At 42.2% G+C, this 202,022-nt stretch overlaps 4 protein-coding genes across 4 annotated transcripts; 1 reads left to right on the top strand and 3 right to left on the bottom strand.

Annotated features, from left to right (window-relative positions):
• Positions 1-1,310: 1,310 nt before the first annotated feature.
• Positions 1,311-5,423, bottom strand: fosl2 (FOS like 2, AP-1 transcription factor subunit). The gene is made up of 3 exons (XM_085767507.1): positions 4,729-5,423; positions 1,859-2,113; positions 1,311-1,552 (listed from the first exon to the last, which is right to left on the bottom strand). The coding sequence occupies exons 1-3, from the start codon at positions 4,855-4,857 to the stop codon at positions 1,427-1,429; spliced, it is 510 nt and encodes a 169-aa protein (XP_085623633.1). The 5' UTR covers positions 4,858-5,423; the 3' UTR covers positions 1,311-1,426.
• Positions 5,424-24,906: 19,483 nt separating this feature from the next.
• babam2 (BRISC and BRCA1 A complex member 2) lies at positions 24,907-139,449 on the bottom strand. Its single transcript, XM_085768447.1, has 12 exons — positions 139,391-139,449; positions 137,679-137,834; positions 136,361-136,437; positions 131,677-131,771; positions 104,208-104,402; positions 103,381-103,455; positions 64,662-64,771; positions 38,296-38,395; positions 28,329-28,399; positions 28,098-28,180; positions 27,834-27,987; positions 24,907-25,657 (listed from the first exon to the last, which is right to left on the bottom strand). Exons 2-12 carry the CDS (start codon positions 137,813-137,815, stop codon positions 25,594-25,596), a joined length of 1,161 nt encoding a protein of 386 aa, XP_085624573.1. The 5' UTR covers positions 137,816-137,834; positions 139,391-139,449; the 3' UTR covers positions 24,907-25,593.
• Positions 139,450-139,564: 115 nt separating this feature from the next.
• Positions 139,565-190,701, top strand: rbks (ribokinase). Its single transcript, XM_085768448.1, has 9 exons — positions 139,565-139,760; positions 142,237-142,298; positions 150,635-150,767; positions 151,792-151,855; positions 152,305-152,367; positions 153,174-153,338; positions 172,085-172,176; positions 179,267-179,455; positions 190,037-190,701. The coding sequence occupies exons 2-9, from the start codon at positions 142,240-142,242 to the stop codon at positions 190,208-190,210; spliced, it is 939 nt and encodes a 312-aa protein (XP_085624574.1). The 5' UTR covers positions 139,565-139,760; positions 142,237-142,239; the 3' UTR covers positions 190,211-190,701.
• Positions 190,702-190,855: 154 nt separating this feature from the next.
• Positions 190,856-193,004, bottom strand: mrpl33 (mitochondrial ribosomal protein L33). The gene is made up of 4 exons (XM_085768449.1): positions 192,890-193,004; positions 192,534-192,552; positions 192,165-192,271; positions 190,856-190,951 (listed from the first exon to the last, which is right to left on the bottom strand). Exons 1-4 carry the CDS (start codon positions 192,909-192,911, stop codon positions 190,902-190,904), a joined length of 198 nt encoding a protein of 65 aa, XP_085624575.1. The 5' UTR covers positions 192,912-193,004; the 3' UTR covers positions 190,856-190,901.
• Positions 193,005-202,022: the final 9,018 nt, after the last annotated feature.

Below are 202,022 nucleotides of genomic sequence, written 5' to 3'. Positions count from 1 at the left end.
ACATTTTTTTTGCCCTCATTTGGCAGAAGAGAGACGGCCGTGTGATGAGGCGTAACATGCACCAGTGGGTTTTTACAGTTTGCACCTTTACCACAAGGAGAACCATAGTTTAAAATCAATAAAAATCATTTCCATGCCCATTCAGTGACAAAATCTTGAGCCAAACCAAGGCTTTATAAGGCATGTGATACCAACAATAAGCTGGTCAGGTTGTGTGAGGGTTCCTCCAACACACCAAAAGAGGGCACTGTTTGTTTGCTCTGGCTCCATAAACACAGAAAGTAGCACAAGCAACACATTAAATCAAGAATTCGTCACGGACCATTTAGACATGCGACATGTAATCTCGACGCCTTCTGCTGGAAATTTGAATGTCACATAATGTCTGTGCATTGTTTGGATCTGGGAGATACGGGATCCGCTGCTCCGCTGTGTCATTAACGTGTCACGTCAAAGACAAAGTCTCATAGAAGCGTGTTGCCAGTCGCAGACATCAGGCAGATAATGATAAGCTGACTTGCTGTCTGAGAACTTTGACTCACGGGTAAAGGTATGAGGAAGTTCTACACAAGAAGCCAAGAGAGGAGGTGCTCAGTTGAGACACTTAGGTGTATGAATGGTATCAGTAAATCAAAGAGGAGCCATTGTAGGAATATTGCTCCTTCTTTTCACTGGAAAGCGACACTTCCTTATTTGGAAATTTAAAAAACAGGCATGTGAAGACGGAAGGGCTTTTTTTTTTTCCCCTGGAAGCATTGGCTATGGTGTGTGTTTGTGTGTATGTGTGTGTGTGACTCTCTGTGTGTGTGTGTGTGCAAGCAGCATGTCTCTATGTGGGATTGTGAGACAAGCAATTTGCCCCTTTTACAAAATGTCCTGCATTCATGGAGACAGCTGCCTACAGCGAATTCCATTCCTGGGGGTTTTTAAGGCCTGACAAGCTCAACCTCACTGTAATTCGGCTAATTAGTCCATTTAGATGCCGTTACTGTCTGCCAGGCAGGGCCGCGAGACAGCCCTACCTCTGTCTACAGCTGCCCGAGACAAAAAGCTTTTCATCGCCTGTCATCTTCTCACTCAGACCTTGCACTCAGAGTCAAACCAGTAATGTGAGGTTGTAAATTTAGGTGTGGAGTTCAATCACCCGCCAGAAATCTGGAAACGGGGGACTCCTGCCAGACTTGGGAGCAACTATGAGCCTCCCCCCACCACCACCACCACCACCACTCGGTGTATTGTGTTTTCTAATCATTTCTATTGTTGCTCTTTTTCTGCATTTGTTACCAAAAAAAAGAAAACAGGATGTGTGTTTATTAGCTACAGCTTTTTGCCACATTAGAGGAACAAGATGCTCCGGCTCTGCCACTGATTTGTGGTTGTTTTACATGATCACACAGCCGATCTGCTCCGTTGTCTTTTCAGATTTTCAGATTTTTCTACTCACCCCTTGCAGCATCTCGGTGAGCTCGCGTCTGCGGTTGCGGCATTTGGCGGCAGCTAACTTATTCCTCTCACGCCTCACCCTCCTTTTTTCCTCTTCCTCTGGGGTGAGCTGAGGGCAAGCAAGGAAGAAGAGCACAGCAGGTAAAATAAGCTGTTTAACAGGCGCACACAATCAATATAAGAGCAGAGAGCAAGAAGGTAAACCGGAGCTGGATGATATTCCTGGCTGACTATGAACAGAATAACAATGATACAAAGATGTGAGCGAGGCATGAAAAAATAAAAATCAGTGTTAAACATGTTTATTCAGTGGTTTCAAGTGAGGAAGAATATGAAAAACCTTCTGAAGCAACAAATTCACATATTCTAGTGAGAAAAAAAGGATTTTTTTATTTTATCGTCCGAGCTCTCTCACCTGTTCGTCCCTCTTGCGTCGGCCTCTGGCGTCCCCGATGGAGCGGATGACCCCGGGCCGAGTCAGCGTGTTGTGCCCCAGCAGCCCCGGCCCATTGGTCAGGTGATGGCTGTACGGGTGGGAGCGGGAGTAAGGGTTGGACATGGATGTGATGACTGTGGGCTGCACCATCCACTGTAGGTCTTGGCTGGTTGTGATTGCATTGATGGTAGGTATGAAGGCACTGTTGGAGCCGGGCATGTCGACCCTGTATTTCTGGTAAGAGAAGAGAAAAAAAAGGATGAAATAAAAAATATTCTAAAGATCTTTGATGAGCCCCGCTTCATTTCGCACATCACCCCCCACCCATCATTATTAAATTCACACTTTTTTTTCCACATTTCAAGTATACAGCAATGATTCAGTCCACATAGGCAAAATGCTGCGCATGTAACCCGTAGAGTGGAGCGGTGACACATGCTGTGTGTGAATCATGGTGGGAAAGCCCAACGTGTCCAGCGCATCTCACTTTACTACGATAACCATGAGACCAAAAACTGCACTGGGGAAAGTAACACACATCTGGACTGGACGGGGTTCATCTGCAATCATGACCGGAGAGCTCCAAGATTTACAGGATTATTATTTGATGGAATAAACATTTTGTTTTTCTGCAGGATTAATAACCACACAAGGAATTATTTTAAATTACAAAATCTGAGAGACTGATTTATTCTCATGTTCTAAATATTCTAAAATTATACATATATTTGTGGAGTATTTGCCTGTAGTTGTGAAGACATATTGTGATGGTGTTTGTCCATGGTGCTGGTCCAGAGACAAGAACATGACTTTAAACATCTCAACCTTTGGCATCAACCCCACAAATAGAAATAAACTCCTTTTCAAATGCTCACACAACCCCAGCAGGTGACTGTGTAATTATCTGCAGTCTATAGGCATGAGGGAATTTGACTTGCACAATAATCACCAGTATGAGAACCGGTGTCACATCAGTATTACTTTACGTCTCTGGAGCCTGTACAGACAGACGGGGCTGCCTGCCTGTGTGCGTAATTTACGCACGTCCCCATATCCCCGTTATTCCCGACTTTCCGTCGGATATCCTGGCAGTCTATTGGAACTTTGTTTATCTGGTGAGTCATTGTGTATGGGATTTGTTAAGCACATGTGAAATGCAGTCAGTTCCAGTAAGGGGGGAAGCAGCCAGCTGTAACAAGCCGGATAGTTAGCCAGAATTTATGTGAGCGGAATGTTTTGAAGAGCCTTGCGTCAGTATGAGAGAAATACACTCCTCCTCGGTATAAAATAAGGAATGAATAAATCGTGCGCAATGGACTGCGAAGGATATAAACTTTCGGAAGAGCCATTACAATAAATATAGAGAACCTGCTGAACTTCTGATCTGATAAAAAGGAAGAAAAAAATACAGTGGTCTAATAAAAAGAGAAAAAATGCCCTGTTTTGATATGTCTCAATAAACTCGACAAAGAGGTCATGTTCCAGCCTGCTGTAATGAGAAACAGGCAGTCAGTGTGTGATTACAGGGAACCAGAGCAATGGTAGATACGAGCCAAAAGTCGTTTACCGTAATGTTGCGTGAGCCTGACGGGGCTTTTCCACAGAACTGCTTTATGCAAGACTTGGGTGCGGGTAAACAACATGCCTCTTCCCGGATTTATGTCCTATTATTTGCGAGCATGAGGACACGGCATCCTCATAATAACCGTGCACTGGCACAGCGACAGGACACATCTCACTGAGAATGCATGAAAGCAAGAGCCGGTGATAAAAATCGAGCAGATGAACTGCACCGATTGGAATTTCATAGCGCAGCAGCAGCAGCAGCGCGATGGTTGGCATTTTCTCTGGTAAGGAGATCCGGACTTTGGTAGTCCAACACACACAGCTACCGCTCTGTGCTCTGTGCGCCGCTTCCCAGGAGGAAATGTGCCATGTGCAGCCCCGAGAGCCGTCTGATCAAATTAACTCATAATCCAATGACCGTGTAATTTCCAATAAGAGAGACATCCACCACAAAATACCAACTTTAACTGAGCTCAAATCCCATTCTGCAGAAACACTTGGAACTCATTGTACCTGGGTCGAGCAGCAGAAGCCTGTTGCACCCTCTCCACGATTTTATCTACCTCGACCTAGTTTAATGCCACACACACGCAATGTAGTAAACATGGTTTATATGTGCTCTTACATGACACTGCATGCGCGCAGAGAGAAGCTGCAGTGGGAGCTATACAGGCGCGCGGACAGGAAAGATGGCAACACTTGACAGAGCTCATGGATCTGAATCTGACATCTGGAGCTCACAGGCTCGAATCCATGTGAACGTGTCTCCCCCTTTCCCCCCTGCACCGAACACATCATCTCGCATCTGTCAGATGAGTCTGTGCGTTATGCACTTCTTTTTTTGTTTGTTTGGTTACATAGACTGATCCGAGAATATAGGCTATCTTTATATATACTTTGCGCACGGCTTCGCCATTTACACCGCGCGCCAGACAGCACGCACACACGTACACATTTGGTACCTGATCAAAGTAAATCATCAGACCGTGTCCAGATAGTTTACGACAGAATTAAAATGGTATGAGTCCAAAACACTTGTGCCTATATCTAGCCTTGCATCTGCTCTGAGTCATCGGTGCAGTCTGTGTCATTGGGTTCATCCGTTTTTCCCCCAAACGACCCGCAGAATTCCCTCTAAAAGTCAACTGACTATACAACAGCATACAACACATACACACAGTCGCTGCTGCTCTCGGAGGCAAAGCCACCGCTGGTGAATGTGAGGTTTTTCTGTTTTTTTTTTTTCCTATTGCAAGATGCATCCGCAGCGCTTCCTTCCTTACCTGGTAGTTCGGGGTAGAGATCGGACTTCCGATCGTGCTGCTGCCGCTTGTGAAGGACTCTGGCTGGGCCGGAGAAGTGCTGCTGCCGCGGGACGAGGTGTCGTAGTTCCCGGAGTAGTCCTGGTACATGATCCAGGAAAAGAGGGAGAGTTCAGTAGACTGGTTGAGCTCTGAGACCTCTTTTTTTTTAAATCCTCGCTGATAAAAATTTAAAAAAGAAAAAAAAGAAGCACCAATAGAAAAATCCTCTGACTGGAGAAACGGTGTTAATTTAGGAAATCCAGAAGAGTTGACAAAAGTGCAATTAATGCTCCTCTAAGCTGACCTAAAACATCGTATGGATATTGCAAAGTTATGGTAAATATGAGTGTTATTAGAAAGGCTGCCTGAGCCGCAGGTAGAGCTCTAGACTCTAGTCAGAGATCCTCTCAGGTGTGCAAACTTCAACCTTAAGTCGGTCGCACACGTTTCAGCAGCCCGGTCCCACACAGACAAGTCAACCTGTAGTTACAGAGTGACTCACGCAGGTTAACATTGGCTTTAAAGCCTATAGCCTGTCTACTCTGCTGAAGATTTTCCGTCGCCTTGCCTACTTCACACTCTGCTGTTCGCGGAACACTTCGAAGTTTTTTTTTTCTATATCTCTCTCTCTCTTTTCCTTTTTACCACACTACCTAGAGATGACTCACTTCAATGGCACTATGAAGAACTGCAACGGCTTTTTCAACACCAACGACACAGCTACGTCACGCCTGGGCGTTGCGACTCCGTCCAGGGAGGGGTCGTTTCTGGATAAGGTAGCGAGAAACCAAGATCCGCCGTGACCATCCCTCGCCCGGCGGACACCGGGAAGTTAGTGCTGAAAAGCGCGGATACAGTTTAAAGTAGCAGATATATGTGTGGAGAGTGTATTTTTGTATTTTTTCTGGTTCCGGACGTCAGCGCCTGCTGTGGAGTTCACTGTTTGTCTGACTTGCTTCGGTCCATTGACGCATGTTTCCTGAAATGGGCAGTTGCGTCAGAGAGCGCGTGTGGGTTTCCTTGGTAAAGTGAGCGTCACACACTGGAGGGATTCCCTCCCCTCGCGCTCTGCACTCCGGACTCGGAGCTCACAGCGCGCGGGTCCGGTTATACAGCAGTGATAAAGGAGAAGACATTAACGATTTAATGAGAGAGAGAGCGAGAGTGTGTTTGTTTGTGTGTGAGAGAGAAGGAGAGAAAGAAAGAGAGAGGGGGCGTATTAAAACATTAGAACATTAATTCGACATCCATAATGTGTGCGCAAAAACTCAGACCTACGGACCGCAGCGAGGGGGCCGCGCGCATCCATCCATCCATCCATCCATCCATCCATCCACTGCCCCGAGGACGCGCTGCGTTCATCCGCCACTGTTCCCGTTAATAAGAGGCGCTCTAAATGATTGGCCACGCTGCGTGGAGGCTTTTGTGTATGATTTGGACAGGTGGCGTGGAGGATGACAGCGAAACACAGCGTGATCCCGCGCTAATGGTCAAATAAACGCGGCCCACCGGCAAAGGGGGAGGGAGTGGGGGGGGGGGGGCGGCTGTAATAGCAGGAGCAGCCAGCCCCGCTTCAAAGCGATCTGACTGAAATGTGGGCTAATTGTAATTCGGACGCACCTCATAAACAAGGGCACGGCGCCCAGAATATGACACGTTACACGATATGAAATGGCGTATTAAGTATAATCCAATCTGCTATGGTTCCTATTTTAATCTGTATCACCATAACCGGTAATGCTGAGCTCTCCTAAAGCTGTTTGCCGCGCGTATCTTTGCCAGAAAGAGTCGTTGCCGTCAAAAAAAAGTTTGGGCTGCAGCAGCTCCTCAGTCAGCCGGGGGAAGCTGCGCGGAGGGGAAACTAATCTGCCGGGGGTTTTCTGAGGTGACCACTCACTCATAACCCGAACACGTCAATTAGACTGGAGGCAGCAGCCCTCCAGTATGTCACCCTTTCCACCGTTACCGGGTGTCATTTTCGCTGCAGTGGGGGGCCACCTCCTGACCCGAGCGCTGATCTGGAAGCGGCTGTGTGCAGGGGCCGCTTCACTAAAGTCACTCAGAAGAAGAGGAGGAAGAAGAGCGCAGCTGCTGCCATCTCGAAAAAGAAAAAGAAAAGCCGCGCAGATGTTCAATAAATCTTTATGTGAATGATATTAATTAATGATTAATGTTTATCATCTGCCAACGGCGCCGCTTTTGAACGGTAACGGTGTTGCTAAGCGACACAGTTTTTCTCTTAATTTGCCCGAGGAAATCTAATCTGCCATAGTCCTATAATTAATGCAGTAATATAATTTGAGATGCACCCATCGGCGTCAATTTGTGTACAAGCAAAGGTATGGCACTGTGACAGGTTGTGTTCCTATATGAGTCCAAATTTTGATCTTTAAGTAGGATGAGATATCCAGCAAAAATTGGAATGCACAACAAACAGCGTTATGTGATGCCTGTCACTCACACGTTATTGCTCCACTTAATAGTTTCATGGATTTCGCTGAAGCTAAATTACAGATTCGGGGACTTTATGAAAAAAATACCAAGTGATTAAGCACCGCAGTGCAGAGGCAGCGTGTCACCTCCAGACAGCCTCGAACCGGGTCAGGCCAGGTGACGAACACGTGGGTCAGTGTGCGCACTGAGGCCGGCTGATCCGCAGGTCTTGCGCCACAGAGGCGTCGGTTTCTGCCATCACACATCATAAAGAATCAGATGCATATAGGAGATGTGATGCAGTCTGCCACGCACACACGCATGTTCATGGACAGAGTATAGGCAAGAGGCTTACCTGACGGTGATACAGGTACGCGTGACGCAAGAGGGCTGATGGCCCTAATGCTGCAGCACGGGGAGATTATAATGGAAGAGCAGTCACCTGTTTAGACCAAGAGCCGATGAGAATATAATGAAGATTATTTTGGCGTTGAATAAATCTATATTTTTCAGATCTAACACCAATTAATGGAATATACATACATACATACATAGCTATACACCAGTGATGCGCCGAGGTAATGCTGGATATGAGAATTAGACTGTTTTGCCACATAATACATACCATTACATTTCTATGGCAAAAATCATACTAGTTCATAGATTTTACAATCAAATGCACTGTTACAAAATAAAACTGCAAATAAAGTCGGTCGAACCACTAGACCACAATCGCATATGGACAGGTTACACAGGGTCAGCATGCATAATTAATTATGGAGAGTTCTTAACCAAAGTACTGTTTAAAATCCACATCTGAATTTACATTTATTTTGTTATCTAGTTGCATAAATCAAAGCTGCATAGAATTTGTCAAAAAATATTAATGTAAATAGCTTTGAATGGTTTTAAGATAAGGTGTCACGGTTGTGTGAATTATTTGAGTTGTTTCATACACGTGACCAGGTCAGAAAAATCTTAAGTGAAAGTTGTAATTGAGATTTACCAGCTACAGCATTAAAATACTGTTTCCACATGTTTAGACATCTGTATTAATAACCCAGCACTGTAATATGCAATCATGTTACACTGAAAGAGCCATTATTATAATATCTGAAACTTATGTACATTTTACAGAAACCTCTATTGATGGAGGACTTGTCCTTCAGCATTCACACATGAAGAGGCTGCTTGTTTTTACCTGAATACAGGGTCTGAATACTTGTTCTGCCTCAGGATGTTGCTATTGGATGTCTGTTTTTTGCCCCGTGTGGATTTGTTTTAGGAGTGGGTGCATTGTAGCAAAAAAAAAAAAAAGGCATTTATTTATGTGAAGGGAGACATAGATTCAAATGAAGTGTAAACCTACTCAAAGGTGCATTCATAGCATTTACAGTATTACTGAGTCACTTTATAGTGTCTAGTGAATTATTGGCAGGAAAACAGCTCAGTGGAACACAGAGGAGGAGACGTGTTTTCTCTGAACTAAAATGTTTCCTCCAGTCAGCAAGTTCACAATTCACAATGAAATATTGTTTAATTGCTCTGTTTTACCCTTGTCCTCCCTTTGTTTTCTTCCTCAGTGTCAATCACTTGTCATATTGTAATGCATTAACCTAGATAGCAGCTAAACATGATCAGCATGGCTTATCTCATGGCTCAGGTGCTGGCAGCAGGACGCACGCAGGCACCAAAGTGCTGACTCGGGGGTAGGGAGTGGGTTAAACGGTCTGGCTGACACTGGGATTTATTGTTGTGCGCGTGGCCTGTTACTGTAACACAGTTACAGTGTGTTACCCCATGCAACACTGAAAAGATGCACCAATGCACAGCTGCTAAATTCATTGCACGATACAGGAAGCAACATTTCTCCCAGTCTCTTCCTACATTGTGGATAATAACACGAAATCCACAGAATCCTATAGAGTGCGACTCGGTCTGCTCTGACGATGCAGTGGCAAACACGTGCTCTCTTGTCACAGTATGTTATGCAAATTGGACCTAAATAGAAATGTAATCAGCAGTTTCATCAGGATGCCCACTGTGCAGGAACAGGGCTTTAGAAAGAGGCTGGATGCCAGACTGGCAGACAGCTCCTGTGAATTAAAGTAACCATCCCTCAGTGATTTCATTTACTGGTTGCCTTGGTGACTCTTGTAAAGCAGTGAGGCACAACAGCGCTGAGGATTAATTTGATCGTTCTTGACCTCTAGAGTGTGGGATTGTGGAGAGAAGAATATGAATTCATTGGCTGCATGTCCTCCAATAAGGCCAATCACATTCAGGTATGCAAAGAAAATAAATAAGTAGAGCCGCTCGGCAACATCTTCTACTTGTTCACATTGAAGGCAGAGACACTGCTCGAAGACATCAACCTTCTCTGGTTTGGTTTTAGCCACATCGCCCTTTGCAGAAACCAGTTCATTAACACATCTACAATACAATACAATAGAACTTGTGCAGTGTTCAGTGACAGCTGCAACTGGATGCGGGTGAATCCTGGAAATCATAGTGGGCCAGTGTTGTCTGGAACACTGTGGACTGTCTGTATAGAGCACCTAATTAAAGGCGCACTCCAACAATTTTACACAAGCGGATAATTTCACTCACCATGAGGAGAGTGCACTCTGGGAAAACAGTTGTATAATGTCCTCAGTGGAGTCTGGAGGCAGCGTCGTATGGTCTGAGAAAATAACCCTGATGACTGTCTCTGTCTCATCATTTACTTTTTTTTCTCTTTTTGAATATGTCTCACACAGTTAACTTAATAGTAATAATCCTAAAACACTTAAATAGCAATGCAATGACACATACTTTGGCCTTTCAGTGAACTTATATATTAATTATAGGTGCAGCAGGCTTATCAAATCATTATTACAAAAATGAGTCTAATAAAATCATTAATCATTCATTTGGCTGTTAGATATTTTATATCAAAAACGAATCTGGGTGTAACAGTGTTATACTACAAAGTCTATGACACATGAAACAACCATTTTGACAGAGCTTCATGAGAGCTTCACTGAGCTTCAGTGAATCACAGCAAAGACTGACTGATGATCTAATATGATTTATTACAAAAACCAACTACACGTTTCAGCTAATACTGATCAGATATATAATATGAGCAATCATGTAATAATCAAAACAAGAATGATATGAGGAAGTGAGTCTGTGCAAGTATTTTGTTTGGGGGACGGAATGAGTGACACTGTAGTGGATCATAGCCTGAGAAGGGTGTGTGTGTGTGTGTGTGTGTGTGTGTGTGAAGCTGTAGAGTGAGCAGCCAGGGAGAGAGACTCTGCTCAGGTGCACCAGGTGCGTGTGTGAACATGCAGTGTGCTGTAGCGTGTGTGCGTGGTGCAGGAGGGGCTGGGCAACAGGAAGTGCGTTTGCAAGCGAGAGAGACAAAGGATGTCCAACTTGAGGGCACGTCCCGACTCGACCTTCACCCAGCTCCAACCACTGTGCCAGGGCTGAGGTGTGTGATGAGATTAAGAGAGATGCAACAGAGCTAACTCTGCCTGGACGCTGGTGTGACAACTAAAGGTTGTTGAGGACAGGCTCAGGACAGTCAACAGCTGTTTTTCCTCCTCAGCTCAACACTGATGATCCTCTGGTCCATCAGCCGACCAATGGTCTGAAAGTTTGTAGATGTTTCTGAATTGAGAGGCTGTGTGTGTGGGCGACAGCTGAATTAAGTGGTCTGAAGTGAGACTTGAAACCTTGAAAGAGAAAATACATTGAACCTTGGTGAGAGCGTCTTGTTCTTTTTCCTGCAGTGCATCTGAATACATGCCATGAGATTCAGCATCAGGGAAGAAGAATTTCAATCTGATCACAGTCAGGTTAAGCTGTGAGGACAGCTGTGGCTGCAGTCAGACAATGTATTAGGGTCACAGACATCTATGGGCAGCAAAACAACCTGTTGAAATTGAAAAATAAATGAAGTCAGGCAATAGAATCTGATTGGTCAGCGAGAGGCTGTGACCTGATTTCATTCTGCACGTGGCACAGGTCTAGGAACAGCAGGACACAGCCAACGGAGCTGGTTACATGGCTGAGATGTTGGAGGTGTCCAGCCTGTGGCCTGCAGCTCCTGCTTCCATTAATCCCTGCAACTCTGAAAACTGAATATACCGGGGATGTTGTAACACTTTTTGTCTCAGCTCCTATTACATGTACTGTAACATTGTAAGTGTAAGAGGGTTCATGGTAGGGCTCTCAAATTATGACACAGAATACCCTCATTTGTCCACTACAAATGGCAGTGCCTTAACTTTTCAAACTATATCACAGAAGCAAATGATGTCAAATACAAGGAGTGGCCCTGTTACAACCTACCCCACTACCATGGTAGGTTGGAACACAACCTGGGCTCAATTGTAACAGTGAGATGGAAAACTAAAAACTGAGAACACACTACAAGATATGCATCTATGTAAGTTTATTTAGCATGTTCCAACACTAAAGCATCTTTCTATGGTTCAGTATGAACAAAAAGAACTCATCACTGACGGCTATATGGTGTATATCCTAACATTAGGAGAACCGTCTTAAAGAACATGTTCTGATAATACCAATGAATGTTGTACATGTACAGTATGAATGGAAACCTTCAGCAGGAGGTCAGAAGCAGCTCATAGTTCATGTTAAATTCCAGTCGAGATGGTTGACACTTAATAACACAACAAAGATAAAAGGCGTTGCAACCATCCCCACTCCTGTCAGCCATTGTTTGACCAGCTGTACCAGCATGGTGGTTTGAAATAAACATCAATGAAATGACTCACTTTTAACCTAAGAACCTACTCTTTCATCTTCCTTAAATCAAACTTCAACGGTATCGATACAAATCAAAATTTAGACTTGGTCCTAGTATAGGACCTAAAAAAAATGTGTTTGGGCTGTAAAACCTACACACTTCTTCACACAGCTATACAAATTCACATGCACAATCAGGGAGGGAGTGGGTACACATGATATTGATCACATGACTCTGATGTTATCCCTTATTGGTGATGCTGTTACAACCATCCCTGGTCTCCCCCACTAGAAAAAAAAAAATTTCTTAGTTTTGTCTCACAGATGCAATGTAGGTGAGCGGCAGTGCTAAGTGTCTCTGACCTGAGCACCAACATCCCTGTAAGCAGTGGAGAAGAGCTGCAGAGATCGATTGATTCTCCACATATTACAAACTGGAGGAAGGTCAGGGTTTACTTATGGTAATTATTGAGCTTGATGCTAAATATATAATGCTGATATTGATTATGATGAGAGGTTCTTCTTATTCAGATATCAGTCGGTGTGGTTAAAGGAGGAGGTGGCAGTAGGGGAAACCACTCACTTTCCTGCAGGGCTAAGGTGTTGCAACCTGAAACCCCGCCCACACACACATCTCCACCGCTGGATGAGGAACTGAATCAGTCAACAAATGCACTTTGATGCTGTAGATGAGACAAAGCAAATCCTCCTTCTAGAATTACATGCTGGACTTTAAACTAAAAGAAGAGCAGCAGTGGACTGGACTGGACTCGCTGCGAGATGAGAATTAGGGGGTGGAAGCATCTTATTAAATGCCATCACATAGCAACCAAATGTTTTCTCGCTTGTTTGCTGCTGCGGCCGTGGATAAATAAACCCAGTGACCTCATCCACTAGCCACAAGTTGTTCTTGTGTCATTGTGCTTGTGGTCCACGAGCTGGCTCATCTGAAATCCACGTTGTCAAAGAGAGGTGCTTCATCCTGTCATTCAGCAGACTCGCTCCGCTTAATCAAGTGGCCACAGGCAAATAGCCAAGTGAAGACACGCATGAGAGCCAGCACCGAGCACACAGCACCTTCCAATCAGCACACACACACACACACACACACACACACACACACACACTCACACACTCACGCCTGCTCGCACTCTTGACAGTAACTTCACAGGCATTAAGGTATCAGTTCCTGATACAATGGAAGGAAGTGCGTCACAGACATGCTGTACCTCGAGACAAAGAAGAATGGAACGCTGCTCGGGCAAAAACAGCGGAGAGAGAAGGGGAAATGTTGGAGCATGTGGTGGAAGAAGTGAACAAATAACAGGGTCTGAGAGAAGAAAAGAACACGAGTGGTCGGGGGACTTCTGAGCAGGCAGCCGGGCGGTCAGCGCAGCCACCTGCAGCTCGCAAATAAACAGGACCCCGCCGTTCCTTCCACTTTTACTGGACTGCTTGTTTTCAGTGGAAGAAAACAGAAGTCCACCCCCTCCTCCAATTCCCCCTTACCCGGTAATAGAAACCGAGGAAAGGAAAATGTTGGCCGCCTGACAAAATCTGAGCTTTTCTACATGCGTATTATTGTTGTTTTGGTTCTTGTTGTGTGTTGTTTTCCTCGTCGTTGGCCCCAGAAACAGTCAAATCAAATAGTGACTCTGAGAGACGCGTCTATGTGCGGCCACGGCTCGCAACACAATGGGCGAGTTTATCTCACTCCGTCAACAAGGTTGTCAGCAGTAATTTATGAGTATGCTGGTCTGAGAGCTGCGCAGCTTGGAATGTTAATGGGTTTTGGTCGAGGAACTCAGTCGTCCTGCTGGTGTTTGACCTCAGCGGAGAAACTCTCACCCTCCTCCGTCCTGATGATCGGTTCAACCAGGAGGAAACCACCTGTAAATCCTAGAGATGTGTTTTCTTTCCTCCTCTTTAGCACTACGCTTTTCTAATGCCCTGTTGTTTTCTGCACTACACTTCCCAGAAGCTGTTCGAAGTCAAAGTGTGGGTGGCACGGTGACATCATTCTCCTTTTGGCGTTTTCAGTTGTTGATGTTTGAGTTTCAGGGCTTTTGATCTGTGGCGTTGACTTCACTAACCCGCTTACCCATTTCTTCTGGAAGTCTGGAAACACAAACACATCACTTCCTGTCCACCCAAAAGATGTTTTTCCCAGGAAGTGGTAAAAGTGATATGAACAAAATCCACAAGTGTGTGTGTGTTTTTTTTTTTTTGTTTTACACAAGAGGCTGAATCATAGTCTTACTGTAAAAGCAGCACACTCACCTTTCTGTGACAAAAAGGATTGAAAAGACACAGTCGTCTGGGAAACTTCACTCTATCTGCTGTTAGAGCTTAAAGGGATAGTTCAACATTTTGGCAAATTGGCCCATTGCCATAATCGCTATAGTCATAGCAGTAGGTTCATTACCTTTAATTGTAGGTGTAAGCTATTTTCAGTACGGCGGAGCGCAGCAGCTGGCTGCTCAGAGCTACGCTATGGAGGCTAACGGAATTTCTTGGTTTCCCTCATTAAACTCATCAAATTCAACATCCCAAAACTCCACAGCGCTTTTGTAGACAAGTTGTGAGCTGCACAACCACCACGCTATGAGATAATGACGGAACGATACGAAACAGAGCCGTTTTCGAGGTAAATTCATACAAAACCGCTGATGCGCGTTGCGTTCAGGGACAGTTTTTCTTTTTACAGTCTATGTTTTTCAGCAAGCAGTCTCCGTATTTACCCTGTATTTACCTCGAAAACGGCTCCGTTTCGTATCGTTCCGTCATTATCTCATAGCGTGGTGGTTGTGCAGGTCACAACTTGTCTACAAAAGCGCTGTGGAGTTTTGGGATGTTGAATTTGAGAGTTTAATGAGGGAAACCAAGAAATTCCGTTAGCCTCCATAGTGTAGCTCTGAGCAGCCAGCTGCTGCGCTCCGCCGCACTGAAAATAGCTTACACCTACAATTAAAGGTAATGAACCTACTGCTATGACTATAGCGATTATGGCAATGGGCCAATTTGCCAAAATGTTGAACTATCCCTTTAAGAGAAGATTAGTGCTGCTGCCATGTCTTTAGATACAATCTTGCATTTCTCAGTGTTAACATACAGATTTCTTCACGTGTGCCAACATCGCTCACATACTTCTCGGAGGCTTATTCTGCCTGTTAAATAATCCACATTGTTTTAGTTTGATTTATCTGGATCCTCAGTGGAAAATCAGAGGGGAAGATAACTGTGCTGGAAGTGATTAGCTTTCACTGCTGCCTGTGTGATAGCTACTCCACATATCCTGATACCTTAATTACAAAGTGAGATTAGTAGACAGAGAGTATCTACAGTATAAAGAAAAACACTAAAAAAAAAAAAAAAAAAAAAAAAAAAAAGGTCATAATGACAAACAAAGAGAGGATTGTCTCTGTAACACTAGCTACCGGGCGCTGAGCGCAGGGGGAGGTGGGAATAAAATATTCCCTGTGCTCCTCAGCAAGTTCACTCATCATTCCAGCATTTCAACCATTGTGAAATTACAAGCTGTTGTCTGTAATAGACAAGAACACCGTTTCCCACAGTTCCTGCACCCAACACAACAGCAACACACTCCTCAGGTGCCCACTGGTCTCTGCATGGCTTCAGTTTCACTCACCATTGTGTTATCAGCAGAACACATCTTAGGCTTCCTCCATCTTCAGACAAAGGTCACCTTTGCCACAGAGCTGATAGAATGTAGAACAAACAAAAGCAGCAGAATTAAAACTCCTATGTAGCATCTCTGTTTGTCCCTCACTCCCCCCCCCCCCTTCACCCACCATGGTGCAGCACTCCCCTCTCTGGCTCACATAGGAAACTACTCAATGAAGTTTCACAGCCTAGTTCCCAGAGAGGGCCGGTGACAGTCACTAATTTACACAGTAACGGTATAAAATGTTCAGCTGCATCTATCTTTGAAAAGGTTTACACCCTTTGTGGTGCTAAACTAGGAGGACAAATGCAGAGATGAGGGGAAATTAAAATAAATACAAAAAGCTGGACCCCCACAGACACAGATTAAAATGCATTCTAACACTATGATCGTAGAAATCCCTCAGATTCATTCTATATGTTGGTAAAAATCAGTGTCATCACTGTAGGATTCACCAAAGCCCCGTGGCTTCTTCCTCTGAGGACCAGGAAACAACTATGTGGCATTTCCCGTCCATCAGTAGCTGAAATGTTTTATTCCCGCTGCCCAAAAAGCGCCAAACCACAAGATATGCAAGCTATTCCAAATATTCGAGACTCTGTAGAGGAAGTGTCCAAGGGATTTTTCCCATGCAGACTGACATTTAAAGTTGTTAAAAAGCAGTTTTTCCAAATGACAGCAATTGATAACTGAAACCATCAAAGGAAATGAGGTGAAATAGTTGTTTTCCACTCTTTGAGAATCAGGAGCTTTTTTTCCCCCAATCATCAAAGCTGAGATGGAAATGAGCGTCCTCACTCAGAACATCTAAAAATAACTAAGCCTCTGTGGTGAAGTTCTTTTACATACAATGGAAAACAGGTTCGAAAATATTAGAACAAAAAAGACTTTAAGAGTAAATGTAATATTATTATTTTTCTTTGATGTAACACAGCTGAAGACTGGACCTGCACTCACACTGCTGCCTCAGTGTGGACTCAGGCTCATGCAGACATCCACATGTTCTTTTCCCAGGCTTCTCTTACATGCTAAGTGTCCATGACAGTTCTCTGCTGGGCTGCAGCACAGCGCCGCCATAGACCATAGACTCACTGACAGTAGCTGTGGGTTTGTGAAGGGCTGTTTTTGAAACTGGCTGGCATCCCATCAGTCGTCTGGAGTGGAAAAGAGACAAATTTCAGCGTGAGAGTGGAGCCGGAGTGGGGGGGGGGCAGGGGGAGTAAACAGCAGTCGACTGCGCAGAGACACCTGTCAATCAAGAAAGACACACTGGAACATACTGGGCCTCTCTTGAAGCCTGAACGTCTCAATGAAACAAAGCGAGGCCTTCCACCGAGACGCTAACGTCTTAGTGTAAAAACAAACAAACGAAAACAAGACGTTCATCAAACAGAAATATGAAATTGCACGGAAGAATGAGGAGAGGGAGGCGTGGGTGGGGTGGGGTGGGGGTGGGGGCGGGTGGGCGATCTTCTTCCTGGGGTCGACTCCTCCGGTGCGTCCATTCCTTCCGGCTCGATGGAGGCTTAATGTGAGTGTGGAAAAGTGGAAAATTTAATTAGGCTGCCAAGGGGGGTTTGTGTCACTTGGCACGAGCCGCCCCCCCCACCCTACCCACTGCCACCATCAGCCTACTCTTCCCTCCTCCTTCTCCTCCTCCTCCTCCTCCTCCCACCCTCACTCACCCTTTGCTCTTATCTCATTTGTTGCAACACCCCCGGTGTTTGTACCTGTTTTTTGTATTTTTACCCAGAGTCCTTTAGGACATGACCCACTGGGCCACAGGAGCAGACAGAGGTCAGCAGTTTACAGCTGCACAGATGTTGTGGAGAAGGGTGAGATCTGATGTTGCCGAGCTTCCACCGAGCACTGATGTGTGGACACACACACGGAGAGAAATGCAAACATGCAAACAACGATGGCCATTTTTATTTTGCGCTGCCACCACACTGATGTCACCGTGCTCAGGACAGAGTGCAGAGGAGACAGGAGGACAAGATGTGGTTTAGTGTCTCCCCTCAGGGTGTCTCAGTTATGGTGGAGACCCAGAGGGAAACATGACCTGTGCATTGTTTAGGTAACACTTTATAATAAGTACACACTACTAAGCATTAGTTAAAGGGATAGTTCAACATTTTGGCAAATTGCCCACTGTCATAATACCTATAGTCATAGCAGTAGTGTGTATTTGATGAGTTTGATGAGGGAAAACAAGAAATCCCATTAGCCTCCGTAGCGTAGCTCTGAGCAGCTCACGGCTCTGCTCCGCCGTTCTAAAAATAGCTTGCACCGACAATTAAAGGTAATGAAACCTACTCCGGGGCGGCGTTTAGCTCACTGGGTAGAGCTGCCGCCCCATGTTGAGGCTCAGTCCTCGGTGCAGGCGGCCCCGGTTCGAGTCCCGCGTCGGACGGCCCTTTCCTGCGTGTCGTCCCCCCACTCTCTACCTCCCCGTTTCCTGTCTCTCTCTCAACTGCGCTGTCAATTAAAGGCACTAAAAGCCCCCCCCCCAAAAAAAAACAAAAAAAAACCTACTCCTAAAACTAGAGGGATTATGGCAATGGGCCGATCTTCCAAAATGTTGAACTATCCCTTTAAGCATTAATAAATACTGAATATTTCATTTATAACGCACAAATACTCATTAGTATGTAGTTTATAAATACAGTATACAGTGCTTATCAATAATGAGTAAAATATTTTTAACTGCGTTTTTAAACTACATACTAATGAGTATTCATGTGTTATAAATGATTAATTCAGTATTCAATGCTTAATAGTGTGTACTTATTATAAAGTGTTACCCATTGTTTGTGTGTGTGTGTGTGTGTACACACCAATTTCCACTGTATTCAGCCATATCATACAATACTGTTTGTTTTTAGTCATTTGATTTGATACAGTATGCATCATGACTGTCACTAAGTATGAAAAAAAAGAATCTAAACTTTGATACAAATGGTGACAAGGCAGTGAATAATGCAGAACCTTGTTTTATTGTGTTTTTCCACAGTAATGTGCAGCTGCAGTCAGCCAAGTTCATTTTTCATAAATCTACTTTGAAAGTGTAATCAGTATTTGTGGGGGCTTTTTTTTTTTTTTTTTTTACCTTTAATTAATAGGAGAGAGACAGGAAATGGGGAGACAGAGAGAAGGGCCACCTGTGGAATCGAACCAGGGCCGCTGCAGAGAGGACTGTAGACTCTGTATATGGGGCGCCTGCTCAGCCCAGTGAGGTATAGCTATAACACCCCCACTTTTCATAAATCTAATGCTACATTTGTGTAACAATAATAATACAAACCTTTTGCACAGCGATATCTGCACAGTTCTCTTCTATTGGTACAGTTTACGTTACATTACATTAGCCACATTTATATTTGACACAGACTTCTTTTTATTTCAGTTGTCTCTTTATTTATTCTATTTTTAGTATTTTATATAACATTGGGCGTATATAGTGTATATTTTTCCTAACTAATGCACTTTATATTCTAATTGTACTTCTCTGCTGCTAGATTATAATTTCCCATGGGACCAATAAAGTATAAAACACTTAAATTTTATTAACTTGAAGTGCAACTGTAATACTTGAAAATGTCTCAGCTGGTAATGACCTCATGTGTGAGAGACGTGTCTCCACTGCAGCTACTGGCATCAGGAGCTGTGGTAACATCTGTTTTAAAATATGCTGTATTTATTAGCTTTTTTTTTTTCTAAATGTTGTTTAATTTGCATGCATGTGTGGATACAGATTTTGGAGACCCAGTGATACTGTATTTCTGCAAAGGAACATGTGATGATGCTGACGACCAACGTCAGAATCCTTCTCATCTGTGTTTGTTTGGATAAGTGGATTTAAAATCTCAGTTGACATGATTATTAAGACAAAAACAGTTCATATTCCCTCTATGGCTCTTGGTGTAAAAGGTCATAGGCGAACAGGCGTGCTCAGTCACAGCTGAGTTAGTTAACCATGTTAGTCACATCTGGCAGTAAGTGCTTGTAAATATTTAGAAACAAGTCATCTCTCGATAAGAAACCAGAGTGCTTCATCCTGTTCCTGTGGTGTTTCATACATCACATACAACACAATACATCACTTCTATTATTCTGTGAATTATAAAGGTCGACTTTAAACTGCAGGAAACGATACATCCAAATGAACTGTGGTTCATAAGTTTCTTCTCATTACTGGTCTGACAGGGAACGTTTAAACCAGTCACTCCTAGAGAATCTGTGATTGCTGCTGTACCTGAGGTGACAATAACATTCAGATGCATACATAGTTTCTATTGTCAAGATGACAGTAGAGGATTGTTAATCTGAGGCTAATCCCATGCAGACCATGTGCAGAGACAACATTCACACTGCGAGCTGACACGAGACCAAAGTGAAGCCCTGGTCATACCTCATCACGTGGCTGCATCACATCCACTCAGCCTCAAAAGAAAAGTTCCCCTCGCCTCGTCAGGAAACACGCTCGTCCCCCGCGTGCACTCTCCCAGCTTCCAAACACAGGGATACGTTGTTTTTTTTTTTTTTTTTTGGATGGGGAGAAAGTGAAGTGAAGGGAAGTTGGAAGGGGTGGAGGTGGTGGTGGTGGTGGTGGAGGAGGGATGAAAGAGTCTTGTCACATTACATGTACCTGTCTGCGCATGTCTTCACTCGTGGCTGTCATCTCACCTGACAGGTCTATCAGTGTCCACGGCTGATCAGAACGCGTCCCTCAGCCTGACAGGCTGAACCGACAGCGCGGCAATCCAGACTGACAGCTCCTCAGGTAGCTGGTGGAGGGATGGAGGGATGGAGGGGAGGGAGGAGGAAAGGAAAGGAAGGAAAAAAAACAGAGAGGGGAGAATCTGGGGGATGAGAGGCAGGAGGAGGAAAACAACACATCCGTAACGAGAGGAGTACTGTAAATGAAGTAAAGGAAGTCGGTGGTAATGAGAACTCTCTCTGTGTGTGAAGTGATTGTTGCCAAACGTTCCCTATAAAAGCCTCTGTGGAGGAAACACGGGGTGCCAGTTTGAGCATTTTTAAGTAAATTGAGCCTCATCTTTCATGACAATCAACTGAACTGAGACCAGCTTCCCAACATAAGGGTGCTGTGAAAGAGCAAACACCTGCAGGATGTTTCACTTAACCCATGAAAGGTTTAAATCAAGTGTCTGTGATGATCACACCCGAGGGGGGGGAATTAAAATGGGGGTCACCCTCCCACCCCCACAAAAAAAAAAAAATCTGTCTTTATCTTGTCAAAAGCCATCGAAAAACAAGCCTGATCCCGAACGCCTCGACAACACGGGGACGAGACAAAACTGGGAAACCTACCAGCTCCAGAGCGAAGACTCATTTGATGAGCTTAGCTACGCTCTCCTGGCTTCAGAGTGTACCAGGAGTAATTAGCAATTAACAATCAGGGTTTAACTAGATCCAGTTATTATCTGTAAGCAAGGAGTGGGGTGGGGCGGGGGGGTCGGAGGGGGGGATGGAGGGTATCTGCTGCTTTGACTTGGGAGTGCATTAGAAATCCTGTGTTACTAGAGTTTGATATAAGAAAAAAAAAAGAAAAAAAGGAACAGTGAGGGACCCGAGCAGTAATTCTCTCATTTTCACGACATCTCTGGGCCATTTTTTTTTTTTTTTTGAAATTCCCAGATCAAACAGGCTGTAACAAAAGGCCCCAAATCCCCCCTCCGCTCTCCTCCTCCTGCTCTCTCTTTCCAAAATTAGTTAAGCCTCTCAGCTCCATCATCCTCAACATGGCTCGCATCAACAACCCTACGCTGCATCGCAAATGCTGCATAGCCTCTGAAATCCACCCCTAACACACACACACACACACACACACACTCCTCTGCAGCACCATCCCTCCAAACATGCTGAAGATATGTAGGGTGGGGGGTGGGGGGGGGGGAGGAAAACTCCCCATATGTCACTCTGAATTTGTACTTACAGAAATAAATACAAAGTACCCCACAGTCAGAGTTTGTGATTTCACCCCCCTCCCCTCCTCCTTCCTCTTTCACTTAGCCAACTGTTTTGTCTTTTGTCTTTTCTGGAGGAAGATGTAAAGTCAAAGGGGGCTGCCGCACGAGACGTGAAGACGAGATCAGACTCAGCAGGCGAGGCTGACGGTCGGGGCCGCTCGGCGCTCGGTGACAGGAGGATAAAGTAAACAATGTAGAATGAGGCAGCTGTCCTCCTTCAGCGCTCTCTGACATATCCAGGCCTTTTGGAGACTCCTTGTTTCCCTCTGATTACCTCATCCCTCTGCTGCTGCTGCTGCTGCTGCCCTGGCTGTTTACCATCTCAGCTCATGAGGTGATGATTCAGGATTTTCAATCATCCCTCACACACTTCGCCTCCTTTTCTCTTATCGCTTCTCTGGTTTCACTCCTGGCTGCGCGCCTGCAACTTTTTGTCCACTTTCGACATACTTTTCCCTTCTCTTCAAAAAAAAAAAAAAAAAAGTTTGGCAACCGGCCTCCGACTTCTGAGGGGAAGCCGGGTGAGTGATGCCGAGAGCGAACTCCGGGTTATTGCCCGGGAAGGTGCTCCAGCTTTAAGTGATCCTGTTTCACACAGTTGTCAGTTCTCGGGGCTGGCAGGTCCTTACTGCCTCTGAGCTGGCTGCTTATAGGGTTGTCACCAGAGCAGTTAATGTTAATCTAATGCTAATATTCATGTTTGCCGGCTCCCTGGAGCTGAGGACACCTGCCTCTGAGGCACGGTCCTCAGGCCCATGCCATGCCCTCCACTCTACACTCTTTGTTAGTTTGTGTTAGCTGTCCTGAGACCAGCATTCCCCCCCGGGCTGAGAGGGGCTTCTCCTCACCTCCAGTCATGCAAGAAAAAAGAAACAGTAGACAAACAAAGACTAAAATAAAAATAAAGACACCACTACTCAATTGCCCGTTCATCCTCCGAGGGAAAACGAGCATTGCATGTTCAATTGTCCCTAAATTCCAGTCCCGGTCCAGCAAAGCGTGAATTCAGCTGGACCACGAAAAAAAAAAAAGACAAAAAAAAAAAAAAAACACTCATCAATTTAATCATCCCCCGTCCACAGATTCCAAGCTAATTATTCCAGCCTTTAATTATTCCATCCGACTGCCGTTGAGATCTCTTAAAGACGGCTGGATTAGTGGATTTGGAGTATTAGCTGGGAGGGTTGGCAGACCTCTGCTCTGTGATTCAGGGGGCTGAGAAACGCATCTTCAAAAGGTACCTTGAGCAGCACCTTCACGGGATCATTACACTGGATAAATCCATGTTAAGTTGCTTAAGAGCGTGTAAAGGTGAGCCACGTTCAGGAGGCAGACACTTTTGAGGGAGGAGGCTAACGATATGTGACCTGAGCGGTGCTGCCGTGGCAACGTTTAAGCCACTTCGGAGGGAATTGTTTACAAGTTACTTTAAAGGGCTTATGTCAACTTGAGTCAACGTCAAGGACGGAGGGAAAAGTTCAGGACTGAATACTTTTTTTTTTTTTTTCTAAATCAAAAATACAAGCTGGCACAAGTGGCACACTCCAATCTGATCTGCAGTCAGATAGATCATTCATTTACATGGACTCAGGTACAACAGGTTTAGATTCCCAGCCAGGTAACGTGCAGATGGATCCAGGTCTGAGATCCTAACAGTCGAGAGCACAGTCATGACGTCTGGAGTCGACTGCCAAGTTTAAACCATTCTGTGCTCAAGCTTGTTAAAGATGCTACCCATCATCCTGCTACCCCTCCTTTGAACTCCTTCCCTCTCAAACACCCCCCCTCCCTCCTCCCCCCAGCTCTCCAAAATGAGAGCAGCTCGTCCCGCGGCTGACAACATAGATGTTTTGAAAGCAGGTCGGGAAAGGTTAGAGCAAGAAACATGGAGCGGGGCAGTGAAAAAGACAAAAAGAATCTTGCTTTTTAATTATTTTATTAAGAGCCTTGATGCTATTAAATGCCCCAGATACATTCACCCTATAGTTCTCAATTAGACTTGACAGTTGCTGCATTACCAACAATAAATATAGCAAAGGGCTGCGCCTCGGGCCAGGAAGGACCCCTAACTATGACCCTCATATTTAATGATGAAAACAAGCAAGCACACACTCTGCCACGCTCAAGCACATGCATGTGCACATCCATGCATGGGCATGTGCACACACAGGGTCGTTCTCGCTCTCTCTCCATATTACACAAGAACATCAGGGCCCTTCAAAAACACTCCTTCACCAATTCACATCATCTCTGTGGTTTATAAATGCGCCGCAGTGCACGACAGAGAGGGGTTTGAAGCTTCAATGGAAGAGTAAGAGGACACAAGGATAATGATGGACAGGTGTGATTTAAGAATACTTTTATATGTAAAAAAAAATGTGCTGCACTGTTTTTGTCTCTTTTTTCCAGGAATATCAGCTTCTGCTTTCAGCCACATTAGCTGTGTGGCCTGTGAATGGGAAACCTCAGTTAGCTGGTCCAACACACTGAAATATCTCAATAGCTATTGGATGGATTGTCATTAAATTTTGCACACACATTTACACACCAGAAGCTCAAGGTTTTCATTCATCAACTGTAATATCTCGTATCTGTGAAAAACCCACAGACATTCTCTAAATGATGAATCCCGATGATGATGACTGCCTGATATTTCCTTGCTATTTGTTTGGGTATCATTCTTATTGTTGTCAGTTTACATGGAAAATCAGAGCGCTTCTCCCCATGTCACGAGTTGCGCAAAGTTTTAAGGTTGGACAACCCTGGGATGAAACAATATAAAACAAGCTAGGTAGACAGCAATTTCTTGGGCAAAAACTACTTTTTAATTTTTCAATATGGTTAAAAGGTGTAACGTAACGTTACCATTCTTAATGTCTTTTGAACTTTGTGAAGTTTTATGAGGAGAAATGGGAGATTGGTGGAGATTAAGCGTTAGCTAGTGGCTAACGTTAACGTTAGCTAGCGTCGTTACCAAGCTATCTATTGTGAGTGACCAAAACAATGATTTTTCACTACTTTTCGGAAATGTCATGTAATGCCTGTTCAATCGTTGTTTAGCCACGTCTGTCTTCTATCACGGACACCATTTTTCTGATAGATAAGTTAATTTAAATCTGCCTAATTTCCAATGGTTTCCAATGGGAGTTAACCCTTTTGTGACTATTGTTTTGCGAACTTGGCAACAGTAACCGTGGAGGGTGGGACTTGACAAAGGGTGAATTGATCAATTTCCTAATAAATACAACGGCCCAATAGCTACACAAAAAAACAACAAAGACTCACTGTCAGAGGAGACACACTTCTTTACTGGGTAGAAACTGACAAAACACATTACAGTAACTTGGACCTGTCAGGAACAGCTGACAAGGCTTCAGACCGTCAAATAAAACACAGCATTATAACAAATAAAAGGCCAATCAGAGATGATTTCAACAGCGACGACAGAGCCATACTCAACAACCTCTTGACTGACAGACCAACAGAAACAAAGGTGTTTTGCATTCTCATTACAGCTCTATGAGTGGTTAGTGTAGTTTACATATAGTTTACATATCAACAAACAACCTGCTCACACGCCACAGTGAAACAGATTGTACAGTACAGCTTTGTCAGAAGACGCCGCTGTCAGAGTCTGGAGTTTATTTTTTCAAAATAAAGTTCCCTTCTAATCATTATCTATGTTGATTGGGGCTGTTTGTAGCTGTAGCAGGATACAGAGCCTCTGAAAGTGAAATAACATGTGAAGTTTCTGAGAGAGCGGCAACACCTTCAAGGCCAAACTATTCAGAGTCTGCGTGCAACAACGCACGCCGTCATCCTCATTGTACTGTTCGTTTGTGAAAAGCACTGTACCGTCCGTGTGTACTTGTACACAGGTAGACGGCGGCATGCACAAACACACACTTGCATACACACACACACACTCCCACAGGCCACTCTCCAGGCATGTCATTAAGCTAGAGAGCACTAGAGTTTCCCGTTGGCAAAGGCTCCCTCTTGGAATTGAGGGATGAAGCTCTTGAAGTACGCCCTGGGTGGGAGACAGAGAGAGAAGGGAGGGGGGGGGGGGGCACAGGGGGAGTAGAGCAAACGAAACATCAAAATGTGACAATAATTGTGTTTCAACTGCTTCAAAGCGTCGAACAAATTCACTGGGTCAGTCTGAGCCCCAGTACAATGTGTATCAAAGAGCAGATGAAAGCCGTCTTTACTCTACAGCTGCACACGTACACACACGTCTCTGTGTTGTGTTTACACTCTTATGCTTTTCTTGTGAAAATCAGGAGGTAACTCAGGTGGTTAAAAAAAAAAATCATCCATGAGATGTTTGTATTTTTTTAGGTGGCGCGTTCAGTCTGTGTTGCAGTGTGTTCATGTCAAAGCACCGTTTGTGAAGGACACCACACACAAAAACATTTTGCACTTAAACTGGCAGATTTCAGTAGTTGTTGTTTTTTTTTATTTGGCCAAACAAATATGTTCCTCTACGTGTGCAGGACATTGCACAGCAACGTTGTGACACATTAACTTTATCGGAAGAAAAAAAACAAAACAAACAAAAAAACAGCTCCTTTGATTTGATCAAACTGGGATATTAAATATTGTGGAATAGTGTTTCGAAAGTCTCCTCAGTGGATGTGCTGAATGCAACGTGGTAGTGAGAACATCCACAATAAACAACCTTCACTCAGCTGAAACGCAGGAGCAGAAGTTCAAAGGGAGACAAAGAGGTCGGCAGGTTTTTAAGAGGAGAAACTAAAACAGAGCGAATAAGGAATAAAGCACACAATGAGATAATCTGCAGATTATGTGCTGCCTTCTATAGTCGCTGAGATATTTCAAATATTTACAGCAGTTATTCATCTGTGGCCACACACTGTTCAAACCGCGGCTGACGCCTATAGATTTACTCGTATGGGGTTGTGCCAGTTTGTGTTGACTGAGGGTGGAGTTAAAATCTGGTAGTATCAACAAATGGTTTATGTGCAGCACAGTCCACACACTGAGGACCTGCTCTGCTACACTGCGTCTAATGCACATGTTGTTCATTCTGATGGATGACCTGGTGTGGCTTTGTTATAGTAAATGGTTTCAATGGGCTCAGCAGTATAGAAGAGTCTTTCTGCTGCTTTGACCTCTACAGGAGGGGGCCGCTCTGTTGTGGCTTTTTCTTGAAAGATCCATATTCTCTAAAAAGGCAGATGTCAATGTCTTTCGTATTGTAAAGCTCTTCTTATTAGTACAGTGAAGGTCAGGACATGTAACTTTGTGATGTCACAACAAAGCAGTCTCTGCTCTCAGATACACCTCAGGCTGTATTTTGGAGGGACATGGAAACATGTACGTATCTACAATAAAACTAAACAGTCCATCACAATTAGACCCAAAGATATTATTTCAAAATTTGAATGACAAATCAATACGCTTCATAATAGACCTCATGCTTCTGATAGGTAAATTCCAACACTTTTTATAAACCACAGGAAAATGCAACATATGGGAGCAATAATTACCTATTTCTTTAAAGGGATATTTCAACATTTTGGCAAATTGGCCCATTGCCATAATCCCTATAGTTTTAGGAATAGGTTTGTTACCTTTAATCAAAAAAAGTCGGTGCAAGCTGTTTTTAGAACGGCGGGGCAGAGCCTTGAGCTGCTCAGAGCTACGCTATGGAGGCTCATGTGATTTCTTGGTTTCCCTCATCAAACTCATCAAATACACAATCCAACAACTCCAAAACGCTCTGGTGGACAAGTTGTGACCTGCACATTCACCACGCTATGAGATAATAACAGAACGTTACCAGACATGCAAGGCCGGTGTTGCGGTGTTCCCCAATGGCAACGCTCGTTGCCAGCTTTGTATTTACCTCTAAAACAACTCCGTCTCGTAATGTTTTGTTATTATCTCATAGCGTGGTGAATGTGCAGGTCACAACTTGTCCACCAGAGCGTTTTGGAGTTGTTGGATTGTGTATTTGATGAGTTTGATGAGGGAAACCAAGAAATCCCATCAGCTTCCGTAGCGTTAGCTGAGCAGCTTGTTTCTCTGCCCCGCCAATCTCAAAACAGCTTGCACCGACAATTAAAGGTAACAAATCTACTGCTATGACTATAGGGATGATGGCAATGGGCCAATTTGCCAAAATGTTGAAATATCCCATTAAAGATATGGAGTCATCATGCTGCAGACTCTATACTTACTTTGCCCTCTTGGCCATCTCGTTGCCATCCCAGCGTGGGCTGTAGGGATATGACTTCTGCACCTGAGAATAAAGCTGACCGCTGTTGGTGAAGTGGTACACAGACTGGAAGGTGAGGGTGGGCTGGTCTCTGGGGAAGTACAGCGGCAGATCCACTGCAAAGAGAAGACCAACAGAGGGAGAGAAAAGCAGAGAGGGAGAAGCAGAAGGATGAGGACGCTGAAGGTAACGGCATGGGAACAGAGCGTCTCTCCAGTTTTCCTACCGTGCACTAAGAAGCAGAAGTCTTTCCACATGAGGAGGAGGGTGAGTTTTGTGAATCCCTCTGCATCGTACTCCACCACCCCCCTGCAACACACACATACACATTAATATGAGCACAGTTTGATCAGGTTTTTTTTCCCACCTGCAGCAGCGTCTTGTGAAAACACCGGTACTGTGAGAACACGTGTTGTGATCACAGTGCAGCGGAGGGCGTGGACCGCAGTAAACTCACATTCCAAAGTGACTGAGGAAGGCAGCGATGTACTCTCTCCTCTTGTGATAGCCTTGGATGACATACTGCACCTATAGAGAACACAGTGGCGGGGAGAGGACGGGATTATAGGCTTGGAAAAAAACAAACTAAACAGCTTTGGACATGAGCAGCGACTTACGATGACAACTCATGGATCATATAAGTTATATACAGTATGATAAATAGGTTGGGTTGTTCAGACAGGTTGTTATTTGTCAGAACCCAAATAATTACAGGGATTATAATATTTTTTTATTTCAGACGATCAAACCAGATATTCAAATCTAGGCTGTGGCACACCCAGACCTGAGGTGGCAGTGCGTATGGATATGTGCTGCAGCTCACAATACACCCATGGATGCACAAAAAGCAATGCAGAGGGCCAGTGTTTTTGTCATAGGACAAAAAACCCACATCATATGCGCATATTTATTTTTCTTTCTTCCTCTCTGCACTGAGCACTTATGTATTTTATTTCCTCTGTATTTGGTTATATGTAAAGCGTCTTTGAGAGCTGTAAAAGCGCTATATAAATAAAAAGTATTATTATTATTATATGACCCATACCATGCCATAATACGCCATACCACAGCACAACAAAACAAAGACAGGAGAAGAAGTGAGAACTGACAGTGGGTGTCTGATATCATGACTGGATCAAATCCATCTTTGCTGTAATAACTTACTGTCACATTTAGGAGTGTTAACTGATCCTTGATCCCATAAGGCTGTATTATACTGTAGCCTTAAGTTAATTATTGAACTTAACTGCTGAGGGTCAAAAGATGTTGGTGGTGATTATGATGAAAACATGCTTTTATGTTTCTTTAATGATTCTAAAAGCTACAAGGGTTTTTATTTTTAAAGATTTTCGCTAGAATCTGACAGAAGCCATGGAAACAGCGTCAGAAGAAGAATATTGCTTCTACTATTTACTGTACAGTCCCAACACATTGATTTCCTTTACTCACTTCTCAGATGGATTAGACTTAATAGAGATCTGATCCCCAGTCAGTGCACAGTGAGAGGAGATTGCTGCTGTACTGTACTGTACTGTGCTATCAGAGGGAACCTACCCAGAATGTAAACAACGCTGCGGCCAGGAGAGAGATTAAGAGAGGTGAACTTTTTAATGGCTGCTTTCGCTTTAAAAGCAGATGGCTGCGAGTACAAAAGTATTATTGCATTCACTCTTTGTACAGGCGACTTTGAATGTCACACAAGCACAAAGTCTTCAGCTTACCGCCTGACTGTCAAATAAGTTGGTGTTACAAGCTCTGCCATTGACAAATGACTGTCTGTTCAGGCCACTGGGTTCATTTTTATACCCCGAGTCCACATTTTTACCTCAACAACAGGTTTTTGAGCTATATCTTTTAGTAACATTTTTGTAAATAAAAGGAGAGAAGCTGCTTGGTATGACCAGAATGTCTTCAGTACTCCCTGGCCTGACCTGGCTGTCTGAGTCTGGTGCAGATTTGGCAAAAGATCTTAAGTTGTCAGTGTAAACTGAACACTGAACACAAAGCCTCTGATTCTCCTCACACTTCTTATTAGAAAGGAGCAATGGACAACATGAAGGCAGCAAGCTTATGTGACTATGTGAATGTCATACTTTACAGCAGCAGATTGTACGCCTAATCCACCGTAGCTAGTTCATTTTGATCCAGCAAGTAGCTGGTGTTTGTTCAGCAAATGATTGTTTGTAGTGGAAAAGTCTGACACTTACAGGTGGGCTAGAAATATAAATGCCAATATACAGTATACTGTATGTGACAGTCAATATTATCAAACTGAACTGCTGTTTACTTCCAAGCAAAAAGAACAGCGGTGCTATTTTTCAAATTAAAGGCTGTATATGTAATAAGAAAAGCAAAGACTAAGATCGTTTTTAGTAAATTTCAGGATGTGTCAGGTCACTGTTAATTTGTTTAATATCATATGAGCTGAGACAATAAAGCAGGGCTTCATCAGTCATGCTGTTAATTAAAGATTCCCAGACTGTTACAGTTGTTTTCAGTCAGGTACAAAGCTTTGTGGAGTCATATATATTCAATTAAAACCATCACTGCTACCCAGCCCACAGACAGCTGTTAAACATTATAAATACCAGCACCATTCAAATGATGACTCCACATGAACCTTTGATTGGTTTTGACACAGATTGTAAACAGCAGTATTGTGGGTGAAGAGTAGCAGGTGTAAAAACATCCAGGCAGGGAGATAAGAATCTAAATGTCTAGTTGTGACTTTCAGTATATAATCAGACAGGAAGCAGGACACAGATTGTGACTTGGATTACAGATTATGATGCTAACCAGAAAGATCATCACCTCTGCAATGTAAATGGATAATAACAACATTTTTACAAAATAAAAGCTGCTATAATTCAGATGAACCTTTGGAAGGTAGAACTTAAAGCCCCAGTATGTAACTTATTTGGCTTTTTATTAGCAAAAATCAAATATTGCTTTCATAAATACGTATTTCATTGAAGTCGAATCACACCCGCATACAAATGAAAGCTTTCTCGTACCTTAGAATGAGTTGTTACAAGTTGTTACAAATACATAAGTGGGCGACGCACCGAACTGAGGCGGCCATGTTGCATCACCATTTTTTACGTTGAGTGGCAGCGTGACCGTAGGTAACCACGGAAACTCAGAGGAGCTGTCGGCTCGGGGAGAAAGTTTTCCAGGTAGTGCCTGTTAAAACTGTCACCGCTGTGTAGTGTGAGGAAAGACGGAGGCACTGATGTTGCATTCAGGTGCAGTCAGGCAGACGGCCGTCGGCAAACCAACCGGATGCCATTTTACTCCACGAGAGAAAGACGGTAAAACGTGGGTCAGGTAAACAATACAACATCACCATGACAACATATTGTCACACCTGTATTGTTTTGCCTCGTGCTGGTGGACCACTTGTTTACATAGACGCTTGTTTATCCTGTTACATGCAGCGTCTGTTGTCTGTCTGACGTCTGCCCGATTTCACGTGAATGCAACATCAAGAATACGTTCAGATATGCAACTGCACCGCTAGATGGGGGGAATTCCTACATATTATACCTTTAAAAGTCTTTATGAATGAATAAACTTTATCTCTGCTATATAACACTACAGTATATTGGTGCCACTGTGTCTATGATGCATAATAAAAGACTGCATTTCAATATACTGGTGTTGGAGCAGCTAAAAGCAACTGGGGAAACTGCAGCTCCTCTGAGGACTGGATCCATCATGGCTGAAGCAGAAGACAGAGGGTGACCTACTGCTCCTGCATGCTAGTGATTACTCACTGAGTATGAAATCAGCATTTTGTGAAAGAGGAAAGTGGTAATATCTCTGATACACAGTGTGTGTGTGTGTGTGTGTGTGTGTGTGTGTGTGTGTGTGTGTGTGACGGGTCTCATCTCTGCAAGAGCTCTTAAACACAAACGCGCATTGTGACTCAGCCTCCTGCTCAGTTGCGTTTACATGGGACAGCAGACACAGTAACTCAAAGCCACACGCTCAATAAGTTGTTTATATAGTTACACTGCGGGCGTGTGTGTTTCAGGGGAACTGCAGATCACTGAACTTTCACACCCATACTGGGAAAAGAGTTCCCGCCCCCGCTGTCACCGCCACTCTGTGACTGTGATTGGCTGCCTGGAGGTTTGAGTGATGCAAGACAGGTGATCTTGCTCTGCAGGTATTCAAACCTGCCCGTACCCATGGCTCCCTCGCCCACACATCCATTTATTGTGTTAGTGCGTGTGTGTCTGTGGGGACTGTGATGCAATAACTCCATAAGTGCTTCCTGCTGAATGATTAAGAAATCTCTACTGCCTGTGTCACACACACATTTACATCACCCATCTTCATGATGTAAAGAATGACTCATAGCTGACTTTGAATTAATTAGAAAATGACTTACTCTCAACACAATCTGAATTAAACCAAAAACTACAGCAGGATCAATACTGATATAAAAAAAACTACATATTTTATTCATGAATGATTGAAATTCAGTCTTAGTGTGACATGTAGTGTTTTGTAAAACATCTTTAAACTGTAAGAAAGTACCATTCACATATGAGAGACATGATTCATTGTGAAGTTTCCTGTCCACTCAGCGTCTGGGAAATCTACTCCAGCAACTCACTGCTCTTTCCTCTGCACAGTAAAGCAGTCAATGTAAACACTGTGCATGAATCTGTCTGATGATTCATGGTTCTGTAGTGACGCTGCCGTTGCTTTGGTGGCACGATTGAACCGAACGCAGTTTTACAGAATACCGAGGCCAAGTAAGCACTGTCTGAAGAACAGTGACAATGGTCTGTGTCCACAGAGTCACACCTGAAAACGCACACACAGTCACAAACACTGGTCATGCATAGTTAGTGCTGGGCGGTATACCGGTTCATACCGAATACCGGTGATTTTTTTTTTTGTGATATTAATTTTTCATATACCCCAATACTGGTGAGTGTGTAGCGTACAAAACGTTGGGAACACAGAGCGGCGGAACGTCGCGCCGCGGGACATTGTTTGAGAGGGGGATTGTTTTGCAGTTGTACCAAACAAGCTGCATGCCTGGGTTGAGCTGGTGAATAACATGTACTACAGAGAAAATGTCACAGCCACAGAGAAACTACTTCGGCTTTAAAAAGAAAAATCTCACGCTGATCAAACAACCATAATCTGTAGCCTAAATTTTTATTTTTTTACCTCACCGAGCCCCCCCCACCAGATGGTTTAACCCAACCTGGCATTTGCCGGCATCGCCTGTCAATCAAACAACGGAGTCGCGGTTGATGTGTAGCAGCAGCGCTGCTAAACCACGGAGGGCTAGGTGATAAAAAAAATTGAAAAAAGGCTAAACCAGCGCCGGTAAAATCCCGACATTTACGTCCACGAGTTGCAACCCACTCGGGCCATCGTGTTTTGTTTTGTTTTTTTCTTCTGGGGAGAAGTTAGCAAACAGTGGCATGAAGCTGGCTCATCTCCAGACGCATCTCAACACAAAACATGCACGTCATGTCGGTGAGCCTCCTGACTGCTTCATGAGGAAACTTTATGAATTCAGGTTGGTGTTACATGAGATTTTAAACGACAGCATCACATTTGGGGGCACTTGATAAATCTATAGAGGAAAATAGGAGCACTTGATTGTGACGCAGCTCATGAAATAAAATGCAGAAGAATCGTTGCAATTTAGAAATGAAATCACATGTAGGTGTGAATCGATTTCATGATTTTTTTTTATTATTATTATTTTTTTTTTTACAATTTATCATGCAGCCCTAGAACAGATATTCATTTGCAGTAAAGATTTTGGTGTCAAAATTTTGAATAACGCACCTGGGATTAGACTGAATGCAGCATACTGTTAGATTTTTGTACACTGTGAAAATATGTGATAAAAGACCTGAAATTATTGTAGAATAACACAAACTCCAACACACATCTTGGTTGAGTGGGGGCTGTGGGCGGGAAAGTGTGACACAGCCAAGAGTGGTGACTTCAGGGAGAAATATGCTGCGTCAGAGCCAAAGGAGCGCCTTGATTTGATTGGTTATCAGTGAAAAATGGCCGTTGTTATTATAGCCTTTATACTCACATTTCCTATTTCAACATGTAAGAGATTTATAATACCCAGTGAACAAAACTGATCAGCAGTCAAGAAGTCATTGGAATTGAATAGAAGCTACAAATTAGAGTCAGACTAATAATGATTCAGAAAAGACAGTCCCTGTAGAGACACCAATGTGCTGTATGTCTTCATATAAACTACTGTTGGTTTACAGAGATGGTGAGATGCCTCCACAGCAGCAGCAACTTGTTGCCTACAACTTGCTGCCCATAAAAGACATTTTCCTCACCAAGTGGAAACCGAGTTGTGGGCTGAATAATGATGCATCCAACAACTGAGCAATCACTACTATTGTTTTTGTTTACAGAGCTTCTCCTCCTACCGTCTCCTTAGCATGGTACGTGTGAAAAATGCAATGAGGATGCCAGCAGTGGGAACACATGCTGTATAGAGTATTGCATAGATCATTATCTTGATAATATATCTGGATATTAAACACCAGGTTTGAGCCTCTTTATAAAAACAATAGAGAACAAAAGTGATCTATGAGGCAACGGATGAAGACAGTGGAAGCAAACACATTTAATAATCAGGCTTCCATTAATAATTGCTCTTAGCTTCTCTCTTATAGGCCAGTTTCACACTGACTAGAGTTGAGCCGGATACTCGGCTGAAACGAGTATCCGGTACGGATAAAGCACTTTTGCCGAGTACGAGTATTATACGAGTAATACGAGTCAATATCTGTGCTCGGAAAAAAAAAAAAAAAAGATTGAATGAAAATCCTCATTGGGTAGCTGACTGTGTCTGCGTTCTGTGATAGGCTACAGCCCCTCCCCTACACACATGCAGGTGTGTTGCTGTGTCCCGCTCTGATCACTCACACAGAACAGCTGACAGCTCTGTCTCTCTCTGTCTCTCTCTCAGTCACTCAGGTCTTCTCCCTTAACGTTTAGGGTTTCTTCAGCTTCAGCTTTGTTATTACTTCAGTCACTTACTTATGAACCAGTAGAGTTCTGGTAAACGTGGGTTCGTTCAGACGTGGTGCCGACTCGCGTTGCGTCTCTGCCTGTCGGAGATTTTTTTTTTTTTTTCCACACACGCTCTCTCTCCCTCCGCCGTTCGTCGGAGTTTTTTTTTTTTTTAAACCGTCAGCTGGCGCTAATCAGTTCACGCACTGAGTGTCTGACACTTCCTTGCTGTATTTCTTTTAAAAAAAATAGTAGTGGTATAAATAATAGGCCTATTACAAAACACACACACACTCTCTCTCTCTCCCCCCTCCTCTCTCTCTCATGATCAGTGATACAGAATAATGAGTGATACACAGAGTAGCTGACATTCAGCTGTCTCTGTCTCTCTCTTACTCACACACACACACACACACACCTGGTGTGGAAATAAAATAAAGTTAAAAATTAAAAATCACACTGATCATTTAAAAAAAAATTAAAGTAAAAAAAAGAAAGTTATGTTGAGTATGAAAACTCTTGTTCATTACATTTTACTTAATAATTGCAACCACATATGTTGTATTCATTGTTGCAAAACTTGTTGTGTAAATGAATAGTTTGTTTGCTATCATGATCAAAACCGTTGATCTGAAGCTCAATGCTGATGCTGTCCTGTAAATAGTTTTCTAATCAGCAATAAATATAACAATTTCTGATCAATCCATATCCATTTCAAGACAACCCGACCCACTTCTGGGTTAAACCCCGCCCACTTCCGGTTTAGGCCCCGCCCACTCCGAGTACAGATACAGATACAGATAATTCATATGGTTAACAGATACAGATACAGATACAGATAATGCTGTACTCGCTCATCCCTAACACTGACTATCATTTATTGTGTCAAAAAAAATAAAGGCTGGGCAACGACTGAAGATGATTTTATTGAGAATGACTGATTCCCTGTCTTGTGTGAGTTGATTACATATGTACCTATCACACGCACAGCAGAGGACTGAAACCCCCTCGGGGCACATCATCTTCTGGAGCTGTGTTTCCATGAGTAATTTTTTTTTTTTTTTTTTGAGTAATCCAGATGCCAGGTGCTGCCATCAGCCAGCACAATCAAAGTCACAGTCAGAGCTGAGGTATGTGCTGATAGCTGTGTCAAAAACAATCAGAGCATCTGGAATAAGTGGGTGGAAATAATTGATGGTGTTAGAAGAACAAAAGCACCGAACAGCCGGGATTGTCAGGGGTGTTGATTCATTGTTTTCAGTCAATAAATCTAGTAAATGATATTAGATAGAATGTGATCCGGCTCTGATGACACACATTTTTACCTTTTGCTTTCCAGGTGTAGTAGTGCTTTTGCTGCCACATGTCTGTTATCAAATAGTTCCAATTTACACTGACAGTTCTTCTTAATCACCAGAGGGTGGAAGGCAATTAACATTTGGAGCTCGACAGAAGAGACACAAACAAAAACTGACAAGACATTTAAAGGTATAGTTCAACATTTTGGCAAATTGGCCCATTGCCATAATCCCTATAGTCAGAGCAGTAGGTTTGTTACCTTTAATTGTCAGTGCAAGCTGTTTTTCGATTGGCGGGGCAGAGATACAAGCTGCTCAGCTAACACTACAGAGGCATATGGTATTTCTGGTTGTCCTTCATCATACTCATCATACTCATCAAATACACAATCCAACAACTCCAAAACACTCTGATGGACAAATTGTGACCTGCACATTCACCACGCTATGAGATAATAACAGAATGTTACGAGACAAATTTGTTTTCGAGGTAAATGCGTAGCCGGAACTACATTCCAGACATGATTGCTGGGTGGAGTTAATTCAAAAGTAGTTCTGAGTATTTTCTTCATGTGTCGTAAATTTACAGAAATTATACATTATTATTTCATAGCGTGGTGAATGTGCAGGTCACAACTTGTCCACCAGAGTGTTTTGGAGTTGTTGGATTGTGGATTTAGTTTGATGAGGGAAACATGGAAATGCCGTGCAGCTCACATCTCTGCCCCGCTGATCTAAACACAGCTTGCACTGACAATTAAAGATAATGAAACTACTCCCAAGGCTATAGGGATTATGGCAATAGGCAAATTTGCCAAAATGTAGAAATATCCCTTAAAAACTTGTTACGGATTCAGACTGGATTTTACTCTAAAGTTAAATCGTGGTAATGTTTGTGATAAACTGTTAATTTTCCTTGATTATAATAATGCTGTCATGGCCCAACTGCTTACAGTAAGCTGATGATCTTGCATAACATTAGCGCACATTAGTGAACATGTTACTAAAACAGATCAAATATTATAGTTGTAATAACAAAAATATACATTTATATAAATACACACTGTTAAGACAGTTACATTTTTAAAAGGCAGTAAACAGCCTGACTTTATTCACATTACTTCCACATGGCGCTTCTCACTTTTATTTGGTCTGCTGTGATGGTCATGCTTTGAGGGAACATTCATTTACCCTATTTGGTTTTGAGACACTGAAATTGTTGAATTCTTTCGAATGCATTATTTCGCTGCATTATCAACTGCTTAGAAAAAAAGCTGAACGATCCATCAAACTATATCTCTATCTCATTTATTTTACAATTTGAAATAATGAACACCTTCAGAGCAGCAGTTGGCCGGCGTTCAGTGCTCGGTGCTGATTACACTTTGCATGCTGGAAGGAGCCGGTGGCCCTGCTTGAAATCAATGTGGGAGTGATGAGTGATGTGGGTTGTAGATGTCTTAACGCTGTACACTTGGAAATTTGTACTTGCTCTCTAAAAACAGTCATGGTGACATTATGAGAGACACTCTTCCTCCTCTGTGTCACGGTGCCTTATTCTGCTCTCCAACTCTGCTTTTCTCCAAAACACAGGCAGCGGGCCTCCGTGACTCTTTCAGAGGAGGCTGGACTCAGACAATCACACACACACACACACGGAGGTCAGCCGGGGACACGTGTGTGCCAGGTGAGATGCGGGGCCGTCTGTGTGTCTTCTGCGTGTGCGTACGAGGACTGCGGGGGATGGGCACGTCTCCCGAGGGGAAGTGGCATTAATATGTGTCTACGCTACATATCTACCTGTCAACCTGCGGAGGCCGGGGAGCGCGCAGACGGCCCGTGGAGGTCGGCCAGCACGCCCACGACCGCAGATGCCAGACGACACACGCTTGGGTGCGCATAACACACATTAACCGCGTGCAGACGGACGCTCGGCTTCAAAATATTGCAATAAATTATTCATGCACCTGTCACACGCTCACGTAAGGAGGAGCGTCTTAATTAAAATATCAGGACATGAATGATGTCAAACAACGCAGAGCCTGACGCTGACATACACAACAGTGTGTGGAGGTATTGTGAGTTACAGCAAACACTTACTTTGTTGGTGAGTAGCTGGCACACTTGAGGGACGTAGTCAATTAGGCACCCGCCACTTGGGAATGCTGGGATATGGAGTGCAGAGGAGCCTCCCAGAGCACTGATTGAATAAAAAAAAAAAGACAAGATACTCATTACAAACATAATATAAGCAGCAGACCCCCACCACCACGCTTCCCCATAACGAAGGTGTTATCCAGGTGTAAAGCAGTAAATGGTATTTGCCAGACACGGTGTTCATTTTTTATTTCAGCACAGAGTCTTTTCCATCATGCTCTCTCTGTTGAGTCTGATAAAAAGCCAGTCGGTAAACTTTAAATGGGAGCTGTCAAATGCCTTTTACTCAAAGTGGACTCCATTAAGGGCTGACTGACGGAGAAGTGAGATGGTCGTCCTTCCAGCAGCTTCTCCCTCTCTGCTGAAGACTGCTGAAGGTCTGTTAGGGCTCCAGGCTTCTCAAAAGGCAGTAAAAGGTCTGAATACTTCAGTAAATCTAATTTTCATTTTCATTTTTGTAGGTCTTTGATGGATTAAAGAGTTTTTACAGGGATATAATAATTTTCAATGAATACAACGTTTTTTTTATCCATTGAAAAAAAAAAATGCTGAATACTTTCTGAACATGCTGTTTTCAAATATTTCTAATGTCCTTCAAATTGAATCCTCTTCCAATTTTCATTGTCTCTCAGCTCTGTCCATGTTTCTGGGCCCAGGTCCTGACTTGATGTGACCACCTTCCTCCAGAGCCTCTGCTACTACATACCCAAGTTGTGTAATTAAAAAATAAAAGGAATGAATCATGCCCGTGGCGTCGTCCTCATACTCCTTCACTCGTTCATTTATTCTTTTGACGTCCTCCTGATTCAGTCCTGCAGAACGGCTCCATTAGTGATTAGTGCACGCTTGTTTAATCATGAAATCTGCTGCTGCAGTTCCCCACTGACTAACCAACCGAAGTAGTCACTCCCTCATTTTTTTTTTCCTGATCTGGGGCAAAAACAGAGGGAATACCCCGAGGACAGGTTAAAGGTCTTAAGGAACCGCTTATTGGCTTTTAATGCTCATTTTAAGACACATAGAGGAGGATTTCTCTCGCTGCTTTCTATTTTTATTTCAGTCTTCATTAGAGCAGAACAGTCTCAGGACATTTAACAGACGCCATTTTCAAAGAATTGAATTGATGCCTGCTGTTTACCAGGTTAAGCATGCATGATGCACGTACAGTACAGAGCCTACATCCCGTAGAATTATATCAAATGTCAAAGATCACATATGTTGAGATGTGCACCCTGGGGCTTGATCTTCAGTTCATTAGAAAGTCTATGATGTGAAAATGGTAATGATGTGTCAAAAGGTGAAACAGCAGTGAGCACAGACCGCGGTCACGATCCCACCAATTCCATCACATCAAGAAATCCCTTTGTATCCCCCCCCCTCCTCGGTGTAATGGAAATACGTTCCATATTTTGTCATGGAGACAGGCAGACAATCCAGACAATTTCACAATATTGAAAATCCCAAAGAAAGGCTGTGGGAGTAGTGACAAGGAGGGGGAGGAAGCGCCTCATGATGCGCTCCACCTTACATGACCAAAACCCACAAATGTTTACAGAAAAAAAAAAAAGTCTTAACAGGCGTCAGGGAGAGGTCAGCAGTGGTTGGACGCCGCAGTGCACGGAACAGATGGTGGTAGAGGTGTGTTCAGAGGAAAAACAGCTCATTAAAAAATGAGCTCAAGATAAGAAGTCCTCCATCCAGAGAGATCCAGATGTGCTTTAACAGCCTGATTCCACACCACTCGTCTAAGTTTAGCCTTTTTTTTGGGGAATTGATGCTTAACTGAATATTAATAAGGTCATGTAAACGCTGTCACTCACAAAGACGTCTTCATTGTCACAATCTCAAAAAAAACTCCAAAGCCGCCATTTACAGCAGGTTTTGTGCACGTAATTAGCATTATCCTGTGCATTTTCCTGTGCACCCAACAAATGGTCGATTGAAAATAGCTTACAGCGATGAGGAGAGAAGCTTTTGAAAATGAAAATCTAAATGATGCCCATCTATCCTCCCACGGACCTATAAATAGCTGCATATCATTCAGATGGAAATGTGGACAGAGGCACAAAATAGATGGCGGTGTGTTCGTCACTCATTTGTGTCAATGGAAGGCGTGTGAACAAATGTGAGGCACTTTTTTTATTGCAGTGGTGTTTTTTTTGCCTTTTGATGGAAGACAGATTAGGATCTTGTCTTGGTTAGCGTAAAAGAAAAGATCTTTAAATATCCAAACTTGCTGGAGAAGTTTTTACAATAGTGACTAACTGGTCTATTCTTAGGATGCCAATTTTCTCAGCAGGTCTCAATCTGCAGACCAATGTAACCCCCCATCGAGCCTGTTGACGGATTCAAACCCAGGACCACGCAGTGAGCCGTATACTCTCATTTTATTTCACTGAAGGAAAATGTGAAGAAGAAAAGAAAAGCAGGTTACAACTCAAGAGCAGCAATTAGCATTACAATATCAAGAAATACTAAGAAGCACTGCAATTGCTGTCACAACTGTGATGGGCTTACAGTATGTAGTACTACTAAGACCATTTTACAGCACAGCATGTTAACAGGCCAGAGAAAAAGAAGCAAAAAGCTGAGAGTCCACCACACACTGAATATAAAGATGAACAGAGCCTCTGTCAGGTCAGGGAGTGCTCCGCTGTGGCCATCTTGGCTGTCTGACTCCGCCCCTAACTCATGGCTCTGGTCACCAAACTGGTCACAGAGCTGCTGCGTATGGAGTGAGCACTTGCACCTGTCAGCTTTAGAAACAACCTACATGAATGACACATTGATTTAAACAACCCATAACCAATGCAGTTTCACATGTGTCAGTATCAAAGGGGCATTCCAGTGCTAGTATTAAAATGTCATACAAATGTAAAACTACGGTTATAGATTTAAAAGAAAGAAAGAAAGAAAGAAAGAAGACAAAATCAAAGCAGCAGAGGCTCCAAAATCTTCTTACTGGGAGTCAGGCTTCAAAAACACTGGCTCCTACAGTTCCCATCAATCAACCAGCTGTCTGGTTAGCATCCTCATCCTTCCAACTTCACACTCCCAGTTTGAAAAAGGCAGCCACCTTGTTATAAATGTACAGTCATCAAGTCCAGATTTTGATAATGCTGATGACATCATCTGGGTTATTTTCTCAGGCTTTGCATTGGCATGCTCCTCCCGAGCCAAGTCATTACACATCTGTTTGCACATGCATGTGCTGAGTCGTACTCCCCTACGAGTGGAAGACTGACCTTTACTGTATGAGTACAAATCTGCGGAGTTCCCCTTTAAACAAACAGTGGGCTGGGAGGGCTCTGGCCAACGTGAATGCTGATCTTCAAAAAAAAGAAGCATAAAAAAAGAAGAAAAGGCTGATGGAAATCTGAGAGCACTTTAAGAGTCTGGGTCAAGGCTACAACATCTACAGAAAGCAGCCCTTTACTTTAAATAGTGTGGTTTTAATAGATGGCATTACCTTTGTTACCCATCAATATTAACACAATAAAACCCACTATGACAGGATGAGAATTTTGAGTTTTTGCTAATTTATCAATAATCAAAACTGATTACTACTAAGTAACTACTGCTAAGAGAGTCATAATGAAACACTGGGCAGGAGGAAATAGCCTGACCTATTCTTAATGGTTCAATGCCCTGGCAGGAAAAGCCTCATATGAACAGCTAATCCGTAAAATAAATGGTAGGATGGACTTCTATACAGAAATCTGGGGATGAGATGTTTAGTAAAATCATTTCTGAGTGCATTTAGTTGGACTGACGCCAGGGACGGGGTTTGGGGTGGAAGAAAAATAAGGTTCCTGCTTAATCCTTTACCAGTACAGTCTTTTTTCCTTTTCTTTTTTTACAGTTCAGAGATGTATAAAGTCTACACTGATTACACATGGAAGTATGTCTGTGTTTGTGCTATTGTGTATAAATATCTAATATGTATCTGTCAACTCAAGGAATCAATAATAAAAGAAAAAAAAGAAAAAAAAAAGAAAATCAAAACTGAAATCTCTCATTTAGAGAAGTACTCAGATCCTTATTTCAACCCACAGCTACAATACAGTCTGGAGCTACTGTACAGATACAAATATGCAGGTAGAATGTTTCTCAAATGTTCTGGTGCTTTTTATCAATATCTCAGATTTCCAGCGTGAGCAGTAAATTGCTTTAAACTGGGTTTCCTGTGGGTGGGCTCAGACTCTAGACATAATGGTGTTTTACTTTCCAAGTGGCACCCTGAAGAGTCCCTGCTTTTGTCTCCACTGGTGACACCGCTCTCAACACTACCCACACACACTACACTCATCATGCAGACATGCTGCCTAACATAACCCCTCTGAGCAATGTAACCTACTGTATGACATATTTACACTAGACAGTGCACATACATACATGTAAACAAACACACACACACACACACACACACACACACACACACACACACACACACACACACACACACACACACACACACACACACACACACAGTACAGTGACAGGGCTGCTTGTGACTTCATCAACCACAGAGATTATCCTGTGTGACTCAGGTGGATGGTGACGAAGCTCAGTTTATTTGTTTATGTGTGGTTTGGTGTGAGTGTGTGTGTGTGTGTGTGTGTGTGTGTGTGTGTGTGTGTGTGTGAGAGAGAGAGAGAGTTGGTGTGCATGACAGTGCAGTGACAGCGTGAGAGCAGATAAAGGCTCAATTGTAAAGAGGGCAGACATGATTCATTACCCAAGTGAAAGATAAGTCCATGAAGAACTGCTCGGAGATTCTAATGTAGTTTCCAAGCGGCAACATTTCCATTTTGATTGCCTTCCTCATTTCCTTTAAGCCTGGAGGCTCCTCAGAGGCCCACATATGACTCTCTTTGTTGACCGTTTAAACCAAATAACATCCTATTCTTCCTCTGGGACTACGCTAGGCACCGCTGGCCTTTGGCAACAAGAGTCAGTAACCTCTCCGTTATGAGGTGACCGTCCTGGCATCGCAGTGCTGGATTCCACTCTGACTGTCTGTTCATCATCTGTTTGGGTAAAACCAGATTAATCAGAGCCCCGGGCCAGGAACAATTACACACTCTTTCTAGTATATTTGGGCAACAGGCCAAAATTTTTTATCGTTACCCACTGTCGCCCGTCATCAGCTACTAGCTGCAGCTGATGTACTTGGTGGTGGGGTGGGTGCTCGTGGCCTATGTGAGCTCTGCATAACCCCCCCTGCAGGTTCTGACTGTTGTACTACTGTATGAGCATTTTGGATTACTAACCCTTGATGCAGGAAATACCCATGTGATGTCTTTTGAAAAGTTACAGTTAAGTACTGCAGGTGAGGTCAAGTGAAAACTCCTCCATCCCCAAAAAACAGCTCCAGCTTTGAAGACAAGGAGGATGAAGGAGCACGGGGGGAGCGATGATTTCTGGAAGATGATGTAGCAGTTGCCACACAACAGCCATAGAATTTATATCTATTGTGTATAATACTGATCTGAAACAGTGTATGCCTTTTGTGTGAAATGCATGGTTTTAATCAATATGTTAAGTTACAAAATTCTGATACGTAGCGTATCACAAATGAATCACTTCACTTGACCTATTAAATCTGTTTTCCTTTCCATGTCCTGCAATGTAATGTTTCATGTTTCATGTTCATGTTGATTGAATTTGTGTTGCTGTGGAAAGAGGATATGAACTGGGAGTCCAGGACAAATCTTCCCATGGGGACAATTAAGATCGCATGGCATCACAACGCATCGTATTGTAATGTATCGCATCGCATCACAATGTATCGTATTGCAACGTATCACATCGTATCGCATGGCATCACAACGTATCGTATTGTAATGTATCGCATGGCATCACAATGTATCGTATTGCAACATATCACATCGTATCGCATGGCATCACAACGTATCGTATTGCAACGCATCACATCGTATCGTAACGAATCGTATTGCAACGTATCACATTGTATTGCATCACATCACAACGTATCGCATTGTATGGTATGGTATCATATCATATGGTATGGTATCGTATTGTATCACATTGCATCGCAACGTATCATATCGCATCGCAATGTATTGTATCGTATTGCATCGTATCACATCGTATTGCATCATATACATTTACATATGCACTTTAATTTATTTTAACTTATTTTATGGTGTGTCCCTGTGCTGTCTCTATTCTGTGTTAGGTTGTGCTCATTTGGATGAATCTGGAAGTGTGGCAGTTATTATCTGTTTTTTTGTGATGACCTCTCTGACATCTGAATTTCCCTGCAGGGATAAATGAAGTTTTACTCTACTCTACTCTCTACTCTATATCTTAACATCAGCTTGTGATGTCAACGGTTTAATTGTATGTTTGTTATGTTAAACCTTTCAGGGGCCTAGTGCAGTGTCAACACAGATTTCATGGCCAAAGTAACAGCTGTTTAGAGTGCAGCATGAGAAACGTCAGCCCTCCACCTGTGTCTGCTCAGGGTGCGTTCAGGTTCAAATGTGAATGCGAGTCAGAGCCTGTGGCGCTGCACTGCCTGTGGTCATACACGTGAAGCGGGACAAAATAGACCTGAGGTATAAATATACGCCCTGGGTTGCGTTTACCCACAGAAAGCATGAGTCAAAGTTTGTAGGTGAACTTATTCCAGGCAGCAATTATGTTTTCGACAAATATTTATGTTTTTTTTTGTTATACATAAGAACATAAGACATGAGCAAGAAACCAAAAACCCAAATTTATCGCATTACAAATTATATTTCGCTACTATTACAATTTTGCATTAGTTTTGTGTTGTCTTTTAAGACTACATTCTCCCTCTTTCTCTCTCTTTTACACACACACACACACACACACACACACACACACTTATGGCGGTACAATCGTGTCAAAACAACTGTAAGGATGCGCAGCTATGTGTGTGTGCACGCATGGTTAAATTGTTAGGCGTGCGTGCGTGCGTGCGTTGTTACGCGCAGGTTGTATTTCACACGTGACAACTATGGCGAGTCGATAGTGCCACGGTTACCCAGCCAAAGGAGACTGTCGTGTGGAACTGACGTCTGAACTACGTCGCCTCACCTATGTGTTGATAAGTACGTCGCCTCACCTACGTGTTGATAAGTACGTCGCCTCACCTACGCCGCCGCCCCCACCCCCACCCCTCCTCCCCACCACACACACACACCTGCAGTTTGTAAAAAGTAGCTACTACTGCCTAAGCTGCACAAAGCACCGTCAGTGCATAGCCTATAAAACACAGCTTAGGCCTAAGAAAAACAAAAAGTGAATCCAATATTGAAAGACTGGAATTCACTCAATTAGGCCTATACTGTAAATTGGGGAAAGTGACGATGAGGGGATCGACGTAGCCTACTTTTTTTTCTTCCAACTTTATTGAACAACAGACAATACAGACATTCCAGCTCACGTGTCAGTACAATAGCTAGATTTACACATGACAGCATAAGAGTTAACTAAAGAGAGAACAATAGAATTAACAATAAAAAAAAAATACATATCTTGGTGACAGAGCTTGTAATCAATAATGTTCTTGTTATGATGTTTAAGTTCTATGATTTCAGCCCAGAGGAGTGCAATTGTTTTAATGGAGAGAGTATGAGCGATATAAAAAAAAAAGCACGATCGCAGCCTGAAGCAACAGTGTTGCTGCAAATACGACGAGAGGAGGCTGCTTTTAATTTTTCTGACAGCTCTTGCGCTACTTTTAAATATGAAGCTTTATCCATTTAAACTAGGAGCAACATCAACTGTCATTTTAAATTGTGTTTTATATTGTTAAATATTTCACTGATCGCAATTATAACACGAGTGTGTGTTTTATTGGAAGCGAGGCTGGATAGGTTATAGTGAGTGTTTTTAGGTGCTGCTGCAGCTAGGTACAAGCAAATCTCATAAACAAAGACCTTTTTAAATGTGAAAACAGTGGAAACTTATTCAAGATTTGAGTTTGGGCAACACTGAAATATAACAGGCGACACATCGGAATTAATTTATTCACGGCCACATTAAGTGAAATTATTAACTTTACCGATTATCCATCTGATTATCCGTCCTGCTGCGAGCGAACAACTTCTATCAGTGGTGACTGTATATAAAAGTAAAATATAGGCTATAGCTAATGACCTCCTGACGCTCAGCTCAACGGGTGAGGAGAACATCTGTAGGCGGAGACAACTCTCGGCGGAGACGCTCAGAGAGAAAGTCAACAGCAGCGGATCAGCTGATCTCTCCCTCCGTACAAACGCTCCGTTCTGATCCAGCTCCACTGGACTTTCAAAGTAAAGGTGACGCAGCTGTAAATGAGTTAAATGGTGAAACAGCGGCGCCCTTATATCCGATTTTATGATTAAACTCTGAACATAACCTGGTCGGGACCAGGTTATGAGCTAAGCATAAGTTACCTGTGGACCTGTAGTTTATAGTCACACAGTAGGTTATGTTAATAGACAAGCATCTATGGGACGCTTTTAGCTATTTCATTTAAAACAAATCAGCTCAGCAAAGATGGGAAATAATATCTAATCATAATTAATTCGAGAATGGACGAGAATTAATGCACGTGAGTCTGGCCGCAATAGCGGATCAGATCGGACCATCAGGTCTTTAAGAACTGTAGCAGGAATTAAGCACTTTCAGAGGTTTTGTTCATTCACTAGAACTTGTACAAAACAGACCCGGCTTCTAATTGAGACCGGCTTTTATTTGCTGAAACCTGGAGACAGACCTGACCCAGTGCAACCGGCATCTCCCTTTTCGCCTTTTTTTTCCCTCCTTTTTGAGAATTTACAGTAGGCTACATATGATGGTCTGGGAGACGCTGTGCGCTAGGCTACTGTAGGGGGATGAGAAGGCTCGTGGTTCAAATGATACTTGATCTAAAAAAGCTCTGTCTGACCAGATGGGGGGGGTTACAATAGCCTATCCTCCAGTCTTTAGGAGCATCATTAAAAAAAAAAGAAAAAAAAAAGCGATGGTCACGGTGGAGCTGAGAAGAGCGGAGTTGCACTGCTGCAGCTGATCAGCTGACATGTGGTCAAGACACAGACTTGTCCAGGACTTCAAACTCAGAGATTTCTGTCTTCAGACTGTCCTGACCTGTCCCTCGACATCACACAGGGACAAATCACTTTATGCTGTGATTTAAGTAGGCTATTAAATACAGTAGCCTAGGCTAATCTTAATTTCGATTAATTAGCCTAATTACAAAGCCTCTAATTAATTAGATTAAATCGAGTCCAGGCCCTATAATATTGTCCTACTGACGACGACTGCAGTGAAGTTAGTTTGAAGTTGGATATTTGACAGACATTCGCTCACTCACTCGCTTCTCAATACATTAAAAATCCATATAAAATATAAGATGTGTTCAAATGCAATAAAACAGGTGTGTGTCATAGAGGAGGCTTAGCTCTACCCTCCTGTGTTGATTTTGAGTCAACAGGTCACATGACCTGGAGTTATTGAGCTCTAATGCTCATATTTACAGTATAAAATAAATCAAAAATCCATATAAAATATTACATTTGTTTAAATGCAATAAAAACAAGTGGGTGTCATAGAGGAGGCTTAGCTCTACCATCCTGTGTTGATTTTGAGCCAACAGGTCACATGACCTGGGAGTTATTAAGCTATAATGCTCATATTTACTGTATAAAATATATTAAAAATTCATTTAAAATAGTAAATGTGTTTAAATGCAATAAAAACAGGTGTGTGTCATAGAGGAGGCTCACCTCTGCCATTCTGTGTTGATTTTGAGCCAACAGGTCACATGAATTTTTTATATATTTTATACAGTAAATATGGGCGTTAGAGCTCAATAACTCCTAGGTCATGTGACCTGTTGACTCAAAATCAACACAGGACAGAAGATCCAAGTCTCCTCTATGACACTCACCTGTTTTAATAGCATTTAAACACAAATAATATTTTATATGAATTTTGTATGTATTTTATACAGTAAATATGAGCATTATAGCACAATAACTCCCAGGTCATGTGACCTGTTGACTCAAAATCAACACAGGAGGGTAGAGCTAAGCCTCCTCTATGACACACACCTGTTTTTATTGTATTTGAACACATCTTATATTTTATATGGATTTTTAATGTGTTGAGAAGGAGTGAATGTCTGTCAAATATCCAACTTAAAACTAACTTCACTGCAGTCTGACGACGGCGTAGTAGCAACGACGTGTGTTTCACACGTCAATGGTGGCGACGTTAGTTTCACACGTCGTTTCACACGTTTGTGGTGACGACGTACTTAGTTCAGACGTCCAGAGCAGGCGTAAATTTGTTGGTAATTCTAACATACGCCGCCGTCACGTCGCCGCCGTCACACGTTCCTTCAGTGCACTCGCCGTGACGTCGCCGCCGGTCTCTCATCTGCTGTCCCATCCACTCCCATTCAAAAATCCACACGTTCAGACGGCGACGGGAGGGGAGGTTGCTCCTTCTCCTTCTCCTGGTAATCCATGATTTGGCACAATAAACTCGCCATAGAATTACCAACAAATTTACGCCTGCTCTGGACGTCTGAACTAAGTACGTCGTCACCACAAACGTGTGAAACAACGTGTGAAACTAACGTCGCCACCATTGACGTGTGAAACACACGTCGTCGCTACTACGCCGTCGTCAGACTGCAGTGAAGTTAGTTTTAAGTTGGATATTTGACAGACATTCGCTCCTTCTCAATACATTAAAAATCCATAGAAAATATAAGATGTGTTCAAATACAATAAAAACAGGTGTGTGTCATAGAGGAGGCTTAGCTCTACCATCCTGTGTTGATTTTGAGTCAACAGGTCACATGACCTGGGAGTTATTGTGCTATAATGCTCATATTTACTGTATAAAATACATACAAAATTCATATAAAATATTATTTGTGTTTAAATGCTATTAAAACAGGTGAGTGTCATAGAGGAGACTTGGATCTTCTGTCCTGTGTTGATTTTGAGTCAACAGGTCACATGACCTAGGAGTTATTGAGCTCTAACGCCCATATTTACTGTATAAAATAGGCCTATATAAAAAATTCATGTGACCTGTTGGCTCAAAATCAACACAGAATGGCAGAGGTGAGCCTCCTCTATGACACACACCTGTTTTTATTGCATTTAAACACATTTACTATTTTAAATGAATTTTTAATATATTTTATACAGTAAATATGAGCATTATAGCTCAATAACTCCAGGTCATGTGACCTGTTGACTCAAAATCAACACAGGATGGTAGAGCTAAGCCTCCTCTATGACACCCACCTGTTTTTATTGCATTTAAACAAATGTAATATTTTATATGGATTTTTGATTTATTTTATACTGTAAATATGAGCATTAGAGCTCAATAACTCCCAGGTCATGTGACCTGTTGACTCAAAATCAACACAGGATGGTAGAGCTAAGCCTCATCTATGACTACCTGTTTTTATTGCATTTGAACACATCTTATATTTTATATGGATTTTTAATGTATTGAGAAGCGAGTGAGTGAGCGAATGTCTGTCAAATATCCAACTTCAAACTAACTTCACTGCAGTCGTCGTCAGTAGGAATTATAGGACAATATTATAGGGCCTGGACTCGATTTAATCTAATTAATTAGAGGCTTTGTAATTAGGCTAATTAATCGAAATTAAGATTAGCCTAGGCTACTGTATTTAATAGCCTACTTAAATCACAGCATAAAGTGATTTGTCCCTGTGTGATGTCGAGGGACAGGTCAGGACAGTCTGAAGACAGAAAGCTCTGAGTTTGAAGTCCTGGACAAGTCTGTGTCTTGACCACATGTCAGCTGATCAGCTGCAGCAGTGCAACTCCGCTCTTCTCAGCTCCACCGTGACCAGCGCTTTTTTTTTTCTTTTTTTTTTAATGATGCTCCTAAAGACTGGAGGATAGGCTATTGTAACCCCCCCATCTGGTCAGACAGAGCTTCTTTAGATCAAGTATCATTTGAACCACGAGCCTTCTCATCCCCCTACAGTAGGCTAGCGCACAGCGTCTCCCAGACCATCATATGTAGCCTACTGTAAATTCTCAAAAAGGAGGGAAAAAAAAGGCGAAAAGGGAGATGCCGGTTGCACTGGGTCAGGTCTGTCTCCAGGTTTCAGCAAATAAAAGCCGGTCTCAATTAGAAGCCGGGTCTGTTTTGTATAAGTTCTAGTGAATGAACAAAACCTCTGAAAGTGCTTAATTCCTGCTACAGTTCTTAAAGACCTGATGGTCCGATCTGATCCGCTATTGCGGCCAGACTCACGTGCATTAATTCTCGTCCATTCTCGAATTAATTATGATTAGATATTATTTCCCATCTTTGCTGAGCTGATGTTTTAAATGAAATAGCTAAAAGCGTCCCATAGATGCTTGTCTATTAACATAACCTACTGTGTGACTATAAACTACAGGTAACTTATGCTTAGCTCATAACCTGTTATGTTCAGAGTTTAATCATAAAATCGGATATAAGGGCGCCGCTCTTTCACCATTTAACTCATTTACAGCTGCGTCACCTTTACTTTGAAAGTCCAGTGGATCTGGATCAGAACGGAGCGTTTGTACGGAGGGAGAGATCAGCTGATCCGCTGCTGTTGACTTTCTCTCTGAGCGTCTCCGCCGAGAGTTGTCTCCGCCTACAGATGTTCTCCTCACCCGTTGAGCTGAGCGTCAGGAGGTCATTAGCTATAGCCTATATTTTACTTTTATATACAGTCACCACTGATAGAAGTTGTTCGCTCGCAGCAGGACGGATAATCAGATGGATAATCGGTAAAGTTAATAATTTCACTTAATGTGGCCGTGAATAAATTAATTCCGATGTGTCGCCTGTTATATTTCAGTGTTGCCCAAACTCAAATCTTGAATAAGTTTCCACTGTTTTCACATTTAAAAAGGTCTTTGTTTATGAGATTTGCTTGTACCTAGCTGCAGCACCTAAAAAAAACCTCACTGTAACCTATCCAGCCTCGCTTCCAATAAAACACACACTCGTGTTATAATTGCGATCAGTGAAATATTTAACAATATAAAACACAATTTAAAATGACAGTTGATGTTGCTCCTAGTTTAAATGGATAAAGCTTCATATTTAAAAGTAGCGCAAGAGCTGTCAGAAAAATTAAAAGCAGCCTCCTCTCGCAGCAACACTGTTGCTTCAGGCTGCGATCGTGCTTTTTTTTTATATCGCTCATACTCTCTCCATTAAAACAATTGCACTCCTCTGGGCTGAAATCATAGAACTTAAACATCATAACAAGAACATTATTGATTACAAGCTCTGTCACCAAGAAATGTATTTTTTTTTATTGTTAATTCTATTGTTCTCTCTTTAGTTAACTCTTATGCTGTCATGTGTAAATCTAGCTATTGTACTGACACCTGGAATGTCTGAATTGTCTGTTGTTCAATAAAGTTGGAAGAAAAAAAAGTAGGCTACGTCGATCCCCTCATTGTCACTTTCCCCAATTTACAGTAATTGAGTGAATTCCAGTCTTTCAATATTGGATTCACTTTTTGTTTTTCTTAGGCCTAAGCTGTGTTTTATATGTACTGACGGTGCTTTGTGCAGCTTAGGCAGTAGTAGCTACTTTTTACAAACTGCAGGTGTGTGTGTGTGGTGGGGAGGAGGGATGGGAGGAGGGATGGGGGGTGGGGGTGGGGGCGGCGGCGTAGGTGAGGCGACGTACTTATCAACACGTAGGTGAGGCGACGTAGTTCAGACGTCAATTCCACACGACAGTCTCCTTTGGCTGGGTAACCGTGGCACTATCCACCCCTCATACATACGAACGCAGCTTCTTGTCACGCGTGACACAGTTTGCGCACGTCGTTTCCGCGTACGCGTGAGCGCCTGACAAAATTGTTCAATCAGATTCATGCGAGCGTTAATGCGTGCGTTTGCTACAAAACGCATGAATGTTTACACGTGACCACTACGCGTAGTGTGATTACCGGCGCGCAGCAGTCATCACACGTGAACGTGCGCGTGAACGGCGGGCCATTATAAGTCAATGAGGAAACTACATTACATGTCAGGCGCTGTCTGCTAGACAGGCGTCAAAGCACGCGGGTGTGACACGTTCAGTTGACATGTGCGCACGCATTATGAAACGATTGTACCGGCATACACACACACACACACACACACACACACACACACACACACACACACACACACACACACACACACACACACACACACACACACACACACACACACACACACACAGCTCAATAAAATCAATAAAACAGAGCAATTAACGCTTCCAATTTTCTGTTTCCATGTGTGCATTGACTTTATTTATATATAAAATCATATAGCCACACACTTGCCACATTATTTGTAAATGCTCAATGCTCCTGGTTTCAGCTTTTACAGAAGATTTTGACCTCAGTAAAGACCTAGTTGTATTCTGGACATGTGGCATTAAACATACTGTATGGAGGGAAGCATTTTACTGGTGAAAATGCTGCATCAGAAAAGTCACTTCACACAAACACATAATGCAGAAGTGTTCAAGGTGACGGGGAGGAGGAAGAAGAAGTGGCGGAGTGCTTTGAGCCGCCGAGAGTGAGAGATGTGTCTGCGCTGACATCTCGGGCTGTCGAGTGGTGTTTGCTGGGTTAGTGGTGAATTTATTATATCAGGCTGACAATTTCTGACTGTGACAAGATGTTCACAAAACCTTGAGAAATATCTGATCGAAATGCAAACATTTTCAAAGGCTATACAACACCTCTACAGACCCTGGAGAGGGGACACACACAAACTGTACACCCACACAGGCACATGCACACACACACATCAGCAGGCAGGCAGGCAGGCAGGCAGGCAGGCAGGCAGGCAGGCATGTGCGCACACACACACACACACACACAAACACACACACACGCAGGCACCTAAAGGCAAATGCAGATACACAAACATTAGTGCACTGCAGCCTAAAACTGTCTCTCTGTGTTGATTTTTCTGGGCTCCTAAATCTGGTTTGGGGGCAGAGACGGTGCCCACTCGATTCTTTTATGCAATGCAGCAGGTTTTCTGGGGGAAGGAGAGATGTATCCAACTCATCTCATGGGCACAGTACAATCAGGTAAACGAGAAGCACAAGTGAAAATGAAAAGAGCGATGAGTCTGGTTACAAAACAGTTGGAGGAGACACAAAAGCAATGAGGATAAAAATTTGAGAGAGAGAATAGAAAAAAAGGCACATGTGGTTCTTAATGATGATTGTAAATTAAACACTGAAATTCTCCGTAACTGATCCAAGCTGCAAGGACACAATCGCATTACTTCCTCAAATCCCTTCACTATCACAGATATATAAGCAATGCTAATGAGTATTTTACTGCTGCAGGTGCCGGCTTCAGGAGACACTTCTGGCACTCATCTGTTTCTTTACTCTTCAAGTCATGCAAATGATCATTTGAAAATATTCACGCAAGGTATTGAATCTGAATTATCCCCACCAGACCTCCCCCATTAATAAATACATGAATAAATAAACACTTGTTTTGAAGGATCACAGTCACAGCACATGTGGGAAAGAAATTCCTTCAGTCTGCCACAGCACAGGTGGGAGCATTTGCCATTTGCCAACATGTTTTGTTTCATCATTTTTCTTTTCAATCCATCATGGTGAACTATTATTGTTGTGCACGTTGCAAAAAAAAAAAAGTAAACGTACTGTAAGTAATCATTTTGAGGTTATTTGACGTGGATATTTTCCTCCCAGTTTGGAGAAAGAAGCAGGGAAACTGACACAGATGCTGAGTGAGGTACTGCTGCACAGAGTGGTCACTAAAATGTTTTCTACTGTGGTTCAGCAGCTGAGGAAATAAAAGCTAGACTTCAACTGCTGGTGCTCCTGCTGCTTCTCTAAACTGAATTTAGCTGCTTCCTCATAGAACTCCTCGACAAAAACCCCGACTGGTCTACTCTAATCCACAGGTCTGAATGTGTATTAAGACATGTGGCACATCTGTGGCTGCTTTTTTTCCCCAATTCAGTGGCTAAAAAATTGTTGCATTTTTCTTTTGGGTTGTTTTGTGTTCCCAAGGTAACAGTCCCAAGCGGTCCAAAGTTTTGAACAAATGCCATGCTGTTCTCTCATTGGTCATTGGTTTTTTTTGAGTCAGTTGTGTCAATTGCTGAGTTGATTACATTGTCACTGCAAAGAAACCACTCCAGGACTAGAATGGAAGCGAGTTGAGACCGGACCACTCCTTCTTCGCTTGTTTTATGCTGCATCCAAGAGCGATTGCTGTGTTCACATCTGCCCAAATTAACCAATTATTGGAGTTAAACGCTCCCTTTTTCGGAATGACTGCTCCAACAGAGCCAGGCCTGAATACACCCTAAGAGTCATTTAACCCCCTAACACCCACTTGCCTGCAGGTTGTATTGCTTCTAATGCATGCTGGGCCTGCCAACTGGTTTTAAAGGGGAACTATGCAAGTCCGGTGGCTTTTCCGCTGTTTCGGTTACGCTCCTCTCGTCCATGTGCATTTGTTTACAATGAAGCCGGCGAAAAATCAATACATGGAGCGGCGGATAACGTTACATAATATATACGATGTTACGACGTGTGTATTTGTGTAGTTTTAACTGTCATAAACAAAAGATTGACGATTACGGAGCACGTTTGTGTCACAGTGCCGCAGAGACGAGAGCTGGGACACCGGGGGTTATCCTTGATGAGAACATGCAGGTGAGCAAAGCTGCCAGACTAATGGATCTTCTAAACTTAACACAAACAATATAGAAAATATCATGTGTCAAATCAAAAATCATAATCGGGACGAAACGATTAATCACACGATTATGTATGTACGTATGTTGTATATATGTTTGTTAGCTTTGTTGTGCTAACAAACTACATGTTTTATGAACCAGAGGAGCTAACTGACTCAGATAACTCATCAGCCAACAATGACTCATTAGGATGTTGATGTTGTTGTGCCACTTCAGGGATACGAGCAGAGTTCTATTTTTATTGCCCGTTTATCAGGCTTGGGCAGTGGCAAAAACACTTGTTGCGTTGCTCCTAAGTCTTATAATGTTAAAGAAAATCCTGTATAATATAGGTTTTGCTGCTCAGTTTCCCACACTAGAGAACTTGTCCTTCTGCCATCTTCACTCATGCTGCTTTTTAATCGTTTTTCCTCGATTATATGAGGTGTGAGATCATTTGGAGTCAAAATCAAAATAACCATTACAATTCGATAAATCACACAGCACTAATAGGATCTTTGTTCCAAAGGGGCGGTACATTAGCTCGGTTTGACTCTTTGAGATAAAAGATAACCACAGGGACAGATCTGATCTTCAGAAAACCTCTGTCCACTCCCGATAGCTGCTCATATCTTTAATTGGGCTGTGCAGAGAGACCCAGGTCAACACACTCCCCGCTGACTCCCACTTGATCCAAGATACCCAACTGCTGCCCTTTCTCATATACCTACTCTGTTACACTGGGATATAAGACTCTTCTAAAGAACCTCACATCTCCTTTCTTGGTCTGATCATACCATGACCTCCACACAACGCTCGCTGTCACAGACGTAATTTGGCTTGACAACAAATTCTATCTGAAGATGCCTCCAAAGCTAACATTTTGGAAATTCTCTAAATGCCTACATCTATTTAACACTCAACAGCTAGTTTATGAGTGGGTAAGGCAAAATCACAGGAGCAGCACAGCGTAACACCATGCCTTTCACAGTATATTTTCTTCTAGGCAGCCTGTAAAACATTATATAACGAATGAACACTGAATCTTAAGCAGGTGAGTCTCCGAGCCTACAGAACAACAGGCATTTGACTTATCATAATCAATAATTTCTCCAGAAAAAGAAAGCAAATACACTGGTACAGTACCATCAAAGAGAGGCGCCGACGTAAACTGTACATTATTGGTAAAAACGTGGGTGTCTGTCGGGGTATTTCAACATCTTTTTTTTTTCTTTCTTTTTTCCCCTTTGCTGCTCTGTAAGGCAGAAAACATTACAGTGATGATCCATTTGAAGACAGAGGAAGAAAAAGTAACAGAAGGAGCAAGAAAGAGAGAGGAAGAGGGAATAGAAATAGAGGTATAACACTGTAGCTCAGGGGGCTTACGAGTTTGCGTTCAGAGCTTTTAGATCCGAGCCCCTGCTGAAGGAGAGTAAAAGTGAGATATCAAACAACTCAGGAGTGATGGGAGAGAAGAGTAGAGAGGTGGAGGAGAGAGAGAAGGAGAGAGAGAGGGAAAAGCTCTCCTCTCCCTTGTGCTGTGTATGTGTTGTTTTTTTCCCTCGCTGCGTTTCAGTCGAGCGAGGGACGACCTTGCTGGGTAGAGCACAACGCTTCTCTCTCTTTTAAGTCCCACTCACTCTCTCGGTTCCCTTTGAGGATCAGCCAGAGGGATCAGCAGAGGAGAGTGATAGAAAAACGGAGAAAGATGGAGAGAAAAGAGACAGGCGGCAGACATGTGAAAAACAGGAGGGAAAGGGAGGAGGAGGAGGAGGAGGGGGAGGAGGGGAGGGGAGGGGGGGCTGGAGAGATACGACCGAGAAGACGAGAGTTAAAAACTGGAGAAAGTGATTTCTTTTTTTAAAATGAGACAGACATGATAGCAGCGAAAGGTATCAGGAAGCAACGGATAGAGGGATGAATGGACGGGGCGAAGAGCAACGGACGACATGATGATGGGACGATTGATAAAAGGATAGAATGACAGTAAAACACAAGTGAAACTGCACAGAACATGACAGCCTGCACCAACACTGACATCCAACGCTGCCAAAACCAAGAGTGATGTCTGTACACCGCCACTCCATCTAATGACGGCTGATTTCAACTGTTTCACAACTGTTGTCATGTGATTTTAGGTGTGAGATGCTGGGAAATTTGTGCTACTTCAGATTTTCTTTTTTTTTTTTAAACAATTCCAATCATTGTACTTATTTAATTTCATATTTTATTGTGTGTAGGCTACAGTATGCAGCAGTGTTGAGGTTGTGGATTCAGATCATCTGCCTCTGTATGAGGGATTCACTGGCTAATTTCATCTCGCTGCAAACAGCATTGCTGTTGCACTGTGTCAGAGCTGCATTCATCTACTGCTAATACATGTCTTACTGCAGTTGCATCACATTACTGGTGAAACACACAGTGGTTTTTATTGTGAAGTTGCCCCAGAATTCACAGTGTGTTTGTCATTGTGGTTAGTGATGATGAAGATCTTCTTAGCTGCAGTGTTTTGTCATCAGCTGACTGATATATCGTGATATAGAGAAGGCTAAATATGTCTACAGAATGCATTTAGGTCTGATACTGAGTGTACTGTAGGTCACCTGTATTTTAGCTGTGCTTGACCTGAAAGCTCCATATAGGCCATGTGCAACACTGATTACACTTTGACAATATTAACTGACCAACTGGATGGATGGAAAACGTGAGTTTGCATGGCTGCACTGCAAACAGATGAAAGCTCATCTGTATTTCTGTCCGAGGAGCTGCCCCAAGAGTGTTTGCTGTGGTATTAAACACTTCCTGTTACCATGGTTACCACTGGTGTCACAGTTTCAATGGGACTGAAAATGTGTGTATTAAAAAACTGCAATTAAAAGAAAAACCACAAGACGGACAGGACAGCAGGATAAGGAGATAAGGGAGCGAGGGAAGGATGCGTGGAAGGATGGATGGAGATGGAAAGTGGACGATTGATTAAAAAATAAAATGTCAGAAAGACTGTGGACCCCTAGAAGAGCGGCGTATTTTGACACTGAATAGATGGAGCTGATATGACAGCCGGTAATAACACTGCAATCCAGCGGTGCCAAAACCAAAAGCTGAGCCAGCCAGTCCCTGCAGTCGCTCCACAGCTGCTACATTCACCATTTCATTCAATCCAAACTGATTTAAAGAATTTCCACAACTGTTTTTGATGTGAATATTTTATCTTGGCATTAGACGATATTGTGAACATCGGCGGCTGGCTCGGGTTAATGCAGAACCCTCCTGAACGTCGCAGTCTATCAAACGCTGGCTGGAGAAACAGAAATGCGCGGGCACACTGCAAACAAATGAGTTTTCCTCTTCACTGGAGCCAATGCAGAGATAATGGGCAGCTACACAAGACCAAAGACTAACAAGGGTCAGCGAGGACACGGAGGAAAACACTAACAGGGTAACAGATCTGCATAAACATGTACAGCGGAAGGGGCCAGCTCGCACACATGCGGACGCTAAATTAAGCGGCATCCGCGATGAAGACGACACAGAACGCGCCCATGCACAAACTCGCACACACATGCAACTGTTTGTCTTCAAACAATAGTAGAAGACATACGTTCTTGCCCTGGGTCATGAATTAACACACTCCCACACAGCTGACAAGAAAAGGTGCACAAAAGCATGTAGCCGAGTACATTCACACACACCGACTTGATCTGCATATGTGCAAATATCTGGAGACAAAAGCAGCAGCATTAAGCAGGAGGAGAGGGTGGGGGGTTAAATGATGAGGCTCCAGCTTCTACGTTTTCACATGTTTCTTAGAGCATTGGTTCCCAACCTGGGGTCCGGGCCCCTCTGAGGAGGGCGTCAGAGATTTCAGGGGGTCCACAGAGCTTAGTCTGTTCTGTGGTTGTGAGGTTATCACAATTATTTATTTAATTTGTGCATGTTCAAATTTTTTTTCAATAACACACCCAATTGGATAATCAACATCATGTATTAAAGACAACAGGAACAAAAACCTACAACCTACCTGCTTAGAGGGACATGATAACAATTATGACACAACAAAGGAAAATAGACAGAAAGATAAAATACAAATAAAATGAAATAAAATAAAACAAAATAAGATAGAACAAAACAGAATAAAAAGAATCAGATTAAAGGGATAGTTCAACATTTTTGGCATTTGGCAATTCGCCTACTGCCATAATCCCTATAGTCATAGCAGTAGGTTCATTACCTTTTATTATCGGTGCATGTTGTTTTTAGATCCACGGGGCAGAGACGTGAGCTGCTCAGCGAACACAATGGAGATGAATGGTACAGGTCCCCTGTCCCTCATCAAACTCATCAAATACACAATCCAACAACTCTAAAATGCAATTATGACCTGCACATTCACCATGCATGCTATGAAATAATCATGTACAGTATAATTATGTAACATTACAACACATGAAAACAACAAAAACAACTCTGTCTTCTGATGTTACATTATTATTGTTACATAATTGCGAGAGCGTTTTGGAGTTGTTTGATTGTGTATTTGATGAGTTTGATGAGGGACCAGTACCATTCACCTCCATTGTGTTCACTGAGCAGCTCACGTCTCTGCCCCGTGGATCTAAAAAAACATGCACCGATAATAAAAGGTAATGAACCTACTGCTATGACTATAGGGATTATGGCAATTGGCGAATTTGCTGAAATGTTGAACTATCCCTTTAATAATTCAGAATGGATTCAAAATGTATATGGGACTCCTCATTGTAACAACATACCCATGATAGGGTTCCACCTTCTATCACCTGTTTCTTTTTGTAAATAAAAGTTTGTATGTTTGCTGGCTTGTTGTCGACAAAGGCAGGGGGGGATGCAAGGATGGGAACCACCGTCTTAGAGGGTGTAGTTGGTTTTACAGCATCTCATGCTTTATCCAACCCCCCTCCCCTCCCCTTCCAACCGCCCATCCCCTCTCCATCCCCCCTGCGCCAAAGCTTTCCTACTTCCTGCTCTCCACTTTGCTGCCGTTAGCCTCCTTCTGTCGGTTCTCCTCACACGACTGGCAGCCGAGCGGAGCCTCTAACAACACTGCAACGGCTCCAGTCTGGTCTGCAGCCTCGGTAAGGTCAGCGTTTCTCACACATACACACACACACCGCTCCCTCATACAGTATGCACACCAAACACACACATCTACTCCCTGAATCATTCTGCAATTCTCAGTGCGTGTGTTTTTTTTTTTCCTGTGCAGATTGGTGCGCATTAAAACACAAGCAATTATTATGACAGACATGTGAGCCGTGCAGAGAGAAAAATTAAAAAACGTGGATATAAAACTAAAAACCTGTGCTCAATGCTGCGGTGCAAATAAATGAAACATCCTGGAGGTTGTTTCACATCAAGGTTAAACAGAGCTGTGCTTTCTAAAGGACGTACAGCAGCATCGCTCATATTCACTGCTTTGATGTGCTCTTACACATGCACAGCACGGACAAAACCAGGATTATGTAGGACGAGCAGCAGGTAGGTGACCTTTGCTTTGTGTGTGGTGTAATTAGGGTATTTTGTTTCCGTTCCTGCATTAGGATAAGGTCCTGTCATAGCTAATTTCAACATACTGGAGTGGACGAGTGCCTGTGTGTGTGTGCATGTATCTGCTCAGTGATTGAATTGGATAGTGAGGGACAAGTGGACAGACGTGATAAAGGAGAGATAATGTGCAAACATGGAACGGAAATGGGAGATGATGGACCGAAGGAAGGACAGATCTAATTATTGGAAAAGTAAAAACGATTTAAGGACAAATGCCGTTTTTTACAACTTGGAACTTATTTCTGGCATAAAATGTGGTCGTTTGTTCACCCATATAACTGTGGTGTCATTAAACAACTCCAAAACAGGGACAGTTTTTCAGCAAGCAGTCTCTGTATTTACCTCGAAAACAACTTTGTCTCGTAACGTTCTGTTATTATCTCATAGCGTGGTGAATGTGCAGGTCACAACTTGTCCACCAGAGCGTTTTGGAGTTGTTGGATTGTGTATTCGATGAGTTTGATGAGGGAAACCAAGAAATCCCATTAGCCTCTGTAGCGTAGCTCTGAGCAGCTCACGGCTCTGCTCCACCGTTCTAAAAATAGCTTGCACCAACAATTAAAGGTAATGAACCTACTGCTAAAACTATAGGGATTATGGCAATGGGCCAATTTGCCAAAATGTTGAACTATCCCTTTAACAATTATATACAGAACAATACTGTTAAGCCAGGGGTATTATAGTTATAAAAATGATATACACAAAGAGGCAGAGTGAATGAGCCATGCTGTGACAACATCATCCAGTTCAGAGGTCAGTAGGTCAACCTACAGACCCTGGATGACGATCACAGACAACTCCAGACTCAGAGGGGAACAGCACTACGTAGTGAATCATAACAAAATATTGGTGAAATGAACCAATTTCACGGCAGATAATGTGTTATAATGCGCATTCTTGGTGCCACGACCACTCCAACTGGATATACGTGGCTCTCAAACTGATGACACCAATGTTATATGGGTGAGTATGCGACCGTATGTTATGCATTTATTTATTTAGTGTGGTTATCATTACTACTACTATTATTTTTACTAACACCATCTTCCCTTATCTTTATTTACTTTCTCTTTTTTAGCTAATTTTTTCATTTTTATTTTGTTATTTCTCTATCTTGCACAAGGTATGTCAATTTTATTTCTTTACTGTGTTTCCATTATTTGTTAGGTCAAGGTGAGGTCATGTTATAAGCCTTTTGGGTTTCAGACCTCACCTGCACATTTTTTTTCGTATCTTTCTCACTAGTAAGAGAAATAAGTAGATGTTTTTTGTTCTATTTTATATGTGCAAATAAATAAAGTCTAAAAAAAAAAAAGTTATGCCAGAAATAAGGTCCAGGTTGTAAAAAACAGCACTTCTGCTTTAAAGGGCAGGGGGGAAGGAAACAGCAACCAAAGAGGAGCAAGGAGGATGAGAATGAAAGAATAAAACACACTGAGACAGGAGGAGCAGGAGGAAAAGAGAGAGAGAGAGAGAGAGAGTGAGAAAGAATGGTGGTGGTTGGGGGGAGCAGAGGTCTGTTAACCTGGTGCGACGGGGCGTGTGCTTGTAAATAAACATCAGCCTGAGATTATTCCAAGCCCAGACTGTGGGGCCCTGAGGTCAGAGTGGGCCCATACCTGGCTCTCTCTCTCCCTCTCTCTCTGTCACACACACACACACACACACACACACACACACACACACACACACACACACAAACACACGCACTTATCCATCTACTTATCTGGACTGTGTTGAGAGCAACGCCTATTCAAATACTGGTTGCACACACACACGAACCCAGGAAAACAGACATACATTTGGGATAGAAAAACCCCACAAGCATGCATGTGTCCAAACACACACACACACACACACTCATGTGCATGCACACGCACATGCAACTAAATGTAAACTGACAAATGCACACCAACACATACATACACAGTGAATCTAGCAGGAGGGAAATAAAAAAAAGGTTTTGAACAAAGAGAATACGCACACTGCTGAAGTACCCACTCACACAGTGCCCACAGACTCACAGAAAACATTCCACCCAAGCCTGCACACACACACACACACACACACATAGACAGACATGTACACACAGTCTCTGTACTAACACCCCAGATGTCAGCAGACATCCAGTCATCCCTAGCTCAGACGCTGTGTGTCATCCATCTCATTTTTTTTGTTCTTCCCTTATTGTTTTTGAGGAATCGATTGATGAGTCCAGACACTGGGATGTGGGATTATTCACAGTGACATAATACGTAGCTGGATTCACAGCACACTCACGCCAACTCTGTCAACTATGTCTCGTATCCAAGAAATCAGCAGGAGACCCGGGGTCTCACATCACCTTTGGCTGACCTTTCCTCCTCTCTGTCAGTCTCCAGGTATCTGTCTTTAGGAGTTGCAGCACAGACTTCATCCTTATATAGATTTTGCATGTGATGGATGATAATAGACGGTTTGTAAACTCACTAAGGAGTGCATCATGACTTTTTGCGACATCTGATGAATTTAAGTTTCTTTGGATACGAATGGTTATCATAACAGCAGCGTGCTATTCTACAGGGAGCTAATATATCTCCTCTAAAAAAGCTGTTCTAACCTTTACTATTGCTACATAGCCAACATTAGCATTAACATCTGTTTCCTTCCCAGTCCCTGAGTTCAGCATCAAACTTTATTCCTTTACTCGCCAAGAGTAAAGAGGAACTTTTTTTTTTAGTATATTTTGTGGGGCTTTTTTTGCCTTTAATGTACAGGACAGTTCAGAGAGAGACAGGAAATGGGAGGCAGAGAGAGGGGAATGACGCACAGGAGAGGGGCGCTCGGCGCGGGATTCAAACCGGGGTCGCCTGCAGTGAGGACTATAGCCTCAACACATGGGGCGGGTGCTCTACCAACTGAGCTAAACACCACCCCAACTATGCAGGATTTTTAGCTTAACTATGTTATATTTTTACCTCAATTAAAGAGGAACTATGCAAGTCCAGTCGTTTTTCTGCTGTGTTGCTAACCCTCCTCCCGGCCATGTGCATTTGTTTACAACAAAGCTGGTGAGAAATCAATCAATAGAGGGTGGATAATGTTAAAACGACGATGTTACGACGTGTATATTTGTGTAGTTTAATCTGTTATAAACAAGAGATTAGGGGTTACGGGTGCCGCGGTGCCGCAGAGACACAGGGGGCGGCAAAGTTGGTTTTCAGCCAAGAGATGCTCGGTGGAAGGCAGAGCCTCCATTCTCCCTGGAACAAGTTAAGCCATTTATTAAACCATCACAATTACACTCAAGTGGTTTAATTAAGGTAAAAATGTAGCATAGTTCCTCTTTAAACAGCTTCAGAGTACTATTGATGGTTAAATAAATGACTTGTAACTTGTTCCAGGGAGAACGAAGGCTATCTTCCTTCCACCTAGTGTCTTTTGGTTGAAAACCAACCTTGTAAGATCAGAGCCTCCGACCCGGTGTCCCAGCTCTCGTCTCTGTGGCTCTATGACACAAATGCACCCTGTAACCTGTAATCTCTTGTTTATGACAGATAAGACTACACACATATACACATCCTAACGTGTTATGATATATAACGTTATCCATCGCTCCATGGATTGATTTCTCACTGGCTTTGTTGAAAACAAATGCACATGGAGGAGAGGAGGGTTAGCAACACAGAGAAAAAGCGACCAGACTTTATACTGTAGTTCCCCTTTTACTCTTGTCTCTATCACATCTCCTCTTCTACTGAGGCTAGCATGCTAACCAATAGCCCACATCTGCCTCGTCACTTTCTGATAGTGACTCACATTCTACTCTGCCATGACCCCACTCTGTGCAAGAATCGACTTTCAGTGGCAGAGAAAATACAGATAGTTGCTACATAATCCTTGAGGCTAAATGGGGCCCACACAAACAGATGAGTGGTAAATAAATGAAGTGAATAACTGTAGGATGTACTTACTGTTCAATGCTGGGGGAGAGGTAGAGTTTGGGGAAGACTTGGGTGGCCTCAGCATCTTCAAAGCTCACCGAGAGGAGGGCCACGTCCTCCCCAGGGTCCAGAGCTGTGTCCTGAAGGAGACAACGACAAAACCCAATACATAAGCTACAGTGTATCAGGGTCAGACCTCCTCTGTGGTCAACCAAGACAATCTCATCTCAAACTCTTTGTTTGACTGGTGATCAAAGAGATGAACATCATTATGTACTTGTTTCTCCCCTCTTTAATGAAGACAGAAAATACTTTATTAGAAGGTTCTACAGAGTAAATCCATATATACATATTAATGCAAAGATTTTGTTTAATTTGTCTAAACTCTTAAAGAAAATGTGTTTTATATAGTATTTCTCTTGAGTGTTAAGTGAGTTGTATGGATGTACATTAACTCTGGTTCATATTGTTGCACGCTGGTTGCTGTCTGCTCTGATTTGTTGTTCTTTTTTTGTCCCTTATACCCCAGGGAGGGGTCAAATGGAAAATAAAATGAAATGAATCAACTGTTAGTTGGATTGCCAGGAAATTTTCAACATTTATTTATGTTTCCAGAGAAAGAGGCACATGTCTTTTGTTCTCTTTTTCTTTTCTATTTCCCACTTATAATAATATCATAATACCTGATGATTTGTACAGAAGGACACAATCCAAATGATGCTGGTGATCCTGACCACCAAAAGGCTGACATTTGTGGATTTGAGTGCTTTTGTATTTTTTTTTATACAGACATTCATGTCACATCCAAACCATTTCTTGTCTTTTATCCGTCACATCCCTGGTGTGTAAAGGCCTTTAGGTGAAATCAGTGTTGTTCGTCGTCTTGTTTATCAACAGAGAGGAACACATCTAATAGCAAATGTTATGAGGTTGAGGTGCCACTTTATGGATGTAACCCCGTAGCTCTTCATTTGTTTTTTAATTTCTAAGAAGCGTAGTGTCAAGAGACGTGTAAAGGTCCCCGCCGCTGGTCGCAGGATTCAGGTTTGACGGAGATCCAGCTCTGCCTGGCACAACAAGTGTGCGAGTCCTAAAATATTGAAGGAGATGGAGGGGAGAGGAGGAACGACACCAGAAGAAACATCTGTTTTATTTCATGCCACATTAGCTTCAACAGCTGCACCATGAGGCTGAGCTGATGACTGGGAGCACCAATCAAATCATGTGTGAGATGGATGCAGAGGCCACCCGGAGCTGCTCGCTACGAAGCTCGTCTGTCTCTCCGAGGTTCTAATTTCTCATTCTGTGATGTTTTTTCCTAGAGCGTGGCTACTTCCGAAGCACTGTCATTAGCGTGATTCCACATCAAGCACAATTCTGGCCTCCCTCTCCCCGACGAAAGGCTCGGCGGCGTTAATCAAATGTCTTACAGATGGTTTGAACTCATCCATTTGTTATAATCGCTGCCTGTCGTGGTGAGAGGAAACCTAACCACCATACATGATGGACAGAGGCAAAAGTGAAACCAGTTTGCAGCGGAGCAGCCGAAAAGGCGATCAGGCCTATTAACTAATTACACATGTTGGTCCGTTCATCAAAAACTGAAGTGACTATTGGTTTGAGAGAATACGTCTGAGTGGGCGGAAAATTAAATTCCTTCACTGAACATGTCCTCTCTAAGTGGAGCAGAATTAATTTTCCCTTCATGTAACCTAATGATTTTGACCACTGTGTCGAATAAAAAGGAAAAAACATGTAAATAAATCAAAACAATGACATGAATGGCTTTTTTTTTTTTTTGAACTTTTTATTTAAAAATTTTAATCATTTTACAGAACATTTCCTGACATGACTTCATATAATAGATGAATGACAGGTTGCATTACAGTATAAGTTACAATTAAAATAACAAATTAAATAAATAACAAAATAAAATAGTAGTAGTAATGATAATAATAAAATAAAATAATAATAATAAAATTTAGTTAACCGGCCAAGTATTAGTTATTTTAAGTTCAGGGACACAGCTGGCAGGAGTTGTGTTGCTGCGTGTAACAAGGAACATGATTACAAGGGTCATTTAAGAGCACCCTTCACTCTACAGTACATTTACATACATGCAGATCGCAGCAGTCACAACAATGGCTGCTGCTCTGCTGACTGTCACGCAGCTTTGCCCCGTCGCTGCGGTTACATTAGGGGGCAAAGACGTAAGGAGTCGGAGGGAGACAGACAGAGAGAGAGAGAGAGACGGCAGTGTGTGTGGCATCCAAACGTGTCGGCTGATGGAATCAGCTCACATCAATATAGTGTGCATTAGTAAACAAGAAGTGCCCTCTGTCTCACAGCAGCGCTCGCGGGCCTCTGCCGCTGACGATGTGGGACAGACATGAACAGGCGCGGCGATGTGGGTCCGGGGTGGGCGTGAGGTTGTTTTTTTTTTCCCGTGAAAAGATTGTTTTGCTCCAGTTTGTAGCTGTCAAGTCCTGTTCTTGTCTCTAAAGGTGATTTAATGGAGGCCTCCTTTGGACTGGAACGGAGTAAACAGATGAAGGAAAATCAACAGGAAGGTGAGACGGGCCAGAAGAACACAGTGGCCCGTCCTACGACCCAGTCAGACCGAGGCTGCTGTTGAAGGGACAGCCTTTTTGTGGGAGTGATTCAGACTTATCCTGTCCCAGAAGACAGCGAGGAGCTGTCACAAGTCATACCGCATCAACCAAACAAACAAACAAAAAAACTAAAGGCAGACCCTTTAACTTTTAGCTATTGCCATTCCAAATTAATGTGCAGTGCAAGGGAGCTGAAGCTGCGCACATAAAAATAGTTTTTGTCAAGTTGAGTTATGTGCGACTACGCGTCAAACGTCATGTGATGATTTCACAAAGCCAAACTTTTTATAAAACTGGAAAGTAATGTCAGATGTGGTGGACAGCAATTCACAAAATATATCAAACTAATCATTGGTCAAGACATTCCAGTCCTACCTAGCCTGTATGTTCTGGGGGACCCCGGCCCTTTAAAGGGATAGTTCACCCTAGAATGATATTTCGCTCATTATCTACTCACCCTCATGTTGACTAAGGGCTGGAAGAAGTTTCAGATTCCTCCGTGGCTTCTCTGAGTTACAGGGGGTCTCGGCATAGCAGTGCATGTCCATATAACGGTTGCAAAGGGACACCGGAGCTCTTCGTAAAAAAACACACACAAAAAAACATCCAAATACCTCCATGATGCTCGTATGTAATGTCCGTCTTGTGCTGAAGCCCCAAATTGCGCAATTGTCCCGAAAAAAATTAAATAAGTCTATATTTTAAGCTTGTTTGTAGCGGAAGCTTCTCGAAGCTCCTCTTCCTGGTCCGTCCAAATCTCGCGTGATTCGCAGTAACCGCACTGACGCATGCTGACGCCGGCGCAAATCACGCGAGATTTGGACGGACCAGGAAGAGGAGCTTCGAGAAGCTTCCGCTACAAACAAGCTTAAAATATAGACTTATTTAATTTTTTTCGGGACAATTACGCAATTTGGGGCTTCAGCACAAGACGGACATTACATACGAGCAGCATGGAGGTATTTGGATGTTTTTTTGTGTGTGTTTTTTTACGAAGAGCTCCGGTGTCCCTTTGCAACCGTTATATGGACATGCACTGCTACGCCAAGACCCCCTGTAACTCAGAGAAGGGACGGAGGAATCTGAAACTTCTTCCAGCCCTTAGTCAACATGAGGGTGAGTAGATAATGAGCGAAATATCATTCTAGGGTGAACTATCCCTTTAAGGGGAATCCCATACAGCCATCATGCTGGGTCATAAACTTCTAATTAGGGAATGGAAATCAGAAGATCCCCCTCCGTCCAGCCTCTGGTTCATTTACTTAGGCACAGTGAGTTACGTATCATACAGGATGATACACTGTCTTGACATATACCATACCAAATGGGGAAAATATATTGATTTTATTACAGAAATTTATGTCTGCTTTTTGTAGGATTCATGTACCCCCCCTTTGATTACTGTGCACCTACCAAGTTTGAGTTAGTGTGATGTGGTGAAGTAGGCTTTTTACTTCAAAACCAACACTTAACTCATTGAGTGCCATTGACGTCTATGGACGTCAATCAAAATCCAACGCTTGAGTGCCATTGACGTCCATAGACGTCAAATGCACTTTTCTGCGGCTGGTAAATGGGGACGCTCTCGCGCACACTGTGAGTAATTTTGGGGCTTCTGGGATGTGTAGAACGAATGAGACTGTAGATCAGAGCAAGAAGTGAAGAGGAAGGAGAAGACGAGCGCGATCGGTACAGAGATAAAAAAGTCGGAAAAAGTTTCTATTTCTAGAGGAAAACGACGGGCAGAGGCTGGAACAAGTGTAACGTGGAGCTGGAGGAAAGCTTAGCCACGGATGCTATTAGCATAGCTCCAGCATGAAGTGATCGGAGGAGGCAGGAAAGGTAAACTCATCTAGATGATCAGCACCAAAATGCCGAAGCGGAGGCGGATCGCGGAGTCAGTGACCGACGTGACGACGAACCGAGAGATCAGCGCGGTGCGTCGCTGCCGCGGCCGCGTCCAGCAGAGAGGCTGAAGACGCCATGACGTCTCCCTCACTACTGCAAAGATGAGGGGAAGCAGCAGGAGGAGAAGTAGGGGGGGAGAGGGGAGGGAGTGGAGGGGGAGGGGGAGGGGGGCGTAGGAGAGGCAGCAACTGCTCGTAGGCCTACTTGTTGTATTTTAGTTGTTGTTGTTGTTTTGTTTTTTGTTTAGTCTTTTTTTTTTTGGGGGGGGGGGGTGAAAAAAACATGTGAAATGAAATTTTCAGATGTCTTACATATTTTTGAAGCCAAAATTAAAACGGATAAATCACTATTTTTCTTGAGAGACTCTCTTTCACAAAAATGCATTTTTCTCAGCTTTCTAGAAAAAAAGTGGTATTTTTGGTGCAACCAGGCGCTATTCAACTTAAGATAAATCAAGAATGGAACAAGGTACAAACAAATGGTTTTTTCCCTAGTTAAATAGAGAGTCTCCACTTTCCTTTGAGCTGTTTGGTGTTTTCAGAGTCATAGTACAAAATACTCTCTGGGTCTTGACATATTACTCAGAATGCCCCAAAACGCTGGCACCTGGCACTGACCATTTTATAAAAGGTCTGGCACTCAATGAGTTAAAGACCCCCTCTGATCCTCCTTTTTAGTTATTTTAAAGCGTTCTCATTGGTCTTTCAATTGTGTTAATCAAGTTTTTTGTGAAAATCACAAAACCTGTGCCATTTTCCCAGAGCTCTGCTTCTGCAGAGCACCAGCGGCTCATTAGCAATGCGCCTCTGAGTCGCGGGCGGAGACGGCGCTGGTCTGCACCCTCCCCCGTTTGGGCTCAAGACACCCCCCACCTTCCTCACTGAGAGCTGGACACTGTACAATTAGCGATTCAACATGTTTAGCGTTTATTAGCGTTCCAGTGCGACCTGCCCATGCATACCTGTGTGTGTGTGTGTGTGTGAGACTGAGTCAAGCAGGACAAAGAAAATGAAAGATGGTGAAACGTTGTTAAAAAAATGTTTGTTTGTTTTTTCGGTGAGAGACTATGGTGGACCCAAACAAGACTGTGACGGGCTGCCATAGTCCCATCAGTTAATAGGAAACACCAAGCTATCCAGTCTTACAGTTTTGAGCCAGATGCAGAGCGGGGCCGGAGCTTGTGACTGCCTGAAACTGCCAGTTTGCATCTGCCGTTGGTTCACAGCAATTTGAAGGCATACATACTCAGAAATGCAATTTGGCGCTTACCTTTCTGCTACTGTATGTCCTGTAGCATCAGAAAAATGCCACATGAACATGTGAAAACATGAAAAACACGATTTCATCGCAGGGGGTCTTTAAGGCTATAACTAATAGACAACTGAACACCTCAGCATGATGTATTGATATATGTGTATCTTTGTAGATGGAGAATCCATTTGCAGAAGCAGATAAAAGCCAATGAGATGTCTGTTCTTGCAAAAGAGGCAAGGCAATTTTATTTGTATAGCCCATTTTTACAAACAGTTTGTCTCAAAGGGCTTTACATAGCATCATAACAACATATTCTGCCCTTAGACCCTCACATCGACTGAGGAAAAACTCCCAAGAAAACCCTTTTAACAGGGAAGAAACAGGAGAAACCTCAGGGTGAGCAACAGAGGAGGGATCCCTCACCCAGGACGGACAGACGTGCAAGAGATGTTGTATACAGGAGCTCTTCTAATATATATTTATATATATTGGTTTGTCTGCCTGTGTTTTGTTTGGTTACGTGGTACCTAAGTTGTACAATGCAGGTGAATATCCTGTTCTATATTTATGGATTGTTCTGTCTGTTGTATTGTAAGGTCTTAGAAACATGAAAAATTAAAATGTTGGTCATGAAAACAAAAAAACAAAACAAAACAAAAAAAACATTATAGCTGCTGCTCAGGAATTAGGCAATTTGAAAGTGGATTTCTGTAATTGTAACCTCAGCACTGTGCAGGTGCTGCAAAGGAAATGCAGCTATGTGATATCCAGCATTACTAAAGAAAAAATCAACAACGTTAGTAGCTGTTAAATGTTTAATCTAAAAAAAAAAAAACTAGATCAACAAATGTGTATCTTTAAGGTTATCTGGTTCTTCATGACCAAATTAGGTTTATTTCATTTTTTTAAGCTTATTCACAGTGTGCAATGACATTAGACAGAATCTACGCCCTGAATGGTCAGCAAAGGAAAATATACAAATAATACAGAATAAGGGGTGGTGTTTAGCTCAGTTGGTTGAGCACCCGCCCCATGTGTTGAGGCTATAGCAGGCTCACTGCAGGCGGCCCCGGTTTGAATCCCGCATCGAGCGGCCCTGTCCTGCGTGTCATTCCCCCCTCTCTGCCTCCCATTTCCTGTCAATTAAAGGCAAAAAAGCACCCCCCCCCCCCAAAAAAAAATAAAAAAATAAATACAGAATAAGAGCTAACATGTCCATGGACTGCTGCTTTCAAATGTTCAAGTATAACTCAGATCTGAGACCAACTTCCTATTCAGCAGAAAGGGAAAGTGGTCTTGAACTTTTCAACCACTTTGCACATTTTTTAAAATATTGAAGCTTTTTTGTGATTATTAAAAACGTAGCAAAGTGGTCTGTGTCTGTATCTGAAGCTGTTGCACTGCACAAAGTTTTTCATGTGGGACTTCTAAAACAAAAGCAACACAAATTACTTACTTGACAGCTGGTTTTGATCATGGAATACATAATATGCCTGTGGGGGTGTGGTGAGAATTTGCAAGCATTTTTTAAAAATCTCTCATAATTTTTTTTACTCCCAAAACTTTATAAATCTACACAGGAAGCTTGTGAAAATAGAGTCTAATGTGAACAAAAGTTGACCTTTTAACCCTCCTGCCTTGAAACCATTACTTAAATTGAAACAGAGGAGCTTTTCTCTCTATAATAAATAAAAGCCCCCAAATGGCCATTAATGTTTCTGTACACACATACACACATCTTCAGCCCTTTTAACCAAATGCACTTGAGGGCATCCGCTGCTTGCTTATGTAAAGAGTTAGTGGAGAACGCACATTAAAAAAAGCCTCTGCTCCACAGGCCATAGGCAGGAGCTTAATGAAGAGACTTCTTCATTGGTAAGTAATGAGCACGGGAATGGCCTGGGTCAGACCACTGTAAGACTGCAAGGAGGGCGTCCTGCAGGGGTGGCAGTTGGACGTTGAGGCAGTATTTACTACATGCCCCCCGGAGAAAGTGACTCAACTGCTCAGGGACTGGATTTAAGAAAGCGGGTGAAGAGTGTGCGCGCGTCTGCTGTGTTCGGACATCAAGGTTAGCGAGTGCCTCCGAGTCAAACCCTTTCACGTGGCCACCACTCCACGTCTTCTCTCCTCCTTACTCTTTCAGACATGCGTGCATGAACATGCGCGGACACACAAACAAACGCGCAGACACTTTCCCCCTTGTGTCCGTTCTTGTGTCTCCTGATGCCCCGGCCTCTGGCATCTGCTCTGTATCGCATGTGACAGGTTGGAGATGTGACAGCTGTCCTTATGCCAGACCAAGTCTGGCCAAAGTCACAACACACACACAAACACACTCATCTGCAAACGCTACACAGGGGCTTCACTGCAGGGCTTAGTACGGAGGAGGTAAGGGCACTTTGTCTGCCTTCTTCGCCCAACTTTAAATGTCATGCCCAACGTAGTGGGGCGGCTTGACTGACAGCAGGGTTGTTGTGCAAGGACATGTCCAGCTCCTAGGCGAGCAGCTCTGAGTGCCCCGGTACATATGCTGGACACAGTGCTGCTTCGCCATGGAAAAAAAACAAACAAAACTGATTGGGCAACACTCTGGATGCCACAAGAAAACCTTAAAAACTACAATAAGTGGGCTGCTGGTCAGTGGTTGAAATCCAGGTAGAAGATCTGGAGGACCACTGGGGGTCAAGCTCACTGCACTTTGTGTTTTACAATAGCTGCAAGTGTCGTCAGGTGGTCTTTTATGTACATTTATTTAAATGACTTGATTTACTGGAAAGATGATTTGGTTAACATGTCAGTTAAGACGTCACAACCACAAAGAGTCCATTGATGTTCTATGAAGAATTACCTAGTTATCTCTTATATCTTACATCAGTTAAGACAGTGCAAGAGTGGAATTCAGTACTGAACTATGTTTAAAGGGATAGTTCAACATTTTGGCATATTCGGCCATTGCCATAATCCCTATAGTTTTATGAGTAGGTTCGTTACCTTTAACTGTCGGTGCAAGCTATTCTTAGAACGGCGGAGCAGAGCCGTGAGCTGCTCAGAGCTACGCTACGGAGGCTAATGGGATTTCTTGGTTTCCCTCATCAAACTCATCAAATACACAATCCAACAACTCCAAAACGCTCTGGTGGACAAGTTGTGACCTGCACATTCACCACACGATGAGATAATAACGGAACGTTGTAGAGACTGCTTGCCGAAAAACTGCCCCAGACGGGAATGCTCATCAGTGGTTTTTCCTGATTTTTACCTCGAAAACAACTCCATCTCGTAACGTTCCAGCTCGCGGCTCTGCTCCGTCGTTCAGCTTGCACCGATAATTAAAGGTAACAAACCTACTCCTAAAACTATAGGGATTATGGCAATGGGCCAATTTGCCAAAAATGTCGAACTATCCCTTTAACAACAAAATAATATGCTTTCTAAAAAGCACAAAATGAACATTATTTAAAAAGATACTTCATCAATTAATCTATTTTCCTTGATACATAAGAATTATATGGGTTGTATTTTATGTTTTATATTCGATATTTCAATAATCATATTTATTTGTAAGATCACTATAGGCTCAATCAGAGCTGTCTTGTCATGTCACTTTGAACTGCAGTTATTGTTTTGTCAGAGTTATCTGACATATGTGCACTCTTTTATTGTCACCATGTACTGTAATATGTTTGGACCCCAGGAAGAATAGTGGATGCTATGCAGAAGCTAATGGGGATAAACAAAAGAATATGGACAAATACAATCGAATAAAAATATGCAGAAGAGAAACAGGTTTTAGTTGAAACTAACACTTAGCCACTTAAACATGGAGCCAGCCATTGAGGTGGGATGAGAGAGAACTGATAGAGAGCATGAATCTTTGTGAGAGCAAAGTCTGATGGTGGTGAAAGACCTGGAAAGAGGCCCATCCAACGGCAGAGCCACAGGACCCACAGTTTCACTTCTGCAGTTGGAGCTACACATGTGGCACCTATTATCAAAAACCAAAAACACAGCAGCAGCAGTTTGGAACGACAGAGGTGATGCTGATGTTACTCAATGCTGAGGCCAACCATAGTTCTCCACTTTTATTATAGTTAGCTGTGTTTGTGTGTTTTTGATTTGAAAGAGGTTTTACAAAGCTGAGCGTCACTGCATGTCCTCTCACATGTGGCGCTGCCTTACGCTTTTCTATCAGTGTTACTATGATGCTCATTTTCAACTCAGGTATTATTGAACTCATTTGGTTCCGTAGTTGTTTCCTGTATTAAAGGGACAACGAGGAGTTTTGGAAAAGCAAAGCGTTTTCACACTACATTTATGAGCCTCCGCGCGCAAGACGGACTCATGTTTTCATTCATCAAGAATTAAAGTCAGAGGTTCAAAGACGATCACATACCGTCGTAGTTCTGACCATAAACGGCGATTCGGCTGCGTTATTCTCATGACTCGCCACAAAACTGAAAGTAAGGAAACGTTGGTCGGCTCGACCAGCATTTCCACCACCACTAATAATAACAAAATAACGATAGAGACAAAACGATATATTTATCGAAAATGGGCCCATTAACAAGTGTGGGTAGCGTAGATTCATCCACATTGACGTGGGACCAAATAGAAACTCCTCGTTGTCCCTTTAAAGCAGAAGTAAGCGGAATGTTTGTGTTAATATAAGTCTTAAATAGTTAATTAGCTAAATAGTATCTTCCGACAGCAATCACTTATATAGAGTGTTTGGTCTGAAACACGGGTCTGTCAGTCACTCTGCTCTGCTGTAAGCCGAGGAGAAAACTTTCCTTGTATCCTACAACCTTTATCCAATGAGGAGAGAGAACGGCATGAAGAGCTGTGTGTGCAGCCAAGGGATGCGCGTGAATGTGGTGACGTAGGGACGAGGACCGATAGATCCATGACGAGGGCGGGGGCTGCCAACTCCATCGGCTGACAAGAAGTCAGAAAAACGGCCGGATCGCTTACTTCTGCTTTAACTGGGTGTCTTATGGGCAACTGTCCCTGCATGTTTGTTACTGTATGTTGAGTAAATGTTAATGCAGGAGGAATGTCACACAATCTTGCTCTTTTTCAGTCATACGTCTCTTTTAAATTCTATCATGTATCCACTGCCAATGAGTTATGATGACTTTTTTTTACATCATCCCTAGTATTATTCTATAGAGGAATTGAGTAAAGTCAAAATGTAGTAATCAGAGTGGAAATTTCCTATAGCAAGGTGCAACATGTTTTTGTTTGTTTGTTTTTTTGTTATATATCTTTTACAAGGTTGGTTTCAGGTTGATTGCAGAACTTCCTGTTGTTCAGCTCTGTATGTACCTGCTGTTTGTAACTATACAGGTCATTATTCAAACAATGGTTCCAAATTAAATCCCAAAATATGCAGAAATAACCCTACAGGAGCTCTGTTCTTGAATGAATACATTTAAATGTCGTCTTGTAATTCATGTTGACGATTCTGAAATAGCAGCAAATAAACTGACCTGGGGTCAACGTCAAACAGCTAAGGCGGAGGGGAAGCTGAAAAGCACTGACCAGTACAATACGTTAAATAATACTTTGAGTCCTTAACCTAGTGAATGACAAACAGGATGTGTTTGTGTCAGCCTTTTCATAGGTTTGACAGCGACTTACGCCATCGCACCCTAAGGATGAGAAGCGCAGGGTCAAGGTGGCGGCTGCCAAAATGTCTCATTGCATGACATGAAATGTTCTGATTGAGAAAGAGTTGAGGATATTGTTCCTAATGATGTGGCAGTGCTGCTGCTGCTGCTGCTGCTTGTGGGGAGGGGGGCGGGGGGAGTAGAGCTGCGGTGCACTCCAGGGGCCGTGATGATCCTGCTCCATCCACCACAAAAAAAAACAACAGAACATGCAAACTCAAGCACAAGTAAGCACGACCCGCTTGGCACGCTTGTGTGAAAGAACCCAACGTCCTTTTCTAAAATATCTGCCCCGACTCTTCTCCTGCCCCTCAAACTCCCAAACGACAAACTCTCAGCTCACGTTGCAGCTCAGGCTGATGTAACATCCACAGTAAAGATTAACTTTGTATCACCACATACTTGCAGCCTGTGACAGGTGTTCATTTTGTCATTAGAACAATAACAGAGCAGCATTGCTCCACCTGGAACCGTGTTGATAGAACAGCACCGTACACACCTAAACACGGCTCTGCTGGCACCGGCAAAAAAAAAAAGAAGCTTTGTGCACACTGGGTGTGTTTGAGTCAGAAAATGCCAGTGTGGGTGCTTCTCTGTTCCGCATGCAGGGCTGGAAGAACCGTGGGTGTGGAAATCATGTCAAGAACTAATTGCCAGGATGTTGATCAGTTCCTAAACAACAGCTGCGAGTGGTGAGTCAAAGGAATAGCCTTCATTAAATTACATTGCATATTCACATGTTGAGATGGGTAGACCTGCCCTTACCTGTTGTTGATACAAACACTACGCAGATAAATTACAGTGATGGAATGAATATTTCAATTGATTAACTTTTCTAAAAAGAATTCATGTATTTATATGAAAAAATGTTGCCATTTAGTAGGGATTTTATGCAGGTAACATCATTTTATCCAACAAAGAAACACATCCCCTGTGATCTGGATATTGCACTTACACACATATATTCATAAATGTGCAAATAGTGAAATATTTGATCAGAAAATTAAAGTAAATAGACAAAAAAGCAAGCATTCGCTCACTGCTTACTTGAATTTATTTACCAGTTTATCACAGTAGTGATTAGTTTTAACATCAGATCTACAAAACTGCTTCCAAAGAGTAATAATACACCGTGGGGCTGCACAAGTACTCTTAATATAATAGCAATGACAACATGGCCAAGTGCTATATCTAAAATGCAGGAGCTGCAATTGTTTTGATAAAGGAAAAATGTGTCACAACATTGTTGTGTATTATAGGAGGAAGTTCTCCAGAACAAAACATGTAAACATGTTTGTTTGGTACAAGAGCCACCGAAATAAAATCACAGCATCATATTTGAAGTTTTTCTGTGAAAATGAAATGTACAGTCACAGACTGCAAAACCTGCCAAAATAATTGCAATATGTTTTTTTTTTTTAACATATCATGCAGCCCCAGTGGGAAGGCTAAAACAATAACTTCAAAGAAAAAAGAAACAAAGAAAAACACATATCCGACAAACAAAGGAAAATTTGCCATGACTAAATGCAGTTTCAGTTACAGTAGACACCCAACGTGTATAGCTATGGTGGAGAATCTCTCTAATCCACTATAATAGAAATAATAGACGATGGAACAACGCAAGTCATAAGTGCAGGGTATTGCAAAAGAATTAACCAATGGTGTCTCCACCCAAAAAGCCACATATTTAGCATTCACTGCTTGGAAATGAGATTGAAAGAGACACCTAATACTGAGTCACAGCGTCGGGTTAAACATAGGTTAATGACCAGTCAGGCCACAGTGCAGTCGATACAAGTCATCAGAGGCCAGAGATAAATACATAGAAACAAGTGAGATGAAGAAAAAATGTTTAAAAAGACATCATAGTGTAATGCTGCCACACATTTAGAGAAACTAGATGGGGATGGAAGCTGTTTTTCCACCAGCCAAAATCTTTACATTGTTTGCAACAGTAAGTGGCAGATGACCAACAGATGTGCCACCGAGACACTTAAGCATCGCGATCATGTTTCACAGAAACACGAGTCATATGTGTGACTATGGCCAGGCGTCACTGATAGTGTGTCACTGATAGCATGTCACTGCAATGATCTGGCCCCCGCTGTGTGAATCTCAAGTACGTGATGCTACGGCTTAAAGCCACGAGGGTGACTCAAGCATGTTTGCATATGGATAACTGTGACTCTGTGTGTTCCAAAAATACAGAATGAATGCATCTAGTATGTTCGGCCCAGTGACACAACGCGGGGTGAACTGCAGGTCGCGGGACCTCTTGACCAGTGATGGTATTATGTGCACCATCTCAAATTTAAAAGATGTGTTGCTGCACTGTAAATACCAGCCTTTAAAAAAAAAAAAAAAAAAAATTGCATCTAGCTTTGTAGGCTGGAAACCGCGAGCTCCCACTGCAAACTGAGAGCAAAAGCTGAAAAGGCAAGAGCAGACAGGGGCTTAACGCACTGGTTATTGTGGCCTTTTCTGGGGGTGATAATTGTAATTGCATTAATATTGCTTCGCTGACAGTGTTGCAGCGGCGTGTTTTTTGTTCCAGTGCACAATGAGACTATTTCAGTCATTTGAACTACTGCAGCCTCTTTACCCCCTATTTGGGAGCAATGGCATGTTGGGGCCCAAATAGGCGTGAAATAAAGGCATTAACTAAAATCACAAGTCATTTAGCTCGTATCAAAAGTGAAGATAGATATCAAATGGAGTATTTATTGCAGTGCACAATTCAGAATTTCACACATCCTGACTATTGGTCCATTTATCCAGTAGATTACTTGTGTTAATGTACTGTACAGCGCAGCACATGTATCTGAATGCAACTGTTTATTTAAATGTTACATACAGTAAAGGTGGATTTTTAGCAGTATTGCCAGTCAGCTAGCAAAATACATTTCCTTGACATTAGAATGAATGGACAAAATGTGTGTTTTATTTATTATATAGTGTATTTATCCATTTTTGTATTATTTTATTTTCACCTTCTGCCATCAGAAGCAGTGACGGCCTCATTAGTGCTTTTATTATGTTGCTTTGGAGAAATAGGGGCAGGAAGAGAAGGTAGACGTAGGCTTGGAGTCATTGGGAAGCCAAGGGTAAGCAAAGGCCAAGACTCACAAATGAGCACAGACAGGCAACATATAGGGACACGATTTCCCCCCTGAAGCCACTAATGTGTTAATAAAAGGCCTACAGACAGGAGGCAGAATAAGGAGCATAGAGGAGGTAAATGAAAGCTGAATAACATCAGGGTGGAAGTGAGAAAAAAAAAACAAAGGATTAGGAAGAAGAAGGACATTTGGAGGTGTTACAGAAAAACAACATATAGATAGTGTACAACGTGATATGGAGGAAGGGCGGAAAGTAGGCCAGATGGAAGTAATTCCATGGAGGCGTGGAGCAGTGTGTATGTATGTGTGTGGGGGGGGGGGGGTGGAGGATGGAGGGTGGTTGGGGGTGGGGGTGGGGGTGGTGGAAGGGGGTGTTCTCCTGAGACTGTAATGCTGGAAACGTCTTGATGCTCAGCTGGGGGTATGAGCAGGTGGGTGGGAATCCTCGTTTCCGAGCCGCAGTGTGGGTGGGGGCGATCGTGGATGGGAAGATTCGCCAAGGGAGACGGGAGGCGGGCGCGACCTTTGGTATCAGGGAGTCATTTGGGGGTCAGCGGAGCATTAAGCGCAGGGTTTGAGCTCTGCCGCTCTCTAACGGCTCCTCCTAAGGCTCCTCCTAAGGCTCTTCTGTTTAACTCGCCGTTTACCTCCACACTTCAAACAGGAGGTGACGGAAGCTTCCTATGTTACATGTGTTTTGAAAGGCATCCTACATTTCATCAGTTCCTAATATAGAAGATGAGCGCTTTATCTATTTATATGTGCTCATGGGAGTGGAGAGAACATGAAGAACAGGGTGTGGGCTTTCTCAACAGGCCAAAATTGAACCGTTCCTTGAGGAAAAAGCTATAGATAAAAGATGATGGCAGGGTAAAGTAAAGGCCAAGAATGCTGCTGATTTCAGCACAGCATTTGAAAAAAAAAGAAAAAAAGGAAGAAGAATTATGAAAAAAAAAAGATTAAAAAGATAATCAAACAGAAGCAAATGGCCTCAAGTGGCATCATCAGTGCAATGAGACACACTGAGTAAATATGTTCCGTGATTCCATGTCATGATGAGGCAAGAGATGACTAAGGTACAGCGAGGAATATGTTGTTGATCATGTGCAAACAATTATCGATTCACCCGCGTCAGAGGCAGTCTGTGACATTAGTCACCACATATGCTCCCACACCTAGTTCTGATATGATACCGCAAGACTTCGCAGGCCGAATGTGTGTCATCTTCAAAAGAGACGTAAGGGCACAGAGGTGTGTCGGTAAAATAATTCTCACCTTTGACGGAGAACACCGGCCTTGTGCGGCGGCTGCTGTGTAAAGGTAAGCGAGTGGATAGGAAAGAAATTTTAAAAAATAAAAAAGGTCAAGGAGCTCACGTTTTTCTGTTGCTGTTAACCACCTCATCATGAGGCGAGGCCCCGGTGCCACTAGTCATGTGTCACAACACGGAGTGATGGAGGGTGCCTGACTCCTCCACCTCCTCCGCCCCGGGGGGGCTCGACCTTTCCGACAACCCGTCCGTCAGCGCGGCACCGAAGGTTGTCGCCGCGAGTGATGGGTCAGTGGATGGAAGTGCGCTGACAGGGAGGTGAGGACGTGTGATACATAAAGAAACAGACACCTGTGTCCAAACAAAGACCTGAACCCTCTGACCGCCCCCAACCGGAGTCAATGTAGAGAAAACCGCGAGGTCACCGGACATTATGTACTAATGATACATGTGGATGGCTCAGTCACACTTGGACCATTCTCTGCAAATATATGCCACACCAGTCATTCATTTCCATTCAACCATACAGGGCTGACAAATCTTGCCACCTCTGGCCGACTGCAGCAGCATTCACAGGTTAAAGGTCCCATGTGTTGGAAACTAGTGTTGCTTTCGTCAATGAAAATTATGACGAAATATCGTCGTCAATGAACCTTTATCACGAGTCATGACGCAACGTAAATGGTGGTCATGTGACGATAACTACAGTAGAATGAAATATATAATGCAATATTGTTGACGAATAAAAACAAGACTAAATGTGGTTTACAAAATAAAAACTTTGCTAAAATAAAACGTCTCTTCATTTTCGTTGACCAAAACGAGACAAGACGAAATAACGTTATAATGTTTATGCACGTAATTATTATTATTTTGCAGTATTTCTGTTTCCTAAGCAGGCGATGTAACTTTAACCCACTCACATGTGAACTGAAAATAAATATGTTGAGCAGCATCTTCCATGTCTGGAATGGATGTACTGTATTCTTGAATTGACAATAATATAATAATAAGATAACCATTTTTGAATTGTGAAATGGGTTTGACTAAAGGAAAAACTTGGTTTTGTCTATACTATACTACTGTAGGTAATTATTAATTAGGTTAAATATAATTATATTACTAGAAAGTGATAAAATCATTGACTAAAACTAGACTAAAATGTTATCAGAGGAAAATTGTCATGGGTTATTTGGACTAAAATGCTCAGACTTTTAGTCGACTGAAACTTGACTAGACAAAAAAGAGTATGAACGTGACTAAAACTAAAATGACAGTTTGACACAAAGACTACACTAAAACAAAAATTAAAACAGGCCGCAAAGAACAACACTATTGGAAACATGAAGCCCCCTCAATGTCCAACCAAAAGCTCTTTGACATGATGATTATTCTGCCTTCTGATGGCAGGAAAAGCAGAGGTGTGACAACTAACGGTATTTAAGTCCAGCTCTTCCCCATCTGCATGTTCCATCGGGGTGTGCCGGCGAAAGCCAAAAACATGCTTCTGTTGTGGTTACATCCATATTCATTAGCAGCTTCTTCTCAACCCTGCTTGTGCTTTGCTGCATTTTTGCTGTGTTACCATCTCATGTAGATGAGAAATGTTTGGCAAGAATAAATATTTGCATATTTTTGCTTCTTTTATACACAATCCTTCACATAAAAACTCAGCTAAACAGATTGCCTTAATTTATTTGAAATTTGGGTAAGAGGCGTATTGTCTATTTTTCAAAGGACTCTTAAACCTTTAAGCAAGCATAGGCTCTGGCAACACCTTGGCACACCTAGATGTAATCCAGCCATATTAATTGTTGTTAGTCAAAATGACCTGTCTATTGCACATTTCAATTCTTTGTTTCACCCACACGCATGCTGAATGAATTGAACGATCAGGATAAGAGAAATAATTAAGAACAAAAACAAAGTTGCATGCAAAGTACGGTTTTTAGGAGGTGTTTCATTTTGTGCTTTCATGTTGTCATTGTCAGCCTGTTAGCCAAGACAGCTCCAGAAGCTCCAGCTCGTGACTGTGCCATATTATTTCAAGTCATTCCTGATTTTCCTGCTTGGGCCGCCCTGCCCCGACAGGTGCAACCAAACAGCAGACTCAGGGAGATGTGTATCTAGCACAGCTGCACATGCCCACACAGTCTTCACACTACTTGATGTTTAAGAACACGCTCTACATTATCAGCTTTCATCTATTGTTATGAGTCATTGCATTCATGTTGGGATTGTGAATACATCGTCGGACACATTTATGTTTAATGCTATCAAATGTGGTTTTGAACAAAGAAGATAAATAAATGCATCGGTTGGTTTGCCATTAGGTGTTACCATGACCACCTTCCCATGAATTAAAAACAAGCCGAGCCAGCAGACGGATGCTGTGGGTGAGTTAACAGAAATGGTTATGTCATTAAGTTCAAATATTTACACTGGGCTCTCAGGGTGTATCAGGGTGTGGGCAATGCTAACCACAAATTGATATTTACAAGAACATGGATAAAGTGCTTTCTGGTTTCCATGGGCTTTCTATATTTAGGCGCTAGATGAGGGATGGATTACAGTATAGCCACCTCTCTACATGCCCAGTCATACCTATACCTAGTAATGTGCTGGATTCATACTGTGCCGTAACATGTAGCGACCTCATATTCCTCATGACTTTTCTACATGCTTTAAAATCAGTATGACTCAGTACAGTATGCTGTTACAGAATGGTGACACAAGATTGGGGCTAAAACAGTTCCATATTAAGACTTCTAGATAAAAAAAAATCTCACTATCAATATAACCAGGAAATTTCCAGAGAACTGGTACTTCCCAAGAAAAACGCTTCTCTGATTTAATGTTTCCTTGGGCCCAGTCCCAAAGTCAACTCAGCAAACCCACAAAATAAAGTGTGAAAAATACTGTATGGGAAGTGGGAAAGCACTGTTGAATCCAATTACCTGAGCCAAATGGCATGTATCCCATAAATCACCCGTGGTTAAACAAACACCAGGGTTTTTTTTTTTTCTAATTTTCTGTTGAGACTATTGGTTAATGGTATGTTCTAGAGAATTCCTCTCACATCAACACAAGCTCTCTGGAGCTCAGCATTATCATGACCACCTCTCATTCCAAGGTTTTTTTTCCTGGAAACTCCAGAATGGTGGAGGCCACAGTGCCTTTGGTAACCTTTAAAGGTACATTGTGTAGGAATTACTCCCATCTAGCGTTGCGGTTGTATATGTTACAAGCGACTCAAACATATTTTTCATGCTGCATTCACGTGAAATTGGGCAGACGGACGACAGCCGCTGCACGTAACGGCATAAACAAGCCTCTATGTAAACAAGTGGTCCGTCAGCACGAGGCAAAACAATACACGTGACAATATGTTGTCATGGCGATGTCGTATCGTTTACCTGACCCACGTTTTACCGGCTTTCTCTCGACTTCTGTGACTAAAATGACATCTGGTTTGTTACCGACGGCCGTCTGCCTGACTGTAGGTGAATGCAGCATCAGTGTAACGCTCCATTCCTCCTCACTGCGTTACCGCGGTGACTTTTCACAGACGCCACCTCGACCTGAGCCGACAGCTCCGGTGTCTCCGCTGAGTTTCCGTGGTTTCCTAGTGTCACGTTGCCACTGAACGTAAAAACATGGCGACACCACATGGCAGCCAGCACCGAGCTTACCCGCTCCATGTAGATATGAATGATATGAACGGCTAATTCAGAGCTGAAAGGAACACTTCAGTTTGTTGATGGGGGGATTACTGATTAAAGCAGAAGTAAGCGATCCGGTCGTTTTGGCTAATGCTGCGTTCCAGGCAGGCTTTTGAAACCGTAAATTACAGCTTCATGTCACAACTTACGATTTTGTAGCGTTCCAGGCAACCCACTCGTGTTTTTCCGACCTGTTTTACCTGTGAAAGTGCACTATAACGGCCACTCGTAACTTCCGACCCGTGAACTCGTACCAGATCGAACTGGTATGACTTCACAGGTCGGAAAAACACGAGTTACGGGCTGCCTTGAACGCACCATAATAGTCCTCGTCCCTACGTCACCACATTCTAGGGCTGCCACGATTAGTCGACTAGTCACGACTACGTCGACTATTAAAATCGTCGTCAACTAATTTAATAGTCGATGCGTCGTTTCTTTTCTTTTTTTTAAACTTTGTTTTTCTCTCAAAACTGCTGGGGCACCTTCCACACACACACCCATCGCTGCAGCCGCCCACCACACACACACACACACACACACACACACACACACACACACACACACACACACACGTGCACTCACTCACTCAAGGTGAGTTTACAGGTGGTCTCTCTCTTTTCTCTCTCTACCTGTCTTGTCCCTCATCAAGCAGCACCGGTGTAAACCCCCGCCCGCCCCCCCGCCGCCGCCGCCGCTCCTCTCTCTCTCTCTCTCTCTCTCTCTCTCTCTCTGTGTCATTTTAAATGAGAAGCGATAGCCTACTAGGAGCGGTACCGCCGCTCCATCGTTTTAAATCACTGACTGAAAAACAGCCGTTCGTCATTTAAAAATAAAATCGCGGACTTTGAGAGTCGGTGTTGGAGAATACTAGAACGTTACCGCGTCTGGTCACAGCTTCCTAGTCACGTAATGAGCGCTCTAATCTTAACGAGCAAGTCTTCTCTCCCGGCGTAAATCTACGTCAATATTTTCTGGTAGCTTCTCATCACAGTCCGCACCTTGCAGAGTTTGAGCTGCACCTCAGTTTCACTTGTTTTCATTTGACAGTTTAACACAGAACTTTCTGGTGGAGTCTTTCTATAGTTTCTCCTTCTGTGACAGTAAAAAGGGAACATTTACATTTTTTCAGACAAGACGATTGTCTTATAAACTATTTGATTTTTTTTTAACAGAACGACTCCTATTATTTACAATGAGCACAAGTTATATTTGATTGATAGGCCTACCAAAACTTTATTATTGTGAACAATTTCTTAGTTTCAGGTGTCCACCTCATTTTATTTAAATGTAGCTGTTTAATGCCAGAGACAAATGAAGGAAAGACAAAAAACGTAAAAAGTATTTATTTTGGTGTTGTTTAGGCCAGTGCCTTATCCTTATTTTACTCAGCTGTTTGCACTTTATGCTACAGTTAAAGCTGCATATTTCATTAAAAGTTTAACGAACTATCATCTTAATTGTCTTTATTTTTAGTTAGCATATACCTTAAACACTTCAAGCTGAAAGCTAATGATGGTATATAAGAGCAGCTGCATGCTGGTGCCATAAGCTGTATGTTTTACATTCAATTTACGTATGATCCGATTAGTCAACTAATCGAAAAAAATAGTCGGTGACTAGTCGACTATCAAAATAATCGTTTGTGGCAGCCCTACCACATTCACGCACATCCCTTGGCTGCACACACAGCCCTGCATGCCGTTCTCTCTCCTCATTGGATAAAAACTGTAGGATACGAGAAAAGTTCTCTCCTCGGCTCAGAGCAGAGCGGAGGGACTGAGAGACTCGTGTTTCGGTCCAAACACTCTATGTAAGTGATTGCTGTCGGAAGATATAACTATTTAAGACTTATATTAACACAAATATATCGCTTACTTCTGCTTTAATGAAAAACAGACTTTTGAACCAAATAATCGATTTTCGTGAATAGATAACAGGAGAAGTTACAGTACACAATCTCCCTTTAATGCAGCAGAAATCTTTTGTAGCCTTCCCTCGCTTGGTGTTTCCTCTGATCTGCACTGTCAGCTGTGAACCTTCCACAGACCGGTGTATCTGCCTCTCCTGTCCAATCATTTTAAAATTTACCACCGGGGGAAACCTGAGCTAAATGTCTGGGAACGTGTCAGTGCAACATTTCATTGACACTGAGGGGATTGAATATAGATTTATGAGGGGGGGAATTATTGAAGCACCAAGGCTGCAACATAAAGATGTGAAAAGCTTGAAGGGATATGAACATTTTTGGAATGCACTGTACCTGTCGACTTCCTCTTATACCCTCGGAGGGCACTGAATTTCACGTACAGTTGGCAGTTTTGTACAGCTTGAAGGTCAGAGATTCATCTCTCACATCATAAATGTCAGTTAGGGCATGGGTCTGTTTTTGGGTGATGCAATTCAGTGGCGTCTCTGGTAACTGAAAGTTCACAGGGATATGAAAACCACAAAATGTACAATTCTTTGGAAACACTGCAATGGCAACAACATAAACTAATGACACAATCACTTTAAACTCGCTGTCTGCTGTTGCACAGGCAGCGGTACAGTTGCAGCTGCAACCTGAATCACATGCTCTCGGTGCAACAGGTGCTTTTTTTCAGGGAGGCCTCAGACATCAGTCGCATGCACTAATGATTAAAAACATTAAACGGTCCGCCTCGGCCCTAAACGTTATTTGTTTACACGGCAGCACGCAGGTGTCCCTTTTGATTTCGGTGCCACAGCTACAGCTTGTCCGTCCTCCCTTCGTGACAGTTCTGAAACACGAGCGAGATGAAAGCAACGTTTCTATTAATAAGAGCAGTTTCACTCCGACTCCATTTTACCTTTCTCATCGTGAGACTTCCCCTCAGCAGGTTGAGAGCTGTGCAGGACCAGATGTTAAACCACCTGGCAGTAATCACAGCTGGATTCTCAGCTCCATGGAGCTCGTGAAAGAGACGAATCAGATACAACAGTCCTGGATTCCAGCTAGAAGCCTTAATTACTAATGATTACTCTTCCATTGATAAACCACAGGTACATTCAGTCCCACTGTCCTCCTCCTTTCTAATCATGGCTATCACACTCTAGACTGCATACTTCAGGGTGAACTTGCCACTAATCAGCAAAGACCTTGTTTACAATAAACCTTGGGAAGAAAAAAACCTCATCTTGATGTCAGTTAAGAATTTTTTGTTAACTGTGTGTGGGACTACAGAAAGAGGAACTGGTAAAAAAAAAAAAAAAAACTCATTTGAAATGTCAACATCGCTAACCTCACAGAACAGCCGTTGTCATCAACCTGTGTTTTTATTCATGAGGCTGTTATGAGAAAATAATGATGTTATCTGCAGGAGCAGCTTGGTTGAAAGCTGGTTTAAGTATTCATGCACTGTGGTAACACTGTGAACACAGTAACCACAACTATGTCGTGAATTTTGCTGCATTAAACTTTGTCATGTGGTGCTTGAGAGTAGGAGTGGATGGGTAATATCTAGGGCCCGACCGATATAGATTTTTTGGGGCCGATGCCGATTACGATTATTAGGGGGGAAAAAACCCGATAACCGATTAATCGGCCGATTATTTTTTTTTTTTTATTAAGTTTTAAAATTGTATTACTATAATAATATATCTATACATATTATATAATATATAAATTAGGGCTGCCTGGTCGACCAAAAAATCATTAGCCGACTAAAATTTCATTGGTTGATTGGTTGCATGAAAAAAAAAAAAACATTTGAAGCCCTGTCTTGTCAAAATGAAGTCAAAATCAATATGGGCTTTTATTTTGAAGGGCCAAATACAGGAAGTCATGACACGTGATACTTTTTTGTTGTTGTTTTTTTTACACGGCACGGCGTCTCTCTCTCTCTCTCTCTCTCTCTCTCTTTTCAATCAAAAGCGATCAGCGGTTGCTGCCGTGCCCGGCACCGTGTCAAAGCGCTCACCGGCGGTCAGTCTCACAGCAGTGTCACGGAGCAGAGACATGATAGTCCCCGCTGCAGTCAGAGTCCCGCACCGCTCCACACCGCGGACCCCCCACTTGTTGAATCTCGGACCCAACACGGCCGGAGACGAGCATTAATTAATTAATTCACAACCCGACCGCGGTAAAAAAAAAAAAAAAAAAAAAAAAAAAAGGGAAACAGAAAGCCAGTGGCAACACTGGTTTTGAGACAGATCAGTCACTCTGCTGTGTGCTGTGACTGAGGTGGTAGTGGATGGAGTTTGTCATGAGGTCGGCGCCGGTGCGGGGGAATATTTTCAAAGTAAAACCAAGTTTTATTCCCTGCATTTTATTCCTGAAAATATCGGCGACAAGTTTTGGCCGATTATCGATTAGTTTCAAAAGGGCTATAATCGGCCGATTTAATCGGCTCGCCGATAAATCGGTCGGGCCCTAGTAATATCACTGTTCAATATCGCAATAATAAGACATGCAAAATATGAACAATATACAATGATATTGAAGTGTATGTATGAAGTTTAGACAGTGTCTCTTTTCTACATGTTTAAATCTTGTTGCATGTCTTTATTGCAAAGGTTGAGTACAATTGTGTGAAATGTCACCATTTTTGTGTGTAAATAAAACTCTTCTTTCGTCGCATTTAGGCCATTTTTTTGTGATGTGTATCATACATTTTCATTTAATGATGATGACAATATGATTTATCCATCAGCATTAGTCTGAGCAGCGCTACAGTACAGTATGTCTTCTGAGTAGCCTTAATGCTACAGTGACTCGGTATTGGAAAATTGAAAAAAGGGCTAGCTGGTTAGCATGCTACTGTACTATAGAGTGTTTTCCACCACGGGGGTAAACCTTTGAGTAGTAAAGGAAGGAAGGCAGTTTGATGCTGAACTCAATGTTCCTTTTGGACATGTAGGAAGAGTATATATTAGCAGTCACTGATCATTAGTTGTTTATAGTCGACCACAGAAAGCACTGGTGGTAACATCAAGCGCAGCCTAATGTGTTTTTATCAGAAACACAAACAGAGAGCACTTTTCAACTGAAAGGTTTAAATATCATCTTGAAACAAATAATGTGTTTGGATTGGCAGCTCTGTTGAAGCTGTGGATGTGAGTGATTAAAAATAAAATGACTAACTCTAGATTCCCTGCTCCACCACTCCACATTGAAAACTTGTGCTTGAAGACTCTGCTTCTAACACTGAAACTACCACATAGAAAAGGTCATTTTGTGATAAAAAAATATGCTGAATGGTTGCTGATGACAAAATGGTAAAAATATTCATCACAAAGTTGATATGATACAGTCAATTGCAGTGAGCAGTGGTTATCTTGGTTGCAGATGTGTTTTTATTGGAGGCCTGTGGTCTGCTTAACTCCTTAACCTGATATTATTAACTCAAGACTGGTGTAACACTTGCTTTAGATAATAACCAATCCAATCCACTGTGTCCTTCTCTCTTTTGCAACTGCATCTAAGATCTTGCAACAGAGGAGTTTCAGTTTGCTGTGTCAGCAAACTCAGGAGAGGGGTGTGCATTTCCTGCCGTCAGTTTGGACTCAGAAAGTCATCAAGGAGCAAATAACACCCGTATTCAGCCTAATTTAACAGCACTAATTAAAAACACAGAAATGTAAAAATCAGAATTCAAAGTTTTGTTAAAATAACAGACATAACCAAAGACTAGATAATATCCTAAGGATGAAAATAAATATTTTTAACACTTTCTGCTCTCTCACTTCTTATTTCTGTTTGAGAGCTGTTAGGTCTGACATTTAAATTCATCTTCAAGTGCATACCAAGCTATAATACATCCACCATTTAAAAGCCACATAATTGTTTATCTGCGTGGAAGCACTGGCTGGCCTTTTCAGATTTCAGTCGTACACTGCATTAGTGAAGCCCAAACTGGCAATTACTTGACAATGTCTTTTGGGCAACTTGCTTTCCTACTAAATGCCATGTCTCGATGCTATAAAGATACGCCGTCACTCAGCAACGGAACTTTTCAGAAAAGCACCATGACAACAAACTGAATGCATCCTGATATGCCGTGGTTTGCCATGAATTTATTGAAAACATAGCTGGAAATGGGCCTTTTCCATTTCCAGCACTCGTAGTAATAAATGTAAATCTGATTTAAAAACATGCCGCATTGTTATGTTCAAATCCTGTAACAGATAGGATGCAGATGTATGCTGTCACTGGCAAAAGGGATCTTGGCTTTACATCTAACCACGATTTTGCAAAGAAGAGGACAAGCATTACTGATGACTTTGATGTATCATATTTATCCAAAAAAGATTTACGGGAACACTTACAGAGGGAATGAAAATCTGCCACCTATTTCTATAAAATCTCCATAACTGCAACAGAATTTTAAAAACGGGGATAATTTTTAGCATCCCAAACACTCATGGTAGGTAACACTTGACATTTACTAAACCTTTCAGAGAGCTCAGAAACAAAACTCATTTCTTTACGTCATTAGACAACTACTGTAATGAGCAACAGGGGGGTATGCACAGGGCAGGAAAAACATTATCTATTTTGTGTGGTTCCAGTACAAGTTGAAAAACTACAAACAAAACACACACAAAAAAACAGAGATGAGACAGAAAAGGCAGAGCCGAGGCAAGGAGCAGCACACCACTCTGGGCATTATGGGAGTAACCTGCAATTATTTTATAGCTCTTAAGATTCCTGAGCTCTTAGTCAGTGTTTACCATGCAAGGGCACGGCAAGGCCACAAATTACAACCACTTGCTTTGGCACCAAATGCTCAATAGTCACGCACAGGCTCCAGCTTTCCCTCAAAATAGTAGGCGAGCTGAGAATAGAAAGACAAAAAGGTAATGGAAGGGCGGCGGCCTGAGAGGTGAATCTTTTTGTTCTATTTCCTTTTGTCATAAGATGATCAGTATTAACTCTATAGAACGCACAGCCCAGAAACGGCTGATCCTATTCAGCCCTGTCAAGTGACAGCAGATCTGTGGAGATGATGCGAGGTCATGTGCTGAATAACCACATCCAGCGGGTCAAACCCACAGATCAGTGAGCGCGGCACGGCGGACACAAGTGCCATTGAATTCCTGGCTCTGGTCATGACACAGCGAATGACACAACAGACAGTATTGACAGGCCGGCCGGCTGTAATGCACAGCTGAGGGTGGTTTTAATTATAGCCTTAATGGGCCTTAAACGATGGGTGCTGCAGTCACACTCGATGATGTGAAAGCCGCAGTCTCCCTCACATGCTGTTGTTGCCCTGGCATGACTCTTTATGTTATAATGTATGTAGTGTGTGTGTGTGTATATCCAGTGGCTACAGAGCTGTTTTCCAGGTCCGCTGCAGGGGGATTGCGAAAGACTCCTCATGTGACGCAGTGGGCTATCTTCAGCCACGACTTCTCCAAAAGCTCAACTGCCACGCAGAGAGGGGGTATATACGTAAGCTGGAAGGAAAAACCGCAACAACGAAAGAAGCCTCGGGAGCGGTTGAGAAAGGAGCGCCAATTATGTGGCAACCGGAAAAAGGTAAAGTTAACCGCAGCTGCTGAGGGCTGAGGAGGGTTTTTGAGATATCTCCTGGAATTCTCCGGCAGTCTAAAGTGGGGAGAAAAAAAATAAAGGTGGACAAAGCCTGATTTCGCCTGGTAAAAGCAAAAAAAAAAGTGCTCTGTGGCCACTGGTGATGCAGCGCTGTAGGTCGTCACATAAGTGGCTTTGTGTCACTCTCCAGCTCTCTTAATCTGGGTTTTGCGTGGGGGGGGTTGAGTTTCAGTGTTTTTTTGTTTTTTTTTAGGATCAAGTCTGGTGCACACATTGATAAGTCTGAGAATCTTGGCAATTTTTAAGAGCTCAGACAGTGAAGCTTTTTTTGTTTTTTTAGTGGAAATCCTCGATTGTCATTTGGGAAGACAACACAAGGGGAATTTTCTGTCTGTGCCAAAAGATTTGATTGACAGCTATGATATGTGTCGTGAAAGAATAAACTTCCTCTGTGTCGTCGCTGAGGCGAGTATGAAACCACTGGAATAAATGGAGACATTTATTGGAATAAATGGAAATAAATGGAAAACATTTATTCCAGTATCAAATCACATGAATGGATTTCGGAAATGTGCAAATATCCAAAATATTTTGTACAATTCACGGATGAATGAAACAAAACAGGCACCGCTTTATATTCATCATTGGTTGCAGCCATAGCTCACGCCACATGTGGATTATGTGGTCTGTCATGGATGGCACCAAAATCAAACACATAATAAATGCAACTGATGCGATTTAATTTAATGGCTTGATGGCTCAATCTGCAATGAAAGAACAAACGTTTTTATTTTAACCTGTGCATTGCTCAGTATGGTCATATTTGTTTAATAGCTATTCATTTCATAATGGCTCTTTCAAGAGGAGCATCGTGTGACCGTAGCCTAATACGCTGCTCCATTGTTTGCCTGGTACCTTGATGCGTGTCATCTTGATTTATGACAGCTAAATTACTTTGATTCCATCCTGCGCTGACATGATGAGGAAGGCTGAAAAATGAAGCCAACATGGAAGCACCAGCTAATTTCATCTTTCCTGACATGTAGGGAGGTGATTTTTATTATACTGTATGTTACATAACTCACTCAAAGATACTGGCAAGATGATAACATTGCAACTTTGAGCTTTTATATCATTCTTCAGAGATCTGAGGGTGAGGTCATGGAGGCTATACGCCTAGAAGTGTGTAACGACATGAATCTGGTGATGCAATACCAATCACGATACCGGGGCAACCGTAGTAGGGGTGTAACGGTACACACAAGTACAATGGCAAAAAAGCAACTGTCTGTTTTGATTTATTTTGAACAGACACTAATGGAATGCAAAACTAAAAACCATCTTCCGGTTTAAAAGGAAAAAAACAAATAGAATAAAACATAAAACAAGTGCATAATTCATTCCAGAGGAAGAAAACACACTGATCTTGTCAACTAGCAACTAGCCTATTAGGCTATTAAAAAATAAGAAACTTATAACAGCTAATGTATATGTAGGCTATACGCCAATTGCTTCGGTGATGTTTTTGGTCCTGTCTGCTTAAAAGCAGCGGGGATGCTGCCGTCTTATATGCATTAATGTGTTTGATGCTTTTCCAGCGACCCACTGGGCATCTGTGAAACATTGCCGAAGGTGAAGGTCTGAATGACTGCTGCCAACCAGCAGCCAGAGTTTTAAATGCAAAACAAAAATAAACCACCACCATGAGTCTTTGTATGTAAATTGTTAATAAAAAAATCTATACAATGCTTTTGAATATCGATTTAGCATTGCAAATTTAAATTCCAGTGTATTGATATTTTCTACCGCCCCTAGCTACATCCATTTTTTATTTCCTGTCCATGGACAGTACGTGTAAAAGCTGAGTTTATTTCACAAGAGGAAAGCAAAATTACTTGAGTTTTCATGGTTTTCTAGCGAGGCATTACAGCATGTGACTGAACCCAGTGTGCACACTGCTTCACTAACTTCATTAACTGAATGAATGAATGAAAGAATACAATGAATTAACTATTCCCAAGCATGAATTCAAATTTGAGCACAATGCTATGAGCTTCATAAATCATGAAGGGAGACTTTTCCCATATGATGAAAATGTATCATTGGTGAGGTTTGCTTTAACCTCAATTAGAACTGCATGAATTGCATTCATCATCGCCATTGTCCATCTGCAAACCCTCCATCGCTTCATCATTTGCTGTGTTGATGATGAGTTCATTACTTGGCCTTGACTGGCTGCTGATGATGTTCATGAACCACACTTCAAGATGTAGAATATCAATAAAACCCAATAAAGAAATGCATAGAGAGGTGAAGAGTGGGTTGGTAAAAAAACAAAACAGATTTAAATAAACAACACCTACTTAATCAGCCTTCTGAATTAATAAAAGATGACCTCAGGCATCAGTAACGTTTCTGGTTTGATCCTTTCATAACCCATTAACACGAAAATGGTAAGAACACTGTTAAATGGGCTGTGGGTTAGAGGAGCGTTTTAAAAAGAAGAAAAAAACAGAGAAAATCCCTGTGGTAAAGAGACAGAAGCTTTCAGCAGAGGTTAATCATTCAAATGACATTTTAAACTCAGTTGAGTTGGATGCCCTTGAGCAGTTTAACAGTGTAAACAAAATGGGTCTAGGAAAGGTATGTTAAATGTATAACTAATGCTTGTACAGACTCAGAACCTGTCAAGTTGATATTGTTCTATACATGAAAAAATAACACAGTGACACTGACACTGACATTACTGTGCTGAGTGTTCAAAATGTTAAGACATTTTTCCCCTCAAATTATTATAGCCATTTGGACTCAAGAATGAACTGATAAGATTTTGCATTTCAAAGGTCAAACGTCAGTGAAAGTGATATCCAAAGATGGTTTTGTGCAAGCATTCACATTCATTCAACTAACCAGTTCAAGATGAGCTGGTTAGGTTTTGGTGGACGGAGGCGTGGGACTGCTAGTTACTCCAAAAACAATCTAGGTGACCAGAGAGCTTTTTTTTTTATCCCAGTTGAACTTTTAACTACATCTTATTAACTGCATAAGTTCTGAGTTTTCCACCGGGATCTCAGCCGCTGCTCAGACAGAAGACGATGTTGTTGTGAATCACAGACCGCAGAAGCCTCAGGAGCACATCTGAAGAAGATCACCGGGAGGAAATAAGAACATTTCTCCTCCTGATAACCAATCATAATCCAACCAAAAGGGAATCGGCCATATGTGGACGTTTTTATTTGATATTTTTCCAGTTGTATCCAAAGATGACTGTTGTTTGGGAAGGAAACATTTGCCCACAGCTGTTGAAAGAGTTGATATTTGGATGAAGGAATAAAAAAAAGACAGGAAATGAAAAGGAGGTACAGAAATAATCAAGTCACTGAGAATGAAAAGACGGGACCGAAGCCCCAAGGCTCTGCTTCACCCTGACCCGCCACTGTCAGCTGCTGCCTGTGGAGCTTCCAAGGTTATAGTCTGTGTGTGTGTGTGTGTGTGTGTGTGTGTGTGTGTGTGTGTGTGTGTGTGTGTGTGTGTGTGTGTGTGTGTGTGTGTGTGTGTGTGTGTGTGTGTGTGTGTGTGCGTGTGCGTGTGTGTGTGTGAAATAATAAATAATTAGAGTAAAACTAATTAGATGTAAGTACTCTTGTTGAGGCGTGCACAGCTGGAACAGACAAAATGAAGGTACAGGGATGCCAGAGGCTCAGTGCAGCTCTCCCCCAGGTCAGGTTTGGAGGAAGCAAAGTAGAGAGGTGAGATAGGAATTTCTCGGCAGAGAGGAGGTGTTGGATAAAAATGGTTCAAAACATGTTTAAATACAAATGTGGCTTTATAGCTGTATTTTGATAATTTTGGAAATATGCTTATTTACTTTTAGGCAGAGATCAAAAGATCCTGCTCATATCTATCTGTCAAATAGAAGGCTGAGTGAGCAGCTGGTTAGCTTAAAGAGTGGAAACGGAAGGAAATAGTGAGGCTGGCTCCGTTTCGAAGGAAAAACCAAATCAAGTCTGCCGAACAGCAGCCACAGAGCTTTATGTGTCGTCTGTCTAATCTCTGTGTGTGAAAAGTATCATTATCCAGCGAAACACGCAGAAAACAAGAAGCTTACGGTCTCAAAAACCAGCAATTAGACCGATCCGCTGGGACGAGCGGTGGGGCAATCAGGGAAACCTTCAGCAGCAAACAGAGTGGTAAGTGCTTTTTACAGCTGTAAACATTTCACCTGGGGTTTAGAAGGATTTGTAGGATTCAAGACTGAAAGTTTGTGTTTATTGTTGTGTGATTTATTACGTTAAACAGACTGTCTGCAAATAATATAATTCTTCCTGCTCCAGAATCCTCTGAATCTAGCATTCGGTCATTTTTTTTAAGATCATCAAAAAAAGTCCTATTATGTGTTAAAATATAATTAACATCATCTGTTGATAATGAATGTAATCATTGAGATAATTGTTTTACACATACAGTATAAACCAGGCCTCGATCATATCATGGCAAGGCAAGGCAAGGCAATTTTATTTGTATAGCCCGTTTTTACAAACAGTTTGTCTCAAAGGGCTTTACATGGCATCGTAACAACATCCTCTGTCCTTAGACCCTCACATCGACTGAGGAAAAACTCCATGGAAAACCCTTTTAACAGGGAAAAATCGGAGAAACCTCAGGGTGAGCAACAGAGGAGGCGTCCCTCACCCAGGACGGACAGACGTGCAATAGATGTTGTTACAGACTTGTTTATCCTGTTACATGCAGCGTCTGTTGTCTGTCAGACGTCTGCCCGATGTGAATGAAATGACACTTAAAGCCCCAGTATGTAACTTATTTGGCTTTTTATTAGCAAAAATCAAATATTGCTTTCATAAATACGTATTTCACTATAATCGAATCACACCCGCATACAAATTAAAACTTCCTCGTACCTTAGAATGAGTTGTTACAAGTCGTTACAAATACATAAGTGGGCGACGCACCGAACCGAGGCGGCCATGTTGCATCGCCATTTTTTACGTTGAGTGGCAGCGTGACCGTAGGTAACCATAGAAACTCAGCTGAGCTGTCGGTTCGGGGAGAAAGTTTTCCAGGTAGCGTCTGTTAAAACCGTCACCACTGTGTAGTGTGAGGAAGGACGGAGGCACTGATGTTGCATTCAGGTGCAGTCAGGCAGACGGCCGTCGGCAAACCAACCGGATGTCGTTTTACTCAACGTGAGAAAGACGGTAAAACGTGGGTCAGGTAAGCAATATGACATCACCATGACAACATATTGTCAGGCCTGTATTGTTTTGCCTTGTGCTGGCGGACCACTTGTTTACATAGACGCTTGTTTATCCTGTTACATGCAGCATCTGTTGTCTGTCTGACGTCTGCCCGATTTCACCTGAATGCAACATCAAGAATACGTTCAGATACAGTATGCAACCGCACCGCTAGATGGGGGGAATTCCTACACGTTATACCTTTAAAGAGGCTGTGCAGTATGTGTGTCTCCATCACTTATCACACTACAATACTCCAGAACACAACAGAACACAGGAGTGAGGTCACCTGAAACATCCTATTGGATCAATGGCAGCTGCTTGAGGACCCCAAACACACACACACACACACACAGAGAAAGAGAGAGAGAGAGAGAGAGAGAGAGAAATGGCTTTGGAGCTGGTGACATGGGTCAGTGCTTGTGGGGGAAACAAAGCTCAAGTGAAGCGAGAGCAGAGGGCTCAGTCACGAATGTAGCGTCACTCGGTGCTGATCAGTGTAGACATTTAGAGGCAAGCCGCCGCTGCACATATATATACACTCTGCACAGATAGACAAATCGCAATAAAAGGGACGGTATTCAAGAGAAGGTGATGTTTGTAATTAATGCAAAAGAACCGGATAGATTCTAAATTCAGGTCTGGTTCTGATTGTCGACTATTACACAACAAAGGAGTGAGATTTGACTGCAGCCATTCGATCTCAGTGATATAGGATGTAGCGGAGGGTCAAGAGTCAGCCATGAATGAGATGTCATACGTGAAAGTGACTTCAAACTGGTGACAACCCAGAGGTCAGGGCACGATCAAAAGGATGAGACACTAAAACGGTGCCTGAGAGAACTCCGTGCCCTTTAAAGGGGAAGGAAACTGCCAACATCCATCTGTGTGCATTTCACTATCTTCCCTTCATTTCTGCTCTCAGTGTCCTTTCCGCTCTTTCATTTTGACTATGACTGCCCCCCTTTTAAAATAAAGAAATAAATATATAAACAAACCAGCAACCCCTCCTCCCCTCCTCCCTCCCTCCCTCCCTCCCTGAGGCCGGCCAGTCCATGCAGGAAGGTAAACATGTCCACTGTGGTGAGCTCAGACCACACGGATGCTTCGCTCCAGGTAACGGTCGTCCTCCACAGCTCTGCGCCCACCAGCAACATCTCGGCGTTCGCGGGAGCTGAAGAGTAGCCTATGTCTGAACGAATTTCCGCTCCGGTGCCAAGCCCTCTCCTCCTCAAGCAAGGACGTCCACGGATTTGATGGGAGCTTGATTCAAATGAAGGTCAACAGTTTGACCTCTACCTACAGTACCTGGCTGATGGCTTACACTCTGTCTGTGGAGTATCATCGTTTTGATTTTTCAAGTGTTTTCTATTTTGTAAAAGATGGCCAGGAATGCTTTTCTGAAGGCTTAGTGGGTGTTCAGACCAAAAAAAAAAAAACAGTCCTGTGTTGAAATAATACAAGGGGGCTGCGTTGGTGGGGGCACGTTGCCTCAGGTGCTGGTGCGCTGATGAAATGTGATTGAAGAGGTTCAATTTAACTAAGAGATACAAGACTGTCAACCTTTCGACAGCGCAGCAATGGACAGTGGTTAATTAATGATACAGTAACAGTATCTATGCATTTATGCAAGAGACATTGAAAATGAAAAGAATTATAAAAATCAAAGACTCTGTTCAATCTGGTGATAGTATCATGATATGAGGCAAAGAGATATATATATATATATATATATTGTGATAGTATAAGCAGAATGATATATTGCATTTTTTTTTCTCTTTTTTGACCGTGCTAAGTTAGCTAACGCTTGAGCATGCGATCAGCCACAGATCTGCAGTCTCGCGAGATTTCATTGATTTTTTGAACGGAGAAGTCGATGGATGAATGACTGCTGCCAACTAGCAGAGGAGAGGAACTATGCAGGATTTTTAGCTTAACTCTGCTACAGCTTTACCTTAAAGGTGTACAGAAATGGCCGTTTGTCCTGTTTGTCGCGCCGGTCGCGCCAAGTTGTCACGAGCTGCAACACGAGTTTACCCGAGTAAGGAAAACGAATTTGATTGGTCGTTATCGAGTGGGCGGGATATTCAAAGCTTGGGGTGAGACCGAGCTCCATGTGTGTGTCTCAGACGTTTGAATGACGGATTACGGATCCAATATCAGTGGCTAGTGAATTGTGTACAGGCTGACGTATAATCCATGCGCCTGCATTATCAAATGCGGAAAAAAAAATACACACTTTCATCCCGGATTTACTCAAAAATAGAATTTTGCACAAAGTTTGGCCTACATCGTCTGATAGATGAGTTATTACACTAATTTTATGACCCAGAGTGGGCTTAAATTCTATTTTCTTTTCTGTACACCTTTAATTAAAGCAGATATCATCGGCACGGCCGTTTCGGCTAATGCTGTGTTCAAGGCAGGCTTTTGAAACCGTAAGTTACAGCTTCAAGTCACAACTACGACTTGGCAGCGTTCCAGGTAACCCGTAGCTCGTGTTTTTACCGTCCTGTTGTCTGTGAAAGTTCCCTATAACGGCCACTCGTAACTTCCGACCCGTGAACTCGTACCAGATCGAACTGGTATGACTTCACAGGAAGGAAAAACACAAAGTACGAGTTTCCTTGAACGCACCATGAGTTAGCAGCCCCCGCCCTTGTCAGGCATCAATTGGTCCTCGTGCTACGTCACCACATTCACGCGCATCCCTTGGCTGCACACACAGCCCTTCATGCCGTTCTCTCCCCTCATTGGATAACACTTGTATCCCACAAGGAAAATTTTCTCCTCGGGTTACAGCAGAGCAGAGTGACGGAGAGACTCGTGTTTAGGCTGAAATACTTCATGTAAGTGATTGCTGACGGAAAATAGGACTATTTAGGACTTATATTAACAAAAACATTCCACTGATATCTGCTTTAAACAGCTTCAGAGTCCTAGTGATGGTTGAATAAATGACTTGTAGGCTCTCTGCCTTCCACCTAGCGTCTCTTGGCTGAAAACCAACCTTGTAAGATCAGAGCCTCCGACCCGGTGTCCCAGCTCTCGTCTCTGCGGCACCGCCAAACAAACGCCCCAGTAACCCATAATCTCTTGTTTATGACAGATAAGACTACACAAATGTATACTCTATATGATAAATAACGTTATATACCGCTCCATGGATTGATTTCTCGCCAGCTCTGTTGAAAACAAATGCACATAGCCGAGAGGAGGCAACACAGACCGGACTTGCATAGTTCCCCTTTTAAATGCAACAAAAAAAATGAACCACTGCCGTGAATGTTTGCATGCAAATTTTTTATAAAAAATCTACACTTATTTTGAATATCTATATAGCAATGCAAAGAATTGTGTTACTGTATTTCAGTGCATCGATATTCTATTACACCCCCAGTGTTTAGCGTTTAGTGTTTAGTTTATTCAAGTTTAGGTTTAGTCATCGCTGCTGTTGTGTTACTTAATTATTTAGTCTATTTGAAAGTTCATCTCCAATGTTTTTATAATGGTTAATAATTCCAGGCCTTATGTCCCGTCCACCACTGCTGCTAATGGTGGTTTACAGCAGGTCAGCATTAAAGGAAACACTGGGGATTCAGATGTTGGAGCCTCAGTCAGACTCAGACTCTGATGATGACGGGGTTTAGGGTTTATTCTGTAAACACACTGTCGGGACCGCTTCCTTAAATAATATGATGCATGAAACGTAGGAATCAGTTTTTGTCATTGGTTGACTGCAGTTCAGGATGGAAATACACAACTTCTGGAATAGACTCATTGTTTCATGGTATTCTATATTGATTCACCTCGAACAACCTCTGTTGTGGCTCTTGTGAATCCCGTACGTTGCTATGTTTAGTCTTGGTTTTCAGAAGCGGAGATTTTTTTCCCTATGGAACAAACTGTTGCAAATTGGTCGACTTAAGTAAATCCACCCACCCTTAACACGTCTCCTCCTATTATTTGCATGGTCCTCCCTTAAATACATCTGGAACAAGGAGAAAGACACACCTTGCATGCACGAATGACAGCCTGTGTCCTTGTTTGATGATCACCTGGGAAACACTGCAGTAACTCTGATATTCTCACGTTAACAAATCACATTCAATTTAATAGTCTTGTGTTTTTCCAATGTTGCTTCACAGTGAATGTAGATATATATATAATATATAGGGTATATCTGCCTGTTCAGTCAGTAGGAGTGAATTAACTGCACTTCAGTTGCTCTACAACAGCACATCCATGTAACTGCTTGCGATGTAGGAAAGCAGAGAAACAGCCTACTTGCAGCAGCGTTCACACTGACAGAACTAATTGCACGACGACTGTCAAACGGAGAATCCAGGTCATTGGTTTGGCGTACAGTACGTTTGTGCTCTTAGAGTCCGGCCTATATGCTGCATAATCCCCTTTCCCTCTGTAATGTGTAGGTGGACAAGGTGTGGGCTGATGTTCATTACTTTTCTCTGTGCGAGTCAATACTCTTCCTTAGTCTTCAAGTGCTCCCATGGTGATACTATGTATACCCCGGCTGCCAAATAAAGCATAATACTGTGAGCACATGTGTGTGTGTGTACATGTGAAGCAAAGAACATGATATGATTGGGGTGACAGGAACGTACATTCACATCCAAGATTTCGTCTCTAATAAAATCACTAAATATTACAGAGTTCTTCTTAGACCACCACCCACTGGTTAAAGGTGTCACTGTGTCTGCCGTTGCTTTTCAAAGCATTTGCATAGAAACCTCCAGCAAGTGACAGCATGTTTGTTTGAGAAAAAAAAAGAGAAAAAATGTCACCAGCAGTGTTCCCCTCAGGGCTGAGTCGAGAAACTTTCCCATCTCAAGAAAGACACGCAGGTGGAAAAAAAACCAACAAAAAAACAAAAATAAAAATTCTACCGTGACCGATGACACGGCTCGTGGACTTTGGATGAGTCCACTGGAAGGCAGCGGCAGAGAGGGACGAGTGTCAGCGCTGCAGGTCTGAGAGACGTGGGGACAAAGGGCCTGGACGTGAGGCTGATGACGGCTGCTGTTTCCCTTATGTTTACCATCATTTCTCTTCACAAACAGCGGCCGGGCTGGAAAATGCCAGAGAGCCAGGGCCTCCAGCGCACGGGCACTCAAAGATGGGAGGGGAGGGGAGAGGAGAGGTGTGGGGGGGGGGGTGAAAAGGGAACTAGCGATAAAGAGAGAGGCAAAGGCATTCACTGATGGAGAGAGAGAGGGAGAGGGAGAGAGTGTTGGGGCTAAGCTGCCTCCAGACACCACGCGGCTCAGAGCAGATCGAGAGTGACGGCTTGCTGATTAGTCAACTCACAGCCCCCAAGACCGGAGTAGGCATACACACGCATGCACACACACACACACACACACACAGACACACACACACTCTCTCTTCGTTTGTTCATTTAATAAGCCCTACCGTTATCAGTGCACACATACAATACACATGGACGTAAACAAAGGGACTCTCAAGATCTCATTTTATCTACAGTGGGCACTGATGTGTGGAGAGAATAGCTGTGTTTACATGCAGTGTTTTCCTCAATCTGATTGAAAACAATGGGATTAAATGAATCTTATTTGATCTGTATACATGAACGCTAAATAAAGCGATCCACATTCAGTCTGTGTATGTGTGGCCCCAGCTGAAGCCCATTATATACCGCTGTGAGACTGACCGCCGGTGAGTGCTTTGGGACGGGGGCGGGGCTTACGGCAGTTGAAGACAGCAGTGACACTCAGAGTCTCCAAACCACAAACGTCTTTAACAACACCAGGAAAAGTCGCCAGACTTCGCGAGAAAGTCGCCAAGTTGGCAACACTGCTTTGACTTTCCTATTTCCTGTTTCCTTTTTCCTGAAAACGTCAATACGTGACTCCTACGTACTAGGGCGCGCGCCGCAGAATGTATAATTGATTGAATTGAATACCTTTATTGTTATTCATACCAAGGTATAAACGAAATTCAAATTGCAAACCTCCATGTGGTAAAAACATCAGTGAAGAAAGACACACAAGCAACAACAATAAAACAATATAATAATAATCCACTCTATCAATCGGATCCACTCTATTCAGCCGTTTATATGTGGCATTAAGCTGATTATCAATCGGCGTAGACTACCTCTTTCAATCCGATCCGAAATTTCATCAGATACGGGTGAATCGGATACGGTACGGTGTTTAAATGAGACATTTTGAATCTGATTGGCCTCTTAATCTGATTGTAAATAGGATTTTTGGAGCCATGTAAACGCAGCTAATGCGAGGAAGAGGGAAGGTTTTTGGATGCTGCGATCAGGGTTTTTTTTTTTTTAAACCAATCATCAGTTGAGTGTAAATAGTTCAAGTTTCACACAGTCGACATGCTGTTTTGTTTGTGTGATGAGTTTTCACATTACCTTCAGGAGATAGACGGGGATGTTGCTGAAGTCCACGGGGAGTTTGAGAAGGAAACGGGCTGAGAACTCTCCTGTCTGCAGAACAAAAGCCAGAGATACATCGTTACTATACCAAACTATCCTTATTAAAAGAAATGCAGGCCACACGTTTTAACATTTGACACCTTCCCATAGTTTCTGCTGAGGACACACTTCAGACAGCACCACTCAACAAATGCAACACCATGTCTAGTGAAAGCTTTTGAAGACATGTCATACGTTTTGCTTTCTTCAACTGCAAAAAAAGAGTTTGTCTCCACAGAGACCAAACAACTTTAATACATCAGCGACTTAAAAAATCCTGTCCCTTATTATCTGTGATATTTGTAGACGGTTTGAAGTGTTTTTTGCCCATAAATAAAATCCAGTCTCTGAACCTTTGTTTCAGATTTTTTTTTAAAATTATCTTCATGATTCACGAGTAAACAAAATGGTTTGAAATGATACAACTCTATATTGTTGAGTGCTCTGCAAAAATAACACTTTAAATATAACAAATAATATAGAAATGATGATACATGACTATAGATATAAGGCTATAAGAGTAAAACTGGGTTAGGTGCTATTCCTGTGTATCTTCACAACAGAAGAACACCTGCTAATATGACGACACAATGATTAACAACTCATGAGTGATGGGGCAGAACGGTGACGGTGCTCTGAACCAACCAGGTGAAGTCAGACCCTGCTCATTCTATTCCATTTCCCTGACAAGTATTTTTAAAACCATCGCAGGACTCGTTGACTTTTTTGTAAAATGTAGGACATGTAGGACATCACATCCTCACCCAGCTGTTCTTGCGTCCGGCATAAATCTCCATGTTGCGGCCGTAGTTGGGATCCTCCAGCAAGCTGTCATACTCAAAGAGGAGCCTGGAGCTCTCGCGCAGGCGCTGGCACTGGTAGTGGTGGTACTGCTGGATAAGCTCCTTCACCAGCTGGAGCAAACACTCAGGGTTCTCTGCATCCCACTGGACCAGGTGCTGAGGGAGTCGCCGGAGAAGAAGCACAAGGACAGACATGAGACATGTAATGCTATCCATCTTTTTTTCTTTTGAGAGATTCAGCAGGTTAGTGTACAAATCAATAAACCAGACTATCATTAGGCCTATATCAGATCAGAACAAATTAACCTTATTGTCACCAAGGGGAAATTTGACACATTCACAATGGCAAATAAGTAACAATATGAAAATTTGAATTTCATATCACGGTTATTGTGACCAAAATTAAAGGGATAGTTCACCCTAGAATGATATTTCGCTCATTATCTACTCACCCTCATGTTGACTAAGGGCTGGAAGAAGTTTCAGATTCCTCCGTGGCTTCTCTGAGTTACAGGGGGTCTCGGCATAGCAGTGCATGTCCATATAACGGTTGCAAAGGGACACCGGAGCTCTTCGTAAAAAAACACACACAAAAAAACATCCAAATACCTCCATGATGCTCGTATGTAATGTCCGTCTTGTGCTGAAGCCCCAAATTGCGTAATTGTCCCGAAAAAAATTAAATAAGTCTATATTTTAAGCTTGTTTGTAGCGGAAGCTTCTCGAAGCTCCTCTTCCTGGTCCGTCCAAATCTCGCGTGATTTGCGCCGGCGTCAGCATGCGTCAGTGCGGTTACTGCGAATCACGCGAGATTTGGACGGACCAGGAAGAGGAGCTTCGAGAAGCTTCCGCTACAAACAAGCTTAAAATATAGACTTATTTAAATTTTTTCGGGACAATTACGCAATTTGGGGCTTCAGCACAAGACGGACATTACATACGAGCATCATGGAGGTATTTGGATGTTTTTTTGTGTGTGTTTTTTTACGAAGAGCTCCGGTGTCCCTTTGCAACCGTTATATGGACATGCACTGCTATGCCGAGACCCCCTGTAACTCAGAGAAGCCACGGAGGAATCTGAAACTTCTTCCAGCCCTTAGTCAACATGAGGGTGAGTAGATAATGAGCGAAATATCATTCTAGGGTGAACTATCCCTTTAAAGAAAAAGAAAAAAAAAATTAACATTAAAATATTAGAATGATATAAACATCAAATGTGCATTAAAAATGGCACCTTATGGCCATAAGAGGTAACTGTATTGTGCCAATTGTAGATAAGAACCAAGAATACTTTTCTTTACATTCACTGCTTAAGACTGCTTCTCCAGGAAATGAGCAGTATTTCAAATTGCGGTAATCAATCACTGTTTTAACAATAACCGTGGTTATCATTATACCGGTAATCGTTACATCCCTAATATGTACAATACGTACACACCCATACACAAACAAAACAATAAGTTAGGACAGAGTAGGGCCCAAAACATACTCAATGTGAAGCTGACAGTTTTAAAGTGCTAAACAAGATACAATTAGTTACAATAGATAAAGCTGAATAAAAAAAAAGGTAATTAAAATACGAATAAATTACATAAAATAAAATAAAATGATGCAAATAAAACTAAACGGAAGGATTAACAGTCTTACTGAACATCTAGTCTGCTTAGCAGGTGTGAAAAGAATCTAGTACTACAAAAACAGTGCTGTGCTCTGAGGCCAAACTATGTTAAGGATTTATCACCATCCTGACAAGACACTCTGTGAAGCTTCTTTTCATTTAGTAGCTGAGCAAAAAGAAAGGTAGGTAAGAGTCAGATATGCAGTCTGCCCCTAATGGCTTTTATCTGAACAACTTATTAGGAAATGTTGTAAAATCCTGAAGAGCTATTACCATTTCCGCGACACATGGTGGAGAAAAAAGGAAAAAAAAAAATTCAGAGCAATAGCCTAATCCTGACAAATAGGACTTCCCATTACCAGATCAGGAGGAAAGGGCTGTGCTAAAGGATGTCCTGTTGCCACACAGTAATTCAGGATGAAATGGAAAAGTACTGAACCTGACCTCCTCTATCAGAAACTCCTCTGGCCTCTGCTGCCACACTGATTGTTAGCTAAAGATTTTTGATAAGTATGATCAACACGCACGCTTATCTTATATCATTTAATCACAGTGCTGATATTTGCTTTTCTGTATTTGCTGACTGGCGTGTACTTTCCCTATCTGAACTCTCCAGAGTGGGACAGAGACTCCCAATCACAGGCAGCAGCCCGTCACATACGAGAGCAGAACCAACCAGACGAGACCCTGCGCTGGGTTTGTTCGAACCAAACCGAAGTTTTTCCCCCCCAGTCCACTGATGCGTGACGAGCAGAATGTTTTATAATTAAAGCAGACAACGCTGTCTGAATATGCACAGGATATTACAGGGACATGTCTTGGTCTCATAAAGATAATAAATGGCTGGCTGAGCTCTGGTATGAGAGTAGGACCGCAGCGAAGAAAACAAACAAATAGCTGGTTTAATGAGTTTACTGACTGTTACACTGGAATCTGAAATGACGCTGTTTGTAAATGCATTTAGGCTAAAAGGAGATTTATGCTCCCTTGAGGGAAAAAAAAGCACTTTGAAGAGTTGGCACTTGTCATTTCCAGTTTTTACATAACGCTTGCTCACAAAGGTAAGATTAAGTGTGCAATTAGGTAAACTTTTTCTTCCCCGATGAGAGTTTCAGTATGAGGCAAATAAAGATGATGATAATATTTGAGATAGAATGTCTCATAAAAGGCTTAAGCTTTGGTTGGGATATGACGCAGGCGTCCGTGGAGCCCTGAATAGTGAAAGTGATTCTTCTTTTCCTCATCTCATTCTGAAAGTGAAATCCTCCTGGTGGACTCAGACAACAAGAAGCTGTGCAACCCGATGACATAACTGCAATGCCAAAGTAAATGTTTAACTGCGGCGCGTCGTTGTTTCTCTCTGCCTCGCTGCAGCTCTAAAGCCAATTAAACGCAGGTCATCCTAAATGAAGAGGGGATCAGAATAGAGAGCCATTCTAATGTGTACCGAGTGGGCGGGAGGATTAATAAGGGCTGGAAATGCTGTAATTATTAATACCCATCACACTGGGGTGTCAAAAGCAGGATGTCTTTGACTTGCATTAGCTTGTCTCTCCCCCCTTGACTGCAAGTCTGTCTGTCTGTCTGTCTGTCTGTCTGGTAGTGGCAGCCCAATGGAGAAAGCTTCCATTGTCTTACAGCAACCAAAGAAAAAGTGAGGGGGTGGGTGTGGGGGTGGGGGGGCAAGGGCAGGCTAAACAGAGACAGTGACCTCATCGTCCTGATCCACCAGTGGTTACCAGCAATGCCGGGATTCCCGAAACGAGGGGGCGACGCAAACAAGGATGGGCATTGTCCAAAAGAGGCAGTCGGTGCCCCGGGGCAGGAGTGAGCTGAAACTGAGGAGAGACTGAGAAAAGTGCTGTGTCAGGACTGTGACACAGAATATCAGTGAAACTCTGCCGAGGACAAGGAGAGGCAGGGAGGAGGGGTCGGAGGTGGGCCAGCAGGGAGGGAGGGAGGGAAGGAGAGGGAAGAAAAAATATGTAGAGCTTGAACAAGTCAGCCAGAGCCAAGGCAAACAGCACAGACGCAGCTCTGGCTTCATTTGTGGTTAATAATGAAACGGTAAACAAAGCTGAACTATTTGAATAAAATAACTAAAGTGAGCTGCAGTTTGTGTTCTCTCGGACTTCTGAAAAAAAAGCAGACGGATTCGTGTGTGTTAGGACAGGATCGAACGAGAAACACTCCCTGGGTAATTACATATGTCCTCCAGCTCAGTAGTTAACCTCAGCTGCCCCCAGTGGAGCTCTTCAGCAGCCAATGACGGAGCAGCTGAGCTTCTACTGGGCGGCTCCCAGGTGAAACAGGGTGTTTCTGGAAAACAGCTGGGGTGACTTCTCCCAGTATAAATAAAAGAGTACTGTATACCATACTGTAGTGTAGACCAGGCCCAGACTTGTATACTTGGCAGGAAATACAAAGCGCAGCTGAGCGCTCATGGGAATGTCATTCGTTTTGTAGATGTTTGGTCACAAACAAGATGACGAGCCAGGAGATCAGCAGAGTCACTGAGGTTCATCCTCTGGAGATGCTGAATATTTCACTGCAGCCCGTCCAGTCAGTAAGTTTACATGACACTTGAGAAAGCCGAAGTATTGCCTTAGTCCGACTATTACTGAACAACTGAGTGCATGTAAACGCGTTAGTCCGACTAATATCGGAGTTCTCCAACTCCAATTAAGACGCCCAGATAATGCGATTGGAATTCGACTTTCTCCGGCATGTATACGCCTTAATCTGAGTTTAACTAGACAACGCATGTGTGCATGCCACCTGCTGTTGAGGAGTAGGAACACGTTCTCGTCAGTTATTCAATTTTCTCAGTTACATGTAAACTGGGACAAGGACAGAAGTCCAATTAGATGCCAAAATCAAATTTTGAGCATAGCTCGTTTAAGCCGTGCATGTAAACGTACTGAATGATAGATGAGTTATTTCTGTCTGAAGCACAGTGGTGGACTGACAGACCAACCAACCAATCAGAGGCCACTGCTCCAAGAGTCCGTCCAGACAGATACGGCTTTAATGTTTTTTATCGTTTTGGTGTATCGTCTGTATCGTATATATTTTTTGAAAACCCAGAGTGGGAAAATCTGAGAACGCCAAAGTGTTTTTGTGAAGACACCCAAAATGGGTCTTTTGAGAAACAATGATGTCATAACCCCCACAGTCTAGGGACGTAACGTAACAACAACAAAGGGCGACTACTGTCAGTCACTCAGACACTGCGGCTGAATCTCGCCCGTTAAATCATCACTGATCGTCATATTTGCACTGACACGACTCCTGGACAACATTTAATCCACTTATAATGTTTAGAGTTTCAATACAGCAGGTGTTAATGTGTGGTAGCGTTACAGCGCCACACACACTCCACACAGGCCTGGAGTTTGAGTCAGTTTTCAGTGGTTTTCAGTGGATTTGTGCAGATATTTCTTGAAACGATGCCGTGTTTATGGAGATTTATTTCCAGGGATGCAAACGGGTCAGGACCAAAAAAGAGAGGAATTGTCGGGGGGGGGGGGGGGGGGGGGGGGGGGGGGGGTGCGCATTAACAAATGATTACATTACAATATCACGGAAAAGTCAATTTCCAGTAGTTCAACCCAAACCAAGTATTGGGTGCATATAGATGGACATAGTTTTCAGAAGGCCAACATTTCTATATTAAAAATGCTTAAAAAAAAAAAATCCTTTGCAATGTTTCAATTTTGGAGATACTGAATTTTATGTCTTCACTGAATGTTAGTCATAATTATTACTATTAAAATAAACTGAAGAAATAAAGACATGGGATGTTTCATTCAGTGTGTAATGGACATATTATGTGTTAGTTTCACTTTAATTGAACACATTCTACATCGCGGAGGCGACGTCTTTCCACTCAGGGCTTCCTTCACCTCTGAAACGGGGCAGAGCTCCGTGGAAACACCTGCCTGACACAGCAACGTAGGGAACCGTGCATGTCCACGGCGCACAGCTGCACGGACATGCACGGGGGGGAAAAAACGGCGTCGCCGTCGCACCGACTGCACGCGGATACGCGCCGCTTTAATGAGCGCGCATGTCGCGCGTCTACATTGGAGGTAGGCTGTTATCAGTATAATCAGAGACCATGAATGAGTTTGCCTCAGTTTCACGTGACTGTCACTGTCAGCCTGTTAGAAAAACATTTTACTGACCCCAGCTGAGACGCTGAGACCCCCCCACCCCCCACCCCTCAAAAACAAAAACTCTTCGGATCTGAACGATTCACACATGTCACCTAATTGGTCATGAAAAAAGCGAGTTTCGCTTTTCGGCGCGCTGTTTGCATCCCTGTATTTCAAAATGAACAAGAAAAGGATTTTAGGGAGAGTTTTGGTGAAGCTCAGTTTTCGTGTGGACAAGGCAGGAAACTTCCTCTAAAATGTCAAAAAAAATGAATGGTCAAATATGAACTGTTGTGTTGACAAGCTGGGTTTCCATCCAAGTCGTTTCGAATTTAAAAGCGGATTTTGTGAAAATGCGCAAAAAGCAAAGCGAATTTATGCCCGTTTCCATTCATTAGTGTTTTGCGATTAGGAGGAGTGCACCGTGAGATTACGTCATAAGAGAGCGTGAATGTATCCAACAGTTGACACTCAGCTGACACTCAACATCATGGACAATTTACGTACTTTCCGGACTATAGACGCACCTGTATAATCCGCACCAGCTACATTTTAAAAGAAAATACATATAGCCTATAGGCCGCACTTGAATATAAGCTGCAGGTTTTCATGTTGTAACATGGGATATTTACACAGAAAGACAGTAGGGAACTGTGACAGTCTGCTCGCTTTTCCGCTGTTTTGGTTATGCTCCTCTCCTCCATGTGCATCTGTTTACATACGAAGCCGGTGAAAAATCAATAAGTTACATAACGATGTTACGGCGTGTGTTTGTGTAGTCTTAACCGTCATAAACAAAAGATTATGGGTTACGGAGCGCGTTTGTGTTGCGGTGCAGAGAGGAGAGCTGGGAGACCGGGGCGTCGCTGGGTGAAGTCCAGCAGCTTCACCCTCTGCCTCAATTCGCATAATCTGTTTCCATCACAAAAACTCGCATTTCCTTTATTCGATACGCTGACAAATCCACCCCCTCCAAGCGTATAAACTTTTATGCGCATTATTACTGCCTTTATTCGAATTTCTGGCATTTCCATTCAAGTATTTATGCGCATTTTCACAAAATGCGCATAAGAAAAGGTGGATGGAAACCCAACTAAAAATGAGTTAGAACACGTTCAACTGTAAGATGAGTGATTCATTCACAGGTTGACTGATGCAATTTTCTCCTCATACTTTCCTGTAGTGTCTCAGTGCATTAAACCTGTTGAAGCTCAGTGTCCATGGACTTCAATGAGGCAAGTTTTTTCTGCAGCAAAACTAGACGGTCATTGGATAAATGTGGGCCAGGATGCTCGGCTTCTGCATGATGATTGGACGATCTGTCTTAAGATCAGTGTTGGGCACGTTACTTTTAAAATATAATTAGTTATAGTAGTTACTTTCCCCAAAAAGTAACTGAGTTAGTAAATGAATTACTACAGCACCAATAGTGTTGGCCGATTTTGACATTCTCAGATCGTCCCAATCGCCCTCCCTGGAGATCGCCGATAGACCTATCTATCGCCGGGTCCGGGGGGGGGGGGGGGGTTCCACGTGTTCGTTCGTATGAGTATCGCTTTTACCGTGCCCTGCTGTCATGCATGCGCGCTTCTCTCTCTCTGTGTGTGTGAGGGCTAATAACGGAGAAAGAGCACTATGATCAATGAACGGAACGCTATTGCGTTGCCGAAAGCCAAAAAATCCATTCATGGCGGACGTAATTTATTTGTGGCATTAGTGAACACCTCGTCGGGCTGTGACATACAGTTACAGGGCTGGCGTCGGCAGCCTAGTCACAGCCACACCACCAGCTAAACGTGTTTCCTCAAATGTGAGGCGGAGTGGCCACCCTGTTAACCACAGAGATCTTGTGTGCGGTCATATGACTACCTGGCTCCGTCTGATTGGACGTCGCCAGTAGCTGCATTTGATTGGTGAAACACTGTCATGTGACAGAGTATCTGTTGGAAGCAGCAAGCCAAGCGGCTTCATTAAAACAAAACAAACAGATTGCGCATTAGACCAATAAAAAAGTAGCGAGTATGTGTGTGTGTAAAATCGGCAAGAAAACAAAACATCGCCTATCGTCCTTCCAATCGCCGATAGACGATTGGATCGCCAATCGGCACAACCCCGAGCACCAAAGGATTTTCCAGTTCAGTTCCATTATGGATTTTGTGTGTGAAGTGAAGTCGAGAGACCAACTGCAGCTTTTTTCTTGGTATTTGCTTGGCGATATAGCCCACTTCTATTGTGCATGTCATACACTGTAAATAAAACACTATTATAGCATCCCCTTGTTCAGGTTTAATATAGTTTTGTTAGTTTGTTCATTGGAGGACAGGGCCACATACCAGTTTCTTGGGAGGGCAAAATTTAAGTATAAATAAATGGACAGATTTTATGATGCAGGCTAAAAATGAGCTTCTGTTCTTTGAAGGACCAGCAGCCGCCACTGCAACCAACCAATAGCACCTTCCTGAGAACCATGCTGTTAGCATGTTACAGCCAGCAACACAGCATCATGCATTGTACTGAATGTTCCGACTTTGAGTTAACAAAGTAGTAGCTCCAACACTGCTGCAGCACAGCGCTGGTCGAACACTGAGGGGAGAGAGAGTGAAAAGCACTGAGCCAAAAAAGCAATGTCCATGTGTTGCAATGTGTGTGTGTTTGTGCGTTTGTGTGTAGACATGTGAGTCTGTACAGACTCTTCACTGAATTGATTTTATACGCTCTGCTGAAGGCTGTGTGTGCCAAAACAAATCTATGTGTTTTTGTCATGAATAGGATAAGCCCTGCGGAAAATGTACAGATTTGATACATAAAAAAAACAACAAAATATAGTCACAATCTAGGCTATTTGAGAGTTGAGATTTAACATTTGATGAAATGAAATGAACAAATAAAGCCATCTACATGCCCTCTAGATCATTCTGTATGGAAGGAACATCTTTCTTAGGGCTTTATCCACAGGGGGTAGATATCATGGCCTTCAACAATACACAGTGGTTCAATCTGGACCTTGTAATCCAATTATTTTGTCAAAACACACTGGCTAAACCTGTGTCAAATGATTAAGCCTCAACTTGGCTTATGATAAAACCTGTCACCTCTAATAAATAAACCACTGATACGTTCCTTTTTTTGAAGAGAGGACGCATTTACAAGGGAAGCAATTTATAATCGTATTACCCTAAGATATTAGGATTTGATTCAATATCAGTGTTAAAAACTGCACATTAAAAATATATTGGATTAGCATTTGGATTTAGCATTTTCAGTATACATGTAGCAGTGAGGCCAAGCCCGTGCGAACAGTCAAAATAACACAATTGGTAGACATAAATATTATAAGAACACTGTGCTTTTCAAAAATAAAAAATAAAATAATAATGATAATAATAAATAGATAAATACATTATTGTCGCTTGAATATTGACTCATTTATGCATTTTCTAATTAGGCAGGCACTGGCAGTTTGCACACAACGACAAAAATTAAGACAAAAGTTTGTTATTGAAGGAAAATGATGAAAATGAGTTCACTAAGAAATCTGTGTTTAAAAAAAAAAAGTAAAGTTATAAGGGGAATATTTACATCAGTTTCCCAATTATACAATTGGACGCCTGGAATTCAAAAGGGGTCGCCTGAAATGTTTGGTAATTGATTTAAAACATATATATTTTTAATTCTTTTAAAAATTATTATTAAAAACACCACACACAATCTTAGACAACTATACAGTACATTCACTTTCTTGGATATAAAGAGTTCAAATAAAGTGCAGCATATATCTGAGCTGGTGCATCTTGATTGACGGCCACAATCATGTGACTGCACATGAAATTTGTCATGTCAAAATGGGGTCACGAGCCAAAAAAGGTTGTGAACGACTACTTTAAGTTACATAAGGTCAGCATGCTAACATGCTCACAATTTAAATGCTAGCAGGCCAATGTGCAGTGAGTGCAGTGTGTTAGCATTGTGAGCTAAATGATATCAAAGTAATGCAGAGACTGATACGAATGTCATTTGTTTTGCACATATTCGGTTAGGAACAACTTTAGGGTGGTGCTGGATTCAAAGGCTGTGGGGAAAGATGACTGTTTGTCAAGATGTCATTTTTACCAATACAGTTGTTGTTGAGATGTTATAGTTGTGGACAGGCTTACCAACAGAATGATAATCGTAATCAACATACCAGGGAGTGTTGAATGAATAAAAGGAGAACTCCACGAGGACATTTTAGGTTCTCTGTCATTTTTTTAAGCCTCACGTATTGTCAATTTGTTGCGGATAAGGTAACAACTCAACAGAAACAGTGTTTTCCTTTAAGAACAAAATGTACACCTAAATTGGGCATCTTTGCACTGAATAGACCCAAGTTGACAGAATTATGTCTTCCTGTGCCATCCGTCTGTACCATCTTCGATCCAATATTTATCTTAGGCCAATGAGAGAGGGACTGGCATCTGAAAATGCAAGATAATTATATAGGCCAAGAGAAGATATTTGTTTTTACGTCTTAAATGTGATTTTTATAGATGCTGGCAACCTGATCCAATAAATCGCTGTAGACTTGAAAGTGTGAGGCATTAAAAAACTCCCAAGTATTAAATTAATCTCTGTTAGTCTCTAATTCAAGTGTGGGCTCACACCCTGTTTCGCCCCCGGAGAGTGCCAAGTCTAAGATCATGCTAAATTGCTCTTGTCATGTGTTTAAGACACTTGGCATTCTCAGCCCAGCATTTTCACAGTGATCCGTGTGGTTTGTGTCCAACGCGGTACAACTTGTTGACAGAAATAGCACTTTTCTGACAACTTTTCAGGAGGGTTCACTAACTGCTTTAGCCCTGCGACACTGTGAGAGCTGATACCACTGTCCCATCTTCGTCTTGGCACTTGTATCTCTTGTTTTCTCCCATCCCTCAGCTGGTGTTTAAGAATCGCTAAGCCCCTTTTCCACCAGCCTTCTCTGGTTGCGAACAATAGCCATACCCACAAAAAACATTCCCAGACCTGTCACAGTGAGCACTGCCAATAATAAACTCTAATAAAAGCTGGAACACATTATTCCCTAAAGCAGGAAGGAAGCAGGAGCAACAGTTGGTACACTATGCCCAGGTTGACATGATTTTGCTTTATGGGCCACCTGAGGTCCATTGTTAGAGCAGTAACAGGGAACGAGCTGGAGCGGCAGATAGGAAACGCTCGCCAATACTTTGCATTCAGGATGACCGGTGGGCAGCGTGTTACATGTGAAAATGGTTCTCTTAATAGAAGTTGCCGTGTTACCTAAAATACCAAGAATGTCTCTAGTCTTCATTTTTTTCTGGACAAAGTGGAAAAGTGGGAATACACAAGCAAACATCTCAGGAAGCAGGACAAATGACTGACCACTTTAAAGGACGCTTTAAAGGACAAGGCTGGTGTCAGGTTATATTTTTCTTATCATGTGCAAACAGTGATGGGAATACCAGCGTTACTAATGGCACTACTTTTTTCAGTAAAGAGTCATCAAAAAAGTTACCTTTCCTCTGATATAATGTTGTTACCGTTACTGACAATAAATTGCGTCGTTACTTGACTCAAGAAGTCCCATCACAAAATAATACACCCATTAAAAGGACAACGAGGAGTTTTGGAAAGCAAAGTGTTTTCACACTACATTTCCCATGAGCCTCCGCGCGCACAGTGAAATTCTTGGACCGGCGCAAGATGGACGAAAGTGAAACCATTTGCCAAGAATGTTTTAATTAATCAAGAATGAAAGTCGGGGGTTGGAAGACGATCAGATACCGTTTTAGATCCGACCACAGTGATTCAGCAGTGCTATTCCCATGACCTGCCGGGCGGCACCCGGGAAACCCAAACTAGGAAATTCTGGGCGAGCCGACCACTAATAATAGTAACAAAATAACTATAAAGATGAACGATGTCTAAATGGACCCATAAATAAGTGTGGGTAACGTAGATTCATCCACATTAATATGAGACTCTGTTATAACCAAAAGCAAACTCCTCGGGGTCTCTTTAAAGTGTATGTTATATACACTTGTTTTTCAGTCCACCAACTAGTCGGAAGAAAAAAAACATTACCTGGAAGTAACCAACTCACTCAGTATTTCTCAGTATTTCTAAACTAGACTGTGATTGGATAAATGTGAACCAGGCCGTGGACTTCTGCATGATGATTGGAGGATCTGATCGGAAGGCCAGTGTTGGGCACGTTACTTTTAAAAAGCGTCGGGCAGCCCTTTCCTGCGTGTCATTCCCCCTCTCTCTGCCTCCCCCTTTCCTGTCTATCTCTACTGTGTGCTATCAAATAAAGGCGAAAAGCCAAAAAATATACTTAAAAAAAAAAAAAAGTATTATTTTGTGACAGGACTTCTTGAGTCAAGTAATGGCATATTATAACATACTATAACGGCATTATAACAGTGACAGGAAACAGGAACTAATTCATTTTGGGTTAGGGTTAACTATAACTAATTACTTTTTTAAAGTAACGTGGTCAACACTGTACAAATCACTGAGAAGACCAAGGTTATGTAGGACGGGTCCATCTGTGTGGATAGTTGGTGTTGTCCTGGACAGTGGAGATACAGCACAGATACAACATACCACCACTCACTCTGTAAGACTTCTAGTCTCTGCATGCAAGATTCCACATGAAACCCGGCCAATACTTCTGAAATGTTGTGTCATGCACTTACTGTAAAAGGAAAACTCCTGGGAAAATATATCAGCAGTGCACTGGTGGGTGTATCACATTCAACACATCCCATCAAAACGTACACAGTGTGAGTTTCTCAGTGTGTATCCTTGTACCCTATAGACCAGGCATGGTCACACTAGTCCACAAAGGGTCCTGTGGCTACAGGGTTTTTCTTTCCAACTAAGAAACAGCACACCAGGCTTGACTCATTTAATCAACTGCTCTCAGTCTTCAGACAGCTGATTGGTCAAACTGTGTGCTCTTGATTGGTTGGAACAAAAAACCTGCAGCCACACGGCCCTTTGAGGAATAGTTAACCCACGCTTGCTATAGATGTTCAACATAATTTAATAACTTGATAATGTATCAGGATGCATATTTAGTAAATATGCATGTGTATATAAAAAAACAGAGTCATTAACAAAACGGAGGAGCAGCTAGAATGTCATTAAGACTATAAATAGCAGCATGTATTATAACCGGTCATGCATAGGTAAGTGCACAGATGAGATAGCTGAACAAACCAGCAGAGTCTATTTCCTTCCATTACTGTTTCCTTTTATTTTCTTAATCGATTCATGCTAAACGTACAACTTGTTCAGTTAACTGAACCAAATGCAGACAGCTGTTCTGATAACTAGCTGTCCAGGTAGCAGAGAGAGGCCACGGACAATAAGTAAAACCCATGGAAAAGAGACAACATCTGGAAATCCCAGAGTAATCCTGCTTCTGTGCTACAATGCCAACAACTGCACGACGGATAAGTGGAAACATGTTGGTGTTGTATCTAGAGAGGCCATCAGGACTAACCTCAGGTCTCGGGCACATACACACACAGACTGAGAAAGATGCAAAACACTGGGGAACTCCCAAAACGCTGAGCGCCTGCACGCATCACCGGACAAGTCTAGACCAGACAAATGATACACTGCACAGAGAGAAGGGGATGGAGGGGCTGACGAATAGTAGTATTAACTTAGTAAAAATGAGAGGTGCAATTAGAGCGCTGTTGAGAGCTTATGGTAGAAGAGAAAGAGTGTATGTGGTGTTCTTGGGCCTGCAGTATGCAGCATGTTCACCAGATGGAAGCCAGAACAAACTAAGTATCTAAGACTACATTGTTGTGTTTCTCCACATGTGGAACTAGTGTTCTTTGTGCTTTGTGTTGTCTATGTCTTGTATGTATTAAAGGGGAACTATGCAAGTTAATTTTGCTGTTTTAATCGCTTATGTCTCTACGGAGCTCCCCCTGCAGTTCAGGAGTGAATATTTTCACTGTCGTAACCCACCTCCTCCAAAAAAAAAGAAAAAACTCATTATGGCCCTGTGGTATGGTGACAACGCTCACGGGTGAAAACAACAAAATATTATATCGGATGTGCCTTTCGTTTAGACGGCGACAGCGTTTTTGGGGGCTTGAAAAGGCAAAAAAAAAAAAGTGAAACCACCCTCGAGAGTGGAAATCTTAAAAACGCTCCACCATCACGTTCCCGTCTAAAGGGTAAAAAACGCAAAAGTCTGCTCCGATTGCCTCCGATTTGCTCATGTTGCGTACGCGTTTACGCCACAGGTATGTGCCAGTACGCCAGCGTGCTGACTTTGTGGTGTTTCACACTGCCACCTAGCTGCCTGGCGTGCATACAACATCAAATTCCACAAACTTTTGTGTCAATGTATGCTTGCAGATTCCCCCCAAAAACGCTTGTCTGGCGTTTTCTGTTCAGATCGCTTCTGTGCAAACATACTGTAGCCTAAGACCATGTCACACCCTGACAATTCTAAAGGTTCAAAATCTGAATTTTCTCCACTTGATCCATCTGCTCTACTTTCAGTGGCCTTCACTGTAGCCACTTGTTGACCTTTTTTGACCATGTGCAACTGTTTTCAACGAAGCCGGTGAGATGGTAATCAATAGTCCAATAACAGAGGTGGGTAACGTTAAAAAGAGATTACAGGGCGTGTTTGTGTCGTAGTTCAGTAAAACAGTCCATGTTTCCTGGGTCGGAGGTGCTGATCTTGCAAGAGCTGCTACATGATAGTAACATCTGAAGTTGTCTCTGTATAGGGTCTCACACCACCATGGCTGAACTATCACGTTGTTCATTCAAATCAATGTCAGTGATTTACTGTGCACATGATTTGTATTAACTGAGCCAAGATATACAAAACCACCTGCACTGCTCCTTTTATTGCTTCTCGTATCATTTGATTTGTACAATAACTCACTGAACATCTGAGGGTGTGTACAGTATGTGTCTACAACAAATCACAGAGGCGGATGAGGGGCGGACAATTTATGGTGACAGAACAACAGTGCGGCGCAATTACAGAATGACCTTAGCACCAAAACAAAAACAAGCCATCGTAACAATCATCCACAAACTTGCTGTGGTGTCCACACTGAATATAAAGCTTTCTACATCAAATGCTTCAAGTGGCTTTTTTTTTTTTTTTTTAGGGGGGGGGGTTATTCCATGTAAATATTTGCACAAAACAACTCTGTAATCATCATTTACAGATTTAGGGAAGAAAAAAAGAACCATGTGATGCAACAGTACATCTTCTACGTAAGGGTTAAGTAATGCTCTCCACCTTACCTCCCTTCCTGCCTCTGTCTTTGTCATTTCCTCCTCTGGTCATTTTTCCCAGCAGCCCGTGGGTAGTCCTACTCTGTTGTATTCCTGTCACTACGGGTTTTTCTTTTTTTTTGTAGCCAATCCGTGTTTCCAAAACTCCTCCACTGAGCTCACACCCCTCCACCCATGCGGAGCAGAGTGCAGCCTTGATCACTAATAGGATCTTGTGCTGACTGTACTAGAGGGGCGTGCTGTCACTGATAAGCCCCAGTGGAAACAACGTGGGAACGGCTCTTCTACTGAAGATTATCAGTTCCAATGAGATGACGATACAACCATTGTCCCAGATAATAAAAGCTTGGTTAAGGAGAATTATGTTTTTTTTTATATAAAACACATTGGGGAAGGGAAAAAAAGAGACTTATTTGTGTTTCCTCCCTGTACTATACGTGGTTCACAGTTCACATTGTTTGATCTTTGACTGGGAGGTGACACACTGCATTTTTTTTTTTCCTTTTTTGATAAAGGTTGATAAACTGGAGGAGCTCTCCATTGCCAATGAATGACATTATGTGAATGAAGTTGGAGATTTTGTGATATCATTCTAAGTAAACATGACAACAGATTTCCAGCATCTCCTTGCCTTGTTGGTTGGAAATGGTTCCCTGGGGTATCATCTGGCAGGCACAACAATGTGAATGATTCCATTTCAATTTGGCAAAATATTGCTTTGCTTTTTCTTTTTTGCAACATTCAAGAACTTTTTCAAAAAACATCCATTACTCATTTCTAAGTTGGCCATTCCAAACAGCTTAGGCAAATTAATGGAAATGCATCTACTGATACACAGTGTTTGTAGATTAAGAGTTTATATTTTATATACTATTTAGACCAAACAATATTAGATGACACAATGACTAAAAACTTGTGATTGCTTTGATTATTGTTAATCTATTGTCCATTTTGGGAAATGTCCCTTCCATTAATACCAAACTTAACCCTGATGCATAAAATCAAATATACATACAATATCCCACATTAAAGCCAGACCACACGGTAAAATCACCATCACATTCCTTTAACTCTGGCGTCAATTAAACCTTTAGGTTAGACAGCCATAAATATGTCAGAGTGGTTAAATGATGATTATATTCACAGGGCCAATCTCTGCTTCAATTCAAAATTTATTTGTGTGAAAAAGAACAATGGCTTTCTCTCTGCTCCAGTTAAACCCAGTGGCCTGTCAGATGACTTCCCACAGCCTTAACACAATTGAAATCTTGAAACTGGTGAGAGTTAACATGAGTGACCGGTTAAAAACAAGTCGTGCAGTGTGCGTTTCAAAGCACTGTGAGGTGAGGAAGCTGCTCCGGTGGCCAATTAGCCACAGTCTGGATGCCATTAAGCCTAAATTTGCACTTTCCAGTGAACCCTTGAACCCCCCCCCCCAACAACAATGTAACAGTGACCTCAATAAATCTGTGGAAGACTTTGCTCATATTCCACAGCTCATGCAACTGTTCTGTTATAAAGGGTTTGTTTGTGGGACGTGAGGCCTCTAATCATCCAGCTGGGGTATTTCAGTCTCTTTCATCCCTCATGTATTATGGTTTACATGTTTAAAGGGCCTTTCTTAATAATCACTGAGGTTTGAGGATTTCTTCATTACTTATCCTTTTAAAGGCAACATGTTACATTGAAGTCTCATTTGCGACACTGGATTTCATTTGAAGAAGAACCTCCCCATGTTGGGAGTGGATGTTCTCTGTGCATGTTTTTTTCCTTTATTTTGTCCTGTCTTTTTTTTTTCTCGAAAGAGCAATATGTTTCTCTGTCTAAACAGAAACATGGATAACAAACCTACTCAAGGGCTGGTGACAGCAGGGAAAACACATGTCTAAACAGAGAAGCTAATGATACCCTTGGCTGGCTGTAAACAAGAGCAATGTGCTGCTGAGACATCAGGAATTCAACCAGCCACTGACAGAGGACCCAAAATTTGTCTAATGTTTACCCCCAAGTCCAGATTCATATTAAATTGGGCGCTGCCTCGTGTTGGTTGTCTGTTTCAAGAGTTATATCAGTGGCACAAAAACAATGTTTTCATAATTTTAGATGTTACTGTGAGTGTTTTCTGTCTTGTGCTGTCCCCAAGAAAACACAGTGCAGACACTGTCCATTTGCCTCATGAGGTAATCTGGGTTTTCTAACATGGGGTTGTATGGGATTCATGTACATCAGTGTTACCAGCACTAGATCATGAGTTGACCAGAGGGCTGTAATGTGAAGCGAGTTTAGTGGTTTAGTGAGCTATGTTGAGTCTAAAGCCAGGCTTTCCTGGATCACAAAGTGCTTAGCTCATAACCTGGTCCCGACCACGTTATGTTCAGAGTTTCATCCTAAAATCGGCTATAAATAGTTTCACAATTTAACTCATTTACAGCTGCGTCACCGTTACTTTGAAAGTCCAGTGGAGCTGGATCAGAACGGAGCGTTTGTACGGAGAGAGAGATCGCGCTGATCCGCTGCTGTTGACTTTCTCTCTGAGCGTCTCCGCCTGCAGATGTTCAGCTGAGGGAATACACTCCTCACCTGTTGAGCCGAGCATCAGGAGGTCATTATATATTAGGCTATATACATTTTACTTTAATGTACAGTCAACACCACTGAAAAAAGTTGTGCGCTCGCAGCAGGACAGATAATCATATGGATAATCTGTAAAGTTAATAATTTCACATTGATGTGGCCAATAATAAACTATTTCCAATGTTCATGTTGATAAAGCTTCATATTTACAAGTAGCTCAATGTTCAGCTGTCAGAAATTAAAAGCATCCTCCTCTCTTGTCATATTTGCAGCAACACTGTTGCTTCAGGCTGTGATCAGACTTGACTTTTTGTATTGCTCATACTCTCTCCATTAAAACAACCTGCTCCTCTTGGATGAAAAATGCGGCTGTTGTCGCTCCATTTTGTGCGGAAGTAGAATCATATAACGCCAAACGCCCCCTTTGATGTGAACATGCACAGAGCGCAAAGCTGAGAATTAACAAACCAAGTTGATAACCACCGTTATGATGCCGTGTTAACTCTGACTGCTTGAGGATTTGTTGAGCTGCATCATGAACACATAGCCTGGCTATGTTGAGCCTCCTTACAGGCCTCAGGAGCTCTGGCAGAACAGTTTTTTTTTTAACTTTGAGCTATGTTCCTACACACAAGCAAACCAACAGAACAAACTGTATTACACTACAGCCACAGGTCAGAGGTCATCTGTTCATAATCTCTCCTATTAGAATCTACTACAGGTAATGACTACCTTGTGCACCCTTTGTAAAAAACAAACAAAAAAAAACAACATCAACTATCCCTTTAAGAAGTCTCTTTCTAAATTCACAGTTACATCTTCTGGTAAAAATGTCCAAGGAAATATGGTGGGGAAAATCTCAGGAATTGCTGGGAATTTGGAGCTTTTACGCATGAGTGGGGGTGGGGGGTGCACTTACTGAAAATGTACAGGAAAAAGCAGAGAGTACCAGAGAAGGATCTCAGACAGAGAGACAGCCAAAGGAGTATTATGAAAGCACAAACAGCAACACACAGCGAGAACATAAGTGAGAAAATAAACAAGCGATGGGCTGCCAGGCACTGGCTCAGCAGAGGTACTTCCCCTTATGTGCACAGCTGGATTTATGAGAGGGTGAGCAATACTCCCCTCTCTTCTCCCAGACTCTGACACAGGCAGGGGAATTTAGCTCCTCCATGCTAGGCTGCTTCAAATATAGCACTTGGAGAACTACGTGGAAGTAGCTGAATAGCAACAACAACAAGGAAGTGCTCTGCTGTGAGCAAAGGTCTAATGAGTCCAAAATATACTGAGCTGCTCACAGCCGGCACACGTTCATGTTATATTCAACAGGTAACTCATTGGTTTTAAAGGTAGAGTCTGGAGTTTTGTTTGCTGCAGTTTGTAAACAAAACATTCAAACTGGGCCCCTCCTCTTGGCCTCAACAATGTAGCCTCCTGCCCCTGACAGCAACAGTTATCAAGACTGCAAAGGAAAGGAAATACAGTCCGAGTGAAGCACTGGAGCTGTGGGCCAAAACCCGCCGTCACCAACAACGGGAGCCTCCAGTGTTATGTTGTAACTAGGGGTGTAACGGTATATGTATTCGTCCCGTGCCGTCACGGTACGGGGGTCACGGTTCGGTGCACACAGTCACACGACGAATACGTCTGAATGAATATTAAAAAAAAAAAAAAAAAAAAGTCGAGTCCTCACTCGAATCCAGGTGGCGGTAATGAGCCTCGAAGCTGCCTGCAGCCGTCATAGCAGACGAAGAAGAGAAGTGATGAGAGAGTGAAGTTAGAGGAGGAGAGCTGTCTGCTTCATTCATGTCACTGTGGCTTCTCAATGAAACAAACGGCGGCGGCGGCGGCGGCGGCGGCGGCTCGCGACCATAATACATCCATGCTCGCGACTGGTCCACCGGACAAAGTCCGTCGGCAATGTTTCACGGATGCGTGGTGAGTCGCTAGAAACGCATCAAACACGTAGCGCATGTTCAACCCGATATGTCAATCACTGGTGCAAGGAAAAAGACAAGTTGTGTGCAATAGGGATGGAGTGATTTTCGATCGGATCGTCTATCGGCGATCGAAGGGACGATCGTGATCTTTTTTTCAAATGGTGATCTTTAAGGCGATCTTTAATTAATTTACTGCCATAAGATGTTAAAGAAATAATCTCTAGAACCTGCGCTACTTGAAAATGTTTCGTGGAGCAACATGTCTGCATACAGAGCCCTTGGATCTGTGCAACAGAGGAGTGAATATTAAACTCTTAATTACACACCCTGTTGCATCTTTTTTTTTCATTCTCACTTTTTTTCGGAGGTGCATGCCGCGGACGCAGGCTGTGCGGGGTCAAAATACTTCGGGACCAGCGGGTTGGAAAAAAAAAACCCCGACCCGCGCGTCATGCATGCGCGCTTGTCTGTGTGTGTGTGGACGACAATAACAGAGAATGAGCGCTATGCGGAGATGAATGAACGGAACTATATAGCAAGTTTTTTTTTTTTTTTTAAGATGATGTAATTTACCCCCCCCCCCCCCCCCCCGCGATTGGATCGCCTATCGGCGATCGACAGTGTCCACGATCGAATGATCTGAATATAGGGCCGATTTCCCATCCCTAGTGTGCAACAACTTATCCCGCAGCTTTTAAGCCTCTTGACATGAACACAGACAGGTGAGGAGAAAAGGAGACTGCACACTATATATAATCAGACACATTTTGTCTGATGAAGGGCTGACGCCCGAAACGTGTGAGTGACATTAAACTGTCACGGGAGCTTTTAACTAGTGTGTGGTCTCCTTTTTTCCTTACCTGTGTCTTTCTTGGTGGTCCAGCACCTAGTCTTCAGTTTTTTGGGGGATGTCCGTGTAGCTGCCTAATATGTTTTATGAACACAGGCAGGACCAGAAACATCACCAAAGTAACTGCTAGTCTAATTTAACTGTGTAAACCAACATTGATGTCAGTTTATTGTTTTGTTTTTTTAATAATATTTTTTTAATAATAATAATAATTTAATAATTCTAATAATAGTTGCCAGTTGTCAAGTGCACGTTTTTTTCCCTCTAGAATTAATGAATGGCATTATAACACTCCTAATGCACTTGTTTTATTTTGTATTCTTTTTTCTTTTAACTTTTATAACACAAGACAGATTTTAGTTTTACATTCAATTAGTGTCTGTTGTACCGAAACCGTACCGAACCGTGACCCCTGAACCGAGGTACGTACCGAACCGTGACTTTTGTGTACCGTTACACCCCTAGTTGTAACGAGCAGGAGAGCTGTTGTGGTGAGTTGGGAAGAGGTTGATAGCAGCGGATGCTAACCGCTACCGCTAGCCCGAAGTTAGCATCGAGCTAGCTCACCACAACGGCCCTCATACTTGTTACCAGTCGAGGCTTTAGTTGTCTGTGACATCCGGGTATCGGTCCGCGGCTTCAGCACTTCACTCAAACTGTATTTATTTTTCTTTGCAGTCCTGACCGCTGCTGCTGAGAGAGAGAGAGAGAGAGAGAGAGAGAGAGAGAGAGACATGCTAGCACTCGCTAACATCCGGGACAGCTAATGGGGCTAGTAGCCCTGAGCCTCCTACTCTGCTACACATAACTTCACCTGAGCTGTCATTGGTTGAGAGAGAGAGGAAACACAGGCTCTCTTGCTCTTCACCCAGAAATGTCCCTGTGCACAACAAAACAAAGCAAAAGACTTCAATACAGGCAGGGGGAGGGGGCGCTGCAGACACAGACACCACCACACAGGATAGAAACCCATGATAATAACAGAATGTTACGAGACAGAGTTGTTTTAGAGGTAAATACAGAGTCTGCATGCTGAAAAACTGTCCCTGAAGGCAACGTGCATCAGCGGTTTTGCAAGAATTTACCTCAAAAACAGCTCCGTCTCGTAACGTTCCATTATTATCTCATTGCGTGGTGAATGTGCAGGTCACAACTTGTCCACCAGACCGTTTTGGAGTTGTTGGATTGTGTATTTGATGAGTTTGATGAGGGAAACCAAGAAATTAGCCTTCCGGCTGCGCTCCGCAGTTCTAAAAATAGCTTGCACCGACAAATAAAGGTAACAAACCTACTGCTATGACTACGGCGATTATGGAAAATGTTGAACTATCCCTTTAAGGATAGCCAAAGGTTCGGTGTGTTTCGGTGAGTCTTCAGCTGGAGACCAAAAAAGTTTTTTTTTTATTCAAAATTTTAGAACTGAAACATATAATTCTGTGTTTACTCGTGGCATCCACAAACCTCAAGTTGTCAGGCCCCTAAATAGAGACTTCAGAAAATGCTGCTGGACTCATTTTAGTTTGATAACTCTGGGGTTAGGCTGGAGCAGCACTGACACAGACCTCAGTCAACTCCTGGTGAATGCAACATGGGAACCAGCCGAAGGCAATTCAACCCTTGAGGAAGTAATCCATGGAGCCATGTCTACCAAGGTGTGTAACGTTATATATCATATATGTTTTAGGATGTGTAGTTTTAAATGCCATGAACAAGAGATTACAGATTACCGGCAATGTGTCATGGTGTCGTAAAGCAGCCCATGTTTCTCGCAAGACGAGCGCTGGGACACCAGGTCGGAGGCGCTGTGCCTCCATTCTCCATTAGCCTACTCTGAATCTGTTTAATTAAAGAGGAACTAAGCAGGATTTTTAGTAAAATAAATGACTGTTCCAGGGAGAATGGAGGCTCTCTGCCTTCCACCTAGCGTCTCTTGGCTGAAAACCGACCTTGTAAGATCAGAGCCTCCGACCCGGTGTCCCAGTTCTCGTCTCTGCGGCACCGCCAAACAAACGCGCCCTGTAACCCGTGATCTCTTGTTTATGACAGATGAAATATTCACACACACAAATATTCACGTCGTAACATCATATATGATATTATATAATGTTATATACTGCTCTATTGATTGATTTCTCGCCTGCATCATTGTAAACAAATGCACATAGCCAGGAGGAGGGTTAGCAAAACAGAGGAAAAGAGACCAGACTTGCAAAGTCCGTCTTACATAGCTCCCTTTTACTGATTCATAGCAGATATTCAACGAAGAGCAGCTGATAAAACGTTCTTCAGAGGTTTTGTTGTCCATATTCACATGATAGCATCACACAGTTGCTGCAGATTTCGACTGTTGATACAAGGCATCGGCTCCATGCTTTCATGTTGTTTACACCAAATCCTAACCCCACCATCTGAATGCTGCAGCAGAAATTGAGAGTCATCAAGCCAGGCAATGTTTTCCCAGACTTCCATCGTCCCATTCTGGTGAGTCCTGTGTGTAGCATCACTTTTCTGTTAGCTAGCGGCACCTTCTTCTGCTGTAGCTCTTCTGCTTCAAGGTTTGACATTGTTGTTACGAGTGGTTATTGGAGTGATTGTTGCCTTTTCTATCTGCTCACACACCAGTCTGACCATTCTCCCCGTATCGTCGTATAGCGTCGATTTGCAATGACATCGCAGTAGGAAACCCTCCTAACGGGGCCCCATGTCATTCTCCGGACCTGATCCCAGCTAACGTCAACCTGTATGATGCACCTTATCACTGGGAGTTTCTAATGAAGCCGAGGGAAAAAGAAGAGTCCACCTGGGAGCAAGACGTGAAGAAAAAAGAGGCTGAAGTAAAAATGAATGCAAGACAGTGGTGGTAAGTGGAGCAGAGTGTAACGTGAACAGTAAATAACTGTTGAACAAATGCTAATAGTCTAATGTTAGCTTCAGACCAGTGGTGACCAGTTAGCGAGTGGGACTGCACTGGACTGAGGGACTCGGTGCGTGCGGTTCTGGTGCTCCACTCGGTTACGGTCGTTAAGTGACAAAAAAAAAAAAGAGCAAGGTTAACTTAACGTTATCTGCTGGCCTCCTTGGCAGCAAGTAACAACACTATTAACTTGCTAGCTAGCAGGGTGACATAGTAAAGCTATGTTACAGTATTGAAGTGAGTAGCCTACCTATTATAATAATATGAAAGTGTAATATATTGGTGCTATGAAAGCTATGCCCAAGGAAAACATTTAAAAATCACTCTCTTATCTCTCCTCAGGATTATTATTTAGGTTTCTGACAGCAGCAAATCAGAAGGACAAAGTGCCCCCTCCCAGTGCTGACAGTGAAAACTGTAAGTGTATTGTCATAAAGAATCTTTAGAGGGCATGGCATATGTCATCAATTAAAGTAAAACTGTCTTTTGTTTTTTGTCATATCAGTTGAACGTCCACCTCCAGTGAGACAGCAACACTGCCCATCATGAAGACAACATGTCACCTGCTTACACCATAACTGGACATTTGGAATAAAAAAAGTTTAAATTTCATACATTTTTTGTTGGTGTTCGATTATTTATAAAATTATGGTGATAAACACTGGTTGGAGGGCCCCCTGGGGATTTTTGCTTAGGGCCCCAGCAGACTCTAAAATCGCCTCTGCAACTAATTTAATAGTCGATGCGTCGTTGTTTTGTTTTTTTTAATTTAGTTTTTCTCTCAAAACTGCTGCCGCACCTTCCACACACGCAGCCGCCGCTGCAGCCGCCCACCACACACACATACACACGTGCACTCACTCACTCAGTAGGCTACACATAGGTGTTCTCTCTCTTTTCTCTCTCTACCGGTCTTGTCCCTCATCAAGCGGCACCGGTGTAACCCCCCGCCCCCCCCCCCCCCCCCCCCGTCGCCGCCGCCGCCGCTCCTCACCCTCTCTCTCTCTCTCTCTCTCTCTCTCTCTCTCTCTCTCTCTCTCTCTCTCTCTCTCTCTCTCTCTCTCTCGTCTGTCGTTTTAAATGAGAAGCGCTACTAGGAGCGGTACCGCCGGTCCATCGTTTTAAATCACGGACTGAAAAACAGCCGTTCCTCATTTAAAAATAAAATCGCGGACTTTGAGAGTCGGTGTTGGAGAATATTGGAACGTTACCGCGTCTGGTCACAGCGTCCTGGTCACGTAATGAGCGCTCATCTTAACGAGCAAGTCTTCTCTCCCGGCGTAAAACTACGTCAATATTTCCCGGTAGCTTCTCATCACAGTCCACACCTTGCAGAGTTTGAGCTGCACCTCAGTTTCACTTGTTTTCATTTGACAGTTTCACACAGAACTTTCTGGTGGAGTCTTTCTATGTTTCTCCTTCTGTGACAGTAAAAAGGGAACATTTAATTTTTTTCAGACAAGACGATTGTCTTATAAACTATTCGATTTTTTTTAACAGAACGACTATTATTTACACTGAGCAAGTTATATTTGAATGATAAGCCTACCAAAACTTTATTATTGTGAATAATTCCTTAGTTTCAGGTGTCCACCTCATTTTATTTAAATGTAGCTATGTTTAATGCCAGAGACAAATGAAGGAAAGAAAAACCTAAAAAACCTTTAAGTATTTATTTTGGTGTTGTTTAGGCCAGTGCCTTATCCTTATTTTACTCAGCTGTTTGCACTTTATGCTACAGTTAAAGCTGCATATTTCATTAAATGTTTAATGAACTATCATCTTAATTGTCTTTATTTTTAGTTAGCATATACCTTAAACACTTCAAGCTGAAAGCTATGGTTATATAAGAGCAGCTGCATGCTGGTGCGATAATCTGTATGTTTTGCATTCAATTTACGTATGATCCGATTAGTCGACTAATCGAAAAAATAGTCGGTGACTAGTCGACTATCAAAATAATCGTTTGTGGCAGCCCTAGATGGTTGTGTCTGATAATCCCTGTAAAATCTACAGGTTCAGAAATACTCAGAACCAGCCAGTCTGGCACCAACAACCATGCCACCTGTAGCTCCATTTGAATTCTTCAGCCACCACTGCTGAATGCAGTGAGTTGCTACCATGGGATTGGCCCATTGGATTATTGTGTTAACTGGGTGTACAGGTCTACCTTATAATGTGGCCAGTGTACAGGTGCATGTCAATAAATGAATATCATGGAGAATTTAATTTATTTCAGTAGATCAATTTAAATAATGAAACTCATATCTAGATTCATTACACACAGACTGAAATATTTAATATCTCTATTTCTTTTAATTGTAATGATTATGGCTTAAATTTTATGAAAACCCAAAATTAATTAAAGGGACAACAAGGAGTTTCTATTTGGTTATAAAAAAGTCTCACGTTCATGTGGATGAATCTACGCTACCCACACTTGTTAATGGGCCCATTTTCGATAAATATATCATTTTGTCTCTATCGTTATTTTGTTACTATTAGTGGTGGTGGATATGCTGGTCGAGCCGACCAGCGTTTTTTACTTTCGGTTTTGCGGCGAGTTATGAGAATAACACCGCAGAATCGCCATTTATGGTCGGAACTACGACGGTATGTGATCGTCTTTGAACCTCTGACTTTAATTCTTGATGAATGAAAACATGAGTCCGTCTTGGGTCGGTCAAAGAATTTCACGGTGCGCGTGGAGGCTCATAAATGTAGTGTGAAAACGCTTCGCTTTTCCAAAACTCCTCGTTGTCCCTTTAAATAAAAAGTTAGAATGTAGTAAAAGTTCACTGTAACCTAATCATGTCACAATCAGTTGATTAAATCCAAACACCTGCATCTGGCCGGTGTGGCTTTCCTTCCAACCAAGCAGCAGCAGCAGCACACCAGACTTGACTCATTTAATCAACTGACCTCAGTTTTCAGACAGTTGATTGGCAAACTGTGTGCTCTTGGTTGGTTGGAACAAAAACCTGCAGCCAAACTGCCCTTTGTGAAATGGTTTGGAGATGCCAGCTGAAATGGTTTAAATAGCTCCACTACCATGGGGAAGACTGCTGACCTGACAGTTGTGATTTATTGAGATGCACCTGTATCTGGCTGTTTCGGTTGAAGGGCTTGTTGAGTCAAACACATTTTAGGATAGTTACAAAGTAATGCCTTTGTAAAATCCCCTGCCTTTCAGTTAAAACCTGTCAGAACCTTCTGATTCAAAACCCCAGGGTCAGACTGTTGGAGAGTTCAAAGAAGACTGAAAACCCTTTGTGGTTAAAACATGCATATGGATTATGTGGAATCTATGGTCATGTTGGAACTACTTTTTCTCAAGCAGCAGCTTGTATTAATATCCAAACACTGAAACCACACCTCGTTTGGAGCCAAACGGTGCTGATGCAATCAGCCCTTAAAAACCAGTTCTTAAACAAGACTAAACTATTCACCAAGCCCAGATCCTTCTCTCACATCAACACAGGAAACACTCTCCAGCAGCTTCACGAGTTAGTAAGACACTGATGTTCCAAACTATGAGACATGTGAAAAAGTTACAATTATGCAAACTCAGGTCAGACAAATGCCATGGATTTCCCCTTGTGGTAAATTTCCTGGACGCCAGGCAATATCATCCTTATTATCTGTTCAATCATGCGAGTGCTGGGTAATCTTTCTTGTTTTTTATAACAGGGTAGGTTAATATACGTGTTTTACACACACACACTTAAACAGTACATTTGTTTAGGCTGCCTCGCTTGTGAATCACAGCTTCACAGAGATCATCTGATTTGCAGATAAACAGTAAGTCAAAACAGAGTTTGTGGCACAATGAAACTCACATGCCAATTATTGCAAATGATCCTTTCCAGCTGTTTAACACCACACACTTACAGTGTCTGCACGGTCTTAATGAGCCTCATAAGAGGATCATTCAATGCAGCGAATGAAAACTTAAAATATGGTTTTCAACAAACAGAAAAAAAAAACAAAAATGTGGTAAAAATCAATTTCTTAAATTGGCCTCAGAATCTCCCACATTTTGGCTGAAATTCACCTCTTATAATAATGACCTGTCAAGATACTCACTGGTAGTTCTGATGGTTCAGGGAGAAACTCTGCATCTTCTCCAAAAATAAAATCTGGAGGCAACTCTGGATACTGTGCGTTGAATATGATATCCCCTGCAAACAAAAAAAAAACATCAGAGCTATTACCTCACAAAGGACAAAAAGTTCCTTAGTGTAATATTTATCATTTCAGGAGATGGAGAGTGATTTTGTCAACAGTGATGAAACAAGAGAAACTGTGGAGGGAACCTCATCATGACCCGGTCTGTTTTGATTGTAGAATGTGACATGAAGTGACTTGTAAATCCATAAATTCTTTGAAGTGGATGCACTGACAGAATAACGGTGCCAGATGTGTTTGGTGCCGAAGCCAAACATGTTTGTCTCGTAAAATTAATTCCACAGATATTTTTATATAGTGAACATAAAACACTTCATGAATAGTTGAGTGAGTTCATGAATAAAGAGAAACATGTACAAGTCTTAAAGATGATTAAAATTGCAGAAATAGCTGAGCAACACAACCAGACGATAAGAAAATAAAACTGCAGACGGGAAATGGCCCTCACTGAGGACAAGATACTGTAACATAATCACATAACACACTGCTTGGTCTGGTTCACAATGTTCTGACATTATGTTACACAATTCTATTTTCATGTTTCAAGACTGTTCTGTTCTGCTTTTTTGTCGTTCCAGCGACGGCGAAAAAATAAAAAGAGACAAACATACACATATGGAAGTATTTTTCCAGTGGCAAAGAGTCAAATGAGAAGATGAGAGGATGTGCTGTAAATCTGTTACAAACTAGTGGAACTCTGTCAGAGACGCACTGGCACGGTTCCAGACTGAAATAGAACTGTTGGAAGTGCAACCTTTACAGGTTATAACATAAGCTTTTATATAGTCGCCGCTTTGTTCACACGTCCTGAGAGGCTTCGCTCAGTCTAGTCGCTGCATAACCAGGCCTTTCTCAAAGTTTTACTTCTGTTTCAGCCAGACGTTTTATTGAGGTTGTGAGGGGCGTTGGATGTGAGACAGCGAAGGCCACGGAGCTGTTGTGTAGCGGTGTCAGCCGCAGTGGTGAGGCGGCAGGAGTCTGCGTGTGCATTAATAGTGCTCGGCAGGCCGTGCTCTTACACGCTCGCAGTGGGCAGGTCCGCAGTCTGCCCCGGTGTTAGCGTGCAAAAAAAAAAAAAGGATACAGGGCTGCAGACGGACCAGCAGCCCTGCATTCTTCAGTCAACAAGCACTCCTCCTCAGGCAAAGCACAACAAAGTGCGGCAGTGAGTACAACAGCTGCAGATATCGTCACCACGCCAGAAAGCCAGTGGAATGTTTCTATTTTGTTTCCTTTTTTATTTCTTTGGTTTGGGTTCATTTTTTTGTAGTTGTTGTTGTTGCACTTTGCAGCTTTAATTCACCATGATGTAAATACATCCTCAGAACAAGATTTACAGTACATAATACAATAAGTACATGGCTCACTCAAAGTAAACAAAGCCCTGTTTGGACATCATTTTCCCAACATGCACCATGGTCATGGAATAAAGGTTCTTAAAGGGATAGTTCAACATTTTGGCAAATTGGCCCGTTTCCATAATCGCTATAGTCATGGCAGTAGATTCATTACCTTTAATTGTTGGTGCAAGCTATTTTTAGAACGGCGGAGCAGAGCGGCGAGCTGCTCGGAGCTACACTATGGAGGCTAATGGGATTTCTTGGTTTCCCTCATCCAACTCATCAAATACACAATCCAACAACTCCACAACGCTCTGGTGGACAAGTTGTGACCTGCACATTCACCACGCTATGAGATAATAACAGAACGTTACCAGTCCAAAAACTGTCCCTGAAGGCAACGCGCATCAGCTGCTTTGCATGAAGTTGCATGGAGGTGTTGGATTGTGTATTTGATGAGTTTGATGAGGGAAACCAAGAAATCCCATGAGCCTCCGTAGCGTAGCTCTGAGCAGCTCGTGCCTCTGCTCCACCGTTCTAAAAGTAGCTTGCACCGACAATTAAAGGTAACGAACCTACTGCTATGACTATAGGGATTATGGCAATGGGCCAATTTGCCAAAATGTTGAACTAACCCTTTACTTAACACAGTTATATCTTTTAATGATTTTAAGTCAATCATAAAGAATGCAGTGAGGGAGGAACGACATTGGGCCTCATTCACGAACCGTTCTTAAGAACAAATTTGTTCTTAAGTCCTACTTATGAAGTTTTTACGAAGATTGTGGCATTCATGAATGTTTTCTTATCCAGAATTTGTTCTTAACTAAGAACAAAATCTACGAACAGTCAGGAGTATACTTACGCACTTTTAAGTGCTGAGACTTCTGCAAAAATAACCGATTATAGCGTTTTCTTTTGTTCTGCAGTTGTATGATTTGAATAAGAATTATTTTCTTATCTTTTATGATGTTTTTAATAATTATATATTAATAATAATAATTGACAAATCATTGCAATTTCTTAAAAAAACATTATAGACACTTAATTCATATCAGTTTTTTTTTTTTAAGTGTTCACACTACACACAACTGTTTTTTTTTTTTTTTTTAAATATATGATAATATGATGATATTTATGATGGCACACGTGAGAGTGTGGTCTCTCTGATAACAACCCGAAGAGCTGCATCCACTGCTGGCTACTAAATATAGCCTAAATATAAATATAAATATAAAAATATAAACTAAATATAAGCCTTTTGTTTGTTTCTTAGTTTCATTCCTGCCACAGTAGCGCCACGTCACTACTTTAGTTCTTTTTACGTTTGGGGTCTGGTGCTCCCTCCCAGATTTTCATTTGAGCATTTCAACTTTCTTTCTCACTTCACCTTCTCTGCTCAGTGCCTGTGGGTGCTGTGTGCACACGGCCCTGCAGTCTCATGCCCTTTTATGGGCATTGATGGGGCAGTTACCTATGCTAATCCTATGTTAATTAGACTCACCTGGCACACGCCCTCAATTTACGAGGAGATGGCATTCATCAAGTAGGAACACAGCTGCGAACAATTCTGAGGCTTACGAACGCGTTGATGAATCTGACGTAGGGTTTTCTTAAGGAACCTCTTAAGAACAACTTAAGAAAGAATCTAAGAAGGTTCTTAAGAAGATATTGGTGAATGAGGCCCATTGTTCTTGTGGAGTAGCCACTGTGTCTGAGTATCTGTGGCATCTTGTTTTTTTGTTTATTGTGTATTATGTGCTGATTTTACATGGCGGCTACCTATGTAAATAAATAATAATAAAAAAGTATTTTCTTCTCCATTATTACAGGTAAACCAACCAACACCTCATCATTCATGCGCTATCGTTTAGCATTTATTAAAGGTTTATAACATCAAAAAAAAAAAAAAAACACACAGCGGATTCTCATCCTCTTGTTATCCAGATGTTGACAACAACTTCTACATGCGACTCCACAGCTGTGCTGCATTTGTTAAACCTTACATCTACGCATTCCTCGAGTCTAGCCACAACATCCTGATATAGGTCACAACCATTTCTGCATGGACAGATTTTTAAAAGAATTCTGCAAATTAAGCAAATCCTACTTCCCCTAACAGAGTAAGAGGAAAGTTTTTTTTGTTTAGTTTTTTTCCAAAGCCATCCCACAATGCTTCATTTCTAATCATTTGTGATAATCTATCAAAAATCAACTGCAACTTTGACGTTGAGATGTCTATTCTAATTTGATTCAGTCCATCTTGATTGTTGACGTGACACATGATGAAGATACCTGATAGTTTCTTTCCAGGATGTGTGTAGTGATGTGCCTGACAGCGTCTCCTGAGTCACCAGAATTACAGTAACAGCGAGTCAATATCATTCTAAATCATCATGATAGTCACTTAACATTTTGCCACTTTAGGAGCCGAGTTCAAAAGAGACAGTCTCTGATGTGGAGGCCTGATTCAGATACAAGAGAGTGTTCCAGTAAAAGTTCAATGGCACAAACAACATCATGTTTCTATTATGGCATCGACATCAGCAGAAAAATATTCATCTGTGATGAAGAGATTCCTGTGGGCACTATCTACTAAGTTGCTACACAAATACAGAAGAGTCCTGAAGTGCCATTTGGTTAATTATGCATTCTATTAAGGTGATACTCAGTGTTTTGCATCTTTTATTGACAACCAGTCTTCATTTGGCTTCTGTGCAGAGTTGTGTTTCCTTGGAAGAACAGTGACTGGAATATATTTATATGAACTCATGGAGCAGGTGAATTCAGCTGGTGCTCAACTAAAACCATCTTTGAAGTGGCCCTGCTGTGAGAAAGCGGTGGGTCTCATTTCTGAGCAAGGTTGCCTGAACATGTTTTTATTTGAGATAAAATTATTTTTCAAAGGCTCGTTGCTGCAGGCAATGAAGCAGTTGCGTGAGCACCGTGGACAACCTGTGAACTGAAAACGCTGTCACTAGATAAAAATCAGCAAAATGACATTTGTGAAGACTCTGCTGGCCTCAGGTTTCATATCCACTACTACAACTTTGTGGAAAACAAAGCAGTTTTTGCTTCTTCTTTTGTTTCCTAAAACTATTTTCTCAAAATGAAACACTAAAAACAAACAACAAAATCAACTCAAGACTCAATGTCAGTAGCTGTTTGTTTAACCAACATCAGGCTAAAATTATTTGGTTCATTTGAAAATGACACACAAACGACAAAAGTCGCTTACTCACATTTAAGGGTTTCTCCAGCATAGGGAATGTGAAGTTTGAAGCGATCACAGCAAGGACCAGGAGTCAGAGATGTACATCTGAACATGACAGACAGTGAAAGTAACATAGAAAGGTTAGTAGGTGCAGTCAGTCTTGGATATTAAAAACTATTTATATATATTTTATTTCAGACTCAGGGTCCATAGCAAGACTAACACAACGACACACAACACAAACAATAAAAGAGATGAAGCTAAAACATTTGGCATCCACAAGGTTTAAATCTCATCCTCCTTAGTTATATGTTCGTAAAATTTTCAAATGTGTTTATTACAACATAGAGGCAAAGTAATAAGGTAAAAGAAAACGTTTGTTTGATTTATAAGAATTTACATTTTGGCAACTGATAAAAAAAAAAGACATGAAGAGAGGTTGTGTATCACCTGTATACAAATATGTTTCTTTGTTTGATTATTCACCAGCAGCTGAACCAATCAAAGTGATGTGTCACGGACCGTTGAAGGACCTATCCAATTGTGTTGCCAATCTGATTAAAGGGGGAATTTTCTAGTGACTTTATTTGTGTGGGATTGTTCGGCCTTGGTTGAGGTATGCACTTTCATAATTCTACAATGTTTACTTAGCAACAGTCAGTCCAACAACTCCATTGTTGGGTTGTTGTTGCTAGTTTGTCATAAATAGCAACCGCCACTGTTAAAAACCAAACCTCATGTGTAATTGGTCAACAGGGCATTCCAATTCATTCATGCAGCACATTTCATTACAAGGATCAATATCAACAAGGAGCACTGAAAGGTTGCAACGAAGCTGTTTTCACGGACGCGGACACCAACTATGTTCATTTATCTTCATGTATAAGTTGTGGGTCAGAGGTTGCATACAATGTTACTGGAAAGCTTGAGCTAAAAAGTAGGCCTATGTTTAACTGCAGATTCATTAGTTATGTTGTTGAATTCGGCAACTGTGGTTCAGTATTTGCAACTCTTTTGCAGTCTTTAATAATAATAATAAATAAAACAAAATATAAATACAAGAATAACACAATTATTAATTAATTATAATTCTGAACAAAATTGGAATCTATTATCAACTCCAATGTTGTGGAATAGTTAGGTCATCGTTTAAAGAACTGCCTCCAAAAACAGCTGTTGCTCCCACTCCAAAAGCCAAACATCATTTCATGTTGACTGTGGTTTGTTTCTCATGCCCCCCCCCCCCTCACTTAATTCAAATGTAGGATCACTGTAGAGCAAAAGAAACCGGATGGATCCAGTGTGTTGCGTCGGGAAGTTTAGGTGCAGAACTGTCTGGTCCTCACCCAGTTTTGAGGTCTGTGACACGGAGACAGTTTGTGGAGTCCAGCCCCACGCGGCCGTTCCTCACCACGCTGCACAGCAAGGGTCGCAGTTCAGGAGAGATCCGGTGCAGTGCAACCTCAGGGGACATGTTATTCATTGTATCCGCTCTGAGGAGTCTGTGGAGAGAGAGAAGACAAACCCTCACGGAAATGCCGGCAAGCAATTTATCACAACCGTTAAGTTTACAAACTAAGAGCAGGGATTTTGTGCTGAACAGGACGTGAGATGCATCACGTAGGTGGCACCACGGTCATTTCTGTCATTTCCTGTCATGGAAAAATTGAGTGTGCGTGTCAGAATCGGTTTCCTGTTCAATGATTTTAGCTGTGCAAAGGGTTAAGAAAGACATCAGTGAACTCTTTGATTTCTTTCCAGTCCTATCCCCCCAATTAAACCAATATTATTAACTTAATAATATTATCTTTAGCCAAAGCTCATATTCACAACCATAAATTCACTAATCAAATACCATGTTTTTACCGTTTCAAAGGAAATCAAAAAATACATTAACTTTATTATGTACTTTGTTTTCCTGTTTTGGAAATGGCATTGTTTTGTTGGCCTTATTGCTCTACTTGTTTTCTTCTTCTGCATATTATACTATATAACTTGTTCAGTCTCTTGGCATCACTCTACTTTGAACTGTACTTCGATGTACATATAAACTTACGTTTGCATGTCAACTGTAAATGACAACAACAACAATAACAACAGCAACAACAAAAAGATATTAGCTGTGCGGCCTGCGTATCCTATGTGTTCCCCTTAATATTCCCGGAAGCTTAGGTTCACCATTACACCATGTTACTCTTAAAGGGATAGTTCAACATTTCTGCAAATTCGCCAGATTGCCATAATCCTTATAGTCATAGCAGTAGGTTTATTACCTTTAATTATCAGTGCATGTTGTTTTGAGATCTGCGGGTCAGAGATGCGAGCTGCTCAGCTAACACAATGAAGGTGAATGGTACAGGTCCCCTGTCCCTCATCAAACTCATCAAATACACAAACAAACAACTCCGAAACACTCTCTTGGAGAAGTTGTGACCTGCACATTCAGACGCCATGAAATAATAATGTAACATTACGAGTTACTTTTCGAGTAATTTGTAGTTTTCACAAGTAGTTTTTGCTTCATGTGTCGTAATGTTACAAAATGATTATTTCATGGCGAATGTGCAGGTCACAACCTCTCCATGAGAGCGGTTTGGAGTTGTTGGATTGTGTATTTGATGAGTTTTGAAGGACAGTGGACCAGTCTCTGCCCCGTAGATCTCAAAACATGCACCGATAATGAAAGGCAATGAACCTACCCCTATGACTGCAGGGATTATGGCAAGAGGCGAATTTGTCAAAATGTTGAACTATCCCTTTAAAGTACGGGCCATATTACATGGAAACCACAGAAAAGTAGTACAACTTTTCAAAGCTGGTCTATACCTCTCTCAGCATCATTAGTTACATTAGTAGCAGCCGGGGAAGTGGTTTGTAGGTCTGTTCACCACATTTTGAGCCAGGATGTCAGGGCTCGTGAGCTTGCTATTATTAGCCGCTGTTAGCTTATCACATAATTATGCGTCAAACCGCCACAATTTCACACTTAAGCTTCGTCAAAATATAACCCATACGTTATTGTTGATGCAGAAACGTTACGAGGTGTGCGTTAGAGTACCTGAGAAGCAGGACGTCAGGTAAATTGAGCGTCAACTCCAATGTTTACTTCATGCTCTCAAAACTTCCGGGTGTTTGGGTCCTTGTCGATAGCCCCCGCTGTGAGCTGTCTGAGACGGCGCCAGTTGATAAAAACCATAGCTTTTCATATAACAGCCTGGTTTCTCGGTGATATGTCACCCTTAAAGTACGCGCCGTTTGACGGGGTCAAACATGGTCAGTTTTATGCAATATAAAATGCATATACGGTGATTTAGAGACGACAATGGATCTGGCGATAGCAACAACGACACGCAGCTGTCACTGTACACTTTGACCGTCACTTGTGGGTGTTCAGTTGTCTGTCCTGCAAGAGAAAATTTGAGTTTCAGGTATTTACTGTGTCGCGTTTCTCTACACTTTGTCTCAACGCACATATTTAACCTGTACCTTGGTTTAATTCAGAGAGGTCACTGCATTCCGCTTGAGCATTTTGTATTTAATTCCTAAATGCTGCAATAAAAGAAACACAGAAATATTAGGCTACACACGTTAGTGCTTAAAAGTTAGCTTGACATTTCTATTTGAATACACAGTGATTACAACCTGACAGCCATAGATTTCTTATTTGCACTGTAAAGATTTATATGCAAAGCATTCTACATGGTGTATTGCTTGAATTTGCATTGCTCAGTGGCAGGGCTAGTATCATTTACAGATTAACACAAAACAATATAACATTTATTTATAATAATCAATTTAGTTTAAAATAGAGGAAGTGCAAACTTAAGTACTACTTACTTAACTATATGTTTCCCCTTCTCATGTAATTGTTACTGATTTAGCCAAAAGGAATCTCATAGCTCTCACAAAATGCATTACAATTTACATCTTGTGGAGTTGTAGTAATGGTAAAGTAAGATGACCTGGATGACTGAGAACCTTCACGGACAGTATATATTACAAAAAAATGTCAAAAAGTGTTGAGCCAACAGGGAGAATCATTTGGTTTACATCTATTTTCCTACATTAATCATTACCCAAAAGATACCTGAAAAAATACAGGATGCATTGTGAAACATCACCTGATATATGATTGTTTTATACAAATAGAATAGCTCTGAACTGAAAAAAAATTTAAAAAAAATAAAATAAAAGATGAGGACAAAGCCAGATGAGCAGTAAGAGCAGTGTTGTTTCTAGAGAGAACAGCTGGCCTGATTCGCGACTGGGAAATTCCACCTTCGTGTGGGTGATGCAGACTAACTACTGAAGTATCCAGCAGAACCAGCAACAGTAAAATAGTTTTGTTTGGTCATTTTCCAATCATTACTGGTGTAATTCAATCAGTGACACAGGGGGTTGGTCTAGTACGGTTCAGTTTTCGTGTGAGCCTCCGTAAATGGTTAGGAATATATGACACTGGGGAAAACCTAGGAGTGTGTGTGTGTGTGTGTGTGTGTGTGTGTGTGTGTGTGTGTGTGTGTGTGTGTGTGTGTGTGTGTGTGTGTGTGTGTGTGTGTGTGTGTGTGTGTGTGTGTGTGTCCGATGGAGAAGGGGTGGGATGGCAATAAAAGAAGTATAGGCCTACTTGTGATCATAGTCTAAACTTCTGAAAAGTATATTTAAACATAACTGCTCATATTACTATGATGACAATCATTATCCAGTTACATTTTGACTGTGTAAGTAGACACAGTGAAAATGTGTAATCTTAAAAGTTATTTAAAATGGTCCAACAACAATTTTGCTTACAGCTCAGTCTAAATGTTTAAACCACTGTGTTGATTTGAAGTGTTTGCATGTATGACAGTAATTAGAGTGTACTCTGTTCAATTAGTACCAAAAGAAATGTGTGGGTCGCTCTTAAATCATTACAGTAATCATCTATCCGGCACTTGTAGTTTATTTTTGCCTGAAAACGAGTGGAAACTTGAGCTGTAGGTCATGTGAAAGCTGTATAGGAGCTCAACAATCAATCAACAAATATTATTGAAATTGCAATATCACCATCCATGTGCATCATGAACAGCACCATCATAATTTTTATATTGTTTCATTGCAAATGAAACACATAGATCATAAGTCTCACTGGAATTGCAGGTCAGAGTAATCACAATAGGATATTATTTTATATGTACTTGAGGAAGGTCAGCCACTGCATGGTGATTCAAACTGAACAAGCAAAAGGGTTTCCTGCTGTTTGAAATGGTTGGACAACACAAGTCTCATAGTCTGCTCTCCTCCAGTGGAGATGCAGAGGGTTCTATCTTTTCACGCCTGCCGAGGGAAGACAATATGTTGAAAGATGTAGGAGAGAGAATTGAGCCATCCTACAGCCAGCGGCCAGGCTTTCCAAGTCTTCCACTGCCTGGGAAGAGATTTGAAGAGATTAACACACTAGCATTAGCTCCGATACAAGCTGAGGATTGAATTAATTAAAGACTTTGCTGGGATGCGGCGTCACGTGGTTTAGCATTGAAATATCCCCACCCCTCTCCACCCCCAAGAAGACTGGAGCCCGTCCAACCCAGCTAGCGATGAATGCTCTATTTTTACCTTCCCCCTTGTTTCAGTCGAGCTCATGCTAATATTGGAGATAAATAATATCAAATGATTTTTTTATTCGGAGGCTGCTGGGAAACCTGAAATGCCCCCTGAGGGGTCTGCTGTGCTTTAGATTGTGTCCTCGTTTATGAAAAGTCTTCTTAACAAAAAAAATGGATGAGTGTGGAGAAATTGAAGAACCTACTAAATCTAAACACATGATTTGAATGAAACATTCTTTAAGACGTTTTGTCCCCATACATGTGATGCCCTGTTATTCTTATTTACTAAAGAAATAACACAAGTGTGTGTCTTTATCAGATCATGACCGAAAAGGCTTTTGATGTCATGGTGGTTGGCTCCTGTATGACTGATTTGGTGAGGTGAGTACTTTTTGCCCTTATCCAACCTTATCTGCTAAATCACTACTCTAGTGAGTGATGCAGTTGTGCCAGTGCACGGCCCGGTTCCCGAAGTTACCATAAATCAACCTTATATTTTATGAGAAGACCGACAAAATCTCTAGCTAAATCTGGTTCAGGAAACTCCTCTGCTTCCTCAGGTGGGTCCAACAGGAAGCAGCACACCAGGCAAATTGTACAGCCATATTTGGACATGTATTTCAAAAATGTAAAGCAGTGGTTTTAAACTTTGGGTCAGGGCCTTTTGAGCAATGCACTGTATGTTAGCAGGGCTGAAAGAAAGGCTTTTAAAATGTGTAGTGGTCTATAATCATCTCAATGAAATATTTGCAGTATTTCAGAAAATGATTATCGGATTGTTGAGCTGTCTGCCAGAAGTTCCCAATGTAAGGGACAGTCAAGAGGTGTTTTTCTTTTAAAGTATATTTTTGGGGCTTTTTTGCCTTTATTTGACAGTTGAGAGAGATGGGAAATGGGGAGGCAGAGAGAGGAGGAATGACACGCAACAAAGGGCCACCCAATGCGGGATTCGAACTGGGTCCGGCGGCTACAGAGAGGGCTGTGGCGTCTGCACACGGGGTGCCTGCTCAACCCACTGAGCTAAACGGAGCACCCAGAGTTGCTCTTTCGATAACAATTAAGGGCTAATAAAAGAAAAGACTGGTCCATATAAGGAAGTATTTCTGTTGCATTAAGATTATACTAATATTTAAATTTCTCATTGTCCATCATGATTTTTCTTAAAGGGATAGTTCAACATTTTGGCAAATTCACCCATTGCCATAATCCCTATAGTCATAGCAGTAGGTTAATTACCTTAAATTATCGGTGCATGTTGTTTTGAGATCTGCGGGGCAGAGACGTGAGCTGCTCAGTGAACACAATGGAGGTGAATGGTACTGGTCTCCTGTCCCTCATCAAACTCATCAAATACACAATCCAACAACTCTAAAACACTTGTGGAGAAGTTGTGACCTGCACTTTCACCACACTATGAAATAATAATGTGTATCTCAAAACAACATGCACCGATAATTAAAGGTAATGAACCTACTGCTATGACTACAGGGATTATGGCAATGGCTGAATTTGCCAAAATGTTGAACTATCAGCAACTATATTCTGCCCCTTTTTTCTTCCGGAAAGTTGCCACTCAACCCAAGAACTTTTCTATTTTCTTCACGGTTGGTAAACGTTTCTTTCTTGTTTTAGAATGAGTCAGCAAACAGGAAACACTTGAAGTCAGTCAGAGATGGAATTTTGAACCAACTGTGGAGATAAGGTTAGCTTCATTAGCTAACTGGCTACAGCTGATAAAAATCTGCCAGCAGCGTTTCTCACGTAAACAAGAAAGCTGCTTTTGTGTACCTCTGTTTGAAATCGGCGTTTCACCAATTACTGAGGACTGATGGTCAAAAAGCATTTATCATTGTAAACTGCATCCTGCCCCGTACAAGATGGACGACACAATAGACAAGGCACCACTGAGAGCACTAGGGTGTATAATGGTCAATTGTCTCTCTTTAAAACATTGTTCCCCTTTGTTAATATTAACCACCATCACCATAGTTTTCCTACAGGGATTTTATTTTGACATGCAGGCTTGTGGAAAATATTGCATATACAGTAGGCTGAAGGGTGTTTTCCATCGGGGCCTGAAATGGACTGCCCAGTCCTGTCTACACAAGAATAGAGGAAGTGGTCTAAAGTTAGATAATGCTGCTACATTCTCAGTAATACATGGCACTAAAAGCCCAAAATGTTAGAGGAGTGTGGTCTAACAGCTTTTTGACCATAGGCAGTAATGGTGGGCAGACTTGAGGTTCTAGTCCCTTTTACCAAATCCTTTGCAAAAACACGAGCTGCTGTTCTCAGATGTTAAAATTGACTAGATCGTTCGGTCGTTGACTGGTGTCACCATCCCATCCTAACCTGACTCAGCTTCCAAAGATTCAAAATGTGCAGACGATCTGGTATAATTACCACTTGCTTCGACGTCAGTGTTGCATCATCCGTCGTACATGGCGAGATAGATTTGTTGAGCCAAGTAGGATCCATTCCCACAAATGGTTAGTCATCAACTCCAGCACAATGGCTCAGTTGAAAACAATTTGTCACCCTCATTTACCAAAACCTTTGTGAGGGGATGACACAATCTCAAAAGACTACCGAGTAAAACCTGGGTGCCAGCAAATGGATTTCTGAATAAACAAAGCACAACCTGTGCTGCCGGTGTAAAAATGTCTTTTTGTGTTTTGTGAGTGCACACACAGATTCAAGTTGTCACATCACAAGTTGTCGCTCAAACTTGTTTCACAAGTTCCCACTTATCAAAAACATATGCCCTCTCCTACTGGGGAGTAATTATTGTGTTGCTCATTAGCAATTCAGCCAATGACTTTCTGCTTTGAAGGGCAGGAGTTGTCAATTAAGACCTTAATAAGCTAACGGGAAATGGCCTGTTTTTAGAGCCTGTGTGTGTGCGCGTGTGTGTGTGGTGGGGCTTTTGGATGGAGGTCAGAATGCGGATAGGGGAGGGTGGTTGGAATACATTCACAGCCCTTCAAAGTGATATGCATGGCTTTGAAGTTAGAAATCCAGTTGTCTTGAACAGCCAGTGTTTGGGTGGCAGTACAATTGACTGACAGACACACACACACACACACACACACACACACACACACACACACACACACACACCATCACTTTCTGCCTTTCTGCTTTTGTGTCTCTATGCAAACGCTCAGGTTTCTGTCGTTGTGTTCTGAATGCGTGATTCAGGCTGCAGAGAGCCGTGCTGCTGTTTTACAGCATGTTGTTTGGTAGTAAAAGGTTATGTTTAATCATCTACTATATCCAGTGTTTCAGAGAGGAGGAGCAGAGCTGCCCAGGCTTTTAACCCATTCTCAAAGCCATACAGTGCCCCCTACTGCCACTGCTCTCTGTCTGGAGACTGTTTTCACCTGCTCAGTGAAACCGCAGTTTCCCTAATTATGCAGGAGAAACACAGGACTGTGTCTGTAAAATAATAATAGTCATAATTGCATTTTTTGTTAAATTATAAAGCACTCTTAAAAACAAAAGTTACAAAAGCCTCACAGATAGTTGTAAAAATTATATGAAACTCAACAATACAATTAAAGTATGGTAAACCACACAAAAGACAGAACTGAAAAAGCAAACAGGAATAAAGAGCAATCTAATCAAATACACGTACACAGTTGTGTATACAACCATAGTGAGGAGGAGACCATAAAGATAGAGCTAAAAGAACAACTCATTAACTCATGGTTCTTTGTGTAAAAAATATTCTAAAGGATTCCTCAGCACATAGGGTTGGCTTATTTAAATAAAAATGGAAAGAAATAATTTGTTGCATCATCTCAGATGTTAAAATTTCATCTTTCTCTCACTCTTGCTGCTCATGTAAAACCATAAACCATCAGCTATTTGTACAAACCAAATGATTAATCAGTGAAACAACAAAATCACAATTTAAAATAAATAGTGTCGGTTAGTTGTTGTAGGTGATCACTTGTATTGACTAGTCCTCTAGTAAGCGTAAATGTTCCTTTCTAAACTTTTCTGACCTTTTAGTGAAGCCTGTCTGACAACCTGTTTTGTAAATGTGACAAAACACACACACAAAACCTATGAACTAAAGCTGTGATGTTTCCATAAGTTACATCCCCTGGTTTATGCATTCTGACCATCAAATCAAGCAAATAAATAGCAACACACACATACACAAAAAAAGAAAAACGCCCACACCCTACCCTGACACTGAGGCGGGTCACAGTGTCTGTATAACTTACACTGTCCTTTGAGTCCCTTGTCCTGATGCACTGTAGCTTCTCCTGCAGAGACCTTCATGGACAAAGAAAATGATACAAGCTGAGAACAAACTGTCTCCTCTCAGTGATACAGAGATTTGAAAACCTACTTGTCTGAATCACAATATGAGCTGGAGGTTATCAACCTCATCACTGATTGACACAGGCAAAAAACCTCAGCATGTCTTATTTTGAAAGTATTTTTTCTCACTTTTTAGAGGTTGTGTTTGAAACCGGAAAGACAAGCTCCAGTTCAAACTATGGAAAACAAGCATTTCAATTAGTATTTGTCCATGCCTACTTCCCCTCGCCGCTTGCCAACAGCTAAGGAATGACTTTAATAGAGACGGAGGCGAGGAAAACAAGAGCCAGCCTTAAAGCAAACATTTCACGTCACCGAACACCTGCTTTAGCCTTTTGGTTCCGTGGGAGAAAATGCACTGAGGTTGCACTTTAGCACATAACTGCCCTGTTTGTTTGGTGCACTCAACGCAGACAACAATAGTCAAGTGTCTCTCTGGGCATGAAGAAGCGTGGGTGGGTTTATTTAAGAATTTGGAAATCTGTTTATCTTACCTGCCAGTTATCCGGCTCCAGGTGGCTGTAGGCCAAATGTGGAGTCATTAGGTTAAAACCTCATGTTGACAGAAGTTTTTTTTTTTTTTTTTTAATCATCGACAACCATTTTTCTATAATCTCAATAATTGTATGTCAAGACGCATCTGTGACGCACAGCAAAATTGGTTTCTCAGAAATTTAGTGAAGCAGGAAGAAGAACACTGGTTAGTGATCTGTGCAGGAAGGGCACCTCTGTGCTTCTCACATGGAAACACCCTGAGCCTTCACACCTAGTAAAAAGAAATTCCTATCAGTCAGGCTACTGGCACCGTGCACTACGCTCAAGAAACGACTGAAGACGAAAGGCAGAGCAGCTGGATAGAGACATCTACCACAGGAAATCGAATCAGAAACCAGAGAAAAGAAAAGTGTAGCGTGTTAATGCAGTTATTTGTTCTTTTGTCACATGAGAAGTTGTGTGCCACATTCAGGCGCTACAGTTAGCTTTGCTTATTTTAGCATAGTTTATCGTATTTTATCTTAGGACAGTTTTTACATATTGGTTTTGTTCATGGTTAAAAAATCAAGTCCCTATAAGTAACTTCTGTATTTCTTGTATATTTCTTGTATCTCGGGCCTTACTGTCCATGAATGTGTTTCACTCAAGCGTTTGTGCCAAGCTTGCTAACCAGCTACCTGACCTGATCTGTGCATTGCATTAGGGCCACTAAAGACATGTTGTGAGAAAATTATTTTAATCTTTATACTGTATACAGCAGGGAAAATAACAGTATTGAACGTGTCAATAGAATTGCATGGTGAGCATGCATAGAGTCCATGGCGGTTAAATGCATTACTTATTGTTTTGTTTTTTATAATTGCAGGTCTGTCTAAAGCTCTCTGTCAGTAATCCTTGGCTCTTGGACAACTCTTCTTACCGTAGTTTTCTTTTGACTGTCAGAAATCTTGTGAAGAGCACCTGGTCGTGGCCAGGTTATGGTAGAATGTTGTTCTTTTTAGTTCTGGATAACGGCATTCGGACATGTCTGTAACCGATGCATCAGTATGTTGTGCAACATCAGTTTCTGAAGGTGTTGAGAAGCTCTTTGCTTTTCCCATCATGAGATGCTTCTTGTGTGACACCTTCACGATAAGAAACCTTCTTATAGGCATCAATTTGGACTAAAGCAGCTGATATTACGTTGCACTGATAGGGGACAGGATTATTTTCTAAATTCTGACTGACTCCAGCTGCTTTTTGTCTTTCCATATATTTTTGCACGTCCTCTTCTTCATGTGTCCAATACTTATTCCCTGTGGCATTTCACTTTATTACATATTCTTAATTTATGGACATAGATGTTTGGTGTGTGCATTACTTGGGTTGTTTCCGACATCTGGTGAAAGTTTCATGTCAATAGCTCTATTAGAAATACATTTTCTCAGAAAAATGTTGACGCATTCAATACATATTTTCCTCGCTGTGCATATATATATATATATATACGTGTGTGTGTATATATATATATATATATATATATATATATATATCAACATTTTTTATTTTAATTTATTTCTAATAGAGCTATTGACATGACATATACTGTGTATATATATAATCTTTTTGTGATTTATGTGTATTATGTTATTCTGTTGTGTTTATCATGTATTGTGTTGTTGTTATGTTTCCTGCTGTAGGCATGGACATTGTAGCCACGAAAAAAAAAAAGTTTTCTGCTGACAAAAACACAGCCTGCTATGAATTTGCAGACGTAGGAGTCGGTGTGCAAGCACGACTTTTCTCACCAGCAGTCACACTGAGGTGACAAGGGTGGGAAAAAAATTGGTAAAGACAGCTGCATCAAGAAGTATAATAGGTAATGTGTGTATTGAGGAGGTGTGTGTGCGTGACTATTAACATGTGTTTGACCTTTGTTCCGTTTCCTTCTCACCACATATTAGCCTCACTGACCCCACATCCTGTTATAGCTTTGGGCATTTTAGTGCTTTCACACACCGGTGCAACAACAGGCAGCATTTATAACAACCTCCAGTGTTTGCCTCTGGCGTCTCAGTTACTGGAAATCCTGGGATTGAGTGAATTTACTGTAATAGCACACCTGCCACAAACACACGCTCACACACATACACAAGCATAAAAAAAGGAGCAACAACAGGGTGAAAAACAAGTTTATGACAACATTTTGCCGTCCGCAAACCCTCCAGCCCTGGGCAACGCTGGTCCGGGGCCAAGCCACAGCATTCTGACGTACATATGAAACTGTCTGTAGTCTCTCCCACCACGTTACTCATCACCCACCCTGTCTCTGTGATTGGAGGAATCAGCTGACAGCTCTTCCTGAGGGCACCCACCTGTGGCATATCACCCGTGAGGGGAGGGGTTAGCTAACCGTGGTGAGTCAGGCATTTACTGGTGTGGCCAGTGTCAAGTTGAGACATTTGTTTGATTTGCTGGTTGCATCATTTGCAAAACTGAAGACTTGCGTGGGTACATCTGACTGAATGTCTGGGTGAAACATCTAGACTGCATTTTAAAGTAATGAAGCAGGATTACAAGATCAAATGTTCCCCACAGTTTGGAGGAGTAGGGCTTTTTTTTAAAAATTTGATTCTTGGCGGCAAATGTTTTAATTGCCAAGTACTTTGTGACAAATAAGTAGCTGAATTATATCTACAGCTCCATTGCTCCACTTTGTGTCAAACAAATAGCAGCCCTTGTCAAGCTGTAGTGAGTCAGTTCATTGTGTGTTATGATTGGCCAGTTGGCTCTGCGCACCACAAGTGACAGGCACTTTGAGAGCGCTAATAAAAAAGATAGATTGGTAAAACCTTTATGGATTTTTGGATGGTCCACAAATGCAGCGGGACTTCCCTTGGTGCAGATTGTGACAAACAGTCCATCCATTGTTAAAGGGGAGCTTTTCCGCTGTTTTGCTAACCCTCCTCCCAGCCATGTGCGTTCGTTTTCGACAAAAGCCGGCGAAAAATCAATCCATGGAGCTTTATTTATAATATACGATGTGTATATTTGTGTAGTCTTATCACAAACAAGAGATTACGGGTTACGGGGCGTGTTTGTGCCTAGAGACGAGAGCTGGGACATGGGGCGGTTGCACTGCTCTTGCAAGGTTGGTTTCCAGCCAAGACACACTAGGCGGAAGGTAGAGAGCCTCCATTCTCCCTGGAACAAGTTACAAGTCATTGATTTAATCATTACAATTACCCTGAAGCTGTTTAATTAAGGTAACAATGTAGCATAGTTAAGCTAAAAATCCCGCATAGTTTAATGTGTCTTTAATGTGTTTGTGAGTGAGAGAGTGTGACAAGACTAGGGCTGAGTGAATACATGTGCAGATCTACAATGAAATATTTTTTTTATCCAATTGTAAAATCCAGTAAGTAACCCAATATTAAAAAAAAAGAAAGAAAACCAATATGTGGTCAATGCTGATATTGTGGCACTGTTTGGTGAACACTGATATTGATGTATCACCATGGATCATGGAGTCTGAGGCATCAGAATCCACAGAGACCTTTTGTTTGTGTGTGTTTGCACATTTTCCAGTGATGAGCACATACAGGAGTTTCATCAGGAAAGGATTTAGCCCTCCAGTGCTATCTTCACATTTTGACATCTCCCTGTACTCCATGGTTTCTAACAATGCCCAAAACAAGAAAAAACCCCAAAGTTTGATGGAAACGTTTGTCTACAGTGTGAAGAGTCTGTTGAGATGTGAAAAGCAAATTTCATGCTCAAAACCCAAGGACAGCATTCCGAAGAGAGGACTCCTTCTTGTTTGGTCACTAAATCCCATGATGGTCTATTTGTTGAATATGGGTACTCCTTAAAATATGGTACTACTCACTGTTTTTTTTTCCTCTTAGCCAGGCACCAAGACTTCCAAAAGCAGGGGAAACCATCCATGGTCACAAGTTCTTCATCGGCTTTGGAGGAAAAGGGGCCAACCAGTGCATACAGGCTGCCAGACTGGGAGCCAAGACTGCTATGGTCTGCAAGGTACCAGAGCGCAATCAAGCTTCTAGCCATACACTGCTGCTGCACTGAGTCAGTTTGTGAGTGATCCCAGCATGAATATATGCATGTCCGTTTTTTTTTTTTTTGGATTAGCCAAACTTTGGCTCATCCACGTCCAACTCAAATAATCAACCATCAGCTACCACCAGTCCACCACCTAGTTAATGACTCCCCGAAACCTCGTAGCTTCATTCAGACTCCGGTCATCCCACCACATCAACTCACCAAGCTTCATTTTCTCTTGATCAATACCATACTGCATGCATACGCCCACCCACGCTCGCACGTCTTCAAACAAGCCTATTCCCATACCATACAACCCCAAGTCTCCAATCAGTGAGCTCAGCGTTGCCTTTCAACCTGAGCACTAAAGCACCGAAGCCCCACCTCTGTCAGAACAAAGAGGCCCAATCGATAACAACCCAGTGCGGGAGGAGCTCTCCGGGCATGGGGAGAACCCAAAAATAGACAACCCGGGCTTGTCAAAAAAACATCGAAGACAGAAGGCCGCTCTTCAAAGAGAGTGGGGCCAAGCAGCCAATACCAGCCCATCCCACTATCACAGGCAGCTAGAAGTGCCCGCGATTTGGCACGTTTTTTGGAAAGCGTGGGTTCGAAGAAGGCGCCTCGGGGCAAGGTGGGGACCCCTTCCACAACCCAAAGTAGCTACAGATGTGGACATCCCAGTGCGGATCAGGGGAAGAGTGGAAGGAGGGAAAGAAAACGAAAGCGAGGTGGGCATGAAGAGGCGTGAAGGCGGGGTTATCTTGTCTTCAAGGCTTGGCGCAGCTGGTCGTGTGTTTTTGCGCGTGTGTGTTTGTTGACTTTGTGTGTTCGTCTATGCACATTTTCGGCGGCGGCACCATGCCAGTATTCTGGCAGGGCACAGGAAAATCCAACCCAACTGAGATTTGAGTATAGCACTTTTCAAAAGTTGCCGCTAACCAAGTCTGACCCCGCTTGACACCCTCTTTGTTGTAATCGTTTTGCCTTCAATCTTTTCTAGGTTGGTAAAGACTTCTTTGGAGACAATTACATCCAGAATTTCAAGGACAGCGGTGTACACACAGGTAAGGTTGTGGTTTTCTTTTGCTTCACATGCCAAATTGGTTCCCAATTTCCATGGTGGATGGCAGAAAGATCACATTCAGAGCAAGGGTTGTTTTTTTTAGTCTGTATTTTGTTGATTCTTTGTACATACTCAAGGTTTTTGGATGTACTGGAAGGTTCCTCTATTGTTACAGCAAATGATTGTTAAACTCTATGGTTTTGCTGAAAGTGAATACGTTTTTCAGAAGTTCTTCTCAGAGTCTAGATCCTTGTGACCTGCCTCATCCTCGCCAAGAAACAGTAACTTGAACCAAATGCACTCCAAGGTAGTAGCAGTGATTACTGTTCTAACATGTTGTTTTCTGTCTACACTGTTGAGACAGGTAGGAAACACTTTTATTTTTGCAAAAAAAATACAAATAATGGATGCTTCTAACCTCTGTTTTGTATCTTTCCTATTTCCTCTCAGACTTTGTAGGTCAGACCTCTGACGCAGCCACAGGAGCGGCCTCCATCATTGTCAACGATGCGGGTAAATACCTCACCTGCTTTCCTGTATCTCCTGGACTGGTAGAAATGGTCTTGTTCACGCAAACACAAGAGAGCGTGTGTGTTATAAGCTGAGCTGACTATTGCACACACACACACATACACGCCCACACACATGTATTCAGCATTGCCCCTTACCCACCACTACACTAACGATTGCAATCACTGGATACGCACACACAAACGCGCACTAACTTAAACGCTTAAGTGCACCAACGCTGAGTATCCACGCTGAGAACAATTTCTCCCATGTAGCAAATATAGCCAGGTGATGACATGTGGGCCTCCTCTTGGATTTGCTTTCACTTTTCTACCATTGAACACAGCCAGCAAAGTTCATCCTCTCATTTCATTGGGTAACTGATAGTTCATTACTCAGACATAAAGAATAACCCATAAGACATGCCTTTTACATGATAGATACATATTAGAATTATAGGGAAAATATGTTTAATATTGAAAATTGGTTTGATTGAAGGTATTTTGAAGGTCATATTGGGCGTGTATTGTGTTTAAGGATCGATGAGGTATTTTTACAAACACCTGAATGTCACAGGTTATTTGCAGCACATTTGAAATTGACTGTAATTTTATAATACATTTAATGCGTTTTTAAGGCAAATAATTTAGGATATTGAAGTATCTCTGTTGTATAAACTGTGTGGATAAAAAAAGAGTGCAACAAATTAGACAGCACCACAGTTTGTTACATTAAAATGCCTCAAATCTAATTGTGGACTTCCCATGGGTGCTGCACCCTCACGCCTCTCTTGTGGTGTCCGTGGACAGGTGAGAATGCCATTGTGATCGTGGCCGGTGCCAACATGCAGCTGGGCAGTGAGGACCTGCAGGAAGCTCTTCCAGCCATCAGCCATGCAAAAGTGCTGGTGTGCCAGCTGGAGATCAGTCCACAGATATCCTTGCAGGCGCTGCACATGGCTCAGGAGAACAAAGGTCAGTGAGTGAGTCCCTAGTGTGTGTGATGAAGACGCGTACAACAACTACTATTTATACCCACTGCTATCAGACTTTTTAATTCTCCTGAAAATGGTAGATGAGCTGACAGACAAATGAATTTCCTTTTGGGGATTAATGAAGTAATCTGTATTTGTATTCGTATGTAAAGTTGTTCCAATAGACCACATGCACTCTGTTTATTGTGAGTCATGGTCTTTTCATAATGGAAGAAGACATGTGTCTAAGGAACATGCTTAATTTCCCTTGAAACTTCTGGTAACACTTCTGTAATAAAATCTCTCTTGGCCATCTGCATGCTCAGTACGTTCCAAACCCTTGTAGTTTGGTTAAATGATTCAATACGCTGCTTTTCTCATAATCCTCATGTACGAACCTGTTGAGCCCAAACCTCTTTGGCCAGAGACGCTGGCACTTTTCATGAACATAACTCACAAATATAAAGTACCTGCCTGGAGAGGACTTAACCCTCATAGCTCCCTAAGCTTTCTGAAGGGGTAGCGAGTTACCTTTTATGTTGTAACTTTTTTTCTACTAATGCAAATTGACCCTTTGTCAAGGCCCCGCCCCCCACGGTTACTGTTGCTAGGTTGGACAAACAATGGTCACGGAAGGGTTAACTCCCATTGGAAACCATTGAAAATTAGGCAGATTTAAATTGTTTGTAAGGAAAATTTGAATTAACTTATACATCAGAAAAATAGTGTCCATGACAGAGGACAGACGTGGCTCAATAGCGATTGAACGGGCATTACCTGACTTTTCCGAAAAATGGGGAAAAACTATTGTTTTGGTCACGCTAGCTAACGTTAGCTACAAGCTAACGCTTAATCTCCGCCGATCTCCCGTTTTTCCTCGTAAAACTTCACAAAGTTCAAAAGACATTAGCAGCGGTAATGTTACGTTTGCTAGATAATTATGAAGGTATTAGATCTTCTCTGTCTATGAACACGACCAGAGAGTGGACTAGAGAATGAATGAGCTTCAATAGCACTTCAGTACAGCCAGGGAAAAACAGGCTCACTTCTCATGAGGACTGCACAACAACAAACAAACCTATGCAATTAACCCCTGACCTGATGAAATTTAGTCAAGGTGTGTATTTTGGGTTGACTCATGATATTCTAGAAGATGGGTTGTCTAACTCATTTTCTAAGGTCTCTAAAAAAAATACACCTCATTTCCTCCTTAGTGCCAGTCCGTGCCACATTGACTTACATTGAAAACGACCTTTCTATATCTATATGCCATCTCAGTATAAATTTTTTCACCTCGCACACTTGCTCTACACTTCAATGGTGCAGTTTGAACTGTTTTCCATGACATAGAACAATTTTCTCAAAAAGGGCCATGCTTTTTATCTCAGTGACAAAAAAACCCATAGACTTCAATGTTATTTCAGCAAATCAGTGTCTTTCAAAACTTGAAAAATGCTCAAATGTTTATACCACATCCAATGAAGCAAAAAATCTTTTTTCTTCTTTCATGTGAGGTTATTTGAGTGTGAAAGAGTCTCAAATTTGTAATTCTGGTGATTTTTTTTTTTCAAGCACTTTGATCAGTCAGATCACATGCATAAAAGACAGCTAATTATTTAGGTCAGTCTTTTGCAAGGGAATTTAGTTCCCTCTCTGTAATGCACTGCCATTCCAGTTCAAATTAGATTTTTTCCCAATTTTTTTTGCATTTTATCTTGAAACAACTTCTCATTGAGCTTTTTAAATTGTGGTTGCTATGATCTAATGTTTTGCATACCCAGTAATGGCCTGCCACCTACAGGCCATTTTTGCGAAAAAAAAAACAGGATTTGATTACAGAACTGATAAATCAGCTGTGTGTGTGTGTGTGCATTCGTGAATGTGTGCGTGTGTGTGTGGGTGTATATATGTGTGTGTGAGAGAGTGTTTTCGCGCGCGTGTCGTGCGTGCATTTCTGTGCGTTTAGGCTCCATGATAGGTCCTCTGCCTGTGTGTGTGTGTGTGTGTGTGTGTGTGTGTGTGTGTGTGTGTGTGTGTGTGTGTGTGTGTGTGTGTGTGTGCGTGTGCGTGTGTGTGTGCACGCGCGCGCGTGCGCGTTCACACATTCAGCACACCTCCGAGCCGTGGTTGGCTCTCACAAAGCGGGCGGACACTCTTGGCTTCACGCCGGTGCCTAGTGGAAAAGTTATCCATCGTTACGGTGTATCAAGAGCCTCTCCCCGGGAGAGAGAGCAAGCGGGCGGTCCTCGGCCTGGCCCCGGTGGCGGGGCTGCCTGAGGGCTACACCGTAAAGGGCCTTTCACACCGAACGCGGCAGGCGGCGGAAGGCGGCAGCAAACTGAACGGCTCTGCGCCGAGCTGAGCGGCACGCGAGGTGGGCGCATGCCGTGGCGGCGCGCTGCGCCCGAATTAAAAAATGTTTAATCTGGGCGCAGCGCGCTGTGACAACATCTCGGCGCGTCCAATAGGAGAGGATGTAGTGGAGTCTGAAAAAAAATCAGCCGCTTGCAGAGAGAAAACAAACGACCAGACGTTCAGTTAAAGTGACGGGATGCATGAAGTGAGTTGTCATCCTCCTGAGGATCAGACCAACTCTCTCTCACAGGCTGTTAAACTGCTCCCTGCTCAGCCTGACGCTAAAGTACACCTGGAGGTGGTCGTTTTGTAGCTCCTGGCGAACATATCTTTGCATATACCCCCCCAAATCCTGTCTTGTTTGTTCGGTTGCTCAGCAACTCGTGCCATATGTGTACGCGCTGCCGCCCTGCTCTGCGCCTGTCTGCGCTGTACCTCGCGGTGGGCGCAGCGCATACCGCGTTCGGTGTGAAAGGCCCTTAACAACGGATAACTTTTCCACAAGCCTGGGGCTGGGGGGCGAGCTGCTCTCGCGGAGGCTCGCATGGGTCGGCACAATCAGGAGGAACCGGGCGACTCGTCCTCAGCAGCTCCGCGGGGAAAAGACCGAAATCCCCGGGGAGCTGCTGAGGAGGAGTCGGCCGGTCACCAGCTCCGTCTTCGGTTTCACCGACCACTCAGCAACCCTTTGCCGCACCTGCGCTGCGGTCTCTCCGCTGGAAGAAGCCGCCGCCGCCGCCCCACCCCCACCCCCGCACCTGAGCCTTACTTTCTCCACTGCAGGAGTAGCACGCACACACACACACACACACACACAGTGCTTTTGCTAATGTTAAATAAATTGTAATTTCTTTCTTTCTGCTGTAACACAAAAAATAAACATGCAACAAAAAAAAAAAAATTATACAATTTTTTAACACTCCAGGGCTCTGATAATCATGCACAAAATTTTTTAATTTTGCATTAATCATATTTATTTTAACCTAATTTTCAGTTTTTGCAAGTTGGAGCATAGTGTAGGCAAACTGGAATTTAAAGGGTTAAAATTTTGAAACTGATTGATTTTTTGCTATTGGTGGTTAGGCCAGAAGTCAGTGATGACAGCCATAAAAAATTTTTTTAACTTTTTATTTTTAGATAACATTTACAGGCCATTAACTGACAGTGGCCAGTCCGTGCCCTTAAGAAGCTTAACGTAACTTTTTTTTTTAAACCGCTGTAACACAAAAAATAAAGATGCAACACAAAACATTTTTATACCATTTTTTAACACTCCAGGGCTCTGATAATCATGCACAAAAAAAATTGATTTTGCATTAATCATATTTATTTTAACCTAATTTTCAGTTTTTGCAAGTTGGAGCATAGTGTAGGCAAACTGGAATTTAAAGGGTTAAAATTTTGAAACTGATTGATTTTTTGCTATTGGTGGTTAGGCCAGAAGTCAGTGATGACAGCCATAAAAAAAAAATTGTAACTTTTCATTTTTAGATAACATTTACAGGCCATTAACTGACAGTGGCCAGTCCGTGCCCTTAAGAAGCTTAACGTAACTTTTTTTTAAAAACCGCTGTAACACAAAAAATAAAGATGCAACAAAAAACATTTTTATACCACTTTTTAACACTCCAGGGCTCTGATAATCATGCATAAAAAAAATTGATTTTGCATTAATCATATTTATTTTAACCTAATTTTCAGTTTTTGCAAGTTGGAGCATAGTGTAGGCAAACTGGAATTTAAAGGGTTAAAATTTTGAAACTGATTGATTTTTTGCTATTGGTGGTTAGGCCAGAAGTCAGTGATGACAGCCATAAAAAATTTTTTAAACTTTTTATTTTTAGATGACAGTGGCCAGTCCGTGCCCTTAAGAAGCTTAACGTAACTTTTTCTTAGGGAGCTATGAGGGTTAAGTTACGTTTACTGTTACACATTCAGTTAGGCAAAAAACAACCTGATCAGGGCGTGTCGGTGGTCGAGGGGTTAAGAGCACAACCCCCGTTGGCAATGCCCAATGCAGTGATCGCCGGATCGGATCCCAACCGTGCTGATCTGTACTGCATGTCAATCCCCCAGTCTCTCTCTCCACTATCCTGCCAATGGGCTTCATGCACAGCTCTACTACTTCCTGAAATAAGCCAGCTCGTTTATATCCTGTCTTACATTATTGGACCAACTGATTAATCCAGGTGTGCCTGGCCATTGTTGTGAGGTCAGACACACCTGGATTAATCAATTGGTCCAATAATGTAAGACAGGAAATAAAGGAGCTGGCTTATTTCAGGAAGTAGTAGAGCTGTGCATAAAGCCCATTAAAGGCAAAAATGACCCAAAACTTATCTTTAAAAAAAAGCAAAAAAAAGCTGTGGTACAATAATTTTGACCAAGGTTTCAAAGCAAGATCTTTTAGGGGGGGCAATTAGGGATTGAATCTGCTCCATATAGTGGAAATTCAAGCCGACTGCAGTCACTTTTTGTTCAAGGGAGCAAATGATAACATTCCACAGCCGTCTTTCAAGCCCACAGAAAGAGTGGATGCAGTCGGTCCCAGGCAGCTATACAAACTTGACAAATAAGAAGTTCTCCTCCTAACCAATGACATGCACTGTGGCTCAGGTCAGTGAACTCAGAGGGTTCAGCTGCTGCAGCCTCACTTGGTCTGGTATGACTAGAAGCTATTGGCTAATTTTAGCAAGGGTTGGGAAACTTAAGTATGTACGTTGATGGATAGCTGACTTTAAACAAGTTTGTTGACTTTGTGACTCTTTTGCTACTTCTACACTGTGTTTTCTAACATCACAGATCCACAGTGGTATTATCTAGTTGTCAGTTTGTTTTTTTAAGCAGCTGTGTTAAGAGAGTCTAGTAGTTTTTGCTTGCGACAGGAGATTGTACATATTTTGGAAATTTGCCATTGATACATTCAACATTAAAATTAACAGTTGTTACCTTTTTTATTTTTTTAATAAATCTTTTAATTAGATTTTTTAGATAATACAGTACTAGACAAGTGGAATGTATCCAGGTGATTTTGTTGACAGGTAGTAGGATCGTTGTACTACTCAGACAACAACCTAAGCCAGAACGACTTCTAAGAACATCTGTAGAACTGTAGCCATCATCCCTTCCCACCCAAGAAAGAAAAAAGCAAAACTATGACCAATAATTGAGGTTAACAGCTGTTAACTTAACAGTCTAGAAGTAATGTTGCTAGTTCATCATCCAACTTCATTCTCACCCAGAGCTGTCAAAGCAGAGAAAGTGTTAAAGAGGGCCTTATATGGCATTTTTAGGGTTCACCATTTTACTCTTTTATTGACTAAAATAGATTTACATGCTTCTGTGTCAGGTATTTTCTCTTCTTCTACACCTTATAATGAACTCTATTCACCCCTAATCTGAAAGGCTCTGTTAGAGCTCAGGGTTTAAAGGTGTACAGAAATGGCCGTTTGTCCTGTTTGTCGCGCCGAGTTGTCCCGAGCTGCAACACGAGTTTACCCGAGTAAGGAAAACGAATTTGATTGGTCGTTATCGAGCGGGCGGGATATTCAAAGCTTGGGGCGAGACCGAGCTCCGTGTGTGTGTGCGTGTCTCAGACGTTTGAATGACGGATTACGGATCCAATATCAGTGGCTGATGAATCGTGTACAGGCTGACGTATAATCCATGCGCTTGCATTATCCAATGCGGAAAAAAAAATACACACTTTCATCCCGGATTTACTCAAAAATAGAATTTTGCACAAAGTTTGGCCTACATCGTCTGAAAGATGAGTTATTACATTAATTTTATGATCCAGAGTGGGCTGAAATTCAGTTTTCTTTTCTGTACACCTTTAAAGACCCTCCCCTCACTCTGAATCTATCAAATCAGAGCCCAGTGCGCTTTAATTTGTCAGCTTGACAGCATGGTACCATGGCAACGTTCTGCCCGCATCTTGCTGTAAAGGTGCTGTATGTTTATGGCCGTTACAAAGAAGAAGACGATAAAGATGATGTATCCAAGCTAATTAGCTATAGCATGTCAATGCTAACAAACACTTAACATTTCATACCTGCTCCACTGCTTCTTACTAACGTGATCAGGTTACTAGTAACATGGTTAAACCTCAAAGATTCTACAGATCTACAGAAATAACTACTGCAAACATAATGTGGCTCACTGTGCATGGTTTCTGAGTCAAACTTTTATTATTACTATAATTTTTAAAACAGTATTTGGAAGTGTGTAAAAACAAAAAAACTTAATTCATTTCTCCAGGCAATCGCGAACACAGCTTATCCTAGCATGGCTATAAGGAAAACTCTTCATTATCAGTATTTATGTGCTGGGCCATGTGTGGGGGCGTGCCAAGCTTGCAGGGGGGCAGCACCAAAGGACATATTGATGTCAATAGGTCAGGTGAATGAAGGAGGAAATTGGGTTTTGCCTTGACTCTGTTACTCCCTTTGGTGGGAATTTGGATCCTTGTGAGTCTGCAGACAATTTACATACACAAAAAGCTGCACTGAAGAACAGGAGAACTCAGAGGTCCTCTTTAACTCTCTCTTTTCTGGTTTAAAACTGGATAAAGAGTTGCCAGGAAACCTCAGGCAACTAAGAGAAACAGAACATCAGCGAACTTTTATTTCTTTTTATCGATCTCTTTATTATTCAATCAGTCATCTTTGAAGCCACATTGTAGGATGGAAAACAGATCCCCGACATCAGTCATGTAACTGTTTCTGTTTGAATTCCACTCTGCTGCGCCCTTTAGACAGGCTCCTGACTGACTCACACGCCTTTATCAAGTCGAGTGTGAGGAGTGGACAATTGAAATGTTTTCACAAGTAGCTGTTGTGTCCGCACTGCTCATGTTCTACATCGAGCAGCGTGTCCGTACACATTTCTGTAGGCTGACAGGATCCCTGTGTTCCTGCATAAACAAAATCCTATTTTTGACCACCACCACCCACCACCCTGCCTTTGTCCTTTCCCTTCCTTCACCTTTTTTTTTTTTCCTTTTTGCTAACCAGGTTAGCTAATCATCTCTAACAGCGTCCTATTATTAGAAGCCTTCCGCGTCATTCAAGACGTCTGGGGAGCCTCTCGCCCCTGTCATCAGGGCCTGTCGCTGGTAAACGCTCGCTGCGGGCCGCCAGAACGAAGGAGCCGCAGCCATAACTGTGTTGCAGATGGGATACCCAGATGGCCTCGCCGAGCGCCACCCTCTCCCCCCCCCCTCCCCTCCCCACCTCCTCCCTTCCTCACCGTGTCCACCGTACCACGGGATTAGGCTTGGCATGTGGCGCGAGGAGAGAGGCAAGGCGAAGTGAAGACGCTTGGCAAGGATGCCACCTTGACGTTGCTGCACCAGAGCATTGCGTAAATGCAGCTCTCCGGAGAGAATGAGTGTTAATGGGTTTGGCGGGCGAGGATTTTAATGACGCGGGGGTGAAGCGCCGCTCAAATTACGCAAATGTCACCATCGAGCCACACGTACTGCGAGACGCCAGCTCTCGGAAAACTCTTGTCAAGATAACCTATCAGGAAGAGTTCATTCTTCATGCATGTAATTATTTGAGGAGAAAACATACACTGTACCAGTCAAGTGCTCCAGTTGTTATTTTGATTTATAATTTATTGTCTTGGTATTTGTGAAATTAAAACGACAGATAAAAAACCTGAACATTTAAGAAACGAAGAACCAGAATCTTCTTGTAATAAATGCAACCTACATTTTTGACCCGTTCACCAGCCAACACACATGTGGCTTCTGTCTAAAGCAAAAATCTAACATTATTCAGAAGTTCCCATCAACGTGTTGCACTTGCAGGTTGCTTTATTTTCCCCTTCTGCCTTCTGGCCAGTGAAGGCACCGTCTCCTCTGATGCTTTGGGTCATGATCCTGCTCTTGGATGAAGCTCTGACCAGCCATTCTGTCTCACCATTCTGACACCAATACAGTCCTACCTCCTGTCGTGCTTTATTGTGTTAAAGTTGAGACAGTGGAATAAACTATGTTTTTTTTTTTTTGCTTTCTGCTTTTAAATTTATTTATTTTTTTATTTTATTATTATTTTTTTATTATTATTATTATTTTTAGTATTATTACCAATACATTTTTCAATTTTTATAAATTAAAAAGTGAGAGATAAGGGGAAAAAAAACAAAAACATAACACAATGAAAAACATCAAAAACTAAACAACACAAACAAAAACAATAAATGATGTGTTGCATATATAATAGACACATAAATTAGTGAGGAAGAGGGTGGTAGTGTACAGACATCGTATAAATATCAGTAGTCCAGAGGGCGGAGGGATACAGTTTGTAGGCAGTTGAGGACCAGGCGTATAGAGTCTATATGAGCTCAAACTCAACGCTACAGGCTTAAGGCTCTTTCAAAATTCTCTGGAAAGAGGGTAGCCTACGTATCATATGAATTATTTCTCTCTATATAAGAGCTGTTCCTCATTACACCTTTCCAGAAGATTAGAGCAAACTATGTTCACTTATTTATTGTGGCTTTTTGCCTTTAAAGGGGAACTATGCAAGAGCAGTCGCTTTTCCTCTGTGTTGCTAACCCTCCTCCTGGCCATGTGCATTTGTTTTTAACGAAGCCAGCGAGAAATCAATCAATAGAGTGGTAGATAACATTATATATCATATACAATGTTACAATGTGTATATATGTGTATAGTCTTATCTGTCATAAACTGAAGAGTTCTGTTTTCTATTTCTTGCTGCTCATCTTCCTACCTTTTAAAGATCCCATATCACCCTTGATACTCACAGTATTAACATCAAACCCAAATCTGCTTTTTAATAAATAAAAAAAAGTGCAAATCCTCCTAAACATCCTCCAAGGTTTTTCACTGTCTTGTATTTCACATTGTGGTTTTGTGAAACTTTTGACTGGAAGTACATGGATAATTATTATAATAATTTAGTGCGATCTACCATTTAACATGGAGATATTTAATGGAACGAAATGAACTCTAAGGAAACGGTAGATTTATGTAGTGTCACTCTTCCTTCCTCTGTCTTCACCCTGTCATCCTCCCCCTCCTTCTTTTCTGCGCAAGAAGCCGCTTTTATATTTCTCACCAGATGCAATTAGAGCCTCTTAAAGCCCTTTCACATACTCACTGATGACTCATTTCTTTTATATGTGTGTGTGTGTGTCTGTGTGCACGGAAGCCTGTGTGAGTGATCTCCGTCTTACTCCGTTTTCCCTCTGCTTTTGTTTTCCATGCACCTTTCCTCCTCAGTAGACCGCAGCAACAAACTTGTGTGTTTTTTTCTACTTTCTGGACGCGTCCGGCTGAAAAAACGTGCGACCAGACTTTGAACCTCCGTGTTAAAAAAGCCCAGAGTCATGACACACACTGCACGCACACACTCAGCCAGACATGACTCAGTCTGCACACATCCCAGTATTACCACATCTGTCCCAGCAGCTGAGCGCGCGTGTTTTGTGTATGTGCTGCAGTTTCACTAACACCTGGAGAGCAAAACAAAGCAACCTGACACCACACGCTGCTTAATGTGACATCCTCAGTCGCATCTTTTGTGCATTAGGGATTTCACACAAGCTGCTCGTGTGCATATTGACGAGTTTCCGTCCTGAGCGGTGTTATTGCATGTATACTTCATGAGAATCAGTGTATCCAGTTGACAGCAGCACTTAAATCACACGCTTGACACAAACAACCGCGGTCGCACCACAGATGGCAGCTAAGGGAGCAGATAGTGAAAGTCAACATCAGACTTCCTCTGTCCACAGCTACAGATAATATTATCATTATTGGCAATAATCTGAGCATGAGTAAGTCTTTCACATGATTCAGTGATACTTACATGACGTATACGCTGAGCTGTGGGACTGACAGCTGATGCATAATGACAGTGAAGTGTACATTACCAGGACTGGGTTAACATGTGTCAAGTTGTTGTTTGGTCACCACCAGAGGTGGCAAGTAACGAAGTACAAATACTTCGTTACTGTACTTAAGTAGATTTTTCAGGTATCTGTACTTTACTTGAGTATTTATTTTTCTGACGACTTTTTACTTTTACTCCCTACATTTATACGCAAAAATATGTACTTTCTACTCCTTACATTGTAAAAACAGGCTCATTACTTTTTTTTTTTGACACGACGTAAAAGCACCGGTAAAAGACGTGACGAACTAGAGAGGGAAAGAGGGAGAACAAGAGGGAGGAGGGAGGGGGGGCGGTAGAGAGAGAACCGAGTTACCAACTTGTACTGTAGCAGCATGGAGGAAGGAGCGATGGTGGTCGGACTATCCGACGGGGGGGTTGAACACTGTACAATCTGCGCAATATAGCGCATTTATCGTTTACGAGCGGCAAAGCGCAACCTGTCCATGCGCCCGTGTCTGTGTGTACGTGTGCGCGCGTGTGTGCGCGTACGTGTACGTGTGGTGCGAGAGAGACGGCAGGTGGACTGACTGGCAGAGATGAGAGGTGGTGAAACGCTGTTTAAAAATTCTTATTGTTATTATTTTGTGAGAGTCTGTGGCGGCCCAAACGTTGGGAAACACTGCCTCTGGTCAGTTCAATCTTGATTCTGGCTGAACTTTTTTTGTTTAACAAAATTATCAAATGATGTAGGTTTCATTAACGGCCTGTACTTTCTTACTTTTACTTAAAGCAGAAGTAAGCGATATTTTTGTGTTAACTCTTTCACTGCCAAAGACGAGTTATCTCGTCTTAGGTTAATATAAGTCTTAAATAGTTGTATCTTCCGACAGCAATCACTTACATAGAGTGTTTGGATCGAAACATGGGTCTCTCAGTCACTCTGCTCTGCTCTGAGCCGAGGAGAAAACATTTATCGTATCCTACAAGTTTTATCCAATGAGGAGAGAGAACGGCATAAAGGGGCAGTCCTCTCTGTGTGTGCAGCCAAGGGATGCGCCTGAATGTGGTGACGTAGGGACGAGGACCAATAGATCCATGACGAGGGCGGGGGCTGCTAACTCCATGGCTGACAAGACGTTATGGTGCGTTCAAGGCAACTCGTAACTCGTGTTTTTCCGACCTGTGAAGTCGTACCAGTTCGATCTGGTACGAGTTCACGGGTCAGAAGTTAAGAGTGACTTTCACAGGTAAAACAGGTCGGAGAAACACGAGTGGGTTGCCTGGAACGCTACAAAGTCGTAAGTGTTGTTTCAAAAGCCTGCCTGGAACGCAGCATTAGCCAAAACGACCGGATCGCTTACTTCTGCTTTAAGTACAGAATATGAGTACTTTTGCCACCTCTGTGTACAATACAAATGCCTACGATTCACCATAGTGAAGTACATTAGGATACATTTTGTGCATAGCCTAAGTTTTGTGTAAACTTAGGCTATGTGAACAATAACATTGATGAAATGGATTCAAGATGAATTATCGTGTGGTTATTTGCTTTGCAGTGAATCGTGCAATGGAAATACTTTTTACTTTTAATAATACTTTTGAGTAAATTTCAGAGCCTGTACTTTTTACTTTTACTTGAGTAGATATTTGGATCAGTACTTTCACTTTTACTTAAGTCGTTTTTTACACAGGTACTTTTACTTCTACTCGAGTAAAGAATCTGGGTACTTTTGCCATCTCTGGTCACCACCAGTGTTGGGCACATTACTTTAAAGGGACATTGTGTAACTTCTCCTGTTATCTATTCACAAAAATCGATTATTTCATTCAAAAGTATGTTTTTCATTAATCAGTAATCCCCCCCATCAACAAACTGAAGTGTCCCTTTCAGCTCTGAATTAGCCGTTCATATCATTCATATCTACATGGAGCGGGTAAGCTCGGTGCTGGCTGCCATGTCGTGTCGCCATTTTTTTTACGTTCAGTGGCAGCGTGACGGTAGGAAACCACGGAAACTCACCGGAGACACCGGAGCTGTCGGCTCAGGTCGAGGTGGCGTCTGTGAAAAGTCACCGCGGTAACGCAGTGAGGAGGAATGGAGCGTTACACTGATGCTGCATTCACCTGCAGTCGGGCAGACGGCCGTCGGTAACAAACCAGATGTCATTTTAGTCACAGAAGTTGAGAGAAAGATGGTAAAACGTGGGTCGGGTAAACAATACCACATCGCCATGACAACATATTGCCATGTGTATTGTTTTGCCTCGTGCTGATGGACCACTTGTTTACATAGAGGCTTGTTTATGCCGTTACGTGCAGCGGCTTTCGTCCGTCTGCCGTCTGCCCAATTTCACGTGAATGCAGCATGAAAAATACGATTGAGTTGCTTGTGATATACAACCGCAACTCTAGATGGGAGTAATTCCTACACAATGTACCTTTAAAAAAAAGTAATTAGTAATTACTAGTTACATTCCCTAAAAAGTAGCTGAGATAGTAGGGTGAATTCGCCTAATGTGGGACGTTTTTTGCAATTTAGACTTCTGGTGTATATTGTGATATGAAGCAGACACTTTCAATCTACATCCTGACCTGTACCATTCTGAAATCCTTAGGTTGTGATCTAATGGAATCCAAAGAGAAAATTCTGATTTCACACTCCTAAAAGAAATACCATACATATTTCAACTCTGATTGCAAAGTTTTTTGCGGCAATTTCCGTTCCCTAATGTGGGACAGTCATGCTCCTAATGTGGGACACTAAAAAGTCTGTTTAAAAGTCATCTTAATTTACATGATAAATGCTAGATTGCAAACCAGTGTTCAATAATATCACTTATTGTCCTAGTTCTGCTTCATCTTCTATAGTATTAATGGTTTTCTACCAATTGTGTGGTGGATGTGACCTTTTACCCTGCGCTAAAGAGTGGACTTAGGGTCATTCCAAGCCCTGGTCAACAACCTCCACCATCCTCAGTGATCTCCCTATATTCAGTAATGTTTCCCCTCATCCTGTCTTTTTTCCACTGGTTGAGTTCACTTGCTTGATTATTTTCCTTTTTTTTCCCATGTTTTCTTTCCCTGATTTTGTCTCATTGCCTTACTCTTTTTTGCCACTGTGATCTGAAATACATTCCATTTAATTAATCAGTAATGTGCTATCCTTTGATTACTTCTAAACACAACATTTTTCATGAACATTATCAAAAAAGACAAGATTTAGAAACAAGAAAGAAAAAAAATCAGAGCCATTTACCCCTTTAACAGTATTATGACCACTTCCAGTTAATACATATAATTTTCTTTTGTTGTAAAATATTCAAAACAATGCATTATAACAATAAAGCCATGTAAACAACCATTGTTATTGTTCAACCTATTAGTTTTACCTGGAAAAGCACTGTCCCACATTAGGAACAACCACCTGTCCCGCTTTAGGAAAGCATGTTTCCTAAAGTGGGACAGTAGAAATGTTGATCAAAATTCTAAATATTGAGAATGGTTACACCATATTAAGATATATTTTAATGCATCAACATATTATAAACACATTTTGACAAAAATTTGCAATAATTTTGTTTTTTTTAATAAATTATGGCCTTAACATTATTTTTGTCCAAACCCTAAGTACCTAGCATTTTGGTGGTCTTCACACAGGGTGCCTCCGGTTTGAAGGCTCTCCCTCCCAAATCTATGATTGGACATTTGAGATGTCATGTGATTTTGATAATGCAATATCACAGCTTGTGTGAGACCACATTTACATTAACTTTCTTTTGCTATAGGAAGACCTACACCCATTTAAGCTTAAGTGTCCCACATTAGGCAGTGTCCCACATTAGGCGAATCCACCCTAACTGAATTTGTATATTATTAAAGTAACTAATTACTGGGAAAAGTAACCATTGCGTTGCTTTTTTATTAATGCTCAAATATGTCAAATTACTTGGACTCGCCCCCCTAACCTCCTAAACATAACCCTAACCTCCTGTTTATCTGGAACTAACCAACTCACTCAGTATTCCTCCGCACATACGTGCTATATCAGCACGTCGCGGAGCCTGCCTGTACGGAGGAATACTGAGTGAGTTGGTTAGTTCCAGATAAACGAAAAAAAGTGAATATAACGTACAACGGGGGTATTATTTTGTGACGGGACTTCTTGAGTCAAGTAACGGGGCATTTTATTGTCAGTAACGGTAATGGCATTATAACGGGGAAACAGTAACTTTTTTGATTAGTCAAGGAGTGGAGAAAAGAACACTGAATGCTACCACGTGAGTGGTAGAAGTAGGCCTACGGGTTAAAGGTCCCATATTGTATAGACACGTGAGGCAAGAGTTTGTGTTAAATATAGTATATACTGTATATATATGAAAGTGTCACAACCTCAGCCCACAGAGAATTTACCACATCCAGAAACTGAGCATTAAAACCAGTGGGCAGGACTTCTGTAACTCTGTGATGTCACAACATAACAGTGACCGCTCTCAGCCACATCCATTTCAACCAGGCCCCGCCCTCTTCACCAACCATAAAACCATGCACCTGCAATCTGCATCTCTTTTCATTAAATCACCAATGAGCCAATCTGGAGCCAAAGCTCCAGAGAAATGCCTGAGAGGGGAGATGTAAAACATTGAGATTGTTAGATTAACAAATATACAATATCTTCTTTCAGATGAACGCTTAAAAAGAAATTGCAGGTAATAAAATATGGCACTTATAACATTATATCTATGAGATTCAAGATGTTCTTCATGTAATATAATGATATTTGTCAGACTACAGTAAAATAAGGCAAGGTGCAGAAAAAAATCTTTGTTAATAGCAAAAGTAATAAAAGGATAAAAATCACAGTTTACAGTAAAACTTCCCTTATTCATTCATTCATTCAGATTCCCTGAAACACTGAATCTGAAACCTCAGTAAATAAATAATTTCCTTTGCAGAGCAGCCCACAGGGAGAAGCTATAACATTGTTCTGTAGCCAACAAGAAGTGATGTGACTAGAGAGGTCCACTGTCACCAGTAGGAACACATCAGTGACCCATGCTGTTCCACAGGGGGTCATACTGCGATCTTTCATTAGATGAACAAACACACTGTCAGTCCTACAGTACTCAGGCTTCTGTACAGTGTTCACCTGCTGGAAATGGCAAATGTGTATTAGTCCCCATGTCTGCTACCAGCAGATTATGTTTTCTCAGTCCTGATGAAACTGTTTCTATATGAACAGTTTTTTTGTTTGTTTGTTTTTTAAATTCTGATCATTGAATTGCAGTTTTTGACTTCATTTATCAGCTTGGTTCTACTTCTGGTTTGGAGCTGAACGCCAAAGCTTTTGGTATTTTCATGGCTTTTGTTAACAGTAGAATGATGCCAGACCTGCTCTCTAAGCATCCCTGAACTGAAGAATGAACGCTTCTTGACCTCAGTCACGGTGCTTTGTGTGCGAATGAAGCACCAAGTGCAGTTTGGCCATTTCTTTCCTTAACTTTCATTTACAAATGACTATTAAACACATGACTTGTAATACCTTCATTCTTCACTGTGACCCTAACAGCTTATACAAGCGTTAGTGTTGGTAGCCTCAAGTGGAAGGAAACTGACATTAGCAGAAAAAACTACTGCTTTTATTGCTTGATGAATAGAGGACCATGTGTCACACAGAAATACAGTACAAGAATAAGAGGCATTTAAGGGGAGACACTACAGGCAAATAGGGTAAAACATTTAAATAACAGATATCAGTTGTATTACAAGTTTTGTCAGATCTTATGTTTAAATATGTAAATGAGGCAATATCTGATGAAATATGCGCTAATTTGCATACATTTCCACAACCGAAATCTGAAAATTGGATAAAGCCACTTTCAAAATTCTTGTTTTATTTTGTTGACATATTAGAGTCAGAAGTTTTTACAGAGGGGATTTTGGATATCTCTTTTTATCACTTTGTAAATGAGAAAATACTGTCACCAGCCCTAAAAAATCAAATTTTGCCATGTTCTTAGCGATAAAATGTTGTATAAAACAGGCTTTGAATGATATGTAAACAATCCCCTCTGTAAAAACCTTCAGAATATAGATAGGACTAAAACTCGAAGGTTTGGTGTCTGTAGGTGCTGCTGAAGTGGAGATTTCGGGCTCAGAGTCTGAGGAAAAACTAATTTTGAGAAAACGGCCTTGTACTGTAAAATTCCATAGATTGTTAATGTAAATCACACTTTTCCGATTGGGTGCTGATGAAAACGAAATAACAATTTTTGGAGCCTACATCATTGTTCAGGAGAGAGAGAGCTTTACAATGATACCTGATATGACATGGGTCAGACAACAGGCACAGCACAGTATGTCACAGTAACATGTTAACTTTGGTGAATTTAGGAGAAATCTACTGACGAAAGAGACAAATAAAGTAAAATAACCATGGATTTTCTACCATTTCTTTTGACTTTTCTGAAAGAATACATGTTAAAGGTACATTGTGTAGGAATTACTCCCATCTAGCGTTGTGGTTGTATATTGTCCTCAGTCGTATTTTTCATGCTGCATTCACGTGAAATCGGGCAGACGGCAGACGGACAACAGCCACTGCATGTAACGGCATAAACAAGCCTCTATGTAAACAAGTGGTCCGTCAGCACGAGGCAAAACAATACACGTGACAATATGTTGTCATGGCGATGTCGTATTGTTTACCTGACTCACGTTTTACCGGCTTCTGTGACTAAAATGACATCTGGTTTGTTACCGACGGCCGTCTGCCCGACTGCAGGTGAATGCAGCATCAGTGTAACGCTCCATTCCTCCTCACTGCGTTACCGCGGTGACTTTTCACAGACGCCACCTCGACCTGAGCCGACAGCTCCGGTGTCTCCGCTGAGTTTCCGTGGTTTCCTACCGTCACGCTGACACTGAACGTAAAAACATGGCGACACCACATGGCAGCCAGCACCGAGCTTACCCGCTCCATGTAGATATGAACGATATGAACGGTAAATTCAGAGCTTACCGGAACACTTCAGTTTGTTGATGGGGGGGATTACTGAACAGACTTCTGAACCAAATAATCGATTTTTCTGAATAGATAAAAGGAGAAGTTATACAATGTCCCTTTAAGGAAGAAAAATCAGTGCATGAAAAAACAGTATTTTTGCCTGTAGTGTCTCGCCTTAAAACAGTGTGTCTAGTGAAAGATGAAGCGAGTGAGGAAGACAGAGAAGTTTCCTCTTCTTGCTAAACGGCGGCATCACATTTCAGAGATGTCTTGCAAACGGATGGAAACCAAGGAACAAATCACTTAGAGAGTGAGAGAGAGAGAGAGAGAGGGAGGAAGAGCTGGAATGAACCCAGTGTCACTTTTTCATGACATGGCCTTGGCTCATGCGAGTATACATATAGTACAGTATGAGTGTGTGTGTTAAAAACAGAGAGAGTGAGACATTATTTCCACTTTTACTCGCGAGCAGCCCAGTATCCACCTCAAAGCGCCAGGTGGCCAAAGCCCTGCACAAACCCACGCAGCTGCTCTCTTATGTGCCCACGCAAACACACACATACATACACACACACACACAGCAACTAGGCACACACTTTTTTTTGCACAGCAGACTTTGATGTCACCAACGCTGAACATATATTTCACTCACACACACACACACACACACACACACACACACACACACACACACACACACACACACACTTTCATGAGGCTTTATTTTGTACACAGAGATATCAGAATTAATCGCTTCGTCAAGCTGGGCTTATCCTCACACATACACAGAAATCATGGTATTAGATGCATTAATGCTCCATGCTCATGAATATGCATAAGACAGTGATGTGCAACACGTACAGAGGATTACTTCTGACAAACACTCCTGCTCCCTCTTTCCCTGGCTGGCTCTCTCCCTCTCTTTGCACTCCTTAACAGGCGCAGAAAGGGTCACAACTCACCCACACACTGACACACATATATGGGGTTATGCGCCTCATGTTTAATCGTCTCCTCGCTCGCACACACAAACGCACACTTCTGGGAGTGTAGGGGTTACGGCGTACGACAGGAAGCCAGAGGATGCGAGGCCGTCTCTCTACCACCAGCCCTTTTTTTTTCTCTCCTCTCCCCGTGGTGTTATTTTCCAGGGAATGCTAATTTAATCGTTTAAAAGGTGTCTTTTTATAGCAGCTTATCCACTTGAGCTTTGCCTGCGAGAGCAATCCCCAGCGGTAGCCCACTAGCCTTTGTTCCTGTAGCAAGTTTAATTAAGGTAATTCCAGACCTTGACAGTGAAGCTTAGCAGAAATGTAAAAGAAACACGGTACGATTGTAATGCGTGTCACGGAAGGACATCAAACATGTATCACTTAAAAAAAAAAAGCAAAGCTGTGACGACTATTAGCAGGTTCAACAACTGTATCTTTTGAACTGTCTCTAATGGCTGCACTGAGCTCCTTGATGCCGGTGATGAGACGATTACACTGTGCTCAATGAAACGCTTTCTTGTTACAGTGAAGACCATATTCAACCCAGCGCCGGCCATCCCTGACTTGGATCCAGATTTCTACAGAGTCTCTGATGTGTTTTGCTGTAATGAGTCTGAGGTGATGAATCACACACACACACACACTCACACACACACACATACACACATGCACACACAGTTACAGAGCAGCAGCAACAGCAGCAGGTATGCACTCTTACACAATATTTCTGCTTTTCGCACGTGCACACGCTCACATTTGCCCAGAAGCAACACGGAAACTCAAACAATTTAAGCCAGGAAGAAAAAGTGATCAAGCTGAAATGATAATTGTTGCCAGCAGATTTAATCAGCTGTGGCTAACAAGCTAATTAAACTAACATAAGCACCACAAGTTTATTGATTGATTTATTTTTTAAATTGAAATACAAAGAGTATACAATGAACAGTATACAGAAAGAACAGAAAGTAGATGAACCAGGGTAAGATACATTAAATAAAAAGGTTGTAGATGGTACAGAAATGTAATGTTTTAATCATCGTTTGATAAGAAAAAGAAAAGTCTGCACACCATCAAAAGCTCCAGAGCAATAATAATAAATTATTGCTCTGGAGCTTTTGAAGAAAAGTCTGCACACCATCAAAAGCTCCAGAGCAATAATAATAAATTATTGCTCTGGAGCTTTTGTTGGTGTGCAGACTTTTCTTTTTCTTATCATTTACTTGTTTTGTCCAGCACCCAGCATTTAGATTTAGGGATGTGCGTGCGCAATTAGTAAGTAACTTAAAATAAATCTCTGATTTCTTTTTGGAAAACAACAAAACAAGTGGTTTTCCTATTAAATTTACTTTTATGAATAAAGAATTTTACAGTAACCTTTTCCTTATCTCTTCGAATAATTATGGAAACCAAAGACAACATTTTCCCAGAGTAAAGCTCTGCATGTTGTTCATGTTTCCAGATCAGTCATTTTGGAAGAAGACGTCTGAAGCTGCATGTTTCAGGCAAAGAGACGGTTCCCTCGCTGGGTGATTCATGCAAAAGTCACAGAGACAAAGGAACAGTGTGTTGTTCTTTAATTTTCAGTGTCAAGCTAGTTAGCTCTAGTATAATGATAAGGACTAACATAAACCTGGTTATTTTCTCTGTTTGTGTTTCCAGACAGGTTCGGTTAGAGAGACGAGCGTTTAGGGTGAAGACTAAAACATATGTTTGGTAAAAAAGTAAATCTGTCTGCGCTAACGTGGGCTGACACTGTAGTTATAAACTTTCAAACATCCAATAGGTCAATTAACCCAGATGTTCCAATGGACAGATGCTGCTGTTCAAATGTGTCCAGTCACCACTCGGTAACAGTGGCAGGCTTGTTGTGCAGCTCCGAGTCAGACACAGGTAGAAATATTTCTTCTCCTCCGTGAAAAGAAGGGATCAGAGGTTTGAGATGTTGTGAGCGCCCACACATGAACACACCTTTTCACAGCGAGTCAACTCTACCCGCTGGGTCATGACCTCCCAACCGACACATCAATAATCCCACTGTAGCCTTTAGCCAGGCATGTGAACTCTCTGGTATGAAGAGGGGAGTAAATATCTATCCACCCATTTACGGTAAAAAACTGGTGTCATGACACCTTTGCTTCTTGACTGTCAGGTGAGGAGAGACGAGCGGCGGCGGGGGCAGGAGTAGATGGGAATCGTAATAAAAACAACAGGGCAGATGTGCTGCATGGCTGAGTCAGCCGCCCCCTCGGGGATGAAGTGGATGCCTGGGAGCCTCTATTTGATGTGGTGGTGCAGGGCGGAGAGACGCTGTAGCCAGGTGTGGGGACATGAAAGGGAGAGTTGACGAAGGCGCAAACTGTCTTTTCTTTCTTTTTTTAAGCAGTGTCAGGTCATGGAGGTATTGTCATGGTACAGATAACACAACATGCAGGCACAGAGAGAGAGAGCGCTATGTTTCCCACGGAATTGATGATTGATTTGAAGTTAATAATAATAATAATAATAATAATAATAATAGGGAAACGGCTTTACATGTTGCACATTAATTACAGTATATTGACTCAGTCAGCATGTTTTTTATTTAGTGCAATCAGATTAATAGCAGGTCTATTCCAAATCACTGCTTCATTCAACAACGAATGTCATATCGTGAGTAAAAGCAGCAATGACCAAATTGTATTAAATGTAGATAAATCATTTTAAAGAGGAACTATGCAGGATTTTTAGTTTAACTTTACATTTTTGCCTTAGTTAAACAGCTTCAGAGTAATAGTGATGGTTAAATAAATGACTTGTAACTTGTTAGAATGGAGGCTCTCTGCCTTCCACCTAGGGTCTCTTGGCCGTAACCCATAATGATTTGTGCTTATGACAGATAAGACTACACAAATATACACATATACAGTATGATATGCCGGTATAACATTATCCACTGCTCCATGGATTGATTTCTCTCTGACTGTGTTGAAAAACAAAAGCACATGGCCGGGAGGAGGGTTAGCAAAACAGTGAACAAGTGACCAGACTCGCATAGTTCCCCTTTAAGTTTGTTCATCCTAGAAACTAAGGTTCTCATGCTGCCTTATGTGACTGAACTGAATTTTAGGACTTGAGTTCACTGAACTAAAGAGGAAAACTATTTCAATAAGAGATTGAGCTCATTCTCAGACAGTCAGTTCATTTGACAAGAAGAACCTGCAGCTTTTGTACAGTATTAGTCAGTACAGGGACAACATGTGAGGCTTCTCCCAGTGGCTCTGTTGAATACTTGTGTACAAGAGAAGAGACTGAGAGCAAAACCAGAAGATTACATGTTCACCAGTGTTCACTTTGAAGCCGGTTCCAACCAGCCGACACCGTGCTATGTGTTATGTTTACTTTGAAATGATCGCTCAGATCATCGGGAAGTTAGAGGCTCGCTCACACCAGCTGCCATGCAGTCAATCGAATTAGAGAGAGAGAGAGAAGGGAGAGCCCGGCTTCACCCTCACAGGGTCTCACTGGCAGCTCTTGGAATGAAAGTGACTGAGGAGCTGCACAGGACTGGACACTCAGTTCATCTGTTGGCAAAGGTGCAAAGTTAGCAGCAGTGCTCATGCCAAATAGTTTGGGGGAAAAAAAGAAACAGCGACCAATGAGAGATCTCCATCATTCTGCCAGCTGACCAATGGTGTGACTCACTCACTCACTCACTCACTCACTCACTCACTCACTCACTCACTCACTCACTCACTCACTCACTCACTCACTCACTCACTCACTCACTCACTCACTCACTCACTCACTCACTCACTCACTCACTCACTCATTCACTCACTCACTGTCTACATATTAATATCAAGTTAATAAGAAAGATTAGTTAGCTTCACTAAATTGTACAGTGTTTAATTGTTATATAATGTAAAGATATTATTTTGCATGTGAACATTTCACTGCACAACAGATATTGCAGCACATTGAAGCAGGTGTGTGGTGTATTGTTCGTGTGTGTGATTGTTTGACCCTGAGGAAGTCTGCTGTGTGGTCCATATGTGTTGGTCATATTTATTATGTAACCATGCTATATCCCTTATAGTCGTACTCCAACAAAGCACAGGGCTTTGATTGCCATGCGCATCATAATTATTAGTGTGAAGAGGCAGTTAAAGCTGTAATGATTTGAACATTAGAGCTGCAGGTGGAGCCAGTGGGTTTTTTTTTTTTCAAGGCTTTTTCAGTTTAAATTGAACACTTGAAGAGTAAGAGCAGTATCAGCAGTTAACACAGCGGCCCCCCCTGGATCATTTATTACAAGGTAATGATATGCTGATCAGTTGCAGTCTAATATTAAATACATTTACTAAACATAATGTTTCACTCTTTATGGTGACTGGCTCAGTGTCACTGTGCTCATGAGCCTCATCAGCCACAGCACAGCTGCACCACTCAAGGTCATTACAGTTATTTTATATTTTTTGCTTTTATAATTCAGTTTTGCTGAAAAATCTATATATTTATACTCTTAGGTAGCTTTAGAATATTATCATGTGATAATATGACTATTTTCTATTGTAAAGCTCTTTGTGTATGGTTCTGTTTCAGTCTAATTTACTGATAATGTAATCACATTTTTGGACAGATGATTCCACCAGAGGATTGTCCTGTATATAAGGGATGACCAAAAAGTCACAATGATTGGCAGATAGAGCATAGAAATGAACATTACAAATGCAGAAAGCAAATAATTAGAAAAAGAAGAAGCACAGGTAGAAAATACAAAAAGTTCCTCATTTACAGAAGCAACAGAGCAACAACGAAAACTCCCTGTCAAAAATATAAATATACAAAGTACCACCTTGTTTCACTGTAGTCAAATGCTTTGACATCTTAGCAAGTGTGTGTTTGTGTGTGTGTGAGAGGGAGACAGAGAGATATGCACACACATGCACAGACAGCTAGAGACACATAATTCAACTTTCTCATATTCTTGTCCACAGAGGGAGGTAGATTGATTCCCTGCCCTGGTGTGAAGCTGATGACTAATAGAACAGCTCTTCTTCTCTTTTGGCATCCGGCAGCACCCGGGGAGGGCTGCGGGCTCTAAAAGCACAGATAACACTCGCTGGTTTATTTTTGAACCGTCCAAGGTCATTGTTCACTTTGACAGATCACAACCTCAGACCCCCTATTGAACACTCCTGTCAGTCAGTGCCATGACCCTCTCGTGTGCGGTTATGGCTGGCGCACACTGCGTACAGGTGTGTGTGTGTGGTCTCACCGTACCATGCTGAGGCGGAGGGGTATAAGGCAGGCTGATGGGAGGGCTTAAGGATGACAAAGTGCAGGCACCCTTTGATCCTCGGCCCACATACTAGGCTGGAGTGCTTTATAGTGAGGGGAATTATCTTTGATGTCCACCTAAGGACCTCACGTGCCAAAGTGGATCCACATTTTATCATCCACAGGTCTGAGAGGATCTCACACACTTTGATAGGAGCATGACGGCAGCAGGAAGAAATGTGTTTTAATGCCTGTGTGTTTTTGTCAGCGTCATTATCTTTAGAACGGGGCAACTTTATTTTTGTAGCTGTAATCGAAAGGGAAAGTTCACCTTAAAATAGAACTCACAATATATTTATTTTAGCTCATTAGTTGATTTCTTTTAGTCTCATTACAGAAGCTTTTTATTGACTTCAGATGGATAAGAAGTCTTTCATTATTTTACATTTTACAACTGGTAATTTATTTTGTAAAAGAAGCATTATTATGTTTTTTTTATAAGTGCAATGAAGTGATTCATAATTGGTGATTTTTAAAGAAACTGAGAGGAAAAATGCTTCAAAAACAGATCACATGAAGCGGACATTACCTGACGTAAAAAAACAAAACAAATATTGATTGTGCGCGTATGTTTTTTCTTTTCTTTTCTTTTCTTTCGCTTTTTTTGAACCAGTGCTCAGCAACAATTTAATTTTATTTCATTTGCATAACTGTGAACACATAGATTTTGACCCTTCATAGAAATGTCCCAGAGCACATTGAGTAAAAATGTCTAAATAAATAATACTTGATCCAGAAAATGTATCAGAGCATCACAACACTTTCCATCTTTCCATCACTAAATTCTAAATAAATTGGTCATAATTAAATGATGCTTTCATGTGGCAACTAACTCATCAAACTCATCCAACATCTGCTGTGCTCATTTCCTCTTGATTACACATCAAAGCCAATATCAGGATCAGATTTATTGTCACTTCCATAGTTTAGGCTTGAATACATGAGTACAAGAAAACATTATCCTCCAGTCTATATGACAAGTTAAAATAAAATACAGACACGTCTCTCTCTAACATTTATATTTCAAATATGAAAATGTGCTATAATATAAATTTTCCTTATAACACCACCAAAGGATATTGATGAACTGCATCAGTTTGTCTTTTATGATTTGTCTACAGACACCCAACTTTAGATATTCACATTATTAAACTGAGTCTAATTATGTGAAATGTCATTGAAGCACAATTTCCATGACAAAAATAGAAATAAATAAATCATACAGATATTTACTCTTTTTTTTTTTAAATTTCTCCTCTTTGATATCAATGAATTGTATTCTTAAGGTAAAATCATAGACTGTATAAAGGGTAAAATGCAGCAATTTGCTTAAAGACTTGACACAATCTCAATTGTGTGAATATATATATTACAATATATATATATATATAGCCTATATATATATATATATACACACACATTGAGATTGTGTCAAGTCTATATATATATATAAATAAATGAGAGTAATAGCAAATAAAATCAATCTACACAGTAAAAAATATAATGTAAACATTAAGTATGAACTTTAAAGAATGTTACACTATTTATTCTTATAAAGATTCCTTTTACATAAATCGTATAGTTTGATTGTCAGAACTCAGAGATACAGAGTACTTCTGAGAAAATTATTTTCAAAATAAACAGCTGCCTCTCAACTCCAGCAGATAATAGTGTGTGGATTTTTATGAGGACTAGAAGTTTAGAGAGCGGCTGTGGTTCTGAGTTTCCGTGAAGCTCCACCTCAGCTGTAGAGTCCTGCTTTGTCACCGTTTAGTCATTTTGGAGGCAGATGAAGCAGCGTAGTCAGAGGATCTACTCTTTGAAAGCGTTTGGCCCGCAGACTGCTCCTACATCCAGCAAATCCTTCACAGACCTAACGTGTTTTATGAGTCTGTCTGACCACGGTCAGTGTGCACTGACTCATGCCAGAACTGTTAATACAAAACAGCAAGCAGGCAATGGACCTGTAAAGGGTAAGTGATTAAGGATCATTGGACAATAATAGTTGGTTGTACTGGACAACATTCAACAAACTAAATTAGTGTTTATTAAAACACAAAAAAAGCAAAAAGTGAAGGCATGCATGTTTCACACAGTCATTAGAATTGTTTTTTTTCCTTGGGGAATTCCCATAATGCAGTTCTTTATTTATCCAGCCATTATCCCACACCAGTGTTGGTTTTAGTCTATCTTTAATTTTAATTCTAACCTCTGATTAACGTGGCTCTCTGACCCAGGAATGAAAAAAAAAATCCTACCCTGGAACCCTGGTTTAGGAGTAAATGCCAGAGGAGAAACAGTGTGCCATTATCATTTTATTCTAAATGAGATAAATGTCTAAATGCAGTGTTGTGTATGTGATTATTATACCCTGAACCTTTGCATACAGGCCGAGCTGCTGACTGGATCCTCTGTAGCTAATGTGGAGGAGGCACATGGAGCCGGTCAAGAGCTGCTGAAGAGAGGCTGCGGGTCGGTCATCATCACTTTGGGACCACAAGGCTGTGTGGTGCTCAAGGCACGGGAGATTACCTCAAAACATATTACAACTGCTGCGGTTACGGCAGTGGATACTACGGTAAGCACGTTTATCATACTGTACATGTACAGTGGCATGCAAAAGTTTGGGCACCCCTGGTCAAAATCTCTCCTAAAGGGATAGTTCAGCTTTTTTGATCACATCGCGCTGCACAGAGACACAGGCAATACACTGTTGTCAGCGTATCATACAACCACACTTAAAAAAAAAGCTGAACTATCCCTTTAATGTGAACAGTTAACAAGGAAGATGAAGTGATCTCCAGAGGGCATAAAGTTACATATGACACATGCCCTTTACATTATAAACAATATAATTTGTTTTCATTTTCATCTTTTACATTTACAAAATGACAGAAAAGGAAAAGGGCCTTCAGCAAAGGTTTGTCCATCCTGTATAGTTACATGTAGTAGCTAGTAGCCCCCCCTTTGTAAACTATCACAGTGTGTAAATAGTAAATATCTTGTCTGATACCTTGGTCAAAGTTATCTGAGAGCTCAAGTCTCCTGGGTTTCCCATTCTTTTGCAGGCTGCTGCTTTGTTTCCCTTTTTCACTCTAAAACTGTAGGAAACGCTGATATTGTTTGACATGGGGTGCTCAGACTTTTCCATGCCACTGAAGTTGTTGTTTTTTTTCAATTAACTTAAAAGAATATACGGTATGTTTAGAAATTGCTTTGGTCCAACATTAACATCCTAAACATTTCTCTGGTTATTTAAACCAGAGAAATTAGCAAATCACATTTAAGAAGGTCCATTGTATACTGTAAGTACAGAAAAATATCCCAACACAATTAAAATAGATTGTTGTCAGACATCCATATTAATCTCATCCCTCCTGACTTTAATGCTCTGATTGCTCGCTCATTTACAACTTGGGTCACATGTTCAAGTTCAGGATGAATCACTAACACCCTGATCCACTGCCACCATCAGGTAGAACACTGAATTTATCCACTGATGATTCAAAACTGAAATGATGAATCACCTGCAACTACTTTGATTATCTATTACTAATTTAATTGATTATTCAAGCAGAAATGACCCATTGCAGTCCCAGTGCAGTGACGCCACACATCTGCATAACTAATAACGCTACCAACAGAGTTGTCGTGTTGTTAAAAGTGAGATTTCTGTGTGTTCTTTGATCATAAAGCAGCTCTTACTTTGTGATGTCACTGCTCTAAACCAAGCCCCGCCCACCTTGATCCAACCCAACAGTTTTTTTGGTTGTTTTACCTTAGATCAGACTAGAGTCAGCCAATCAGAAGAGAGGCACAGAGCTTCATCTTCTCCGATTGGCTGACACTGGCACCAGAGAGAAACTGAGATGTGAAACTATCACCAACATGAATATTATCCTCTTATGAATCCACACTTAGAATAAAAGTGAGCATAGAAAAGTGTAGAATACGGAGCTTTAAATTACATATTGTTCTCTACCCTCTCATGAAACACTTGGTCAGAGAGAAAATCAGCATACTTTCTGATCTGAAGACTCTTTAAAAGCACATTTCCACTGCAAATGTTCAGAAACCTGTGCGACTACTGTTCCGCAACAAAGCAGTGTCACACACCGGGTTTTTATGGGCCTATTCATCTGAGTACTAGCAGCCCTGGTGGAGCTACAGATCTGTCTGTTGCTCAAGTGGAAAGGCTTTAAGAAACACTCAACATGGGGATGTGGTGACCACCAGCTGTTTCCCCTCCTTGATTCTAATCTTTAAAGGAGGCCAGCATCACTTGACTCATTTCACACCCGGCCTCTGTGGCTTGTTGTCGTCACAGGGGCCTAGGCTGCGCGTTTGTGTATCCGGTCTCTTGAGGGTTTTGTGGGGCCTGTGTTCTACCAAAGCAAAAATGCGTCATCGCACAGAGAGGTGTTAATCACCTTTTTGTTATTAGCAGGTTTTGATTGCAGCTTTCTGATTGTTTGTGTAATGGATTCTATTACTGAGCGGTTCCTCTCTCGGGGGACTTTCACTGTGCCGTGGTTTCCAGAAGCCGGGTCATCGGACAGTTTGGTAAAAACTGGAGTGAAGCAATTCCAGAGCATGTGGCCTTAACTTTACAAGAAACCAACACACAACACATCAGGTATTGTGAAAGTGAGGACGAAAGCAAAACCAGTGTGTGTCACGCAGAGAAAGCGCAGGACACTGAGGGCGGCAGCGCTAACTCGTCATGGTCCCAGGTCACTTTGTCTTCTTAAAGGGATAGTTCAACATTTTGGCAAATTGGCCCATTGCCATAATCCCTATAGTCATAGCAGTAGGTTTGTTACCTTTAATTGTCGGTGCAAGCTATTTTTAGAACGGCGGAGCAGAGCCGTGAGCTGCTCAGAGCTACGTTATGGAGGCTAATGGGATTTCTTGGTTTCCCTCATCAAACTCATCAAATACACAATCCAACAACTCCAAAATTCTCTGGTGGACAAGTTGAAACCTGCACATTCACCACGCTATGAGATAATAACACAACGTTACGAGATGGAGCCGTTTTACAGGTAGGTAAATACAGAGACTGCTTGCTGAAAAACTGTCCATGAACGCAACGCGCATCAGCGGTTTTGCATGAATTTACCTCTAAAACAACTCTGTCTGGTAACGTTCTGTTATTATCTCATAGCGTGTTGAATGTGCAGGTCACAACTTGTCCACCAGAGTGTTATGGAGTTGCTGAATTGTGTATTTGATGAGTTTGATGAGGGAAACCAAGAAATCCCATGAGCCTCCGTAGCGTAGCTCTGAGCAGCCGTTCTAAAAATAGCTTGCACCGACAATTAAAGGTAACGAACCTACTGCCATCTATCACTATAGTGATTATGGCAATGGGCCAATTTGCCAAAATATTGAACTTTAACTTTAACTTTACAAGAAACCAACACACAACAATCACACATCAAGTATTGTGAAAGTGAGGACGAAAGCAAAAACCAGTGTGTGTCACGCAGAGAAAGCGCAGGACACTGAGGAGCTGAACGGCGGCGCTGACTCGTCATGGTCCCAGGTCACTTTGTCTGTTTCAGAACAAAGAGCCGGCTCTCTTTCACCTCCACCGTGCCCCCATGTTTCCAGGCAGACAGACATAACTTCACTTATTCACTGTCTTCACTCTCCGCATTTCCCAATAGCCCCCAGGAGAACTTACCCACCACCCCTATCCCCCTCCTCTCCTCCTCCTCCTCCTCCTCCTCTCCCGTGACTCACCTCTTGGGCCTGCATCAGTCAGCAGAAAGCTGTGGTCGGGCCTGCTGCATGTCCCCCCGCTTAGACACACACACACACACACACACACACTCTCACCCCACCCCTCCTGTTCTTTGATGGGCCCATAAATTCTGGAGTGTTTAACTCTTTTGGACATCATAATCCCTCTTCCAGTAAGCCCCTTTTCTTTTTACTGGAGAGGGGAAAAAACAACAGGTTGTTATCAAGATCATTATTCACTTCTCTCAGGCTGTTCTAGTAACTGGGGCCTTTTAGTTATAATTACTGGACCACTTCTGTTATTTCTGCTCTGACTCTGTTGTTTTATTTTCTCTCTGTGTTGCAGCAGTGACAGATGTCTTTTTTTTTTTTTTTTTAAAGAAAAAGGGCTGGCTTCAAGATTGTCAGAACCGGGGTTTTTTGTTGCTGTTGCTGTTGTTGTTTTGTGTCGTTCCTGTGTAGATGAAGCCGCGCATTCGCCTGCGATTCTTCAACATCAACACAATGAGTCACTCGTGGTTTCTCACTATTTTAGCTACTGTTGAGCCGGGTGCTGTGACGAGCTCTCGCTGTGACACAGTCCACCTTTTGTCTCCGTTCGCGTTCTCTGGAGTGTCATGTTTCTGATCGATCCAGCTCGGCTGACGGATTTGCCAACATGGCTGTTAAATAATTTGGCTTCTCTCCCTCTGCGACTGTTTCTTCATCTGCTCCTCCTGCAAACACGTTTTTTTAAAACAGCGCAAAGCAATTACGGGGCTGAGTCAGGGTCCTGAATCTGAATCTGGATGCACAACAAACAAAAGCGGATCCACTCGTCTACTGCGGGTCTCCCTTGCTCCTCCATTTGGCTCTCTTTTGTTTTAAATTGAGTCCAGGCTTCCCTTCGCTGAGATCAGAACCTCAGCTGTTTTTTGTGTGGACAGTTAGATGAGTCCACGGTGTACACACACACACACACACACACACACACACACACAAACACACACACACCAAGAGCCATTTCGCCCCAGCAGGACTTGGGTGGCCTCGGTTTCCACTGCTCCGGGAGGTCCAGTGTGTAGGGAGAAAAGGTAGACAGTCGGGTCTAAACCAGACATTACAGCTGTATGGTCAAATTATTGCCAGTCTTCTTCTCCTATGACTGGAGACATGGACGGACCAATTGCATGAGTCCTAAGGTAAGGGAATACCTTCCCGAGCACGGCATTCTTCAGCCCTGCAACTTCTGGATCAGCATGACACAATGAGAAAAAACTGCCACATCACCATGTTATAATGGACTGCACATGCTTCACCAGCTGCTGTTCATTAACCCAGATGTCAAGGCTGGTCCTCTGCTGTTGATGGGTGTTATACACAAAAGGCTAAGAGAGGATTTAGACAAGGCAGTGTAGATGGATCAAAGATGTTAGCGCTCTAATTGGTCCAATTAAAAGTGTTTTTGATCTTGCCTCGTTTCTTCAGAGGAGTCCTGTGCACCCGCCGTTGTTTTTTTTGTTTTTTTTTACGGGAAGCTTCCGGATATGGAAGCCGCACCGTGACTCATCGCGGCCCCTCGGTGGCTCTTTTGCTCTCCCCGGGGTGCCGGCCATTGACAAAAGGCTGCAGGCCTCAGGAGCTCCATCTGTCATAGCAGGATGGGAGATGCAGGAGCCCCCCACCCACCCACCCACCCACCACCACCACCACCACCACCACCACCCTGGCTCAGAAATACAGTGACAGTTCTTGGGGGTTCGAACGGTTCAGTGGGTGCAGCAGACTCTCTGTGAAATGAAAGTGTGGATCTTTCCCTGAGATCTGCATTTCTATAGGATTATTTCAGTTTTTTTTTTTTTTTTGTCTGCGTTTTGGAGCTCAGTGCTCGTCGCTGTAGCGTTTCCACGCTGCACTTTGCAAAAGATCAATTGTCAATCAAACCGTGTGGGCGCTGCTGCCGTCTTTGTCCTTGGATTCTCTGTTGATGGACTTCAGAGTTTTCTGTGTGCGCTCCTTTGTTTGTCTGTACAGCCATGGCGGTTATTGCTTCTTGCGTTAAGTATTCAGCTCCTCTGTTTATTCCAAACACACATAGCACTCACACTGCTGTCAGAGGCAATACAAATTTTTTTTTTTAAAAAGGTCACTTCCGTGGAGTTTTGACAGTGAAAGATTACCGGTTACAGAAGTGTTCCTTACAGCAAATGGAAAGATTTCAATCACTGCAGGTTTATCAGCGTTGACTCATTGTAAAACATACACAAGTCTGTCCCAGAGAGGGTGGAAACATTTATACACCCTGCCTACCTGTAACTGTTAATATTACTATAGATTTCCAATGGTACTGTGATAAGATTTCAGACCCCCCTAAAGTGGACCATACCATTATTTGTCTATTAGCAGGCTGGTAGTTCAGTTAACTATCTAGTTTGTTTAATGAGGCTTAGAGTATCAACCAGCAGAGGATGGTTGTTGCAGAGTTTAACCATCAATATAAAGTTGAGTTTATTATTTCATTTTAAATGTGTTTTGTGTGCTGCTGTTTTTTTATTAGTTTTTTTTCCTATTTTATTTTTTTTTGTGTCATTTCTACATTTTGGAAATATTCTTTCACTCAGTTTGGACAATTAAGTTGGATTAGAATACATCTAATTCAATTTACTTTTATTGGTATAGTGCCAAATCATAATATACATTATCTGATTAAATGGTAATCATTGATGTATGTGCTGAGGGGCCATGTAATTATATTAAGTAGTGGTGGAAAGTAACCAAGCACATTTATCCTAAGTACCATACTGAAATACTATAGTTTTTCCATCTTCTGATACTTATTTCCACTCTACCACGTTTATTTAACTGCTTTATTTAAACAATCAGGACATTGTGAAGGCTGTAATACCACAGGACACAGAAGCACACTTGTGAACGCAAAATCCCCCTGCCCCCCCCCCTCAAGTATGTCATTGCATTCTGGTCACAAAATAGCGAAATATGAGATAGTTTAATTCACAAAAAAAAAAATGCGGTTCATCCCCTTTCTTATCACATGCTTGTGTTTCAGTGTCACACTGCAAACCCATCAAGCAGCGCTGAACCTCTGAAACCACTCTCTGTTGGTGTGGTGAGCATCTCACACACTCGTCTGCCATCCTAATTTCAAACTTCAGCCTGAGCCACCAGCAGAAAACAGGCAGAGGAACGCCACGGAGGTCAAGACGCGGCGGACGGAGCCGGCCCGGCACGAGCATCACAGCTCATCTGCGCCAAGTGCTTGTGTCAGTTGATTGACGGGCCTGTAGATCTAACCTTCACCAAAGTGTGTCGAGGGCAGCGGCGGCGGGGCTGAAGGGGGTAGCGCTTGTCAGCCCCATTGAGCTTCATTCACTGGATCCTGTAGCGTCACATGCCAGTCTTAGAGAAGTTGTTAGCAAGACGGAGAAGGTTGGATGGAGGCTGGGACTGTACAGTCCATTGAGCCATGGATGGAGGAGTGAGGTCTGCTGTTGTTAGTTTGTATGTATGTAGTCCAGTTATTTAGAAATGGATACAAGTTGTGAAATGAAGGGGATTTTACTTCTGTTTCATCACACCTTTGAGTCTGGTATTTCTAGGTTTGTCAATGAGATTATGAGACTTCCCAGGTGGGATGTTGATGAATATTGTTACAGTGAATATTTGGAAATAAGCTTGTATTTTCAAAGGCCAAACAGATGACTCCAGGATCATTATCATATGTGGTTGCGTCATCGTGTGTATGTCTCGATGACTTAAACACAGATACTCCCTCATAACCTCATAACCAATTTTTAATCCAAAAAAGTGTAGTTAAAGGGACAACGTGGAGTTTTTTTGGGGGGTATAAAAAAGTCTCATATTAAAGGGACAACGAGGAGTTTTGGAAAAGCGAAGCATTTTCACACTACATTTATGAGCCTCCGCGCGCACCGTAAAATTCTTTGACCGGCGCAAGACGGACTCATGTTTTCATTCATCAAGAATTAAAGTCAGAGGTTCAAAGAGGTTCACATACCGTCGTAGTTCTGACCATAAACGGCGATTCGGCTGCGTTATTCTCATGACTCGTTTCGAAACCGAAAGTAAGGAAACGCTGGTCGGCTCGACCAGCATTTCCACCACCACTAATAATAACAAAATAACGATAGAGACAGAACGATATATTTATCGAAAATGGGCCCATTAACAAGTGTGGGTAGCATAGATTCATCCACATTAACGTGAGACTTTTTTATAACCAAATAGAAACTCCTCGTTGTCCCTTTAATGTGGATGAATCTACATTACCCACACTTGTTAATGGATCCATTTTCGATAAAAATATATTGTTTTGTCTCTATCATTATTTTGTTATTATTATTAGTGGTGGAAATGCTGGGCGAGCATTTCCTACTTTCGGTTTCGCGGACGCTGCCCGGCGGGTCATGGTAATAACGCTGCCGAATCGCCGTTTAAGGTCGGAACTACGGCGGTATCCGATCGTCTTCCAACCTCTGACTTTCATTCTTGATTAATGAAAACATTCTTGGCAAATGTTTTCACTTTCATCTGTCTTGCGCTGGTCCAAGAATTTCACTGTGCGCACGGAGGCTCATGGGAAATGTAATGTGATTGATTTGATTGATTTCCAAAACTCCTCGTTGTCCCTTTTAAACATGTGTTCACTGCAGCTCAAGCTTCTCTTCTGATTGGCTGATTTTTTGGGGTGACGTACAGATTTAGACGAAAATGTTTCATTGCTCTCTACTGTATGACTATCTAGTATTGCTATCCCACAGAGGGCTGTGCAGTCAGCTTTCTGTTATGTGTTGCTTTCTCTACATGTGTTGTGTTGTTGATAAAGTTAAAAGAAACCAAAAAAAAAGAAAGGAAAAAAGTTGAACAGTGAGTCAGGATGAGCCAGGCCTTGTTGAGGGTCATCACAAAGTCACAGAAGTCCTGACAGCTTGTTTTAAAGGCTCAGTGTCTGAACACAGGCTGAGTGCATTTCTCTGTGGACTGGGGTTTGATACATTCACAGTAATAATACACAATGTAAAAATGACTTTCCAAAATTTGGCACCTTAACAAGACAATTTAACAAGCTGCTTCATCAGACATTCAGGGCCCAGCGTCACAAAGAGAGAGTTCCAGATCACATTCTCCTCGTACACTGCTCTAACTGTTGAGAGTTCTTCCAAAAGACAAACACATCCAGCTGAGCGGGTGAATACAGCTCCTCAGTTGTCCAATTTGGAAAAAAAAAAAGTTTGAAGTTACCCAGAATTCATTGTACCACAGCTGGGCTTATGATACTCAAGAAATGAAAAGCTTAAAATGAATGAATCTAGTCTGTGTTTTGTTTTATTGCACCTTTTTTATGTTATAGAACAAATATGAAAAATGACACGATAAAAAAAGAATAAATCATGAAATAAAACTTAATGATTTATTACCTGTAAAGTTAATTGTGGAATTGTGGCGAAACCTTCACTCCTAACTGGTTTCAGTATTTTTAGACCCTGAAAATAATAGAATTCCAGCCAGAGCAATTAATATGTTATTATATTTTGAACATGAAATATATTACATTTTATCTTTCATCAGACAGCTACTGTGATAATGTCTATTAGAAAAAAAATTGCCCTAATTGCTAGTATCTGCTGCCAGGAACCTGTCTCTGCCTGCCTGGACTGGGGGACGGGCCAGAGCCAAACCTGTGGGACAGCTTCACCAAAGCCTTCTTTCCAAACGCTCGGCCGTATTGTGGCCCAGCCCAAGCACCAGACAGGAGACATAAACATAGCACCACTTTAAACATGGAAATCCACTAGGCCTGTGAAATGTTTCAGCTCTGATCTCACTCTTTCCAGCATCTCCCCACCAGTCCAGGACCAGGACTCACCCAGCGGAGGTGGGGTTGGTTGGGGGGGGGGGTTTGGGTGCTTTTGACCGAATCTAGTGTGTCATCCATGCCCCCCCCCTCCCCCTCCACAGGTGCCCTGTCCATGGTGGGCCCCCGTTCGGCCCTCTGTGCCCCTGTTTATCGCAGGGCACAGCCCGCTCTGGGGTCAGGGTCAGGGTTTTTTTTTTTTTTTTTCCGCCTTTTGCCACTGAATCATCCTGCAACAACTGACAACCTTTAGTCTAACAAAAGGGTTACTTTGAGGTTGGAGGGTGAAGGGGGGGGTGGGAGGGGCCTGGCCTTAACAGAGGTGCTCAGACGAGCGAGTGCAGTGAAGCTCTTTTGAGAGCCGAAGTGATGAGTAATGGAGCAGGCTTGTGAGAACCAGTGTCGGGGGGGGCATTTGTGGTTAAACATGAGCGTGTCGCCACATACCATTGTGCCTTTTCCCATCAGCACCCCCCCCCCCCCTTTCTCGGTGCCCCGTCCCAGCCAAACCCCCCACCAACCCCCACCCCCCAGGGCGTAGACGGCACATTCCATCTCTATCAATAGATGGGGATGAAAAAAGAGATGATTTATCTGTTCATAGAGATAGCCAAACCCAGAGTGCTGGCAGCGACCATGAAGCCACTGACGGCTGATTAAAGCAGGCATGTGCTATTCAGCTGACTCTGAGGAGCTATTTGTTTTTGTTTTTTGATGACTTTGTTTAAGAATAAAGTTTTTAAAAAATCAATACATTTGGTAACACTTTATAATAAGTATACACTATTATGGATTAGTTAAGCATTAATAAATACTGAATTCATCATTTATACCGCATTAATACTCATTAGTTAGTGCTTATCAATGATGAGTAAAACATTTTTAAGTGTGTTTATAAACTACATATTAATGAGTATTTACATTATAAATGATGAATTCAGTAAAGCTTAATTCTTAATAGTGTGTACTTTAAAAAAAAAAAAAAAAAATTGGATTGGTCAGATCAATGCACTTCAATTTATTTTGTTTTTTAAAAATATTCAAAGATGCTGTGCAACTAATATAACCACATTCATATTTACTCAGTTTCTAACACCTATTTAGATGATGATTCAGCTCACATCATGAGGTCTTTGCGTGTTTTCATGATTAATAGCCACTAATACAGATGTTTTTCTTAAAGCGCTGACTGAGACATATTTTCACACAGGGTAGAAATTCAGTAACTCACTTCTACTGGTTGGCGCTCCAGGCGACAGCACAAGACCTGAGGAGAGGAGCTGATAAGTGCCACAGCACCCCCTACTGTTCACAGTGTGCTGAATTTGAAAATGAATCCAACACTCTTATCATCTTTTTATACAACCTTCAAAACACAGAATCAAACATCTTAAACAGTGACAGTTATGAGATTCCATGTGGATTTCACATATTTCACATATGTCAGCTGGGATGGATGAATGAGTGTGAGATACGCAGAGGAACTGTCTGCCACACAGGTGAATTTTGATAAAGCTTTATGATATTGTTTGTCCCCAGGGAGCTGGAGACAGCTTTATTGGAGCGCTGGCATTTTACATGGCTCATTATCCCACAATGCCTTTGGAGGAGATGGCCAGCAGAGCCAATCAGGTGGCGGGAGTGAGCGTGCAGGCTGTCGGCACGCAGACGTCTTTTCCCTTCAAGAAGGACCTGCCAGGTGAGCTGTTCTGAGAACAGCGCATCAGCAAGTAGACTCCAGTTTAAAATGGACCAATTATGGGATGGATCTGATTGAATGTGATCACTGGCTTCTGAAATTGACATGATGATGAAATATGATGTTTGAAGACTCTAATGAACATGACTGGACTGTCATAACTTACTATATGAACAGTGTCTATGTGATGACACAGCCTCCAATGACACAAATGTTTTTGTACAACTTTTTTAATTTCAATGGTTTCAAACTGTTTAATAAGTGACAAACATCGTAACACTTAAGCTTCTACTGCACAGAACAGACTTGATTTAGTGAATTACCCAAATAAATCATATTTCACTCATGGCTTAAATAATATTTACCCAGTTTTTTGACTGAAATGTAATCAGTGATACATTGTGTATAAATCTGCTTGACAGTTATTATTACATGATGACAATTGTACACTCAAGCTGGAGTTTCTTGTTTTAAAGCGGTGGCAATACAGGCTTTGTTGAAGCTCGGCCCAGTTTCCCATAATGCTGAGCTGGAGAAGTGAGGAGAGTGGAGGCCTTCTGACGCATCCAAGAGGAAATCTTCTGACCACATGTCGACCAGCCAATTAACAGCTCTGATTACAAACGCCTTGTATCATCCATGGGAATAGGAAATGTCTGTTTAAACCCTGTAGGTTTATGTTGTCCATGTATTTTGGGGGCATTTTTAAATCGATCTGATCTTCTTCTTCTCAAAGAAAAGAACGTGCTTGTTCACTGCAAAGAGAGAAAAAAAACAGATTTGAAGTGACAGTGTTTGAATGGAATAAAATAACAAAACTTTACATCACGTGATTAGAAAGTGAACTGTCCTGGTCCCCTTATTAGTTAAGTGATTATTTATTGGAATGTTTTGCAGCAATTCACTTTCATTATTACATCTCATCTGTGTCAATAGGCTAATCTGGACTTGTCCATTAACATACACACATAACGCCCACATTAGTATTTTGACATTGTTTTTAAACAGAGCTGCAACAATTAATTAATTGAACAGTAATCGATTATTAAATTAATTGTCAATTATTTTGATAATCAAATAATAGGTTTGGGTGGTTTTTCAAGAATAAAAAAGTCCAAATTCTCTGATTCCAGCTTCTTAAATGTGAATATTTCTGGTTTCTTTGTTCCTTTATGACAATAAACTGAGTCTCTCTTTGGTTTGTGGACAAAACAAGACATTTGAGGACGTTATCTGGTGATTTAGGAAACATTGATTGACATTTTTCAACATTTTTTTTACATTTTATTGACCAAACAACTAATGGATTAATTGTTTAAGTAATCAACAGATGAATCGATAATGAAAACAATCAATAGTTGCAGCCCTAAATACATGACCACATATCATTGGATTTGCACTGGACCCTTATAAATTCAAAACAGATTATCTATATGTGCATTACATTATATATCCTTATAACCATATCACAGCAGGTTCATAATGCTTAGAAATTACATTACAGAATGACATCATGCACTTACGTTAATGTTTCTATAATGTCTAACCTCATCTGGGTCATTAACAAAAAACAAAGAAACCTACAGACAGAGCAGAGAGTCACTAAGGCAAGTTATCTTCTGGTAAATGTTAGTGCTGTATCAGAGTGACAGGTTTATTTCTGTAGGATTTCCAACACAGTGACTGAAATTGTTCCTATGAGTCATTAGTAAATCCTCAAACAGGCTACTTTATGTCTCATTCTACATTTCTCAAACAGGCCTTTTAGAGCTGAGGAAATGATACTACATGTACAGGCTGGTGCATGAGTCCAAACAATCTTACAAGTGCACTCAAGCAAGTAGGTGCAAATACTAGAAATGAGCTTTGCTGGTGATTTAGTAGAAGTAAAGCACAGATACACAACAAAGGCCTTCCATCATGTGTCCCCTGTCCCAGCAGGACTCTGCTATGTCAGCAGGATCTTACCAAATGGATCATGTTTGCGCAGCACCAGTTTTTCTCGGAGCCGGTTCCTCTTGGTGTTGAAGCAGTAGCCCGTCCCTGCAGCGCTCATCATCTGCACCAGGACGGTCCTGACAACAGACAGCAGTTAGTCCACATCTCATGGTGCACGTCTTCACTATACAAAGAGCTGTATCTGCTACACATCAAGCCTAGGGAGCACTGGCATAAAAGCTTGTATATTATAATTATTTGTACATTTCATAATATTATTTTAGTAATCTGTGTCTCTTTGTTTTGTATTGTACTTTTATTTTAATAGGCTGAGTCTGCAATTAAGATCTGATGATGATGATGATGATGATGCAATTACTTCCACCGACTTTAACTTACTTTGACTTTGCCTTGGCCACTGTAAGAAGACAAGAGAAGAGAACACGTTTGTCAATGAGGGAGAGTAACACAAGTATATGATGTAACTAATACCAATACCAACAGCAGTGAGAGCCTAGCCCATAATAACCGCTGAATACACCCCAGTAGAAGGTGACAACAACGGAGAGTCAGTACATTCAGCGATGAAGCTGCTGCAGAAACACAACCAACACAGAGCATCCTGATGCTAACAGGGAGTTAGCTGCCGGCTAGCTGCCGGCTAACGGACAGCTTCACTCTGCTCCGGTTCAAACAGTCCTGTACTATCATACACCCGAGGCTCTGCACACACACACACCGACTGACATACTCACAGTTAACGGCGGTAAGAAACATTCTGGAGGCTATGAACCACTCCTGTTTGTCAGAAATATCAGTGCCAGCCACGGTAAGTCACATTGAGCTTTTTAAACTTCCGGTTGAACAACTACTTCCGGGTACTCTTAAAGGTGCAGTTCACCCAGACTGTGAATGCCTGTGGAAGTTATCTCTTGTAAAATATGACTGACACTGACTTCTCGTTGAGGCTCTTTATTTGCAGCTCCTCGGTGATAAACATACAGTTACACTGTGTTGACCGGAACTACGTTTACAACGGCTCTTCGTAACCTGTGTGACTCAGATCACTGCGCGCGTGGAAGCATACACAAAACAGTCCCTTATTAATACACTTACATGACATCTCCCCTCTTTTGAGTCGTAGACATTAATGTAAACAATAAACTATACCTGCAGTCTTTTCTTCAAGTAAGTAAACAACAGAGGCAGGTCAATAATAGGAGAAGATAGCAATTAACCCATAAGTGCAATTAACCTTCAGTATAGATCAGAAGAACATTCAGTAACTTGTAGCATATTAAATGATGCTTCACTTGTAAGCCCTTTTTTTTTTTCCTTTTAACAGGGCATGAATATACTGTAACACCACTGTAATAACAATAACAACAACAGTGCACAATGCACATCAACATTCACTTTTTTCCCTCTTTTTTTTTTTCTCTCTGAGGTGATGGGGTAGACTGCCCATACACCTCCATAGCTGCTGGAGATTATTCTGCTCCATTTGTTAGCAAGCTATGTGTTAAGTGAATACAAAGTCTTTGAATCTGTCAGGAGGACGGATGACTCTTCCTCTGGAAGTCACCTGAGCCTGATCATGTCCTCCAGGCTCCACTGGAACAGTCTCTCTGACAGGTGAGTCTGGACGAGAGCACAGGGGTGATGGTGGTTGCTCACTCGCCTGCGTGGTCTCTGTCTCGTCTGGCTGTTGAACAGGGAGGAAGGTTGAGCGCAGGTGGCGCCTGTTCCTCCGCAGCGTTCCACGGTCTGTCTGGATCAGGTAGGACCTTGGTGTTGTGTGTGGTTGTTGGACTGTCCCTGCTGTCTCCCATTTTGACTCTCCGTCAAGTTTCACCACTACTCTCTCTCCTCTTCTGAGAGGTGGGAGTGCTCTGACACCGTGGCGCCTGTTGTACGTGTGTCTCTCCTTCGCCTTGGCGTCAGCTTTACGCACCTTTGTGAAGTCAGGCCATTTTGGGGTGAGGACTTTGTCAATCGTGGGCAGAGTTGTCTTAATCTGGCGACCCAACATGAGCTGTGCAGGGCTGGCGCCCGTGGCTTGTAGCGGCGTGGCTCTGTAGCTCATAAGAGCCAGGAACGGGTCTGTCTGCCGAAGAATCTTTTTCGCCGTCTGAACAGCCCTCTCAGCCTCACCGTTGGACTGGGGGTAGTGAGGGCTGGAGGTGATATGTTTAAAGTCATAAGCAACAGAAAAGCTTTGAAACTCCTTACTAGAAAACTGTCGGCCGTTGTCAGTGAGTAGCTCCTCTGGACACCCCCACCTGGCGAAGATGTTCTTCAGACGCGCACAGGTGGTCCTACTGGTCATGTCAGGTAAGTGCGCTATTTCCAAGTAGCGAGAAAAATAATCAATGACAATGAGGTAGTTTTTCTTTTCATACTCACAGATGTCGGCTCCGACCTTCTGCCACGGCCTTTGAGGTAGCAGTGTTGTCATCAGAGGCTCCTTCCTCTGTGTCGGTCTGATTTGCATGCATTCAGGGCACTTTGTCACCAGTTCTTGGATCTCCTTCTCTAGTCCGGGCCACCACACACTCATTCGCGCCCTCTCGCGACACTTAGTGATGCCCTGGTGTCCATCATGCAAACGGTGGAGTATGTCGCTTCTCATGCTGTGTGGGATAACAATTCGATCTCCATACAACAGAAGTCCCTTTGAGGTTGACAGGCTGTTGCCCCATTGGTGATATGCTCTGGCCTGTACTGGGACGCTGCCCACGTGCTTTGGCCACCCATGCATCACCAGTTTACTCACCACCTGCAGGTCACTGTCAGTGCTCGTCTCTTGCTTGATCCGCTCCAGCTTGGAGGGCGACACTGGCCATGCTGCGTGAGCTGCATCTTCAAACACTGAAACATCACAGGTTAGTTCTGATATTTCACTCTGTATTACAGATAATGGTTGTCTGGACAGTGTGTCAGCTACTGTCAATGTTTTCCCTGGCACGTACTCTGCAGTGGGGTTGTATCTCATCAGACGCATAAGCAGGCGTTGGCATCTCAGGGGAACCATGTCGAGGTCTTTGTTGTTGATCAGTGGGGCTAGTGGTTTGTGGTCGGTGTGCACTGTGAAGCTGTCTAGTCTGTACAGGTAGGTAGAGAATCTCTCACAGGCCCAAACGACTGCCAAACACTCTTTCTCTATCTGCGCATAGCGCCGTTCTGCATCAGTCAATGTTCTTGAGCAAAAAGCTACTGGTTTCAGTCCCTCGGCATGGCGCTGTAGCAGTACGCCACCCAGCCCAAAGCTACTTGCATCTGCGCTCACTATTGTGGGTTTGTTTATATCATAGAATGCAAGTGTGGGTGCTGTGGAGATGAGTTGTTTTACCTTGTTGAAAGCGTTGACTTGTGCTGCGTCCCAGGTCCATGCCGCGTCAGTTTTCAGCAGGTCGTTGAGGGGTTTTATGACGTCTGACAAGTTGGGCAAGTATCTACCCAAATAATGAACCATGCCCAGGAACCTTCGGAGGCCTGGCATGTCATCTGGTGGCTGTAGCTCTGTGATGGCACTTACTTTTGAGGGGTCAGGGCGGATGCCCTCTTCATCGATGAGGTGCCCCAGGTAGTTCAGCTGCTTTTGGCGCAGACGGCACTTTTTGTCATTGAGCTTCAAGCCTGCGCTTTCCAGGATCTGCAGGACATTCTGGAGTCTCTCTTCGTGCTCTTTCTCATCCCTGCCATGGACGAGGATATCATCCATGTACACCTCGACCCCTTCCTGGCCTCTGAACAACACCGACATCTCTCTCTGAAAAATCTCCGGTGCACTGGAGATCCCAAACGGGAGCCGCTTGAAGAAGTATCTCCCCATGGGAGTGATGAATGTGGTCAGCTTGGCTGTTTCCTTCTCCAGCGGGATTTGCCAGAAGCCGCTAGCCGCATCCAGCAAGGAGAAAACTCTGGACTCGGCCAGCCGTGGCAGTATGTCATCTATGGTAGGTAGGACGTACCTTTCTCTTTTAACTGCCATGTTCAGTTTCTTTAAGTCCACACAGATTCTCACATCAGCTGTTCGTTTGGGGACCGGGACCATCGGCGCGCACCACTCAGTTGGTTCTGTTACTTCTTCAATGACGCCACACTTCACCATTCTCTCAAGTTCAACTTTAACTTTGGGGAGCATGGGCGCGGATACTCTCCTCGCAGTGTTCACGCTGTACGGTACAGCATCATCTCGCAGACATATTTTGACAGGCTTTATTTTCAAGAGGCCCACATCTGTGTCAAACGTGCTTTGGACTTCATCCACTCTTTTTACTAGTCCCATGGCCACTGCGACGGCTCGGCCCAAAAGGTTGCTGCAGCTGTTTGTTTTGACTACATGTATGGTGAACTTGTATTGCCGGCCTTTGTATTTTGTTAAAGCTGTGAACTGTCCTAATCCCTCTAGTTTCCCCCCTGGGCTATCAAAGTCCATGTCATCGTTGGCTAACTGAGGTAGGTATCTGAGCTTATGGTAGGTTTCATCTGATATTACACTGGTGTCAGCGCCTGTATCTATCTTGAAGGTCACAGGAGTGTCTCTGATGGCTAGTTTAACAGTCCATGGTGTGTCAGTATCTGCAATGTAGGTGTACTTTGTTTTGATCTCACCTAGAAAGTGTCTGCCACTGTGATCAGCCTCCTGCCCAACTGTGGTTACTTCATTCACTCTAGCAGAGCGACACACAACAGCGAAGTGTCCAGTCTTCTGACAGTTCCTGCACTGTGCATTTCTGGCTGCACAGGCTGCATGTTTGGGGTGATCCTTACCGCACCTGAAGCACTTCGTCTGTTTCCCCTCTCCGCCGCGGTGTCCCGGACCCGCGGTGTGAAAAAACTGCCGCGTCTTTTCCCCCTTCCTCTGTGTGGATGAGCGGGAGACCCGCGTGCATGCGGTCGAGCCACTTCGCTGAGGTAGCTAGCATCGGCGGAGCTAGCCTTAGCCTGCTGGCTTATTTGCCCCTTTACCTGCTCCGACTGTCTCACGATCTCCACTGCCCTTTCCAGTGTCAAGTCCGCTGTCAACTGTAGTTTTTCCGATAACTCCTTGTCCACAATCCCGATGACCAGTCTATCCCGAATGTTCTCTATTTTCGCCGGACCGAACTGACAGGTCTCAGCTAGCTCGTAGAGCGTACGGATATATTCCTCCGCTGATTCTCCGTGCTTCTGAGCTCTGAGATAAAAACGAGCCCTCTCGTGGATAACATTCACTTTCGGGACGAAGTAGGTATTTAGCTTTTCCAACACAGTTTCATAATCGTCCTCGTCTTCGTCTTCCGCGAACACAAAAGTATTAAACACTTGCTCAGCCTCTTTGCCAAGTGCATAGAGCAGCGTGCTAACCTGTACATCCCCAGCTTCCAGGTTTAGCTTCGTAGCCATGCGATACCTTTGAAAGCGCTGCCGCCACTCCGGCCACTGCTCCGGTCGAGTAAAGTCCAGTTTCTCGGGAGGATTAAACTTCGCCATGATCCACGTCCGAGTCGCTTTACTTCTGACACCATGTGGAAGTTATCTCTTGTAAAATATGACTGACACTGACTTCTCGTTGAGGCTCTTTATTTGCAGCTCCTCGGTGATAAACATACAGTTACACTGTGTTGACCGGAACTACGTTTACAACGGCTCTTCGTAACCTGTGTGACTCAGATCACTGCGCGCGTGGAAGCATACACAAAACAGTCCCTTATTAATACACTTACATGACAATGCCAATAATAAGAATACAATTTATATTCCAATTGAGAGCTTTATGTAAGTATTCGAAATTTACAATAAAGTTTGTGGAAAAAACAACAACAAAACAAAACAATGCAAAAAAAACAAACAAAAAATGGCAATGATTCCATTAGTTAGAGCAGTTTAGCAGGATACTCTGACCATCTGTGAAAAAATTTATTACCAATAGCTTTCTTTACCATTGTGTTCCTGTAGGTGTCTAGTAACAGCTCTCAATTTATTTATTTCCAAATCCATTGGGAAAATTCTGGAGAGTCAATCAAAGTTAAGGTGCCCAGAGGGCTCGGGTGAGAAAAAATAAAAAAAATGAAAATTCTAATTTAAGTTTGTGAGATGTCTAACTAGGGGTTTTAAGGGGTGCTGAGTCCATTTCAACCATTAGTTTTGAGTAAAAATGTTTCCTTGACCATAAATTATTGGTATATTTGAGTTATAGTGTATGGCAAAGGGTATAGTAAAAGTCATTGTTGAACAGATTCTAGCCTATTCTAAATCTAAAGATTCCATTCTAAAAATAAATAAATAAATAAAATGAAAATAAAAAAGAAGAAAGAAATACAAAATACTTCAGAAGAGTACACTAGTTAGAAAAAAAAAAAACACAAATAGTGGGAACATAACGCACACTAGACTGGGTTATGAGGATCTTTAGTTTATTTCAGAGCAACGCGTTACGCTTGTGGCTTCTTCAGGCTCATGCTGAGACCAGGAAGTCAGGGGATTTTTAAAGGAAATGGTACTCAATCAATTTACATAAGTAATTGAACAAGGTGAAAACATATTTAACAATCAAACATCAATGGCTGGGGAGTACCATAGAAATGGATAAAACATATATTTAAGTGCATTCAGCAGCTTTACAGAAAATTTGAGTAGGCTACAGGTGTACCTTCAGTGATTCACTTACAGAAAGGCAGTATCTATACACAACAATACAACACAAACAGGTCATATACAAATAGGCAATCTCATCCATCATAACATCAAAAATATATACATACCGAGGATGAACACAGGTGTTAGTGAGGATGATATCACACAAGTAGAGCAACAATAGGCAGATCATCTTTTCGTCATTTTCAGTCAGACCAGACCAGTCATACTTCAGAAGAGTGATGACACCAACTGTGCACATGCATGATACCCAGTACATGAGTGTGGTTTCTATGGTCATGATGCCCTCTGGAAGGATTGAGAGGGAGCATTGCATCATGGCAAATATTTTTGGAGAACAAACACGATTTTAAGGTATGATAGTTACCTTTTGACATAATAATAGTTTTTCCTTCTGCTAGCACATGCTTTTATCTAGTAAATTAAGAAATGCAATAATATTCTCGTTTATTGCTTAAAAAGAACAACCATTCACCTAGCTAATGTTAGATAACTATCTAGTTAGCAAGCATGAGAGTCATTAGCAAATGTTGATAAGGTCCATAGGAGCTAGTTTATGTTGTAATGTAGTGATGAGCTAGAGCTAATTTATGTAGTAATTCAGTTTCAATAGGTACACAACTGTCTTGATCGAGTCCATGGTCCATCATATTGGGGAAAAAATATATAACCAGTGTGATCAATTGAGTTGTGGCAACCTTCTCTACTATAGTAACCTTAGTCTAGTTGTATGGACCACCACAGTCTGTTTTGACAAAAACCGTGACATTGTCTATTTTAGCAGGTACAACATGGAGTTTATGGCTTGAGGTGCTTCATTTGTGAAGGTCCTGGGACTGAGATTCAAAAGCTCTCAAAAGTCACCTCAAAAGGCCATCCTCAGATTTTAGCTTATTCTGAGGGTGTGGACGATGCAGCATTAATCAGAAGACTGCATGAGGACTCTTTGTCTCGGTGCTGTCTCCAACAAACTGTTTTTTAGTCGGTCTTGGTAGAAATTATCAGGTGCATGATACAACTCCTGAGCCATGTCTGGATAACATATGTGCATGATTAAATTACTCAAAGTCAGATAATTTAATCATGCACATGTTGTACCTGCTAAAATAGACAAGTGTCATGGCTTTTTTTCTAACTAGTGTACTCTTCTGAAGTATTTTGTATTTCTTTCTTCTTTTTTATTTTCATTTTATTTATTTATTTATTTTTAGAATGGAATCTTTAGATTTAGAATAGGCTAGAATCTGTTCAACAATGACTTTTACTATACCCTTTGCCATACACTATAACTCAAATATACCAATAATTTATGGTCAGGGAAACATTTTTACTCAAAACTAATGGTTGAAATGGACTCAGCACCCCTTAAAACCCCTAGTTAGACATCTCACAAACTTAAATTAGAATTTTCATTAGGGTCCGGGCAGCTAAGCTGCCGGGACACTATTGTATTCCTAGGAATTCTTCTTCTTTAGGGTCCGGGCAGCTAAGCTGCCAGGACACTATTGTATTCCTAGGAATTCTTCTTCTTCTTCTTCTTTAGGGTCCGGGCAGCGCAGCTGCCAGGACACTATTGTATTCCTAGGAATTCTTCTTCTTCTTCTTCTTTCTTTCTTCTTCCAAGGAAGTCATACTTCCCATGGGCGAAAACTCACCAAACTTTGCACAAAGGTTCAGTCCCATGCCAGATTCACTCAACTCCAAGGACATGTGCCCCCCCCTCCTAGGGGGGGCACAATAAGCGTTTAAATTTAAAAACGTTAAAAATTCCTACCAAACCAACGGTAGATGCTACAGTGTTGAAACTTCACCACAATGTCGCCTCAATACTGCTGAAACTTTTGTCAACTTAAACTTATTACAAATTATGAAGTCCATCACTCTGTTTTTTTCAATAACTGTAAAACTTTTAAAATGTATCTCCTCCCACAATTTTTGCTCAATTGACACCAAACTTGCTACAGAGCATCTCCAGACTGTCCTCCACAAAACTTGTTTCTCGGATTTTTGATTAAGCAAAAATTGAGCCTACAGTGCATGAAAACGTTTGACTGTAAACAGTACTATAAACATATACCATCAAATTCTTGCTAAATACATTTTCAAACTTCCTGAAAAAAAATGAGAATATTCTGGAGTCATGGTTGATGAAGTTTGGCAAATATCAGAATTTTAATTCAAAAACTGAATTTTCTAGAACATTTTGAATTCTGCTCTCATGGGAACAACTGCAGTCAATGTGAGACTGGAATTTATAAACATCATATTTTCTCTTATGAAGCAAAACACTTATCATTAAAAACAAATCACCAACATTTCCATGCTGTCAAGATGCAATTTATGTATTATCAGATTTTTGTTTAGATGACTGAATTATTGACATTTTGACCATTTCATCACAACAGCTGCCCGGGCACTGGCTCACCTGAGTGGATAAATGAAGCTACACAGCAGGTCTCACTACCAGCTAATTAGCTCAGTGAGTTAGGAGCTGGTTCTTGGTGTCAGAGATTGTGAGTTCGAGACCCAGCGAGGGTGAAGATGATGATGATGACAGTTCGAAATGGCAGATGTCCTCAAGCTATTTTGCTGTCTAAATGCAATTTATGTATTAACAGATTTTTGTTTAGATAACAGAAATCTGCGTTCACAACTGCTGCCCGGACACTGACTCCCTGAGTCTATTTGAGAAGACACACACCATGTCTCACTTCCAGATAATTAGCTCACTGAGTTAAGCGCTGGTTCTTGGTGTCAGAGGTTGTGAGTTCAAGACCCAGCCAGAGTGATGATGACAGATCAAAATGTCAAATGTCCTCAACACGAAACACAAGACAATTGTCCTAATGGTGGCATCACAGCAAGCTTCTAAATTTAAAAATCCAAATAGCTTGGACTGGACCATGTGCGAAGGCTCCTAACATCTTAGACTCATAGTAGATGTTTGACAAATACATATCATTATTTTACCTCAAAAACGGATTTTTCTTTTTCTGCCTACACGACAGTGAATGGCTTACTCAATTTGTGAAGCCACTGTTGATCTGCCACTTGTCAATTAGCTCAGTGCGATAGACAATGGTCTTTGGTTCCCGAGGTTGTGGGTTCAATCCTCAACTGATGCAAATTGGACATTATAAGGACAACTGTCTTGTCTTCCTATTCTCCTGTTTGTTGCTCAGAATTGCCTAAATTTGCCCAAAAGTAGCCCGGACCCGACCCATCGCTGCGCAGCAGCTATAATTA

The sequence above is a fragment of the Trachurus japonicus genome, chromosome 22 (genome assembly GCF_045865225.1).
Source record: "Trachurus japonicus isolate A0001 chromosome 22, Traja_1.0".
NCBI lineage: Eukaryota > Metazoa > Chordata > Actinopteri > Carangiformes > Carangidae > Trachurus > Trachurus japonicus.
The sequence above is the reverse complement of the archived record's forward strand: the minus strand, read 5'-3'. Positions and strand labels throughout refer to the sequence as shown.

Coding starts and splice junctions, on each gene's coding strand:
- fosl2 (XM_085767507.1), bottom strand. CDS start 4,857: ATGTACCAGGACTACTCCGGGAACTACGACACCTCGTCCCGCGGCAGC. Junction 2,114..4,728: donor TCTCTACCCCGAACTACCAG/GTAAGGAAGGAA, acceptor TTCTCTTACCAG/AAATACAGGGTCGACATGCC. Junction 1,553..1,858: donor GACGCAAGAGGGACGAACAG/GTGAGAGAGCTC, acceptor GCTTGCCCTCAG/CTCACCCCAGAGGAAGAGGA.
- babam2 (XM_085768447.1), bottom strand. CDS start 137,815: ATGAATAACATGTCCCCTGAGGTTGCACTGCACCGGATCTCTCCTGAA. Junction 27,988..28,097: donor CTTCTGCTTCTTAGTGCACG/GTAGGAAAACTG, acceptor TTCTCTTTGCAG/TGGATCTGCCGCTGTACTTC. Junction 25,658..27,833: donor GAGATGGCCAAGAGGGCAAA/GTAAGTATAGAG, acceptor TCTCCCACCCAG/GGCGTACTTCAAGAGCTTCA.
- rbks (XM_085768448.1), top strand. CDS start 142,240: ATGACCGAAAAGGCTTTTGATGTCATGGTGGTTGGCTCCTGTATGACT. Junction 142,299..150,634: donor TGTATGACTGATTTGGTGAG/GTGAGTACTTTT, acceptor TTTTCCTCTTAG/CCAGGCACCAAGACTTCCAA. Junction 153,339..172,084: donor CATGGCTCAGGAGAACAAAG/GTCAGTGAGTGA, acceptor TTCTTGTTACAG/TGAAGACCATATTCAACCCA.
- mrpl33 (XM_085768449.1), bottom strand. CDS start 192,911: ATGTTTCTTACCGCCGTTAACT. Junction 190,952..192,164: donor GCGCAAACATGATCCATTTG/GTAAGATCCTGC, acceptor CTCTCTTTGCAG/TGAACAAGCACGTTCTTTTC.